General features: G+C 44.1%; 8 protein-coding genes and 2 long non-coding RNA genes across 19 annotated transcripts; 6 read left to right on the forward strand and 4 right to left on the reverse strand.

Moving 5' to 3' along the window:
- Positions 1-32,181: 32,181 nt before the first annotated feature.
- On the forward strand, positions 32,182-37,127 carry MRGBP (MRG domain binding protein). The gene is made up of 5 exons (XM_085079055.1): positions 32,182-32,619; positions 33,604-33,725; positions 34,283-34,364; positions 34,651-34,728; positions 35,745-37,127. The coding sequence occupies exons 1-5, from the start codon at positions 32,397-32,399 to the stop codon at positions 35,933-35,935; spliced, it is 696 nt and encodes a 231-aa protein (XP_084935181.1). The 5' UTR covers positions 32,182-32,396; the 3' UTR covers positions 35,936-37,127.
- Positions 37,128-37,711: 584 nt separating this feature from the next.
- On the forward strand, positions 37,712-46,596 carry OGFR (opioid growth factor receptor). Of its 2 annotated transcripts, XM_085079648.1 has the most exons (9): positions 37,712-38,028; positions 39,841-39,891; positions 41,705-41,749; positions 42,442-42,504; positions 42,803-42,887; positions 43,259-43,337; positions 43,787-43,853; positions 44,142-44,290; positions 45,100-46,596. In XM_085079648.1, the coding sequence occupies exons 1-9, from the start codon at positions 37,816-37,818 to the stop codon at positions 46,487-46,489; spliced, it is 2,142 nt and encodes a 713-aa protein (XP_084935774.1). In that variant the 5' UTR covers positions 37,712-37,815; the 3' UTR covers positions 46,490-46,596. The 2 variants fall into 2 exon arrangements, with proteins under 2 accessions (XP_084935774.1, XP_084935775.1); XM_085079649.1 differs by lacking the exon at positions 39,841-39,891 and having other exon boundaries at positions 37,713-38,028.
- A 144-nt stretch (positions 46,597-46,740) lies between these two features.
- On the forward strand, positions 46,741-81,473 carry COL9A3 (collagen type IX alpha 3 chain). The gene is made up of 32 exons (XM_085079647.1): positions 46,741-50,114; positions 51,274-51,342; positions 55,633-55,668; positions 56,272-56,343; positions 56,610-56,663; positions 59,989-60,024; positions 60,624-60,647; positions 60,963-61,016; positions 61,196-61,249; positions 61,522-61,563; positions 63,039-63,095; positions 64,144-64,197; positions 64,655-64,708; positions 64,820-64,873; positions 65,534-65,587; positions 66,430-66,483; positions 66,919-66,972; positions 67,258-67,311; positions 67,866-67,919; positions 68,653-68,697; positions 69,469-69,522; positions 69,868-69,921; positions 72,019-72,072; positions 72,960-73,031; positions 75,965-76,000; positions 77,291-77,335; positions 77,574-77,606; positions 77,997-78,143; positions 78,504-78,558; positions 79,246-79,428; positions 79,671-79,748; positions 80,455-81,473. Exons 1-32 carry the CDS (start codon positions 49,821-49,823, stop codon positions 80,628-80,630), a joined length of 2,256 nt encoding a protein of 751 aa, XP_084935773.1. The 5' UTR covers positions 46,741-49,820; the 3' UTR covers positions 80,631-81,473.
- Positions 80,283-87,478, reverse strand: TCFL5 (transcription factor like 5). The gene is given in 8 exon segments (XM_085079650.1): positions 80,283-82,479; positions 82,482-82,569; positions 83,212-83,353; positions 83,765-84,005; positions 84,702-84,861; positions 85,429-85,615; positions 86,321-87,053; positions 87,303-87,478. Coding segments are annotated over 7 exon segments (1,578 nt in total). The 5' UTR covers positions 87,052-87,053; positions 87,303-87,478; the 3' UTR covers positions 80,283-82,450.
- A 1,672-nt stretch (positions 87,479-89,150) lies between these two features.
- On the reverse strand, positions 89,151-142,509 carry DIDO1 (death inducer-obliterator 1). 7 transcript variants are annotated; one of them, XM_085079645.1, is made up of 20 exons: positions 142,219-142,509; positions 140,628-140,780; positions 139,258-139,385; positions 126,577-126,653; positions 124,345-124,534; positions 123,149-123,253; positions 121,908-122,814; positions 121,307-121,625; positions 119,153-119,365; positions 118,405-118,630; positions 105,869-106,316; positions 104,804-104,963; positions 104,232-104,348; positions 103,914-104,018; positions 103,328-103,463; positions 102,641-103,187; positions 101,662-101,815; positions 100,616-100,705; positions 99,803-99,998; positions 89,151-94,220 (listed from the first exon to the last, which is right to left on the reverse strand). In XM_085079645.1, exons 5-20 carry the CDS (start codon positions 124,427-124,429, stop codon positions 90,871-90,873), a joined length of 7,158 nt encoding a protein of 2,385 aa, XP_084935771.1. In that variant the 5' UTR covers positions 124,430-124,534; positions 126,577-126,653; positions 139,258-139,385; positions 140,628-140,780; positions 142,219-142,509; the 3' UTR covers positions 89,151-90,870. The 7 variants fall into 7 exon arrangements, with proteins under 7 accessions (XP_084935771.1, XP_084935766.1, XP_084935769.1 ...); XM_085079640.1 differs by lacking the exon at positions 126,577-126,653; XM_085079643.1 differs by lacking the exons at positions 126,577-126,653; positions 142,219-142,509 and adding an exon at positions 142,059-142,209.
- A 63-nt stretch (positions 142,510-142,572) lies between these two features.
- Positions 142,573-150,124, forward strand: GID8 (GID complex subunit 8 homolog). The gene is made up of 5 exons (XM_085079651.1): positions 142,573-142,732; positions 143,899-144,028; positions 145,178-145,374; positions 145,844-146,041; positions 146,380-150,124. Exons 2-5 carry the CDS (start codon positions 143,911-143,913, stop codon positions 146,551-146,553), a joined length of 687 nt encoding a protein of 228 aa, XP_084935777.1. The 5' UTR covers positions 142,573-142,732; positions 143,899-143,910; the 3' UTR covers positions 146,554-150,124.
- A 2,933-nt stretch (positions 150,125-153,057) lies between these two features.
- SLC17A9 (solute carrier family 17 member 9) lies at positions 153,058-172,489 on the forward strand. Of its 3 annotated transcripts, XM_085079694.1 has the most exons (14): positions 153,097-153,198; positions 155,408-156,752; positions 161,137-161,334; positions 162,292-162,431; positions 163,074-163,173; positions 163,671-163,801; positions 164,591-164,687; positions 165,577-165,673; positions 167,647-167,734; positions 168,025-168,059; positions 168,590-168,705; positions 169,152-169,207; positions 169,721-169,750; positions 169,855-172,489. In XM_085079694.1, exons 2-14 carry the CDS (start codon positions 156,745-156,747, stop codon positions 170,016-170,018), a joined length of 1,260 nt encoding a protein of 419 aa, XP_084935820.1. In that variant the 5' UTR covers positions 153,097-153,198; positions 155,408-156,744; the 3' UTR covers positions 170,019-172,489. The 3 variants fall into 3 exon arrangements, with proteins under 3 accessions (XP_084935818.1, XP_084935821.1, XP_084935820.1); XM_085079692.1 differs by lacking the exon at positions 155,408-156,752 and having other exon boundaries at positions 153,058-153,198; XM_085079695.1 differs by lacking the exons at positions 155,408-156,752; positions 161,137-161,334 and having other exon boundaries at positions 153,058-153,198.
- A 36,281-nt stretch (positions 172,490-208,770) lies between these two features.
- Positions 208,771-211,653, reverse strand: BHLHE23 (basic helix-loop-helix family member e23). The gene has a single exon (XM_085079143.1). It carries the CDS (start codon positions 211,528-211,530, stop codon positions 210,856-210,858), a length of 675 nt encoding a protein of 224 aa, XP_084935269.1. The 5' UTR covers positions 211,531-211,653; the 3' UTR covers positions 208,771-210,855.
- Positions 211,654-243,702: 32,049 nt separating this feature from the next.
- LOC146428610 (uncharacterized) lies at positions 243,703-247,178 on the forward strand. The gene is made up of 3 exons (XR_014856002.1): positions 243,703-244,187; positions 245,110-245,290; positions 246,995-247,178. It is a non-coding gene; the product is annotated as an uncharacterized LOC146428610 (long non-coding RNA).
- A 15,848-nt stretch (positions 247,179-263,026) lies between these two features.
- LOC146428611 (uncharacterized) lies at positions 263,027-277,542 on the reverse strand. Its single transcript, XR_014855958.1, has 3 exons — positions 277,392-277,542; positions 274,126-274,268; positions 263,027-263,318 (listed from the first exon to the last, which is right to left on the reverse strand). It is a non-coding gene; the product is annotated as an uncharacterized LOC146428611 (long non-coding RNA).
- Between the last annotated feature and the right edge of the window lie 8,271 nt (positions 277,543-285,813).

The raw sequence follows: 285,813 nt of genomic DNA on the forward strand, positions 1-285,813 counted from the left end.
GTATTAAAAGGACAAGAGATGTAGCAGATTGGAATCTGGAAGTCTTGAGAGCTCAGGAACTGGACCCACGTGTACCTTGAGGTGTTATTTCATGTGTTGTCCAGGTTCTTGGCTGCACAGTGGCTCCCAGCAGTGGCTGTGATTCATGCTGCAAGCACAGAAAAAACTGGCTGTACATTTTGCCAGCAGAAAATCAGGAAGTTTGGTGAAGATTAGAGGCAAAGCAGGAAGCAATATTGCTCAGAATTCTGCTTTTTGCATAAAACCACCACTACAGAAACATCAGTATCCTAAAGGGATGCTCACATACTTCATTGCTTCCTTTCAGCCCCGTCGTTCTCCAGTGACTCTCCATTTGCTCCACTTGCAATATTTTTCCTCCAACAATAATGAAATTTCTGCTATTTTCACTCCCTTTCAATTTCCTGCACATGCTAAGTAACACTCTGGAAACTGATACAGGGAGAGTGTTGCTGTAGCTCGAAAGCAAGAATTAATTAAGGGCCCTACAGCCATCCCTCAGGTGCAGTCCTTGGCTGAGCACAGCCAAAATGTGACAATTCAAGGGTTACATCTGGAGAAGGGAACATGGATATCACTCCTACAACCTGCAGCACTGAGCTCCAAAAAGAACTTGTGGCACTTCCATGCACACTCACTGCAACATGCCCCACATGCAGAGGCAAAGGCATGAATTTTGTGAGATCATGGTGATGGTTACAATCTTATTTAAAAAAAATACCTATGAATTCTTGCAAAGACACATGGCAGATTGTTCTTTGTTGCCCATTCCAGAGCTTTAGTCTTCTTTGCTCTTCCCACTTTGCCATTCTTTGCTCGACACAGTGGAATTTCACCTCGATATCAGGAAGGACTGATGATGCTTTTGCCTCACAGCAGCTCTCTGCACCAGCCTGACAGTAAGGCAGAGCAAAAGAGATGTAAAATGTTTCTGATTTTAGGAAGACTGCAAACTCACAGCTGATTCCTGGTGCACTGATCCGGCAAAACATTTTATGATGCTGCATGTGAAGGACATTGTGTGAAATTAATTGTACTACATTTAATTAGCTCTCTGTCTCCTTTTCAGGTCTGCTACACATATATTTCCTTTCTTCCTGTTCAATTACTGTACCCTGCTCTCTTTCAACTCGTGTTTTCATTTAGTGTAGCTAATTCTGTAGCTGGTTGTTTACTTAGGGAAGTGGGACTGAGGCAATTCGTGGAGGAAAAAAAAGCCCTTCTGTCCTACAACATGCATTTCTAGTGGCAGACACAGGTGGTCCCTCTGTGCAGACTCTTTCTGCCTCACCCAGTACACTCCAAATAGCTGAAATTACCCCTGACTGCATTGTGTGAAGCAGAGCTGCAGCCCAGCTCAGCTCTGTGCCATTCTTACCTCCTTGGCAGCATTTTAAATTCTGGAGGAGCCAATGTCCATTGCCTTCTATCAAAGTCATACATCTGTCCACCTTTGGATGGAAATTATGTTTGCTTCATTTGCAACTAAACACCATATGCAGCAGAGCTGTGTTAATCCAACTCTTTGGACATTGTATCCTGGTTTGGACTAGCAGAAATTCCTATTCCTGTGCTGGAATGATAATATTCTCAGTTCTTGTTTTTTAGCTGTAACGTGGTGTTTTTCACTAGACAGGAAGATACCTTGGCAGAAGCAGAAGCAGACACAAATATAAGCATTAACACAAACCACATCCACAAAGTGATGCAAAAACTATTGGCAGCAGGAGGACCAGAGGAGCAATAATACAAAGAGCATCACTAACCCAGGGGTTGCTGGGATGAGCAAGGTGTTTGATGAGATGATGTGTGCTGTGCAATCAAGGACAATCACACACCAATTGTTACCATCATGGACAAATACTGGTGAGCAAAGCATATCCAGTGGCTTTTCTGATAGCCCTCGAAGCAGCCCAGCCTGCAGCCATCACTGCTGGATGATGGTGACATCTGAAATAGCAATATATTTTCTCATAGGATGATGGCAAGGAAATTATGCAGCTGTTTTTTCCTCCACAGTGAAGCAGAGGTCTGGTCTCCTCCAAGCTCTCACTTTATTTGAAAAAATTTGATGAGACTTTGCCTATTCCTCCCTTCCCTGAGTTTTGCAAGGATTTCTTTGAGGCATAGATACTGCCAGTAATAATTGGCCAAAGCAATCCTCAGAAAGCTCAGGTGTAGAGCCAGGCTTCCAAAGCTGGAATTTATACACAAAGGGAACAGGCACTTGTAGTTACTTTTGCCAGAATCTAAACTGTGATGTGCACAAACACTGAGTGCATTTGTTGGAGAGGAAGAGAAGTGAGTCAAGGTAGCAGTACATGAAATTGCATTAAAGCTCTCTTTTCTTTGCCAACAGGAATTAAAGCTTGGGGCCAAAGGTCTATTCTTCACCTGATTTTATTATGTGGCCTGGGTTTAATTGTGAGCATCTGTTATCAGCTCTGTTCATTCTCCTCACCAGACTCCAGACACACACAGGCACACACAAAAGCCTCCCCTGCTATTCCAGCTGTCTCCAAAACACCAAAGCACCAGTTTTCAGGGCAGCATCAGTGGATCCTGGGATGCCAGAGGGCAGCTTAAATGGAGGTGGACAAACACATCCAGCCAGTTAAAAACCTGCCACACTATAGTCACATAAATAAATGTTGATGTGGCTGGAAGAGGAACGTGTCCTAACATCAGGGTTTAGAGCAGTGAGGATTGAAAAAACACAAGGAAAGGATCTGTTACTGAAAAGCCAGCCTGGGGAAATGATCACCTTTTCTGTTTTACCCAGTTTTGTCTCTAGGTCTGTTTTTTCATTGCTTATTTATCACTCAGGTCCATTATGTATTTCCTGCCCCATCCCTGGAAGTGCCCAAGGCCAGGCTGGATGGGGCATGGAGCAAGTGGAAGGTGTTCCTGGCCATGGCAGGTGAATTTTAAGGTCCCTTCCAACACAAACCATTCTAAGAGTCTCTGAGTAGCCCTGCTGCCTACACACCACCCAATTGTTTTGGGATTTTCCCTCTCTGTTCCCTCAACCCACTTTCTGCAGTTCCCATCGCAGGCTGGGACCAAACGACAGTGAAACTGTGATTTTATAACATAAGATTTCACAATGAGCCCCTTTTCCCACACCCTTCCAAGCACATGAATTCAGAAGTGGCAGCCTCAAAATAGCACCACTGCCACGAGTGTGCACTGAAAACTGAGGCCAAACACTCAAAGAGTCTTTATTTATGAGTTCCAGCAACTGTTAGTAAGCACAGCCTAAACTCCACGTCCAGACTGTAAGGAAAGCATTTGGAATACATAAATACCCTTGGTCAGTGGCACTGACTGTGGTACAAATGTGTCTGTGAGAGACCAGCTTGTAATTCTGGGCCAGAGCCAGCTGAATTCAAAGGATGATTTCCTATCATCTCTGATAGGTGTTGGGATCAGGCCCAACTTGCCTTAAATCAGGCATCTGGCATTTAAATAAACTAGAAGGTTTCTTAGTCTGTGGTTTATCAGTCAGGCTAGCAGCAATATGTCGTGCAAAGAGAAAGCTCTCATGTAATACTCCTTCCTGGCTAGAGCTTTGTCCCAAGATGACAAACTGTTTCCAAATAGACTCACATGCTATAATTCTATTATAGATGCTCTGTGCATGTTTCATGATGGGTCTTTCTATTTCTATAAATCCCTTCCGGAAGCATATTTTCTATTAAGTATATTGATGTATATGTGTCCAAAGCCATATGGTTAAAGGAAAAGGACAAACTAAGTACACTTTTTTTTTTTTTTGAGAAGAAAGAACTAGGAAATAACAGAAAATGACATAACTGTAGTACATGAGGGTAATAATCTGCAGAAGGAAGAGGTAAAACCTGTTCCAAAACAAACTCAGGTAGAATGGGAACAGATCAGCCCAGCATGAAATTAGCCCTTGTTTTATCTACAGAAATGTCCTGTCACAGATTTGTCTGCTCAGTTGAAATCTGGTTTCTGCTCAACCCTGAGAGAAAACTGACCAAGCATTGCATGACCTGATGGGCACAGATGGAGTTTCCACCTTTGCCATGGAAGAGAAAGTTGTCAGCTGTGCCATGAGATCTGTGGATATGATAATCAGAGACTCCTAAGGAAGATGTTGGGAGGATCTTGACAAACCCTCCTGACACTGCTCTTCCATCCTGCTCTGACAGCCTCTGGGGTTGGTTATTTCAGTTCTTCTACACACTGGACCTTCAGACATCCCTCAGCTCCTGCTGTTTCATGAGGACAAAAGGGGACAGTTTGGTACAGGAAGGACCAAACCCTCTACTGCCACATCTTAGTCTGTGTATCACTGTGCTGCACTTACCCTTTCTCATGCCTAGGAACAAATATAAGCATAAGACCCCTGGCACTCAACACCTGGAGGATTTTGTTCTGGCCAAGAATTTAGTGCAAGGAATTCCATTTGTTAAATTCTCTGCATCCTAATTAGAAAAGGCAGCCCCTGATATTTATTGTTTTTCGCATATATCTTTGGCTTTCACAGCCTCTTCACTCCCAATGACCCAAATAGTTTCTGTCATGTCTTGTTGATAATCTGACTGTGATAAAACCTCTCTCAGTGTTATTAATCTCTCATGTGGAACCATGTGAGCTTGCCAAAGCCTGTTTCAAGAGCCTTTGAAATCAATTCTCCCACTGCAGATGGTTGGACTGGATGATCTTAGAGGTATTTTCCAACCTTAATGACTCCACGACCTGTTTTATAGATTAGACATGATCTTAAATATGAGAGCAAATGTCAAGATTCTGTTCATATGCACAGGGACTTCCTGCAAATTATATTTATTTACATTAGTTCTGCGACTGTCATCCATTATTATATCAAAGGCACCCGTAGCTACTTCAGCTTTTATTATATTGATTACACAACACGGACACAAAGCAAAAATTGATTTCAGAGCACAGTTCCTTCAGCTCAGGAATATCCCTGAAGAGATGCAGGTTGGCCCATGCTGTGTCAGGACATTGGGCTGCCCTTTGCAGTTTCTGTCCTCTCCCAGATTTGCACTGACATCCACAGCAGGAGCTGCTGAAGCCTTGAGCTCTCTGCCAATCATTTGTTGCTTTTGATGAGAATTGGATGCACTGGGCAATCCCGAGGGAGGGTGGAGGGCAGGGAAGCAATTAGCAATCCACTCGCTGCAGGGATGGAACCATTTGCTCCCAGCAGCTGTGGGGGCAGCTGGAAGGAGGGTTTTCTTGGATTGGGATGCCTCTCACTGCTCTCTTGTGGGAGGTGGACTGGAAAGAAAGTGTGCATTGGGATACATCTGTGATTTTAATGTTTGTCAGTCTCTTCAGCCTCTCTTTTCCAATGGCAGGATGTATGATACACAGCACAAGCAAAAAATGTAGGAAATTTATATTAATGAGAGAAGAGGTCGAGCCAAAGCATTCTTTGGAAGAAATGAAATCTCTGAGTCGTCGAATCTTTTCTCAGCGTCTTTCTTTGCCTGAACCTTTTGGCTAAATCATCAGGTCTTCTGGCTCTGCTTCTCCTTCCCTGCTCCTGGGGAAGGTGTTTTTTTCTACTAGTGGGCAGTTTTTTGGGGGTTGGGCTGGTTCAGTGTACAACTGCAGTCTGCCTCTGAGGTGGAAGCACTTCTGGTGCCTTTGAGAGCAGAGACAGAAATGCATCCAAGCCATGGACATGTGACATTTCCATCCTGTCACATCCCATTAATAGGAAAAGATGGCAAAATCTTGATGCTAGGTAGAAGTTTTTTCTCCCACGATTATTTGGTTTACTGTAGCATCTCCAGACAACAGCAAAGCCAAGGTCCTTCTGGGTTTGATGTTGCTCTAACTTGGACGCCCCTCGCCTACATTTGGCTTCCACTCTTCCCAAAATCTAGAGATTTGGGAGCATCATTTTGAGCTCATTCCTGTGGGTGAGTTTTCCCCTTTCATGGATTGAAGATGAGCAACTTTTTTTTTCTCAAGTATCAGCATAACTTTTATTGAGTCTTCACAAGCAAGATTCTATTGTTTAGTCACAGTTATTGTTGCTGGAAAATGAATGGTTGTGAGGCGTGCTGGGGACTGAAACTTTCCCTGGATTTGAATTGAGTGATAAGTCTAAATTAACTCTGCTATAAAAATGAAAGGAAGGCAGCAGCTGTCATAAATCTGTGTCTTTGTGGAAAGAAAAGTGGAGCTTCCTGCTGATGTGCAGGTGGTGGCTCTGGGTCTCAGTTTGCACAGTCTGCCAAAGGGAGTTACACCAAGGTCTGATGAATCAAACAGCTGGAACTGCTTTGGGAGAGAATAAAAAATCCTCTATTACAGAAAAACAAACCCAGCCAAATTATTTCTACCTTGCTGTTTCCTCTGGCTCAGAGTATGGCCTTATTCTTTGGAGAAACAGCAGGATCCAAGGAGATATTCTTTGTATGACTCTTGGAGAATGCTTGGAACAATTTCCAACACTCTGTGCATCATTTTGACTGCCTTATCTCCAGCAGATCCAAGGCAGATGTGGGAATTTCCCTTAGAGGTGTGCAGTGTTGCCATAGCAGTAATGGCTTGCAAGACAGGGAGAAGAAAATTGCCAAATCCTGGGAATATATTACAGTGAGCATGCCAGGGAGTCCAGGGTCATGCAAAATCTGTCCCAGACAGAGATAAGACTGTGCACTGATGAGCAATACAGATTCTGCAATTCTAAATTCACTGGGACACATGAGGATAGAAGAGAGAAGCAAAGCCAAACCACTCAAATTTTCCAGATAGAGTTGTCTCTCCACCTAAACATTATCCCTAGAGAAAAAAGGATTACAGGATTGACAGAGCTATTGGGATCTAGACGAGCCTTGTCTCGTGTCAGTGGTTTTTACCACAACTGCAACATAAAAAGTTCATCATCCTCTCCTGCCTGCAAAGTGAGTTTGTCGTTTCCTCTGCTTAGGAAAGGAGAAAAAAAGAAAAGACAGAAAGATGGAAATGCTGTTCTGCTCTTGTAGCCCATCTCCTAAAACATCACATCAGATGTGATGGCTGTGAGTGAAAGTGGGTCACTCAGCTACAGCAAGTGGCTTTAATTAAACTTCTTGGCAGGGTCCAGGAAGGCACTGTGTTCACACCTCTAATTTAATCTTTTTTGGGTGGTTGAATATGGCCACAGGATCTCCCTGTCCTCTGCTGGCATCCTCTGTGCCCTCTGCTCCTTCTGACCCTGTCTGCCCATTTTCTTATTGAAGATAAAAGGAGAAAATCTCATCAAGCTGAATGGCAGGGGGCTGGATTGGTGGCATTTTTAGGATCCTCCCCTTCTTCCCTCGCTGCTCTCCTCAGAGATGGTCAGGGGGACACTGAAACAAGCAGCCACCACACTGGGGTGGGAGATTTAGATGCAGGACGAGAGCTTTTGAGCCAACCCTCTGCAAAATTTGGCAAGAGGATGCATCCTGCTTTGCAGCACTGGGTTGTGCTGTGGTTCCTCCTCCATCACGTTGGATTAGATTAAGCTCAGCAGCAGGACAGTGCATTGCACAGCATCCTGGGGTATTAACCTGAATTTGTACTCAGTCTGTGTGCATCATAGGATAATGGCTCCCTGTCAGCAGAGGTTCTTGGGGAAAGGAAGACTATTAATACAGACGTAATGAAAACAGAGAAAGCGGGAATAATTACATTTCCCAGCTCTTGTTGGAGGCCTAGTGTGGCTCAGGGAGTGGTGTGCACAGCCTGAACATGGCAAGAAAGGAAGGAGGGAACAGTTAAGGGAATTCAGAAGTGTGGGGGAAATAACTATTGCCACACAAAGTAAGCCCAGGCAGACAGCTCTTCTTATTTTTTCCTTTTTTCCTGAAACTATATGCCATCAAATAAATAACCACTCATGGAGATCTCTTTGGAAACAGGCTACTTTAGAAGCTCTGTCCCTGATAACAGGTAAACATTTGTTGGGTTTACAGGAAGAACAAGGTGTTTCTTGGGAAAAGTCTGAAGTTTCAGGCATCTTATTTCTGTCCTCCAGGCTTCTCATCCGAGGAATCAAACTTGATTTAGCACTGATTACTGTCCATGAGTCACCTGTAATTTAGCCATCACTGATTTAGAGAGGGATCAAGCATAAATGGACGTGGATAGAAGCCAGTGTACAACTGAGAGTTTTCTATCAAAGACAATAATTTATAACACAGAAAACAGGGCACAGCTGATTTAAAAGTGATCTCGCTCCTGGAGAAGGAGTGAAGGACTTGTTAAACTCCATCTTCTACAGATTTATTTTTAGCAAGTATATATGATATATTCAGAAGTCCATGGAGGAATAAATTAAATAGAACAGGTTTTTAGGATGCTACCTTATGAGTGAGTCTTGTGGTCAAGGTATTAGACTGGGAGTGAGAAGAATATGCTTTGCAAGACTTGTAACATCCTATTTATCCTTCTGATGCCTCCAAAACACATAGAATAAGGAAAATCTTAATATTGTTGCCCTACCAGAGGGTACAACAGTGATAAATGCATTTGTGCCTCTAAGGCACCCAAGCAGTGCTGTGGCTGCAGCCGTATTAGAACCAAGACAGATGCTCCATGCCCATCACTCACCTCTGCGTCACCAAGTCAGTCCAGACCCTCTAAATGGAAGTGACAGTCACAGGATAAATTGCAGGGCTCTGGGAGAAATGGCCTGTCATGTGCTTCTGACCCTGTCACCTGCCCTCTGCCCACAAATCCATTTATTCCAGCCTCCCCCACCTTCACAAGCTCCACTCTGCCAGCATTTGGCAACTGAATCCTGACTTTGATGACAAACGTTTAGGAACTGGTTTGTGATATCTGCAAGGTGAGCAATATTCTAATTCACCAGTGCTCAGGCATCCAGGTACAGGGTAGGAAGTGTCTCCCTTTTTGTCTGTAAATTATTGCTTTGCATTTGTGGATTCCCCATCCCTGGAAGTGTTCAAAACCAGGTTGGATGGGGCTTGGAGCAACATGGTCTGGTGGAAAGTGTCCCTGCCCATGGCAGGAGCATGGAATGAGATGAGATTTAAAGTCCCTTCCAACCCAAACCAGTCTGTGATTCTGTGATTTAAAGAATATTCAAACAAAAACCCTGCAGTCTCCAGCAACCAATTTCATTTCCCATGTCAGGGAATAAGTTATCACACATTACCAATAAATAGAGGGAGAATGTAATAATTCTAGAGAGAAATGTTGTTCCAAAGGAACTCAAGTGGACTCGAATGGAATAAAACAGCACAAAAAAAAAATCACTGTGTCTACCCTCAACACCAGCTATCTGTAGCAAGCACAGCATCAGCCATACTACCCCAAGGCAGTCCTGTCAGGATCAATGACATCTTTAATTAATCCAGCCAAGACAAAAACAAAGGAAAGAAATCTCTGCGTTCAATATTTTCCTCACGCTTTGCATAGTCACGAAGATGAACTCTGGGCAAGGCAGAGTAATTAAGGCATTTTGGTACCCAGACAGCCTTTAGTGCTCCCTGCACTTCCAGCTGCCTTGGGAGTTGGATGGGAAACAGTTGTCTGCACCACAGAGGGATATGAGACTTTCTGCTGCTAGTCTTTTAAAAGCCTGATTAGTCACAGAAATTGTATTGGGTCCTTAGCAGGGGCCAACCATCAGATTTGTGGTGTCACACACTGCTTATGAGGATATTTGCCTGTGTTCACTCAGTACCTGCCCTCTGCTTCAGTTTCTCTGGAGAAATCTAAGAAAATATATTAATCTCTCCATCTCTAGACCCCAGCTTTTATTTCAAATTATCTCCTTTGCTTTGCACATAGGTTTGAGAGTGAAGCTGCCCAGGGCCACAATTTAATTTGGGTGAATCACACACCTAGGCAGACCTGAGAAACCAAAGTATTGGCAACAGCAGCAGCCCAGAGCCAGAGCTGCAGATCATTGCATGACCTGAGGTAGGCCAGATTGTTATTAAACATGATCTCAGCACAGCTAATGTTTTAGAAACTACAAGTTTATTAGGCTCAATATTGACATTCCAATCTCCAGCAGTTGACAGGACAAGCAAAAAACTCATCTTCTGCCTGACTGGGCAACCCTCTGCTCCTCTCACATTGACAGAGTCAGCTGAAGCACATTTGCTGTTTTCTTGGCAGGTAAGTCAAGGATTTTTGCCATCTGAGCTATAATTAATTCACTGCCACATCCATGCACAGCCAGCTCAGGCCACAGGACATGTCACCTTGGTGCCAGGGAGCACAGAGGGTTAAACAGGACATCTCAGAGCCAGCTGACCCTGTGACTCTGCCAGAGGGAAGGTGTGGACCTAGTCCTGTCCAGCTGTGGGCACAGAAACCATGCAGATGTTTGATTGTGTGTGTTGGAGTCCATCCAGCCAAACAACCTCACCAGAAAACAACACTACACTGAGGTTGATGGGATTGTGAGGAAACACTGTTCACTGTGTGTATTTGAAGGACAAAGAGTAATAGAAAGCATTATCTCTACTGATTCAGCCTCCCCAAATGCCTTTCCTGTTACTCAAGGGAGTTCTTTATACTATATTTGGAGTTGCTGATGATTTCTAAGGATTTTCTGCTTGACCTTGAAGGACTGTGTGCCATGGAGTTCCATGAATGGTGCCATCAGGACCTTTCAGACAGCTCAGATGGCTCCAGGTAACACATCAATTCCCTGGAATACACAGAAATTCATAGTCTGAGGGGCTGAAGGAGCTTTTCTCCTTTTAAACACAGCCATGCCTTGCCAGAAGTAGCTTGTTATAAAGCACAGTTTAACAAAGTGTATCTCAAAAACCCTCCTGCTGCTGCCACTTCTCACCTTGTTTTCGTGTTGCACAGGGTCACTGGATGAAGCAGGGCTCTCTCAGACACCCTGGGTTGCTGTGACTCTTCAAGAGCAGGCAGACAGGCAGATCTCTCCAGAGAGAGAACACCCAGGAGGTTCAGACAAGGATTTTCTCATCAAGGGAACTGCCTGCTGTGCTTCTGCAATGCTCACTGAAAATTTGTGTATATTCCTCATAAATTCATACCAAAGAAGATCCAAGGCAGACATCAACCACTTCTCATCCTAATGGAAAAAAAAAAAAACCAACTCTAAAAAGCTGTGAATACCAGCTGATCACACAAGTGAAAAGGGCAACAATTCAATTAGACACCACATTAATTATTAACACAGTATTTGTTTCTTCACTTTTCTGGGGAAACGCATAAAACGCTAACATAAAAATCAAAATGGATGATAAAAGCAATCCCTAAGTGTGTATTCATCAACTCTCACTTTCAAATTTGCATAGAGCTGCCACCTGTAAGAAAAAAAAAAGCCCTGTTTGAATCTCATTTCAATCAAACCCACGCAGAGGGATCCCCATCCTGCTGAATGTGGGTGTCTGGCAGCCACTTCAGCTGGTTCTGCTTCCCAACACCTGCTGGTGATTCCAGCAGCTTCATCTGCAGCGTTTTTGGCTGCCTGCTTGACTGGGTTTTTACAACTTGTCATCCCTGTGAGGTGAGGATGGTCCAACCTGCCATCCCCATCTGTCAGAGGCTCCAAGGCTTGGCTGTCCATTCTTCTGCTTCTCACAGCACAAATTGGAGTAATTTGGTCAATTTGCACCTTTCCTGCATGCTGTGTGTCAGTCCCATTGTGACAGTCACTGCACAATCCCTTGCTGAGAGGCAGCAGCTGCTGAAAATACGTTGGGAGCTGAAGGCAGAGGATGGAATGACTCTTTCTAAAGAGTTACTGCAGAAATTTTGTGAATAGACAGGGTGGGGAAACAGGGTATGCAATCTTACTCAAGTTTGACAGAACAACAGAATGGTTTGGTTTGGAAGGAACCTTAAAGCTCATCTTGTTGCTCCCTCTGCCATAAGCAGGGACACTTTCCACTGTCCCAGTTTGCTCCAAACCTAATCCAACCTGGTCTTGGATATTTCCAGGGATGGAGCAGCCACAGCTTCTCTGGGCAACCTGTGCCAGAGCCTCACCCTTGTCGCTGTTGAGCAGCTAGAAGAGTAATGAATTCATCAGTTCTCAGTGACAAGAAGGAATGACCTTTATTGTTTTGATTTCATCACATATATAGAGTTCTCAAAAGTCACCCAGACTGGTCAGTCAGAAGCCTTCCCCCAGGCCTGACTGGCCAGGCCTGCACTGTCCAAGTTCTGGGACACTGTTCCAACAACATCCAAACTTTATTTATAAAACACAAGAAAATTTCTCATGGGAAAAACCTGTGCTAGCCACACACCCTCACAGGGAAAAACTTCCTCCTAACCTCTAATCTAAACCTGCTCTCTTTCAGTTTAAAGCCATTCTCCCTTGTCCTGTCACTATTCTGTAGTTTAAGATGTAAACTGAAGGCTGACCAATTTCTTGAATCCCAGCCCAGGGTCTGACCTGAAACCCATTTTCTGAGCTGTGGCTGTGAAGGGATAACTGAAAAATAACCCCTTTTTATCATCATCATCATGATCATCAGTGATCCCATTCTGTTACCTCTCCCCAGATGGGACAACACTCAGCCCTGTGTTCATCTCACTTAAACTCCACAGAATAAGCAAGTCACTAACCAAGCCTGGAGCAGCCAGGATTTGGCCTTTAGAAGGGTTGGAAAGACAAGAAGAGAGCAGGGGATCTCCAGGGAGTTTAAAGTGCCAGTCAAACACACACCAAAGGTCCAGTTAAGTGTGCTGTGCACAGTTTAATCAGGTGGCATGACCCCAGGCTGAATTCATTTGTTGGTGTGTAATGTTAATGAAGCTTGGCTGCTCTTGCTGAAAATAGAGCCTGAGTGTGCATTATTTGGAGTGCATGCATTAGCCACCACTAGTGCCTTAATTAGTTTTTCAGAGTCTGTGTCTGAATGGGAAGGTTATGGAATAATAAGTGATAATGGCCTCTTATTTTATTTGCTGCTCTTCCCTAATTTATGGCACATTAAAAGAATGGTAAAGAGAAATAATTTCTTTTCATCAGAGTAATCCATGTTGTGGGCAAAAAATGAAACATGTATGTGTTTTACAAATGATCTGAAGCTCTCAGATGGAGAGAAGTTCAGTTTTGATGGAATTCTCTTTTCAAGGGACAATCTGCCTGCCAGAAAAAGACTATTTTTCATAAAGCCTTTGGAATTTGCCAGCTTCCTGCAATCCACTTGACTGATGCTCCAGCTCTCTTTAAAGAGCAGATCTGCATGCAAACTACATGCCAGGACAAAGGAAACTGTGAAATTCCAAGAACTGAAAGCCATCAAGGCTTTCTGGCAATGCATTGAGGTTCATGAAAAGACATGGACCTGGAGATACAGGGCAGGATCTCATGAGGAAAAGGGATGATTGATGGGAACACAAAACAGGCCAGGATCTTAGACAATGTCAGAGTTCCTGCAGAGAATGGGAACAGCTCTTGAAAGAGGGTTTTTTGTTTTTTTCCCTAACAAAAATCTTTGCATTTTGTTAAACCAGATTATGGAGCAGTGCCCACAAAAGCAGAGACAAGGATCTACCTGGAACAGGAGACCCAAACTCTCACCACAAAGCAACCTCCTGACAAACTACTCAAAGTCACACCTCTTCTTCCCTCTCTCCCCATGGAGAACCCCATTAAGTCCCTCATTAAATCCCCAGGGAGAGATCCCCCTTATCCTGATCCCAGGGTACTGCTGGCCATTTCTATTTCCATGAACATCTCTTCTGCATGAGAGGTCCTTCAGGACATCCTCATGCTGGAAATATGTGGAATCCAAGCCCATTCCCTCAGGAATGTCACAGCTGCTCTGTTCACATCCTTTCCTTCACTCTCAAATATAACCTCTTTTACCTTCACTCCTTTTGCCGTCACTTCTTTATTACTGATGAAACAAACAGGTTTGTTTTTTTTACTTTTTTTTTCACCAAAAAATGTACATTTCTGTGTTCTGCATAATTATCCATCAATTCAATTGTGCAAGGCTTGATTTTGCCCATGGGAGATCCATTTGCACACACAGGCTCCTTCCCTCAGCCATTTTCTTTTGCTTTATTGCCTAGAATGAAATGTAAACACTCCAGTCCCTGTGTGGCTCTGCATTTATTGTGTCTCATTTCCATCCTTCGGGTTTCCTAGCAAGTCACACTCCATGATTTATAGCAAAAGGAAAATAAGAGACCAATCTGTCAGCTCTGTCACTGAAAACCTGACACATTAGAATATCTAGAGAATTGCCCCTAATCAAACAATTAGTGAAATTGCAGTGTGTTTAATTATTGGTAAACTTACCACATACTGTTAGCACAGAGCAGTTGAAATCCCTGCAGAAATGATTTTCCTTTGGAAAGCTGCTTTTTCTGTCAGGACAATATTTGCCATATTCAAACTTCTCACCCTGGATAAGTAGAGTCTTTAATGTAGACAAGGATTATTTGCAAACTTATTTTTTCACCAAATGCTGATGCCATGATGATACAAGCAGTATTTTCTTCAAAATCTGGGGTATAAATTAAACCCTGAGGGCGACTAAAATCATCTCAGGCTGTTCTAAAGCTCACAAAGGGACAGTGATGCTTACATAGCTGCTTTTTCATTTCAACAAGAAATTTAATTTTACAGAACTTTAGAACCAACCTCTGACAAAAGCTTTACACAAGCTGTTTTTTTCTGCTCCTGTGATGGTTCCAAAAAACCAGCTTTTTCCACCAAAATTCTTTCTGACCAGCCCTGGCTCGCAGTCCTGTCACAAACACCTTTAAAGAAGAGAGGGGATGCACAGTATTGGCCCCAAGAGGAAAAGTCACCTGCAGCTGTAGCTGTCAGCAGGATGCAGAGCATCCTGAAATGTCCTGGCTAGGGGGAGCTTAGAGATGAATCACAGCCACCTGGAATGGGAGAGAGGGAGAATGAAGTTATCACATTTCAGGCTGAAGAGCCCTGTTGCAGGCTTACAGCCTTGCTCTCATGGTTAGGAGAGAAGATTTTTAATCAGCTGAAGGAAGGCATCCTTATCACTGCAGACAGCAGCTCGTGAGCCTTCCACTCCTAATTCATGACTTTAATAGAAGAGCAGAGAAGAAAGGTTGGAAAGAGGAGATTGAATGAAAATCCCTTCTTAAATTCGAGCCATTCATAGATACTACTTTACTGAGGTTTTTCCTGCTTCAACCCATCAAGTAAATGCCAGTGAGAAGTATCAGATGCTTTCTCCCAGAGTGTAAGGACTGAGAAACACAGATTTAGAGCTTATTCATAGCCAGCTACAGAGCCTCTTGTGCTGTGCTTTTTCATCTCCTTTTGCTGCACAGTAGGGAATTACTGGCAGAGGAATGGTGGAATTGCCCAAAGCCTTTGGAGGGTGAGCAAGGTGGGCAATCTCTGCCACCTCTGACACATGATACCTGCCTGGCTCTGGGTTAATGCTCCGGAGGAACAAGACTCAGCACCTAAAAGTTGAGGTCAGACACCTCAATAGAGTAAATATAATCCTGTTATCTTCAGACTGATCCTGGGTGTCCTCCTAGTCTTGTATCAGTCAGACAAAAACAGGTCAACAGCAAGGTAAATGGGTGATATTTCATGTCTGTGATGCACCTGGAAGTAAAGCAAGAGAATTTGATTCCATTCTGGCTTTAAGCTTAATAGGGTTGTAATGTATTACTGTGATCATTATGTAGTCCTTGGTCAGACCTTTTGTATTATTTCATGTAATAACATAGTGGTGCCCAAAGGACATGGGGCATTTCACCCCTCAGGATCCTGTCCCTTGTTCCTTCAGCAATATTTCTTTTCCAGAAAACAAATTTCATTTTCTAAAAGCTATCTGCTGTGTCTTTTTGGTGTGCAATGTTGAGAAGGAAGGAAGGAAACATCTGGAAATTTCATTTAACAAACTTAAGAAGTAAGGCTGGTTTTTGGGGCTGCATGTTCTCACTGGAACATCTCCAACTCCTTACTCAAAGCTCTTTTGGTCTCCTCAGGGGAAGCATTATAGCAGTACTGATGTCCTGATGGATTAGACAATTTCTTAATAATTAATGACAGCTTCCCTGTGCAGCTTGGTCAGCATCCCACTAAACAGCTCAAAACAAATGAGGTAACAACAAAATAGCTAACTAGTAGGGAACCCAGGGCAAGAGTTCTGAGTCTTCCTTAATTTTGCAATACACCTTTCGATTCCCAGAGTGGGAAGACTGCAAACCAGGAGTGCTGCTGCCAGTTCTCACAGCTGTGTCACATTGGCCTCGTGGCTCTCAGCCCCTTGCACCTTTTGCCGTGTGACCTCTAAAGCAGAAGGTTTGACCAATCTCTCCTGGTACCTCAGTGGATGGGGGATTTCCAGTGGGGAGAGTTGACCTTTTTGCCTCTTAAAAGATTTCTCAGATTCTCTTGTATCACAGGTGCCTCTGTTGCCATCTCATAAATCAGAAAATACAGTCATTGATTGAACATATATAATAATTTCTTCCAAGTGTTTTGGCAAAAAACAGTGCCACCAACTTTCTGAAAGCATTGGGATATTGGAAGCTGGAGGGAGGGAGGGAGGAAGGGAGGGAGGGAGGGAGGGAGGGAGGGAGGGAGGGAGGAAGGGAGGAAGGAAGGAAGGAAGGAAGGAAGGAAGGAAGGAAGGAAGGAAGGAAGGAAGGAAGGAAGGAAGGAAGGAAGGAAGGAAGGAAGGAAGGAAGGAAGGAAGGAAGGAAGGAAGGAAGGAAGGAAGGAAGGAAGGTCCCATTTGTGGCTGTAAACACTTTTGAATTGGCTTTAAACCACTCCAGCACCACGAGCACTGCTGGAGAACTCAACAGAAGCTGTGAAACCTCTGTGGAAATTTGGGACACATTGCAGCTGTCAAGTAAATTATATATTGGGGCAATGCCTCCAATTACACCTCATTTAGCAGGTTAAAAGGTAATCTGGGTAGAATTTTGTGACCTGACAATTTTCAGAGTCAAAATATAATTAGGCACAATTAGGAAAAGACACCAGCTGGTAGGAATGATTTAAAGATAGGTATCAGATGGTTATCACTTCTCCTGAGTGAGAAGAGGGCAGTTTGTGTCAGTCAGAGCTCTGATCTCCCCTGCACCCTGGCTCTCTGCTCTGTGCCATGTGCTCAGCTCTGCACTGCGCTGAGATTTCATACTCCAGTTCACCCAGCGTTCACCTTCCAAGCCTTGCCAGTTCTCCTGGAGCAAACTCAACTCACGGGTTCTGGAGGCTGTCCTTAGCACCTTCCTGTGGTGGAGATGAATCCTGGTGCCTAGGTGCCATCCCAGGACAGCACTGAACTCTACAGCATTGCCCCAGTCTCTGCAATTTGCTTTTTGAGCTTCCCGTGCACTGTCTGGGGGAGCTGTCAGTGCTGCTCTCAAGTGAGTTCACTGGGATTGATGGCTCCTGGGCTCTGCTCTCTGGAGCAGGAGATTCGGGGGCAGGAAGGGGTTAATTCGCAACATTCAACATCCTCCCCCTTGGCTGACTCAGGAGCAACGGGAGAGGTTGGGGATATGCCTGAAAAATGCCAGTCCTGGGCCAAGGTTTGAAACCAGGGCTGTGGATTATGGCTGGGAGGACATTCCCAGGATGGAGAATCCTGTGGCAGAACCTGGAGGAGCAGGGAGAAAAGGAAAGTTTCTTGTGCTGTTCATCAGGCAGAGTCTGTGCGACAGGATAAGGCAAAAGATCCTTTTGATTGCAGCTGGGACAAAACAGATTTAGCCCTTACGACTTCTTTTACTTTTTAAGTTAAGAAACACTTTCTCTGCTACTCTTCCCCTTTAAAAACAAAGTCACTAGAGATTTTCGAAAGTTTCTCTCTTGCTGATTGTTTGAGAATTGCCTGGTATTGCCTCAGGTTAACAATAATCAGAACGGAGCGTTCTGCAAACGAGCTCAGGAAACTTTCCCCAGGACATCTCCATCCATCCTCTGCAGCAGTGTTTTCAGCTTCCCTGTCTGTGGCTCTGCATTAACAAGATTTATGTGGCTTTCCCTTCTCTGGGACAGGGGAACTTCCTCTGCTCATCCATCACTGCTTTTCTCTGAGCAGCAGCAGCAGCAGCAGTGGTATCCTGTGCTGTAGGAAATAATGCACTTTCTAGTCCTTCATGGTGTTAATTCACCAGATAAACTCAATGAAATCCCGCAAGGACTGAAGTGTAGTCAGCAGCAGCCCAGAGAAAGAGCTGTGGTATGGAAAAGGGCATTTCTTGTGTGAATCCATGGCTGCACTCTGTAGATAAGATAAATATTGCTTATTTAGCTGTCTCCAGTAATGAAGATTTTCTTTTCTGCAGGCCAATATTAGTAAGCATTAACACATCACTGCAGCAACCCTGGTTTATTGCACTTTTTTTTTCCTGGGTTTTTTTTCTGGCTTGGAATTCTTTCTGGTTTTTTTAGTTTGTTTCTTTGGGGTTTTGTGGTTTTTCTTTTATTGTGTGCTTGCTTGTTTGGGTTTTTTCTTGTTGATGTTGTTTGTGGCTTTTTGTTTGCTTGGGGTTTTGTTGTGGTTTTGGTTGATTGGTTGGTTTGGTTTGGTTTTTGGGGTTTTTTTGAGGTTTGTTGTTGTTTATTGGTCTGAGTTTTATTTCCAGAAAAACCTAACAGAGTGGGAAGGTAGAATAAATACTGGCAGAAGCCAGTATGAAATGGAGTTTAGGACAAAAGGAAGGATAAAGGGAAATCCATTCTGAGGAGGACACTCCTGTTTCATTGATAACAACAATTTTAGGCACAGACAGAACACACTTGCCAACCACCCCTGCTGCTGTTCTGCTTGCAGAAATTGGATCATAATATGAGTTAGCTTCACCCCAGAAAAAGCAAGATAAATGTACACAAATTTCTCTAAAAACCTAATGAGAGCTGTACAGCATTAATTCAGGGAGAAGCTGAACTGCTCTGATTTCAGAAGAGCTGCTCTTCACACACCCCACTGGAAGCCACGTGTGCTGTTAGAACAATCACAGATGTCTTTTTTAAGCTTTTGGAGGAATCCCTCGTGTTTTGTAACACAACAGTTACACCTTAAGTGAACTTCTGGAATCTCTGACAGAACCAAAGGACCTCGTTCTCTGTTCATTTTTTCTGGTAGAATTACTCACGTTTTACACTGACACATGAGAATAAATAAACCCAGGCTGTGTGCTAACTTCTCCAAAAACCTCAGCAAGGTAACTGGGGCTTGATTCCAGTCTCACCTCCAGGGTCAGCAGAGTTTGGTTTGTACACCCAAAGCCAGCACTGAGAAAAGCCCTGTGGAAGAGTAGAGGATAACTGAACCCAGCACAGCAGCACTTCCAGCACTCCCACCCTTCCCTCTGCTCCCTGTGGATCTGCAGGAACTGTAATTTATGCAAAGGACTCGGTGGGACCTGTATTTCCTCTGAAAATCATTCTCACAAGAAGCCAAATTACATTTCTTTATTCAACCACACCAGCTAAATTTGCATTTGCAGAACGAGTATTAATTTCTTCATGATTTTTTGCTCCTCAAAGAGAAATTTATTATGGTTTGGGCCATTTCTACCACATGTGCAGATTTCCCATCCAGAATTGTGGCTGCTTAGCTGTCACAGCCTTGTGCTCTGAGGCCAGAGCACATCTAATGGAGAAACAGCATTCACAGCACAGATATCAAACATCCAAATTTAAATATTAGTCTGAAATTCAGGATCTGTGTGCCAGTAATTTCAATGTAAATAACCAAAGCTGACCTATTTTAGTGCATCAGCTCTTCCCTGATATAAAAGGTTCTTCCAAGATTCCCTTTTTGCTCTGGGTTAGAGTTTAATCCTCATTACACATGTGTGTCTATGGATCCACTGAAAAGACTTCAGTAGCTCTCACATTGATCCCAATAAGAAAATTCTGATTGTACTGACCTGCCCAATGTGCCATAGTGGATTTGTGACAGAGATGAAATAAAATCCATGAGTTCTGATGTGCTCCCTGCTGTTCTCCTCCTTATGCAACACTTTGTTACATAAAACTTTTTCTGGGGGAAAAAAAAATAAAAAAGGAGAGAGAATGGAAAAAATAGCATCTTTTTGGTTGTAAGCCAGTTTTCTGTATCAACATGGCAGCAGCGTGTGAAGTGAAGCAAGATTTCCTTATAGCACCATGTGACAAAGCTAATCAAAATAAACATCCAAAAAATAAAGAAATTAAGGGTGAGGTAGCAGACTGTGGGGAGAGCAGATGGTTATTTAAAATAACAGCAAATTTTCCATGCTGACTGCAACTATAGCTCTTGTCACAAAACATTGTTGTTAATGGTAAAAGAGAAGGCAGGAACACCATCAGAGGGTTTTGTGGGGCTGGGGAAAGCAAAAGGATGAAAAATGTATGGGGAAGAGGGAGTTTTCAGCTGTCTCTAGAAAATCTGCTCCAAATACCAGCAGCACTAGAGCAGAGGCAGGAGAAACAGAAATGCAGCAGGTGGAAGGAAAATAACATTGATTAAATTTATCACACACAATAAAAGGTCTCTCACAAGCACAAGGATCAGACACTGTGATAAAGGAGAATCTTTTGTTTTCTCAGGAATGCAAAACCATAAAATTCATAGTTTATAGTAGTTTGAAGCACAGAAAAGAGGGTCTGGACCCTGAGAAAGGAGCTGGGAAACCAGATTTCCCTGAGACCTTCAATCAAGTCAAGGTTCAGGTCCAGCTTCAAACATAAATCCACAACTTGAGTTCCAAATCGTGGCTTTGGCTAATCCTGACATTTCACAGGCTCTTATATGAGGAAGGCTTCCTATTTTTAAGGGCAATGTATGCACCAGGATGTGGGTTTTTTTACAAATTCCAATTTAAATGTGCTGCTGGAACCTCAGGTAAAAACAGGGAGATGCATCTCCCAAGATGGAAAGGATGCTGCCAGCCGGTGCTCTGAGCATCTCGGGTGTCTCAGGTCCAACAGAGGGGACCCAGAACCTCTGCCTGCAGTGTTGCTCTGCCCACTCTGTGCTGTGAATCCCCTTTGAAGGCTGGATAAAAGAACTCAAAATCAGAAATTGCAGACAAATTGCTGCCTCTCTGCAGTTCAAACTTCCAGAAGTGAGCTGTCAGCACATTGGGAGAATGGGGAGCAGGCGGCTCCACTCGGTGCCATTAAAGTGTTTTCAGCACACCAGACACTTCAGGATCTTGGCACAGTGAGCAGTAAATGCAGAAGCAGCATCTTTTCTGTCTCCTGCAGGGAAGGGGAAGCAGAGGGACATAGTGTAAAGCCCCAGAAACTGGGATGACAGTGACACAGAGGATGCAGCTGCAGCTTTTCCAAGGATGACAGGATTCCGTGGAGCAAACAGCACACACCACATGCAGTTGGGTTGGTACCACCCTGAGCAATGCCCTCCAATCTGGGAGATCCATTCTCCCTCCTCACCTGCACTTTCCTATCCTTCCAGCTTGTTCTGCTTGTCTAATATAAGTGTTTCTGTTTTCCACGACTGTGAGACATTTCACTATTTGCTATTTCACTCCTGCAGCAAAAAACCCCAGAGTTTCTGAGTTTTCCATTGAATGGCAGCTTCAGATCTGTTGCAACATCATCTTCTCAGGAAGATACACCTCAGTTCTTGTCTTACACAACTTCATACTTAAAAACACATTTAGCACTCTCTCAGCTACAGAAAGGACAAAGACAAAGTCTTGCTGTCTGCCCAGGAACACAGAAATGTTCATCTGTCCATCCTGATGAATTACTGCAGCTGAATAGCAAAGGAAATGAAAGCATTTTCCCAATTCTCTTCCTCCTAAGTGATCATCCTTGCAAAAATTTACTGTATGGATGCTCACAGTATTTAAGATCATGGTCTGCTCAAAGGTGTTTTCTGAAGACAAAGGAAAGTTTTCCTGAGAGTCTCAATTCCTGCTGACTGAGAGTCTCAATTCACAGAAGATCCTCTGCAGCATTATCCAGATTAATTATAACTCTAATTTTCCTCAGAATTCACACATCTTTGTGCTGGCTTTCCACCCTTTTATTTAAACTGCCTAATATTATGCAACCATTTTATATCACTCCTCATCAGCACAGTGTCTGAACACTTCCCACATGCAAATTGAGAGAGAATATAAACTTCAGTTAATTCTTTGCCTTTCTTCCATTTTGGGGTAAAACTTCAGCTTTAATAGTAGCTCTATTTTTCATTTTAAACGTTACAATTTCTTCTTAATGTAGTACTGCTTGTTTAAAAGGGATTTACTGCATGAAAATCTTGTTTGCTAAAGACATTTCCAGAGTTATGGTACAAAGGTGGGAGAAAGGCTCTGGTAATCCAGAACAGAATCCTAGACCCCCAGTTTGTGAGGTACCTGAGCATGATTAGAAGGACACAGGACAAAAAGCAATGAGGAAAACTTTAGGAGAACTGACAGAATGAGTGTTGAATCCAAAAGGAATTCAAGGAAGGAATTCAGGAAAGGAATTCAGGACACCCTGTCTCCCGTGTCAGGAGCAGATGTGGTCAATCATCCTTCCTGCTGGGTGAGCAGAGCTGCAGCTACACATGGATGTATCCTAATATCCAGTTTTCTAGTTCCTGCAAAAGCATTTGACTAGAGTGTTTTAGTCTGTTTAATTCTGTTCTGTAAATGTATCCTACCTCAGTGGCCTAATGAAAGCAAAGTTTATCACTTTCCTCATTGCTGAGGGCCTTGAAATTCATCAGAACAGCTCCATCCCAGATTCAATTTGTCAGATTACATTAGAGCCCTTCAGACTTAAAAAAAATGGGCACTTTGAGTTTCTCTATTACATTTCCAAAACAACTTGCACTTAACAGCATTTTTCAATAAGTTTCTTTGCAAATTAATTGGGAGTGTGATTGGATTCTTATTCAGGTGCTGCACACAACAATTGGAGTGTCCATGTGAATATGGAATGAATTTGAATGAATATTTTTGAAATATTATGAATATTTTTGCTTTTCTTTGCTTGGTTTGTTTTTTCTTTTGAAATTAAAGTTCTTGCCAAGATTTACTACCCCCAAAATCAAATGTCTATGCCTCCAATAAACAGCTGCTAAATGATTCCCTGAACAGTCTGTTCTCCTCCTGCAAAAACCAGCACCACCTCCAGCATGACTTGGCCACTTCTGACCTCGCTGTGCTCCTGCAAACACAGCTCAGAGAAACACAAAAGCATCCAGACAAAAAATTCTGATGAAGTTAGTCACAGACTTGCATGTAAGGATGTGTGGGATTAACTTCATAGGAGAATTTATATATTGGGAGTCAGATGTCTGGGGTGCTATGGTGAGAAGAAAAGCACAGAAAATCGGAAAATTTGTTTTCACAAGACTGGGGAAGCACAGCACACACCAGAAATGTTGACAGCAGTACCTCTCTTGCAGTTTCAAGACACAACCCTGCACATATCACAGGGCTGTTGGGCAAATTCACCACTGCCACTTTAATTGAAAAAGAAAACAACAAACCAAATAAAAAAGCACCATTACTGCTGCTACTGCTAAACCTCCAACAAAATTGCTTCTTTTCTGATAAAGGTGCACTTTTGCTTTATGAGAAGTTTAAGAAAAATCTGTACAGAGACTAAAATTCCCTTTTGAAACTGTTATTTCTACAGACCCAACATTTTAAACATGTTGTTTGTTGTGCTTAAAACAGTTTTATTCCAGACAGTTCCAGCTATATAATTGTTTTCTCTGTGCCAGGATTTTTCCCAGAGGTAGACTTGAGCATGAGGACTAACATCAGACCTTTTCTGATGCTAAGAGAAGTCTGAGTCTGGATTAACAGCCCATGGTGTGGGGAAAAGATTGGAGAACTAAAACATTCAGGCTAGAAATTGTAACTCCTCTGCTCTGCCATGTGCAATAATATCACAGAAGGGACACCAGCATCATCAGCAGAGCTCCACAGAATGACTGACCACTCTGAAAAGAAAACAATTTTGCATTATCAAGTCAGAGCCACATTTAATTACTTGTTAAGCTACATTGAGAGTGTACCAAGAAGCCAAGTAATTATCCTGCATTAATCTTTGGTGCCCCCCTCCCCTGAGATGACCTGAATTTGTAACTTCTGTGAGCTCTGGAGTCTGTGGAACAACTGCATCAAGGCCAGAGGATTACAAAGAGTTTTCATTCTGAGGCTGAATGCAAAGGCACAAAAAGAATGATGATCCTGAAGAACATTCAGGTTCCCAGTTCCTCACTCCAAAAAGACTTGTAAAGCAGCAAAAATACAGCTGCTTCCACCCAATAACATCAGTTTGAGATCTGATGCTTGATCCCACTTATCTTAATTATAACCTTTCATTAACTGGATAAAGAGAAAAACAATTTTAATGTAGTATTTCTTGGCAGAAGACTCGATTGAACAGCAAATTGAGAAAAAAGATTTAAACTCACAATGCAGTTAATAGGCAAAATGAAAAGTTTTTCTTCAGCTGCCCTCTTATTACAATAGGTCACAAAGTTTTCAAATTCCATTATCTTCCATGATTGGTCATTTCTTAAAATATAATTGGCAATTGTTGTTTCAAAGTGAGAATTAAAATGTAGGGTTTGGTGACAAAAGAAGTTTCTTTTATTAAGACATATGAAACAATCAGGAGTAGCTGCAGTGACTGAATTTAGTAGATTTAGCCCAGGGAAATAAAACTTCATCATATTTAAGTGTGTGTTGTTTGAAGTACTGTTTGCTCATAACTAAAGAGTAAAGGGAGCTGCACAAATGGGGTATTCACTGTTCCAGTAAATTTGTGATCTTCATTTTCTAGAAATATGCTTGTCAGAGAGCCTCCTATTATGAACCTGATTATTACCTGCATTAGAAACAGGAGCCTCAAACAGCCATTGTCAAAATTCATTTTAGAAATTGTTCTGGGAGACAAGTATAAAGGCATTTAATCAGCAATCCTATCTAATAAAACTGATTAGAATAGCACAGTTTTGCATGAGCCCACCTTGATCACAGTGAGAGAAGATAGCAAATGTTCTGAATTTGAATAAATTAGCAACAATCCCATCAGAGCACAGAGATAAAGTAATATACAGATATGAACTGCAGCAATGAAAGGGAAAGTGGGAAATGAGATAAGATTACTTTTCTTAACAACTCCACTAAGTTGATCCAAGAAGAATAACTAAAAAACTTCAAAGTGGTAAACGCAGCTTATTGTGGTCTTAGGTTCTTCTTCCAGATCAGACTGTGGATAGAGTGGAAAATTCATAAGCTCTCCCTAAATCCCTTGAAGATAAATTACACTTCTGCACATGTGCACACAAACAGCTGTGGAAGTATTCCCATTCAATCCCACCTCTGATCATGGAAAATATTCAGAAATCAACCAGCAATGGAGAGAAATGAAATTAAATTAAATGGATGTAATGCACAGGCTCTTTTAAAACAACTTTAGAAACTGCCACACACAAAATGGGGAGAAACTGCACCTTTCCTTGCTGTGCCCAGGAATAAAAGCCACCATGGATCATCACAGCTGGACATTCAGAAAGGCAATGAAATGTTGTCCTGTGCAAGGCTAGAGCTTCTGAAATGAGAATACAACAAAAAATCAGCTCTGGGGATGAACATTTGGCAGCTGCATAAGGACAGCAGTCATGGCAGGCCCAGGGCTAACTGTACATCTGGGTTTCTATCACTTTCACTGATGAAAATCCTTCTCATAAAAATTAAACTAAACCAAAAGAACACTAAAATTATGAGATCAGTTTAAAGGGCATCATTTAACAGAGGCAATGAATAACCCAGCACAAAAAATTTGCTACAAACATTATTTTTTCCACCTCTCATTTTAGGTTTTTTTCCACTTGGGTTGTTGAGCATTTGGTCTTCAGATCAAGAAGGAAAAAGGAGGACAGCAGACTGAGATATCAGGGAAAAAAGACAACATCAGACAGGCCATTATAAAAGAGAATTTCTCAGAAACTCAGCTTTGTCAAAGTAGATTTGGTGGAAAGTTTTTCTGCTCAACAGAGCTGGAGCATTTTGCCCCCTGACCAAGGCCAGGAGGTTCTTGTAAGGTCACACAAACCCTTCCTTTAAAAGCATCCAACAAAGCATTGGTAGATGCAAGCTCTAAATTTACCCCAGCTGTAAATATTTTCTAGTGGAGACTTAGTCATTCAAATGAAAAATTGTGATTAAATTTAACATCACCAAAAGCAGAGAGCACTTCAGGTAATAGCTTCCAGGTAGGGGAAATAAAACACTGAGAATAAAGCCATCCTTTAAACCTTGTATATAGTTATTGTCATTGCGGAAGCAATTGAGAATTCTGGTGTGCAATGTTAATAAGATATGTTAAAGTTCACCTGAGCCCCAAATTTCCTATTGCTAAGGCAAAAGAGATTTTTTTCTTGTTATTTTCTTAAAGTCCATTGAACTCTATTATATGGCAAGATGTATCTGGATTCTAAACAAACTTTCATCTGCTCCTAATGGTGGATTAAAAAAGAAAAGCTCTTGAAAGTCAGAAATATGTGACTGAGTAATTCCTATCGCAGATCTGCTGGTGAACCTTGAGCCTAATTTAGTCTCTCTGAAGTTGCTGCAAAAAGATCTTTCTGTTTTTCAAGGTTTGGGCATCTCATAGCAGCCAAGAAAGCTGGAAAAAGAGCTGTGCTCTGAAATACTGGGAACTAGCTCTGAGATACAGTAAGTCTGGCAAAAATAAATTAGACATTAAAGATATTTTCCTTCACATGTATTCAGTCCCTAAAATACAAAGTGCATAGAGACACTGAGTTAACAAAAATCTCTCAATAAGGATGGCATTAGCAGTTAACCAATGCACTGATTTTGTGTGACAAAGGGTCAGATTTGCCTCTGCCCCATCCAGCCAGAACAAGACTCCTTGGTAAATGGGAAAACCACTCAGTGAAAAAAGGTATTTAAAAAGAAAACAAAAAGAAGATCTTTATCCTCATTAATTTCTTTTGGCCATGCAGGAGCATCTCCAGTTTGCTGAAGAACAGGTATGAAAAGGCTGGGGAAGCACAGAACTCTGGCACAGCTTGGATATTCTTAAATTATCTCTCCAAGAGCAAACCTAGAGCAAATCTGTACTTCTCTACACCCCTAAGAGCTCCATTCCTACATTCCTGCATAGAGTGGCTTCTCTGCATTGCTAAGGGCTGATCAAAACTCTTGGGAAGGCAGCAGAAAGATCCCCCCAGACACTGGCACCTTGTGCATCAGCATTTCCTTTTCTGTCGGGAATGTGAAAGTGTGAGTAACTCGGGCATCAGCAGAGATGGTTTTAAGAATGGGAGAAGAGCAAGAGGTACTTGATTTCTCTTGCAGGGACTGGAGGATGAGTCAGTAGCACCAGGATGTGGAGGTGGGATGCACAGCACTGTGAGCACTGTCAGCCCCTCGTGCCTCACCTCCCTGTTCCAATCTGTAGAGAGAGTTCCTGAGCTTTTAAAAGTATGCTTTTAACAGAGGTTAAAATCAAATAGATATGTTCTTTCTACATGTCTCACATAGATAAATGGTGGAATTATCTATTATGAAAGAAACTGGGGCCTTCTAACCTTTTAGAAAATGCCTGACATTTAATACTTTACCTCTGATACTGTCTCAAGGAGCATAAAACCAGCATGAATGGCTGAGGCAATTGAGAAATCTTGAATAGGAGGAGAAGCTCTGTCTCTTTGCAAAAAGCTTCCAGCCACAGCTTGCTGGGAAAAGCTGTGGAATGTGCTCCCAGGCTCTGTCCCTAACGTGATTATGCAAAGTAGATGATAGTAACAGTGCTGCCCTGCCATCACATACAATGCATCTACTCTCTTTCAATTTTATGTAATTTTCATTGAATTTAGGTCCATCATGTCCACAGGAGCCATGTCAAAATGAGATCCTTATTCTAAGCAACCGATGCAGTTGAAGAAATGGGAAGTGTTAAGACTGCTGTGCATTATGCTAAGGGGGAAAGATTATTCCAAAAATGCAAAGAGATAATATCTATTTAAATGTGCAAGTTTTCAGTTACTTCCATTCCAGAAAAAAAAAAAGAAAAAGGTCTGTGAATCACAGCTGTCAGCTGTCCTCAGAACACTTCAACATACGTGTTCAGGTGGGAATTATGATATCTATGTAACATTGCTGACAGACCTGACCCAGCAGAGCTTGCATTCCAATAGGAATCTCCAGCTGGAGTTTGGAGTGAATGCTCCAAACTTCAAATATCAACTTTGGGCTAGAGGCTACTGAGCAAAACAAACCAGGGATAAAGCAGGAGCAGTAATTTAAAGACAGACCTTGATCTTAGCAAAGCAGCACAGCAAGCCAGCCTGTATGAATCCACTATAAATTCCTGCAGCAGCAAAGTGTAATGAGGTGCTGCTCTGAGTAGGAAACAGAGCAGAAAGTGGTAATTAGAATTCTGGAGTGCAGTACAGAACTGCTGATCCATTAGGCAGGTTTATGCAATTAAATGTCTCATGAAGATATCATACATAATTTGCCAAACTTTTTAAGCAATCGCTCATTGGCACCATTGGCTTTTACATCAAATTTCAGAATCTCAATACAGTTTATGAAATCCCTGAGTTTTGCCACACTGAAATGAAGTTCTGCCTGCTGAATCAGAAATCAGAAAGTGGCCAAGTGTATCAATCCATAACAAAAACAATTGCACATTCTACCTTGGTGGTATTGTTAGCTGTATCTGTGCCTTTTTATAGGAACAGATTGAGATATATATATATATACATATACACATATTTTTTAACATATTTTTATAGAGTGATGTCAGTCATGATAGTGTTGTCTACAGCCTTTCTTTAAACCTGTTTATTTACTTGAGGTTTTTTGGTTTTTTTTGCTCCTGAGACGCCCTAAGCATGCACATGGTAAAAACTGACACTTCTTTGGCTATGAAGATGGAAACACTTCAGATCTAACCCAAATACTTTAAATTACTGATACAGTTATTTCGGCCTTTTTTTTTTTTTATTTTTGTGCGTGTTGTTTTAGAAGGAATAGCTGGCTTTGCAATATGTGCTGTAAATTACACACACATTAAAAAAAAAAAATAAAAAAAATAAAAATTCCAGGCCTGAAAATAATAACTGGGCCAGAGGGGCTCATCACCATAGGTAGCACAGATGAAAAAGTATGCAGTTGGCAATGGAGGCACCTGTTAAGCTCTGGATCCTTAGATCCAAGGGTTTAACTCCAGATTCTATTGCTCTCTCTTAGCACAAAGGAGAAATCCCCACCAGATATAGTCAAGAGGTGAAAACTGCATATCAAACTATCTCCACTGATTTATTAAAGGATATGCAAAATGATCAAGCTCCAAGTTTTGGATAACTCCCTGGGCAGCTCTGTTAAAGCAAAAAAAAAAAAAAAAAAACCACCAGATTTTGTAAGTACAGCTAAAGCTTACATATCAGATCAGAACGGTTCTCTTCAGGAGGTCCTCAAAAGTCACAAAGGATATTTTATTTAGAAATACTAAAATGTGCCAAGACACTGAGGTTACTTATTTTGTAGGAGGATTTATTAATCTGAGAGTAATTTTGTGCAGGAAGAAGTCCCAGAGATATGTACTTCTGCAGGTACTTCTTACCTATTTAAGAAAAATCCTGTTATAGTCTATATCCAAGATGTACTAAACCCCCCCTGCAAAGGTCAAACGATTGGATTTAATGCAAAAGGAGGCAGATGATACTCCTTTACAAATGTTCATGAGGCACAGCAAAAATTACAGGATGCGGAATGAAATTTTTGCTTTGTTAAGGGCACCAGCACATGGTGTTCTAAAATAATGACAGAAATAGTTGTAGCCATATTGCTTATCCCAGAAATCCAACGTTTCTAGGGAAGATGCCAAATGCCAGGCAGATTTTCTCAGTTGCTGAAAAGTCTTAGGGAATAACTGATCATCTTCTTGGGGGGAAGCACAGATCCAGCCCAGGGCTCAGCACCCTCAGGTGACACAACAGCCAGTCAGGGTTTTAAGGCTCAAACCAGTCTAAAAAGTAGAAAGAAAAATAAAGGAATAAAATCATGCATGTCTTACACAGCTCGTATCTGCTTAAACCCAATAGTAAGATTTAAAGTTGAATAAGAGGAGTGTTAGTTTTTCTGAAAAAAATCTGTTCAGTGAGTGAAAAAAAACAAAACCAGTAAAATTTAATGAGGGAAAAATTAAACTCTGGTCAAAATCCAGGTGGAGGCTGTACATGGCATTATTATAGGCTCCCATATGTTTCCTAGAGGCATTGACTGAGACAAGAGAATTTAGACACAGGGAAATGTAATTATTTGTGCTTGAAACAAAATGCCAGCCAGTTGATGCATATACTGCTCCTGTTGAATTAATATTACTCTACTGAATTGAGTTCTTTTCAGATGCTATTGTATTTTCAGAGGTAGCCATAGGTTTTTTCACATTCTGTTTCACATGTTACTTTTTTTAGCCATCAGAACTTAGTGACATAAAAATATCTGTCTGACTTGACATAGTTATTCCCTCTTGATGTCTTTAAGTAGGAGCATAATGTGACAGATGAAAGTGCTGAAACTCAGCGTCTCACACAGGCTTAAAAATAAGTTATTCCTGCAAAACTTTGAAAACTATTCTACAGGGAAACAAGTTTCATACTCTGCAATTTATTTGCTTTTCTTTCTCCCTTCATTTTTCTCTCTAGAAACATTTATGAAAACCGGGATTTAGTTGTTCAGGAACTCATTTCCTCCTGCTGTGCAGCCATCACAGGAAATCCTAACCCTTTCTCTCAGTAGCAGCTGAAGACTGGATAGCAGCATGGATCAAATAAACATTGAAAGATTAACAGGACTGAGATTTAGGGCTGGGTTTAACTGCAAAAACATGTGGGCTCGTGTTTGAGATTGGCAAAGTCCTGTGGATAGGTAATTTTGGCTCAAAATGAGGAAATCAGTGTGAAGCCTGAGCTGTGTAAAGGCACAACCAGGGCACAGGTACAGTGGTGACAGCAGGCAGAAGGCAGAATTCTGGAGATTCTTGATGCAGACAAGTCATTCCAGCAAGATCTCCAGGCATCTGTATCCAGGATTCACACAACCAAACTTCCCAATGTTTCACACATGAGGTTTTGGGTTTAACTGATTTCAAAGGTTTATTTAATGTTAGATTAATCTGTTTGGGGTATAAATTACATCAAGCCCAAAACAATATGAGTCAGCTCTTTGGGTATCAACAGGTACAGAAAGTTCAATTTCAGAAAATTGCATCCTTCCCTGCCTGCTTTTTATTATTTGGATAATTTGCATTAAAATAATGTCTCTGCTTGTGAGTGTTTGCCCCCACTGCTTTATTATTCACTCAGAACAGTCATTCCTTGCATGTGATGTGATGGTTATTTGCTGTTGAAATACTTTTAATGTCACAAAATGAATTAAATCTTTAAGTGAGGAGTGAGCAATTGAAAAACCCGATCACCTAAGCAACAGCAGTCCCGTTTCATGCCTGTGTGTCTAATTATACCTAACAAGGCAAAACTCCCTCATCTCTGAGGGAATGATACATTCTCTTTCTTCCCAAACAAATTTTTTTTTTTTTTTTTACACCTTAAATGATGGGCAAAGCTGGTGGGTTCTGCATTTTGCAATCAAGCCAGGCAGCATGGTTATTTGTTAAGCACCAATGCCAGGCTGACTCTTGATATAAAATGATCCAAGGAGGAAGGGTCTGGTGAGGTTGCAACACTCAAGATCTTTCCCAGCACAACCTTTCCACCCTTGGCAGCTCCTTGGGCTGGACAAGGAAAGGCCACAAGGGCAAACGCGGGACTGGCCAACCGTTCTCAAGCCAGGAGGATGAGCACCGGGGTGGCCAAGGCTTCCTGGGCAGCAGGGCTGACCCTGAGCCCCGCTGTGACCCCCCAGTCCCGGGGATATCAAAATGCAGAGCAGAGCCCTGTGCAGCCCATTGGGATGGCAGCACTGAGCTGCTCCTGGCCTAACAGACCCTCAAACACGGCAGGGCTCTGTCAGGCTCTTCCAGAGGCCCAAAAAGCCATTTCCAGAGTCCCAGATGGAACTTCCCACAGGTCCGTGTGGAACTTCCCAGAGCGGAGAACAACCAGGCCGTTCCTAGAGGTCCACAAGGCCCTTCCCAGCTGTCGGGAACACTTTCCCCACAAGTTCCCAAAGCTCTTCCCAGGTGTCCATAAGGCTCTTCCCAGAAGCCCACGAGGTTCTTTCCGGGCAGTCCCGCGGCCTCGCCCCGTCCGCCAGGGCTGCTCCCGGAGCTCCTGTCCCGCCCCGGGCGCTGTGGGCGCGGGCGGCTCCGTCCGGAGGAAGCCGCGATCCTGAGGGGCCCGCCCGAGGCTCCCCCGCCGCACGCCCGGCCCCAGCGCGGCTGTGCCCGGCTCCCGGCCGGCAGGAGCCGCTGCGGGCGCGGCGCGGCGGGGATGAGCGAGGCGGAAGGCGGCTCGGCCGCCGCCGTGGAGAAGCCGCCGCTGCCCGCGGCCGGGCCCGGAGCTGCCGCGGCGGTCGCTGCCGCTGTTGCAGCCGCGGCGGCGGCGGCGGCGGCCGGCCCGGAGCCCGGCGCGCCGGCGGAGGAGGCGGCGGTGGTGTGGAGCCCGGAGGTCGAGGTGTGCCTGTTCCACGCCATGCTGGGCCACAAGCCCGTAGGTGAGCGCGGGCCGCGGCCTCCGGGAGCGGCGGGGCCGGGCTGGGGAGCGGGGCGGGCGGGAGCTCCCGGGCGGCTCCGGCGGCCTTTCCCGCCCGTCCTGCAGCCGGCCCGGGGCCGCGGGGATGCGGCGGGGCCTGTGGGAGGGAGCGCCGGGCCTGCCGGGCTGCCGGGCTGCCGAGCCGCCTTGTGAGCGGCTGTTCTGCGCTTGCACAGCATCCCAGAGCGGGGCAGGCTGCACGGAGCGCAGCGGGTCTCTGCTCGGGCAGGGCCTGCCCGGGGCGCATGGCACAGCGCTGTGTCCAGGCCGTTCTGCAGTATCTCCTGGCAGGGACACTCCGCAGGCTCTCTGGGCAGTGTGTTGCAGTGCTCGCAGTAAGGAAGTTCTTCCTCCAGCTCAGGTGGAGCTTCCTGTGCATCGTTTTATGCTCATTGTTTTATGTCCTACTGCTTTGCACCACCGATCAGAGCCTGGACCCATTCTCTTGGCATCCCCCTCTAGATATTTATAAACATTGTTGAGTTCCCCTCTTAGACATCTGTTCTGGGGACTGAACAGGCCCAGCTTCCTCAGCCTTTCCTTGTCAGAGTTCCACTTTCCTTGTCCAGTTTCTTTGTCCCATTCCTTTATCCCTATTGCCCTCGGTGCACCCTCCCCAGGAGCTCTGTGTCACTCTTGTACTCAAAGCCCAGAACTGGACACATCACTCCGCATACCTCCCTGCAGTTGTTTCTCACACTGCCCCTCTAAAAGGTCTGTGTGTTAGAATTACCCACAGGGCACACTTAGCTCTGAGCAGAATATCACCTGCAGTGTAGGGTGAAAGATGAGCCTGCCCAGCTGCCAGCTCTCTCACCTATAACGTACCCTTTCCATATAGCAACAGGACTTTTTAAAATGGTGTCAATAAATAAATAAATTTGTATCTCTGAATGTCATAAATAAAACTGCCAGCAGCGCTAATTGCACGGAGTTCTTCCCCCAGGTGTGAATCGCCATTTCCACATGATTTGTATCCGGGATAAATTCAGCCAGAATATCGGACGGCAGATCTCATCCAAAGTGATCTGGGACCACCTGAGCACCATGTATGATATGCAGGCTCTTGTGAGTATAAAGGGTTGATGCCACACGGTTGTTTCATTAGAGTTCAGAAGTTTTGACAGGCTAGAATCACTGGGCCTGTTGTACCTTTCGTGATACTGAGAATTGAGTGTCATTCCAGTGGGCTGATGGGGTTTTCCCCTGAATAAAATAGATTAGGTAGGAGACAATAAAACCTGCAATAAAACCTGGCTTATGAGGGTGGGGTTTTTTTGATACCATGTTCTGACTTTGTTTATTAAAGTTGTCTAAATGCTGATCCAGAAAACGTTTACACGGATATATGTGTCAAATGAGGGAGTGGTGGTCTGTTTACATAAGGATTTGCCGTGTTGTGGTTCCAGAAATTATCTCAAATGATCATGAGTCGTGATCTCAGCTATCTTGACCTCAGTAATCAGTTTGACTGCAGGACCCTCCTGATTTTCTAGCATCTGAAGTGTCTTATTAAGAATTACTTAGTTCCTAATTGCATGTAAATCAGAACTTGAGATTGCATGTCAAAATTCAAATTAAATTTTTTACCAGTCACTCACAGAGATCTTTCTTTTCTTCCTAAGCATGAATCTGAGATTCTTCCATTCCCTAATATAGAGAAGAATTTTGCTCTTCCTGACGAAATGATTCAAGAAGTGAGAGAAGGTGAGATGTAGTTGCAGTCTCTGATTCTTGGTTGCTTTTATCTCATCTCAGAATCTTGAACAAAACTAAAAAAAAAAATCGTATATTGTCAAATCTAATAGAAATGTGAAGGAGTTTGACAGAAATCTCTGGTTGAGCAGTAAGAGCTGGATTAATAATTTCTTGACACTGAATTACTGCTGAATTCTGCATGGAATATTTGCAAACATGCAGAAGCTACTAATCCAGAAAAAATTCACATGGTTCTTGAAAACCATCTAACCATTGCTAACAATCCTTTCTGTAGGAAAGGTAATGATAGAAGAAGAAGTGAAAGAGGAAGTTTTAAAAGAAGAGATGGAAACGCATGCAGGTCCTGAAGAAGGTAATTTTGTAACTCTCTACTGTGTAATACGAGACTAAAAACCAACTGTAACTGAGAAATTAATGTTAAAATGTAAATCCCAAATGCAGTGTACTTTGTGATTTGTACTCAGACTTAGCCTGTGCTCATGCTAAGAACTTGAATAATTTAGGAGCAGCTGCTTATTGAAAAGATTTCTTCTTTGCTCCTAATTCATCTGTGCAAAGTTGTATAGCTTTGGAGATTTTTGGCTTTAATATGTACTTGACAAACCCCTGAGAGTCTGAAGGAATCTGAGTCTGATTTTACTGAACTTAAATATTCTGTGTTGGGAACTTTGTAGTCATGGGGGAAATAGGGCCTACAAATCAAAAGAGATTGTAAAATTGTGTGATGAAATGGGAAGGTGGGCAGAGTGTTTATTTTATTTTATTTTATTCTCATTATATTGCTGCTTTTAAATAAAAGGCTTGTTTTCCTAACACTTTGCTGTAGAACAAGTCAAATGTAGAGATCCTGGTATTTATCTTAACAGACCAAGCCAACTGCTAACTACATAATTTCATCATATTTATATCACTGAATAAGTGGTGTTTAAAGATTGTAACAAAAGATCTAAAAATGTATTTTAAAATATATTATATTTCATGTTTTGGTTGTTGAGTTTTAAAATCTACCTATGATACCAAATGTAATGACTGCTGCTGATTATAAATTTCCATAGATTGGTCCTATGTTTCTGTAAGTGTTCCTATTAAGTATTTTAATATTAAGTGCTGTTTAATTCCACTTAAAGAGTTTGATTTTTAGCCTGTCAAAATATATGCCTGTCTTTAAAGCAAATAATAAAAGCAAGATGTGCCTTTCTCAGAGAAGATTTTTCCTTTAGAACTGAAAGTAATATTTAAATGGTGGACAAGTATGCTGAGGGTTGATTGTTTTGAGAAGTTTTATGGAATATAAAGAAGTTTGATATCACTCTTGTTTGCCTATGTGTATGACTCTGATCTGGAATCATTACTTTGATCCTATTTCAGTTTTTGCACCCTCTGGAAGTTTAGCAAAAACAACTGAAAAGCCAAGCAGCAAAGAGAAAGAGAAAACTTCATCAGATCCTGGATCCAAAGAAGGGTCTGATAAGAGGAAGCGCAACAGAGTCACTGAGAAGGTGCTAAATGCCAACAGCAACCCCTCGAGTCCCAGCGCCGCCAAACGCCGCAGGACGTAGAGCTGAGGAGGAGTGATGAACTCTGGGATGGGAGGAGGGAACAGGAACAACGAGGAGCAGCAAAGTCGCCGTAGAAACTGTGGGAGGAAGTAGAAGATACCTGAGCCAGTGTTTGAGGAACCTGCACATCGGCTTTGTCTCTCCTGGGGTGTTTTCTGGGCAGCAGTGAGGAGCTGCCTTCCCAGGGCAAAGCTGTGGACAAAGCTGGCAGTGGGGAGGGAGGGTGGGTGTGACAGTGCCAGGGCTGCATTTCAAACCAGCAACACACTCTGTGTCAGCACAGCTCATGCAACGAGTGCCCCGTGGGGCACAGGGCCTCGGAACATCAAGAGGAGGTGATTTCTGTACATGTGGGGTAGTTTTTTCTGCCCTTGCTGTCTGTGAATATGACAGACCATCTGTGGGTAATGTTTGGCCATTTCCCTTCCATTTGTATCAAATGTCTCAATGTGTTGGTTCAGTAAAACTAAAATTCTTTTAAATGCAGATAACTACTGCATTTCAAGTGTTGTGTTGCTCTTTGCTGGAGGAACCTCATTCTACCCTTTTTGATGTAATATTTTTCAATCTTTCTACTTCGGTATGCCATAAGCAAAGTGAAAATTACAATGCCCCTAGCCAAAATAATTAATAAGTGTCCCAAATAAAATATCTGGTGATGACACGTGGTTTTGTAAGGGATCAGCTGAGCTGTGCATGAACCTGGAGGTGTTGCTTCATCCATTTGTAATACAGTAGGATAGAACAGTGGGGTTTGTACTTAATTATTTATTTTTTTAAAGCCGTTTTAGTAGATGTGAATGGAATTGGTTTTCCAAAATGTTCGTTTTGTTTTACAACTGAAGAATCTTGCTGACATTGCAATGCTTATCTTTTATATGCTAAAATACTGAGATTTGATGAAGTTGCTATTTTTGTGTTGTCAAAAGATGGATCGCAGTCAACAAGCACCTTTTAATAGGTGAATGAAGCAGGTTGAAATGGTACTAAATTTGTTTCACTATATTAACTATCAGTTAATAAAAAGAAGAATTACTTCTTGGTCTGTCAGTATTGCCTTCAAAGTGAGGCACTAGGAATCTTCTAGTTTTTGCTTTTATTCTAGGTACATAGCCAAGTTCTTGTCTGCCTAATTTGCTTTTCTTGTTTTATACGAAGAATAAATTGGACTTGTTTTTATTTTATTAAATAACAGTTGTTGCGTGACTTAATTAAAAGCTGGCCCAACTTCTTTTGAAAGTAATTTAGCATTAAATTGCTGGTTACTTTGTCATGATCTACATAGATTTTGGAACTCTCAAGTTTCCTATCCTTGTGGGCTAACCCTTCTCATCCGTGGGATTCTGTTCAAAAATTTTTGCTCTACCAATGAAATGCTTTTATAGCTTAAAGGAAAAATATCACTTCGTGCAACCACTCAGCACCAAGCTCGCAGCAATAAAGTCCACTTGGGCATTTCACGGTCAGTCCTGCAGCGGAGGATTTTTAGGGATTTTTCGGATGTGAAGCTTTGTATCGACAAATATAAATGGTTTAACTGACCCCGGCGCAGCCTCTCATTGCCCCCTTGGCTTTCTGGAGTGCTGGCTCTTCGGGAATGTGTTCTTTATTCCTTTTTTTCATCAGAGTAAAAGGTTACTGTCAGCGATCTCTCGGCAGGCCCAACGCCGCCGCCGTGCCGCGGGATCGCTGCGGGCGGGCGCAGGGCCCGCGCGGCCGGCGGCCAATGGGGAGCGGCGGCGCAGGAAGGGGGCGGGGCGCGCGCGCGCTTCCGTCCCCCGTTCCCCCCCCCACGTGCCCGGGCTTTGTGCGCTCGGGCGGGCGGGCTTCCGCGCCGCCACATCCCCGTCCCTTTCGCTTTCCCTTTCCCTTCCTGCCCCATGGCGGCCTGGTTCTCCCTCAGGGCGGAGGAGGACGAGGCGGAGGACGAGGCGAACCTCTGGAAGTACGACTCCACCTGGGAGGGGGAGGAGGAGGAGGAGGAGGAGGAGGATGGCGGCGGAGGCGAGGCGGAGGGAGCCGCGCTGGAGGAGCCGGAGGATGCGGGAGAGCAGCCGGGGCAGGGCCGGGCGCGGGGCTGCCGGCACGGCCAGGTGCGTGTGGGGACTCGGGGCACGGAGCGGGGCGGCACGGCCTCAGGGAGTCCTTCCTGCCCTTCCTGCCCCGCACGGAGCCCTTCCTGCCCTTCCTGCCCCGCACGGAGCCCTTCCTGCCCTTCCTGCCCCGCACGGAGCCCTTCCTGCCCTTCCTGCCCCGCACGGAGCCCTTCCTGCCCCGCACGGAGCCCTTCCTGCCCTTCCAGCCCTTCCTGCCCCGCACGGAGCCCTTCCTGCCCTTTCAGCTCTTCCTGCCCCGCACAGCCGCTGCTCGGGGTGGAAGGGCGGGTTCGTGCCCCGGGAGGCACGGCGGCCCTCGGGGATCCTCAGCGCAGGATTTGTGCTCATCTGGGAGAGGCAAATCCCACTGGAGAGGAGCGGGCAGAGGGATGCTGCTGTCACTTCGTGACTCCTCGGGATCCATGACATTGCCATCAGCTGGGGTTTAGTGTTTTTCCCCACCCACTCCCTGTGATGTGGGTGCTTTAGCCCATAAATACAGGTTGTGTTTTGTCTGCTTGTTCGCCGCTGATGGCCGCTGGGTTTGGCATTATGGCATTGATGTTCTTCTTGCTTTTTAAGTTTTTAATTGGTATCTTCAGCTTTGTATGGTGGCCTTTTCTGGGCTCTTTCAAGCCGTCAGTGAAAAACCATTACATAATATCTGCTCAATTTTAAAATTGAGCTATAATGCTTTATTTCTCTTAGACATGTTTTACTCCTTAGGGAGCATGGTTAGAGCAACTTTGAAAACCAAAAAATATCGTGTTTTAAAAACTAGAGGTACTTGTGCAGTTTACAGCAGGTGCTGCAAAACATGAACATTTGTGTCTGCCTCCTTAATAATGTTTATTTGCAATAGAAAGAGTGTTATTGTTTCTGTTTTTATCTGAGGTTTCTGATTTTAGCATCAGTGTTTTTCAGTTTGACTCTGAAAGTCAGTAATTTCTTCTCCAGCATTGCTTTGGTAAATGCAACTTTTTAATTTTCAGTAGTTCCTGTGTCAGGCAAAAGGCACTACAGTCCTTTAACTCCTCCCATTTCTGGGAAAGGGAAACTACTCCTTCACTTGAGTTTCATTTCAGCAACTCGTGTGTATTTTTAAAGTGTAAATACGCCTATAAAGCTTTCTAATGAATACACTTTTAAGGAGTTTAATATTAAACTTTATTTTTTTATTAATAAGCATTAAAATATGGAAATAACTGCTCTTGAGGGAAAAATAAATTCTGTGCACATAGATCTGGGAAAGGCCAGTGATAATTTGGGTGGAGTAGTTGTAATGCTGAAGGGAAGAGGCAGAGATTTCCTTTGAAGTGTTTTGCATTGTTTGAGGACACCTTATCAGCTTTCCTTTGTGCATGGCTGGAGTTCACAAGCTTTAATAACTCCAGAGCATTCCCATTATTCTGTTTGAAAGTGTTTGTTCTTCAGATTCTCTTTTTTTTCTTAGAGCATCTCTGGATTGTGACAACTGTAAAAGCAAGGACCATTTGTTTCAGTCCAATGAGTGGACTTTTCCAGCTTTGCCTTACAAAGGAGGATGTTGTTGTCCCTGAGACTTACAGACCCTGCAATATTGTTCTGCATTTTTATGGAGGAGCTCTTCCTTCAGTGATGAATGTATAGTCACCTCTGTTTCACAGTGCCTGAAAAATTGTGAGGGCACAGAGAATGAATGCACACAGAAGCAGTAAATCTTCTGCTATCCATTTATGCCTTTGCAGCCTGTCAAAGGCGTGGATCAATTTCCCAAACTAGTTCCTACTTCTGCTTATTTTACACTAATTCTCATTCTTCTCCCCTCAGCCTGGATGGTTTTCTTTATGCCCGAAGCTAATGTCTTTCTTTGGCACTGAGGTTAGAGTTTTTTATTGTTATTTTCACTTTGTACTTTCAAAACCAACTTGAAATTCTACTTCTATCTTTGCATTTCACTTGTGTCTCTGCTAGCATTCATGGTGTGAAGTTCCTGTGCAGATGTGTCCTTCCAGCTCCTTTGCATTTCAGTGCCTTCAGCTTCCACCAGAGAGCTTTGAAAACTTTGGAGGTTGTGTTCTTTTTAAAAAGTTCCTTCTGATGCTGCTGTAACACCTGGAGTTCATGATCTGCTGCTTTAATAACAAACCCCATGGTCCTGCCTTCTCCTAAATCTCCATCAACAAAAGGCTTCAGTCACTCTTCTGGATTCTATCATCATTCTCCTTCCTGTGCCTTGGTCACAATCCACATCCCTGCTGGTTACAGCAGGTTTCCAGCTGATTCTCAGCCTGATCTGTTTCTGTCACCCTCTCCTGGCTGTGTTCTCTGCTTCCCTCACTCTTCCCACAGCGATGCACGTTCTGCCTGGTGTGATCCAGGTTTGGAGGATCTTAATTTTGCTCTGAGACAAAAAGGTGGTTTGATTTCTACATGGAAGTTTCAGCCTTGCTGTTTAGTTTGTGTTTCTTATCTGTAAGGAAAGGCCTTAAGTTTCTGGGTGGCTTAAGCTGGAAGTTTGTAGACCCAGAAACAACATCTACTTGGAGGACTAAAGCTGATTTTTGCTCTCTTTGCTTCCCCATCCTGTTCTCTTGATTGCTGTGCTCCAGAATGCCTTTTCCCTGGATCTAGCTTCTTTTTGGACAAGCCTTACAGCCCCTTGCACCATGGCATTGCATCTGTCTCTGTATCTGCACTGACTGTACAGCAAACCAATTCTTTTTCTAAGTGGGACCTAGCATACTGTTCTCTCTCACCTGACTGTGTTCAAGGATATTACTTTAGAACCTTAAATGTAAAGAATTTTTGGGATTATTTGGTAATTAGGAACAAATTTGTCATTAATTCCACATAACTCTCATCAGGGCAACTGAATGGGTGACTTCATTACAGCAAGATGTTACAAATGTAGTCCAGTTCCTGCCTTAATAATTAATGAACCAGTGATCTGTGTTCATTACAAAGTGGTTTTATTTTTCTCTGTGCATCTGATGTTAAGAAATATCAAATGAGGTTTTGAAATAATTTGGCAGAGTTTTTGCTGCTTCTCTCTTCTAAGTTTGCTATAATGCTGCTTTTGCAAGACTCTGCACATCTTACCCATTTCCCAGTTTCCCTGTTCTCTCTGTGAGGTGTCATTGAACCCTCTGCCTGTGCTCTGCTTGAGTGCCCTTTATTCATGAGCATCTTGGTCCTTTTGGTGGTTCTCAGTTGACAGAACTCTGTAAAGTGCTGTCATGGTTTGGGACAAAATGGTTCAGCAAGATTAAACCTGTCTGTGTTGCTTGTGAAGTGTAACAAAATCCCTTATAAAAATAAATATGTATCTAATTCAATTAAAATGCACTTTAAACTAAATCATACTTGCAACTTCTATTTCCATGGAGTTCAGAGAAAGAAATGAAGCTGTTTTTTGTGATTTCTGTCTAAATGTGACACTTGGAATGAATTAGGCACATCTGTGATGAGAACCTGGTGCCTATTTATGTGGCACCACAGGTTTTTCTCTGTAGCAATTTGAATTATGCATCAAATACAGTGAATTCAGCTGTAACTAGGTAAATCTGTCACTTGGCAACTAATAGGGATTGTGTGAGTCACTGCTGTGGGTATTTTCATTTTGCATCTATTTTTTATTTTCGTAGTGAAGTTTGGTTTCAAAATGTTCCAACTAGATGCTTTTTATTTGCAGGAGCAAAGCTCAAATTCCTCACTGCTGCTTTGGAGGGGTTTTCAGGTAGGCTTGACATAAAGTTTGGTTATATGGAAATATGGGTAATAATGAAGATGATGATTAGAAGAGAAGTCCAACAAAATAAATATCTAATGTGACCATGTGGCTCTATTGCTTTCCAATGTCTAAATCAGCAATGCTGATATTGAGCATGAAGCAAAGACAAAGAAAACTTTTATTTCAGTAAGGTCTGCAGGGAATGAGAATCTTGAATTCAAGGGATATTTCTGCATCTTAAATTCTACAATTTTAAAATCTGGCATCTATCTTCACTAGGGTTCATAGCAACTCAGAGGGAGACATGTCTTTTTGTAAATAAAATGTTTGAGTTAAAGAAAAAGAAACATTTTCCTATTTGGGATCTCCAGCTAGTTCTGATGATTTCCATTGGCAAATCCAACTGGGATAAAAGACATACATAAGATATGAAAACCTTGATTAATAAGATGAGAAGGAAAAAGAAATACTTTGGTTACAGGAGATGGTAAAATTTGGTTTAAATTTGGCTTCAGGAATGCAGAGAAATGACTACATTAAGAATCTGGCAGGTTTTGGGGGTGCTGACACTACAGAGTGCAGGGCACATGCAGGGGAACCTGTGGGAGGTGCTGAATTCAGTCAGCACTTATTTTATTTTATTCTATTTTGCAGAAGGTGATTTTATTCTGAATCTCTGCTCTGTCTCTTCTCTCCAGTGCAGCGGGAGGCGCAACTGGACTGCGGCGAAAGACCTGCAGAGATACAGAAACCATTACCCAGTATGTGCTCCTGGGGCTCCTCCTCATCACCTCCTACCTTTAGGAACACTTCCTAGATTTGGGAGCATCCTTTTGCCTTCCAATTTACAGGCTGAGCACCTTCTAAGGATTCATTTGTGAGGGGGAAGGGATGATGTGCATGTGGGTGCATCAGAAACAAGCTGCTACTTCCCAAAGCACATTTCGAGGATTTAGCTTGAAGTGTTTAGGGAATGTGAGGGAAAGCAGGGAGAAGTGTTGGAGTGAAAACTGCCTTTTAAAAGGTTGCTGTTTGCTCATTTCTTGATCTTTTCTCCAGGATTTGAAAGAACCAGAAAATGAGGAGGAAGAAGAGATGTGGAACCTAAGCTTTTATAAAAATGAGATTGCTTTTGTGCCCCACGGTGAGTACGTTGTGTGGTGGCTGTTTGATGCCATCTGCTGCAGCTGGTTTAATTAGTGAGGGAATAGTTTCATCCATGTGAGACTATTAATAAGAAACCAAAACAAACAACCAAACAAAAAGCACTACCCAAACCAAACAAAAACCCACCAAAAATGTCTATTTTAAAATGTTCCTGCTATATTTTCCTTAATATTCCATTTGGTGGCAGAAAACAAAGGGTTTTTTTCTGGCTGGTTGTCTCATTAGATAAAGAAGCTAATGCCTGTGTGTAAATATCTGAGTCTGGACAGTGAGCCAGGTGGAGTGAGTGGCTAACTTTAGTTTTAACTTGGTGTCATTTCTTGCCTGACCTTTCCCCTTTCCTTGCAGGTGTGCTTATTGAAACTCTGCTTTCATCGTGGTGGGACAACTATGAAATGCTGGAAGAAAACCATTCCTACATACAGTGGTAAATTGTCTGCATGAACATTGTGCCTCTCTCTAGTTGTGCCTCTTTTAAGGGTCAGGTGGATCTGTGGTACTGATTTCAGCTTCACACAAGGCCCAGAATTACTTTAGTTAATTGAGTTGTATTATTCAGGAAGCAATGCTCTGGAAATCCTGAAAACACAGGTTTCCAGTGCAGCTGTGGCAATAGATCTCAGTCATTCTTGGTCTTGGAGCATACTTGGAGCACAAAGTTAGGGCAAGGAGAGAGATCCACATAAGCAAAATGTGTTGTTACTGTTAGTGTAGACAATGCTTTTGTGGGAGGGATTTTCTAGAAAATCTAGAAATTTTCTATGTGAGTTCTCCAAGAGATGCCTGTGATATCACAAGTTTTGGAATCTTTTTAAGAAGTTGGGTACCCTGGGTTGGGTGTCATCTTTGCTCATCTAGCTTGTTCTTTCTATTCAGGCTGTTCCCTTTACGTGAGCATGGGATGAACTGGCGTGCCAAGCCACTCACCTGTCAAGAAATCCAGGTATTTATTTAAAGCTTTTCTCTCTTTTTTTTTTTTTTTTTTGACATCTGAAGGATGTTAGGGTTTTTTTCCCCTAAATACCTTATATTTGAAATCTAGTGGTTTTTTCCATTGTTTTCCTGGGTTTTTAGTGTGCACAGAGCTCAAGGTGAAGCATTTGCCTGTCTTCTGTCAGCAAATGAAATGCTTAGTGATACAATCACCCCGTTTATAATTCAGGTGCCACTTAAATTGGTGTAGGTAATTAGGGAATTGCACTTTTTACTAATTGCTGTGTCTTGTTTTCAGGCCTTTAGGAAGTCCAAGGAAGTTATGGACAGGTTTATACGTGCTTATGAGCTCATGCTGGGATTTTATGGGATCAGTCTTGTCAGCAAAGAAACTGGAGAACTTAAGAGAGCAGAGAATTGGCATGAACGATTTGAAAACTTGAACAGGTGAGTGTGGTGGTGTTGTTGAGCATTTACTGCAGCCAGGCACTTCTTTGAGGGGAAAAACAAAGTCAAAGCCAAGGAAGTCCTCAGCCATTGAGGAGTGGAGACTTTTGTTGATAAATGTTACCTAGTGATAGTATTTTTAACTTTCATTCTTCTCTTAAGCTACAAAATAGAAGTGTTTCCATATGGTTCCCTGATTGTTTATGAAGCTCCCTTAATGTGTGTAAAAGGCTCTTAGTCCTTGTTTAAAAAGTGCCCTGCAAATGGGATGTTTTTATATTATTGCAGGTCTTGTAGAGTAAGTAAAGGCCCTTTCTGGTGATATTAACAGGGTTCTTGAAAGGAGTGGGTGTAATCACAAAAGAAAAAACAACTTGAAGACTGTCAAGTATTAAAAAAGGAAGAAACAACGGTGTCTAGCTTAAGTCCTGAGGTTTTGGCATCATCCTTTCATGTCTGTGTTCTCAACACTACAGGCTTACCCTGTAGGTCTCTGTCAGGGGCAGGCCTTGTGTGTCTGCCCAGTATGGTGGCTCTCATCTACTGCTGGCTGATGCAGAAAGGCAAAACCTTTCCAAGCAGTTGAGATGATGAATCCTGTCAGCCCAAGGAGGGTTAGGAGGGAGCTGTGGAAGGCAAACAGCAGTGGGTGCTTTAAAAGGAAGCTTACCTGTGCTCCCATTTGCACTGTCAAATACTCTTCAATGGATTGCAGTTAATAAATGGTAAAACGTTTTGCAGATGCCCCAGAGGTTCACAGGGACTTGTAAGGCTTTCCCTTGACAGCTTTGCTTATCTGTTTCCTTCAGGTTCAGCCACAACAATTTGAGGATTACTCGCATCCTGAAGTGCCTGGGGGAGATGGGTTACGAAGACTTTCAAGTGCACTTGGTGAAGTTTTTCCTCACAGAAACTCTTGTTGAGGAGACATTGCCAAATGTCAAGAGAAGTGCCTTGGATTACTTCCTGTTCACTGTCAGAAGCAAAGAGAAGAGGAGAGAACTCGTCCACTACGCTTGGCAACACTTCAAACCTCAGAGCAGCTTCGTGTGGGGACCTCGTGACAAACTCCTGAAGTACAGACCCCGCTCTGCCAAGCCACAGCTGCACCAAAGGCCTGAGGATAAACAGGACACTCCTTGTAAAAAATGTGGTGATTCTGTGGGGAAGGATCAGAACCAGTCTCCAGAGGTGGAACAGAAAGCTGGAGATGCTGCAGAGTTGCAGCCTGAAAAGAGTGATGAACATGCAAAAGAGAAGAACACCAAATGTGTTTTGAAGGGAGGAGATGATGGAAAAGAGAAGGAAGCTCCTGGCTGTCCTTCATTGGCCCAGCTGGAGGAGAAGGATTTAAAAAGTGAAGCTGAAGAAGTGCAGGGTGCAGCAGAGAATGACTGCACAAAGGAGTGCAAGAAGAGAAAACTGAATATAAATTTGGCAGATGCTAAAGGGGGTGGATTCTTAAAAAACTCTGCTGATATTGAAAACATTTCCCATAATCTGGGAGAATGTGCAATTGATGCAGAAGTCCCTTCCTCAGGCCCAGTCTCTCAGGCAGAAGAGGAGCAGGAAGCACTGGAGGAAGATGATTCAAGCACCAAAGAGCCAGCAGCACCAGAGACCACAGATGCAGCTGTGAAACGGAGGAAAGTTGATAAAAGAACAGTGAAAAGCAAACCAGTCAACTTGGCCATAAACCTGAGCATGGGGCCCTCAGCCTCTGGTGCCAAGGCAAATCCATCTGCTGCTAACGGTGAGGCTGGAGAAGAAAATCTCAGTGAGAAAAATGCAGCTGTGGAAGTGCCAAGTGAGAAGGGGGGTGGTGGCGATGCAGATGGTGGGGCTGTGAGACCCCTGGCTGCTTCCAGGCTCCCCAGGACTGGCTGCACTTCTCCAAGCAAGGATGGCTGGAAGTCGAGTGGAGATCCAGGTGCAGCAGGGGGTGATCAGCACCACTGCAAGAGCAAACTCCTGGGGGGTAAAAGTGAACTAGATGGGGTAGAACAGCAGAAAAAGGCAGAAAATCCAGGTGAAAAGGGGCAAGCAGAAGACACAGACAAGAAGCAAGCTCCAGAGAGTCATGAGCAGAGCGTGACGCCCCTTTGTGCTGCAGAAAACAGTGCTGAAGTTGCAACACAAAAAGCTGAAGGCTCTGAGAATGCAGCAGAGCTTGGAGGAGAGCAGGGAGCAGCAGAGTGAGAGCAGCACGGCAAGCACCTGAGCTAGCAGAGACAGCACTGCCCTGTCTGCTGGGAGCCAGCTTTGGTGGCTTGGAGAGCTGAATAAACTTCCTTTGGGATGATCCAGCTGGCCCCTGTCTCACTTTCACTCTCCCATGGTTTTTTTAATCGTCTCTAGTAAACTCACTGAGCTCTTGGTTACCCTAAAGAGGAAAACTTAATTTACTCATCTTCACAGGCAGGCTGTGTCCTGTCCCTGGGTTTTATCTGATGTTCAGGGCTATCTTGGAGCAACGGGGATTTTTGCACTTTGCTTTGATTCTGGTTATGTCCCTACTGAAAGTGAAGAGGAAAACTGATCTGTCTCCTTGTCTGAATTACCTAAGTATTTATTAAATACATGATTTTTAATATATGACAGCATGACCTAATTTGCCAGGCCTTTCTATTACTATGTAACTTCTGTTTGTAATTTTGAAAGGCTATACCTTACCAGGAGTTTTTTCCTGGCAAAAGTGCTGTTTTAAAGAGATGAGTATATGAATTTCACGTGATGTCAGAGTGTAGTTGCCCCTCCTCCTGTAAGGAAAGTAGGTTTGGCTTTAGACTGGGATAAAAAGCATTGCCAAAATGTATCTCTGGCCATTATGAACCTTTGTGTAGAGATTCTGTTCTCTGAGGTGCAAAGTGCTGAGTAATTAGTTCTCTTTATCCCCACAGAAGTTGCTTTGTAGTTCTTGTTAGAGTTATTAAAGAGTATGAATTGCCTACTCGTTTCTAAGAGAAAATACTTCAGATTTTGCCTAAAACTGTTGAGAGCTGCTCTTCCCCAGGTTTTCCCACCACTTTTAAACCCTTTATAGTCTTCCACAGATTTTTGTGTCCATGACTGCTTCAAAAGCCCTCGTTTCTCAGTTGCCAAAACAGCACAAATATTTCCCAGTGCATTTTTTTCAGCCTTTGCTGGTAATTTGCAGTGGCCTGGGGGGGCTCTTTCCTGCAGGCCCGTGACATGAGGTTTGATGTGTCAGATCCAACCCATTTCCTACTTAGTGCAGGGTTGCTTTGCCTTTAATGTCAGGCAGCCAGGGCATGTTCCAGTGCAGCATGTCTGGAAACCACTGGGCTTTGTGGGGCAGTTAATTGAAACGTTAATTGGAGAGGCTACGCTTGTCTGGTTCGTTTATTTCCAGCCCTCAAGAATTTACTTTCAGACCTTGCCAGCTCTTTGCCTGCTTCAGTGTTCCTGACCTCCCTGTCAGCTGTTCTGCCACACTTACACAATGTTCCAGGCAGTCTGAAGGAGCATTGAAACAGTTTTGCACCTTCACTCCTAAAAATTTACAACAGAGGTCCTGTTTCATGAAGCAGAGGAAACTGTTTCCAACAGCCCGAAGGTCTGGACTTGCTGTTTGCTCAGGTTGTTTGGGGTGGTTTTGAGGTTCTTTGGTGCTGTTTGATTTGTGTAGGAGATAGCCAGAGAACAGATGCAGCAGCTTGTGCAGTGTCAATGTTTTTCCTCTCTGCTACAGCTCTTAAGAAGCTTCATCTTTCAAGGAATTTGAGGGGTGATTTGCCTTCCCAGACTGCAGGTTCTGATCCAGCATGCCACATACATGTGTGGGAATAAAAGTCTGCAAGCTTAACATCTGATGTTCATGGTCACACACGTGCTGAAAAAAAGGCTTTAATGTTTTTAAAATACTTTTTTTCTTCTTATGAACAGATGGAGTTAAATAGCCAATAAGAATACACTTAACTACAGATATAAATACTTGAAGATGTTGAGTGAAAATTCTTTCCTAACAGATTCCTAAGAATTGTTAATTGTGGCTTTTGTACAGATTTATAGTAATTTTCTTATTTAATGACGTTTTCATTGTGAATATGTGCTCAGTTGGGGCATAGATCCTCTATCTTGTTCTGGTGAGGTTTGGTTTTGTGTTTCATGGGATTTCACTGTGAGCCCCAGCCTGGAGTGAGTGCTCAAGCCAAGCCTTTCCCTCTCACACCAGGTTTAGTTCTGGCTGTAGGTGTGTGTGGTGAGTTCACAAGGTGTTTCCCAGCACTCAGAGCTGTATCACACAGTCTGTTACGTTAATTCCCTTATTAAAGCATGACTTTAATGCATATCAGTTTCCACTGCCATTTTTTCCTCTCTGAGGGCAGGATGTGACCATGTATTTACTCACACCATTCCCCCCCTGGAGCCATGAGCTGTAGCTTGGTTCCCTCCACCAAGTGGGTGCTCTGCTGGGCTCACCATGGGGCTGCAGCCCCCCAAGCCCTGCCTTGCTCTGGAGAAGGTGTGCCTGAGGAGTTTTGGCTCTGCTTTGCCTTCCCACCTGCCATCAGTTGGCCTCACCATGAGGGAGGAGGTACAAGCTGTGCAAAGCTGTTTGTGGGACTGCACTGCTCTCCCTCTGTGGGGTTTGGGGTGTCTAATAAAGGACTCCAGTTACTCTGAAGCCATCAGAAGACTTAGAGAGACACACATTGCCTTTCTTTCCCCAACTGCCTGTTCCACAAAATCTTGTGGGAAGTTAGTAAATCAGTTGTTTAGCCCTCTGCCAAGGCTCTGGGAATACTGGCTGCTGGGGAGCTGGACAGACACACCCAGTGTGCTCATACAGACCTGCTATAAGAATGCCAAGCTGAGATGTGTTTGAGTTCTTAAGCTTTGCTTTTCCACTTCTGCTCTCGTCTTTCTAATCGGCTGAGCTGTGTCATTTCAGCCTTGAGGAATCTTGCCATTGTTCCTCTCCACTTCAGAGCCCTGCTTTGGATGAAATTGTCTTTAATCAATAAAGGGAAGTGTGAAGCTCTTTGCAGGAGATGCATCTTCATGAATCTATTGCCATTTGGGATATCCAGGCTGGGAACTGTCCTCCTCTTCCTGCCTTGCAATATTTTTGTGGCTTTGAGAATGTTTCTCCTTTTTTTCTTTCCTCATTGTGTCTGTCCGTGATTGTCTGTTTTCTGATCAGCCTTCCTGTCCCAAGGAATTGGTGCTCTTCAGATCGCCCTAAAAAAAAGCAAACCAGATGTTAGCAACCTGCAGAGCTCACAAAGCTGTAAGTGCATTTCTCTGTAGTGATCTCGCATCATTACAGGTTTATTAATGTCCCTACTGGAGTTAGGTGGCCTCAGGCACTGAATAACTCAGCCTGTGTTGCTTTTTACCTGCCTAGCACAGAGGTGGTGACAGGCTTTGGGAAATGTCCTGGCTGAGACCTGAGGAACAGCTTTGTGTTTGCAGCTGGACTAACCCAGTTTTGCTCCTGTGTCCCATCTCCAACCAGCCATTCCACAGCTCCTGGAGGAGGCTGGGGCTGCCCAGCAGGGCATGAATGAGAGCTGCTCTGCCTGCCTGCTGCTCCCCCTCCTTTTCCCACCTCCTCCCCTCCAGGCTCAGCCCCTCTCGCCTTGCTCCAGCTGGAGCCACAGGTTTATCTGGAGGCGAGGAGTCTCTGCTCTGTAAGCTGAGACCTGGCAGGAGGAGGAGGGATCTGCTGGACCCCGGAGGAGAAAGGGTTTGGCTGCCCCGGAGGAAGGGAGAGAGGCAGAGCCTGAGCACCATGGCTGGATTCTCTGCTCTGGGGCTCCTCTCCCTGTGTCAGCTCTTGGCTGCAGCATCAGCTCAGGTGAGAAACCTCGTTTGTGTCTCATGCTCAAGGGAAAACCTGTAAGGGTAAAAGTGATTTGTGTGTGTTGTATCCGTGGGGTGAGATGTGGCAAGAGGCAAGTTTCTAATCTAAAGTTTATTACAAATGAACACCTGGATTTGTACCTGTGTGGGTAGGTGTGAAAAGTGCTTTCTGTTTCTGTAAAAGTGTTGTCTTCCCATTCAGGACTGCAGTTAGGAGAGAGAAAGCTTTGGAAAGGGGAGATCAGTTGATATAAGAGAAACAGTTTTCTTTTTCAATGAAGTAGCAGATTTCCAGCCAGACTGATCTGATCTGGGTCTTCAACTGAATCAGATTTTCTTAGTCATTCCCTCAGTCAATTTTCAAATTTTATACTTAGAGCATATTTAACCCTTGCTCACTTGAGACATGAAGCTGTATGAAACTTCCCTGTCTGGTGGTAATATTATTGTCTGGGGAAGTGACTCCTCAGTGAGTTTTTCATTGTTAGTAAGGAATTTTCACAGCCTGGCTTGGGAATTCAGAGCTCTGCTGCAAGCAGAGCTGCTTCTACAATGAAACCTTTGTTCCCTGAAGCTACAGTAAGTTGCTCTCTGGAGCCCTCTCCATACAGAAATCTTTTATTGGACCTTTTTTTTCCTTCCCCCCACCTCAGACCTTTCCAAAATCTGAGATTTTCAAGCGGCATCCTGCCCAGAGAGGAGACTTTCCCTTTCTCCTGTCTTCACTGGTGTCTGCCTGGCTTTGCCATCACCCCATCAGACTAGGGCTATAAATGAATTATTTCTGCCAAGCACTTGGCACCTATTTTCCACAGGCTTTGCATGTCCTGTGCCCAAACCCAAATGTGCCTGTAGGCAGTGAGATATACATTTCCTATACAACTGAATTGCATTTGCAAATTGCATTTGCCCAGTGACCAGCTTGGATTCCCAGTATAAACCACCAGTGAAAGGAGCTGGGGATGTGTTCAGTCAGAATGATTCTCCAAAGTGCCTTGGACTGGTCTGGAGTACTCTGAACCCACCCAGGCTGGCAGGGGATGCAGATTTAGGGTTAAGCTGTAAGGCTTGGCCACTGCTTTCCCATCTAGCCCACGTGTTCCTTCTGAGGCAAAAATAAGCTCTTGTCTTTCTCTTCTCCCCAGTCCCTTCAGAGAATAGGACCTCAAGGCCCTCCTGGACCACCAGGACCCCCTGGACCATCTGGGAAGGACGGCATTGATGTGAGTGACACCGGGCAGGGGCTGGCTTGGGCAAGGGGTGGAGCAGAGGCAGAGCTAGCAGGGCAGAGAAGCTGCTCTTGTTCTCTGGACATCCTACAGGGCTGGGTGGAGCTGGAAAATCACCGTCCTGGTTCTGCAGGAGTCAGAACAGCGAGTGGAGGTGCTGAGCAGCCTCAGGTTTTGGGCAGGATCACTCCCCTGTCTCTCCAGGGAGAGCTCGGGGGTTTGTGACCCTGCTTACAAAGTAGAGTATTTCTCTTTTGGCCCAAGGTTGAGTGCAGGGGTACAATGTGTGTGGGGTCAGCACACGTTCAGTAGTTCAGAGAGAGATTTATGTGGTGCTTCAGAGCATCCACGTTTCTAGAGAGGCTACAAGAGACTCAGATATGCAGCACTGGACACTGCTTTTCTTTTATTCATTTTATTTCAATATTGTCAGCACGGTTGTCCCTCACTTTGGCACATGATCTGTCAGCATCTGGCTCGTGTGTTGCCAGACATGAGTTTGTAGTGGCCCAAAATGACATGGAGAGCCTTTGTTTCAGCAGGCAGCTCCTTACACCTCCTGCACAGGGAGACTACATAACCCAGAATTTAACGGAGGAGAAAATCTTGTTCTGTTATTTTTAACTGATGTTTCCATAGAAATTTAAAATATTGCTTCCATGCATCTGTTGGGTAAGGACTGAATTGTGTCCTGTAGTTGGCTGTGGATAAAAGGAGCATCAGATGGACCTTCTGCAAGACCACATCAAATGCAAAAATCTGGGTTCCTGCTTTGATTTCCAGTTTGAGCAGCTCTTGTCTCTCTGAGCTGCTTGTGGAATTGTTCAGGGGTTTTTAAAGCTCATCTGAAGCACATTTATTGGAACTGGGCCCTTAAGCAACCTTGAAAAAAATCTATTCATTCCATGCAGGGCATTTTCTTTTGGATAAGGAGGTAAAGAAAACAAACTGTCTGAGTTCCCTGGTACATGGTGAACAAGGAGTGTTTGTGCCTGCAGTGGGGAGCTTTCCCTGCAGCTCCCTGAGCCAGGCTGGTCTGAAGAGAGAACCTCATTGATTTCCAGCTGCTCCCTCCAAGTGTCCTTTTGGCTAAAGGAGACCTTTTTCCTAGGATTCTCACTCTGGTTCTGTAGTGTGAGGAGTTCAGAGCTGGAACCTCAGCAGCTTCCACTGTTTTTTGTGGTGTCACAGAAGGCTTCAGGGGACACCCCAGAAGAGGGCAAAGGACACATGTTCCCCTTTGCAGCAGTGGAGTCCCTGCAGCAGGACATTGGTGTGGCCAGCAGGCTTTGGAAAAGGCTGGCTGGGATTCTCTGTGGAAGGAAAAAAGAAGAGTTTGGGAAGGATGAAGCCCTTCAGACTTCAAGTTTAGACTTCTGCAGAGAAGCAATTGGAAAGAAACCCTATAGTTGTTCAGTTCCTGCTTTCTACAGGATATTTAATTCTGGAACAGCACCAGCATCACTTCTGATTGCTCTTGGAACCAGGAGCCCAGGGAGGTGTCAGTCATGTGAACCTACACCCTTTTATCCACAACTAAAAGCTTTGGAAGGCTCCCCATGGGACAGCATCAAATAACAACATCGAATTAATATGAAGAACTCAGTCCTAATAAATCAAATGGCTGATAAAGAATTTAAGGTGCAAAGTCCTGCAGTCTCAGCTTCGGTCTGGGGTTTTGGCTATGCAGGAATAGTCTCTTGTTTGAACAGACTTGAACTCCATCCCTCCTGTGGACAGAGGATGTCAGGTGAGGTGGTCTGGCTGTCCAGGGACAGACTCTGGGATGGTTCCTGCTCCTCAACAGGACATTGAGTCCTTTCAGGAATTGCACAGGAGAGATGCAGGGCTGTGGCTGCTGTTGAGCACCAGGCTCAAACACAGCCTCCCTGTTTAAGAGCTGCCTTTTTTTTGTCAGTACACTCCAAAAAATGATGGTATACAAAATCCAACACTGCTCTGCATTTTCCTGGTGCTGCATGGGGAGGATCATGTGGATCCTGAGTGGCAGTGTCAATTCTGCCACTGCAGAGTGAAAACACTTTTTTATTTCTCTTTTGGTGCTGAGACTTTTTTTTTTTTTTAATTGCAGCTGAAAAATTTCTGCACTGTATTCCTCAATTCTGCAAACCACTCCAGCCAGGTCATCTTCACAGATGGCTTTGGGTGAATGTGGTGTGGAAATGTTGCTGGATGGCTTGGAGCTGAGTGGTGCTGCTGAGGTGTTCAGCAGTCTCTTACCATCAGCTGCAGAACATGCAGCTGAATTATTCAGGGTATCTCCTTGCATGAACCCCATCAGCACAATTTCTCGAAGGTCCTGCTTTCATCCCTGCCTTTCAGGGGGAAGCTGCAACATGAAGTCCCTCGGAAATATTTTATAATTAAAGCCTTTAACAAGCTTCTCGTTTCATACTCAGTAACAAGCAAAATCTCTCTCTCTCCCAAGACTAGGAACAGCATGTTATGATGGAAAGAATTAGTGACAAGTTCCTGTGAATTATTTCTGGGGATGTAATTCCCTAAATTGCTAATAAGCAATTGTCACTTTTCAAAAATCAAGCTGCTTTTTTTTCTTTCCCTGCTTTCTCTCTCCTGGCTTGACTTGCTGAGAAAGAGTAAACTTCTTTCCCTCTCACACAGCACCAGGAGAGCATTTCCTTTTGCTGACAGCCTTTGCCTCTAATTCCCTGTGATCTGGAGCTAGGGGAACAAGCACTGATTAGGCTTTTGATTCATCTCTCTGAAGTTCTGGTGCTCCTGCAGAGTCCTGCAGGGGCCCACGATGGCAGCACCAAGGTTCAAGATGGTCCCCAGCAGCCTTTGCTGGTGCTGAGACCTTGCTGTGCCGATTCCCACCATGCAGGCAAGAAAAAATGCAAGGGGCTGGCATCCCCAGGGAGCAAACCGACCCTACTGCCATTTCCAGACGTCTTTTCATTTCAAAAGAACTGCTCCTTTCATTTCCTTGGCAGGGAACCTTCCCCAGCCATGATAGTGATAACTATTTATGGAAAAGCTGTGGGCAAAGGATACTGAAGGAGTTGCTTCAGCAAGTCAGAGCATAAAGATGCCTCTGTTCAGGACCCTCTGGTCGGTCAGGGGTGCAGGACATAAATCTGAGCAGCTCCAGGCAGTCAGGCTGGAGAGATTTGCCCACAGCCATCCCAGTAAATATAGAAATGTGCTATAAATTCCACAGCTCTGCATACGCCTCCTGGCTCCTAATTACCAGGCCCGTGGTGGGATGGTGTTATTTCCAGCCTTCTCTGTTAATAACCACCTTTTTCCACAAAGATTTTCTTCCAGGGTAACAACTGGCCCCTTCCCCTCTGCTTGCCCGCAAAACCTGAGCTTCTCACAATATTCAGTGACTTATCCTAAAGCCAGGAGGGCAGGGTATCCTCTGGACTTGGGGACAAAGTGATTTTCTGTGGGATGAGTTGGAAACCAAGCTTCAGTCAAGCTCCTGCTGTTCACAAATGTTTGCTGCTTTCAGGGCCTAACAGTAAAATACAAATTGTTATCTGGGGTCCACACACACATTTATGAATGGCATTACAACTGGCTGAGCTGGAAGAAGTGATGAAAGACTTACAAAATATTGTCTCCCAAACACCTTTAACTCTGTTCTTAAAATTTCCTTTTATTAGGAAAAAAAAAAAAAAAAAGAAGAATGCTTTTGAACTATTTTATGAAAATTGTGTTTAATCCAGACTGTGCAATTGGATTAGGTGGAAACCAGCTGGGGGCTGTGCTCGTTTGCTTTTCCTTCCCAAGTTTAGTCATATGAAGAAAATCATTGTGGACAGTTTGTTCATTCTTCTCTTTGTGGTAATCCCCAGCTCCTGGCAGTAGCACAGTTTCACACTGTGCCCTGGAAAGCTGGAGTTTATCACTGCATCCCTCTGTTTCATCAGGAAGATGTTTGGAAACCATGATAGCTTCCTCTCTGCCCCACTTGCACACAAGCCCAAGTGCAAATAAATTCTGACTCTGTCAGGAAGAAGCTGGAGGTGCTGGGAGCACTGTTCAGGAGCACTGGTTCTCTCTGGGAGGCTGAGGAAGTGGATTTCACCAAATCTGCTGCTGTAGGTGTGGAAAAGGCTGTCCAGCCTCATCCTTAGCGGGTAGCAGGGTTTAGAGCATCAGCTCCATGAGGCTGAGCGAGGTAAATCTTGGAGAGGGCATGAAGGGAGGTTGAGTGCAGCTGGGAACAGCATTGCTGGAAAAACACACCAAAGAGAGGTTCAGCACCAACGTTGTCTTTTCTCTTTCCTCTAGGGAGAGCCAGGCCCTCCTGGTTTGCCAGGCCCACCAGTAAGTATTTTCTGTTTGGTGTGGATTTGTCCATCCTTCTGAGAGGACACAGGGCTGGCACTGTCAGCCTCACTTTCCTCTTCATCTTCCACAGAATTCCCAGGAGGGATGTAGGGATGCTCAGCACTGCCCCAGGGGACAAACACATTCTACTGCTTCGTTGCTATCAGTGAAAGAAAATGAAAATTAAATTAATGAATGGAATAAAGGAGATAAAGCTGGCGCATCACCTGTATAATGAAATTATTGGCACCAAGACACGTTACATGGTTATTTTTGGCACTGCTCTGGGTCTGCTTCAGCCCCTCAGTCTGCCAAGGGGTGCTCAAAATTGAACCAGGTGGCAAAGCCCTTTGCTTTGGCCACTTACTGCATCCCTTCCCACCTCCTACTGAGAACAGCTTGGGAGCATGTGGGAAAGAGCCAAAGCACTGAAATTCAGGATTTGGGTATGGATTCCCAGCAAGATTCACCCCTTTTCATAGAATTCTCCCATGTTTTGTGGTGTAAGATGAACACATCAATGAAAGAGCTTCCATCCTTGCATCCTTGCCCATTTCTCCTGTTATTTTGTTATAATAATTGCCTGTTTATCTCATGTAGGGGCCAAAAGGTGCACCAGGGAAGCCTGGAGCAGCAGGTGAAGCTGGATTGCCTGGCCTTCCTGGAGTGGATGTGAGTGTTTTGTCATCTTCTCATAGATCTTTTAAACCTTTCACATAGGCAGGAGTGTTTTGCTGATGTGTCTCAGCAACTTTCTCTGTGCCTGTTGGGGAAGGAAGGTGAGTCCTGGATCCACATGTGTGTCATGGATGTCTTGCATATCAGGGGAAACTGCAGGAGTTAAAAGCAACTCTAGGCTGAATTAAGGAATATGAGAACTATTTGGAGCTGGTTGCTGACAGGATGGCACTCTGTTGATCTTTTGGGTTTTTTTACAGGGTTTGACAGGAACTGATGGCCCACCTGGGCCCAGTGGTCCTCCAGGAGACCGTGTGAGTACCCCATTAGATCCTAAATCCCTTTAAATGGTCATTGTCACTGGTTGTAGGGATGACTTTCCCATTCTTATGTAAATTGATGGCATTCAAGTGTTGATTCTCATGTAAACCTTGCAGAATACTTAGACCCGTGAAATGAATCCTGGGGTGGCTTTTGATTAAGCAGAGCATGAGATCCACCTTTCTTCCATGTGGCTTTGAACCTGCTGGGGTTGCCTCAGTGGTGGCTGTACTGGGGATATTTCAAGTATTCAAAAAGTTTCTTGAAGCAGCTGACAGACTTAATTATGAAGTTTATCAAAGTGAAGTTATTTTGGTCTTTATTTCAATACAAGTTGGCAGATCTGTGATGTTTATAATTAATGCTACTGTATATTAATTGTTTAAACTTTTGCCTTTTCTTATTTCTGGAGATGTCCATATGGCTGCATTATTAGTTGCCATAGTGTTCCCCAGCCAGCCTAGCAAGAAATAAGGAGTTTTTTCTGCTTCCTGCATATTCCAGCTCTGCTGAGGGGCACCCCAGGGACAGAGAAACAACTGTCAGAGATGCTCCAGATGTCCTTCAGATCATCCACAGTCATCACCCACACTTAGACCTCCCTGTGACATTAAGGACTGACCCCTAGTGAGCACTCAGCACAGATTGTGATCCAGCATGGCTATCCTCCTGTCTCCCAGATGGGAATATGAGGCTGTGTCCACAGCTGGCTTGCTGGCCTTTTGGACTGGGGGCTGAAGTGATGGGCTGGATTTTGGTAACATGTTCAGTATATCCCAATAATCCCCTCATTGCCCCAAGGAGTTACTCAAAGCTAAAAAAACTGTGAGTTATTTACAGGGATGAATGGTACAGCCATGAATATTTGCTCTGTTCTTCTTCCTTTCCCATGTCCCAGGCAAAGTTTGTGTGGCCACTGGGAAAGTTGAGTGGCAGGACCCAAACAAACACCCTGGTCACAGCTCTGTCCATCACCACCACCCTAAACCCCACCCTTTTTCTGCCCCTTGTGTCCATCTTTCTCCCCCAGAGATCCAGAGCTGCAAAATCCTGGCCACTTCAGCCATTCCATGGCAAGAATCCAGCACCTTCTGGCAACAAATCCCTGATTTTTAAACTAGGAAAGCTCAGGACCACCCGGGGAAGGCAGTGAGCAGCTCTGTGCCCTGTTTTGTGCTGGGTGGCAGTGCTTGCCCGTGCCCAGGTCAGCACACAGCTCCTGCCTGGCAGGGTAATTGAGCAGATAATTTCTGGGCACCAGAACTTCCTCTCTGGCTGTCTGGCAGGAGAGCTGCTCTCTCTGCAAGCTCGGGTTTGCTGTGCTTTCCCATCTCTTGTAACTCAGTCTGGCAGCATGGGGCAAACCTGGGACCCTTCATCATTTATGGGAGCTTTTCAAGGTCAGTGGTCCATCTGGGAAATTGGTTTAATTGGTCTAATAAAAACCTGGGGAAAGGGAAAACCTCTAAAAGCTTCAACACTCTAAATGAACAGCATTGTTAGCCTGACTCTTTTTTTCTCCCTGTCTTTTAGAACATATTTCAGTCTTGTAGCACTCACTGAAATAAGCTGTCTACTTATTATTGTGGCTTTGAATTCATGCTTAACACTCTGATTTCTTCCAAATAAGCTTAATTTTTTGAACTGGAGTGTCTGAGAGCGAAGCTGTCTAGTGAAGGGAAGTGGGCTCATGGAAACCAGTTTTCAGTAATCCTTCATTGCCAAACATTTCCAAAAGGATTTTTGTCTTAAATAGCTCCTGCTGCTCTCAGCATCCATCTACTTTTCTCCTGCTCCTGCTTACAGCCTGATTAGATCAAGCCTACTTATTTTTCAATTTTAAAAAACCTTTATTTTCAGCTGGGATTGAGCTCAGTTTGAACCTCAGTGCTAGACAGTGGTGACCTTATTTGAAAGTTTTCAAAGGCCATTTTGAACTTTGTTGCTTTACACTGAGAGCAATAAGTAAAACATAATTATTCACTTCTATTTATGAATGTAGTAATAATCAAGTATTTTCTGCACCCCATAGTTGTCTATTCACAGAGTAAATTACTATAAAGTGAAAAATTATGGTGATGCTGTTTCCTCATAAAAACAGAAAGAACATTGTTACCAGGAGAATGAGTCAAGTCAGACAATGTTATTAAAATTGAGGTGTAAATGAGAGTTTCCCCTTTGCACTTAATGCAGTAGCATCAGTTCATTCAGGGACTTGATGATCTCTTACCTTCCCAGGGATGTTCCCTGCTGCATTCTGCACCTTACACCCTCCAAGGTACCAAAATTAGGGAGTGTAAATGCCAAAGTTTGGCATTTTGGGTTCTCTGCCAACACTGTGGGCTGTTGGCCAAAGCAGAAAGGGGAGATGCAGCTTTCAGAATTAGGGTGCAAAGCCAGGAGGTGCCAGGAATTCAATGTTTTCCTTGCAGGAGCAGATCCCAGCTTGTCCCTTACAACCATCAGTAGACTTTCAGCCTGAAGATAAAAGTGACTGCAGGCAGAGCAGAGCAACCTGCAGAGAGAGAAAAGAATGAGCTGACATTCACAGCAGATTTTTATTGAATTACAGTCCTCTGCTCACAAAACCACTCCTAACCAGGCCTTCGGTTCTCCATGTCTTTCTCCTTGCAGGGGTGGAATGAGATGATCTTCAAGGTCCCTTCCAACCCAAAACATTCTGGGATTCTGCTTCAGAATTATCCCCCATAATTAATCTTACAGCCTGACAGCCAGCTGGCAGCTTTGCAATGCAGCAAAGGGGTTGAGGAGATCTCTCTGCCTTCTTATCTTTAGTCAAGCAGGAACTTAACAGCTTTGAGAGAGACTTAATTCTAGTCTAAGCCTTAAGATCACCAAGCTCCAGTCAAGCTTAGGAGTAGGAATGCAAATTGGGAAAAGGAGACTGGGGATTTGCCAAGGAAGCAAGTGAAGAAGCAGAAGCTGCCAAATCTTTGGCTTTGCTTGAAAGGAAAATGGATGAATTAATAAAATTCACTAGAATAAGTCCAGTTTTTTTTTAACAGTTTTAGAAAACTTAGTCATTGGATCTAAAATATGAATGTGTTATGAATGAGGATATTTCAAGTAGATCAAATTCAAGTTATGAATGTTATATTAATGGAGTCTAATCTGAGGCCAGCTGAGACTTCCAGGGTAATTATCCATAAATTTGTGTCCTTATAAATGTGAGTTCTGCTGAGCATCTCCAGTGGTGTCCTGTTTCTGCAAGCCACCTCTGGACTTTCCAAGAAAAGAGAGTTTCTCTTTCATCCCTCTTTCATCCCTGCTAATTTTTATCCTATTTTATTCCCACAGGGTGCACTAGGACCTGCTGGGCCACCTGGACCAGCTGTAAGTACCTCCCAGAACAGCAGATGTGATGAAAGTGTGAAATATTATGCCAAAACTGTCACCAGGATGGGAAGCTTTGTACCCCAAACAAAGGGATCAAAGCCTGGATGAGTGAATACATTGTTTGAAATGTTTAAATATGCATGTGTGACCTGTTCTGGTAGCACAGGACTTGTTTTGAGTCTCTGAGGTGCTATAAAAGCAAACCAGCTTGGGATACAGACTAACATATCAAATGCTGTCAAAATCATCAGACACTACCTAATGTCTAATCCAAATTAAAAGGAAAAGGAGAAATAGATAAACTGGAATGTTGTCTTCCTCTCCATGTCCCACTCTTGCACCACCACACATCACTTTTCTTACAGACATCTCACAGGTAACAGAGATGTAAAGGGAATGCAAATTATTAGAGGCAACAAAAGGATTCATCAAGACTCATGCTCTGCTCTGATTGCAAATTATAATAATTAGGGGCAAGGGAGTGAATAGGAAACTCAGAAGAAAAAAAAAGAAAACCAGCATTTTCAGAGGTTTTCTTTTCTTACTGTATGTTCAGTTTCTGAGTGATCTTTTACTGTTTTAAATGTTGTTTCCAGGGCAAAGGACTACCAGGACCTCCAGTAAGTAACAAGAATATTTTTTCAAAAAAGAGTTTTAAATTATTCTATTGGCTTTATTGCATGCCCTGAGTGTCACAAACCCACCCTAGGCCTTGGGTTCCTCTCCTGTGCCAGGTCATCAACCTTGTGGCATTTTTATCCTTGCCTCACCCTGGGGAAACAGGCACTGGGGGGTGTGGAGTGAAAAAACAAGATGTGCATTGGGAAGGTGATGCTCTGGGTGCAGGATGGAGCTCTTTAGGGGGATCAAATCCCCCTGAGCTTTGGGGTGTCAAGGTCTCCACAGATGGAAAAGCTCTGCTCTCTGTTCAACAGGGGCCTCCAGGACCCAGTGGGCGCCCAGGTGGACGTGGATTTCGGGGTCCTTCTGTGAGTTTCTCCTACCATTTAATCCTCATTTACTGAATGTGCCACAATCACAGAAGAATTAATTTCATTTTTGGTCTCTTACCCTGCTCAGAAGTGGTATTTTTGTAGCCACTCCTCACATCCCTTTCCATCGAAAGGGAATTCTTCTTATTTTTCGTATTATTTTTCTCTCTTTTTAGGGACCTTTTGGCCTCCCAGGATTCCCAGGGCCTCCTGGACCACCTGGACTTCCTGTAAGTTCAGACTTGCAAATAAATGTGAGAAAATTCCCGGGGGGAGTCTAGAATTTTCTTCTTGCTGCACTTTTTATTTCCTGCCATTGCCACAAGCATTCAGCAGGGAATAAACACCATGAGAAGAGCAGGGAATTTCCCCTGGCTGCACATAGATGTGTGTGTGCCTTGTGCTGATCCAGCTGAGCTGGGTGGGTAAAAATCATCCTAGAAATTGTGTTTCCTCCTGCTATTTGTCTTGTATATAAAAGCCACCATTCTCTGAATTGCAGGGCCTTCCAGGTGCCCTTCCTGATGGAGGTGGGGACCTTCAGGTAGGTTTTTCCTTATGTACCATGAAAATATATTTTGGTTTAATCCCTGATGTGACTTTTGGTTGGCATAGCTGGGGGAATGTCAGACCACTGAACATGCACTGTTCAGAGATCCAGTTATGGGTCTAAACCACCTTACCATGATGCATAAGAGTTGGGGGTGTGTTTTCTGGACTGGAATATCTTTTCAAGGAGGTAGATATGCACTGGAACAGGTTGCCCAGAGAAACTGTGGCTGCCCCTGGATCCCTGGAAGTGTCCAAGGCCAGGCTGGACAGGGCTTGGAGCAACCTGGGATAGTGGAAGGTGTCCATGCCCATGGCAGAGGGTGGAACTGGATGAGCTTTAAGTTCCTTTCCAACCCAAACCATCCTGTGATTCTAGTGCTGATGTTTCCTTTGACCTTTGCTTCCCAAAATGCACATTTTGCATACATTCTTCATGTACCAAACAACTTCAGCCTTTGCTAAAAGACAGCAGCTTTCCATGCTTCCAGCCCTGCTTTGCAACAGGACAGGCTGTGAGTGTGGCACTGTTTATTTCCATGGATGGTGACACCAAGTTCCTATGGACATATGCTTTGTTTAGGGTTCCTTCCTTAGGAGAAAGTCCTGATTCCTTCCTTCCAGGGGAACGAAAGCAGTGTTAAGTCCATGAAGGATGGAAGTGCCATTTGCAGATTTCACAGCTGTTGTTGTGACAGCTTCTTTGGTTTTCTAATTGGCGTGCCCCAAAAAAAGCTCAGAGTCAGTTTAGACTGCCTTATGGCAGATCACATGGGAGTTAATAGAAAATGATGCTATTTCTGCAAGTTTAATTTAAGTTACCCTGTGGAATATACTAGAAAACTAAATTTTTGCTGCACAGGTGCTGCCTGAAGTTGTATTAAAAGAAAAAAAAAACCAATCTAAACTCCAAATTGATATCTATTTGTAAAGTTTCAAGAGTATGGCCTTTTCCTCGTTAAATTTCTGATTTGTTCCCATTCAAGCTGGAGTTCCCACCAGGGGCTCACCTACCCCTAGATATCTGCAGGTATCAGCTTATAAGTATTTGGTTTTATTGATGCCCTTCAATCAACTCTGATGCCTGTCCTTATTTCACTTAAGGAGTTGGCTAAATTAAATAAATAGGGGTCAATTAATGCAGAGGGTTAAATATGGTCCTGATGATTTAGATGAAACTGATTCAGCTTCACTGGGAAACTTGGGTTCTTCAGCATTTTGGACTGTGGATGCTGTCAGCCTTCAGGAAGTCCCACAGTCCATGTTCAGAGGGGAGCAGGCCATTCATAAATCATTATTTTGGGGGTTACCAGGACCCCTTTCCACAGGGAAATGCTGGTCAATACATGGTGCTATGATTCCATCAGATTTAGAGCCAAAATTCATGTGACCTTTTTAGCTAATGAATTAAACCAGCCTCCCTGGCTGTGCTGTGTGCCTGTCAAACCCAAGTGTTTCTGTTCCCTGCAGTGCCCAGCTCTGTGCCCACCAGGTCCCCCAGGCCCCCCAGGAATGCCAGGCTTCAAGGTAAGGAAACACCACCTGCAATACAAGGATTTGTCTCCCAGAATAAACATCATGAACCCCTGGGATTAAATTGTATATACAGTCCATGTCTCCTGTAGGCTCCATAGCTCCAAAACCAGCCATGCATTTATGTTAGTTGTTGGGCTCTGGTGCATAAATTCAAGGTTTCAACCCTCAGGAGGTGAAATATCTCCTCCTCTGTCCCTTCTCTGGTTCACATGAAGTCTGTGCAGTGATGGACTCCACCAGTGAGACAAACTAAAAAGTGACTCAGGTTCTTTTGGCAGGATTTAGAAGTTGGCAGTGAGTGGGAGAACTCCTGGGAAATGCTCTCAATTCCTCCTGAACTGACCTTTCTCAGGTCTGTTTGGTCTCTGCACTGAGTCACAAATATCATTACAAACAGGAAATGAAAAGTTTAGGGCACAACTACTCAAAATTCATAGCTCATGGAATGGAAAACCCTGTGCAATTATGATGCAAATGATGCACAGGACCTTTGTCGTGGTGAGGAATAACATCTGCCATGGCTGGAATTAGCCTGGGTCTCTCCCACAGTAATAGGAAAAGAGACACAAATTGAATCAGAGCTTACATAAAAGCTTTCAGTGGGACATGGATTTCTTTGCAAGCTTGATGATGCAGACATTAATGACTGAAAAAAGGAGGTTAAAGATGCAGAATGGGGTTTTCAGAAGTGACTCAGCCCTGTTTTCAGAGGTGGTGGGAATTGAGTTCTGGTCCTGATTTGTTTTTGAGAGTTGCATCCAGACCTTAGCTGAGGCCAGTGGAGGTCAGTCTGGAAAACCAAATCTGGGAATTTCCTGAAACTGCATCAGTTCTGCCACTGGTGCCTCACACAGGACTGGGACAGGGATCACCTCCCCCAGGAGGGATCTCCATTCACCTGCCTACAGCACACCTACAGATTGTTTTCCCTGTAAGTCATTTGGGATGTGGGGGTTTAGGTGTCACAGCTGTCTCACCAAATCTAAATTTTAAAACAAGATTGTACTGGAATGTGAATAATCAGAACTCTTATTTCTAGGGACACACTGGTCACAAAGGGGAACCTGGTGAAGTAGGAAAACAAGGAGAGAAGGTAAACTTCCATTTCAAAGGGATGGGGGAGGATTTTTCTCTTTAAATACACCTTGAAAAAGAAATAAATTATTTTTTCAAGGAGGGAGAAATGCAGCTGAACAAGGAGCAGTTGCTATGACTGAGGTGCACTGGCTTTCAGTGCTTTGCCTGTAGGTCTGACTCTCCAAGAAAATTCATCTTCTGGAGGATCATCATGCTAAGATCAGTTTGAGTTAACAGCCATCATTTCCCATGCAGGGATGTCAGCTCAGGAAAAGCCCTGCCTTAATCACTTGGATAAATTCCTGACTGATCCCAATGTTCTTGCACGTAGAAGGAAAAGTCTATAATGAAGAAGGACATTCTGAAGAGCAACCTGGGAGGGAGAGAGGGAGTAATAAGATGGGGAGGTTCCTGGCTGGGTGTTTTCAAGCTCCTGCTGTCTCTCCTCTTGTTAATTGACTTTTCTCTCCCAGGGTAACCCTGGCCCTCCTGGCCCTCCAGGAATTCCAGGAGGTGTTGGCCTGCAGGTAACATCTCCCATTCCCATGGCCTTTTCCCTGTGGAGCTCCATGGAGCCATCAGTCACCTTGGCTACACAAGCAGTGATTGAGTATGAACTGATTTCTTTTCCTAATTAGGGCCCAAGAGGACTGAGAGGCCTCCCTGGTCCAATGGGCCCAGCTGGCGACAGAGTAAGAAAAACCTGATTTTTCTTTTATCCTCTCCACCACCAGTTTGCCTTGTGAGAGGTGCCAGTGACACTTCTCCTTGCTGAATTCCACTGGGAAACTTGTAAAGGTGTAAAGTGTGGGGTGCTCCCTGCAGCCCCTCCAAAGTGCAAGGCTGACCATGTTACTGAATCTTGCAAAAAAACAAAAAAAACCAAAAAAAGAGAGAAACATTTCATGAACATTTCACTTTCTGTTTCTTTACAAGAAGAAGCCAAAGAATCACTGATGGATGAAGGTTTTCAGGACATAAAAAGGTTCCTCAGTGAGAACAGGGTCAATCTCCAGCTCATGGTGGCTTTGACTCATCACAGTGCCTTGACCAGCAGCCCAGAGGCTGAATGGTTTTGAATTGGATGAAGTCATGAATTAATTTAGGAATAAGAGTGTTATCAAGATAGCAAGGCCATGAATGATATCAGTGTCTCAGAGGCACAAAGGTGGGGAGAACCAGAGTGAAAAGCCATTGCTCAGAGTGGGACTTTCTGCAAGTCTGTGCTGTAAACCAGCAGGAGGCACAGGGTGTCTTTCCAGGGCTTTTGTGTTTTCTCAGGTACAAGATGGGGATTCTGTTACTTTATTTTCTGCCAAGCCCAGCATTACAATGGTGTTTGTTCTCTGCAGGGTGACATTGGATTCAGAGGCCCACCTGGAATCCCAGGACCTCCAGGGAGAGTTGTATGTATCCCAGGCTCTCTGTGGCTCTGCCTTCCACAGCCACAGCCTGGTTTGTTCCTCCTTCCTCAGCTCTGCTGCCAGTGAACAGGAGGCTGTGCTGAGCACCTCCATCAGATTATTTAATTCCCTTTTTCCTTTTCCCTCCAGTTAGTGTCATTTCACCTGACATAGACTCCAGGGTGCCTTTGCCATACTCCAAATCAGAATAAGTTCACATTGTTTCTGTTGCTCTGTGTGCCTCACTGCCCTTCCCTGAGCACCAGCAGCTGAGGGCAAGGGAGAGGGGAATATCCATTATCTTTGGAGGAAGAATCAGCCCTGCCATGAACTTACATCCCTTGAGCCTGGTCTGTTCCTGGGTGCCCACAGCTCCCAAGGATTTTTGCTCCAAGCAGGAATAGCTGTGTATTGAAGATGCAGTCCCCATCCTTCTGCAGCACCACCCTCTGGGGATTCCTCACTAGGCTTTGCAATTATAGCAGAAATTCATCCAAACTGAAATAAAATGAGGTGCTTTCTCACCAAACCTTTCATTATGCTGGGCAGGATCTAGACAGTGAATATTAAAGCTTCTCTCCCACTCTGTTTCTGCTTAAAGAAATTGCTTCATTAAGTGAAGGGGAAGATGGTCTGTGCCCTGAGGGATTGTTGGCAAAGTCCCTGCTGCAAAAAGTGTGTCAGGAATTAGTGTAACTGGGGAAGTACAGCCGAGCTCTCGGGGGAATGTGTGCTCACCCCTCTGCTGACACCAGCAAACAGCACAAAAACCTCCTCATTTCACCCTTGGAGCATCAATCTCTGTGTGATGGAGATGCTTAATGGCTTTTCCTCCTCTGTCACAGGGAGACCAAGGGAGCAAAGGACCTCAGGGATTCCGGGGGCCCAAAGGAGACACTGTAAGTGCAGTCAAACACCTGTCTGCTCCAATCTGGAGTGTGCCATTCCAAGGAATCTGTTCCACAGGCTTATTTTATGGCTTGTGCCCCTTCATTTGCTTGAAAGGGATGGAAGTATCATCTCAAAGATGGGATGTTTAACTCCTACTGAAGATGTCTGAGTAATAAGGTGTCCAAGTGCTGCTGCAGCCTGGAGCACAGGGAGCAGATCTTACATCTCCATCCCTTGAAATTATCAGGAATTTTCCCAGGTGTTGTATCCAGCACTGGGCCAGTTTCCTGGTGTGTCCCAAAAGAATCTCTACACCTATGTGAGCAGAGAGGAGCCAGCTCAAACAGAATGAAATGTCCCCACAGAATCTGAGAATTGTCTTTGCTGACTGGCTGTTCTTAAGGTTTACACGGGTTAACACAGGATTTATTGTGGATTTCTAGGGTAAACCTGGACCCAAAGGAAACCCAGGGGCTCGTGGGCTCATAGGAGAACCTGTAAGTCAATTAAGAAGGATGCAGATCTTGCTGTTGTCTTGCTTGCAGATGAGAAGATAAAACACAATAGGAAAAAAGCTGCTTCTTGCCATCTTTGCTGTCCAACTCCTGCTCTGTGTGTCTCTGTGCAATCCCAGCTGGACTAAACCCCAGCTGTGCTGCTGGTAATGAAAAATCTCCCAGTACAACTGAGCTGCACTCATTGCCAAAAACTTCTTTGAAGTGAATGTATTTTGCAAACCACAGAGTCTCCTCCTGACCTAAATGTGCTGTCTGTGATTGCAGGGAATGCCTGGCAAGGATGGCAGGGATGGAGCTCCTGGACTCGATGGTGAGAAGGTTTGTAAAATCCTATTTAAATGCTGCAGGGAAGATTCCTGAGACTGTGCTGGGAGTGCTGCAAAGCTACTGATGCTTGTCAAAAAGCTTGGCTGGAAAGGCTTTTGCTTCTAAAAAGATTCCTAATATTGTCACTAGTGAAGGAGAAGTTCTTCTATTAGCTAATCCCAAGGGAATTCCCTGAGGAAAGAAGGTGTAGCTATGATGTAAGCTCAGCTGTGTCCCTGGATTTAGTTGCTCCTGCTGGCTGACTCAAGGCCTTCAGAGATGCCTTTTCAGAGCTGCTGACAGTTTATTTTAATTGCCTGGAGACAAAGTACTGTCAGGTACTGGCTGCCTGGTTCTTGAGCAGTGATCCTGCAGGAATATTGAGCATGGAGACACCTGGGAGCTCCTGTGCGATGGGTGCTCAGTCCTGTAGAGACAACAGTTCTTGGTTCTGTGCATTTGGGGAGGGAGAAAAGTACAAATGCCTGTTTGGGAATGTGTCCCCTGCCTGTGCCAGGCCTTTTCCCAGTGCTGGAAGATTCCTCCTAACCTCTCCCTATCCACAGGGTGATGCAGCTCCCATGGGTGCTCCTGGAGAGAAGGGGCCAAATGGACTTCCTGTGAGTATGGAGCAGGACCTGCCACCTCTGGGGGTTCCAGCAGCTGAGTGTGCCTGCAGAGATCCTTCCTGGGGACCAGGGAGGGTCATTCTGGGGGTTGTTTCACAAGGGACCCCAGTTAAACCAAGAGGAAATGCACTTTTCCCACCATGCAGACAGGGAAGGAATGTACAGCACAGAATTGGAGAACACCTGGAGCAGCACCACTCACTAACACAGTAATTCCCTGGCTGTTGGCCTCTCTGACTCTTTAAAATCTAAATTTGAGAGGGATTTTCTCTTTCACATGCCAGTGATGTGAATCCCTCATGGAGGGAGGTAAGATCTGGGACTTACCCTGAGCTCTGTCCCTGCCTTGCTCCAGTGCTTATTGGCAAAACATTTCATCTCTCCTGACTTCCAGCTATTTAAAAGAGATAAAGTATTCCTTTCTTCCTGTGTTACAGAAGATTTTGAACACACCTGGAGAGAGGTTTCTGCTGTGCAGAATGTGGCTGCTGTTGGTCTATTTATCTATTCCTGCTCTTTGCTCTCATGCCAAGGATTAGTGCCCATGGAGCTGCAAGGGCAGCAAGAGAGACATTGAAGTCATAATTTTCACAGTGAGAGATGTAGAAATTTAAATCTTCCATTGCTTCAAGCAAAGGTCTCTCCTTGAATGTCAAGTCAGACCAGAATAACAAATTTAATAACTTCACTTCTTCTAACACTGCTTTAATATAATTTTTTTCAGGGACTGCCTGGAAGAGCAGGTATTAAAGGCTCAAAGGGTGAACCAGTAAGTGAATCTCTCCAACCATGGGGTCTGGTGGGGAAACTGATCACAGCAAGACTTTTTAGCTTGGGGGGATCAGGAGGATTTACCCCAAAGTGATGGTTTCTGTACTTCTGCTGAGGAGCAGGAATTAGGTTCAGTAAAGACAGAGCAGATACATGGTAGAGTCATCAGTGGTTGAGTAAACCTCATCCTCTTGCCAAAGTCCTAGGAGGAGGCTTGATCTTTGGGAATCAAAAGCTGAGCACCTGCAAGCAAGAGCAGGATTATCTCATCTTCCCCTCACCTCAGGAGAAAAGCTTCCATGGAGCTTTAGATTGGCAGTTCCCTGTGAGATAAAAGAAAACCTCAGGCAGACCAAAGCAGTCCAGCACAAAGCTGTTCTGAGACATGTCTTTTTATTTCCCTGCCCCTCTCCTTTATGAATTTTTCCCTCTGCACCTGCATCATGATTGCTGCTAATCCTCAGGGAGGAGAGCACGCTGCAGGAAGGTGGTGTAGGAATCTCCTCCTGACATGAAGGTGATGCAGGAGTGAATGTGATGGGGTGTCCCTTCAGTCCCACGTGGGACACTGCAGTCACTGCTGCCAGGACAGAGTGCAGCTCACCTCTTCTCTGGACTTGACAGTTTTGTCTCAAAACTGTAAAAGTTTAAAGCTGTTTTTATTCCCTGATGCAGGTTTTAACTCCCTCCTCCTATTGTTGCTCCAGGTAGGGCAGAGAAGCCTCCCTGAGGTGCTGCCCTAACTGAGTGTTTGCTTTGTGCTCTGCAGGGCAGTCCTGGAGAGATGGGAGAGGCAGGTCCTTCTGGAGAGCCAGGAATCCCTGTAAGTGTCCCACATTTGCACTGAGCATGGGCTCTGCTGGGTGAGTGTAAATCCAAGCTGGGCAGCTGGAGCTCACCTGAGCTTCAAATAAAGCTTCCAGTGATGCAACACCTGCAATCCCAGGCATTCCACACTGCTGTGGAGCTCCCCAGGGAGCACTGAGCTGGCTGGGCAGGGTGCTGGCACAGGTAATGGGCAAACCCACCAGCTGTGGGCTGGCAGATGGGCCAGTGGGGCAGGAGTTTGGGACTGAACAGCCTGGGATCCAGGAATACATCCCAGTGGGGTGGGAAGGGTGGATTTGTGGCTCCTGAACATCCCAGCTGACTTTGGTGTCCCCACCAGGGCGATGTTGGCATTCCTGGTGAGAGAGGACTGCCAGGACCCCGAGGAGCAACTGTGAGTACAGAGCTGGCTGGGAACCAGAGAGGTGCCAGAATGGGCTTTGTGGGGTGGTGTCACTCTCTGGCTACACTAAAAGGCCACATTCTCTCTCAGTGCTGTCTCTGGGGAGCTTTGGCAGCAGAGAAATTCCTCCTCCACAGCAGGGTCAGGTCCTGTTCTCACTGACAGCTCCGTGCAAATGCCAAGTGATCTCTCCCATTGCACTTGGCAGAGCAAACTGCAACTGTCCAAGGGTTTGTGGAGCTGCCACAGTCTGGCAGGAGGGACTGGACAGTCAGCAAACCCTCATTACACAGGAATAAGGAGGTTCTGCCTGTGCTGAAGTGAGGCATTAGTGGAGCAAAGCTCCTGGGAAGCTGTTGCAATAGAGTTTGCCACCAGCACACAACACCTGAAATCCTCCCCAGTCCTGTATCCCTGTCCTTGGAGCACTGGAGAGGCATTCCCTGCACAACCTGAAGCCACACAAAGCTGGGAATAGCTGCATGGCTCCCTGCTGGGTCCCTGCTGGATAGCAGAGATGATAATAAATAATATCAGGAGGGTAAAACCCTGATTTTGATCACACTACTGAAAAGGGTTGGGTACCTTTTTCATCTTGTCACTCCCCAGCTACTGCTGCTGCTGAGTCTGGATCTGATCTTCTCGTGGTTTTTTTGGGCTTTCTTTTCTTTTTTTTTTTTTTCCCCATCTTAATCTCATTTTGAAATCCAGGAGCCTACAGCAAGTCTAATATGATTTCTGGTACGTGCCACTTGGAAGAAATTGAACTGTGTGATTTATTGTTTGTGAGCAGCTGCTGCTTAAGCTTCCAAGGAGAGGGAAATCAGCTTTAGAAATAAACTGTATTAATAACGTTTGCTTTTATGTCTGCAATTTTTCATCAGAGTAGCTGGCCTCACAAAAGGTACCACATTATTACACCCAAAAAGCAAAAGCAGTTGAGCTGATTGTGTTGGTGCAGAGTTTTGACAGGGGTGCAGAATCCATGGTTATGTCTAATGGGCTTCTCATTCCTGATTTGTTTTATTAGAATCATAATTTGTTAGTTAAGGCTGGGCTGTGCTAAGTTGCAGGATTTTTCTGGTGTTAAGGCTGTTTGGCTCAAAACAATTTGGGTTTTTTTAGCTCTGAGTACCAAGGGTTTCTCAGAGCCTGTCAGGTCCCTCCAGGCCCCACCACATTTAAAGGCATCAGCACAGCAGAGTCATTTCTGATGCAATTTAACTCAACTCCCCTAGAGTTTATAACTCTCAAAGTTCCTTGCTGAATTACAAGCAAAAGGCAGAAGTGGAAACAATAACCACAAAAATACCTGAGCAGCTGTCCAGCTTTCTGAAGAAGATGCTGCTTTATTTCAGTGGCCAGTTTGAGGTTTATTTGTGTCCCTGAATGTTCCACCCAGCAGGGCTGGCAGTGAAAGGAGCCAAAGCTGCAGCCTTGCCTTGTGACAGAAGCTTGCTGAAGGCATCTATTTCAAGAAGACAGTTTACAAAATGAGATTTAAATGCTTAAATTACTTAGGTTTTTTTTTTCCCATCCATTTCTTTATTGGATATGTGATTTTTCTCAGGAGAAAGCAATAGAGACTCCTAATGGTAAGGCTCCTGTTCTGTCTGGTGAGCTCTTAAAAGCCTCTGCTCTGGCAGCACAAACTGCTTTTTCTATATTGCTGGAACCAAGGATGTCCAAGCAAATGGGTGCAATTGCCATTTTTCATCACCAAGGACCTGCAGCACATGTTTTGCAGCCTTTTCTTGCAATCAGTTAAAAGCATAATATTGGGATAGCAGATCTTTCTAATGAATGTTGTCTGTGCTCCATCATTGCTGCCTCTTTTTGCTGTCCTTGATGTTTACTACTGATGAGTATGGTGTGTTCTTGAGCATTGATTGTACAAATAAACCTCTCTGTCAATACCAATGCCATTTCCAAAGCTCAGCAAACACCAAACACCACTTTGCAGTGGTTCATCAGAGCAGTGCCATGGGGCAAAGCACTGCAGCACAGAGCTACACCTTCCCTCTCTGCCACTTTAATGACACAAGTGACTCAGTTTTCTCTTACCAAAGCTGATTTTTCTCTTTCCAGGGACCACTTGGCCTCCAAGGCCCCATAGGAGCCCGAGGTGTCCGAGGTTTCCAGGTCAGTGCTGAGAGGGGCAATTATGTTCTGGCAGGTCAGAGTTCTCTGCAAACCTCTGGCCAGGCAGCTGGGTGATGGAGAGAGGGACAGGCAGAAATGTCTTTCCATTGCCACAACCACTGTGACACCTTCAGCACCACAGGAGAAAGAGCACAAGGCCAGATAAGCTGCCTGCAGGAACGATTTATGTTCAGTGTTTGTTTGCAAAGGGAGGGATTGAGTTTTGAGGCTGTTCTCTGGCACAGGCTGCCCAGGAAACTGGCTGCTCCATCCCTGGAAATGTCCAAAGCCAGCCTGGATGGGGCTCTGACCACCCTGGTGTGGTGGAAGGTGTCCCTGCCCCTGACAGAGGGTTGGAATGAGCTGAATTTTAAGTTCCCTTCCAACCCAAAGTGTTATATGATTTTTGGAGTTTGACCTTTGTAAGAACACCTCAGTTTTTCCTTGATCTGGACCACTCCCAGCCTGTATTTCTCCAGTGAACTCCTCTCTTTTGCTGCACTGGGGACCCCAATATTTCTCCCTCCCTTCTCCAAGAGAGTTTTCCCTCTCCTCTCCACTCCCCCTGACACTGGCTGAGGACATCACTTGGTGGGATCACACATGTTGAAGGTCTATTAATTATAAGAGGTTATTAATGAAGGACCCAGGCCAAAGTCTGGAGCACCTTGGCATGTTCCTGACCTCAGAGGAGCAGGAGAGAAGCTGGAATGAGCTGAACCAACCAACACAAGAGGTCCCCAGGTCCTGGGGGAAAAGGGAGAGAGATCAACCAAGACAAACAACCTTTCTGAACACATTATGGGGTCTGATCACTCTCAGGGTGTTGAAGAGTGCAGGATTGGCACTGTCAAGCTGCAACTTGTTTTTTGTTGTTTTCCCAACAGGGGCCCAAAGGTGCCAGTGGTGAGCCTGGCCTTCCTGGCCCGACTGGAATCCGTGGAGAGACAGGTGACAGGGTAAGGACAAAACCCCTGGGAATAATTCCTGCTTGAGATGTGGATTTAGAGGATAGCAGGGCCCAAACTTGGTGTGGCTGATGTGCATGGAGTGTCCCAGCTCCCTGTGGCAGGGAGCAGGATTTGTGTATCTTGTCCCTTCTGTTCCTGGCTTGTGTTTCACTTCAGAAACTCCCACTGCTTTCCAACAGGGAGGATTGTTTAAAAGAGACTTCCAGGTCCTATCCTAGCCAGAACAGAGAGTTTGGGATTTTTCCCTGCTCTGCATGTTGATTCCACCAAAGCCTCACTGCCCAGGAGCACAGGAGAACTAACTGATTCATGCCTTTTTGTTACTCAGATGCTTGATTAGACTTTCTGGGGTTTTTTCAATTACAGTTTTATCAGTTACTTTTCTTTCTGAACAGCAGCACACCTGGCCATCCCACCTCACAATAAATATGATCTTTTATTTAAATGAATTTATTCTCATTTAGAAGCAGCCAGCAGGGCAAAGTGAGCAGCATTTGCTGGGGGCTTGCAGGAGAACAGGAGCTGTGTGTTCACCAGCTCCCTCCTCCCCAGCTATGAGGTGAAGTTTCTGTGAAAGCAAATGCAGCAGAACCACAGGGGTTCCACAATGGCCCTTCTGTGCTGGCTCCAGGCAGGTTTAAAAAAGCCTCTTGGAGGGACTGTGAGCTGGAAGTGTGAAACAGGAGGGTTATTGTGGAGCTCTGGGGCTCTTGACTGCATTCAGGGCTTTGCTGTGGTGGAAAATGTACATTCAGAGGGGAAGAGGCCTCTGCATGGAGTGCCCAGGGAGCTGCTCTGAGCAGAGAGAGAAAAAACGTTATGCTTAAAGCAATAAAAAATAATCTGGGTTTTATTTCTGGCTCTGAAGTTCAGTGTGGTTACTCTAAGATGTGACTGTTGATTGCTCAGAATGAGAGGAAACAGCCTCAAGCTGCAGCAGGGAGGTTTAGATTAGAAATTAGGAATTTTTTCCACAGGAAGGGTTGTAGAGCATTGGAGCAGGCTGCCCATGGAAGTGCTGGAGTCACCATCCCTGGAAGTGTTCAGACAAAGTGTGGATGTGACATCTGAGGACATGGTTTGGTGCTGGCCATGGTGGTGGTGCTGGTTGGTCCCAAACCCCCAGATTGTGTTTTTATAGCCTGAACAAGCAGCCTGTGCTGCTGGGGGTGGTGGCAGCTGCTGGGGACACACAAAAACCCCAATATCTGCCCTGGGATTGCTTCACTGCTGCTCCTGACAAGGATAAAGAGGAGAACTGCACACTCAGATCAATGCAATTACACCATCCCAGCTGCAGCCAACTCGTCAAACTCTCCTGAAATCAATTGAGGCTTTTCTGTGAAAAAAAAAAAAAAAGAAAATTCCCTTCATGCCTGAGCTAACAGGTACTGACAGGCTTTTTCACAGTCCTTGGACTGACTGTGGCCAGGAATATAAACCAGCATTTCACTGTGTGTGTTTGCTGGCATGAAAAATACGAGTGGTTTAGTGCATTTGACTGTAAGATATAAAATAGCATTGAGATAAAATATATCAACCATCTTGCTGGAGTGAGATATGGGGAGGGGAAGGATCTGACTGTTATTGCTGACTGAGGCAGCAACAGATGAATATTTTTCCAAAGGATTTTTATTGTGATCAAATTCCTGAGGATTCTGGAAGCCAGCAGCCAATTGGGACAATACCTCTCTCAGCTCTCTACTGGTAGCACTAAATATTTGGCCAAAAACATGAGTTTTGTTCAACTGATCAGATGAAACTTAGGTGAAGACATGGGACTGGCAGTCCTAAAATCCTCTCACTTGTGCCTGCTGCTAGGAATTACCACTGCAGTGAATCACAGTTTTGAATTAAAATCCTCTGGGCTAAGCTTGTCTTTAAGGGAATAATCCTTGCAGGACTTGGTCTTTGGTGACTGAACTGTGTTTTATTGCCATAAACTCTCAGGGAGCCTTGAGACTCTGTGAAGTCAGAGGTATAAATTTAGATGAAAATGTTCAGAAAGGAGTATATTGCTTTTGCCATCAGCAGACATCAAATGGGTGTTATAAATAGTTGTAGCCATCCTTGCATTTCTTCATTCTATTGTCTGTTTTTCTGTTATTTTTCATTAATAGAAATCTCTTTTTAGCTTAGTGCTTGACTTGAGCAAAATAACATGTCCTTGCTCTGTGTGAATGTCCTCCTTGAAGATTCTGTTCTGCTGAGCCATCTCTACATCTAGTTAATAAAAAAGATCAGTTTGTAGATTGAGGAAAGTGCTGTAGAAATCCTGCTTGAAGGGTAAAATGGTTGAATTTCACATGTAGATTTTGCAGTAGAGAAAAAAATCTGGGATTCTCCTGAACTCCTTCTGGCTCTGCTCTGTGGAGCAGAAAAATCACAAATAGGGCTGAAAATATCTCATGTCCTCTCTGTGAATGTCAGGTAGATAAAGATGGAAGGACTTTTCAAATTGCCTGGATTATTCCTGGGCTGATAATCAGTTCATCATCTAAATGTATTTTATTCCTATGGCCATGTTGTTCCATTAATCTTTAAATCAGGAGCCCCTAATTCTAAATCCAGAAAAATTTACAGACTAATAAAGCCTTGAAAAACATCTTGACTTTTTGCCCTTGTGGTATGAAAATATTCTTGTCTGTTTTATACCACAAGTAAATCCAACCTCCTCCTCACATCAAAGGCTAAGAAATTATCCTACAACACAGACCAGGGACTGTGGAGAGTGTCACAGAGACAGCAGGAATGCTTAAATCCCTTCTTATTTCTAGGAAGTGTGAATGAGATTTATACTCTCTTGGCAGTTGGGAGACTGATTCCTGACCCCTTGCTGAGTGAGATTCTGACCACACCAGGAATTCACAGGAAAATAACAGTTTGAGCTCATTTGACTTCTTTCTCTTACTTATTTTCAGGGTCCTATTGGTGTTCCTGGTCCCAAAGGGAACCAGGTAAGTGATAACTTTCATACTGTTGTCAATCTTTGACAGAAATAGCTTTCTCTTCCACAAATGAAAATATCCTGCAGCATATAAAAAATACAAAACCCTCTTTGGTCCAGCTTTCCCTGCATTGGCACAGATGTTGTCTGCTCTAATGGAGACTCGTGAACAGGCTGTGATACAAGCACCAGGCTCTTGCTGTGTGTTTTGTAGCCACAAGGATCTGTGCAGGATCACATCAAATTCCTCCCAAGTGAAGTTTAGAAGTGCAGATTTTCCTCAGCTTCATGTGCCTGATGAAGGATTGTTCATCCTAACCTCGAAGCTTGGCACACTAATGAACTTGTTTAATCTTTTACTTTTTTCCTGCTCAACTTCCATGATTGGTTTAATCTCAGCAATGAGCTTTTGGGCCAGTTTTTTTTCAAATATATGGCTTTCATTAATGCATGAGTGTGTTTTTGCAGAAAAAGAGGCTTTCCTAATAACCATTGCTTACTAGGTTTGGTTTACCAGTGTCAGTGAGGTCTCTGTTTTGTTGCTAGGTTGACAAACCTGATCTCTTTTGTTGACAAACCTGATCTCTGTTTGTCTTGGGATAACTTCCTCTGGGAAGCCATGGAGTCACCATGAGGATGCTCATTACCTGCTGTGGGATGAGGCAGCTCTGCCTTGGGCAGGGCAGGGATTGCAGGGATTGGTTTGTCACCCCAGCCATGCTCAGGTTGCCCAGGTGATGAGCAAATTGCTGCTCCCTGGCCTGGCTGTCACAATGATGTCCCCAGAGCTTTAGGCACTATTGCACTCCTGTCCCCGGACTGAGAGGAGAGGGATGTTCCTCCCCAAGTGATGATCACTGCAGTTTGAGGGTGGATGATGCTGTTGTCCTCAGGCAGCCATGGACACTCAGTGTTTGGCTGTGGCTGCAAAGCCACGTTTTCTGTGACACACAGAGCAAGGGGAGCTAACATTTAGATTCCCAGCTTGAGGTACACCAATGCCAGCCTGTGGTGTCTTTCACAACCAACCCATCAAGGCTCTGATCTGTGTGAATTCAGCCTTTCAGCCACGTCCCAGCTTGTCCCAAAGGACACCCACTCCTCATGCCAGCTGCCTGTTGCCACCCATGTCCTCATCAGCAGGGGAACAGCTACTGTGGAGCTCAGCTTTGGGAGGAGAACTTAACTTCCTCTTGCTGGAGCTGCTGAGAGCTCCCATCTCCCTCGGGTTATCCAAGCCTCAGGGTGATCCTTGCTGTCAGCAGTAGGTTCAGTGTTAACTCTGCTCTCTCTCTCTCAGGGCATGGCTGGAGCAGATGGCCTCCCAGGTGACAAAGGAGAGCTGGTAGGTGTCCTTAAATTCAGTAGAACTTACTCTTCAAATAACAGAAGAAAAAAAAAAACCAGAAAAAAGCCATGGATCATTATGGTCAGTCAGAATTAATCACCCAAGATCTCCAACCCTGCTGTGAAAAGAAGGCAACCCAAGCCTTGCTCACATCACAGCAGCTTGGGAGATTTGGGTTCAGATGTGCATTTTCTGAACGAATCACTCTTTCTTATTTCCCTTTTCTTTCTGACAGGGTCCCTTTGGTCCCCCTGGCCAAAAAGGAGAGGTAAGTGTCAGACACTGGGGGGTCATGCCTCAAAGGATTTAGGAGTAAACATGACTGTTGCATCTTTATAACCATATGGTAAACTCTGCTCGGGTGTCATTCCCTAGAAGTAAGCTTTCCTCACAGTTACGCTAGAAAATCTATAAGAAAAATGGGGGGTTGTGGCATTCAACATATCAAAATGTGTTTCATAATTTTGCTGCAGCAAGGGCTCCTCTTATCCTGACCTATATATGTAAAAACACCCTTAGGATGTAAGAAATTTATATGATCATCTAAATCCATTCAGAAAATCTGAAGGAAGTCTTAACTAACCCTCAGGAGAAAAGAACGGACCATGTCTTCCATTTTAAGTGGTTTTTGTTTTTTTTTTTTTATTCTTCACTGCAGCCAGGAAAAAGAGGAGAACTTGGTCCAAAAGGTGTGCAAGGACCTAACGGGACAGCTGGAGCCCCAGGGATCCCAGGACACCCAGGACCCATGGGTCACCAGGGGGAGAGGGGTGTCCCTGGCATCACAGGAAAACCTGGACCTCCTGTAAGTGTCTGCTGCTTCTGTGGCACAGCCAGGGAGCCTGTGAAGAGAATAAATGGATTGTGGGGTTTGGATGCTGTCCAAAAAATAAGGTCCTGCAGTTCAGCAGGCAAAAATAAGGCCAAACAAACCCCAGATTAAATATCTGGCCTAACATTAAAATTAATCTCTGCTATTAGTACAGCAGAGTTCTGAAGGGAAGCTGTCACCTTTTGAAGAGGGGGAAGAACCCTCTGCTCTTCATGCAGGACCCTGTGCTGCTTCCCGAGCTCCTGGAAATGTGTTTTGTGTCCTGAAGCTTCTGCCAGCGATGGTTATTGATAAGGGAGTTTGTATAACAACAAATTCTTCTGTTAATTGCAGGGCAAAGAGGCCAGTGAACAACATATCAGAGAACTCTGTGGGGAAATGATAAATGGTGAGTAATGGAGAGAAAACTGACTTTAATTACCAGATGAGTCGATCCTGAATATGACAGTTTCTGAGATCTGATAATTTTCTGTCTTGATATGAAAAAAATACATTGACCTTTAATGTAAGGAAATTATTCAGGAGGTCACCTTGTTGGAATGTCTTTTAGTGTTCTAAAATTAGTATTTTTAGATGATTCATCATGGGAACAGACAAAGTGCACTGAAAGCAGCTGTGACAGAAGGATCTGGCAGTGAGACCTCCTGCCCTAACCTGTGTCATTCTGAACTTCACCTCCCCTCTCCTCTGCTCAGTGCAACTCATTTCCTCAGAGTGTCCTTCTTCCTCCAAAGTGACTGTTTTGCATTTGGAAGTTACATTCTCTATTTGCAGTGAGGTTAAACTCTGAAAGTTTGCTTCAGAAAGCTTGTTTGAATTATTTGTCAATTGTTAGAATAGTTGACATCTTTTAATGTGGTTTTGGAAACAGGAGTAATCAACAGCTTAAAACCCTGCAGATTTATGATTAAAATTTCCCTCTGTAAAAATGTTAAAAAAACCTAAAAAGCTACAGGTGAGCTGAAAGGCCAGATTTGATGTTTCCTTCTGCCAGGAGCAGTGGCAGGAAAACCTGCCCAAGCGAGGAGTGCAAATGTTGAACATTTTTTTAGTGTGTTTTAATTGTGTTTTTCAGAGCAAATTGCACAGCTGGCTGCTAACCTGAGAAAGCCCTTGGCTCCTGGGATGACAGGACGGCCTGGGCCAGCTGGGCCCCCAGGGCCTCCTGGAACCACGGGAAGTGTTGGGCATCCTGGTCCTCGTGGACCCCCTGGATACAGAGGGCCAACAGGAGAGCTGGGTGATCCTGGACCCAGAGGTGAGTTGAGACTCAAACAGTTTGCTTCTCTCTTACACCCACTGAAATAAATTGCAAACTTGTGCTGAATTCAGCACTGGGGAGAAGAGATCAAACCTTGGAGTTCTAAAGGGAGTTCAGCATCTTTAGGGATGCCTTGTAAGCAAAGATCCTTGCAACATCCAGAGGGTTTTTATCTTCTCTTGTCCTTGGCTGAGGCTGCAGTGCACAGCTCACTGTGGAAATTGTGTTTCTGATTAAAGGTGACACTGGTGAGAAGGGAGATAAAGGACCTGTTGGCCAAGGTATCGATGGGCCTGATGGTGATCAAGGACTTCAAGGTAAGTGTGGGGAAATCATTTAATGCTGCATCACTAAAGGCTGAGGAGGGACAGCTCTGTGTGTTGGTGGCAATAGGCTCTCAGCACTAATTTAAAGGTGTGTGACAACTCTGAGGCTCTGGCTCCAGAATAAGGGAAAGGTTGGTGTCTGCTTCCTGATGGATTTCTTTATTAAAAGATTCAAGTTTAATTAATGCAAATTAATTTTTATTAAAAACTTGGAAGAATAGTCTTTATTTTGCTCACCCATTAAAGCAGCTTTTCTAATTGGGATTACACCTGTACAATGAATAAGATACAGGCACTAAGAGCAGGCTCTGCATTGATAGAATTTCATAAACCCAGAATATTTATAACCATGTTATCTTAAATTCTTCCACAGAATTTATACCATAAAATGTTATAATATTTATACCCGGTTTTCTCAGAATCTTCCATAAAATAATTTCATTAATCCATGTTAATAAAATGTAAGCTCACACAGACAAAATGTCCCTTGACCAGATTAGGGATAAAAAAATCCAAAGCACATACTCCAGATTCAGGGTAAATTTATTGAAAACACCTTGTACTCAACAGGCCATAACAAGTGTGATGTACAGACACCCAAAGTATATTAAGATCTCTAAAAGCAACACATATATACAGCTATTAAAAAAGAAGAGATGGCAATATCTCATGTAATCTTTTCCCCTCTCTCGTTTAGGACCACCTGGTGTGCCTGGAATTACTAAAAATGGCCGTGATGGTGCTCAGGGTGAACCCGGGCTGCCAGGGGATCCTGGGACTCCTGGGACTGTCGGGGCTCAGGGAACTCCAGGAATATGTGACACGTCGGCTTGCATGGGAGCTGTTGCAGCATCAACTTCCAAAAAATCATAAACCAACAGTACAAGAAGTGAAGAAGTGACTGAATATTTAAATAAACAGTGCATTGTAAGAAAACAGAATCCTTCTAGTGCTAAAAGGACAGATGCTCCTTCTATTCTATTAAGTGGAGACTTTGACACAGTTCTATGAAAAAGAAAGCATCAGATGAAAACTTTAATTAAAAGATGCTTTATGACTATCTTTTCCTCCCCCCAATTATTTTCCAGAATTTTTACTGCTAAACAACCTCACCTTTCATTCCTCCCTTTGCTCAAGAGACCTGCAAGAGGAAGCAGTGCTCCTTTTCACCATCACCCCCCATGTACTAAAGATCACGACTTTTTGCTAAGAAAGTTTGAGTTTTTCCATTTGAATTCCTTGGTGTTGCTCCAACTGACTTCAGTCCTGCAGGTTTGTGCACTCAGACATGTTGTTAAGGCACTCAGGCACCGAGCTGCCTCTTCCATCAGTGGAAATCAGGCATTTCAGTATTCTGTATTTTAACATCTGAACCTTCTGGCCTAAGGAATGACCATTGCTGAAGTCCGTGCTGGCAGTTAGAAGTTTTCACATTGCACCTCAAATATTTGCCAAGACTAGTAAACAGTAATCCTCTTGCAACCAAATTCTGCAAAAGGAGTAATGTAAATATTTTAATTTCCAGGGAAGAATTTTTGTATATTTCCATTTGATAATAAAGGAAATGAAGTAACAGCATTTTCATGACCTCTACTGAAGCTATTTGCACAGTAATTGTGATGGAAGCCCACCTAAGAAAGGATGCTCTTTTAAAGTCCAGCCAAAACCACCTGTATGAACTGTTGTAAAAATAAAAGGAGATTTTTTCTAACCTTTTCTTTGTGATGTTGTAAGTGTCATTATACAAATCAAATTAGCTTGGCTAAAGTCCATTTTCCAGAACTGGTTTTACTAGGATTGTTTGGATATAAATTGCTGCACAATTGTTCTTACCCGTGATTTAAACCAGTATTAATTTTGGTAGAACTTTTTACACTTTAAAACTTGCTAGCATCATCTATTTTTAAAAATTAATAAAACCATTCTCGGCTCACACACAGTTCTATTTCTGTCCTATATGCCAAAGCCTATGAACGAAGCATCATATTTCTCTTTAAATATAAAAATAGTTTTTACATTTAAATATCTACTGTTTATGCCACTTTTAGTCTAAAGTAACAACACAAGAACCTGTTGGACAATTGTGTGGCAGACATTAAAAATAGTACTGAATTTAAAAATACCAACACCATTGCACTACTCTTTGGGGCTAATTAGGTTAAATATGTGTGCAAATGGAAAATTCATAATATGCACAGTTTAGAAACTATGCACTTATCCAAGTAACCAATATAATATTTACATTTTAAATGGAAAAATGGGCATTATAATATGCTAACTTTAGTTTCCTTTAAACTGGAAGAATGAGTTTGCATCTAGCCATTGAACTAACAGGCAGATGGATGTTCTACAGCTCTTCCTAACTGTGTTGCATCATCTTTACAAAAGAAAGTAAAAGCAAACAATTAAATAAGACCCCAAAGCAGGATGACAAGCACATTTTGTATTACTAAAGGGTAAAAATACTTAGTCATTACATTTTCCTGTAGCTTCTGGTCCCAAAGCCCCTTGAACAGGGCACTGATTCCCATTGCTGGTAGTTAACTTCCATTTCCATTTGCAATAAAGAATGTTTCCTTTAAAACTCTATTTATACATATTTACAAGTTACACTTTCAAATTCCTATTCAGCACGTAAATGGAAAGAATAAAACCCAGTTTGGACTATTGTCACACAGTTCAAGGTGGGCAGGTCAGACTATTTGGTCTCCATAGCCGTGCGGTTTTCCTGTGCTGGGCACATTACACACGAGTCTGGTCTTCCTATTTTTAACCTCCTGCCTGTTTTACCACAGAACACAGTCTCAAATTCCTAAAAAAAAATCAAAATGCAAAAAAGAAATGTTATATGTAATGTAGACATTTACTTGAGATGGATGCTTTTGTTTCATTAGTGCCTTCAATAGGAAATGCTGAGGACCAATACACACTCTCCTTAAAATTCCTGGCAGAGCCAGAATTACTCTGGAGCTGCAACTGCTGGTGGGGAGAATGAGAGCTGCTTTTAGGGCATGTAACCCTTTAACTCTGCCCACCCACTCTATATAGAGTGGGCATGTAGCTGTGATCCCCCTCTCTGAACTAAAAGTCCATGAAAACTACCCAGAAGACTGTGAAGGAGGTAGAAAATAGAGAAAACTAAGGAGGGAAAATTATTGAAGACTACCTTAATTTTATATTATTGTCCAACTAGGATCATGCTCAGGAATTGAGCATGATAAAAAAATGTATTTTAAAATCTGATTTGAAAACACCAACTGAGGATAGCCTGTCATTTCTCACTAGAGAACAAAACCAAACCAAAAAAAAAATTAAAGGAAGGTTCAAGGATATGGTGGGTCCTTCACAAACAACATCAAGCAGAAGCTTTGCATCTCAGCTATCACCTACATTATAACAACTTTAAAACATTTCCCATTTTTATCAAGACCAAAAATGAAATCAGATTTCAAACCTGCTTCAGGGAGTCGCCGTGCCTTTCCTGAATGTACTTGAGGAATGCAGTTGTCCACTGCAAAGTTGTTGCCTTGTCAGTGTCAATGGTGCAGAAAGGAACCAGGAGATTGAGCTCATCACAACAAACCCGGATCCTGCGCCTGCAAACACCCAAGGTTATCAACCACGGGCCAGAGGGGAGGGGAAAATTAAGAAAAGAGAAAGACAACTCACATGTACTACCAGGCATGGACTTTGGGGACTGCTTTTTGTTTGCTACAAGCTTTGTGTATTAGCTGTACTACACACAAGCCACCTTATCTTTACAGAATGGATGAAATGTTTTGAAAACCATTTTGTTTGTTTACAGAGTAAAACCACAAAGACAACCACAATGAAACATACATATATTTTTCCTCTAACAAACACCACACCCTCACCTCCTGCACTGCTTTTTCTTGGAGCTAACACAAAATACGTCACATTTACATTTACTCTTGATAATCAGAGTATTGCAGTATGAGTATTTCAGGCTTCAAGAGGTGTTTCATGACCCCTGCTCCCAGAATTACCTTCTGTCTCTCTCCAGGCGGTTGTGCCTTTCCCTTCTCTGGGCGCTTCCATCCTGGGAACCACTTTGTACCTGCACACTGGAGCTGGGCTGTGCTGACTGCCAGGGGCCCTGGGCAGCTGCAGTGCTCTGGTTGTTGTCCCGGGCGTTCCGGATTTCACCGAGAGGTTTGCGATCCATGTTCGGATCCAACAGATTGATTCGGCTGCAACTTCTGTTTATGGCTTGCTTGCATAAGGTGTCTTGTTGGAAAAACAAAGATGAAAAGGACAACCAATTTATTACTCTCCCAATAATCTGAAAATAGTGATCACGGAAAGCTTTTTGGGCTTTATTTATGTGGAATAAGCTTTACTGCCAACCTACATTGATTCTTACAGCAAGACATGTCCTGAAGGCCTAAGGAACTGCTTGCTATTCCAAAATCCACACAGCTTCTATTTTCTCAGAGAGCCCACTGAGATCATGCCTGCCCTTGGGGAGCACTTGAGGCAGCCCTTCAAATGTCCTTCAGTTTGATACTGAGTGCATCTGCTGCATCAGCTTTAGGGTCAAAGAATGTACCTCTCTGCCACAGGGTTTGGTGGTGTTCAGTGAAAGGTTGGATTTGATGATCTTGAAGGTCTTTTCCAACCTTAATGATTCTATGATTCTAAAGAAATCAGTTGCTGACCCAAGGCCCAAAGGTACTTTGTAACCTCAAGTCTCCTCATTTCAAGCCAGAGGTGCTAAACAATTTTGAAAGCATAATTAAACTCATAGGTGTTGAACTTTCTTGGAGAAATCTAGTCCCATGTTGCCTATAGAGCATCTCTGCCATAAAAACCTCACCACCCACATTCACTAAGATCATATTAATTCCAGAAAAGACACAAAATCAGAAAAAGTTAATTTGAAGACCAAGGGAAAAGCAAGCGAAAAGAAGATAAACGGTTTACCTCCAACTTTAATCCAAACTTCCTCAGGCAAAGCTTTATTTATAGCACCTACTGTCTGTTTTGTAGATTCAACCTCCTGATAGAGAAAAGGGAATGTCTTGGGTATTCCAAGGTCTTGATGTTTGGCAGCTTCCAAAATAGTGCAAGATGTTCCACAGGTCTGTGGAAACAAAAAAAAAAAGATAAAAAAATAAATACTTTTAGCATTATATACATCAAAAAAACCCCTATTTTGATATCTTTCTGTTAACTTCTTAAGTTACTTCTTCAGGCAGAATAAATCCCAAATACACACAAGCATGGGATTTTGACAGAATGATGAATTTTGGGGTACCTCTGACATTTCTCAGTGCCATTCTATCACTTTTCCTTCAGAGGTTACTGCAAGTTGTGGAGGGGGAAGTATCTTTTCATCAAAACGAATCAGAAAGAAAGGAACTATAGAAAATGGTACTAAGTGTCTCCTTCTTGTCTTGCACAGATGAAAAACTGATAAACTAGAAAAAAAGAAATCTCATGGCCTACTGCTCATTCCTGGGATGCAGGTAATTACAAATGTCACACAACTGACTTAAATATATCTAAAAGATTAATAAATAAATTGCATTACAGATCATTCTGATCATCCCTTTTCAAATCCAACCACATTTTACAACAAACCTTCAGAACTCTACTACACCTAAGGAGTTAATACTATCAGCATTGGAAAATGGCAGAGGAGAGTTACCTGTGCTTGGGAAGGATTAGCACTTCCAGCAGCAGAACATGCATTCATGGTAAAGAACGGGTAAGTAAATGGTAAGGAATGTGTGGCAGGTGCAGCTTTATTTTTCCCTAGTGCAGCACACCTGTTCCCTTGCTGGTGAAGAGGAACACCCACCACTTCTGAGGGCTGGCGGATCAATGTCACTAAACTTTAAACAAAAACAAACAAACACAGAAAACATTCCAGGCTGACTGATTGAAAACGAGCGCAGGAAAAAAAAAAGTACAGCTACAAATATTCTAGAAACTATCACCAAAAAAACCACTTTCATTTACTGTAAACAGAAATCATTGTTATTGCCATATTGCCCACTTCAGGGACCAAATAAAGAAAAGAAAAGGAAAATCAGCCGAGGAGGTATTTTATTCTGTGCAGTAACAAGTTGCTTCACACCTCAATAAAACATTTTGTCAGCACACTAAGATAGGTACAGGGTTAGGTTGTAAAACAATACTTTTGCTCAAAGTTTTCTCCATAGTCAGGCCTCCACATTATAACCCGAATCAATTATTATTATTATTATGATAAAAAGTCTACTTTGCTGTTAGCAAGCTGCATATTAAAACTAGGTAATGTTCTCTTGCCTTTATTTACAGTTCATATTATCAAGAATAAAGCTGTAAAGCAATTAATTTTGGAACTCCATGCTGTACCATTTATGCAATAAACAGAGGGGCCTAAGTTGAGCTCAGTGGAGTCACAGGTTTGATGGCAAAAAAAAAGTTTAACAAAGCCCAACCCATCCTTCTCATGTATTAAAAAAAGCACTATTCTTAGGTTTCACTTAGCAAATCACTTTTGAACTACATGATACATAGTTTAACAACATAAACTAGAAGTAATTGCAACACACTTGTTAAGAGTTACTCCAGATTCTTGGGGTTCTTGACATCTGGGGTTTTCTGTCGGGCTGCTGTTGAATCTGTCTTCCAACCGAGCTCTTACTGCAGGTTTAGATCTAACCTCTGGTGCCAGTGCCGAATTTTCAACAAATATGTTTTCCTTATTCTCCCCCAAGAAATTTTCACCCTGTTTAGCTTTTACTACACTGCATCCCGAGACTTCTGCAGAGCTACTGCTGGGCGCTTTCTCTCTTTGGCTCACGGGGAGGTTGGACTCGCTAAGTAACATCATCCTGAGCTCCTGCAGGTCAGCATAGCCCAGGTGCGGGTTAGAACTCGGCCAGTAGCTGTCACAAGGCAACCCTGACTGACAGGTAACTGGGCACACCGACTGGTTCCCAGAGCTGTTGGATGAGCCCCCGTCCTGACTGGTGCTGGGGGAGGGCTGCTGCAGAGGGGGGTCTGCAGAGGGGCCAGGCGAGGAGAAAGCGCTGAGCCTGGCTTCCACTTCACCTTCGCTACTCTGCGCCTCCGTGTGCGAGCAAAGTATGTGCTGCAGCTGGGTGTACTCAATGTCCATCATCTCCACCAGGCTGGCCTCGGGGGTGGCGAAGCCAAGGTTTTGCTCACCAAAGGAACTGTCACTTGAGCCTGCAGGTCCGACAGCAACGGGAGCGGGGTCAGGAGCACTAGCTGGGCTCTGAGGAATGGTCTGAGGCTCCTCGGGGGCTGATCCTGACATGGCTACAGCAAACCTAATCAGTTACCACTGTCCCTTTCAACAGAAAACCATTAAACCTTCAACAATTGTCAGTACTATCCATTAAAAAACCCAAAGGCGGAAAAAATCGCACTTAACACTGATTGGCGAGGTAACGGAGCGGGGACCAAGCTGCCGCTGGCGGGGTACCTGACACCCTGACCATGTCTCCCTCCCCGGGTGAGACCCTCCCTCCCCCTCCAGCACAGCTGCTCACGACAAACGGCCTTCACCTGTCCCCGCCCCGGCCTCGGCGGGGAGCCTGCGGGCACTCTGCGGCCTGGCACCCCCTGACACAGCGCCCGGGCGGCGAGGGGGCAGGCCGGGCGGGCGGGAGCGGGGCCGCCGCGGCCGGGGGCAGCCGTGGGGAGCCGGGGCGGGCAGTGCCGGGCGGGGCGGGGGCGGGAGAGGACGCGCGGGCCCTCAGCCCGGCCGAGCGCTGCCCGAGCGCGCCGCGCGCCGCCGCCAACGGCCGCGCGTAACCGCCGCCAACGGCCGCGCGCGCCCCGCCCCGCCCCGCCCCGCCCTGCCCGCCCTCAGGCGGAGCTGGCCCCGCCCCTGCCGCCCTCAGCGCTGAAACTGACCCGCACCGAGCCCGGGCTGCAGCGGGTGTGTGCAGAGTACTGCGGGTTACGGTTCGAGCTGAGTTGCGGTTCGGCACACGCTCTTAACCCAAATTAAAACTGATGGAGCCTATCGACTGCTTAGGCTAAGGCTAAGCGCTGTTAGTGGGCTTTGTCACTGACGGGAAGCTCACAGAGAGCAACGGCCGCGGCTGTGCTGCCGTGAGGGGACTGCGCCGGCTGCACCAACCGCACGGAGAGGCTAAAAGCACCGCTCGGGCGAGAAGGAGGAAGCAAAACAACCAGCGGGATTAACAGGAATCCCTTGACATTCCCCACGAGGGGCCCTGGGGCCATTCCAACCCCGAATCCCGCAGGGAGAGCCCGATCGGAGGCAGCGATAGTTCCCAGCGCATCCCGCCAAGGGCCGGGATGGGTAATTGACAGGAAAAACATCCCAAAGCAGTGTGCACAGACATTGCCGTGCACAGACGTTTCCGTGAGGTACAGCCAAAGTCCGACAGCCTCACTCGTGACTTCCCTCTAGGCACAAAACCAGAAATTTTAAAAGCAGTTTAGTTCAGCATTGAGCTGAACTCAATACACACTTTCCTGCTTCTCAAATCCTCCTGCACATTCCCCTTCACAATGGTCACAGTTGGAATATTATACACTTTTATATACATAGTAATATTTCTGCTTATATTGTTCTAGATTTGCAGGGGCTTTTACAGAAAAAGGATTTAGCAAAGTACTCTCTGGAAAGTTAATCTAGCTTAGTACCAACACAGACTACAGCTCACAGCAGTGAGTCCTCTCATAGCCATCAAAAGTTTGGACAAAGCCGGAGAATTGTTTTTCCTGCAATGCAGGACAATCATTCAGTACTATTTTTAGTCTCTGTAAATTGAGTTAAATTGTTATGTTGGTTTCAGCCTGGCTTTTACCGCCTGCTGCTGTGGAGAACACAGGAATCCTGCTGCAAAATCCAACTCCAGCTGATGGTTAACTACATAAAGCTATGGTTTAACAAAGTCACTGGTGTCTGTCTATGCTATTGATTTTTTTTTTTTTTAAATTTTTGCCACTTGGTAGCTGGGAGGATGGACTTACTGTTCCTAAATCATAAACAGATTCCCTAAACTCCTAGAAGATGAAAAGCCACACATCTATTTCATAAAAATGTAAAGTCAAGAAATTCATAAATGGTGTGACCTGAATTAATACTTTTTTCTTTTCTTCAAATTTTTTGATGTAAAAATCTTCAAATTCCAAGCTTCCTGATTCAGAAGTAAAAAAACTTCAAAACAAATTAGGGGATGCTTTAGAACTGAGAAAAGAATCACAAGCACAGATTTCTGGCTGTTTTTTAGATAGCCCACAATCAAACATTGGCTGGTTGTGACAACCTGCAAAATATCTGCCAATAAACTATGAGGAAACAAAACCCGCGTGCCATCAGTCTCTCATGGTTCGTTGAGCAATAGCAAAATGTAGAAAATAATATACAAATACACATTTAAGAAATGGACAACAGCTCTCTGTAGGTGTTTATTCTACTTACAGTAACAAAAACCTGTGAAGTCCCATATTTTAATGTACAGTGATATATTTTGCCATATAAAATACAATTTACAGAAATTTCTACCAAGTAAACCTAAACAAACACACATTTTGCATACTTTTATGTATGTCTTTAAATTAGAAACATCTCATTAAGAAAAAAAATCTTACACTGCAGTTGATGTTTGCATTTAATACCATTTCTTTGCGTGTTACCGTTTTCCCTCGGGTTCAGGACACAGAGGATCATTTCAGCCAGGAAATCCTGGATGTACAAGGACCTCAAGGATGCACCAATGTGACTGTGGTGACACACACACTACCTGTAATATAGTCCTCGAGATGCAAAATGTTTACAGGAATCTAATTTCACATTTCCAAATCTATTTTAGCAAAATACCAAAATATTTACCCAATAGTTAATTTACACATTCAAATAAATTAGTGGGGTTTTATTCACACTTTAGAATTACGTGCTTGAGGACTACATGAGAAGTAGCAATGTGATGTATTTCACCATGAAAAATGTCCCTCTTCAATCACAACATGATGCACAACCATAATTTAAACTTTAATGCAGCTGTATCTTTTTCATTGGAGAGTTTTATATACACTGCCAGCCTAAGTAGGGTCTAACAAAAAAACAGTATCATTTATTTTTCAAGAGCCCTTTTAGAATGAAAGAGCACTTCTATAATGAAAAGTTCAATCAAATTGGGACATTTCTTAAATCTGTGGAAAAATTCTGCAAAACCTAAACAAAACCAAAAAATGCTCCACTAAATCAGTTCAATTGAAGTAACAGATTTAGTGGCCTATTTTGCCAAATTCTCTTCCTTCCTTTGGTTTACCAATTTTCAAAATAAATGTCTGATGCTTTTATAAGTTTGCTGGTTAGGAAGGTGATACTCTTGTATTTTCTTTAATGACAGGTTTGCAAACATGGGATATTTAAAACCTCATGAAAAATAACTAAGTATGACTTGTTTCTTTGCTGTACACTTAACAGATGGATTCCAGACCCAAAATATGTGTATATAAAAGGAAGATAGTGCACTTTAAGCTTATAACATTCCATTTCCAAATCCTCCATCAGTCACGAGTAATTATTAACACTGTTCTTCTGCAGCCTTTTCCTCAACACACGACCCTTCCATTGTAAAACAAACATGACACCAACGTTTTTAGTCTGTGCTGCAGGAACAACTTTGACACCAAAATATCACATAAATGAGATGTAAAGGTATGGCTCCTCAGGTCTGGATTAAATTCCCCTATAAAATTACAATTCAAGTTACTGGAAAACATAACTTTATAATCTTAAAAAGCAATATGCTCTTCTTAGACTTTTTCCATTTCTGTACTGTAAATGGAAACTTTAAGATAAAGATGCAAGTAGAAAAAACAAAATTTCAGTACAGGTAACGTGAATCTTTGTAAGAAAAACATTATGCACAAAATGCAGCAAGTGAAAGTCCAGTATGTTCTTGCTTTTCATCTATCTGATTATTTTCATTCACAGTTGTTCAAAAATTACTAATCTGTCAGTACATTGGGTAAGGCTAGTTTTACAACAGAATTTTTTAAAAGGTGAAAATATATACAGTATTTACAGATGTACAGTCCTTGCTGTGTTGCAGAAGTGTATTATTTGTGGGAAGTATCAGTCACAGTTCTAGGACTGATTGCTGGAAGATGAAGCTTCAGTTTCCACTGGTTTCGGAGTTTCCTTCGGTGTTTCTGGCTTCGTCTCTTTACCAATTTCCTTACTCTTACTCCTATCTTTGCGATCTTTCCCTCTTTCCCTGTCACGATCTCGATCTCTGTCTCGATCCCTTTCCTTTTCCCGGCTTCGATCCCGGTCCCTGTCTTTCTCTCTGTCGCGATCCCTGTCTCTGCTTCTCGATCGCTCTCTATCACGTCTTCTGTAGGAGTCCCTCTCTCTGTTTCTTGTCCTATCTCGGTCTCTGCTTCTTTCCCAGTCCTTACCCCGCTCCGAATCCTTGTCTCTATCTTTGTTTTGGCTCCTATCTCTATTTTTATCCCATTCCTTGTCTCTGTGTCTCTCCCAGTCCCTGTCTCTGCTCCAGTTTCTGCCACGGTCTCTTTCCCAAGGTCTGCCATGCTCCCGATCCCGTCGTCTTTCCTCAAAGCCTCTACCTTGGCGATTATCTGCTTGTTGAGACTCTGGCTGATCTAAACCCTTGTCTTTATTTCCTCCCTCATATCTCTGTCTCCCTTCAAATGGCTGGCCTCTGTAGTCAGGATTTTTGCCTTCTCGGAAGTCAGATGCAGGCCACTGTCCTTCTGACTCAGGTCCTTGTCCAGACATATTGGAAAGAGGTGCAGATGGTCCACCTTCCTCCCACATCTCTTTTCTGTGGGTTGGTGGATGGCTTGGAAGGTCCAGGAGTGGTCTTGGAGGTGGTTTCATACCTTGTGGCGACTGACCCTGGTAGTGAAATCTGGAAGGAGGTTCATCTTCTTCTGGAAACATTGGAGGTGTGCCTCCTCTTGGTCCTCCAAACTGATGTGGTGCTGGACCTCTCTGGTTGGAAAATCTGGGTGGTGGGCTCCCCCTCCGTTCTTCATATGGCTGTGGCAAAAGTCCTCTTGGACCAGGCATATGATTAGGAGCTGGACCTCTTTGCCCTTCAAACTGATTTGGGTGAGGCCCTCTTGGTCCCCCAAAATGACCTGGGGCTGGACCTCTTGGCCCTCCAAACTGAGGGCCTCCTCTCTGTCCCTTAAACTGACCTGGTGGAGGTCGTCTTTGACCTCCAAAAGGAAAAGGTGAAGGTCCTCTGTTTCCCATAAACTGAGAGGAATCTGGTCCTTCAAACTGTCCTGGAGGCCCCATCATTTCATCATATTGGGAATCTGAGAATTCCATTTGTTCCATGTGAGGTTCCCTGTGATCTTCAAAACGAGACGGTGACATTCCTCTAGGACCACCATGATAAGAAGGGGCAGGGCCCCTGTTATCACCAAAAAGAGGTGGTCCATGCTGTGCAGAAAATAAGGAAGGAATGGGACCCTTTTGACCACCAAATCTTCCAGACTGAGGTCCTCTTTGCCCATCATTATTTGGAAAACCGTGCTCTTCAGAGAACTGTGGTGCTGGCCCTCTAAAATTAGGTCCATGAGGTCCTCCAGGTGCATTGAGCATCATGGGAGGTCCCCCTTTCTGCCCAGACATAGAAAACGCTCGGTTTTCCTCAAAATGCTGGGGGGGAGGTCCACCTTCACTCTGAACTGGTGCAGATTCAGTTTGTTCTACAAACTGATGAGACTGAGCATTTCTTTGTTCATCATATTGCACTGAGGAAAGACCCATCTCCGGCTCAAAGTGACCAGCTGCCTTTTCCTGTGGAGGAAACATGGTATTTGAAAAGGAATCCCTTCCCATTGCTTCCTTTGACTCATTTGACCATGACACTTGATGCATATCTTGCAAAGACGAGCTGTCATTTGATGTGGAGAAATTAGGCTGAAAAGATGTACTTGGAGGTGTTGGGAGCAGCACTTTACGTACAGGTTTGGAAGCAGAAGGATCTCCAGAAGCTGTTTGATTCAAGTTTTCCAAAGTAACTTGAATGGTGTGTTCAAATTTGCTGTTAGGTGTCTCTTTCTGGGGCACTGCAGTTGCCTGTTCACTTGAAACCCAATTTTCAGCAGTAAAACCAGGCTGAGTAGTGGAAATTAAAGCATTATCTTCCTTACCAAGTGAAGTCTGCAAAGCATTTGGAAAACTTGCTGGAGCGACTTCTCTTGTGGATATGTCGTTCTGTACTACCTGTGGCTTTATTCGAGAATCAGCATTGTCATTCTCTGTTGCCATCCTTCGAGCCTGTCGGGGATCTCTGTTTTGCCTTGGGTCACAGCCCTGGTTTAAAACTTGTGCTTGCTGATTTAAAGATGAAGGTAAATCTGCTTTTTGTGTAGCTTGCTGGTCCTGATGGTATAACTCATTCTTCATTAGAGAAGCTTTTGCTGGTGGTGGTGACATTAAAGCATCAGACACTGAAAAGTGTGCCATTGAAACACCAACAGCTGCTCTTTGTTGTCTGAGGGCTTCTTCTTGTTCCTCCAGCTGCCTTTTCTGTTCTTCTATTTGTTTGTTTAATTCTTCCAACATTTTCTGCTGTTCTACCAAGGAGGAGGATGCAGATAAATCAGACACAAATGAAGCAGGTGTTTCTGAAGAACTGCTTTTAGTGTCTGTATACATTTTATTGGGTAAATCATCAACAGTAACTTTTGCTTCTTCCAAGATAGTTTCATCCTCTGGATCGTAGGCCTCATCCTCTAGTTCTGCTGTAGTGGATGGCTTTTCCACACTTTCACCAGTCTGCATTTCAAAGGCTTTCTCTGGACCATATTCTTCCTCAGGATCATAAGGTCTGTCATCCTCCTCCTCTTCTATGGCTTTGTCCTTGGACATCTGCCCAAACTGCTGCACAATGGGATCTAACAGAGGAACTGCTGACACGCCACCATCAGCAGCAGCTTGGCTTTCCTGACTGGAAGACTGAACAGTTCCAGAATCCTTGGCAAGAGGCTCAAAAGTTTTCTTTTTCCCAAAGAGGGTCTGCAGGATGTGCTCGAGAGGTGTTGCGGTTTTGGAGGATGACGAGTGCGTGGCAGTGCTGCTTGCAGGAGCGGCCGTGGAAATCGGTGGGGTCACAGTAGTTGTGGGACCACTTTTAATGGATGACAGTATTTTTAACACTGAAGGTGTCACTGCTGAGGTGTCTGGAACGGGAAGTGGGGGTGGAGGTGGTGGAGGAGGAGATCCAGGTGGTGTTGTACTCACGGTGGAGTCTCCTGAATAAAGTGTGTATTTCGCAGTTTTCTTCTCTTGTGAAGCTGGAGGCCCTTTGGAGAACAGGGATGGTTCAGCTTCCTCATGTGCTTGAATTCTGCTTCGCTTCTCCTCCATCTTTTCTGTCTCGGTGGCAGGACGTTTCCCTTTCTGGCAGATAACCAACCCAAGAATTAAATTTGGCCGAGATGACTCAAGACCTGAAAGAGAACACAAAGATTATATATGTAAAAACCTGATTTTTAATCATACTTTCAGCAGAAACCTATTAGTTTTTAAGTCGCTGCTACAAAAGTCATGAAGGTAACAGTTTTTAAAAATTCTATCAGACGTATTAGCAATTTTCATTAGTCCATAAGAATATGCATTTGTATTTCTTACTTTTTATATCTATTTATACATAAGTTTAAAAAGTTTAAAAAGATATTTTTAATAAGAGACTGCAGCACCTGGCATCATTGTTAAAGTGTCTCTGCAAAAGTTCAAACCAAAGAAAGTTGTCATATTTTTATATCTTTACATTGTTTATTCTGTTCAACCACCCCTACCTCTCTTCTGAAAAAAATCAAATATTTACATTTAAATAGTTTGCAAATATACAGAGATATTGAAAAGTGAGAAAACCTGGGCTAAACATTGCTATTTGTTTTATAATCAGTGCTAGAAGTCCACATTGATACCAGCCTATAAGTATTCTGTCTGCCTCCAGGTTAAATAAATACCAGTAATGGCTAAAAAGATCACATCAAACAGCAATTGGAAACACTGTTAAATCTGGTCATTACTTCCAGTTTGTTGTGGTTTTTTGCCAGCTAGACATTATTTTAAGAGGCAACAGAAGCAGGGAAACTGTGGATGCTCCAAACAAGCCCAGGAGATGTTTGGCTGGGCCAGCAGCTGGTGTGGGGGGTGAGGTGGTCTTGGAGCTGCAGGATGCAGTGTGATGGTATTAGGCCTTGATATGTGAGTACAAAACACGATGAGCAGAACTGCTCCTTTGTGAAGAGCTTCAGACTTGCAGGAGAAGTATATCCAGAAATGATAAATAAGTTTCAAATAAAGAGGAAAAATGCAAAGGGCTGTAGGCCTGTTTCCTGCTATTGTATTTTTTCCTCTTACACGCACAGTTCCCACTGACACTTATGGCAGATAAACATGCCTAGAACGAAGGGCGGGGACTAAATCTTTTAACATACAGTGGTGGCAAATGTTGGGAAATCTTTTAACTTCTGGACTAAATGGCCTTTAAAAGCACTGTCCTTCCCCCATATGTGCCATCAGTTATGATTTGCATTCAGCAAGGAAGCAGTAATATAGAAACATAAAATAACCTGTGAAATAAAAGATAATATTGCAAAACAGAAGATAATATTCATTGCGGATAAATGGCAAGGCAAGGGCTCTGACCTATGGTGATCCTTCTATTCAAGATCCCCTAAGGAGGAGATTTTTATATAAAATGTTCCTTGTTCTTATTAAACCAATTTCTCATTAAGCAACGTTAAATATCTAATTATTCGCACCAAAGCCTTTTTGATACCAACACATACCCCACAGCAGCAGATATATTCCATTAGCAAACCACATCACACATACATTACTCTGGTGAAACAACTCAGAAGTTTTACTGGGACTAAGTTTACCATCTAATGAGGAAACCACATCCGATGTTTTCCTAAATTTATGTTAATGAATAACAACTCCCCAGCTGGTGTGTGTTGACCAGTGCAGAGCATCTCACAAACAGCTGACCCAGAAACTCCCAGTAGGCATTTGCTGTTTTGCTGTTGTTAAATGTTTTGGTTACCAATGTTCATGCTGAGACTTGAGATTTATGCAGTTAGTCACAATGAATTTCAAACATCGAATAACTGAAATAAACAGGTGTCAAAAATCCATCAGGCAGGATATCTAATAAACAGCAATTACTGAGAAATCAGGTTCAAATCTCTGTAAGAAACAGAGATCAAGTCACTAATTAAAACAGGGTAAAATTTTAATCACTCTCGAGGCAAAAAATTCCAGCAGTAAGTTAATAGCATTAGCTATAAATTATTGTGTTGAGAATTTAGTCATCATAGAATAAATTCATTAAAACTAGAATTTTACACAAATATTAGAATTTTTGCCTAAGCTGACTTCTATACCCACTCAGTTCAGAGAGATCAAATACTACATGATTCCTTCAATGAAGACACACAGCCAGAGCAGCTTTCAAAGGCCACAGCCCCGTTCTATCTCAATATCCATAAATAGGTTAAGTGCCTAATTTTAGGAACAACAAAATGTTGACTGCAGTCTGCCACTATTGCTCAATGACTGCCTTTCAACAACACACATTTTAAAAGTGCTGCAAGCTGTGCTGGCAGAGTTAGCAGCTTTCAGTGCTAAATTATTTATAACAGTTATTATCCTACTATGCATTGAAATCCGCAATCTGGTTTTATTGAGTTACCTCCTGTAACTAAAGCCATTAAAACAGGATATACTAAATATTAGTATTGAACTAATATTTGTTTTCCTTAGCCTTAAATACATTTTTTATTAGATCAAGTTTACCGTATTTATGTATATATTTGCCCCATTTTTCCATGTCATCAGCAGCTGGTAAAAGCTGATCTGCACTGTTCAAGACACAACTTCACATCCACCCATCCCTGACAGACCCATGGGAATGGACTAAGCACACCTGTGGTGAATTTTAAACTGCACAGACCAATAAAAGATTTTATCTATTTTATCAAAGCCATTTAAATATTTGTCCCAATTAATCATGAGAGCAATTGACAACTGTCATCAGATTTGTGTCCCTTAATTCAGGGCTACAGATCACTCCCCGCACTGTGCCACCACTCCACATTCAGGCTCCTCTGCTGAGTGAAGCTGGCTGGCACAGAAAATTGGGTTTGTAATGCCACATTCCTTCACTGCTGCTTTTCCTAATGAAATATGCTCATATCAAACATATGAACATATCAAACTCCATTCACAGTTCAGGTAAAATTTTGGTCCACTTAAGAGCACTCTAAACAACATGAGATTTCATGCCTTTTACTTTATGAAAACTCATGGTCCCCATCAAGAACTACCAAAAGACATATCAGCATTTGTTGAATCCTTGCTGATATATGTCTGTTTTATTAAAATTCAACTATGTAAGATAGCTTTTACATTCCCATCACCACTAAATCCCTCAATAAATCACTTTCTATTACTAATGAAGTCTGGTTATACTATTTTTTACAGCTGGAACTGGTGTGTATGTGAAACAGGGAAGTGAATTCACATACCGTAAACCACTGCAAAAGGACAGTGCAGAAGAGCCCATGATGCATAAAATCTAGTAATAAATAGCTGAGATATTTAAATAAATCAGGATAACCCTCCATTTTCCTTCGTTTTTAAGCTGCCCATATCAAAGTTTTCTGCAGATCTTCTAGGTACTAGCGCAGTCCTCAGTTGTGTTCCAAATCCAATCCATCAGAAAACAGGAGAAATTCCCAATCCATACGTGCCTGATGGAACTGGCTGCTACAGCTGGAATATCTTGTAACTAGGATCTCTGGAGTGGCAGGGTTTGATTGTCCTCTCCCTCCCTCCCCCCTCAGCTCATATTTATCAAACCATCTAAAGGCAACACTTTTCCAGGCCTTCCTAGACTCTACTGGAAGGCACGCGATTAAATTTAAGGAGACAATGACCACGTTCCATAAAGTATTTTTATTGATTGTGAAAGAAAGAAAACACAGTAAATTCCATCAGATGTCATTAAAAAGTGTGGATTACATGCTGTGGTTTTCATATATACATAAAACCAGAGGAACAGCTTACCTGATTCTTTTCACCTGCTTTTAAAACCCAACACCACATAGCCAGCTGTGAAATAAAGGCTGCTGCAGGATCTTCCAACAAGTGTTAATTGACAGCAGAACTCTTAAGTGAATCTTCAGTGAAACTCTTGCATCTCATGGCCTGCCCGCCCTTGGAACCTTGTTTCTGTTAACCTTTAACTACTTATGTCAATTTGAAAACCTGAGTTATAAAATTTGCCTCCATGAACACCTGCAGATGAGACCTCAATTTCTTCTGAGCAACTTCTTCCAGTTTTGAAATACTTTCGCACTTGAAACTCAGCAAAACCAGTCTGACATTATAAATATCTCTTACTAATAGTAAAATCTAACTACATTTGACAGACTTCAATATAAGGTAAAGAGTTTCAATTGAAATGAAACCCACAATGAAGTAAAAGAAGTGTAAAACAGCTGATATTTCCACAGGAATGCAAGAGGTAACAATTAGGTAAACTGGGTTATTTATCAGACCAGCAGACATTTACAGTACATTCAATGGCCAATTCCATCCTACTGCCCAATAAGGATGGCATTTCTTTAGTTCTGCCTGGAAAAACCAGTCCAGGCATTAAGATTCTTTGCCTACATCCCTGTGCCAAGGTGTTCGGTATTTAGTGTTTTCACTTCTTGGCTATGAAATGGGAGTAAGTTTTTGCCTATCTTTCAAAAAATTCAGTAAATTACAGACTATGAAGTGCTGAGATTCAACAATTCTACTTATACTGTAATTTAGACAGCCATAGTCCTGTCTTTTTAGCTATTGCCTAAAAAGAATCACCTAGACTGTGCACTGGTCAAGGACGAATAAAAGACATTTGAAGTGTATGAGAAAAATCTTGTCTGGGGATGCACAGCATGCACCCTTGGCCACCTCCTGGAGGAAGGGACAGCACTTAACAAATGATGTTCCATTTGTTGAAAACCTGTCCCAGCCACTGTTGCTCCTCCACAGAAGCTCTAAGAATGCTTTATTGAGCTTAGTGCTACACTAAGGTAGGAGGAGAGCTCAGTCAGCTTCCCAGAAAGGTGAATTCCTTTTTAGTTGTTCCATACCTACCGTGTTGTGCCACCCGTGGCCACGACAATGGAGTTCTGCCTTCATTGCAACCTGCAGCTCTTCAGCTTCTCAACCTGGTATTTTCTATAAGATCCCAGAGCCTTATTTGGAAACTAAACATATGCATCTCCTCATTCTCAGATGAAGACTTCAAATTTTGTAGCAGAAGGGTGTTTCAGGGTTGAATTGATTCTCAGATCTTCTGTCACCATGTTCAACATGGCGCAAATGCACCGAACACTAGTACAGGTAATTTTATCTAAAGATGGAAGATTCTAACTCTAAGGAATGGGTCCCTTTCTCCCCAAAGAACTGATTTTCTGAAGTCAGTGATTTGACTAAAGTTTGATCCCAGCAGAACAGAACATTTCAACACCTCGTGCCCCACACTGCATGTACAGATTAACTGAGTGTGGACAGTGGCGATGCAGTGGAACCACCAGAAGTGTTACCTTTGTCTTCATTCTGACTTCTTCACTCCTCTCTGGGGATAAGGTTCCTGCTTGATTTAAGTGATGGTGAATGGCTTGTAAGGGTCTAGGGTTTGTGAATTGGGGTTGCTGATAATAGGGTGGGAGTTTTTTGTTTGTTTTGTTTGTTTTTTTAATCTAGTGGTTGTTCCACATCCTTGATTTTGTAGGTAAGCTCATTCTCCTAACACATATGAGCATCTCATTGGAAAAACTAAAGTTTGGACAATTTTACCTAAGTAGAATTGGATTTCCAGTTTTTCCCTAGTTATGTACTTTAAAACTGGTTTTATATTAAAAAAATTAACTAATGATTACATTAAGTATTTAACAACCTGTCGCAGATTGCCTTTTGTCTTGTGATTTTACCTAGCATTGAACCTCCCCTGTTTTGTGCTTACCTGGTCCCTCAAAGGGCAAGAGTTTGGAAGGAATTGGGTCCTTAGAACTCAGGGGGATCAGGTAGAGATCCTTGACATGTCTGTTGTTATTAGCTACAACACCAAAACGACCACGACTGCTAAAATAGGAGTAGAGAGAGATATAGGCAACTTCTTCTTCTTCTGTTGCAGGATGGAAGCGAATCAAACACAATTCCTGGAACACAAAAGCAAAGTAGAAAAATTCAACCTGCAACATAGCAGCAAATGAAATGGTAAAGGGCAGATTCCAGGGGTAAAAATAAACTGTACACTTATCACTCCAACTATGGCTTCAGGGCAACACTCTAGATTTAAGAGACTACTGCTGTTCAATTTGTAACGTTCAAATAGAATTAGGTTTGTCATTTTCAGAAACACAAATTAATTGTGTATCTTACAACAAACTAAACAGCTTGAGGCTCAAATGAAAAAGTAATGGAAAATTCTTGGTTTCATGTTTATCTCCACACTGTGTCATTGTTTCATTTCTAAAATTATTACATACATTAAATGATAAGTTCCTTTCCTTTAAAATTTGAATTCCAATCTTCAATATTTCAGTTAGTAAATAGTTTGAAGATTTAAATACTGTGCAGGAAAGAGAGATCAAAATTTACAGCTCAATAAACGCATTACTAAAAGAAATCAAAGATTTCAAAGAAGCTGTTTAGGTAGTTTTCCAGGTGTGATCTATGTCAGTATTTGCTGTTTACTACCCTGTATCATAAAAAGTTGTCATTTTACACTGCTGTCTATTTCTTCTGGGTTTTGCAAAGGATTTTAAGTGAATACCTTAGAAAGCGAAGATTTGAGTTTGCCAACATAATCCCAGACTGTCTTCGGTGAGATCCTCCCACCAATATGAATTGTGTCAGGTAAATCCTAAACAAGAAGTATTACATGGTAGTGTGAGAAAAGAAGACCCAAAAAAAGAAGTGTAGGTTGCCCCATCCCAGTAGCCCAGTGGATTATGCATAATTAAATTTTAGTAGACTTTTGTACATGTTTTTCTTATTTCAGCCAGGCTGTTGCTGAATTTGGAGGCGTTAATTATAGCATGTGACCCAAAGACCAACACACCCCCAAACACGGAGAGCAGCATCACATCAAATAGTTCTGTATGCCATTACTGGCATTTCTAGGGAAACTATAATATACATATGTATTGGCTTTTATAGGGAAGCTGCTATCTGAGATACAGCTTTTCTCCACATTTTCTGTAACCCCAAGTCACTTGAACTCTGGTGAACTTCCTGTCGCAAGGACAGAGAAACTCATTTCAACAAAAGCAATACTCCAAAGAACAAGGAACCCAACCAAGTCCTAGACCACACATTTGTGTTTGAAAATTCTTAAGTCATTCTGAGACAAAAAAAGAGAAAGAAAAACCCTTCTACTGTCTCCTTATTTGAATGTACACCCTCTCAGAATAGTATCATCCAACTGGTTTTACTTGAAAATTAGTAATGAGGACGATATTTTTCATGAAGAGCTGAACAAAATTTTCTAACAGATCGCATCAGTGACCCATCTAGTTTGAGAAGAGAACAAGGCACACACTTTAAAACTGGCTCTGAAAAAAGGAAGCTGACATACAGCCATTAGTCCATGTTAGATCCTAACTTACCCATAAACAGATTGAAAGACATTAGAATTCTTCAAAGATTCATGAGGAATTTTTAAAAGGCTGAGTACTTTTCTTGAGCTACTTTTCCTATTACTAAAGGGATGTGATTTACCACTGCTACAGTTCTAATCTAACTCAATAAACACACAGTGCCCCCAGCCTTTCTAGCAACTGGAACTGCAGCACAGACTCATTCCAAATACACACACACCTCACTAAGATAATCAAAGCACCCGGAGACTGGATATGCTTTAGTGACAAATTTGGCCACACTTTGCATGTTAATAAATCCTTTCCAAATGGTGTTGAGACGAGAGAGAAAGAGGGAAGTGTCGCTGTCCTGAGGTGAGCGAGGCTCTGCAACACTGCAAAACAAATCCAAACAGAAAGGTTATGTAAGGCAAATGAGGATGGGCCCTTTTAAAAACATTTTCTTCCCTCCTCCTATTGATCCAATACTTTCTTTTGAACAAGTAACAAAATCTTTACTAAACGCTTTGTTAGTGTTTTCCATTAACTTGGTATTAGTTAAAAACGCAAGGAGTAACAGAAAATAAACTTGTAGCTGCAGACAGGCAAAGAGACGCCAAAAGGATGAATTTTATGAAACCAGTTAGATTTCTCACTAATTAAGTCAACAATAGCCTTCTGAAAGAGATTCTGAAAGAAAATAATTTGCTATTAATAAAATTATTTTTACTGCAATTGCATAAGGATATACTCAGCAATATTTCTTTTTACTCTTGTGTGTACCCAGAATATGATAGAAGGCCAGTTCTTTCAAGTTGATCAATTGGTTAATTTTAATTTGTACTCATGCAACAGTATTTTAATATAGGATGAAAATCTGGAAATGCCTTTAAATAATCTCTCCCATGCACTGTTTAGAAAAGCAGTATGTATGTATTAACATATATGCAGACTTCTAAGTCTGCATGACACCTTCAAGTTTTATTTCTCTGCTGGAGCACTGGAGAATCTTTGCTGTCAACATACACTGATGCTGTGAAAACTTTACCAAGCTAGAGAATGCAAACAAGGAGAGCTGGCATTTTAAAAATGTGAATCAGGCTCCCTGAACTTTAAACCTCAACAAGTCCTTTAGCTGAGGGAAAGGGAAGAGGACGTGGGACACATAGGGCTCTGCAGAGAGCCACAGGAGGGGTGTGGCAGCTGCTGAGGATACGCACTTGATGTTGGGTGACTGATGAACCGCCAGGTATCTGGGATCTGGTGAGGAAGACGGTTTGGTTAATATTGATTTGGGGACAGTCATAACTGGTTTGGAAGTTTCCTGTTTGGTTTCCCCTGTAGAGACTTTGTCAGCTGCGGGCGCAGGACGCAGGGCTGGAGTCGTGACGGTCGAGGAGCTGCTCATGGCTGTCCTGGGGTCTCTGCCAGAAACTGTTACGGTTGTGACAACAGGGCCAGCACTGGAGGCAGGGAAAGCAGAGACCTCTTCAGGTACAGCAGAGTCTGTGCTGTTCTGGCTCTGGCTTGTAGGAACATGAGTTCTTTCTGTGGTTGGCTGGGAAACTGTTTCTGCTGCTGGTTCAACATCAATTTCCATTGCATCATCAGCAACAGGCTCTTTGTCAGGCTCTGCTGCTGGGGCTGCTGCAGGACTTTCATACTTGGCCTGAACTTCTGGCTTTGATTTTGACTCCACTTTTTTAGCAGAAGCCCCTGACTTCACCTTCTTAGCTGGTACCTCATCTTCTGATGCTGAAATCTGACCTGTAGATTTATATCAAAAGCTTTAGGTTAGTATTTAACAGTACTTGGGAGAAACTATTTCAAAAAAACGAAATAAACAAACAACACTCTTAAGTAACAGTTCTTTTACTTTGCCCAAAGTCAGCATTGTAAATAAGCACCTGTACAGATTTTGCAGTTCAGGTCAAAAAGATGGGCTCGATGCTGACTTGTTGTATCCTTCAACATGCTGCTAAAAACATCTAGAGAAGGAGCACTGTTCAAACTGGGTGCAGTTCGGGTTGACTCCTGCTGTTCCTAAAAGTGAATAAACACAAAAAATATTACAGTTGATCATTAACTTCAACAATAAAAAAAAAAAAAATCTTTGGATACTGTTAATTCACTTAAGTTCTTTAAAAGAATACATAAAAGGCCTTGGTTAAAACACATGTTAGAGTTCTCAAATGGTATTAGTCCTTATTTCATGCCACAGTGCTCTCAAGTAGAGCTAACATTCAGAAATAAAAGATTTCTCTGTAAATTGACATCAAGGGCTGAAAAATAGAAATGCCCGCAAAATATGCCCATCACTGGTTGTTGTACTCCTTCACACTTGAAGGAAAAATGCTCATAGCACACCCAGTGGGCAATGATATTCCCACAGTTCAGTGAAACAATCTGCATTTCTGATGACAAATCTGAGGCCCTAACTGGCATTTCTCCCCCTCCACATCCTCATGCTGAAGGAACAGGCCCAGTACTCACATCAGAGTCAGACACTGGTGGAGAATCCTCCATATTGACAGTGGGCACATGTTCCCGTTTCACAGCCGTTTTCTTGACTTCGTGAGATTTGCTTTTTGAGTCCATCTGAAAGAAACAAAATCGTGTTGGTGAAAACTCCATATATTTATTTTACTCTGTACTTTGCTATCATTTGATATGTGGTAGAGAAAAAGTGTGCTGAAACTGAGTGCTGTATTTTGTTTGGAAGAAAATCCTGCATTAATGTAGTATGGGCTGGGAGGGTTGGTAAACTTGCTCTTTGACCATAAGGACATAGAGGAAAACTATGTTACTTACTGCCTTAGCTGGTTTCTCTTTCCACACAGACAGCTCTTTGGATAAAAGTTCTTCTGGCTTCATTCTCACTAGTTTTGACAAGGAGATTTCCTCACGAAGGACACGATGGAAAAGACCCTGAAAACAGAAGAGACTTTTGCCATGCTGAAGAGAACCTGCTCAGGTAACTGACATTAATAAACAAAAACAGACAATAATGACTGTTAATCTAACAGTGCAGGGCAGGCAAAAGCTGCTCCAGTTTCTTAATTCTCTATTAAAAATATCATCTACTTATAAGCAAATTCGGAAAGGTGCAGTAGTCAGAAAATAGGACTGAAATAAACCCCAAGTATAAATATAGCACACCAAATGTTCAAACTGAATAAATACCAATCACCAATTAAAGTAGGCTTTGAACTCCTACCTGGATAAAAATATTGTTAATAATGTTTGAATGGCTTTATAATAACATTTTATAATTTAACTAATAAGTCTCTATTTTGAAACTCCTAACGTTGAGGGTAGAGTCTGACGTAACACCAAAGCTCAAAAACTTCTATATAAGTTTACTGTTTAATAAAATCCCAAACCTGGTTTTTGGGGTCCTTGAGATTGAACATGATGCTACGGTATTTGCTCTTGTATCTGTTGTCCGTCACTTGGAACAAATTAAACATCTCCTTCTCAATGTTGAGTGCTACTTTTCCTACTTCACTCTCTGTCATGACCAGGTCGTCACTGTCATTGACTCTGTTGAAAGCAAGAATGGGAATGTGGGGTTAAGCCAGGTGTGAATGGTCAGGTACAGTCACAAAAAATAAATTTTCAGAGCTGACCTCAGCTGTTCCTCAGCCAGGGAGGGCTTGGGAAACCTTTAAATGACACCTCAAAGCCAAAGTCTATCTCAGGACCTTGAACTTTGGCAAACTTTCAATTCCTGCCCACATATGGCTATGGATGACATGGCTTTGGGAGACCAAGTCAGCCTTTACTCCTGATTGTGGCACTGCCATCAGGAGTTTCTCTGCCAGGAGTGACACAGGAAGCCAAATCACTTGAGTTTCAGTCCTTGATTCCTCACCATGACCAGGATTTCCTTTTCAGAGACAATACCAGAAGGCAGTGTTCTACGGTAAGTCTTGATGGTTAGCATTATTTTTAATAATCATTGTGGGAAAAATCTGCTTTTTTGTGTGTGTTTGGGTTTTATTTTTCCTTTCCGAAGTGGAAGCTGCCCATTGACAAGAATTTCTTGTTGATTTTTATGTTGGGAGGAAATCTCTCTTTCAGTGAGCTTTAACCTTTCATTGTATTTCCTGTACTATGCTCCTTACAAGTCTACATCTCCAACACTGCCATCTCTAGACTTTAAAACTCAGAGCACCTACATTATAAAAGCTTCTATGCTGTGATTTAATCCTTCAACTGCAATTGTCTCAATATAAATGGAATAGTAAGGTTTCTTCTTATAAAGGCTTTATCACATGCACATTTATTTTCCATCAGGAGTTTTTATTTCAAATATAAACCTGAGATGACGATTGCATTTGTTGAATGAATTCAATCCCCCAAAATTCCTTATCAAGACAAACTAGACTCTGCATGCTACTTCCAGGTGTAGCTTCCTATATGAACTAAGTGTTTTGAATTCCCACCTCTTCCATAAAATTTCTTTCAGGGATCGTCGAATATTTTGTCGAATCTGAGAGTTGGGCTGTGACTGGGCAGGAGTGGCTGATGCCTTTGCTTGACTACTTCCAGCTGCAGCTGACATGGAAGACAGTGAAGGCTTTTTGAGTCCTCCACTCAAACTGGAAGACGGAGCTGATTTCTTGGCAACTGAAGAGCCATGAGAAAGAGGTGACTGTTTGGAAGGAACAGCGCCTGATGAAGGCCAAGGTTTCTTGGGAATGACACCTTTGAAACTTCCAGCAGGTTTCAGTGGTGGTTTAGTCAGTGATGTGTTGGAGTAGGATGGGGTCTTCTTTGAAGGGAGATTTTTGGTGAGAGAAGAGGACTGTTTCTCCATGATAGCTACCACAGCCTTCTTTGGTGCCGATGCGGGCTCTGCTCGATCTTCGTTCTTTTTCTCTTCCCTTTGAGCTGTTAAAATAAAGAAGAAAATACAATATTAAAGGCTTAACTTTACAACTTCATATTCATGAAGACCAAATGCCAATCTATAAAGAGAAGTGTGTGAAATACCATCTCCAGTGAACAACTACCAAGCAGGCAGTTTAAGCTATTTACTCTCACTTGCCTTGTTAAAAGCAATTTTTAAAATCATGCTGTGGTTGAGTTTTTGTTTGTTGAAAATTTTGTTTGTAAGAAAAATGGGGGGAGAAAAAGGCACCACCACCTTCAAAGATTCCTGAGTGGGATTTCATGGTTAAGCTTCAAAACCAACCCAAGTTCTTACATATATGAAAAATAAAAATAAGGTAATACAACACACACTCTACATCTAAACAGAAAAATTCTCATAGCACTTTACAGAACCAGCTAATTAGAGAGGTTAATCTGACCACAAAGTACAAGAATTTGAAACTCTACTAATATTACCTTAAGCTGAGTATTACTGAAGTTTAATAAGCCTATTCAGTTCCTAGCTAAAGTCTAGATTTAAAGAATATTTAAACAATAACAGTGCTGTTCAGGCCATAGCCATCTAATTCTCACCAGTCTCAAACTATCCCATTCATAAAATTCAGATTTTCCATTTAAAATTCTGGTGTTACTACAATAATTGACACACATCATATACAAGAAAATTCCCAAACTTTAAGCAAAAGTTCCAGTTTTCACACCTGTTGAAGACATACTTGCACAGGATTTTAAAAGTAAATACGTCTTTATATTGCATTTCACCTGTACCACCTTCTGGCACTGACAGGAACAATTCAACCCAGAAAAAAAAGCTAAACACCAAAACACACACATCCCCCCCATAACAGACCATGATTTCCAAGACATCAAAGTTACAGTGGGCAAACACCACCACACGGATCCTGAGAGCTCAAATGAGGATGGGTTCTGAGGGAAACTACCGAAAACAACTCCTAAAGTAGAGTTGTTTCAAACCTTGTTGAAGGTTTGTACATTAATTAGCCCACAAGCCCTGGGTGCAAGGTGCAGGATACTTCCTGGGCAATATCCAGGAGTTCCAGTAACTTTACCAAGGAGCAACTGGTCACTCTTCACCTTCCAGGTCTGCTCTGATGAGAACAGAAATCACTGGAAAAGGTCTAACCTGTCCCATCAATCTCTCCTGAGATGGACTTGACAGGGACCAAGCCCTCCTGGGGAGGTCTGGCTCAAAACACCCCACACATCAGCGCAAGCTCCCAATGGAATCATCCCTCAAATTGGGGAAGATCTGGAATTCTTAAGGGACAAATGTTACTCCCTTATTTCGTGAAGAAATGGCCTTGCACGCTTCTGCATGCCTAGCGGAGATCAGCACTTCCCTGAACACCAGCACAGCTTCCTGCAAAGCCCCTCCTCACCCCCTGCCCTGTAAGTGGCCCTCAGCACTGGCAGCTGTCCACAGACACCAGTGGGACATGAGCCAAAAACCACCACGGGACTTGGCCTTCTGGAAGGTGAAGCACAAGGGTGTGTGCTCAACTTCTGCTGGAACATAAAATGCCAGAAGATCCACTGTACCTTTGTTCCAAATTTTTTCCTAGCAATATTTTACAACTGAGGATTTTTTCTGAGTCAGATTTAACTATTTGAAGTATAAAACAAAACCTGCTTTCAAAGTACATTATATCATTTCACAGTCTGTGGTGATTCTGCTATAAATGAAATGCAATTATTACCTCACACTATTCCCAGTTTTGTCTAGACTGGCTTTGATTCCTGTCTCACTGAGCGAGGGACACCTCTCTTGTGACCCACAGTGTCTTTCCCTATGTCCCACCTCTCCCCTAGCCCACTGACACTATTCCCATTGTCAGGAGGACTCTGGCAATTGCAGGAAGGAGGACAGGAATAAGGAACTATTGTTGATATTGCTGATTTGGTCAAGTTGGGTCCCCAGAACCTGAGATGTAACCAGCCAACCTATTTCGAGGTCAGTCTTGAACAGAGAGAAAACGAATATCCAAAACGTGTGCACTGATAACGCTGTAGGAATTAACTCCACTGCCATTCTCTTTCTCCTGGTATATTTGATCTTCTGAACAGAATGGTATCCTTTCAAGTAGGTAGGAAAGCAGCACATTCTGTGGCCCGCCACAGCAAGGCAGAACAGCACAGCTTGGCTTGCAAAGAGATGACAGCAAAATTTAGTCCTCGGCGCTAAGATGTTTAGTTCTTTTTGGTTTACAGTAGAAGCACAACTGTAAATTCATTCTTAATCTTCTATCCACTATCTATTTAACAATTAGTTCAAAGTAGTAAACAAAAACTGCATTGATAAAGCTAAAAATAGCAGAACCAAGATGTTTTGTGTCCATCAGATGTTATGTATATATAAGAACTAGACCCACACCAAACAGCTTTCTATTTACAAACAGCTGTATCACAGTAAGAATATGGACTTGTAAAATTAATCAATAAATAAATAAAAGGTACTAATACAACGCTAGATTGATGTTCCTGGGGTTGAAGGTCAGCAGAGTCTGTAAGGTCCAAGGCCACACAGAGGCATCCTTTAACCTGCCAGCTGACACCATGACTACTTTGAAGGTGTGTAATTCTGTGCTTCTTCAGCCAATGGAAAACATGCAAATAGTTCCCAAGGATTATGCAAGTCTGATAGTTTCAAGCTACAATGCTACTTTACACCAATTACAAGTGTCTCCTGAGCAGGACTTGTTGATCAGCCATGGATGGTACAGATTCTCTATGTACTAACTCAGCCATAATTGACTCCTGTTTTTCAGAACTACCAAGGTCCTGTTCAAACTGACACTGTCCAATCAATCACGTGCAGGTTTTGATAAAGAATCCAGAATACTTAGATCCTATATAAACAAATAACCTGTGACAGCTGTAGATGAAGCTAATCTAAAAAAAGTCTTACGCTGTTTTGACAATGAGAAACAAGAATTTTTGTCCTATCAAGTTTTGGTTTTCAGTGTCAAGATGCTGCCCCATAATTCAGCTGAACCAACTCGCTGTGCATGACATGGGTCTTGGATCCAATGCCCAGCAGCCAGCGGAGGGTGGGGAAGGAGCAGGGCTGTCTGCTGGGGTGGCAGCCCACTCTGCTATTGATTCATCCACAACATGAGCACACCCCAAAGCTGGCAGCACGGCCTGACAGGAGGTCATAGTAGGTGTATGTTTGGAAGCACCAACGGCAACGTGCACTTCTTTCTGACAGCAATATGCCAACACACATGGAGTTTTACTTCTGAACAGATACCAGAGTTGCTCAGAAAATGGATGAGACATATCATGGACCAGGTATTCCCTCAGCCCATGATTTCCAAGTGTTCAGCCATGCAGTCTATGAGCAGCGTGAGGACAAGGCACAGCCAATGCTACTGCACAACCAGTCACTGTGTTTTATACCACGGTAGGCTTGGTTCATCAGTAGTTCCAGTGGACCTACAATAAATGTTCTCAAACAAATTTAAAATAAAGGATGAGACAGGCACTGAACATCAGCCTACCCCACTTCAGAGATTAACACAGAGTTTGACCACAAGCCCTTTAGATTAAGGCTTTTGGTGGTTCTTCTATTCAGCACTTTTAACACCCAGGCGAATATCCTTGGCTTGATGTCACAAACCCTATTTAAAACAACACACAGTAATTCCAATTTGCTCCATTTCGTCCCATGGGCCACTTGTTAGGACAGGAACAGGATCCTTACTGACTGGAGGGAGGTGTGGGCTAAAGTGACTGAGGTGCAGCTGCAACTAATGAGCCAACTCGCTCTCAGGGAGAAACCCAACAAATCCTCTGGCAGAAAACCATGCATTCCTCCCAGGCTTAACAAATAGCATTACTAGTGTGTTCACTACAGACAGAACTAGAATCTCTCCCACCAGATGCTGACAGACACAGAAGCCCTCCCCTGAGGAAATTCCCCGTGCAGCTACACTCGACATTACAACACACAGTCATGAACGAGGCTTCTGAATCCACAGCAGGAGAGAGCTGCCATAGCACGGGCTGGGACAGATGTGCCCAATGGTTCCAGGTACTTGTGAACATCTCAACACAGATGTCTCAGCACTGCCATGCTGCTGTGGAGGCCCCATGTAAGCAGGATGTCCACAGTGTAGGGCTGTTAACTCAGCATGAAGGATTTGTATTTACACCACAGACCCACACCAACACTCGGAGGTTGGGTTTTACACCAGCAGCATGTACATTATATAAAAGAAACTTTGCTTCTTCTCTGATCTTTAAAGAATATTTCTGTATAGGAGTCAAGTCTATTCTGGTTCCTTCCCATTTCCCTCTTCACCCAATACTTCTTTGGAATAGCAGCTTTTGAAAGCCACTTCAAAAACTAACCCACATGACCCCTGGTTTCTATTTAAATTACCTCATTTGTGACGAGCTATTTTGCTGAAACTATTATCTAATTTTTTTCAATTTTTAAATACCAGAATAAACGCATTATTCCTTTTCTCTATAGTTTTAAAATTACTCAAATCACAGTTCTTTAAAAGAACTTCAACTTCTGGTTTTAGTTGATGCTAAAACTTTTAAACACTGTGGCGATAAACCACAGGCTGTTACATTTGAAGAGCCCAATTCACAATGACTCCAGTAAAGCTGGTTTTTGGTGGTTTTCTAAATAAAAAATAAAAAAAAAGCATCACAGCTCCTATTACATGACATTAAAAGAAGCTTCCCTACAGAATTTTTCGCATCAGGTTGTTCAGACACCAGCACTACTGTCTCTGGTGTTTTAAGATCTTAGTATTTCCCATGTTTTCTTCCATCTACATTAAATCTATTTTATTCTTTCCCCAAGATAAAATTCCTCCAGGCAGGGAGTGAGGAGCTGAGGGATGAGTCGTGTCCAGCTTGCACAGAACCTTCTGCAGTGTAGCACAGGCCCAAGGGAGCAGGACGTCAGGAACCCAGCACTTGACGAGACACTGCCCAGCACAGAAGCAGCCCAAACCCGTGTGGGTTTTACTGCTCCCTTTTTCAGACTTCTCTCTCCCTAAATTAGAGAGTTTTAGAGAAGAAAACAAAAACCATAACTAACTTTCAGTCTTATGCAGAGCGTATGAATTTCTGTGGCACCAACAGTAAGAAAGCTGGTAATTAACATTTTTCTGTAACAATAAATCCGTGAAATTCCACAATATGAATAATGCAACCTAAGCAGAGAACTGCTTGTGATCCACCTGTTCCAAACTGGATCTCTTTTACTACTCTTTAGATTTCTATGTCTTTAGAGGGAAGAAAATTCACAGTAGTGCAGCACTGCAGTTGTTATAAACCCAAAACCACCCGTTAGAAAGTATTTACACAGCCAGTGTGAAGGCTGGGCAGAGCTGAGCAATTCCATATTGTGAGAAGAGCTGATCTGTACAAGGGCACCAGCTAACCCAGCTGACAGGAACACAGGTGTGCAGCATCCAGCAGAGCCAGTCACCTACGCAGGACCTGCCCTGCCAGCATTTTGGGTGTCACACACGACTCAGGCTGTGACCTCGGCCTCGAAGTCCTGCTCGGTCCTGCAGCTCCTCCAGCTCAGCCGCAGGTGGCTGCAGTGGCTGTCCCTGCACCGTTGTCCCAGGGCGCTGCAGCTTCTCCGCTCTGAGCAGGGGGAAGGTGAGGGCAGCCTGCTCTGGCACACAGGGCACCACAGCTTCCTGGCCTACAAGTGAAATACCTCACCCCTCTTTGCCAGGAGCTGAGAATTTAAGAATTGCATTTCCCCTCTGGAAAATTGTCGAGGCAGAGGACAGGCAGGATTTTCCAATCTCAGAACTGGTGTGGCTCAGCTGCTGCCCTTTGCCACTCAGCCCATGTCCCAAGTGGACTTGTCCGACACAGCTGTGCCATGACCCCTTCCTGTGTGACTTGTGCCAGGAATAACCTGAACAGAGCAGAATTTAACCAACCCCCCCACCCTAATGCAGAGGTCAATACTGAACTTTAATCCACGACTTCTTCCGAGGTGAAACCTTTCAGAACTGAAAAAACTGAGTAAAAGACACGGGTGAGCAGGTGCTTTAGCCGTCAGTCCTAAAGCACTCCACAACGGGAAGCTACTTACCAGTTCCGAGCCGGCTGTGCCCAGTCCCGTGCTGGGGCCGCCTGACATCTGTGCCTCGGGCACTGCTCACGGCCGCTGGGTGCCCTGAAGCCCCCTCTGGTGGCACTGAGCACCGCGGCTGTGCAGGTGAGGCGCTCTGGAACTGCTGCAGCTCCGCGGCTGTTCAACTGCTCTCCTCACCGCCTGCTTTTGCAGGGCTGTCGCTTCCCTCAGAGATAATTACTGCCAGCCCCAATTCAGACGTGTTGAGCTGCTCTTAAATCGGTTTCAGTGTTAGTTTTCACTGTTACCTGCTCAATCGCCTTCCACTTTCAAGACCAAATCAAACTTTATTGAACACTAATGTCTGGCATGCGCTGCCTGCCCCCCTGTTGCTTTGCAAGCCTCGATCAGTTCTAACCTGCACTGCAGTTAAACTGCCTGTGTGCCAAGCCTTTACACTCAGGCACACAAAGTAAACCTGTCTCCAAAGTTAATTTAGGAGACTCAGAGACAAGGGCCTGCCTTTTCTGTGGTGATCTGTTCGCGTTCAAGCCAACCTGTAGCTCTGTGCTGACGCACATCTGTAGCTCTGATGTGCATCAGCACACTTTAATCTACATGAATCTATAGTGATCTATCTGATCTATGTCAGACAACTGCATTGTCACTCCTACCCCCCTCCTGAGGGAGAGAGGCACTATCTGCAGAAAAAAAAGGGCTTATTTTCCAGACTGTTCATGGATTGGCATCATCACTCCTTGCTGGGACAGGCCATCTTCAGGTTCCAAGTTCAGCACAGATTGGACACAGCGAATCAGCAGCGAACTTGACTCAAAGTGCAAGAGATCACCTCAAAAAAAAATCCCGTTTATTTGGGGACTAGCAAAGAACTTTTTCACTGGCTATGCAGTCAAGTGAGTAAGTCCAAAAAATTTAAGTAAAATTAGTAAAAGAAAGCAGAACAGCAAGAGGGTGGTGAGTGTTTTTAATCAAACTTTCATCACTTTCACTGTTGATGAGATAAACCACCCTCATATGCACAGTGTCTCTGAAGTGGTACCAGGTTTCTGCACCCCAACCCTTCCCCTCAGCAATGGTTCTCACACTGAATCCAAGCACCCCTGATGGCAGGAGTGCTGCCCTGCTGTCTCCGAGTGCCTCGGGTGTGCTGGGTGCTTGAAGGGCACATGCCAGGAGCACATGGCAGGTGCAGGGACCAGCCTTCCTAACTTAAGAGATGGCAAAACTCTTCACGTGGCTGCCAGCCACAGGGCACGTGTAACATACCTTGTAGAGCAGAGAAGGGGAGCTCCAGTAGTTCACAGGCAGGAGATGAAAATGGCTCCCCAAGGATCCCACTGCTCCTTTTAACTGGCTGGGTTCCCAGGGGCCGTTGGCTTCAGCACCACTATGGTCTGCCTCACTCCTCAGGCAGGGCTCAGGTCTTGTGCCAGCCCCGGGCCAGCACAGCCCCTGCCAATCTCACGACAGGAGTTCAGCACTGGAGCTGCCAGGTGACACCAGCCACTCCTGTGCAAGCCTTCCCAAGCCAGAAGGTCTCCAAGGTGAATTTCTCAGAAGTTCTGGCAGACTCATCTCAGGGAAGCTGATCATTACTTGGTCTGTCAGCAGCCTTTCTGAAAACTCCTCTAGTTACAAACATTTAGGACAGACCTACATTCAGGTCAGCCCTATGCTTCAGACAATGGCCAGTAACAAAATCAGTTATTCTTTTCATTTCCCTTGTACTACTCAATACTTACTGCCTCTCAGGATGGCTCTACATTACATAATACAGCATTAAGCAAGACACCCTGGCTTTCTAGGAGTCAATTCAGATGCCAGAAGTAGTTCAGTTGTAACAGTATGGAACCTGGCACAGCCTAGTTTTTCCTGTGGGGAAGCACTCATACCCAAAGGAATCCAGTTTACGTACAATCAGTCCTTGCAGGCAAACATACATATGGCTTAAGGGGCAAAGTTTAAGTAAAATATATTTTAAGTAAATCTAAACCAACAGCAGTATATCCACATCCCCTGCATTTAAGTCACTTCAGCTGGTATGATCTTGCCTGAAGAGTAGCATTAAATTGGCACCAGCCTATGTGCAGATAAGACCTTATCTTCTACTCTTCATTACCAGTTTTTAAGCTCCCTACACCACTTTTACCTCATGACCCCTAAATCCTGTCTTTAGTGTACTCTATTTCCCCCTGCTCTCTGCAGAGTGGTTTGTTTTCTTTCTTTTCTCTCTTCATGCTCGTTACATAAAGCATGTGGAAATGAGAAAGACACAAGGAAATGCACACATAAATTATGCACACCATAATCCTGCCATTTTGATATACCCAGCAGTTTCTGCTGGTGAGGCACCCCAGTATCCCCATGTTCCATTCTCAAAGTTGCCTTATTTTTGTTAGAGGTGTACAGGAACAAACAGTCCAATATGTTTACCTACATAAGCACATCCTATTCCCTTTGTCAATCACTCTTGAGTGCAGAAAAGTTCAGCTGCAGAAGAGATGAAAAAAACTGCAAGGGGATAACAAAAGGAAATGTTTATCACCAGAGCCAGGGCTCCCACTTCCAGGAGATGGCAGCGTTGTCTCTTCATAACTCCCTGCTGAGAAGCAGGAACGGGACCACATACATTGTGGCTTTCTCTGACGGGAACACTTCCCCTTCCAAACCCCACTCATTAAGAATTTCTGTGAAATCATGGTACCAAGTCAGGTATGATCATAATTTGTTATAAATTCACACTGTACCTGTCTGCAGTTAATGTAACCACAAGTTTAGTGATTTGGTGTGACATGTTCTACCACAAGAACAGTAATTTAATGCTTCCTTTTGAGCTTTTATCTAATAAACCTTCCTCACTCTCCTGCACACTTAGTTGCTCTTCTCAATAAAAGCAGGAAAGATATTTAAACAGTTTTAACACCTGAATTGAGTAAATTATCGCTTCAGGTATTAAGTCTAATAAATCAGGTGAACTTCAAAGCTTTGGAGCACAAATGAAGACTTAGTACACTTAGGACTGGGTAATTTAAAGACTGGGATACTGCACATGCTTACCCTCTTCCCCTCCTTTTGGATTGATTTCCTATGTTAAAACTGCAGATACATTTGCTGCTGACTTCTACTTGACAATTAACAGCAAAAATCTAGAAAGAAGTCTCTTACCAGTATTGCTGTTATTGTAACATGGATCTCTGAACAATGTTCATAAGTATCTACAATCTATATACTGTTATCAATTTGGAAGCGAAGATGACTTCTGAAATGCAATATAAAAGCTGAGCACTGCATACTATATTAATATCACTTTTCTGAACAAAAGCAACTCTTCTGAAAGGGAATGTGACTCAGACCTAATTTTGTTTTGTATGTGTACTTCAAATATTGTCTGAAACTTTAGAATTACTTAGTATTTACTTATCAAATCAGGTTCAAGGTATCTCCCACTCTACTTTTTAAATTAATCAAAAGGATTATTTTCACTGAGCACATGAAGACTGTAGACAGAGTCATTATTCAGGGACCAGATTCTGGTGTACAGTCACTTCCAAGTACAGCCCTAACTCATATCCCCCAAAAGATGTAGGAAAGTTAGGCAGTGAAGAAACACAAACTAATGGGGTAACAGAAGGAATAAAAATATCACTGTTCTGTATAACTGCACAGTACTAGCACCAAATAACTCTTTAATAAATGCAGAACAGGTTGGGGAAAGCAGCCTGGTGGTAGACTTAGATGCAAATACACTATATGCTCCTACCAGCCAGTGTATCTTTAGAAGTGACTTGATTTTCTTGCATTACTTAACAAAACAACTATTTCATGTAATAACAACAAAATCTTGCAACAGACAAGTACAGAGTGAATATTTAAAGTAAATCTATGTCTGAAATGATAAACTGATTGATGGAAAGAGTATTAGTGATTCTGTTAATGAGGTTAAGTCTCCTTCATTGCTAAAAGGTCTTGTGCACTGAAGTTGCAAACAATGATTTGGTGAACATGGCTGGAAGCTCTGGAAGAACATGGCCAGCATTCTCAAATACTGCATTTGGAAGTCCTTTGCCTCCTCTGGACTGCAAGTCCTTCATAAGCAATGCTCAGAAATGCACATTTCTAAACAGAGACTCCCTTAATTTTAAGATTTGCATCTAAACCAGATTATGTTTGGTCCAATAAACATGTTTTCCTTGATAGATCAGGCTCAGACTTAGAGACTTCTCACTTTTAGATACTTGAAGTGAAGTGAGACGACTCTCAAGGATTTCCCTAATGCTGTAACTTTTAGGCTTTGAACAGCATATAAAGATTTCTTAAAGAAATAAGATCTGGTAGAATACTTCTGCAGGTGCATTGGCAGCTTCTCAGGAAGATTACAGCTCAAGCCTATCCATTGAAAAGCAGGACACATTTTTTCACAAATACACAAACAATTTAAATGGGCATTTAGTAACGGCAGAGTTCCCACATATCAGCGCAACTTACCTTAAAAAAAGCATCTGAAGTTCTTCCTTGCATTTGATATGAGAGTTCTTCATCACACGAGCTAGGCTGTTCTCTGTTACTGAAGTCTGATATTTATGAATCTTTTGGAATCCATTTAACTATTTAGCTACAGGAATTCAGTTTTCTACTGGAATTGGTCCAATTTGTAAAACCTCCAGTGTAGTTCATCTTAAGAGCACCCTCCCTTAAAAAACCCTCAACTTTCTGCTTTAAAATTTTCTGTATTACTGTCTCCTAGGAAAAAAAACAAACCCTTCAGGGATAAGGACATTCTAAGCGAAGTGGTTCTAAAGACACCTGTGTCACAGTCAGAAAAATCCAACATGTAAAAATAGCCCTTATAGTTTCATTTCTGTCTTTCCATTCATTTTAGTTATGTTTAAAACACTACTGTTTCTGATAAATTTCTTCTTAAATATTTCTAAACTTATCAGTTACTTTACATACAAGTGTTCAGTAACTAAGTTTACTTCTCAAAATGAAATGTAAATTGGCTGAAGTGTGGTTACAAAAGCTGTGAGAACTGAATTTCTGAATTCATTACTCTTCCAGGGAGTAAACACGAGGCACCAGAGGTCACGTGGTTTGTAACTGAAATGTCAGATTTCATCTCCATAACTGCATTACTAAACTACTTAGATGGAGTCAATCAATGTCATAAGGAGAAAGACTTGTTCAGGCTTCAAGCAGTATTTACTTACCTTTACATGAGTTACAAGGATGCTACTCAAAACCTGCAAAAACATGGAAGGCAGTATCTCTGCCCAACATCCAGTTGAGATGTGCTCTTGTGTGTGTGGATAATGTGTGGAGTATGAACAGAGAAAAGGGGAAAAAAAGAAAACAAAGATAATAGAGTTCTGCCTCCCCCCCACCCCCATAAAAGTAAAGGATGGTCCTTGAATTATTTCATGTAAGGAAGAAAAGCAGCAGGAATATACTTGACAGTTAAAAGCTGTTTGCAGAGGTGTCAAGTATCGTTGGATACCACGTTGAAGATTTCACTCTCGGCACCAGGCACTGAAAATGCAAGACCTGAGAGACAGGTGCCAAATCTAAATTACAAAAATACAATTGAAATTAGTACAGGCAATTGCTGATTCACAGTGCACACTGCACAACCTCTTTGAAAAACTTAACACAAATGTATCAATACTTACCTTCTAGATTAGAAACAGACACTGTCTTTATGGGAAAGATTTCAAGCTTAACCATGTAGCTTTCATCCAGAAATCAGCTGGGTAGATCAACAGGCTCTTAATCATACAACTGTCATATGATACAAATGAAAACTCCTAAAAGTGTCTCTCATTTGTGTGTATCTGTGTGTGAATCTTTGAAGGTGGAGAAAAGCAGCTTGGTGCCGTGGTAAGAAAAAACCCCCAAATCCTAAACTCCCTAGTTTTGCAGAGCCAAGAATGGATGGGTATTCAAAGAAAATATGATTACTCAGGAATATCCCTAAGCCATACATACATTTGAACAACAGTGCAGGTGAAATGGCAGCAGTCCTTTCAGGCTTTACAGCATTGTAATTATGATCGCTGGCCCAGGACGGAGTGACAGGTTCTGCCGCTGGCTCTCGAGCAGGGGCTTGGCTGTTTGCCTCAGTCTTGGCTGTGCTCACAACAGTCTTCTTCACATTCACCTCTCTTTTCTCTGGGAACTGTCTCTTTTGGTTTGAAACTGGTTTGATGCCTGCCTGTATAATTAAAAGTAGCCTGATTACTAATAATCATCAAATATACTGCATTTTACAAACAAGCAGAGACGTAAGCACACGTACACTGATTTCTTTCATAGTGAACTCTTTACTTTTATAGCACACAATTTGAAATTATTTAATTACTCCAAAACCCAGTAATTTGGAGTTTAGTTTAAAAAGGCAAAATTAATTTGAATTAGAATGAAATAAAAAAAATGTAGTGCTTATACTTTTTTAAAAGGTAAATTAATTTGGTATTGCTTCATGTTTTCTTGTAAGTGCATTGCCATCTAGAAGACCCTTGCAAGGGACTATCTCCACCTAGAGGCAAATATTAATATTTTTCAACAGGGACAGGAAAACATTTTTTGTCATTACCACAGAAAAAGACAAGGAGAATAACAAAAAAATAACAGAAAGCTCCTCTTCAATGAAGAATTTGGCAATCTGAGTAAAAAAAGGAGAGCACAAAAATAAGGCACTGTGCTTCAGGGCCCTGGATCATGAACACAAGCTTACCTGCTGCTGAGGTTTTGTCATGCCAGGCTTTTCAGATTTTGGTTTGATCTTCTCTTTAGGTTTTGGTTTTGCATCTTTGCCAGAACTCAAGATCTTCATGGTGGCTGCAGCGTGTTTGAGGATGCAGTCGTTGCTGCAGTACACAGAGTCAGGCTGGGCCACGTTGTAACAGCCTGGGCCGATGCACTTGGAAGCACCAGGAGCTTCGATTACCTATGGAGAGAAATGAAGTCAGACCTCCAAGAGGAAACAGCAACATGCCCCTCTAACATGGGGAAATGCTTACACAGCCCACGTGCAGACTGCAGCTCTGACCTGCACCATTGCCAGCTGAGAACAACTGCTGCTCATTACACAGAAGGTAAGAATTTCACTCCTATAACACATTAATCTCAGAATGTGCTGTGTTTTCTAGTGCTTGGTCTGCTAGCACTGAGATAAAGGAGGCTGGTTTCCTAAATTTTCAAATCCCATAAGCACATAAATGCTTTTTACTGATCCTCTATATCATGTAAGAAATGTCCTTAAAAATGCACAGCTGGGTTCTCAACGGCAAGGTCTCTAAAACCACATTTTAGTTCTATAGCCCCATCAGCTGCTGTCCTCAGCCATGCACTCCTGCCAGAGGAAGCACTCAGATATTCAGGTGCACAGATTATTCTTGCTCTAGAGGCTTTACCAATTTTAATTTTAGAAGTCTCCAACTTACATAAAAAGAGCCATTCTCCCAGACAACTTTTCCATAGCCTCCTACTCCTTACACATTTAGAGGTTTGCATGTGCAATCTGAATTCTCCTCTAATTCAAAATCACTCTGCATTTATATCAAGGTGTTACATATGAACCACTTCCTCTTCCAATGTTAAGATTCAGAAAATAGCACATCCTTGAAAACAGTGCATTAAGTCAAGGACTAGAAATATTTGAAAGCTCTTTAGGCTCCAACATATTCCTTCTGCGTATTATGCTTTTAGTCTCTCTGCTAAATTACTCCTAAAAATGATACAACCAAACTGATACTCAGAATTACTGTAGTTCTAGACAGCCTCTCCCCATCAAACAGCTGTTTGTAATTACCAAAACTAAGTTTTTCAGAAATATTTCCAGTTAAATAAATATTATTTGCATAGTGTGACTGACTTTTCCACTATCAAAAGTCAGTACACAGCTTTATCTGCAACAGCCTGATAAAACCTGGATTTGGGAATTTTCCCATCATGTACACACTTAATTAAGAAGTTAAGATAAAGAGCACTTGGTGATACTCAGTAGCAGAGCAAACACAAACAGCACTGAACTCTCAAAAATCTTTCCATGTACAAAGAAGTACAAACGTATTTGAAAACATTTTTGAAAATACTGTTTTCTACACATTTATCTTAAAATAGTAAATATATGTTCAGCTCAAACTGTTCTATCTATACACTAATCTCACTGGGCTGCTATGAACAGCTCTGAAACCCACAGGGAAATGTCCAAAGACATTGGCATTAATACAGTACCTTAGGCAGGACAACCAATGCAGCACTTGATTTTTTTAATTCATGTACATTGAGCTGAAGAAGCTTCTATGCCTTTCAAACTGGGCATAGAAGTTTATATTACAAGATTTAAATTTCTTTTAGATTTTCAAGTATTCAAAAAACATATTTTTAGATTTTAAAAGGCAGTGTTAAGAAATTCTCTATTTGTTAATAACCTAGTGGCATCAGGACAAAAATCAGAACTTCAAAGACCACCTGTAAGTCCAGCTGGAATTAACTCCAAGAGAGACTTGTCAAAGTTAAGTAAAAAATTTCACTATCATTGAAAATGTCCAAAATTGCGTGAGATTATTTCAAAGATAGTATAAACCACTGCAGAATCATAATATTTTTATTTAAATAATATCCCATTATTTGACTTCCAAAACAGTATTTAGACAGAGCAGAACTATTTTCTTACACTTACATAAAACTTTTAAATCCCTCACCTGAAACTAACAGTTTTGAATTCCTGTACTGACAGAACTATGGATAAACTTCTGCTATCAGCACTGTTTAGTGGGCTGTTCAGCTTATGTGTAACTTTAAAACCGAGTCAGATTTATAGCCAAACAAGTCATTGTCTCCAAGTACTCAGTGAAACATGAAAAGTAAGAAACAAAATACTTACAGGTTGAAATATCTTTAGTTTTTTCTTCCCACTTGGATTTGCAGCTTTTTCAATCCTACCCTTGATTCCTTGGTCCTCCACTGATTTTTGTTCAATTGTTCCTATGCTTGTGAATTCTGTGCCATCCACATTTCCTTGCTCCACTTTAGCTTCCTGCTGGTCTAGTTCTGAAACAGGCTCATCCTGTCCCTGAAGAATGGTGCAGTTTGGACAGATATAGTCCTCACCATTCCTCTCCAACAATCGCCCTCGAGCCTCAGAAATACCCACGCAGTCACCATGAAACCATTCCTCACATCTATCACAACAAATCATAAACCTGAAAAAAAAAACCCACCAAGGAACAGTAAAACACTGTGAAATGAAAAGACAATTAACATGCAATGGATATTTCAAGCATCACAACTTAAGCACCCCAATAAAGCACCAGTGCATGGTTCTGCCTGCACTGGTTATTTCTGTATTTGTTATAAATTCCCCACCAAAACCCAACAAACCCAAGAGCTCATACAAACAGTAAGCATTAGCATCTGGCTTAATTTTTCATCACAGAAAAATTCTAAGTCTTTGCACTGTGTCTGCAGCTGCCTCCTTTGCCTACCTGTTGTTATGAGGCTGACGACAAATACAGTACAGAGCATTTGGGTCATAGATCTCAGCCTCAGGTTTGCTTTTGGGCTGTTCTTCGGGTTCTTCATCTGAGGCCCCCTTTGCACCAAGAGCAGGCTTTTCCTCCTTCTGAGCCTCAAGATCTTCAGTGTCTTCCTCAGACACAACCACCTGACTTGCAATCTCAGTGCTGTCTGCAGTCTCAGGCTCCTGCTTGACAGGCAGCTCAGACTCATCCTGTTTTTCAGGCGTAACATCACCAGCTTTGGCAGGATCTTGTTCTGAATTCCTTTTCCTCAGGTGGTTCTGCACATCTTTCAACACCAGCTGAGGTTTCCGCTCAACACGTTTCTTTCTTAGCCGATTCTGCAGCTCCTTTAGTGTTAACCCATCACTGTCGCTATCAGAAGTAGCATCTTCCTCTTCTTCCTCCTCCTCCTCTTCTTCTTCCTCTTCCTCTTTTGTGGGTCTGCTTTTAGGGCTTTTCTGCTCCTTACAACTCCTGGTGCAAATCCTGCGGGTGACAGGTTTTGTATCTGGAGCGCTCTCAACACTGTCTTCAGAAGCAGTTTCAGCATCTGTGGCTGGACCAGAGGCTGCTTCACTGGAATCCTCCAGAGTAGTGGGAACACTCCTTCTGCCCCTGCGCCTCACTGTGGTCAGGAACTCTTCTACTCTCTCGGTGCGCTTTGGCTGCCGTCCACTCCTCCTGAGGTTTATGCCTTGCTGCTGCTGTGGCTGCTGCTCACTAGAGTCCACATCAGCATCCCCTGCGTTCTCTCTCTTGGCAATTGTGGTCCTCCGAAACCCCCAGGTTTTCCTGAACTCTTTACTTGTTGGCTTGACAGACTTTTGTTCTTCCTCATTGCTTTGCTCACCTTTATCATCCAACACTGATGCTAAAAACAAGGGAACAGTTAGTAAGGTGGTGGTGAAGAAAAGATGCGTTTTCTTAAAACCTGTTTTGAACATGTTATTTTCTTTGTGATAAATCTATGCATCTCCACTTCATATGATGAGCCTTAAAACAGACAAAATATATTCGTGTGAATGTAATACAACAGTAGTAGTAATTAAATTACTGATCAATCAATTACTCATCACTGTGACAACATAATCCAGCTGTTCCTGTTACAAACTCTTGTGCCATTTACATATCCATGTATGTAACACATACATATATACATCACGGACAAATAATCACATTTTCAATTGAGAAGGAAGAACTCTTACCAGGAGAGCTGTTTTCCATGTTGTCAGTATTTGCTTCAGAGTCTAATGGCACTGTGTTTACAGCTTGTTCCATAGTACAGGTAACACTGTCCCCACTCTGAAATGCTGAAAAGAAACATAAGGTTCAAGACTCTAATTCAAAAATATTTATACTCTAAGTAAATATTCTGATCTCAGTATTTATTGTAACAAACACACTCAAGCCACTAATGTTCCTTAAAAGTGCTAAGTTAAACATATGGGTTTGGATACTGTACTGAAATATTTTATTGAGTAGCCTAAGGGCTTCTGATATTTTCTGGTATTTCTCAAAAAAACCCAACCAAACTCTTTCACTGTATGAACCTACTCCCTGGGGTTGGACTGGGGAAAAACTCTACAGCAGTTCCACTCACTTCCGTGTGTAATGAAAAATAAGAAAGGCTGTTGCTTGACATATTTATTTGCAAAAACATTTTCAGCCTATGCGATCTACCAGAATGACCCCAAAAGAACAGATTCAGCAAAGAACCTCCAACTGCCACAGACGAAGCCACAGAAAGAAAATCTGTGGTGACAACCAGATCCCTGGTTTCTCAAAAGTCTTTCCCAACATACTAGAAGACTGTTATTTGAGAAGACAGAATCAAATGACAGAAAGAAACATAGGATCTGTATTTTGATTCCCTCTTCTGCAAAACCTCTACTTTCAGTATTACATTTAACACTGCTTCAACAGAAATGTTAAGGGGCAATGCTATGGAAACATAAAAATCTACGCAGATATGTTAAAAAAAATTAACACTTCAGTTGTAACTGTGAATACTATAAATGTCACTGTAAAAGCAGCAGACTTCAGAACATTAATTTAAATAGCAGCTGATTGCTTTTAATATTACAGACAAAATAAAAAGTGAATTTTTAGCCTGCAGTACACAGGCATAGAGCTCAAACAGCCTCAAACCAATACTAAATTCCTTTAAGTTCCCCCATAAAAAAATCTCTAACTATAAATTTTCAACTTTTTTTTTAACAGCATTAAAATTATATTCATACTAGAAATGCCACAATATAATTAAGGGAGCAAGTCAAAACAGTTAAAGCTTACACAAAGAAATGTTATAAGTCACAAGCAGAGATTAATTCCAGCTATTCCAGAGATTTAAATTCCAGCTAAAACGAAAATTAAGAGAGGCTTCTCCAATGCCCTCTGTTACCTGACACAGCATCAGAGGTTCGAATGGTTTCTCCTTGAAGGGCTGAGCCAGAGGAGGGCAGCACAGGATCAGAGTCATTCAGCATCCTCCAGCCAGCACATGCTGAATTTCCTGACTCAGAAGTGCCACACTGAATCTCTGGGTTGTCAGCAGGTCCAAGTGCTATCAATCCTCTTTTTCCTGCTGGCTCCTGGAAAAAAAGAAAGGGACAAAATAAGGCATTAATATATTTATTAACTTTTCTACCTAAATTTGGAATTGTTTTGCTTCCATTACATTACATTTTAAAGCAAATTCCATTATTTTGTCTTCTGGACAGCTTGGCACTTTCAGAAAAACACTGGAACTGGAAAGGAAAGTCACAATAAAGCAATATCGCCTCCCCACTTACCAACAGCTGAGCCCTTTGAAAGAAATACAAAATCCAATTGCACTCACAATTCATTTAGATCCCATTAAAATTTCCAGAACAACAAAACTGTAATGAAGAAAGTATTCCATGTGCAGTACTTAAAAGCATTCTGAGAGTGGAATTTACTAAGTGCAGATTATCAGTGAAAATACAGAACTGCTTTTAAACTCCATCAGCATGGTCCAGGTTACAGCAGGGCAGATTTACTGATTTAGACAAAATTTCACCACCAGAGACACTGCAGCTTCAAGCACCTGAGTTTCCACATGAGTAGGAAATGCCTGCATTCACCCAAAGTAGTCTACCAGACTACAAGAACACAGGAAAAAATTTGGGAGGAAAAGGAGGACCAGCTGAACAGGATGAACTGGACTATAGAATTAACTAGTGAAGACAAAAGAACGAAACTGAACACAGACCCCGTGTGTCAGCACTCTGCAATTAAAGATGCAGGGGAACTGTCACTGCAGGTGTAGGACATAACTAAAGCAATAATCATTCGTTGAAAGGAATTAAAGTGGTTTATTAATACTTCAGGTGAGGAGATATACAAGTTTTAAAATAGGTTAGATAATCCTTCACAGACGCCAATACATAGTCTGACTTTGATGTTTAAACAATACCTTTCTTTATTTTTTCAAAATCCCTCAAGCCCCCAACTCCTGAAGCATTTATCTGTGCTTTTTAAAAAACACTTTCTACTCCCTAAGCAATGATCATCTCTAGGTGTTCTCCAATGTCACTGTCCCAAAAAATAAGGAAAGGAGAAAAGACAAACCCCTCCCCAAATGTGATTTTCATCAGTGGATCACCTCATTTCATTAACTATAAATCCCAAGATTTGCATGACTGTGGCAAAGCAGAATTAGTAAAAACAATAGGAATGTACCTTCTCTACAGTGGATTATGTACATTCTCTGCCTCAGGCAATCACTACCACTCCAAAAACAGGAGGAAAAATTAAACAACAAGAAAGAACAGAACACACTTACTATAAAGACCCTGATGCTGTATCTCATGGAACTGAATACCTGATCTAACAGGTATTTTTCTCCACTGTCTGAATCAGGAATTACATGCAGGGATTCTGTCACTGAGTTTAAAGTGCCTTCTTCCATGGTCTAGCTCTGTAAGAGCCTCTCAATCTCCCTGTTCAGAATCTCCAACTGATCACACATCACACAATTTTTAAGTTATATGCTTGAAGGAAGAGGCAAGTCAGCTAATCACTTCTTGTTTAACTGCATTAAACTATGAAGCAAACTAAGTCTCTAGCACACACAAAAAGTGCCTCCTGTTTGGGTAATTTATCCTGAAGAAGGAACTGTCTGAAGGGTTGTTTTCACAGTGCTGCACCTGGGCATTCAAGGCCCTGTGTGCAACATGCTCTTTAAATTATGTTTGAGTCACCAAGGATCACTACATCATTCCAAACCCAGAATCAGCACCATCTCTTAGGAGACACAGCTGGTTGAACATAAAGTGCATTTTACATTGTCAGTCACTGCCCACCCAGTGGCTCAGCTGCAGAAAACAGGCTCCAGCTCTGGTTTAACAGACAACAGCATTAACACCTCTGTTTTTCATGAGAATAGAGGAAGTTTCAAACTTACTTTACATGAACCTGCTCTTGCAGAACTGCATCTTAATGCAGGTTAAACTTAAGTGACTAAAAGAAGCTGAAAAATCAAGTATTATCAAAACACAAAAGAATGAAGCCTTAGCTCACAATTATACTTTGCACTTCTAAGCAATTGTTCTACTAACTGCCTGCACAAATATTTACAACAACATATGGCAAGTTTGGAATCTTCAAATACCTCTCTCTCTTCCAGATTCAGTAGGACTTTTTGTTCATTTTGTTCTGTTTGTTCTCAAGTTCACTGTTCAACTGCAGCTGAGATAATGACAGAAATGTCAACTGAAACAGCAAACTGGCAATCTTGTTTGAGCTGAACATCCACGATAACTTCACTTATTTCTCCTAACACAATATATTAATCACACTTCTGAAATTGGAAGTTCCAGCTGGAAACTGAAGATTATTGTATTTCTCCTAGTAGACAATTCCCATCAGCATCATCCTGTCTTTCCATATTTGCAATAGATAACTGCATCTTATGTTCTGTAGAATATTTGAAAGGGTCTTTTGTACCTCTGAAAAAACTGAGGCAAGAATCTCTATAAATGATGGGATTGAAAAGCAAACTAACATTAACAGACATATTCAAAAGGCCTTCTGGTTCCTGCTGAGGTTCACAGCTTCTGTGAGAAGCAGTCTCCAGTGGGAAAATGTCTAAGGTTTTTAGACCAACTATGCATGAATTTAAAAATATAAATCAAGAGTTGATGCAGTAGCATGAGCATTGCAGTGAAACAGAACAGTCACTTAACTGAAAGTGGAGCATAAAGCTGATGCACAGTATCTCAAGAAAGAAGGTCCAGTCAATGAAATATTTATTTCGTTTTTTCCTTCCCCATTAGTTTTCAGGTAAAATGTTTCAATTTTTCCAAAACAAGTTAGGCACTTGATTTCATTCTGGACTTAAATTCCAGAAGCAACAGAAGCACAAGGTATTGCACCCTGTCACAAGCTTTTAATATCAATTTGGTCAAGTATTCTCAAGCAGTAACAAACCCGAAATCACAGGGCTGCCATGTAGCAAGAGCAGAGCCCAGCACTCACACTCAGTATCCCTGAGGATTCTCCAACTACTGCAAACCCTGGACATTTTCTGTAAATACAGACTGAAGAAACTCCAGAGCAGACTCAGCAGCCAATTTAGTCAGAGACAAAAAAGAGAGTTCCCAATTCCAAATCCTGCTACTGCAACACCTCATAACACACGTTAAAACTCTTATCTCCAATACTCCACTAACAAACAAAAAACCCACTTGTAATCTCCCTTTCACATTCAGACAAAGCCTCACCCAAAGCACTCTTATCTACTGCCTTCCATTGTGACTCAGCACTCAGGTGAAAAAGGAGAGATTATCTCTGCCACTAACACAAAGCTGAGATATTCATGGCAGGATGGGCTGTGAAGACACCTGTGAAATCTGCTGTTGCTGACTTTATGTAAATTGCATAACATAACATCCTTATCTGATGCGACAGAGCAAAGTTTTTAAACAACACCGACATCTGCCCATCTTTTTGTGTTTGTATTTCTAGATAAAAGCTGATTCAATAAGTTGTAACAAATATTCATTCAGATCAGGATTTCCACTCTTATTTTTTCTCATTTTCCTGAAGAGGACATGAAAACTCAATGGCTCCTCTGACTGCATAAAGGTTTTGTCTTTTCTGGAACTGATTGTTTTAACTGCATTAAGAATTCCCTGCTTCAGGTAACTGGGAAGACTTCACTCTAAAAATGATCCTCAAAGGCAGCCTAGTAACAAAACCTTTAACATGAACTAAAACCATCCAAAACAAGTAATTTCATTTTTTATCCGAGGACAAAAAAGTCTGTTAGTCTTCAGGATAAATTCTTCTGATTCAGTTTACTGGGGATTTTATTCAGTGTTTGAAGGATATCTATGAAAGACCAAGGATCTTTATTCCCTCATTCTCACATCTAGATAGCAAAATATGCTGCATCTTATTCCCTGATCTTGGATGTCAGCACTCTTCAACACTCAGCCAGTTTGCTGTGATCTGCACCAATGCTGGTACCTCATTAGGGATTATAGCACAGCCCCTTGGCACGAATCCTTTAGTCCTGGTGATTAACATCTGACACCTATTCATTCTCTTATCTCCTACTCACAGTGAGAACTTTACAGAAATGTCTGGGATTTTGAAAGATCACACACATACCCCTACACAAACACCCATGCAAGGAAGATTCACTCCTATGTAAGACCTGTGATAGACAACATTACATCTTTTAGATTTTTGAAGTCTTCATACTGAAACTCCAGTTATTGTTTTAGATGCATTATGGAAATGCAACGGCCATGCCCCAAGGACAGGACAAAAATGTCAACAACCACAACGACCAGCATAAGGTTCTGAACATGAGGGTTGGTGAGAAGACAGACTCTTTGCATCTACAAAGAAATTCGAAGCATGAATTTTACACTGTCTGGGTTTGCAAAGCAGGTATCATTCATCAGTGGCCAATTCCATGTCCACGTCCTGATACAAACCAAGTCTGTCCCAGTTTATAAGTTACTAGATTCAATCAGAATGACTTGTACCTAGCTTTTAGTTAATTTTTTCTACGAGTTTCTTCAGAATTAGCTTGATGTGAAGGTACTTGGTAGAACAAAGATATCCTGGATGACTTTCTTAAACATCAAAGAAACTGCAGGACGTTACAAACAGGGCAGAAAACATCCTTTCCAGAATGATGCAACAGTGATTTCAGTCACAATTTATGTTATTTTCTCATTTTATTTCCTGTAAAAGAGTCACTGGGCTTAATCTATGATAACCTGCTTTAAGTGTTAAAAAATTCCTACTCAGTAAATACTACAGTATCACATGAGGAAAATCAAAATAGTCTGAGAACTCATATAAGAATAAAAATTCTGATGCAAATAAAAAAAATGTTGGCATGGCTTAGTTGATGCATTCCTACTCAGGAGACTGATCCCGTTGAAAATTACTTCACATCCCTTTTTGGCAAAGATGACAGCTGGAAAACCTGTGCTTTCTGCTAAGCAGCAGCGAAATGAATCCTTTCCATCAACAAGCACTACAAAAGCAGCCCAAAGGATGCCAGTAGGGCATCGCCTACTTTGTGCAGGAACAAGCAGTTCCAGGGAGACCAGGGACAAAAGTGCAATCCAGTGACCCCCCAGAACAGCAGGTGCAGGTTCTACCCTGGCTCTGGAGATGTTCCCTCCATCTGCTCAGACATGAAAGATGCAAGAACAGATACTCTACTGGCATGGAAAGCAATAGAAAACCAGATCCCCCAGTACAGCCAATACATGGTCTTTCATTTCCATAAAAAATACATCCACTGCTTGATAATTTAAGTATCTTATGAAGGAAGGAAAATATCTTCCAGTTGTGAAATGGACCTTGTGACAAAGTGAGGCAATGAGAGTTGAAGAATGAGAGGTCACAGTCCGAAAGCTTAAATCTGGAGACAAGAAATTTGTTGTGGTCCTAACTCCTCCCCAGCACTCCAAATAATTTACCATCTCACTACTTCACTCACAGCCAAGAAGCAGCTCAAAGTTAAAAGTCCAGACATTCCTGGTAAATACAAAAATTTTATGACAGAAGTTCACATTTGAAATATCATGTTAAAAAATCAAATTTGCATAAAATCCCAGTATTTTAATGCTTATAGTTAGACCTAAAAGAATAAAACCCAAGAGAAATAACACTGCAAAATCAGTAGAACTTATCTGTAAGTGCTTTGCTGGCTATCATTACACACACTAAATTAATTCCAAGATGACAAACAAAGCCACCACCTCTTCTACCCATAACACTTACAACTTAAAGGTGGCAGTTCATTCCTTCCTATTCTAGAGTCAATGTATTATTCCCATTTAAATTTAACAAGCTTTTAAACTTGCAAGATGTAGATTGAGCAGTAACACAGCCACGTTCCTCTGGAGCAACCCAGCCTAATTTAAGAAATGTGCACACTTCTTAACACTGCAGGAAGCAGTAATTATTCTAGGCCAACATGAAGAGTTCTATATAGCCAAATTAAGACAAAGTACCACCAAGATCTAGCTTTTACTATCAGGACAGTATTTCAATCTCTGATGTACACAGCACAGCAGGGTATTAATTTGTCATGGATGGCACAGCAGTCAACTACAGCCTAGTCACACACACCTCACCCCACCATCTCCTGTTACAGAGATAGGTTCTAGTCCTCTCAAAGCCACATTTTTCAGTGTTGGGGAGTACCCCATCAAGTTCCTGCCAAAAGTAATAGAAAAGAACTGACTGGTTTGGGAGATCAGGCTGTCCCAAGATGGAAATGATTGAACCAGAGGAGGAGGAATCTGCAGCCTTTGAAGGTGGAAAAAAAAGGGTGTTTATGGCACCCACATCACAGGAGGGCAAAGCTCCCCAGGGATATCTGGGCACACCAATGCAGCAAGATCACCAGAAGGAGCAAGTGAGGAAATAAAACCAATCCAGAGGCTTCTATGTATCTATTGAAATCCCCTTCCTCAACCTCACTGACATTTTTTCAAAAAATCCTTGAAGGTACTGTGGGACCCTGAGGTGCCATGATGTGGTGCCACAAATAATTCAGTTATGCCCATCACTACCACCTCTCTGCATCCTGGACATTCAGGACATTTCAGTGTAGCTTTGTGGTCGGCAGACTTTTTGCCTTTGGGTGCAACTTGTTTTGCTTTTGATGCTGAAAAATTACTTCAAATGTTCATGGTATGGTGCAAAACACTCATCCTGTCTTGGTACAGGAGAGCCCAGTAAGTGCACATTCACATGACACCACATACCAATACACAACACTGACACCAATCAGCTAATAAGATTTTAAATGTAAATAAACATTAACTATTTTTTTTAATTTTCAAATATGCAGAAATAAGCTTTCAATTTCCTTCTATATTTTTCTCTCATGAAAAATAAGACTCAATACTTTTATAAATTTCACAAGATCAATACCTTTTAAAAGTGGAAAGTAGTGAAGATTTTAACAATAAACTTTATAGCAAACCAACATTACAGCTTATTTTGTAACCTATAAAGAAATGGATTAATTCCAAGAAGAAACAGCTTCCCTTAACAAGATAGATTCACTTGGTCTCTGCATTTGCAATAATAAAGAAATTACCCTTTCCAAATTAAAATGTCATTAGTCACACATTATTATAAACCTTCTCTGCTGTGTCTGAAACTAACACACCACCATCAGGTTTTCTTTCCATGGTTCCTGTCAGGCTGCTCACTTACCTTACATAAGCCTCACAGGAGGGCCAGTGCCTCACAGCACGGAAACCTGTGCACGCACAGGACAGCAATCCTGCGTGTTTGCAGGGAATAAGGGACCTCCTGGAAGTGATGAATTTAATGTGTGTGCACAGCAGCAGCTTATCAGATTAGCAGCACACACAGCCCAGGCCCAGCAGCAGTCAGAGAGCAAAGACAACGAGTGACTCCACAGCACAACAGAACTGCACCAAGTACAAACACAGAGCTCCCTGGCTCATGCAAAACAAAACACACACAACACACTGAAGTTTATTTTGATGTCTTTCAGGTTAAAACCCTCTTATTCAGATTGCAGCACGCAGGACCTGAGCAGTCAGATAAAGTCAAAGGAAGAAGGGATAGACCACTGAGTAGGTCATGCAGCAGAATGAGAACAGCACCAGGCATAACGATAGTATTTTATTTTGGGTAAGTAGCAAAAAAGAGCTTCTTTTAGCCAGACAAATTCTCACAGTAAAATTCAGCTAAACAGCAATTTCTCATAGAAATACTCAAGGCACTTTAGCAGCAGGCCCATCAGATAACTGGCAAACACAAAGACTGAACTTAATAACAGATCCTATCTGTACTACAGATGTTCCCTGTCACAATCGCACAAGTCAGGAGTGTTAAGGGCTACAATTCCTAATCAACAGAACTGTGCTGGCACAAGTGTCTCACATTGGTGTAATCAGACCTGCAAAACTGTACTTTTACCTGTCTGCACTGTTTGCAGGGTGGGGCAGGTGAGCACCATCCTGTGCAGTGGGCTCTCAGTGCAGCTGCACATGGAACCTCAGCTCTACCACAGCCCCTCCAAGCAGGGAAGCAGTTCATCTCAGGGGGCAAAAAGACTTTGAAAGTTCATTTAAATTCCTTGGAAGAAGAAGTTACATTGGCAAAGAGATTCTAAGGTAGGTGTGTAGGCAGGAGATGCTTTACAGCACAGCTCTGTGTCAGCAGCTGGGGGCAGAACTGTGACAACTTCACTGATAACACAAGACACAATATGCACATCCTCCAAGCTGTAAACACATAACTGTGTTTGGGAAACAAAATTCATACTGGCTACAGTGTTTTCTGCATTTATGAAAACATTAATTTTAAGAGGGAAGAAAAGACATACATGTCGTTCTTATTTTCTAGTCAGAGCTCCATGGGTGGTTAAAAGCCTAGGCAGATACTGATTTAGTAACAGACTGACATTTGGCATTTTACTACTCCTACAGTACCTTCTGAAGCCTTTACTCACACTCTGAGTAATATAATCCCATATTTGCCCCAACAATGAAAATTTACTCCCCAAAAAATTGAATTTTTGGGTCAGGTTTACTTCTGCTCTCAGGGTCTGAACAGCACGAGCAAAAATCAGGTAACAAACATATTTTGCCCATTAAGGAAAGCTATGAGCAGAATCAAAGCAGTGTAGAGAGCTCTGCTGTTTTCTTTTTCCCTTTTACAGTTTAAGAAAGAATTAACACAACTTTAGGTTGTCAAATGCTCAGATTAAAAGCCCAAGCACAATCATTCCGTACAAGAAAACTCCTAAAGTAGCACAAGCTAATTTTACAAGTCATGGTTGAAAGTTTAGTCAACAGAAGTATTAATTACAAACACTGCCTGGGCATTACTCAATACACAGGATCTTTATCACTCCATTTCCATCATCTTGAATGAAAATATTATACAAAAACATACTATTTATTTGCCTAATGTTCAATTTCTGCTACTGAAATTGATCTCTTCAGCAACTGCCCAGGAAACACTGGCTTTGGGAAGAATTCACAGCCTCTGGCATTCCTGCATTGGGATACCAGGGAAATTAGTTCTTTATCAGGGCTGTTAGGAACATTCAGCTGTAAATTCAACAGCTAAATCAGAGAATCTTAAAGTTTAACTTTTCACAATCCCACACCTTGTTTATTTTTAAATAACCTATCATTTCTGACCCTACCAGTACAGCCATTGAAGAAAACAAAACACGTGTGGTTTTACCATTTCTTCCCTTTTTTCATTTGTAAAAAGTGAGCTAAAATACAACCTCTGAAACTAGCTATCATTTTTATTCTTATTTCATCAAAACAGCTTCATTAAATGAAGTAAACAGAAATGAACTTATTCCAAATTTGGTGAAACACAGTAATTACAGCACACTGATTATGTTATTAAGGATGCAGTAAACACAGTTGAGTTTCCAGTTTTGCTTAGTTTACTGGGAGAACACAGACAATGCACATTTAATCTGTGTGTCTGAGCTGCCCAACTGGAAATTAAAAGTTTTTTAAACTCTAAGCTTATCAGTGCTCTTGAGACCACCACCAGTAACACCTGTGAAATATCCACTGATTTCAGAAGCTGAGTTAGATAATTTCCCAGCAGTGAATTCTCCAAGCATTAACGGAGAGCTGAGAAGTGAGGCCTGACTGCACACACAAACAGGATCCAGGTCTTGCATAAACTGGGGAGATCTTACTTGTATTAAATCCTCTCCTTAAATCTCTTAGCACTGCCCTTCTACTTGTGGCACAAGAGACACGAGGCAGAAAGTGCACCAGAGAATAAAAGTGGTGCAGAGACACCACCACTTCTCCCAACTAAACCACCTGATGTCACTCCTGCCAGCCCAGGCCTTTCTCCTCCTACTTCTACCGGTTACATTTTATAACTCTCAGCCCAACCCCTTTAATCCTTGCTCTTCCTCTTCCCACTAATACCTACAGCTTAAAGTTTCAGGCTGTACAGAATTAAAATCCCACAGTCGTTAAGTTACGACTATAAAGACAATTATTATCTTGAACCAGGAACAAATAATGTGATCAACTGCCAGAAAATCTTAGTAGTGAAGCTGGATTGAGCAGAACAAACACTGGCTTTGGGGAGTCCACTAGACACTGAAAAAATATTTATTCAATTTTATCTACTAACCTAGATTCGATTCTATTTGCATTGCTTTGGGGAGCTTCAGGCTTTTGGTGTTGTTTGCTATTTTAATTCAAAATATAGCTTTTAGTTACATGAAAACACCCTCTGAAGCACTCAGTGAATTATAGTTATTAGTTAATACTATTATTTTATATTTCACTTTTTAAATCTGTAGGTATTTTTACAATGTACACATATTTGCAACAGAGCAAAACGTTCATTTGCATACCAACAGAAAATTCCCTTAAAATAAAAAAACAAGATAAAAACTTTTTAAAAGAATTATTTAAATGCTGGTCTTGGAAGCACCAATTATTTGATTTTCAAATCACTCGAGTCCAGCAGTCTCAATGGAGGCTGAAGGCCAACATGAGCCTTTATTCTTCCATGTAAGTGCATTAAAACATTCCTATGTGTCATATGTTTCTGGAACTGTCAGAGGAAAAAATTTAAGGCCTAACTGAACAGCTATTTTGAGCTGACTTCTATATTTATTCCTATAGAAAGTTCTAAATGTCATGGAACGATAACAAGCAGCTGGCACACATAAAAGTGGAGCACAACCCAGAATACCTACTACAACTAACACAGTATCTGCTACCCTTGGACAGTGACTACACATCATTTTTCATTGACCAGCAATTAAACAGGTTAAACAGCTGGTAAATTTTGTTTGTAGAAGTAGCACCAAGATTGTTAAAGCTAAACTAATTTAAATTACCACTCAAGAGAATGCCAAGGAAAACAGACAAAAAAAAAAAGCAAACAGTAAAAAAGTTCTCATAAAAAGGGCAAAATATAGTTGAATATCAACTGCCAAAGAATTTACTTAAACAAGATTGTGATTACTATGTATTCAAAAGAGCTATTTCTGAAGAAAAACCCCTCAACTCTATTATCCAGGGGGGAAAAAAATAAAATGGGGGATTTAGGAACGCTATATACATTCTTTTGAGTTAAATAAAGGAAATCAACTTTTTTTTTTCTCCCTAAAATTCCTGGAAGGAAAACATGAAAGCCCATGCAAGCAAAAGAGCCCATTACAGTTTCAAATTCCTGAAGATAAAAAACTGCAGGGTGAGTGTAATACACATTCATTTTATAACACATTATGAGATTGGAACATTCTTCCCAAGTTAAAAATGACAAGCTAAGATAGTAAGATTTTTATACCCAAAACTAAAACATAAGCTGTCACTTAGAGGGATAAACTGAATGGTATTTAACTGTATGAAACAAAATTTGGTCGCCAACACGTAATGGTTTTTGGAAGCCAAACTAACAGCTCCAAACGATCATCCCCTCCAAGAGACAGCATTTAAGCACGTTAGTACCATTTAAGTACATTAGTGCCAGGGATGGAGAATAGTTATTGGCACGGAATTTATTAAATATTTAAAGCCGGCCAACAATTCCTACTGTCTAATTTTATTTTTTTCCCTACAAAAGACTCAGCAGATCATGATAAAGTTCAACTCGTCGTGTTTAACTCACCAACAAGGAGATCCCCTCCTTTGCCCAGAGAAAATCACCATCTCCCCACGGCAGGAAGGTTCCAGTGCCACCCGCCGAAGCCCCGCAATGGTTCCGGCTGGGCTCGGCTGGGTTTCAGGGTCCCCAAGGGCGCTCCCCGCCCAGCCACCCCCGGGCACGGCGGGGACAGTCGGTGGTGCCGTCACGAAGCAGCTTCCCGCCGTCAGCTTGGCCATGCCGGCTCCGAGCACAGCCGGCCTCTGCTCGCCTCGCCTTCCCCCAAGATGGAGGCGCCGCCTTCAGCCCGCTCCGCCCGGCAGCGGCCGCTCCGCTCCGGCCCCGCCGCGCCGGGAGCCAAAAGCTTCCTCCGGGCCCCGCGCGGAGCCGCTGCCTCCTCAGGAGCGAACCGGGCCGGACCGGACCGTGCCCGCGCCCCGCTGCTCCCCGGGGAACCACCCCTCCCCTACACCCGAGCCGCTCCGGCCGCCCGCCCGCCTCCATTTTATAGCGAGCCCAAAGGCGGCCGAGCCGCCTTTCCCGCGACCTCCCCGCCGCGGCGGTGGCCCCGCTCCCGCTCTCCTCCCGCCCCGGTGCTCCCCCGCCCGCCTCCCGCACTCACCGCGGGCAGGGAAGGGGGGCTCTCGCCGCGGCCGCCGAGGGTCTCAGCCGCGCCGCGCCGCCATTTCCTCCTCGCTCCGCGGCAGCGCTGGGCGGGACCGCCCCGCCCCTCCACCATCGACACCGAGATGGCGGCGGCGGGGCCAGAGCGCCGCCCTCGGCGCGCGCCTCCCGGAGGACCCGGCGGGCGCTGGGCGGGAGAGCGGCGCTCCGCCCCGCGGTGCCCTCAGCGCGATGGCGGCTGCGCCTCACAGCCTGTGACCCTGCGCGCTTTCTGTGCTCCCTCCGGCCCGCCGCTCCCGCGCCTCTACTCGCGGCTTTAGTGGGGTTTTGTAAGGGCGGACGGGCACGGGAGAAACACGGCAGAGGAGCCAGGCTGCTGCTGCACAGCCACCTGCTCACGGCAGCTGTGCTCCCCACCTGTGCGCGTTCCACTGGGGCTTGGGTTGTTTTTTCTGTTCTACTCCGTTTGGCAAATTGCTGCTGTAATGATTTCCTCTGGCTCCGACTTGCGGAGTGCTGAGAGCAGAATGTTCTCTGAATCTGCCCATGCAACACATGGAGCCTTCACAGGAAACATCCTTTATCAATGGTTAAGCTATTCAAAAACCACTCCAGGATCCAAGCTGCTACAAACACAGAGAGTTAACTTCCATTTACGTGTTTTGTTCTTCTGTCACGTTTTGGGACATTGGCACCCAGAAACAGCCACAGCTCACAGTGACAGGGATTCCAAGGGGTACAGGACATCCCCAAAGCCATACAGACCCTGAGCTGGGCACCTCAAGAGCCTTTAGACAGCTGCAGGTGGGAGGTTTGGCTCTGTGATTACCCTGATCCTAAACATTTTTCCTCATGGGTTGATAACATGGATATCAGGTGGACTGCAGACAGGTACAGTGTTTTCTGAGATTACAGGATACTGAGATTACAGGAATAATTCTACAGAATTATGTGATTCTGTCAAGTAATTTGATTACATCTTTTAGGAGTCTAATCATGAGACTTCTGGTGGCAAAAGCTCAGGATAATATTGGAAAACTGCTATACCATAGTAAGTCTCTTTCTCCACTTGTAAAACTGGGCAGTTTTAATACTTACTTCACCCAGGAACACCAACAGATAAAAAACCACAACAGATTCCTGTGCAAAAGTACAAAACACCACAATTATGGGCAAGCAGGAATTCAGATTTTGTTCTGCAGCTACAGAGCTGCAACAAATGAAATCACATGGAGGGGAAATAACTTAGGGTTTGGTAGATCAAGCTGCACTGTGATTTATGCTCTAGGAAAAACTAATAACATGTTATTAATGGATAAATTTAGTATCTAGGGAGTGCTCAAAGTCAGGAATTACACACCAACAGATAGGGAACACGCAAACCAAGGAACTGCACACCAGCAGTGACTGGGATTCCTGCCACAAGGAATCCTGCAGTAAAACAGGTATTAAATTCCTCTTACACACATTTAATAAGAGGCTTACACCACTTTAACATAATGATGATGCAATTTGCACACCCAAAGTGAGTGCCACCTGAGCACTCCACACTTTCAAACACAAAATCTCTACACCTTTGGGTTAAAGCCATTCAGAGGATCTACAATTGCTGACTAAATGTGTCACCTTCACCACCAGCACCTCAGTTCTTTCCCCATCTCACTGCCTTCCTAATTGTTGTCCTGTTAGAGCCTAATTTCATTTAATGTGGGAAATTTACTCCTTGGTTACAGGTGTGAATTCACATCATCCTGGCAGCAAAGCAGACGGAGTGTTTTGGTTATAATGTGAATTTTGTTTCACTTTAGGCCTCCTCTCCCGTAACATGCTGGTAATTTGTAACTGATTTGAAATGAAAAGTCTGCTGGGAAATCCTAGAAGGGATTAATAACCATCAATCAGCTTCTAAAACAGTCTGATAAGCACCTTACCTGTCTCTCCTTCTTAAACACTAGAGAAGCTTAAGCTGAGATACCTACAAATCCCTCAGCACAAACTCTCCTTAAAACTTTTTTCCACTTCCAAAACCTTTTGGTTGGTCAGTGCACTGACTTTCCTCTGCAGCTGACATATCTTTACTTACTTATCCCTTGGGCTTCCCTAATTAATGTTTTTATAAACTTTGGGTTTCTAAAATTGGCCTCACTTACATTTGTAGTGTCTCACACAAGGGTTGTTACGTGTGACCCATAAAACCTCGTGACAGACACTAAGACGTCACCACTGTGAGGTGTCCCCAGATCTGGGATGTCACTTCTGCTCTCTCACGCACCTTTCCCTTAACCACTGTTTGAAGATGCAAAGCCCTTAAATATAAATATAACACTTATTTTATGTTCATCCCTTCCCTCAGTTCTCCCTCACTGACTGTTCTGAGTGAGCCAGCTCTAGCAGGTAGGAAAAACTGGAGATAAGAGTTAGCACATGAAAAGAGCATGGGTGAAAGCAAATGAGCAACTCCCCTTCTCAGTCTCTGGTGATTTTGTTGTATTTAACACATAACTAATGTATTTAAGTCAGAAGAAACTAATTTCTGTTGGCTGTGCTCCAACTTTACCTTTTTTTTTAGTGGAAAAAGGCCTCTGTCCTCAGAGCTCTGCACATCACAAAATAGACAAGTCAGGTATCAATCCTCTTCAGGATTCTTGATTCTCCAAGGCTCCTGATACTTATTTTCCAGAAAGACTAGATGAACACAGAAAAATACTTTAACAAGGGTTAATCATGTTTCCATAAATAAAGCAAACCCCTTCTCTACCAGCTGGTATAAACTTGCAGAATTTTTTCCCCTGTCCAATTCTAGGTAAATTCCTTCCCTTCAATAGAAGCATTTTCTCCAGGGTTTGGTTTGGGATTCACTCCATGTAACTCCAAATATTAGTCATCAAAACACCTCTTGAAATTAGGATTGAGCAAATTCTAATTAATGTAAAAAAAATCTAGAAACTGCATTTACAGTTATTATATGTTTCTTTTAATCTCAATTTTGTCATCCTGCCCCAAAAAATCCAACTTTCCTTGTTATTATTGCTCTCATTACTGTAAGATTCTTGTAGGACTGTGGCACATTGAAGCCATGTTTGGGGATAATTTCTTAAGAACAAAGCAGTCATGCATTTTAATCCAACTTTGGAGTCACAGGAATATCCTGCAACATTCTCCCTGAGCAATAAAAGAAAGGTTTTGTTCCAACTTTTGGGAGAATATTAGGGTTTTTGGTGGAAGTGTTTAGTGCTAGGAAAAGACAGAATTATGTAGGAAACGTTTTCCCCTCAATTGTTGCACAGCTTTGTATCTTCCTATAGTATAAACTATGTATCATTTATTACTCAAAATACTGCTCAATTCCCCAAACATGCAGAATTTTCATTGCACCCAGAGCATTAGTAGGGAAAAAAAACCCCAAAACAGATCAAGATTTTCATCCCTGGCAGTGTTCCAGGCTAGATTGGACAGGGCTTGGAGTAACCTGGTCCAGTGGAAGGTGTCCTTGCCCTCTATCAGTTGAAGTTATTCCTCCTTTTCCTACCACTGTGGTTCCTGACGAAATGCAGCTGGCCATGATATTTTGCATAGAATCATTACAAACTTCTTTTTGGTATCTTTATGGTCAGAAAAAAATACCAACTTCTAAAAACATTTTTAAAAAAAGTAACAAAATGCATCAATTTATTTTTCATTACTAGTAAAACCACAGTTCTGCAGCTGCTTTTAGGTCATTTTTACTTTTCTTTAGCTCAGGGATGATGAAGGGGTAAAGGCAAACTTCTGTTGCAGCAGGTCAACCATCCCAACCTCTGAAAACCAGGTGTCAGCACCACAGAGTCAAACTGCTGCCAAAGAGCAGCTCCCACATTTTTTACCTTATTAACTCAATTCATTATTTTACTTACTACAGAGCAATTACACCTATTCTTTAGTCTTTACCTGTAAATAGCAACTGTGGTATGGGTTACCCTCTGTTGTGTTCTCTCTGCTTGGAATGTGTTTCCCTTAGGAAACCCTCACAGAGAGGGATATCTTCCTCCTCTCTCCCACTTTATGGAAGCCTCCCAAGAAACTCCACCTCTTAGGGAGGAGCTGACAAGAAAAGGACAGGATACCTAAGTCAGAGACAGATTCACAAGCCAACTGGTCTAAAAATAGTCTGAATGTTTATGTTTCCCAAAGAGTCAAATTCATTGAGATTCGTTTGTAGATTAAAGCCCAGGAAGAGCTGTCTCCAATCAAAAGGAATATTTGCCAGGCTGGAGCTTTCCCATTTTTTGGCTACAACTAACAGTATGGGTTACTGAATATTTGAAGCTCTTTGTCCAGAATTCTGCATTGTTTATAAACTTGAAGCTTTGTTTGGGGAACTAAGCTAAAATAATAATTAAAATAATAAAATAGTATCTGAGGCACAGATCTCTACTCTCTGCTGGCCAGAGACATGACCTGAGGAAATGGCTGGAGCTGCATCAGGGGAGGTTCAGGGTGGATATTAGGAAGGATTCTTCAGCCAGAAGGTGGTCAGGGACTGGCACAGGCTCCACAGGGAATGGTCACAGCACTGAGGCTGCCAAAGCAGCAGGAGTGTTTGGAAAAGGATGGGGTTGTTGGGGTGTCCTATGCAGGGCCAGGGCTTAGACACTGTTCTTTATATGTCTCTTCCAACTCAGGATATTCTATGGTTCTAATAAATTATTTATTACATTATAGATTTTCTCAGTTTCAGCACAATTATAATGAAAATGAGTTTTGGAGGCTGGGCTTTCTTGTAGCTACAAGAACAACAGTGAAAGGTGCACAACTGTGTCTATAGTCCCAGTCTGTGTGAGTGAAATTACATTTTCCTGAGGAGTATAATTTTCAGCATTTCACACATAAAAGTGTACATTTTAAGCCTGTTCTCCCTTTAAACATACAAATGGAGATCTTCTTGCAAAATATGGAACATGTAAAATTTTCTGATGACAGGATGTTCTTTGAAGTTTTGGTGAAGCTAACAAAACTTAGGAAGACAGATGTACCAATGATAGTGGACATAAAGAACACAGAATTAATGGGCCACGAGGCCATCTGACAGAACTCCAAGATAAGGAAGACACTGATAAAGCCAGTTCAGCAGTTGTGCTGAAATCAGCTCCAACTGGGTTAAAGGTAATTGGGGCAGGGGCAGATCGTGACCACTGATGCATCCAAAAGAGGACTGAGCACGCTGTTTAATCAACTTGTAGCCAATGAACACTAATTCATTTGCTACAATGTATAAATATTAAGCAGTTTTGATAGTTGGTATGCTGGCTTTGCGGATTCGCCACCCAGTATCTGCAGAACTGTAATAAATCTGAGCAGAGCCGTAAATAAATCAAATACCTCCACTCTGCATGTGGATTGGCCTCTTGTTCACCGGGTGGAAGAACCTATTTTGGCAACAGTGTGTCCCTGCCTTTCCTGCGGTGACTCACAAACCCCGGGCTGGGTTCATCAACGCCTCAGCAGCCACTGCGTTTTGACAGAGATCATCAATCCTCACCTAGGACAGTTCCCAGCCTAGCATATCAACCAACACACGTGGAAACTGGCGGGACTGCAATGGATCTCGCAGGCTGTGCCCAGGCCGTTTCCCCGGCAGATGGAGGAGCCGCAGCTCCCACAGCCGCTCCCCGCAACCGCCGCTCCCACCGACCCGCTGCGTCCGCGCGCGAGCCGCCACCGCCTCACTCGGCGGTTCCTTCGCGCCGAGCACGGCCCGCATCAACCTCTGCCTCAACTGCTGGCGGCGGGGCCGGCGCTCGGTGCCGTGAGCCGGGCAGGGCAGGAGGAGGAGGCGGGCCGGTCCCTCAGCGCTCAGCGCCCCTTGCCCGCCATGGCTGCCGCTGCCGCCCCCGCCGCCTCAGCGCTGCCCCGCTCCGCCGCCGCGAGTTCTCGCCCGCTCCCCGCGCGCTGATTGGCCGCGAGCGCCGCTCTCGCGAGACCCGCGCGCCTGCGGCCCGGCGGAGCGGCGGAGGCCCCGCGTTCGTGCGTCGGAGCGGCCCCGGGCGCGCGCGGTAAGATGGCGGCGGGGGGCCGCGCCGGCCTCGGGGCGCGGCGGGAGCGGGGCGCTCACCCTCACCCGCACCCGGCGGCACGGCCCGCGCTCGCCCGCCGCCGCCGCTGCGGAGGCGCCGGGCCTGTGGCGACCGGGGCCCAGCGCTCCCGTGGCCCAGCGCTCCCGTGGCCCGCGCAGGGCCGGGCCGGGCCGGGGCGGCAGGGCAGTCGGGTCCGCAGCGGGCCGGCCCGTAGAGCAGCAGCAGCGCGGGGCGGCGGGAGCCGCATTCCCCCGGCGCGGGTGGGAGCGGCGGAACGCGGGGCCGGGAGCGATCGGGGCCGGGCGGGCCGTGCTCCAGCTGCCGGAGTTGCCGGCTGCGGGGAGGCTTCGGCCGCGGGTTGGAGACGGGAGAACCTGTTGGAAGTAGCTGGCAATGAGAAGGCGATGAGGAGTCGCGCTGCCGCTCGTGCTGTCTGACAGGGGTGGCGGTGCCTGTTGCTGTTGTTGTGGCCGCCTGTCCTCCCCTTTCGCTGTCCCTGTGGTCGTGACTTGGGGGTAGAAATCGTTAAATGCGGCTTTGGCAAAGTGCTTTGCCTACCGATCCGTACAAAAATATTGTCGCGAAAAATAATGGAGATAATGTTTTAGTAGCGCTAACAGGAGAACTTCTGGGGGCAGCGCAGCTGCGCTGGTTTAAGGCTTTGAGTTGTACACTGGGTAATTTACCATGGACAGTTTTCTAGCTGTGCAGTATATGGAGCTGTCCGAAGTTTTGGTGAAAATTTAAAGGAAATACTGTTTACGTAGGCATTGCTATAAGTGTTTGTCACAGTCGTTCTGGCTGGCTGTCAAACTCTGATTCACTGGTTTCACACTGTGATGCTGCATGTCCTGTGTAAATTCTATGCAAGATTTATGTGGAGTGGATTTAAGAGTAAGTACACGAAGATGGCATTTTAATGTTTTATTCTGAGATTTCTGAAAGCAGCTTTAGAGCTTGGCAAATAGATGTGGAAGAGTGCAGGGAAAAATGCAAAACTGCGGTTTAAGATAAAAGGGTCTCTTTCGGATTATTAATTCAAAAGAGCTCATAGAAAGCTCTAAAGATGGCAGTAACACAGTTCTTACACACATTAAACTTATTCCTTCTTGAATTGTGTTAAATGAGATGCTTTTCTTTTGTAGTTAGAGTCCAGGATGAGTTATGCAGAAAAACCTGATGAAATCACGAAAGACGAATGGATGGAAAAGCTTAATAACTTACATATCCAGAGAGCAGACATGAACCGCCTTATCATGAACTACCTTGTCACAGGTAAAAAAGGATGGTAATGCCTGGAGGCTCTTAATGTGTGTCACATACTTTATCAGACAGTTTGGGGTAGAATATGGTACTGGATGGAGTGGAGTTGAGGGCTGTGAGGACTTTGTGATTGCTGTTGGTTTCTCTTAGCAAAGCCCAACTGCTCTGATGTTCTCTTAGCTGCAGACTGACAGAGAATCAGAGACTGAGCAGTTCTCATGGAATACAAATTACATTTATGAACCTGAACTCTTTTGCTAAAAGATAGGGAAAACAAAGTGTTTTCTGCAATGCTGTAAACATGACCTGCTTCTCTGTGATGTCCTTTTTTGTGCCATTGGAACAGCTCAAGATAAGTTGCTGTTGTTAAATAACAGTCTGAAAGCTGCACAGAACAACTATCAGAAGCAAGTTTTTAACTGGGCAGAAAGATAAACTCAGAAAGGGCACTGTTGTCAAAATAATTTGAGACCAGGATATTAACCCCTTCAGCACATGGCCTGACTTTATACTTGGAACAACCCAAACCCTTCGGGAATTGTTCCTAGCAATTAGGTGCATGCCATCCCAGGAAGCTGTGCTAGGGCGGAGGTGTTTGTATCCATCTACACCCCTGTTTACACTGAGTGTGGGTGAAGCCTCTGGCTTGAAGGAAGAGCATCTCAGTGGGTGGTGTAAATCAGTTTTGCAACTATGAAAGCAAGACCTAGGATTTGAAAGAGCTGTTGTAATCTTAAAAAGTACTGTACCAGAAAGCAAAATTAATTTTTCTCTTCTAGTTCTTCTCAGTAAAACTGCTGGATCTGTGTAAACAGATCTGGGGGCTGGAGAGCGAAGCAAAACCACCCAAGTTTAGGAAATATGACTTTAACAATCCCATTTTGCAGTAAGCACAGTGATTTATATAAGTATAGAACAGGCTTACAAGTCACATCCCTGGAGAACGAGGGTACATGAGTTCAGAATAATTTAAGCATTTACTCTTAGATGCCTGTTGGATAAATGACTTCTTAAACAGAGAAGAATTTTTCACAATTTTGGATTTATCTTTAAATCCCCAAATTGCACAAGCAACACTCTTATATTTTCATTTAAGGTGATGGGTATTCTTTTAAAGTGTTTCATAAAGTATATCCTATGGGTAACGTGTTGCAATTTCAGAGGGCTTTAAAGAAGCAGCAGAGAAATTTCGGATGGAGTCTGGTATTGAACCCAGTGTGGATTTAGAGACTCTGGATGAGAGAATAAAAATCCGCGAGATGATCTTGAAAGGACAGATCCAGGAAGCCATTGCACTGATAAACAGCCTCCATCCAGAGCTGCTGGATACCAACAGATATCTCTACTTTCATTTGCAGGTAAGGACAGGTGGCAGATTTTGAGTTTGCTGAGAGAGTGAGAAAAGTAGTAAAGATTTAAGAGTATGTTGGGAGGTTTTTGACTGAACATGGATGCAATTTTAGGTGTTCTTGACATTGTTTTGTAGCAATGGGAAACTTTGTGGCACAGTGCCGGAGCCATCATACATAGTTATTAATGTGAAAACTTGTAACTGCAACAGTGACCTGTGAGTTACCAACTTGCAGTTGCTGTTAGTCTGAATTCAAACCCTGTTACTCAAAAGCACCAAAGGTTCCCTTTTTCAGTAGATTTTGCAGCCAAGTTGCTGCTCCTTGCCTCCCACATGGAGAAGAATTGACCTCAAACTGTCAAATTACGGATTAGTGGTTGTCTCAAATTACACACCAGCGTCTGAATCTCACAGGCTCGAAATAGTGGATATTTGTTAATTTCTTGGGCTAATATTGCTGTGTCTTCCGTGTGTAGCAACAGCACTTGATTGAACTGATTCGGCAGCGTGAGACAGAGGCAGCTCTGGAATTTGCTCAGACCCAATTAGCAGAACAAGGGGAGGAGAGCAGGGAATGCCTGACAGAAATGGAGCGCACGCTGGCTCTGCTCGCCTTTGATAATCCCGAAGAATCACCATTTGGAGACTTGCTGAACATGATGCAGCGACAGAAGGTAGTCCTTTCTCAAAGGGAACTGATGTCTTTTATATGTATGTTATGAAAATAAAATCCAAATATTTTTGAAATGCTTAGGAAAAACTTATATAGTGATATGCAAAAGAACAGAAGTGTCTCTTAAGCAAGTTTTTAAAAAATTGTGTTAATATATTCAAAACATATTCAACTGCTTGGCTCTCTTCCTTCCTTTCTCCAGGCTTGTACTCTATGGAGCTTTGTCCTGGCCATTTCTGAGGAATTAGCACACTAGGTGTGATCTTCCCAAAGTCTGCATGACTTTAGCAGCATTTATCATATGAAAACTGTCACTGAACTCCAGTTTTTCTATTCCAGGTATGGAGTGAGGTTAATCAAGCTGTTTTAGACTATGAAAATCGTGAATCAACACCCAAGTTGGCAAAATTACTGAAGCTACTACTGTGGGCTCAGAATGAGCTGGACCAGAAGAAAGTGAAATACCCCAAAATGACAGACCTCAGCAAGGGGACGATCGAAGAGCCCAAGTAAAACGTGTGCAGATGGACATCAAACAATCTTAGTACTGCACAGTATACATTTATATCAGTCTGTGACTGAAATATTTTTACTACAGTACAGCACTCAATTCAGATTTTTCAATGAACATCTAATTTGAAGGGAGAAAAGTCCCTTTTAAATGCTGCAAAAACTGCATTGAAAGGCGCTGTATCTCTTTGGAAGTCTGACTTAGGCTATGCACTATAATACATTTTTAAAAAAAACAATTAAACAGGACAGGAAAAATAGCATTTTTAAAAGTACAGAACTCAAGCTTTCTAATTGGCTGCTGATGCCTAGTTTAGTGGCCAGTGAGTTAATATGGAGTTATATTGGCAACTGTTCAGTTTAACTGTCTCCTGTTTGAAATGTGTATATAGAACAGTGAATATTTTCTACCTTTAAGTTATAGCCAGATATACATTCCCCTTAAAAGTAACTGGTCAAGTTTTCATCTATAAACTTTGCAGTAAGGTCAACCTTTTGCTTAGGAAATAGTGTACAAACTTGTAAATCATAATTTAAGGACTTTTGTTTTGTTTTGTTTTGTTTTGTTTTTTCTTCCTTGTTTCTGACTTCTTGGTGCTTTATATGGTGAGAGCTACGTTCATAATGGATCAGTGACCCATCTTTTCAGGAGGAGTATTGATGGAAATAGGTTTTTTTCTTAATATTCACGAATGACCAAAATGGCCCCAGAGGCATTGCAGGTTTTTTTAACAGGGGCCTTTCCCCCCATGTTAAATTTGCAGCAATTCCAGGTGGCTGCTACAGCTTTGGAAGCCACTGGAGGTCTGTAAGCTGAAAGACTTGGGTTAGGAAATCAAGTGGTGGGGAGAGATGCTTGTTGAAGCCTCTGATGCATCATCTTGTGCAGGATCTGCCTTCATGCTTGCTGAGTAAGAATTGTAGTTTTAGAGCTACTTGGGCTGTTTTTATGCCTTGAGCTAAGCAAAGCAGGGCTGTCTAAACCCAGAAATTTGCATTTTCTCACTTCTTCCATACCTTTCTGAAGAGATGCAGTTCATGTTCACCTGTATTTGTTTACTGACTGTCGTCACTCCACTTAGAATTATAGTTTTAATGTTTTACATGTGAAGTCCAGACTTTCAAGTCAACAAATTGTAATTTTCTGGGTATGGGATATTCTGGTCGAGTGATTGCAGCGCTGCACACTGGTTTATACCCAGTGGTAGGAAGCAATAATCTTGCCAAATCTATCTCTAGATTTTTAGGTCTACATATATATCAAGTTTTGCTGAGCACAGAGCAAGCTGATGAGTGAAACAGTTTAACATCATGAGACACTGGCAGTTGTCACACCAGTCCCATACTGTACATAATCTAGTCTTGTATGGTAGATATTACCCTGTAGAATGAAACTTAGTTTTCACTTAATTTTACTGGAATACTTAACGCATTAAACTGTATAAAGCTTTGCAGATACACCTGGCTTAGGGGAGCTAACAAAACCTGTTACTGATTGCATTACTGTGAACACTGTTGACTTGTGTAGCTATTTTTTGGGGGGGGGAAGCCATTGTTTGTGAAGCAGCTGTGAGAGATGCAGAGCGCCAAGGTTAAGCGAGATGATGGATGTAACAAAATCATTTGTTCCCATTTCTTACTGATCGTTCTGTTCTCCACTTTGAGGCATTTGTGCTAGGGAGGTCTTCTAATTTATGTATAACAAACAAGCTATCAGTAGCCCCCCAGCTACAGCAGCAGTCTGGCTTTCCTTCACCCAGGCTGGTTATTCTAACACCGAACTTTTAACAGTTGTGGGTTTGGTTGTTTTGGGTTTTTTAATTTTTTATTTTCTTTCCTTTTTGAAGTCGGTTGATGTCTGAAAACCATGTATAACTTTTAGTTTGTGAAAAACTGTATGGTTAATGTAACTTTGTTTAATAACAAACCGCAGAAACAAAACTGGAATAGCTCTAATTTCTTCTTGTAGATCTGATCAGCTTTTCTTCTCTGTTCTGACACTTGTGTTGTTGAATCTCCTGTAAAGCTTCTCCCGGGTCAAGTGGAAAGTGGTGCGGTTTTGTGGCATGATGAGCATTTTTCTCCATGAGAAATGCAGTATTATAGCCCTGTGTGAGAAGTTCACTGTCCTCCTAGAACGCTACCTTAATTCCATAGAGTATTTGGGCAATGAGTGAGCATAGATTACTTGAATTTCCACTAGCTTGTTGGTTTTTTCCATTAAAAAATAAACATGTTTTTTAAGGGGTTTAATATAAAATTAGTCTAGAACTATTTCACTTTGTTTTTATGAACATGCCACATTGATAAGCAGCTTTAATCTGTAAAGTTTTTGGTAACTGCAAGAAGATATTCGAAAGCTATGCATTTTAGAGAAAGCATAAAGGTAGTGATATTGGTACTTCTAAGGATCTTTATATTAGTGTATATAAAATAGTTTGCATATACAAATATAATATATAATCTGTTTGAAATATTCTTGAATGGTAGGGGCTGTGAAACATATTATAATTTATGGAGATATTGTACACAGTAAACATATGTCTCAGTACACAAATGAACTTTTGTCATATGCATGAGAAGTGTCTTATTTGGTGACTACTAATGAATGGGCTTTTGTTAACCCATTTTTGTTAGATAACCACTTTAACAAATACTATTAAATGCCACTTTGATCAGTTTGCTCTAGTGTAAAAATACATATTTTGTTCCACTGAATTTAGAACAGTATGAAAATAACTTTTGTAAGAATATTTGTTCCAAACTCAGTGTTGGTGGACAGATCTGGTCATTAGAGGTGGTGCACTTGTCCTCCCCCAGCCTGGTCCTTTGGTGAAAGCAAATAAGATTTTTTCATTGATGCTATGGATGTGGAGAAGCTGGACTGTAAAATATCCTGTCACATACCTCTGCAGAAAGGCTGCATAGCAAGTGTGTTTTGATTAGGCTACAAATCTCCCTCCTTTTTCCCAAAGCCATCACCTCCCTGTAACTGTATTTGCTGTTCCCGTGTTTTGTTTCTGCCTGTCAAATCTAAGATGAGCTGTGGCTGCTTCTGATGTACAAAGGAGGGATTTGTGAAGGGTGGGGGGATCACAGGCTTCCCTGAAGATGAAGTTGTGGTGGTACTTTGAGAAATACTTAACTGTTTAATTTTTATATAGCTTGAAAAGCAGAGGCTGCTGCACAGAAACTTAACAGCAGAATTTTGAGTAAAGCATTTCCTCGCAAGACTTGAAGAGGCAAATATACACCTTCAAGCCAGGTGAAGTACCTCTCTCTCTTTAAGATGATCTCATTGAAACACTTTCAGCTTCTTCCACCCACATTAAAAGAAAAATTGAAAAGAATTCTGCCTCCTTTCCACTCCTTGTAAATACAGGAAAAGCCACTACATTATTCCAGGGTGATTTTATTGTTTTTAATTTGTAAAATTTATGCTTTGTATGCTTGAGTATAAGCTTAAAGGCATTACTTAAAAAAATCCTTGACTAGCTGAGTGTTGTTCGATTTATTTCAAACCACCTTGTGTCCAAGTGGGTTACAAAGCTCATTAAATGGAGTTGGATCCCTGTGTGTTGTGTCTTCACGGGAAATGGGGCTGCTGCTGTCAGCCACAGCTGAGAGCATCCTTGAGAGCCAGAATAGAGCAGGATATGGAGTCCTATTTGCCCTAAATCTGCCTCGAGGCTACAGGTTCTGACCTGCACTGTAGATCTCTCTTCCCTCCAGAAGCCATGTCACGTCAGGAATTGTTTCTGCTCTGATGTCCTTAACAAAAAGGGACGAGGAGGGTTTGTAGCTGTTGTGTGAGCAGTGGTGTCCCCAGCCCTGCTCGGTGCTTTGTGTGCTCAGCTGAGCAGAGACACAACACAGCTCATGAACAGCACCCTCAAAAGGATTTGTGCTTCTCCATGGGTGCCTCGAGGGGCTACAAGCTATTTCTTTCTGCTCCCCTCCTGTCTTCATATGATTCAATGAAGCACAAAGTTGGTCAAACCACTGGTGGGCTGCATGTTATGCTTTCAGGCACCTCAGACAAAAAAGCCCTGCATGTTCTGTCATGCTTTTCATGTCACATGAGGATTCCAGTAATATTCTACTACCTTATCCCACCTGGATGAATTCCTGCATGGAAGTTGCTGTTCATTTACAAGCAGGCTCAATTTGCCATCTTCTCTGATAACTTATTTTTCAGTGTATTGCTGCCAGCAATTTTGCAAAATTGGATTATTTAGCAGTAGAGACCCATGTGTGTTTTCTTTATTCTGTGGAGAAGTTGCATTGAAACTGCTCTGGGTTAGGGAACTTCCAAGCTGCAGCCAGACTGTCCTTTCAGGAAACAATTGTCCTTTATGGAATGTATGAGCCTATTGCTCCTTTCACGCCCTTTCAGGATTTGCTCTTAATCTGTACTTCATGAAATCTTCAGGTAATTCCACCATTGTATGGATAAACTACAGTGATAGTAAATGTCAGGTCAAATATTAACCCAATAACCTTTTGTTTGGTTTAATCTTCTGACAGATTAAGCTGAACACAGGAAAAAGGAGAGGAGGTTGTGTTCTTGTGTGAGATTATTTTCTTAGGTCAGCACCTGTCTTCTGAGCTGATTCCATTTGCCATTTAATCAGCTTGGGGAGAGGTTTACTCACAGAAAATCATACAGTAGTAAAAGGAATGATGTCTGTGTTTTTAAACTTATTTATGTGCATGTGATGGATGTTCACTCAAACACTTCTTTCAACTGCATTTGGTTTGGGCAGTGAAAGTAACTTCTTATCTGAGAGGCAAATTAGTCAAGCTTGTTAACTGAAGAGTTAACACTCAGAACAAGGAGAGGAACCAAAGAGTACAAAAATAAGGAAAACTTGTGCTTGATTTCCAAATTGCTTACTAACTCACTAAAATGGTGATTCAGTGTTGTAGTGTCAGTGTTGGAGGTGTTTGCACTCCTGAGCAATAAGACTGAACATAGGATTGCTCATACCTGGGTATGAGTTTTTAAGTTTTCTGGCTCTGTGATTACTCTACCATGCCCAGGGCCTCTTCAGTTCTTTTCTGAGCTTACTGCATGCATTTCACTTCTGTAGTTACATCAGAGCTCTTCTCCCCTCCTGCTTCGAGTTAACTCCAAACATACAGTTTAAAAAACCCAAAATACATTGAACAATGGTTTACATTTTTGGCTGCAGTTTGCCATGACTTGGCTCCCTCTTCTGGAAACGGGCACAGTAGCAGAGTGAATAAAAATCCTTTATAGTTTCATTTCCTGCCCAAATAAAGGGAGGAAAGCCTCCAACTAAATGAAAGCTAACACGTGGTTACTACACGAGGTTCCCTTCAGTTTCTACTTGCAGGAAAGCTCCTTGTATTTGTTTTTCTCTGTAGGCAGCAGGTCTGTGTGACTGTGCCTGACTATGCCACAGGAGTTATGGGGAAAATCTCTTTTTTTCTGAGGATAAAATACCAAAGCAAAGGATAAAGTATGACTTCATGATTTCTGCTTTTTCAGCCACCTCCTTCTCCTGGAGCTCTTTGGTGTGTAAGGAACCTTTTTGCTATTTCACTCTCAAAGGTTCAGCTCAATTATACTGTTATCCTTCCTGATTTATGTAGCAAACTGTTCATCAGGGACCTGCCAAGAGATGCATGTCGGGAGAAGGATGTTTGAGTTACCTAAATATTAGTCTGCTAAAGACTTCATTCCACAGAGGATTTTAGAAGTTTCTGGCTGCAGGAGTAGAAGACAGGTGTCTGCTCTGCACCTGCGCATTTTGGTGCAGCTCTGGTACCTTTCCCAGGGCCATGTACGACCTTGCTCAGGCTCTGCAGGAGCTCCTCCATCCTTTGTTGGCCTGAAGTTTTGCCATTCCTGCTTCCACGCTGCAATTGGCCACAGCATCACCCGAACGATGTCTTAACAAGGCTCCTCCGCCTGCTCGTTCATGTTCTTGAAATGTGTGGACTGAGATAACCATCATTTAAATTATTAATTTCCATAAAGGAGTTTGATTATCTCTTTCAGACCCAGCAAGGCAGCACCTCTACCCAGCAGACTTAAAACAAGCTATAGCAATATTTATCCCTATTTGTTTTTTCTTCGGAGGGGAATGTCATACTCACTTCTAATCCTTAAAAAGCAGAGACTTTTCTGCGGGCAGAGCTGCGGGAGCAGGGCGCGATTCCCTTCCGAGGTGTGAGAGCAGGAGGACAGACCCTGCTCAGCCCCTCTTTCCCTGCCGATGGGGGACTCAGTAATTACCGCATGATGAGGAAAAAGGACGAGCAGAACCCCCCGGTCCGCGGCTGCTGGAGGGGGCGAACTCCCCCGCCGCTGGCCATCACTGCCCCGCCCCGAGCCCTCCTGCTCCGCGGGTTCGAGGCTGCCCGCGGCCGGCGAGCAGGACCGGCACCGGGCCGGGCGGGACTTCCCGGCACGGCGGGCGGGGGCGGCGGGAGGCGCTGACACGTGGCCGCGGCCGGCGGGGGAGGGAGAGAGGGAGGGAAGGAGCCGGCGGCCGCCGCGATGTGAGCCGGGGAGGCGGAAGGCGCTGCCCGCATGGCCGCGGGGGGCGGCGGCAGGAATGTGCCCCCGGGCAGCGCAGGGATGAGGCGGGATGGCAGCACCGAGCCGTACTGGTCCAGGTAAGGCTGGACCCGCACCCTCCCGGGATAGTCGCTGCGGGATAGCTCCTCCCGGGATAACCACTCCGGGATAGCCCTCCCGGGATATCTCCTCCTGGGATAGCCGCTCCCTGCTTGCGGCGCTCTCCCGGGACTCCCCGCATCCCCCCGGCTGGATCCCTCCCGGCCCCGGCTGTCACCGCATCCCCGGTCCCCGCCGCCCCCGCCTCCCGCAGCGCCTGGGAAAGACGCGGCTCCGGGATGGAGGGGGTCGGACGGCTCCCGGAGAGGCGATTCCGGAGGTGCCCGGTGCTCCCCGTCGGGATGAGACCCTCCTGGCCCCGGCGCTGCCCTCCGGAGGGACACGGTCCCACCGCGTCTCACCCCTCCGGACTCCAGCAGAGATGCTAGAAGTAAGGGGGAAGATAGGGAAAAACTGTGAAAAACAGGGAGAAAAAATCTGTTGAGATTATTTCTGGCCTGTAATCAGGGAATTAAACACAAAACCGCTATGAGGTTCTTATCGAAGAGTTCCAGCGGGGATGTTTGTACTGGCGATAGTCATTCATTAAGATAAAGTCTGGAACAGGAGCTGGGCAGCAGCTAGACAGCATGAGCTGCTCTTGATGAGAAGTCATTAAAACACAGCTAAACTCCAAATGAGCACTTTTAACAGCAGGGGCAGAGGCAAAGGCAGGGTGATGCAGTGTTTGGAGCAGCCTGGGACACCTGGGGCGGTGCTGCTCCTCTCTGCCGCCTTGGGAAAGTCACCCAGCACCAAAACCTCAGGATCGGCCGCTTCTCCCATCTGAGGTGGGGTGAGATGATAATTCCAAAGTACCGCTGGGGCAGCTGGAAGGCATGGTCAGAGGCTTTTCCAAACGGGGAGCCCCTGGACTCGCTGTGCTTTGGAAATTCGGCTCTGTTTCAGCTGACTGATGCCAGGCTGCCACCGTGGTAGCCAGCGCTGGGTCTCCCCTCTCCCCCTTGCCTTGGAGTGTCACCCTGGGAACTCATCCTGGCAGGAGAGCAGAGGGACAGCCACAGGACAGGTGACACCCATGACAATCCACAGGAACATGAAGCCAATGGGAGGCAGTGCCCCTTCCCACAGCTCCTGGATAAGTTGGTGTTTATCATCCATCGCTCTCTGCAGGGGCAGCAGCTGATAACCAGCTTTAAACTGCCTGCCCCGGGAGGTTTTCCTGCAGTCCGAGATTGGGAAGTTTCATCAAATCCACGATCACCTTAAGAGTGAGGGGGTGGGTCTCAAAGAAGACCTTTGGCACTTGAAGATTCTTTCCCCCTAAAGCACTTAGGAAAAGTCCTTCTCTCTGTGTACCTCTTGCTAACTTTTCCCTAAGTCTTTGTGCAGTGGGAGTGGTAGGACCCCACACCAGATTTTCATGAAGTAAAACTTTGGTTTATATGTTTTTCCTTTAGAAAAAACCCCCAAAACATTTGACCAGAACAAGCCCTCCTGTTTCCCTCATCTCTTCAAAAAATGCAAAACACAGATAAAAGTTTCCAAAACTAAAGAAATGAAGACAGCCTATTGGTCGAGACAGACATTTTAAATGATTCTGGCCATGTCAAGTACTGCTAATAATTGAGAGAATCCCGTTAATGGGAAGGAGCAGCAGGATAACCCTAAGGCCCATCAGATCATTATCTATATTACTGTAATTCACAGAGCTGGGATCGTGTTCCCATTGTTTAGTGTAGACAAACACGTGGTCACAGCCCTTGTTTGGGGAGGTTTTATGGAGTTTTTATGGCCTAAAGTCAACTGGGCAGGTGGAGGGTAAGAAAGGGGCAGCAGAAAGGGGGAATGATCACCATGTCATGCAAGCAGGTTGGTCCAGTTGTATAAAGTACCTCGCTGGGGGATTTGAAGTAAATTTGCTGGACAGTTTGTGAACAGAATATGCAAATAAATAACTTTCATAGTTTCCAAGTAGTGAGTTATTGCCATGGAGGCAAGGTGTTATCAAGTGGGGGAAGTGACATGGGTTGTCCTTTCATGCTCCAACAAAAGACATGCCAGGCAGCCTTCCAAGATCTGTCAGCACAAGGAGAGATAAGCAGTTATCTTGGCAGGTTTATTTTTCCATCTTTGTTCATGCTGCTTCTTCTTTTGTCCTCCCTTTTTTTCAGCTGGCTTTTCCTTCCTTTTCCACTGTTCTTGCCTTGTGTTTTATCCTGCCTGCCTTTCCCAAACTTTCTGCAGGTTTCCAATGGCTCCATTATCATACATCTATTCCTCTTCCAAGAAGAGCACTTGGGGATTTCTGTTTGGGGCTTGAAAAAGCTTATGTAGCACATCTGGACAGCTAGAGAGTGTTCCCTAATGCTTATCCTAACATGCCAAAGCAGGACCACTCGGGCAGTGGATGTGCTCAAGCATCTCTGGTTTAACTGAGGGAAAAACAAAGCAGTGAAAAGAGACATCAATTGCTGAGGGTTGCATGCAAAGCCACCAGCAGATCAGCAGCGGATGTGGGGCTCACATTTTGGATGGTGCCTCCAGCAGAGAAATGCAGCATGAAAAAGTCCCTGTGTCCTGGGAAGCAAATGACTCCTGAAACCACTCTGCATCTCCCAGCCTCTGGCTACACCTGAAGACAAGGGGTGATTGTAGCAGTTTCTTTAAGCTCCAGAGATAAAAGGAGTTCTACCACCGGCCACAGGCTGCTCTCCAGTCACCTGATCTTTGCCTGGAGACAACAGTCAGTTGTTTTTTTCTGAGTTCTGTGCCCTCATCTTTTGTCAGCACGGTGTTGCAGCTTTAGTAGGTTGGGGTTTTTTTTGGCGGTTGGGGATTTTTGTTTTACAAGTTCCTCACCCTGGTTGTAATTGTGACCTTGCTGAGAACTTCTTTCACGTGGAAAACGTAAGCAGGGCACACATTTCATTCCTGGCTGATCCATGTATGCCCTCAGATCAGCGTGCAAAGCACGCCTCTGCTTTATTATTATGTTTTCTCACCACCTCCACCTGGACTCAACAACTACTTCCAGCTCATATGAGCTGCTGAAATCTAATTTCATCTTTGCTTTTGCCGAAAGCAAGAAATGAAGAGAGGGAATAAACCCAGAGCTCGCTTGCTGAACGCCACTTTGTTGCCATCTGCGGCTCTGTGGAGGGAGCTTGAGCACAGGAGGCGAACAGGAAGCCAGCAGCTTTCCCGGGAAAAAAAGCCCTGTGTCCTCTGTGCTGCTCTTGTTGGCTGTTAGCTGGATTGGGAAAAAAAAGCCCCAACAACTCTCCTCTAAACCCCAAAGCTGCTTTTGACAGTGACAAATCATTAGCTTGGAGCTGGGCTGCAGCATGACAAAATCAACTTGAGGGGGAGAGGGGGGAATACTCCAAGCCTCTCTCCTGACAAGCATGTTAGATTTTGAAGGAGAAATTGTTGAGAAAAACAGAGTGATAAAGTGAAAGGACTGTCAAACCAGGTTAAAAATAACATCCTGGGTATTATCTCCTGGCTCAGGAGTGTCTGCACGGCTGCCGTGTTGGTGCCACGTCAGGCAGTCCTGGCTGTGGATGCTGTAAATTAAAGCTATGGGGAGGTAAGCTGGAAAAGAGTGTTTTTGAAAGGGGATGATTCCATGGAGCTGGGAATGGGTGGTGAGGAGGGAAGTGTTCCCACAGCAAGGTGACAGGTGACAAGGCACAGGGAGACCACAGGCACTAGCTGCCCGTGCTGGGGACTTCCCCAGTGAGGTGGCCTCATGCTTGGGCTGCTGGGTGAGCTGTGTTTGGAGCTGGTGGCATGGCTGGGAGCTCGGTACCCCCATGTGGGCTCATCCCTATCCTGCCCTGGGGTCCCTGCAGGGTCTGGGCAGTGTGCCCTGCTGATGGCTGGGACGAGCGAGAGGGCTGGGGGCACAGGGGGTGACTGCTGATGTGCTCTCCATGCACCTCCCACAGAACTGGTTTAATCTCTTTTTAGAGAGGGGAACTGAGGTAGAGATGCCCTCCCCGGGAGGTGGGTGTTGTGCTCTGCTGCTGGTACCTGAACCCATCCTGTGCAGATCTGCAGCTCCCAACTCTCCTTCCAGTTATGGAAAACACCCACAGATCTTGCAGATGGCTTCTGGCCAGGAGCTGTTGCTGGGACAGGCTGTTCGTAGTCTTGCTGTCTAACACAGCTCCCTTACCACCTGAAAATACCTGGCAGTCCAGACTCGTGCCTTGGAGGGGCTAAACTGGGATCTAATTGACAGCCTGAACTCCAGAGAGTACATCTCAACACTGACCTGCAGTGTCTGCCAGAGCCCTGTAGACTGGGGGAAAGGAGGGAGGCGAGTCAAGAGAAATAAAGTTGAATAAATATTTGCTCTGTGGCATCTACTGGAGAAATTCCTCCAACAGGAAAACACACTGCAAATAAAGATAGCCTGTGCTGGCTCTGCTTCCACTGCCAGACAGCTCAGCTTGGTTTTGGCCCTTTGGGGATCTCAGGCATCCTTGAAAATCCATCCTAACCACTGAGTGGGGGATCCATTTGGTAGGTGGGAGTTTGGTTTCAGGGAAATCAGTGGATGCTTCCAAGCAAAGCCATTTCCACCCAGCGCCCAAGGCTGCGTTTGGAGGAGGACAACCAAGGGACATCAGATAGAGCTGCTCAAAAAGCCACCCAGGAAGAGTCATTAGGACTAATTATAGTCTGGGTGGTGGTTGGAGGGTTGTGCAGTAGGAAGTGTTTCTAGCTGCATGGCTGCTTTGCTCAGTGGAGAGGGTCTCAGTGACGTGCAGGAGGGGATGCACCTGCAGTGCCTGTCTCTGGTGAGGAGAAGGGGATGGCAGATCAGGAGGGCACAGGCTGGGCACTGAGGAGCCACCACCATCACACAGCAGCAGATCAAATCTGTTAGGTGGCTCCAGACAAGCTCCAGTGATTCACCTGCCACTGGTGTGGAGGGCTGGCCCCTCTCACAGAAATGCTGTCACACACAGCCAGGGCTGGCACAGGGGTGCTTGGTGGGAGATGCTTGGTCTGGCTGGTGAATCAGTGACAGCAGTGACAGCAGTGGCTGTGATTTCCTGTGCTCTGACTTAGATTGGTTATCTGTTGCACAACTTCTCTCTCCCTCAGCAGAAGACTCATTAGATTTAATTTGTTAACACTGGTGAAGTTCTGCTTCTCAGATGGCTGATGTCACCCACAAAAACTTTTGTTTGATTTGTCATTATTCCTTACTTTTGGAAGGAGGGTTTTAATCCCTGCCTTTTGCTAGTCCAGGTTCCTCCTGTGTAACCTCTGTTGTTGTTTTGCACCGAGCAGAGCACTGAGTCATCACCAGCCTCTGTGATAACTATAATTAGGAGAAAATGCATTTACAGAGCTCTTTCCTGTGATGCAAGCACGTCATTGTCCTTGCAGGGAAGTCATTCCTGCCATGCTTCCAGGTGGGTGTGAGCAGCTACTGATTACATTTGACACTCATATTCTCTGCGTGGATTTTCCTTGCTGGATGTGCTGCCTATGGAGGAAGTGGTAGTCTGAAGCCATTGTTGTATTCTCCACCTGTGAGCATAATCCCTACTGATGCAATTAAACATACAGGAAGAGAATACAGAATGGAGTAGTAAAGAGAACGTTGAGAGTGTATCATATACCCAGAGACTTATTTAGTGCTTTGGAAAAAAAATAGAAGTCAAGAGAAAAGTATATCCCTGGAGTTTTGTCAGAACATCAGCTGGAGAGGAGGTTTCTTCAGAGAAATGGAGTAGAGGCTCCTTGAGATGCTCAGGTCTTTTTCTTTCCATCTCACACCTTGCAGAGCCATACAGAGTTTAGGAAAAAGGAAGAATTATTCATCTGGTATCCCATTAAAAGCTTCTGTGCTTATCAGGATAACTGTGGGCTCTGAACACACCAGAATGACTGGAGAGACAGAGCTCAGCCCCACTCCAGTGAAACTCACAAAGGTCTCCCTTTGCTGCAGGGGAAAAGCACAATTTAGGAAACTGTCTTGGTGACTAAATAATAGAAAATACCTCCACACATCACCGGCTGCTGTGTTTTACTCTGTCACCTTGATTGTTGCAGGTTCAGTAGCTCAAATTTATCAGTGCTGTGCTGCTGCAGATAACAGGAGAGATTATGGCCCAGGACTGGCAACAGTCCATTTGAGCAGGGCGGGCAGGAATTGTGCCTGGAAGCATCACATCCCTGAGGGTTCTCCAGAAGGTTTTCCATGGCTGGTGATCCCCTACCTGCTCTCTGCCTTTAGTGGGGGATTTATACCCAAAAACTGCTGTCCATATTGTCCTGCTGGGGTTTTTCTGCCCCAGACATGCAAAATCCAGGAGCCTTTGGTTTCCCTGTGCTTTTCTGTAGCAAACTGGGGTCAGTGGAACCACCGTTCCTGGTGATTAAAAACCAGCCCACCTTTGGTTGTACAGCAAATGGAGATGTGATTGAAGATATCTTTCTCTCAGGGTAAGCCCAGGAGGGACTGAGAGCATTTCCCAGCCCGTTCAAATGGCTGAGGCAGGTCAACCCCTGGTCACTCATTCCTGCAGCAAAGATACGTGAGGTTTGCCAGTTTCTGTGTTATTTTGTGCACTCGTGCGTGTGCACAGCAACAACGGTTCCAACCTTCTAAACACCGACTGAAACACTTCCAGTTCCTCCTGCCAGAGGTTAGCACTGAGCTGCTTATCTGCCTTGTCAGGAAACGGCAATAAATCCACCTCCAGCAGGTTCACCTGCCCGCCGTGTTCTGCTTTTCATTGTTCCTTCACCTCCCCCTGTGACAGCCCATTTGCACCTTTATAAATGGGTTTGTGCTGGGTGGGATTAACCCACCTCTATCATAATTCAGTACAGGGAAATCAACGCTCTGTTTGATATAAAAGGTGACCCGGGTTGTTTCCCACATGGAGAGTGGGTGTGTTTAGCAGGGTGGAAAGCCCAGAGGTTACTGCCCTGGTACAGTGAATTCCTCACTCACCTGTGGGGTAGAGAGAGTCTGTTTGCTCAGTGCTTTGTGCTCTGGCCTCTGGGCATTGAAATAATCAAATACAAGGAGTACCAATAGTGGCTGTTCTTACTAAGCTTTTAACTCTGTAAATTCTGCAAAGCGGGGGAACCCAGAGTGGCATGGCTGAGGGAAGGCAGAGGGGTTTACCTGCACCTGGGCCTGATATTTGCAGCAAAATATGTTTGTATTTCTTTACTCCAGAAGCACATCACTGACTTAGGAGAAAATTGCTTCCCACTTACTTCCAGCCTGTCAGAGCCCTTTTCTTAAGGCTGAGAATTCATGCCCCAAAAATATATATATATTCTACCAACATATTATGACTCTTATTATCTAAAGCTTCTCATTTGGCCAGGGTGAATTATTTTGCTCTGAACTCTGAGCTCTTCAGGCCCATCATGCCTTGTCTTCCTAAAGAATTCCTGCATATCCCTGCTTAGGAAGGGATATGCATATCCTGCATATCTCATATTTAGGCAGGGTAACATACACACCATATCCCCTGGGGAATGGGTAGGAATGCCAAGTAACTAATGTTTCTTGCCAAGAGGTCTGTCTCATGCAAGTGCTCCCAACTTCATGCCCTGACCTTTCCTTTGTTATCTTTTAAAGAACAATTCCTTGTTTGATGGGAAAAAACCAAAAAACCAGGTTCCTCCCCGCCTTTCCCACCATCTGCAGCCAGTGCTGTCCAAGCAGCTCATTCCAGCTCATGGACAGACATTTGCTGCTGGGGTCAAACAGCGTTTGGGATGAAGCTGGCATCATTCCTGAAAGCCAGCAGATGGGACACACTCTGTGCAGAACTGCTGTGCCCCAGGGGGATTGTGCTGACCTTCATTTCATCGACACAGACTCAGCTTGCAAAGCAAACCAGCCCAACCCTCAACCCTCACTATGCATGAACCCACCAGGCACAGCATCCCCCCTGCCCTTTCCCACCTTCTCTCCCCCCCTGCAGGCCCGAGTCCCGTGTGTGGACAGTGATGCTGCTGCTGGGGACGTGCCTGCTGTACTGTGCCCGTGTCACTGTGCCCATCTGCGCCGTCGCCCTCAGCTCCTACTTCGACTGGGACAAGAAGCAGTCCGGCGTGGTGCTCAGCAGCTTCTTCTGGGGCTACTGCTTGACACAGATTATTGGAGGACACATCAGTGATCAGTACTGGAAGTTATTCTCGTGTTTTCTTGTTTTAATGGCACTCAGCTTGGTTTTGAGCCCTCAGTTCCAGGCTTAGTAGTGGCAGTGCCAAGTTTCACAGTGATGGGGTGGAGGGTGAGGTGTGTCCATGGGGAGAAGCTCTGGCTGAGAAGGGATGTGGGTACTTCAGACTGTCCACATAAAAGCTGTGGATCTCTCATCCCTGGAAGTGATTCTAGGATTCTGTGAATAGAGCTTTTTTTATTTGATCTGCATAGATGATTTTTGTTTTCAGTTCAGCACTTCCAGTCTTTCTGCCCTATATTCTCTTGCAGTCTTTTCTCAAGCCAGTCCCCATACACTGTTTCTATCATGTTTAGAAAAACCAAGTGTCTCCATTGTATCATATGAATTAAAAACCAAACAGTTTCCCCAGCTGGCTGTAAGGGAAGATCTGAATCATTATCTGCTTGAGTCCCTTTCCCCAGCCAATCTATTCTTAGTGAGAGGGCTTTCCTATGAAATCTTTTGTGAGGAGCACATGCCTGGAAGGGGTGCATTATCCATGCAATGCACTGTGCTATTTAATTAGGGTCCTTAATAGTTTGCTAGGAAACACTCAGAAAAACCTGAATGGTAAAAAGCAGAGCTGATGCAAAAGAGCAAATGGAAAACTCCATCACTGGTTAAGAGAAGCAGAATGGTGGCAGCAGTTTGGCTTCCACTCCATCACCATCAGAGACTTGAGTGGCTCAGTGCTGTGGGGTCTCTGGGATCACTGGGGTGGGATGAGCAGTGCTGGCAGGAGGTGGGAAAGCAGGAGGTCAGAGGTAGTCCCCAAGGGCCAAGAGAAGAACAGGTTTGACTGAAAGGTTGCTCTTAAAAGCAGGCTAAACAGGAAAGGGCACTTGACTCTTGACTGGGGGACTTTGCCCTTTTGCCCTCCTGTCTTTGATAACTGTGTTTTCTGTCTTCCAGAATAGGAGGTGAGAAAGTCCTGCTCCTTTCAGCATCAGCCTGGGGATTCCTCACAGTCCTCACCCCGCTGCTCACCCACATCACTTCAGCCCATCTGGTTTTTATGACCTCCTCCAGGTTCCTCATGGGGCTGCTGCAAGGTGAGACCCCAGCCCTGAGTCTGTCTGTCTGTCTGTCTGTCTGTTCAGGGTCATCGTTGCACAGCGACTCAGGTGAAGCACATTCAGATGCAAATCTCATGGTTTGCAGTGCATGAACCCTTCCCCTGGGTGTCTGAGCAATTCTCTGCCTCAAAACTGCCTCCACATCCAGAACTTCCATGGGAAAAACCGGTGACATTTCTAGAGAAAGCCACTGACAAGTCATTCCCCTGCAGAAATATCTCTGCCAAACAGGGGTTGCTGGCTTTGGAAATCATCCCTGGTCCTGTTTGATTTTCCACATTTTTAAAACTCCTTCAAAGCACTCAGAGAAAATTGGCCCTTTCCAAAACTTTTGGATCATCTGGTGTGATTTTCCTTCCCTCTTGCCAAACTGCAGCACTGGGAAGTGCATTGGCACCGATGGATTTACAGCAGCAGTGGTGATGGTGAAACAGGGGATTACAGAGAAGGCACAAACAAATCTCTTATGGCTGTGGATCCACTTGGTTTATTTTATATCCCCGTTTTGAATTCACCAAAGTGTTTGCTGCTTTGTCTCAGTGTTTAGCTCATTCTGGACCCTCTAAATTTGCTCTTGCTCTGCCTGACTGCTCCCTGCCTTGCTCCTGTTCCTCTCAGGGGTGTATTTCCCATCCCTGGCCAGCCTGCTGTCCCAGAGGGTCCGGGAGAGTGAGCGAGCCTTCACCTACAGCACGGTGGGGACTGGATCACAGTTTGGGTGAGTTCAAAGGCCTCTGAGCAGCGAGTGACAGTCTCTGGACATCGTGTGTGATGAAATGCCACTAAATAGTTGGAGGCAAAACTCACAGCCCGAAGTACATGTGGATTTCACGGGTCCTCAAGGACTCCTGCTGCAGCTGAGGAAGCCTCAGGCAGTTGCTGTCGTGCCTGTCAAGGATTTATGTATTGTTTTCTCTTTCTTTTCAAACCAGACTTTGAAGACTGTTTGCAACATTTAGTTGCTATGGGAAGCAGCCCACTTCAGTAGGAAGAGCAAGGGTCAGCCTGACACTGGTCTCCTGTCCTCTCTGATGGATGGGAAGAATAGAACTTCTCCATCTCTAATCTCCATCAGAATTTCCTTTCTAAATGGAAGGGTTGCTTAAAAGCCAGATAGAAATATCACTGTGCTGAATCACTGAGTTTTCCAGTGTGCTCATTTCTTTTCCAAGCTCTCTGAGTCAGGCCAGTAAATCCCAGTGGTTTCTCTTGCAGAACTCTGGTGATTGGCGGTGCAGGATCTCTCCTCCTGGACTGGTATGGCTGGGAAAGTGTTTTCTACTTCTCCGGTTTGCTCACTTTGCTCTGGGTTTATTGCACCTGCAAGTACCTCCTGTGTGAGAAAGGTGAGTCCAGCTGCACCCTTGGGGCTCACAGTGCTCCTGAGGATCTGGGAAATAAGTGATTCCTCCCCAATATTTTCTATAAATCATGTGTTTCTGAGATCACACCTGGTTTTACACTAAGGCTTTTGTTCAGATGTCTTGTATAATTCACACTGTGTCTCACCCAAGATGCCCAACCCAAAAACGGGGATTTGAGCTCTTGCAGTGATTTCCTATTTCAAGTCCCACACTGGATTATATTATTGCTGAGAGCCTGATCTGGCTCCTCAGCACTCTTTAAACACCAGTGAAAACACAAAACAGAGAATGAGCTTCAAAGTGGATTAAGCTAAAGCAGGGCAAGATACTTACTCCAAACTAAGAGCATCTACACACAGAGCTTTTAAAAACCAGTTAATCCACAATATCTCTTCCCACATAACTGTCTAGGAATAATTCCACATATGCACAAACCATTACACCTGGTACAGCATTATAAGGGTGAGTGTGGCATGTGGGAGCTCAGCTCACTGGGAGCTGGGTGTGTGCCTGGTGCTGCTCAGAATCCAAACCTGGTCCCTGCAGAGGGACTTCTGTTTAATTATAGAAGAGATATGACACACGGGTGATGGTGGCTGGATGAGGAGGGGTGTGGAAAAATTTTGGCCAATGTAATACGGTGTTTTCATGAGTAGAGCCGAAAACTCCAAGGGTTAGAAGGAGATTAAAAGTGGCTGTTCAGCAGTGTCCCAGGGCTGCCTCCAGCTGCACACTGACCAGATCTTTCCTTGGATGCTTTCTTCCCTGCAGAGCTCATCATCCCCATAGACTATTTAAAGAGAGGCCTCTCGATATCCAAGCAGTCCAAAGTTCCCTGGAAGCAGCTGTTCAGGAAGGCACCGATCTGGTAGGCAGCTGCATGCATTGCCCAGGCTGGGTACATCCTTCCTTTTCTCCTCTCTGGGCTTATTTCTTCTGCCTCTGTGGTTTTTTTTTCCTCCCACTTATTTATATATTTGGGAAACAGAACCATTTTTCTAATTCCTTCTGTATAAATAAAGCACTAAAAAGGTAAGCCTGGCAAAAGGTAGTTCATGTTCTGTCCAGAGGACTGTCAGGCTCGAATGCTGCTGGCAAAGCTTTCCCCTTCCCATGCTGTGTCCCCTGGATGAGTCCTGTGCCCCTCCGGAGTGACATTTTCCACGGGTCTTGTTAGAAATGCAGATTGTAATGGGCTCTAAGAAGTGCTGCTCGGGGGCACTGGGTGGCACAGGCTGTGTTCTCGCGGCTGGCAAACATCTTTTTAATGGCCATTTTCCCTTTGGGATGCCGCAGTGGCTATTGAAGCTCATCCAAGCGTGTTCCCCAGGGCTGTTTTAAGGCGGGGAGGAGGAGGAGGATGGAGCTGCAGGGCGGCAAACCCATTCCTGCCTTGAATAACAATGGAGCTGCTGACAAATCCCTGGAAAACCCTAAACAGCACCTCTCGGAGCAGGAGGGCTCTTGCAGGGCTGGAAGGCACTGGTGGGAAGTGCAGCGGCATAATTAGCGCTTCAATTAACCTCGCCTGTGCGATGGAACCAACTGCAAGGAGAAAGCTAAAAGGAGTGGTTAGCCGTGAGAAAAAAAAAATCTCAGGGAGCCAAAAGGAGTAGTTATCCATGACAAAAAATCTCAGGGAGCGATTGCAGCGCTGCGAGGGATTCCTGTTAGGAGCTGAAATGCCGAGTTGCCCTGTTTGCCAGCCGGGCTGAGCTGTCAGCGCTGATTGTTTCCTCTCTGCTGTGTATTTTCAGGGCTGTCATCATCGCTCAGCTCTCCACCGCCAGCACCTTCTTCACTCTCCTCTCCTGGCTGCCAACTTTCTTTAAGGAAACTTTTCCCGAGTCGAAGGTAGGGTGGTTCCGTGGCAGAGGTGATGCTGTTCGCAGGAGGTACCTGCCGAAAAAGGGGTTGGATAGGTGGGAAGATGATGGCAGACGGATTTTCTGAGAGCAGGCTGGGAGGCAGGAGGAGGTGGCAGGTTTCCCTGTGGGGTTACGAGCTGTGGCAGCCCTGCACACACTTTTGGAGATCTCTCCAGGTTGCACAGGCTGATTTCTAGTTGCTTGGTTAGGGATGCTGAAAGAGCACTGTCCAGGACACTCCTGGGGCACTCTCCAGGCAGGGAAGAGCAGGTTATTTAGGGTTTTACACTGCTTTTCTTCTGAGGAAAGGATGGTTTTCAACTAGCACAAAGCTCAGGACGTTATGTTGTTGCAAATAACCACCATTCACTCTGGGCTTTTTACAGGGTTTTTAACTGGACTGACGTTATGCAGCTCAGACCTGCCTATGAAAATGATAATTACCATTAATACCGTTTATTTCAAAACTACAAAAGCTTCCCTCCCCTCATGATATGATATTCCCATTTTTTAGAAAGCCAGGCAATACCCATGTGGGCTGAGAGTTGGTATTTTCATCTTGTTCTCAGAAACTCACACAGTCTTTTCCACAATGGCTCTGTTAGGCTTTTACAATTTCCAGAGCTGCTTACAAATGCCTTTTCATATTACACATGTAAAGCTCTTTATGGCACACTTGATATTTATATTAAAATCATGTGTTAAACCAGCAAACATATTGTTGTGACAAGATCTGTGCACCTCGAGTAATGTGCTTGTGCAGCAGTAATTTACCATCTGTTAAGCATTATATCACGGTGCCCTTATGTAAGATGCTCTATGTAGTGCTCCTGCAGCTGATAATCACTTCATGCCGTTTAAAAGGGGGTCTGAGGCTGCTTGATTTTAAAGGATGGATGGTAATCCCTAATGTGGGGAGCCTGTGTCACCTGCTGGCCGAAATCCCTTTCTGCAGGTGAGCAGGGCAGCAGCCTGTGGCCACCTGAGTGGAGGTGAGGGAGGGTTTGGATGAGCTGTGGGATGGGACAAGGTTGGGATTGATGTGCTGAGCAGTCCCAGCTGCTGTTAACAGGCACTACCCGCCAGCCCTGTGGCTTAGCATTTTCAAAAATGACCCAGACCCAAATTTCACAGGCAAGGAAAGCTGCAGATGGACCCTGGTGTGATTTCCAGGGGCATCTTTAATGGGATTATTGAAAAACAGGATTATTCAGCCCTCCTACACATCCCAAAGCCAGACAGGAAGGGGAGATGCCTCCACAGGGTGATGAGCTCTGAGCACAGGGGGAGATGGATGGATGCATGGATGGTTCAAGCAGCTGAGATGAAATCCAGCCCAGCCCACACTGATCTCAGCTCCTGTGGGATCTGGGCAGCAGAGTGCCCCTGAGCAGCTGTAATCCAGCTGACCAGTAATCGTCTGTGATTACAACTGCAGCTCACTTAATTGAAAATAGGCCGAAGGATGTTGCTACCCATAATGTTACCTAATCCTGCCATTAGAAAATCCAGCTATGCTCCCTCAGCCTCCCACAGTAACGCTGCTAATGAGCTGGAAGCTGTTGGGAATTTTGCCAGCAGCTTTGCTGGTGAGCCACAGGAAATCCACAGGGAGCTTCCCAGGGCTCCGTGGCTCCCCACACATCATCCTGCTGAGCAGTAAACTTTGCCACACTTAATCCCTCTTTCCCAGAGTTTTCTGCCCCTCTCCTGGATGCAGGGAAGAAGGAAAGACAGCAAACCTACAAATGCTATGGCTCTGTGATGCAGCTGCCCCCTTACAGAGCTTGGGGCAGGGCAGAGTGCAGCTGGGAGTTCTGCAAAGGGAGAAGAGATGCTGCAACAAGTCCTGAGTGCTTCATTATTACTCCTTTCTACAGATCCCACAGGCTGTCAAAATATTTGTGAACCAACTCAGCTCTGACAACAAATCTCTCTTGATTTTTTGCTTCCTTTCAGGGTTGGGTGTTTAATGTAGTCCCCTGGCTGGTTGCAATTCCAACAAGCTTGTTCAGTGGATTTCTGTCTGATCACTTAATCAACCAAGGTGAGAGTTCTTCTCCTCAGCTCTGATGTGATGTGGGAAGAGGACCTGGGTGGGAGGAGGTGGCCTTGTTGGTAGGGAGAAGACCCAGCAAATGCACAATGTGAGGTTCTGATCCAAAAGCTGAATAAATTCTCCAGTGTCCAAGTGAGTGTTTGGGGCTCCCTTTGATCTCGTTGATAATATCCACCTGGAGATGAGGTCTGGGCATCTGAAATCTACTTATGCTGTAGTTTCCTGGCTGGACAACACGGTGAGCTGTGCTTAACTCCAGCTGTCCCTTTCTTTTCCAGGGTACAGAACCATCACCATTCGTAAGTTCATGCAGGTAAGAGAGCTGAAGCCGTGGGAGAGACACCTGCTAAGCTCTGGTTAGGTGGCAGACTAGACTTGTATGGAGCTGGATTGGGGTTAAAGGTGGAAAAAGGAAAGTTTTTCTGGCTTTGCATATTGGTTGGTTGTCAGTGTGCGAAAGGAAATCCAGAGGAAAACCCTGGCTGAGGAACAGAACATGGACTAATGATAACATTGAGCACAGTGAGTGCTCTGAAGGGGTTTTCCTTCACAACCTGTCCCTGGTCATTCCAAATGACCCCTTAGATACTGAGGAAGTAACAATACAAGGGTGAACAGAAGTAGAAATGCTGGGTGAGAACACAGTATATCCTCTGCTCCACAGCATTGCTTCCCTCTGGGCAGACCTGTGACACAGAAGGACACTGGGGGGAAAAAAAAAGAAAAGCACCTGGTGCACACAAACTCATGCCATTGGAAAAGGGAACAGTTTGTTCGTGGCAGGAGTTGCTTTCTTCCCTACAGAAAATGTGCTGTGGTGTTTAATTTTCCCTTTTTTTCCAGGTCATTGGCTCTGGCGTCTCAAGCATCTTTGCTTTGTGCCTGGGCCAGACCTCCAGCTTCTGCAAAGCAATCGTGTTTGCCTCAGCCTCTGTTGGGCTGCAGACCTTTAACCACAGGTGAGGAGAGCTGTGGGGACAGTGGCACTGAGCTCTCCTCTCCCTCTGGGGTCTCAGAGGAGCTGTCTCCATCCTGATGGTGACAGCAAGGACTGGCACTTGCCTGAGTATTGTGTCTGGGGCCCTGTGAGGCTGGTGGAGTTGAGTGCCCTGTGGAAATAATCCAGCAAACCTCTGCCATGGAGGTGGGCTTGGACCAGCCAGTATTAGGGAGATGGAGCAGGAGGGGAATTGTATTTTGGCCCCTCTGAACACTTTGGGTTGAATTGTTTCCTTCTGATACCCACCTGTCCTGCTCCACTCTGAGCTTTTCCTTCTCTCCTGCCAGTGCCATTCTTGCCCAGGACCTTTCCTTGTGTGTGACAACCCAGACTGTGTAGGTGAAGGAAAAGCAGTCATGTTCCATTCAAACAGCCATTTATTCTCCCCTCTCTGTTTCTCACCAGTGGCATTTCAGTCAATGTGCAGGACCTGGCCCCCTCGTGTGCTGGCTTGCTGTTTGGTAAGGATTCTGTGGGCTTTCTGTGCTGGAGAGGTGACATCTGTGAGGGTGACATGTCACCAGCACCCAGGTTTGAGGAGGAGCAGCTCTGGGCACTGTCTGCTCTGTGTGTGCAGTCTCAGCTTCCTTCTGTGATAAACCTGCCAGTGCTGGGGGCTGGGAACACCTTTTTTATATCTGCCAGGAGCTCAGCTCCCCCAGGGATGGGCTGGGGCTGCCCCAGTGCTCTCTGTTTGCTTCCCAGAGAAGCTGTGGCTGCTCCATCCCTGGAAGAGTTCAGGGTCAGGCTGGACAGGGCTTGGAGCAGGGCTGCTGGAAGGTGCCCATGGGGGGGAGGTGGAATGATATGAGTTTTAAGGTCCATCCCCACCCAACCCTAAAGTCAGCAATTCCATGAGCAGAAAGGTATTTTGTCCAACGTGCACACTGGGGGTGGTGGGAGCTGTGATGAAGCTGCTCATGTCTGTGGGTTTTCAGAATTTATTTTCACACCATTTCTTTCTTTCTTTCCAGGGGTTGCAAATACAGGTGGAGCCCTCCTAGGTAAATCACTCCTGCAGCTCATCCTTTCCTAGGGAGTCTCTCCCTGCAGAGGGCAGGATCCATCCCAGAGCCTTTGCATGTGTTTCTCTTCTCTCTGGCTGCAGGTGTGATCTGTGTGTACCTGGCTGGTTACCTGATCGAGACCACTGGCTCCTGGATTTCTGTTTTCAACCTGGTGGCTGCTGTGAACAGCATTGGGCTCTGCACATTCCTGCTGTTTGGAGAGGCCCAGAGGGTGGACACAGACTCTGTGTATGTGGATCTCTAGGGATGAGCCCAAGAAGCAGCTGAAGGACAGGAGAATGTCACGTCTATGGGTCATTCTTGCACAAGTGCCAAAGAACATTTTAATTTTTTTTAAGGTGTTTTAACAGGAAAAAAAAATGTTGAAACCAAGTACATAATGGGTCTGGATGGAACCCATGGGAGAAAAGAAATTTTGAGTTCATTTCTTTTGCTCAGGGCATAGCTGGTGGCTTGCAGAGCCATCCAGCTCAACATCTCCAGTGAGGATATGTTCTGTGGGACCAGTTTGCCCCAGTCTGTCTAGTGGACAAATATCCACATGGCCAAAGCAGCTCACATGGCATATATCCCAAGACTGCTGGGGTTCCATGCCCTCCTAGGGCAGCTGCTGCTCCGTATGGGAGTGGAGTCCCCATGCTCTGCTGTCCTGGGACCACCTGGCTCTGGGGCTGCTGTGCCACCCGTGTCCTTGGAGGTGTGAAAGGGACATCCCAAACTCTGACCTCAACCCCCTCGTGTGCCTTCATTCTGCAGCCTGCTCAGCAGCTCTCAGCCAGCTTACCAGGGTTGTGGGGTGAATTCTGGGCTTCCCTTTAGGGAATGGGTGGCTGGATGTGTGCCATGGCTCCAGGGCTGTGGGGCTGTGTCAGTGCTGCTGTCACAGAGCTGGGAGGCTGCAGAGCAGAGAGCTCCAAGCCAAACCTGGCTTTGCTCAAAGGTCTCCCTTCCCTCCCTGGTGGCTTCACCCCAGCCCTGAGCCCAGGAGGACCAGCAGAGCTGAGCTGTCCCCAGGCTCAGGCTTAGCTGGGCTGACCTTGAGTGCAGCAACAGCCGAGGAATCTCCATGGAGCTGTTTAGTCTGATGCTGTGAATGTATGGGAAGAGCCAGTCACACTGTGCTGTGGATCTACAACTCCCAAATGCTTTCTGCATGATTAAATGTGTCCTCCACATGCTCTCACAGGGCCAAGGGGGACTTTCCTCAGAGCTTGGCATGGGCAGGTTTTGTTTCTATGTGAAGCATAAATCAAATTTCTGCATCGAGGATCCATAGGGATGTGGATCCCTGTGGTTCCATGTGTCAGAGGGAAATACTTGGCTGTGGACACCTCTGAGCCTGAATGTCTTAAGTTATTTATAAATATTTTGACATTTAAGCACCAAATCCTATATTTTATGTACTTGAGGTCTGATGCTGCATGCTTGTTTTGAGTGCTACTCCCAACAATTCCAATGCTATTTCTCCAAGGGGAGGATCTACCAACCTCCAGTGTTTGGTTTTGTAGGATCAATTTTAAACGTGAATTTCATATTAAAGAAATTCATTGCTTCTCCTTCCACCCTTTGTTTGCAGCCTGAAAGGATCTGTTGGGTTTCTCTAGTGCTTACCAGAAAACTCAGGCTGAGGAGCAGATTTCCCAAGGACCTTGCAGTGCAGGAAAGCTATAGGTTCAGCTTGAAAAAAAACCCCAATTATCCTCTTCCTCCCCTTTTGTTTTGGCCAAGTTTCTTATTGTTAAGTTTCTGAATAGCCTGGTTTGTAGTGAAACTACTGACAGCCTTTTAATTGCAGAGACACTAATGGGTATCACTAAGCTGAGCTGAGCCACTCACTGGGCAGATTTAGAGATAAGGATGAACTGCCTGATGTCTTCCCAAGAGAATGAAGGATCAATGTGGCCTGACTGGGGACAGAGAGATAAGAAAGTATTTTAAGTTTGGGGTTTTTTTTTTTCCCCTCGTTCTGTGGTCTATTTTCTCTAAAAAGCGGTTTGCTACCATAGGTATGACCCTGTATCTCAGTGTGCTGCAGAGCCAGGACCCAGGAAGGCTGCTGGGAAGTCCTAAAATCAGTGGGTAAATTGGGAAGAACACCCAGTAACAGCAAACACAAACACAGCCAGGCTTGCCAAAGAGGCCTGAGGCTGTGCAGCCATCTCTGTCAGCTTGTCCTTCGTCCAGTCTGAGCAGATTGCTTGCATGGCCTTTTCTATAGTGACACAGAAAAAAAAAAAACCCATAGGTTTTGTGGGTAGTATTTTTTTTTTTTAGTATCTTCCCTGTTCATTCAGGGTTTCAGGTCAGGAGCACAAGGATTAAATTCTGGTTCTCTTTGGTGGCTGTACCATTTCTTGTGGAGGAGTTGATGATTTTAAATCAGTCACATTTGAATCAGGCAGCTTGGCCATCCCTTGGATCTGCCAGCTGGGAAATTTGGATCTGATCTTCAAAGGAAAATGGTTGGCTGTGCCTTCTCTGTGAATCCAGCTAACATGTCCAAGTTATCTGTCTCTGTAACTGGCCAACAAGTTAAATATTTGACCTACACTTGAGGCTTAGGTTTCATTATCATCATACCTCCTTGGTGAAGTATTGAAACCATTTTGCATATCTGTACTGTTATTTGTTTAAGCCAAAGCTTATGGTCTGCAAGTTTTTGTTATGGAAGGACCCAAAAAAAAATAAAAAAAATAAAGTCAGTGAATCATTTGCGACCTCTGGTTTTCCTTTGACTGCAGAGGTGTTAATTTGTGTGATCAGTGAGGGACAGAGAATAATATTTGATGTGATTAACTCCCTAGGGGAGGCTGTGCTGGGAGAGTATCCGGTCTGGCAGATTTTCACAACATCCTCATATGTACTTTTACATCAGACTGGAGTTCATCCAGCTCCATCTTCTCACTGATTTTGGGAAAATGACTGAAAAGCTGCCTTTGGCAAAGCTGTGGTCATTCCAGCATCAGGAGACATGATCCAAGATCACTGTTCAAAGTAATAACACAAAGAAAGTGATTCTTGGCTGAGGTGGAACACAGCCACAGACCGATCACCTTCCACGTGGAGATCGTGCTAAAAAACCCCAAAAACCACATTGCCAACTTGTTTTATATCCTCGCTGATAGGTTCGAGCAGATGCCAACAGAGGGAGCTGTGAGATCTGGGATGTGGCAGCTCCTGGCTGAGAGAGCTGCCGAGCCCAGCCTGGCACATCTGGCACAGCTGGAGAGGCTGATTGCGGATGGTTTAGCTGGCACAGCTGGCACAGCCTTGCCCTGCCCACCAGCAGCTCTGGCTGCTAGAGCTGCCTTTGGGAGTTCCAGGGTTCACTGCCATCCCTCACATGGCAATTGCACAGTTATTGTGGGGAGGAGAAGGTTTGGAGACATTTTAAAAGGAGAAATGGGCATTAAAGGATTTTTAGCAGCTCCCCTGTAGGATCATGCAATTGAGAGAATATCTCTAAGTGCTGCAGACTCGTCTGGTTTTCTGCTCAGAAAAAAAAGCCAACATGAAACTTGGTAGTATGAAAATGATGCTGAAGATAACTTGCACTCTGCTAAATTATCTTCAACCTTCCCCTGTACTTTGGCTTCCCTTACAGAGGTATCAACAACCTCTAACATGCACAGTTGAGCTATTTTGACTTTTTAGGTGATTTAGGTGATTTAGAGCTTTTCACCTCTAGGAAGCCACAGACCCACCTCAAATCCTGAAAGAAAGGAAGGATTTGGTATTTTTGCCTTAAAAAATATATTTTCTCTCTTTTTTTCTTTTTTTTTCTTTTTTTTTCCTTTTTTTGTTTTTTTTTTTTTCCTTTTTTTCCTGCCACATTCCTCAAATTGTGATTGTCCCAGATTGGATATCAGCTTTCCTGAGCTTTTCTTGAGCAGGCACAGTGCAAAAGGGACTTAAAGACTCATCAATGACAGGTACATTGTATTGCTGCTGGGGGTTGGTCTGTATTTAAATTGCTTGGGATATATTCCATAGCTGGCTGGAGATCATTAGAAGGATCCTGGTTTATTGCAGTTTGCATAACACTAAATCAATAAACACATTCAAGCAGATGGAAAGCAAAACACAGGAGAAAAATGGCACTATTTGGAGGAGAAAAGGGATAGCAAAGAGATAGTTTTGCCTGCAAAACACAAGCAGATGCTCTCGCAGCAGAGATCTGATCTAACATCCACCTGGCAGCTCCCCAGGGCCAGGAGATGCCCCAAAGCCAGCAGCTCTCAAAGGGCACCCAGTCCTGGAACAAGCAAAATATCACCGTTTATTGCAGCCGTGACCTACTGCAGGGCACGTAATGAGGAATTTTCCATTTCAAACTTTAATGCAATAATTAAGATGTCCATTAAGGTCTTTACAGTTTGGCTGCTTGTAATTAAAAATGGGGGTAACAGGGGGGCAGTGACAGGGAGTTGCCAGTGCAGGGCATCCAACTATCACTGGCAGCTGCAAGTACTCTCCCTTTCCTTCTCTATTTGGTTTCTCTCTTCAAAATAATTTTTCTGGTTTTGTTTGTAACTGTTCCCAGAGCATGAAAAACACGTGAAGAATAGTCTGGGTTCCCACAAGTAGAACTGGGTTTAAAAAAGAGCTTTTACCCTCTATCAACACCTCCAAAATACTGATTCTCCTGCGGAGCAGTTTGTGGGGTGTCTCTGAGCAGTGCCAGGGGTTTTATGTTCCACTTGGTCTCCAGACTAGTGTAACTCCTGCTTACACAATTTCTGGTGCAGGATTAAGGGTGGGGTAGGTTTTAATCCAATAATGAAATGAGAAGAAACCCTCAGATAAACCCACATCTTCCAAAGTGCCTCTGCTCCTGGGAGGCCAAAGTCCCATTATCCAGTAATTGGATTTGGCCTCCTAAAGCAGCACTGAAATACTGTAAAGTTTTTGTTCCCAAATCACCAGATTTTTGCAAAGGATTAACAAAAATTAATTATTTGACTGAGGAAGTAGCTGCCAGAAAAGCTTTGGCTGATCCCTTGAATCCCTTCCCCAATTGCTTTCCCCTGCTCTGTGCAACTCCCAGTTTATGGGTGACTCTTGTTCCTCGCAAACCAGCACTGGCCATGATCTCATGCAACTTTTGACATTCATCATTTTCTAATAAACTGTTTGCAATTTCAGCTCCAAAGGAAAAATGAAATCACAACCCCACTTGCATGGCAGACAATGGAAAGGTACACGTGTAGCAATTACCAGGAGGATTTCGCACAAAGAATTAGCGAGCTACTCGCGCATGTCCTGCATTCTCATTAAAGGCAAACTGTTTGTGGGTGACAGGGGATTTTCCTGTGCAACCATTTAGGCTCGTTGCAGCTGTTAAATTCCTTTCATGTCGGGTTTTTTCGCCCCTCTCCTACCACGTTTCAGACAAACCCACTCAGTCACAGCCTCTCCTGTGTGTGAGTAACAGGTGAGGTGGATGTTCCACGAGTCTCATCCTCAGCCCTTCAGATGCTCAGAGCTGGTGTGGACCCTGGCTGGGCACAGGAGCCTTTTTTTGTTCTAATTTTGCCCCAAATATACCCATAAATCTGCCATAAATTTCCTGGTTACAGTCACCTTCATGTGGTTTTGCTGCTGAGACCAAGCTGCTCCTCAGAGCCTGCAGATCTTCTCTGCCTCCTCCAGCATCCTCCCTCCATCCCCTTCCCCATTCCACAAACCCTCTTGGCACATTTGGGGGCAGACAAGGCCCTCAAATCTCCCCAGACTCATGGCAGGGAGGATATTTCCTCCTGTTGTGCATCCCAGACTCTGCCTAGTTACTGGTTATCTAGCAAAATAAACCCCTTGAACAAGAAGTATTATCATCAAGAGCATAATCAGATATCAGAGAGGAGATCTTCAGATGAGTAATTTATTGAGATCTCTTATTTAATTTCATTTCAGCCCATCTGGGGCACAACTGTGCTTTGGAAAGGGCTGGAGGCTGCAGTTCCACTGCAGGAGCCACCTGGCCCAGCGAGAGCTCAGCGTAAACCTCCATCCTTGCAATCTCATTTTGCAGAAATCTCTAAGTAGGACATGCACTGCAACCAAGTGGTGACCTGAGAAAGGTTTGCACAGCCCTGGGCTGTGCTTCCAGGAGAGCCAGGGCTGGTGGAAAATGGGCTGTTCTGCACCTGGACACTGGGTTTGGATCCAGGACTGTGACAAACCCTGTCAGAGTAGTTCCTGTTCTCTGGGATTTTGTGCCTGGAGTCAGCTGGGAGTACAACATTCAAATTTTGCCTTAGCACCCACCCTTTTCTGGCAGGTTTAATGCTGAGCTAAAAACTAGAGCATGAGTAAGAAATTACATATTTGGCATTGCCCAGGGCTTCAGTGTTTGCAGGTGAATCTTTAGCACTTGCCTGCAAGAACGTGGCACTGCTCTCACCAAAACCACGGTTTTCCCTCTTTTCCTTAAAAGCATTACCAATTTTTTATCCTCTTCTGATGGTGTCTGTTCATCCTCTCCCTCCTCCTCCTCCTTGGAGATTTCTGGATTAAAGAATAAAGCAGTGAATTGATTTCCTGAACGTGCATTAGAGAGGATTATTCCAGGAGATTCATCCGTGTTTGGTGGATTAATATTTCCAGGGAAGCAGCTCCGATCTCAGCCAATACTTCTCTCTACACACCCCAAAACACTTTTTTTTCTTTTTCAGGCAAGAAGGAGCATTGGGAACAGCAGGAGACAGAGAGCAGAAGTTCTCAGCTCTGCTATTTGAGCTTTGACATCTTTTGTAACAACAGCATCTCTCATTTAGATACATGAAGGGTGATTTGTGTGAATTCTGCCTTTTCTTTACTCTGCTAATAATAAAGAATAAAACCAGACACATGCCAGGCACAGAAGTCACTCCAGCACCAGGAAATCAGGGAAAAATCTCTGTGCAGCATCACTTGCCACCAGCAGCACCCTTTGAGAGAGGGGCACAGCATCCAAAAGAAATGTCCAATTAATTAATTAATTTGGCCTCTGTGCTCTACACAAACAGAGCAGATCAAGGGCCTATTACCTTATAAGAGCAATCTGTGAAGCAATGCATATCTCTGAATTACGCTTCAGAGGTAACAAATAAAGCAGAGCCAAAGCTCCCTCCCTCCTGGCCTCTCTTGCACGTGGAGGAGGCACTGTTTATAATTGAGCAGAAGAGGCAAAACCTATTCCCAGGAGAGCTGGGGGTGAGTCAGTCCCAAACCCTAATTGAGACCTCTGAGACCAACCTTGAGATGTCAACCAGCTGGACAAACAATGCTGACTCCTCAGAGGAGCTTGGATACATCAGCTGGGCTGCCCTTGCTGCTCTGGCAGGGCTTGGGCTGGTGATGGTCAAAAGGAGAAAGGAATAAGAAAATCGTAAAAAGTGGAGCTCCTCTTGCCTGAGATGGATACCAGCAAAGAGCAGGAGATGGGAATGGGGGATTTTAACTCCTGAGGAAGCAAAGAGCTGGCCAGGAGGCTGGGATTGCGCTGTGGGTGAGAAAGTCCCAGTGGTGAGCACATCTTATCCCTCCTTATCTCCCTGCTTTCATCTGGGATGATCCAGGGATGGTGTTTGTCTGCCCAGGGCCTGCAGGCACATTTGGACAGGTGACACCACCCCTGGTAGATAACCCAGAGAGAGCAAAGCAAGAACTTGAAGCAAACAACAAACATAACAAACGGATTTGCATTTTTTCAGAGCCACCAGGAATCTGGAGGAATAATTTTTCCAGCTGACACTCAGCACTGGGCAGTAAGGACATTGCCTGGTGTGCCACTGCTCTATTTGGGACACTGAAATGCAGAAACATGATCTGACACAAAGAATAAGTGCAAACCACATGGTTTATTTATTAGTTCCCTCACATGATGAGTATAGCTCAAGCCTCAGCAGTGCATTGCCAACAGGCAATGCAAGGAGAATTATTTTGCTTGGCTTTAGACAGAAACTTCAAATTGAGACACAGATTGAAACATCTTCTTGTGATTCCTCATGTTTTTTTTCCTGTGGGAATCCCAGGAATCTCCCTTCCCTCTCCCCACAGTAGAAGCATCCCACACCAAGCCACCACCTTTGCTTTCGGCAACAAAAGCAGAATATGAGACTTCTCTGTACCTCTGAGTACCTAAACAGCAGGGACAGCTGGACAATATCCTCCTTTTCTCCCAATTCCTAGCTTTCTGCAAATAATGTTATCTCTCCAAAAGATTCCTCCCCCTCTCCATGCTCTGCCTGAAAAAAACAGCTCTTCAAACAAAACATTTGGGGTTCAATCTGGAAATACTCCTTGGGAATTTCTCTTGGATTCATTTTCCAAGTGTTTTGAGTGGAAAACTTCAACCAGATGGCGCCCAAGAGAGCTCTGCTCCTCTCTGCAGTTTTTAGGTCTGGTACAACTTATCATCAACTGCAAAATAGCTTTTTTTCACGCTGCTCCTCGCACCAACCCTCACCAGCAGCCCCCTTGGAGACACAGCTCTGTAATTAAAGCTGCACTTGGGAAGGGATTCCTTTAACCATGGAAGGGAAATGCGTTGTTCCTCAGCTCCCAAATATTTGTACAGAGCTGGGGAAGCACCTGGGGGTCTCTCCCCACTTCCCACTGCAGTTTTGCTGTGGGAAAGGGAGAAAAAACAGGAGTGCAATGCAAAGCTAAGCCCTGGGAGAGAAAAGAGCTGCCTGAGAGCCCAAGTGCTCACCAGGGCTAGCTGTAAATCGTCCCTCTGAGCAGCAGCACTGCTTGCTTGATAAAGGATGCTCCAGCCTGAAGTGTCAAAAGGAAAGAAAAAACCTCACTTTTCCCCCCCCCCCTACTTCTCCCTAGTTATTTTTGACAAGCTGGAAGAGGAGAGGGGGAGAGGGAAAGGCTGAGGCATGTTTGATATACACTTTTGACGGAGCTTTTACTTTATTATGTTTAATTGAAAAGTGTTAACGTCGTCCGACATGAATATTCAGCTGATGCCTTTTGGTGCTGTTCCAGGAGTTACGATCGCCTGTGATTCCACTACAGCTTCTCAGCACGGAGCCCTGTCAAAGCCAGAGTGACAGTGGGGAAGCTATTAATTGAAATAGCTTCATTAATTAGTAATTAACAGCAGGGTAATGACTATGTCACACATCGTATTTCAATGAATGCCCTTCATGTGTTATGGGGCTTTTAATTAAAGAATATGCATTTTAATTAAAGGCAAGTTTGGCCCTTTGGCCTCTGGAATACAAAAGATGTTTCTAACTTTCAAGACTGGGAGGAGGAAAGGTTAGTGTGGGGAAAGCTAGGCTGAGAGCAAGTCGTTTCAAAGTTAAATCCCTGAAACTGCCATGCCTGTGGGTCCTGCCTGGCTCCAGGATGGGGCAGAAAAAGCTGCTGTGTTTGTAGGGTCTGAGAGGAAAGCTGGAGCCAAGAACTCCCACCTTGGCACCCAGGGTGTCACTGGGAGCTGCTCTGCACCTGTTTGACCCAGCAGCTGCTTTTGTGTCCAGGCAGGGAAAATGCAGGTGTGGGGAATTTTGGGACAGCTTAGCACAGCTCCCATCCTTCAAGGTGCTTCCTTGGGCAGAAAGTCCCTGCTGCTGCTGAGACATGCATAGGAGGTGCAGAGGATCACCTCATGGAGCAATAAATTACAGCAGATTTTAGTCTTTGTATATTGCCCTGATTAGGATTTACTCCCTGGGACTGGAGTGGGCACAGCTTTGGTTTCTGTTCTCTCCAAGCTCAGCTCTCTCTGGAATGATTCCTCACATATGGTGGGAAAGGCAATTGGGAGGTTTGAAATACGTGGGCTATGCAATGAGCATCAGGGGAAAGTTTAGGAAAACAAATCCAAAGTGCCTGAGAGCTATTTAGAGTCCCAAGAAAGTAACTTCAAACCCCACGAAACAATAAAACCTCAACCCAAACGGACTCACCCACAAAAAGGGTTACTTTAAATTGTGATCAAAAAAGCATTTATGTTTTTAAAACAAAAAAAACCCCTTCAAACAGGCCCCTTTCAAAAATAAACTCTACTCCCCTGACATCCCGATCTGAAAGGCTGAAGAGAAGCTTCCCAAATGTGATGAGGATTCGAAGAGTGAGACATTGCATTTCAAAGAGAAAATGGCACATCAAAGGCAACTCCAGCCCATATTGAAGTCCCACCCTGGAGAGCTCTGCCTGGGGGGATCAGACGAGGTGGAGGCATTGCTGCTGGGAGGGAAGGGAAGGGCAAGAGAACCCCACATCTTCATGAAGGCACCTGGCTTCTCGGGCCAACAGTTTTTGGGAAGCACATCTGCCTCTCCTGGCTGGTGATGCTGGTTGAAAAGTCCCTGCTTTGCCCTGTGCTGCTGAAATGTCTACAGTGTGACTTTGACTTATCTCAGAAATGAATTTAGTAATGAACTGAGAGCATCTCCTGCCTCCCCAGCTGGTCATTCCCAGCAGGTCTCAGTGAGATGTCCTTTACCTTGCTGTTCCATTCCTAGTGTGTCTGGGGATGGCCAATCCCACCAGGAGCACAGGCTGATCCCAAACTCCCTCACACCATTTCCCATGAGCAGACCAAGCATTGTCTCAATTTATGGGCTGCAGAAGACATTGTGATAAAACTGAGCCATAAAAAGCCAACAGTTTCACCAGGTGAAGGTAATTTATGCTACTCTACACTCTAAAATACAACCCTCTGCTTGCGCTGCAGCACTGAAATCCTCCAGCATCACTTTAGAGACACAAAAGAGAGGATGCAGAGAGACCTGAGAGTTCCAAATTCCCACCACCACCACCAGTCAAGCCCACCCTGGGGCTTAGCACAGACCAAACCCCCTCAACACCCCCATGGATGTGATAGCTGGAAACTGGGACACCCATGGAGGCACCAAGCTGAGCCTTGGTGGCTGTGGAGCAAAACGAGGAGATGCAGAGGAAATTCAGCTTGGAGCACGGTGGACAGGGATGGTGAGATGCCATCTGCCAAATCCCTTCTGCTGCTGGAAGGAAATCCATGGAGAAAACAAGCGGAATGTCGAAATTCAGAGTTCAGCTTTGGAGGAGAGGGCTGGGGGGAGGGGAAATGTGTGAATCACTCAGGGTATCCAAGTATGGTAATTAATGTTAATAACATTAAATAATTTAAATGGACAAGCAGTATTTTATACTATATTTCTTTGGCACTTTTACTGGTGTCACACTGGGTTTGTCCTTGTGTCCTGGATCAGTGAGATCCCATTCACTGTGGGGAAAACCAAAAGTGACTTCAGGGTGAGGGATAAAATAATACAAAAATAATTCTATTTTTTTTTTTTGTATTTCCCAAAGTAAAATTCCAGGTATGAAATTACTGCCTAGAGAGGAATGTAAATTGTACAGACAGAAATTATTTATTTCCTTTGTGAATAGGCAGGAATTTTGTGCAATTGTGGGAAGATGTTTCTGTTCTTCATTAAGGCATGTGTGCATCCATTCTGCTGTTACACCTTCTCAGACACTAAGAACAGCACATTTTAGGCATATTTTCACCTTTAGGCTCCACATCTCTTCAAGAGCCCCTTGTTTGGTTTCACAACCTGTGCAAAGTTCTGACCAAGCTGGAGGAGAATGTGCCATCACACTGTGTTTAAAAAAAAGCCTTTGGTTTTACCAGGATTGCTGTTAAAGTGCTGGTGCTGTGCTCAGCTGTAAAAAAACCCATGGAGAACACGTTTGCCTCCTGAATCTAACTGCTTGGAAAATCACATATGAATTTTTAGAAGGAAAATGGCTCCCTATGTAAATGAATTGCAGCTGTTTGCAAACTCTGCCCTAAGAAACTTCATCAAGATCCAGTCAAATCCCTGTTCAGAGGGAGTGAAGATGGGAGAAAAGAGTCTGGCTGTTCTCCTTGAGACATCTTGGCCACAATTTTCCTTTTTATTTGCAGACACAACAAGAAAGACCAACCTGGACTTTATCCACCCTGTGCAGAGCAGAGTTTGGCCCTGATTTGTGGCAACTGCAGTTTGGGGCTGATAATCTCAGAACCACAGAAGGGTTTGGGTTGGAAGGGACCTTAAAGATAATTTTGTTCCACCCCAGCCATGGTCAGGTCACCTTCCACTGTCCCAGGTTGCTCCAAGCCCTGTCCAGCCTGGCCTTGGACACTTGCAAGGGATCCAGGAGCAGCCACAGCTTCTCTGGGCACCCTCTGCCAGAGCCTCACCACCCAGAATTTCCTCCTAATATCCAATCCAAACCTGGTCTCTGTCACTATGAAATTCTGGGAGCAGCCTGGTCTAGCTCTGTGATTCTCCCATGCTGAGAAAGACAGACCTCCCTTATTTACAGGTTTAAGTGAAATCCAAACAGCCCCACAACGAGCTGAAACCTCTGTAAATTACTGCCCTTGCTCTGCTCTCCCTCTGCTGAACCACAGCTCCAGGAGGGACCCAACCTGCCCCTTTCTTCCTTTGCTTTTTTTTTGTTATTCATGCCTTGTTTGTTGTGTACCACAAGTCGCCTCATCACTTCCAAATCAAACGCCTTCTTCCTTTCTGCTCCCAGAAATTAAAATGTGGCAAGGTCTTTTTCTCTTTTCTTTTTTTTTTCTCTGTTGTTTTTTTGAACAGCAAGATTAAAAGTCTTTTGAAGAATAATGTTTTCCTAAGTTTTAGCTGACATTCAATTTTAATGACTTTTTAAACAAAGTAACTATTAACTGTGCATCGTTTTATAGTTTCCTGATGTCTGACAGGTGTTTTTGCCCATGTGGGAAACAGATGCTAATAACATTTTCCCTAATAGCTCATAAATAATAAGCATTTAGCATTTTCCTTTGTATACTGCTCTGTCAATAGCCAATTTACTTTTCAGAAGCCACAACGTTTTCCTGTCAATCAGTTTCAGCCTCGGGCACTTTTTGGTGATTAGAAACCCCTTAGAGAGCAAGAACTCCAAATTAGTTTTAAATAAAAAATAAGAATATTCATGCTGTTGAACATCTAAAGGTAAAAAAGAAAAAAAAAGAAAAAGAGAGAGATCTGGGTACATAAATATCACTGGTGGGGTATTAATACTTCATAGAACTAGAGTGACCAACTGCTCTCAGGAGGAATGCAGCAAAGACAAGCACATGACACAAAGAAAGTAATGTATGCTGGAGAAAAAGAACTTTTTATTAAAACAAAAAAAAAGTAATTTAGGGGTTTACAAAAAAGCTTTAACTCTAGGAGAATGATATCACCTTCTCATGCGGAAAATAAGCAGCAAATCTATCACAGCACTTGGTGCCTACCAGGGTGTCTCACTCTTTTGATATGCCTTGGATCTCACCATGACATTTTGTCTCTTTCCAGAAGAGCAATGGGGTGAAGCCAAAATCCCTCCCTCTGAGGGAAGAGCAGATGCAGAAGTGGGGAGCCCTCAGTGAGAGGAACAAAAGGCAGGAGGTGCCTGGGGGACCACAGGGACCCCATGGAGGGAGACCAGCCCTATAGACAATTGTCACCTGCTGGTTCTTCCAGCACAACAAGTGTCAGAGAAGGGTCCAGGTATCTCCTGTCAGACCTTGCAGGCTCCACTGTAACATCTATGCAACTCCCAGGTAAAAACAGCTCTAATAAACTCCATTTAAATCAGCTTTTTCCTCTCATCAATCACAATAAAGAGAACTTTGGAAAAAGGAGAGCTTTTCTTCTTTGGATAAAGAAGAGCTTTGTGCTCCAGGATTCAAACCTATTTCTGGTGGTGCTGTGTTCAGGTTTTACCTTGGCTTCCCATCATCTGCCTTTGTCACATCAGCAATTTGGGGTTTGTGGGACTTTTGGCAGAGCTCTGGTCACTGCTGGGGACAGGACACCAATATGGGTGGAGCTTGGCTGCTACACAGTTTGGCCTTTTCTGCATAAATGAGCTGAAATTCATGGATTTCACTGCTCATTAGCCTTACATCATCACACTGCATTGTAATCTGCAGCTCTTCTGCCAAATTAATTTTCTCATTCATTTTCTCAGAGAAATAGAGTGATGCAACATTTGCCAGTGAGTACAAAACAGAGATTTTTCTTTTTTTTTAAGAGAAAGTGGCCTCATTTATTAGAACATATTGACCTGAAACTCTGCACACTGACATACCTGCAGCTGAACAGAAACACCATTAAACCCAGGGGGTCTTAGTTAATCAAATGTAAACGTGAATATTGCAGTGACATAAAATGCAGGTATCACAGAGATACAAGACAAAGGGTCAGACACTGCCCTGGTTCTTCTGGTTGATTTTTCTCCCTGAATGAAGGGAAAGGAAACTTTTGCCCTCCAATGAAGTAGTTCAATGCTCAAACATGACAGCAGTGATGTCACCCACAGTGCTTTCTTCTTTCATGAGCAGCAGTGTCACACCAAATCCTCATGAAGGGACAGCTATAAAATGCTTAATGGCAACCTTAAATGACTTTCCTTGGACATAGCAGGAAACCTGGATTTCTCTAAGCAATTGAGGCTGCCTGGTTGCCCATGCAGAAGGCAAACATGCCTAATGTTTCAATTCACATGTGGTGACTTTCTAATAATAGGGGTGTTAATTGAGAGCAGAACAGCTCGAGCAGGTGAGTAACAATTAGCTGAGGCTCCTGCTTTTAAAAAACCCACCATGGCACATCTGTAGGCTGGGAATCACTTTTGCATAACTAATTTTTAAAGTTAAAAGGTGGCTGTTCTGGAAGCAAAAGGCTTCTGGCACCAGGCTGGGGTGTTGTGTTTTCCCTCACCACTCCTGAGGAGTTCCAGTGAACAACCCTGGCATCACCAACTGCCCAGGGCTGGTTTTATTCAACACCTTCTGGTCCATTCCCAGCTTGAAAATGTCCTTCAAGAAGTGCTTGGTAGGAATTGTTGGGATGAAAGCAAGGTTGATGGTTGGTGCTGCTGGAATCACAATTCCTTTTCACTGTCTGGGTGCTGATGGAGCACAGAAACCTGCGAGAAGTTTGGAGACTTGCTCTCCAGATGGTGCTGGGTGGGAATTGTCACTGCTGACTGTTAAGTGTAAAAGGTTTGAAAGAAACCTGAAAGACTCATGACACCTTTCTGTCTGTTATGTTTCATTCATCTACTCCTTGGTGATCATCTCCCACCCATTGCCACCAGTTCCAAACCCTTCATCAGCTGCTCAGGCTCCCACATGGGAACAGCCCAAGCCACTCTCCTTGGCCAACCTCAGCCTGAAAAGGAGGAAGAAGCTCTTCAATCCCACACACATCCTTAGGAGAATTTTTCTTGTACATCAGAGTGATGGAGAGGAATCAGAATAATCCCAGTGAGCTAAACCCCAATTCTTTACACCCTCAAATTATGCCTGGTTCTGGTCTTTTCCCTTCCCTTTTTTTGGGCTTACTACACTCCAAAAGGTGAAATGCCCCAAACAGCTACCTCGTTAATTTTTCCTCTCTGAGCAGTTGGGTTGAAACATATGCCATCAGACCTGATGTCCCCAGCTAAAACCCCTGTCACATCACTAAATATTTTAGCAAATAAAAAAATTTTTTAAACACGCGGCCAGATGTCCACATTGACATAGTGCTTAAGGCGTTTGACTGATAAAAAGCCAGGCCCCTTGGTAAGTGGGGATTTAAAAACATGTCCTGAGGCAAGTGTGCGATATTAAAAACATCCTGGGCTCTTTTGTATGGAGATTTGCATACGTTGAGGTTTTAAAGAGAGTGTCCATCTGTCACTGAGCATTCTCCCAATACAACAAAGCATCGATAAATATTTTGAACCACAGTCACTTTTCAGCAGGCACCAGCAAGGAGGCAGAGGGGTTTCAGCTGGGATATCCATCGCTTTGTGCAATAAAAGGAGCTGCAGTTTCACTTGGAAGTGGTGTTTAATATTTATGAGGATGACAGCCCTGTACAATTACAGAACTACAACCTGGCCCTTGGGTGATTCCATAAAAAGTATCAGCCAGACAGGGGAAAAAAAAAAACCCAACAAACCCTCAAGCTTTTGTTCTGGAAAGTCTGGATGCAGTGATGTACCACAATGGTACTTCAGTGTGAGTGGCACCTGCTTGCAGCACACATGGCAGCAGGCTGGCTCCAGGTCTGCTGGAGCGATGGAAAGACTTCTGCCAGCTTTAATGAGCCCTGCACCAGCTTGGATGCAGATGAATTGTCACCAAAGTGGAGGAAATTCATTGTTATTGGAGGATGTGTTGTAAGAAAGGGTCAGAAATTCACCTGGCTGCAGTCCTGTCCGGATCCATCGTGTTTGGGTTTGGCTCCTTGGATTGAAGGCAGTGTTATGCTTTGAGGCTCAGTCTGGAATGTGAGAAAACAGAATGGGGATCAGGATGTTCTCACTAGACTAGAAGGTCTAACACGTGGGAGGCATTTTACAGAAGGGAAAAGGAAGAACACAGGCATTACTTGGTGCCTTGAGGAGCTGCAGTCTCATCTCAGACAGGACAGAGGGAACGACCAGCTCTCCAAATTCCACATTTTTATTTAGTTTTGCTCTTCTGGGTTAATATTTTCTAAGGAGGTGCCATATTCTTCTTATTCTCCAACCATCTAGAAGATCTGAAGTGTCTAACCGAGATGCAAAAAAGTCACAGCACAAAATACATTTGCAGCAACTATTTTAGTTAACTAGATCATTTCAGTTTCAGCATGCATGTGTCTCAACAGGTTGATTATGGCAGGATATTTCCAGCCTGTTCTCCTTGTATTGTTTCCTTTCTTTAATCTAAATCTCTTTCTGAGCCCTTCCTGCCTGACCACTGACCTTTCTGAAGATCCACCCATAAAATAGATGGGCTTTAACCATTGGTTTCTCTGTTTTTCTTGCAAAGCTGGTTCTAAAGGGGCAGTGGCTGTTGCAGTGTTGATGGAGGGAGATGCCAGGTGGCAGATGGCTCATTTCATAGGTGCAGCATGATGGTCTTGCACAGTGTATGGTTGGGTGACTCCACATCCATCTTGACTGAGAAAAAAGAATCTTTACTAGCACCTTTGGGGGTATTTCTGTAAGCCTTGTGTTTAAGCTGTTAAACAACCAAGGAAAGGAGAGATTCAAGAATGCAACAAGCAGACAATAATACAAAAACGTCTCTGAATCATTTGCAGAATACACATATTTATCAGGAAAGCAGTGATTTTCCCCCCAGCAGAAAATACATGTTTGCTGCTGCTTGAAGGCAGCAATACTTTGCTTGCAAACACAAGCTGCCAAGGGAGACTCTGACTTTCCTGTCCACAGCTGTAGGATAGATTCTATCCATTCAAGGGATGTTTGATAAGCTTTGGGACAAATCCTGTGTGTGTCTTGATGGTGAGAGGGCTGCATCAGTTGTGTCAGTGGTTGTGGTGTTAAATGCATGATTGCTCGGGAGGACAGGAGGATGTGACAGTGGGAAAATGGCTCTTGACCAGATTAATTTCAGGCAGCAGACAGGGAATGACATGGATGAGCATATCAGCTGAAGACATTCCACATCTAAGGCCTGAGTTTGGAGAAAGGAGATGCTGACCTGCTTGATTAATCTCTGTTTGAAGTTTAAACTACCTAAGATGCACACTGGGAGCTCAACATGCAATTGCAGCTCACGAGCTTTCTGTGTGTTCTGCTGCTGGCAGTAAGACACACCATCATCCAGTTTCTTTTGAACCATGCACTCTAGTCATTTGGCGTATTTTGGGCACTAATTTATATTAAAAGGCCATTTCCCCACAAGACATAAGAGCTCAGCTGTCAATTAATACAAATATTTAGGTATTTTCCTTGTGAATAAGGCTATGATTAAGCACAGTTTTCATCTATCTCAGGGATGTGGTACCTCACAAGGGGTGGCAACACCAAATCACAGGTTGTAGATCTTCCCTGGTGAAATCTGGCTACCACAAATTTAAAATTTGGGCATCAAGGAGGGATATTTCCTCATCCCCCTCAAACTCCTCCACTGAGCCAACTTCTGCTTCCAAGAATGCAGCAGTCTCTCCTCGCATTGAGTGAATTCATGTCTACCTTGATGACTGCTGGAAATGGGTGCAAAAATTCTTGAATTTCGGGTTTGCCACATCAAGAATGTGCATGAGGGAGTGTTAATGCTGCCAGCACTGGTGAGAGCCAGGAGAACAAATGGTGAGTTTAAAGCCTTTGTGGAGAGCCCCACTCCTTTGGCAGAGAGGATGAGGCTGAGTGTTGAACCAGTTTGTTTGGCCTTATTCTGCTGCCAGAGCTGGCTTGGGCACTCCAGCCCTGGAGCAAACACAGCTCAAGAGGGGCTGGAAGACTTTCATTGATCCTAAAACAACCTGTTGGTTGGCACATCCTGGATCCAGCATGGATTGCCTGGGGAATCAGCCTTGGTGAGCCAGCAAAGCTGTGCCAAGCTACACTGGCTCTGACTCCTGCCAAAGGGGTGTGGCACAGGTATTAAATGCCAAATCCTTTTCTTTTTATATAGGCAATTAAAGTCAATTAGACCAGTGGTGTGAGCTGGGCACATCGGCACCGGGGTGAAGACAAAACAATGCTGTGTCCCTAACAGGCAGAGCTGAATTACTCTCTATTTTTCTCCCAGAGTGATTCAAGCTAAGGGAAGAGGCACTAGCTTGTGAGGAGAAGCATTTCAGAAAGGAAAAAAACAGTCCTCACTAAATCCATATCCCATCTCCTCAAAGCTTGCTTACTGCCAGCTCCCTAATTTATGTAAACTGGTCGTCAGAGCTGAATTAAAACCTACAATTAGCAATCCAGGAGGGCACGGTGGTAATTCAGACAGATGTGCCACTTAAAAATATTTACATAAAGCTTGCAGGATAACCAGCAGTCCCAGAGGGAGCCATCAGGCGAGGCTCTGGCATGTCCCCCAGCACAGCTCCACTGCCCCAGGCTGCAGAGCACAGCCCCAGCTTCGATTTGACACACACTGCAACCTCAGCTGCAGATTTGGGATGAAAAAGTGTAAAGACCTAAAGAAGTTAGCAGGAGCCTGAATGTTGCCTGATCTTTTTCTGGGGAAGTTGCTCTGGAGTTTGCTTGAAGCTGCTCAGACACCTCAAACCCATCATAACCAGCCAAGAAATCCTCATTACTTGCCACACCATAAGCTCATTGGCAAGTACTCTTCCCACACATAATAATTAGGATTTCCTGAGCTTAAATTCCATGAATAAGTTCATGACATGGAGAGCAGCTTGGCTCAGCAGTGAGATCAGGAGGAAAGGGCTGGTGGCTGCCTCTCAATTCACTGCTGCAAGGGTCAGTTCAATCCAGCAATCTTTTCTCGGAGAAGACTTTAGAGATTAATTTGCACTTTTAAAAATTTGGGATTATGCACCAGACTAGAAACCTTTCACTGTGCTCTGGTTGAGGGCTTGGCTTCTACTTCTGTTTCAACCAGCTTGTGCCAGCAATGGGCTTTTATTAGAAAGCACAAAGAATTCAGGGAAAATTTTTAATTTGCAAAGATCTGTTGCTGCCACAGGATATCCCATCCTGTTAGACACAACCTCAGTCATCCTCAGACATGAAGGAAATCCTTGTAGATGGACATTGGGTTCCATTTGTGGATCACCCCCTCTTTATTTCCCAAATGGAGCACAAGAGATAAACTATTTTTGGAAAGCCACACTTCCTGGGTGGTCAGATGCTCTGACTGAGAGGTTTTATCTGCAATTTCAGCAGCAGGTAAAGGATGGCTTGAAAGGAATTGTGTAGGTGGTGTTGGGATGTCAGGGGGGTCGTGGGCTTTCTCAGGAGAGTTTAGGATCTGTGAACAAACACATCTGCCAGAGCATTTTAGAGCTGGAAAAGCATTGGTAGCACTTATAGAACTGGGCCAGTTCACACAGATGGTGAAGACAGTCGTGCTGGTTTGAATCCACAGCAAAACCAGTGACTAAATTGGCTCAGACACAGCCCTGGTAGAACCAGGGAAAACTGTTCACAGATGTCAATTTATGGAGATAAGCCTTTTTTTTCCCTGCACCACTACTCCGGCTACTGATAATCACTGTTTTTCACCTTTCTAGCTGCATGAGTTCACATCTGATGTAAAGAAATTCCAGCCTGGAGAATGCAAATGGAATTTTGAAGGTATTTCTTTGATATTCTTTTGCTGCTGTCACCACACACAGTATTTTCTTCTCCCTCACTGGTAGCCAACATGTCCTCTGGCTCTGGCTCTGGCACTGACACATTTTTCAAAATGATTGTAAAAACCCATTAATTTTTCTCAAATATTTATGGGAACACCCAGAATATTCACAGCAACAGATGAAAGACTGAGTACCAGATTTACTTGTTTATTAGCAAAATACAGGGAAAAAAAAGGAAAAGTGATTGCACTGTTTTGTTTCTGTTGAATCTGTGGCTTGCTCAAAAACCTTCCCAATTTGAATATACTTCCATTTTAAAATGGATATGATTTACACCAAGGTTGATTCATCTGCTGGCCTTGGTGGCTGGAATATTCCAGCAATGGGTTTGCTTTGTTTCAGCACAATAGAAGTTGAAAAAATACTGTAGATGAGTTTTAATATTGCAGCTTTTATGTGGAACATGAAAGCTCACTAGTTTAATACAAAGTCATTACTGCAGTTAAAACCATTAAGTTAATTAATATGGACATTTATTACTACCGATAAAAGATAATATCAGGGGATTTATAGAAACAATATATCTGTATGTTCTTCCTCTTAAAGTCTCCACCAAGACAGGACTTTCAGTGGGGTGGAATATACTGTAATGGCACTTGTTCCCTGGGCTGGCACTGAAGGTAGGTCAAGGGGAACACTTGCAGCAGAGTCATTAAGATAACCCCAGCCCCGAGAGCACCAGGGCTCACAAAATAAATCCTTCAACCTTGATAATTATTACACATTGAAGGCAGCAGCGAGTCCCTTGGTCCTGCCAAGCTTTAAGTGGTAGAATAACCTGTTTCTTTTATCAGGAGCAACCTTTCCACCGCTCAGCCTGGGGACAGTGTCAGAGCCCATCCTTACACATAAAGGTAACCCTGTCCTCAGTTTTTAAGCCAGAGAAAAGTCAGCAAACCCTCTGCTTTCACCCCTTTCACCTCCCCATATCTCCAGACCTGAAAAACCTCAAGTTGTCCCCGACTGCTCCTGGTCATTTCCTCGTACTGATGCCGGATAACAGTTGGGAGACGCAGCAATTCAATAAAGCTTTGCAAACGCAGACAACTGCAGAGTGTGATAGAGGGGCTGTATCAATCACCATAATGACAGACATTAGCAGGGTGCCAAGTGTTTTGGTCTCAACAGATCTGTCAGCGGTTTGCAGGCGGCAGTTGTACGCACAGGGCTGGGCATCGGCCGCGCTCATTCACTGCTGTCTGCAAAGCTGTCACTTGGAGAGGAGATTTATTGGGCTGGGACATGTGATTTATGTCAGACGGCTTCAGCTTTGCTAACTCGTGTGCCACAATAGTAGTTAACAAGCAATTAAAATCTTTGGTCTGTTGTGCTGGGAGCTACGGCGTAGTTCCCCAAAATCAGCATTATCCTCTCTTAATAATCCTTGTTTTGGAGGTTGGGAGGATTGAAGGAGTGCCCTCACTGGCATAGATAATTTTGTGCTCTGCTTAAAATGGTGTGAATCAGTTTTTGGGCAGGGTATTTTTAATTCTGGCTTTTCCTAGGTCTACTAGTTCACAGTTGGGCTGTGGAAATCTCTTGCTGGTTAACTACCTCTGTGTGTGCCTGCTCCTGTGGGCTGTAGCCAGTGGGGAAGCACCAGCACACAGAACCACATCATAGAATTGTGGAATGGTTTAGGTTGGAAGTGAACCTCAAAGTTCAACTGGTTCCAAACCCCTGCCATGGGCAGGGAGAGACATCTTCCACTGGCTTGTTGGAATGACCCCAACAAGCATGAGCTCATGCTGTAGCTGAGCCCTGTGCACACACATTTCCTGTGATCCCCTCTGCCAGAGAAGCTCCTCCAGGACCCTTCCCCTTCAGCCTATTCCCACTCCACCAGCTCAGCAGGTGGCTCCTGGTAGTGCCCACACACCCAAACTTCTGCTGCCAGTTCATCCTGAGACCAACCCAGCAAAAACCTGGAGCAACAACACCTGGATATAAAAGCACCTTTTCTGGACTAAAATTACTTTGGGCTGATCATTTGAGGCAGCATCTCCTCATTCTGCACTCGGGCACCCACTGCCACCATCCCAACACCAGCTGCTGCTGTTGAGTGGCACCAACATTTTGGCCACCTCTGAACCCACCATCAGGGCAGGAAGCCCAGGCCAAAGTTGGACTGAAGTGCATCCAGGCTCACTGGTAAGACCCTCTGCTGTGCTGCCTGCACCAAACTCCTTCAGTCAGACAGCACTTTGGTGCTAATTAGCCTCATTGCACACACAGCGCTCTGCCCTGAGTGATGCAGACTTAATTACTAATGACAGCCATGGGTTTTTTTTGTCCTTCTGTTACAATCACTGGTGGTGAATGCACACCTTGGTGGGTATTTTCACCCACTGGACACAAAAGTTCTTTCCCCCACTTCTGTTCTGAGGTCTTTGAGCCAATATTTCAGAGATCAGATTTTTTTCCCCTTTACAAAATGGGTACATGAGGCTGCACCAGTTTTCTGATTGTGAACTCTCTAATACATAGTACATATATATTTAAATCCCCTTTTCCCTTATATACAAACTTCAGCTCATATTGGCAATTCAACATTTCTGTTTCTCCATTTTTCAACCTGCTAAAACCACAGGAAAATTTTACAGACAAGTGACTGCCCAGAGCAGCCATCAGGAAATGCTGAGTCTCACTTCTTAACCAATAACCAGAGTTTTGGTACTTTTTCCAACACTTTGTCTTGCAGGGACAGTCTGCATGTATGGCAGATGAATATCTAATACTTAATACCTCCCAAAGCCTCCCCCTAAGGCTTTTTCCTGCTGGAGCCACTCATGGTCTGCATGCAGGGAGCCTGGACCAAGGAAAGGTGCAGTGGGAGGGCAAATCCCAGTGATGGGCGTAGCTCAGATTTTTGGCTCCAGCCCAGCTTTTCTAAGATTCAGCCAGACTTTTCTGCTACTTGCAGTTTTCTTGGCTGTTTTTCCCTCTCCCACCACCCCAGAGGATGGATTCCTCCTGCCCTACCAAGCCAGGAAAAGCCCAGGTCATCAGCTAATGAGGTGTTGGGAGAGGTTTGTGCCTTTTGGTCCAAGATTGGTACAACTAATCTACTTCTCCTCTTTTAAAATATTGACTGTTTTCATCCTTTTCAAGGCAAAAACCATAACCACCCTTCTGGCTAATCTTCTTTTTACCATAGGGCTGAATTTTCTGGTCCTTTAGGCACAGGACCTGGGTGTGAAGTCCCAGATAAACCCAGAATTACAGTCAGGATCCCAACCCAGCACCAAGCTGTGCAGCCTGTCTCACACATCAGCTTGGGAAGAGGGCATGTCTCCTGAAATTAGAGCAAAAAATATATCCAAGGAACTATCCTAACCCTCTGGAGAAACTTCTGCTGAGCAAAGGTGATCTGTGCTGACATTGAGAATTGTTTGATTTACAATAACAGGGAGATAATATTTTGCTAAGCCTCCCTGTAATACAATGTGTGTCATTTTAAATTTCCCATTACACCGAGCAATCTAATAAATAAATGCCCCAACTGCAATAAACATGAATCATGCAGTGTGGAGAAGCTCTCAGCAGCCCTGGAACACATATCTTCTTCCTAATGGTCTCTGGAAGTCACCGATTAATTTGACTTTGAGCTGAGTGTCTCTGGAGCAGAGGAGCTTGGCTACTGCCAGGCAAGTGCCTGCAAGATGCTGGGTCAAACTCTGACGAGATTTAGTGACAAATCAGATTTACAAATTAGGCCTGTGCTGCTCTGTAAAGGATACAGCTCAAGCCCAGTGATTAGCAAGTCTGTGGTCAAATAGAATTGACTACTGGGGTTTCTCTTTTTTTTTTTCCCCCACAATGCTGGGAAACAAAGCAGTTGTTTTACATTCTGCAGCAGTGAAACCCACGTTCTGATAACAAGAAGTTCATGTCGTTGTCCCCTAATTTCTGCTCTTCATCTTTCACTGGATTATGTGCACGTGAAGGTATTTTAGCTATCTCCTGCCTTCATGCCAATATATGTTAGAATTTGGGATGGAATTTAATATGAGTAATGTTAGGGGAAACAGGTCAGGGTTTCAGATTAACACCAATAACCATAATGAGAACAGATGCTTATATCCATCTGGAATGTAGATTTAATATGTTAAATTCATAGCTCAGTCCATGAAATGCAATCATCAGATGTTTACTGGTCCCAATTTAATGAGCGATTTTGGATTAAACAGGGGCCAAACAACAGGCCACCAATCTATATTAAATCTCTGCAAAATGAAAATTGCAAAGATTTACTTAGGGTCATTACACAAGAAAATTTAATCACAACCTCATCCATAATGTCACATCGTCATCAGACTGATAATTGAAATGCCATGTGAGGGATTATGAATAACCCTCTGTTTATGAAGATAGCTTTCTGATTATCTCTGTGTCCTGTGAGTAACATAAAATATGATTTGTATTAATGTACACGGGCCTTGCCTAAAAGAAACCCGCCAGGGATCTGCAGAAAAATTCTTGGTTTTTTTTTTACCTTCGCTCATCCTGACGGGAGATGTTGTTAAATGACATTATTACCACAATTTTAAAGCTGCATGGTGAGGTGAAGCCTTGAATACAGAGTCAGGCTGTGTTTATGGCATCACAGGCAGATAGAGCTTGCAACATCCCTGCTGCTGGTTGGGTGCTTATAAAGTATTCAGCACGTGGTTTTAGTAAGCAAACATTGATTTGTCTAGAATCAATATTAATTTTTCAGACTGCATGTTCTCTGGGGCAAGAAATGTATCTTCCAGTATTTACTAAACACTTAAGGACCTTTGGGATGTTAATAAGAACACACTTTTGATTTTGGCATGTCGCAAAATACTAAACTCTTGGACAACTGACAATTACATAATTGTGCATTGTAATGGATTACACAACAGACTACAAAAAGCCAAATTTCTAATGCCACTCTGGTTTGAAAATTTCATCTAAATATTTACACAGCATGCCCTGAAGGACTCTCTGCTCCAGCCCCTAAAGGTGAAAGCTCAGCTGGGATAATCCAGAAACCACATGAGAGAGCAACAGGCTCCTCCTGACAACCAGAGCATGTGCTGCTGGCACAGCTGGGCTGCTACCACCCTTTGCTTCCAAAACTCATCCCCAAAAATGTGGCTGCCTCCTCTTCTAGTAGCTTGAGGTCAGTCTGAACCTGCCCCACACCCTGGAGATCCAGATGTGTTTGCAGCAGGATCAGAAGGCAAGTGGGAATTTGTCTTTTCCCCGTCCAGGACTGCATTCTGTGTCACCTCACTGTCAGTGCTGCAGAACTGATCACATCCGATGGGTTTTAATTGCCCTGCACAGGAGTTAATTAGCCCCATGGCCAGGGAACAATTAAGCACCAAGCTGAGGAGCAAGGAAAACCAAACTGAATAAAATCCTGAGTTTCCTGCCTGTCAGACAGAAGCCAAGAGTCCCTGACATGGGAATCTTATATCCAAACCCGAACGTGGTGCCACTGTGGAGCATCCAGACAGTTGGGTCTTCCTGTCCCAAGAAAAGTTTGAATCAGCTCCCCACATCACACTTATTCATCCCAATTTTATACATCTCTAGCCTCCTCCATGCCCACATGGCCAAGGTTTCCAGTGGATCTCAACCCATGATGAGCTTAAAAGGCTCTGAAAAACTTTTGAATTTACTTCTTTGCTGTGCCAGTCTGGGAATAAAATTCCCTGCTGTAAATAATTTGTTTCCAAGCAAATTTGGGCTCCTTTTTGACTGCAGCAGGCAGCAGGCAGCCAGAAGTGGAAGGAGGCAGATTTTTGTCTCTAATACATAACCAATGCATTTTGTCTCTAATACATAACCAATGCAATTAAATGCAGATAAACAGGTAAGGCACATCCCTCCATGGACCAAGGTAAGGGAGGATGTTATTTTAAATTAAATCCTTGTGATATTTCTGGCTGTCCAGCCACTGAAAAACCAAGGAACAAATCCCACATGGGCAGAATTTCACCCAGGATGCCACACACCCAACTAAATGCACATTTAAGAGGCTCAGCCTGCATTCCATCCCCCAGGCACCTTCTCTCCCATGGGCTGATCCATACGAGTGTCTCAGAGCATCATTCCAGTGCCAGGCAGTGTTTTGCTCCACTGGCAGATGTCTCCCCATGATATTTAAACTGTGAGGTTCTGCTGCAGAGCAGAAAGGCCTTGCAAAGTCAGGGCTTTGTTACCCTTGTGAAATCCTTGCTCACTTCTGTCACTTTGGCTAACTAGAACATTCTGGGAATGACTCAGCTAAACTAGAGGTGGAAAACAAGTTACATAATAGTAAAACAATTATCAGAACCAATAAGTGCCACACCGTGGGGCTGTGGTTGGTTACACCTGATGCTGTTCCTATCCTGGTCTGTAGCGTTGGTTAAGCACAACTGTTGTGCCTCACAAGTATGGAAACTCATAGCAAACTAACAGTTTAAGAACCCTGGATTTTTGCAATAAAGGGTCTTTGCCATCCCATTGTGGAAATTGTCTGTTTAACTCTGCAAGGTTCTAATCCTGCAATTCCCCATTAGGGAGGTCATTATACAGGTACCAACACAGCCAGATGGGGACAGGATGGTGGCTTTGGTCAGTCCCTTCCTCTTTCCCAATCCAGGGATGTCTCCCCGAGATTCTGCAGGCAGGAGGTGCTGGAGCAGGTTCAGCTCTGCGGCGATGACAGGACTCTGTCAGCTCCTCTTCCCTGGAACAGTTGGGCTGAGTGTTGCCTTCTTATTACCGAGGGTAAGAAAATAAATGAGTCATTCTGAATGGGTGCTGACATGTGGGCAGAGCTCTGAGGAGCTGGGCAGGGCTCAGTGCCACCCCTGGCACAGAGACAGGGGACACTCCAGAGTGTGGCTCTCCCTTAGTGATGGGAAAGGGGAAATGCAAATCCTGGGATGAGGACAAAACTCCCCGGTGTGTGACAGGGCTGACACGGCAGAATGCTTCCCCAAATCCCATCCTGTAAAGCCCTCATCTGAAGGTGACAGCAGCCACCAAATGGAGGTGTTAAAGAGAGCTGACGCATCCGATAAACTCCAGCTGTCGCCTCCAGTCAGCGTCTCTTCTCTTTCCCCTGCCTGGGCCTCTTCTCTTGGCTAATAGCCCTAATGATTAAGATTGAAAACAGTTTTTTCTCCTTTTGCTTTCAGCCTCAAAGGTTGATCTTCGATTATTTTCCCTTTTCTTCTTTAAACAGTCTTATTTCTCGAAGAAGAGAAATAAGACTGCTGGACCTGTTTTTCTCAAGGAAGATTGGAAGAGATCTTTAGGGTGCTTTTCTGTATCCCCCAGCTAAACACTGCTCCAAACCCTGTGCTCAGTACTTTCCTTTTTCTCTCCCAACCCCAGTTTAAGAGATCAGACTTGAAGGTTTTTTTTTCTTGCTGCAAAAAGTCTTATGAGACAGATCAGAGGACCCCAACCCAAAAGTCTCTGAGGTCACACTCAGGTGACATCACTTAGTCTGAAACAGATTATTCTTGCCTTGTTTTCTGGTTGAAAATTCAGTGAGGTGGTGGAGGGTGGCCTGCCAACAACTGCCAACTACTACAGTGACCAAAATTTAATTGAATTAGTAGAGTCTCTCTCTTTTAATTGTTTCACAGGGTGATTTTCTCGTATCTTAACCACAGCCAGGGGAAAGATGAGTCTGTTTGCAAAGAATATCAGCAATGAGTTAAAGGATGCTGCAGGAGCAGCAGCTGCCAGTTGAGGATACAAATACACTACCTACCAAGTCAGAGCTAAAAGTGGTGTTTCCCAGCAGGGAGTAAAGATTGCTTTGTAACTATTGTGAGATGAAGTGAAAACATTCATTTGAGATCCCTCCAGGTACCCAATTTTTTCATGGCAGACACTAAAAGCACTCCTGGTTCATGCATCAGTAAGGACCTGTCTCCCTCAGCTCTCATAGCAGGGTATGGAGCTGCCATTGCCCAAATGAAACTGAGTTGTGATTCACTCAAACCACTGAAATTGATCCCTCTTTGTGTAGAGGCAAAGTATTTAGGACCTTTTTAATAGTTTAATTTTTCTTCAGTAAGCCCATATGCATAAAGTGAATGTGTGAATACAAGACATACGTACATATATATACGTGTATATATATATATATATATGTATAAATAGGTACTGAACAATCCGTCTCTACACCTCAGGATGTTTTGTGCAGAGAAATAAAAATATTTTAAATCAATTTCTACTCCTGTCTCAGGGGCACTGTGGAAAATTACCCAGTGGTGAAGAATGTTACTTACTAACATCATATCCTGCCCAAGAAAAATGGTTGATGAATTAAGGTAAAGAACCTGCAGTATTTTGCTTTACATACTCCACCATCAGTTAGAAATCCCATAAACAGAATGAAGCAATGAGAAAATGTAGCTCTGATCCCTTGATGGGGTTTTTTTCAATAGTAGCTATTTTGAAAAAAAAATCCTTTGCTTACTTATAGGAACAACACACAGAAAAGAGTTAAAAGTGGCACATTATCTTTCCAATGACATATTTAGCCAGTTATTCAGGCTATAATGAAGCTGTGTAATGAAGTCAATGTCCTTGAAAGTTCTTCATCAATTTTTTTCTCATCTGTCAGCATATCCACTTGCCGACACAATATTAATTAAACACAACATTTCCTGGAGTGTTGAAGTGAAGTCCCATCACTGATAATGAACAGGTTTAGGAGAGTCACATCCCAACAAAATTACTTTTTAAACCAGCCTTATTAAGCAGAAAATTAGACCTAAATCACCCTACAACATCCTCATTAAAAGCCACTGATCCTTGGCTGCTTCTATGTTCTAACATCTTTAATTAGCAAACTGCTAGTCTATCTGCCATGATAAATGCTATTAATCTTACCTTTCATTTGCTTTCTCTTAACCTATCGTTTGCCCACTTCAGGGAGACACAGGCTTCCACCAGGACTCATTTTATTGTGTTTAATGTCCTTGTAAGGATGACAAATGGGGCAGTCACGGGTTAAACGCGATGACTCTCTCCGCCCTCACTCCATCACTGAATTTCAGAATTTGTGGATATCTCAGATGGCAGACTTGCTGTGTTTGAGGGCAAATTAAGAGTATTTTGGGGTGGATATGTATGGAATGTGTTGTCAAACCATGATAGTAAATCACAGTGCAACTATGGTTCTCTGCCCTCTGTGCTGCCCTGCTTTAACCACCGAAGAGTTATGGACATCAATTAAAAAACCTTCTGGGTGTCTGTGGAGGCTCCACCCAGGGAAAAGAAAAGCTTTAAAAACACCATTGCATTTTAGAATTGTAGCCACTAAATCCACAACCTTTGAGGAGCCTTTAGAGAGCGTGACAGCTTCACAGCCTCCTCAGCATTTGTTCACAGGAGCTCCAGAATACATCAGGACAAATAACACACCGCATCAGGCCACTTTCACATGGCATTAATCAGGGGGAAGTGTACCACGCAGTGCCATACTATGCATCTCAGAAATGCATATTTGCTGTGTTCTCAGGTGCAAAATGCCACCTTGGATGTGCACTGCTTTTTTTTCTAGTTTATAGCTGTGGAATTGGGACTTTTCGCCAAGTTCATCCTGGCTGATTTTTGCAGTGTGCCTGAGCATCTTCTTCTTACAGCAAATAACATCAACCATGTTCTGCTCACAGCTCCTGGGCAACAGAGAAATACAAATTTAACCTCCCTCAAATATCTTGTGATAAATTCAGCTTGCCTGGGGTCGGTCTCTTCTTCCAAGTAACGAGTGATAGGACAAGAGGAAACGGCCTCAAGTTGTGGCAGGGGAGGTTTAGATTGGATATTAGGGAAAACTTCCTCACAGAAAGGGTTGTCAAGCCCTGGCACAGCAGCCCAGGGCAATGGTGGACCCAAAGTCCCTGGAGGGATTTAAAACACATAGAACTCATGGATTAGTGGTGGGCTTGGCAGTGCTGAGTTAATGGTTGGATGATGACCTTAGAGGGCTTTTCCTACCTAAACTACTCCAGGACTCTGTGACTCAATAGGTCTTTCCAATGAGAGAGGCTCTGACCTGGTTGAACATTCCATGTCCCAGAGGCAGACACTGTCCACAACCTTCAACTTCCAGAGCTAAATTTGTCAGCAGAATTCACTCCATGTGCCCTTTTTAATTTCTCTCTTTCATTGTTATCATCCCATATTATTTAGTGACCAGACTTGCCTCCCACAGATACAAACACTTTCCCTTGGCAGCTTTAATGAAAATTGCTTTTAATTTCACATTGCCCTGGGTTATTCTGGCTGCTGATGGGCTGCTTCTTATTGGGGACAGATTATTCTAACTGCTAGGAAACCACGACCTTTTAAGCTTTCATTTTAAGTCCTGATTCTAGCACGAGGCTGTAAGGCAGGGGCTCCTCTCACTGTGCTCCTGTCCCTGAAAACCAGGAATCTATTCTGAGCTATCTGTGCAGCTTCTGCAGTCAATGCCAAGAGATAAGCATCCCCAGAAGGCAACTTGTCCACCTATTCTACAGTGACATGAATTACCCTTGGGAAGCTGTTATCTATTATTCCTCAGGATGGAGGCAGCCCAGGCTTAATTAGTTGTCTGACTTTTAGATGTTGAGCTAGGTACAATAATCTGATTCCTAGTGATTTTTTTTTCTTTTTTCTCATTCTGGAGCAGATGAGTCACTATTCATATGCAAGGATCGTAGTCTTGAAGCTGTGCTTTTGTAATGAAACCCTTCTCTCACCCCCAATATGTTTCCATTATCTTGCCATCAGGAAATAATTTTTTTCTCCTGCACACGAGGACACATGACATGCTCATTTACCCACACACGTGCGAGCCCAGATTAACTACTCCATAAATTAGTTAAAAGATTTTCCCAGAGAAAATGAAGAGGAAAGGCATGCAATTTCCACTTTTCAGCTCCTGAATGAATGAAGACACTTTGTCTGCTCTGTAAATGGCTGTTTAGACACATACTGGAAACCAAGATTTCTGAACTGAGATGACCAAGTTTGTGTGAACAGAGCTTCTCCAATCCACCCCAAGTTATTAGTATTTTTACTCAAAATAAATGTCCACTGTGTTGGAGGTTTTTCATATTTGGGTTAAACTCCACCATCCCCTGTCTCCAAATCTGGGCTATGCTAATCCTGAATTTTAACAGCTGGACCAAACAAAACCCCAAACTCAGGGTAAAACCACATCTGAATGGAAATCGAGATCAGAATAAACTTCAGTTCTAACTCAAAGAGAGCTTTTCAGGCCAGCAGCTGGGATAATGTGGTGAATGAATCATAGGTCAGTGCAGCAAACCGACTGAAAGTCATTAGAGAGTCATCAGAAAATTTGTGACAAAAAAAATATCAACCTTGGCTGTCATGGGACTGGTTCTGGAGCATTCTTGACTGAGCAGATACCCCTCATATCACTGCCAGACTGAGCCCCTTTGTGCTGGCCAAGTACCAACAAAATCCCAACCCACAGCCCCTTGGATTTTCAGAAGTTTTTAGAAGCTCCTTTTAGAAGTTTTTTGACTAAAGTGAAAAAATGAGTGCTACTCCTATTGCAGGACCTGATGGGAATTACACTCCAGTGCAAATGAGCAGAGACACACCTTTTTCTCTGGGTCGAATAAAATATCTTCCATGCCTTAGCCTGGTGACCTGGGTTGTCTCCTTTTAACTGGAGCAATCCTTGTGTCAGTTTCACTAATGCCATTGGGTAGGCAAATATAAATCTTTCATTCCAGACACCTAAAACCAGCCATTAAGAGTGTTTCAGGCAGCAGAAATGTGTGTGTGTGTTGGGTGTTACACAGGAAATCACAGGAAGGGCCAGAGAATAGAAAAACCTGTCAGAATTCAACTGCCCAAATAGGGCTGATCAGAGAATTTCACGAGGCTGGCACTCGTCTCATTTGAAAATGAGAAGATGCTCTGAAGTTAGGAGAGTGATGGTGGTGCAAAATTAGTGTCAGAAATGGATTAACTCCATGGCATGAGAACCAAAGGCTGGGTGTCAAACTGGGAGGGGAATCACAGGTGTGCACTAGAGCTCGTTCAAAACCAGAGGCTAAGCAGGGATGTGACTACTGAATAAAAAAAATCCCTGCTAGAAATGCCCATTTTCCTCACAAAAACAAGGAGTTTCTCAGCCAGGGAAAGCACCTCCTCCTCTCTCTGTGCATCACTCCTGCTTCCTTCCCGGGGTTCCCAGCTCTGTGCAGAGCTCTCTCTGAGGCTCAGCCCGTGGCTCGAGCAGTGACAGAGAAAGCAGCAAAGGACAGCCCAGCGATGACACTTCACGTTACAGCCTGGTGCTTTCACAGAGCCGCGATCCTGGCCGGAATCTTCGCAGGGCAAGAAGCTAAGGGCAGGACAGGGGAGCTCAGAGAACCAGAAAGATGTGTTTGGCAGCGAGGGCAAGTCTCTGCAGCAAAGCATTTCATAAACTCTGGCCCAGATTCTCCCCTGTGACTTGACCGGGCTCGGCACAAGACGAGGATTGGAGAACAAAGATGGCTTGAAGCCACCTTTATGCTCCTCCACTCGGCAGCAGCTGGGGACTGGCTGGTCCCCAGGGTAGGTTCAAGTCGCCTCAGGCTGTTGTAGCAGCAGGAGACTGCTAGAAAACAGCCAAGATGTAGCTACACCTCCTTCCCAATTGGCTGTCACTGCTCCAGAAGGAGCCAGGAGGTGACTTGGGTGACACCAGTGCCACAATAGAGGGTCGATCTTCCCAGGGACCCCGAGCGTGAGGAGGGAGAGGGAAAATGTCAGTGTGGATGCTGACAATGTGTGGCTTATTCAGGGAAGGAGGAAGCAAAGATCATCTGAATTCAAATCTGGTGAGCCACTGGCTCCAGTCAGTGTGTGTCCATGGGCACATGCCTTGATCTTTTCTGTGCCTCAGGGCAAGGCAACTGGAGAAGGAAGTCGAAAGCAACAGAATTCCACTGAAATTATCAGATGCCGCTTCCAAATTGGATTTAACTCCAAAAACCAAAACAAAGTAAATAGCTGCAGACACGCACACTCAACGTGGTCAAGAATTAATCTCTCATGTATTTATACAGGAACAAGTCTGTCTGCAGGCTGGATCAGAATCCCACCGAGGGCAGAAGCAGTTACAGGGGAGAGAATTTGCAAGGATGAGAACTTCAGCAAGCAGTTGAAAGCAAAAAGAAAAGGAAAAGCTTCTGCCTGACAGGGGATTTTGGGTTTGCTTTTGATGAAATAAAATGTAAGACTGATCCCAAGCACCTACATGGGAGAGAAACAGTTGAGAAGGAGGTGCTCTTTGTGCAGTGCTTACCCCCCAAAAATAGGGTTTTTGTGAACTGCTACAAGTAAGCACCTAAAAGAGGAGCCAAGTCAGACAGGAATGAGCTCCCTTATGTTGTGCAATCTCCAGGTACCAAGATTATTCTATACAATGCCACATCCAATTGCAAAAGGGACTGTTAGAAGTAATAGAGCCCCTGTAACTAAAGTGTTTTCTGTCCTCAAATCTTTCAGGAAACTGACTGAGGCACGAGAGGGAAAAAGCCGAGGGGAGAAAACTTGTTAGAAGTAAAATTGTATTTTCTTGGACATTGGAAAGGATGTAAAACTGAGCCAGAGGCCTCCAAGTCAGCAGCCATTTTAACATTTTGCAGGAGATTTTCATCTTTTTCCCCTACAGCCTCAGTTCTGCTGTAAACACTGAGTGCACCCACTATGGCTGTCAGCTGGGGAGTTTGCTTTACACTGAAGCTGCCAGGAGATAAAAAATACTTAAGGTAATGTAATTTTCAAATGGAAGGCATAAGGATTTCTTCATGACATCTGTGTGAAGAGTGCAGGACGTGAGATTTACTTTCAGGAAATCAATAAAAATAGGATGGAAGCATTTGGAAACCAGGGAAAGCAAAGGTAGGCTGGTTCTCTGTTGTTCTTATGCAAAGCTGCCAGTGGCACAATGGGAAACCAATACCCTGTACTGTCCCAGAACATCACTTCTTTTTATTAAGGATAAAACAAAATGCTGAAAAATATTATTCCTGAGTTTGTTGGCTTGAATGGGCCAAAGCAATTTTTCAGGAGACCAGTGGCTTTCATGCAATGGCCCTTCCTGTGCTACAGTCAAATGATACTGCATGAAATTTTATGAAAATAGAATAAAACCGTGCCAGTAAAGTGGCCAAAAAATGAGAGAAAAAAGACACATAAGGTAAATAAATTATAGGAACACTCATTCATGCATGCACACGTGAAGACACTACATATGCATCAACACATGCATTTTACACCGACAGCCATGCCCACACACACAGCCACATTTACCAGCACCACCTAATCTTGAAAGTATTTACTTCAGCCATCAATTGGGTGCCCTTTGCTCGAAGGCAAACACAAGCACAATAAATTCCTTACTGGTAGCACCGAGGAGGAAGCATTACTCCAGACTCTGGAAAAGTTCAGCGCTGGTAAATTCTGATGAACACCATTACTGTGATTACTGCTCGGGCACAGATTTGCCCGCCTCATTGTCATTTCTCATACTGCATCAAGCAAAGGCTGGTGGGGACCTAGTGCTGCTGTCGCCCAACTGAATGTGACCTTTTTTGGGTGGCCGCGCTGCGGTGGGGGTTTTTCCTCCTCCTCTGGGAAAGCGCGAATAAAAAAAAAAAGAAAATTAAAAAAAAACCTGCAGACCAGAGGATGCAACGTAAGGTTTTAATAAGCCCAGAAATTAAATAGATGAGCTTTTCGCTGTTAAATGTCAGCGTTGTGGCTTCCCTGTCATTCGCGGGAGGGAAGCGAAAGGGCTAAATATCCTGGGATGTGGGGAGTTTTAAAGCCCATAATGATGGCGATAAAAATCCATAATGTCAGTTGCCTTGTGGCAATCAACAACCATTGCACATTACGCTTGCATCTTAAGGTTTGCGGCCAAAAAGCAGATTTGCCTGCGTCTCATTAAAATAACGAATGCAGTCCGAATGGATCTGCAATGATTCACTGTACGTCACACTAAATCACAACGCTCCTTGGAGCCAACTGACTATGGCCTCATTACTTTAGACAAAAGTGGGCTTGGAGGAAAAACTGGGGTGATGTTTTTTTGCTCGGCCATGTTTTTCCCTTTCAAATACTTAAGGCAAAAGAGCAGATTGGTTTTTTTATTTTTATTCCCCCCATTGGTAGCTGAGGAAGGTTGGGTTATATTCTGTATCGATGTACACAAACACACAAAACGTTGATGTTAGCATGGGGGAAAGAGGAACTGAGCAAATACAAATGGCATCAACAGGGCAGATTTTAATGAAAGTGAATCACTGATGAATTGAAAGACTTAAAAATTAAAATAAGCTGTTAAATAATTTAAATATAGATATATTTGAGCTGTTTCACCAGGGTTAGGAGTTTGAAAACCAGCACGCTCTCCTCCTCTGTGCTGTAAGATCTTAAGTACTTGTGGTTTGTCTTCTGCAAGTCTTTGTTCTGCAAATTTCACTGCCTTAAGCATATGAAAAAAATAAACCCCTTTATTTTCATCCTGAATTAGCTTGACTAAATATCTCTATACGTTAGTTTTTTGTAATGCTAAGACTTGAAATTAATCAATTTGGCCCTAAAAAAGTACAAGGGTTATGCTGAAAACTGCTCAGTATTTCAGGAATAAACATCAATTCAAATTTTACTATTGTTAAGTGAAGCTAAGACTACTTAAGAAAATAAACGGATAATTTAAAAATTGCATGTATTCCTAAATACAAATAAAAATAAGAATTTGGGGTAATGCTAAAAGAATTATTGTGAATTTTGATTATGAAAAGATTATATAAAGTCCTTGGTGAAAATCCTACTTCAAAATACATGAAAGAATGGCAAAGATCTCGAATACATTATTTGTTTTAATAATTGGTTCTATTTCCTCTTATGCACATATACTTTATTGTAAAGCAAAAATGCTTGATATTAAGCTATTTTCCTCACAACAACCACATGCAAATGTATTTATAATCTGATCACAAAATATGTTACATACCCATTTAGGTATTTTTTTAATTTCAGGTAGGAGAAAAACTGCCTGAGAAACATTCACGGAATGACTGATTTAAATGTTATAAATCCCTGAAATTTTCATCTCCCTTTGAATGGAATGCCAAAGGGGATTAAAGACTAAAGACATATCACAAACAAATTTACATTATTAAAATTACTGTAATCAAGAGACTTTTCTAGCCTTAATCAGGATTAGTGAAAACAAAAAAACCCCAACTTTTCTATGGTGCAATACTAATCAAAATTCTATCAAATGACAGAGAACAAAACAAAAGCAGTCTTGAAAATTGAAAATATAGGTTGGTGTGTTTTAGTATTCTTCAGAAGCCTTTTCACCTATTTGTTTCACCTTTCACATCACCAGGAATTATTTCTCTGCTGGTAACTCACATGGCAAGGAACAAGCACAGGTAAAATAAATTTCAGTGATGCTGCAGAGTCTGACCACTTGTTTCCAAGAGTCCACCCAAGAAACACACTTGATGAACATAATGCTGCAGAAGAGCAGAGTGGACTATTTGATTTTGTTCTCCTAAATTGTAAATGAAATAATTCCAGCTGTGGCTGGAAACCTGCAGCATGGGAGGACTCAGCCCAGTGGGATGTGCAGCGACTTTTGCTGCTGCTTGAGCAAATTTGGGCTGAAGAGCCACAAAAGCTTTTAAGTGAGGTCTGTGTCCACCATGCCCCACACTTTACCCATGCTACAAGACTGATAGAGTAAAGGGATAAAGCTTGTGCACATTTTTCTGGGCCTCTGGAGCCTCTGAAAGGTAGTTTGTTGGGTAAGAAACCACCACTGTGCCCAGGAGCATCAGGCACTGTCTTGCTGCCACCAGTATCATTAATGCTGCCAATTTGCAAAACAGCACCAGGATTGGGCCCTATGTTCATTTCACACTGAAAAATGCCAAGTGCTCTTTTAAAATGGAAATTATAGAAATGTATATGTAAAGAACAACGCCGAAAAGTGATCTGAGAATAAGCAATCACTTCCTAAAGTCTCGGAAATGCTCTCAGCATGCAGCAATATTCAGGTATTGTGAGAGGATGCCACAAAATCAGTGGATAAAGGACAAGGAAAGCTGCATGATTCTCACAGCTTCTTTCCAGGAACTCCAACTGATTTAACTTTTTGCTGGTATCTGAAGCAGACAGCTGCCTTCCAGGCCCTCCATCTTCAAACCTGTTGCTTCCCTGTATTTGGTGCAAGAGCATTTTACCTTGCAGGCTCAAGACTGCTAACAAATCTGGGCTGATGCAGTGCCAGCTGACAGCAGTTTCCAATCCCCTGTTAGTGATATTGTATATATTAGTTAGTAAAACCTTCATTTTGGTTAGTGACAAGAACTATGCAAGTTAAAAAACACAACAGACAATGGAGCAACATTTCCTCTTTCTGACACTTCTTGCTGCTCAGTCTTGGAGTTCAAAGAAAAACTAAGTGAGGTTAGAAAACAATATATTATATTTAATTAAAGTTGGCATTATGTTTTCTTCCAAGTATGAACATATCAGGATAATTAATACATTAGAACACATGATCTGTATTTCAGTCCCATCTGAGCATATACAATAAATCTTTCTTGGAAAAGGAAACAAAAAAGCAGGCATCATAACAAGAACATTTGAGCAATGAAAAAAAAGATCTTCAGTTTTTCTCAAGTCCTCCCTTCATATTCTCTGAAACACCAAATGGAAACAGACACTTAAAACCTTACATGATACACAAAATATGCCAGAGAAGGGGAAAAGCAAATGACAAGTACAGGACCTCATCCTCAGGATAACCACTCACATCTGCAAGGTTAGCAGTGATGCTTCACACACACACAAATGCAACAATCAGCTGCTCCTTTATCCCCTCCCAGCAAAATCATTTTTAGAGAAGTATTAGGCATTCACTTGGTAGCAGTTTTAGCAGCAGCTCAGCACAGTGTAAATCACCTCGGAACAGCTGCCCTCCTGTCACGGGGAATGCTCAGGGCTTGGAAGAAGCTCCACCTCGGTGAGTTAAAATCCTGCAAGCCCATGGTGGACAGAAGCACTGAACTTCCAAATTATCTGAGAAGTTGGTCGACTTTCTTTGAGCTTGATATTGTTTGCTGCAGGAAAAGTTATGATTCATCTTCTTTTTCCTTTTGAACTGTAGCCGCTGTACATCAAGGTTAATTAAAAAAAATTATTTATAAGTGCCTTTAGTAATAATTTGACAAATTCTGCATTTGTTTTTAATACCTGGCCTTTCAACAGCACTTAAATAGTCATGCTTGCTGCTTTTCCTATCAAAAATTTTTTAATGCAAGTTTTTCTTCTGTATTTGAAATTCCATACCTAACCTTCTGAGATCATTTAATTCAAAGTGGGCTCTGGAAGAGCCTTCTGAATATTTCAAGGACTCTCAGAAGGTGGAATTTTAGGATTCTAGGTAGATGGGATAGTATGAGCAAGTGTTTACTGATGTAAATGAAAGGAAGAGATTTAAAACAATCACTGTACTAAAACCCGTCCACCCAAAAATAGCTTGTCTCAGACTGTGAAGAGTTTTTAGGCTCTGAAATTAGTGAGACTTCTTTTTTGGGCCATAATTATTTGACAAAGAAGCAATTGCAAATTCCATTATTTTTAGCATTAAGTCTTTAACCAAACTAAACTCAGATTAAATATTAAGCTGTTAAATACTTTATTCTCCAACTATTTTAGTTTTGGTGAAAAATGAACAGTTGAACTAATCTCCATTTAAATATTCTCAACTGCTCAATCTTCTCTCATTTTAACCAGAAGTAATATACATCTATTTAAAAATGATTCTCTATTAAACTGGCCTTTTTTTCCCCCCCCCAAATATTTTCTAGCAACAACTCAGTCTGCAAAATTTTAAGTGAACTTTGCTGATCTGCAGTTTCCAGTCATTTTTGCTTCAGTAGGGGTTTTGGTTGGCTTTCGCTTCATCAGACGCCTTTTAAGAGTATTTTCAAATTTTCTTTTATGGAAACAGGTACAAGAGATAAGCTCTCCTGTAAAACTACTCTTTTTTTTTTCCTTTTCTTTTTTTTAATTACAGGAAAGCAATGAAGACATAAAAATGGAAATGAGCAGGAACCAGTTTTAAACATACATCTTTATGAATAAGGCTTAATCACACACTTCGTTTTCCAAACACAAAAAGTCTTTTGGAAATGTATTAATTAAAATTAAGTGCCGTGGACAAGCGCTTCAGAGGGATGGCAGTCCTTTTCAAATTAGCATAACACTAGCGACAGGCATGGAAATTGGTTTAATAACCCTAAATAGTTACACCCCACTCCTAACACAAATGGCCACGGACAGCTCGAGCCCCTGAGGCTGCGGCTGTACCAGTTTACGTGGTTGCTCTGACATTGGGTGGGTATTTCCAACCCGAACAGAAAGCACTGAATGCACCTCAATTATTGTTATTATTATATAATGACTAGTGAAGCATACAAGGCACCAAAGCTTTGAACAACATAAACCAGAGAACCGAAGTAAACCAACACAAGCGACACCGAAAACTCAGCCGGCGAGAGACTCACTTTGTAACTCGGACGAACACGGTCAATATTGGCAAGAGATTATCAGTTCAGTCATGATATTAAGTGGCCCAAACCCCACATGTAGGTCTAGAGTAAAGCTGTAGAGAGAACAGAAAGCCAAGCCAAAGGGATAAGCAGTCTTTAAGCGATTTCCTTCCCTGCCATGTTTTCCATGGGTGTCCTCAGAGCTAAGCTCACTACAGTAACCCCAAACACCACTTTCCCAAACACAGCATTCCCCAGCAAGTGCCAGAATACACAAGCTAAACCCCTACCTGCCTAACTTACAGTCAGACAGAAGCAACAATTTTTTGTGTGCTCATGATTCAGGAGAAACTAGAGAAAAAAAAAAGAACAAATCCCTGCTGATAAGGAGCTGAATATCGGCAAGCTTTTTCCAAGTATTGCGATCATTCCCTTAAGTTCACACAGCTGCTCCTGCCGCGTCCATCTCTGCTTTACTTGACTCCAGCAGGGGTTTTGCAGGGGCTGCCAGCTGGTTTTAGAGACATGTAGGACAGAGAAAGTGATTATTCATGTCTTTTATTTATTATAAATACATATAAATATGTTAAGTGACCTTTTGCTTTGTTTATCATGACGAGCCACGACTTTGGAAAATCATCCCGAAAACTTAACCAAGCTGAGAAACAGGCAAACAGCAAGCATTAGCATACAATCACAGGTTCCTCTCAGTCCAAGAACGGGTTAATTTTTTTGAGAAAAGAAAAAAAAAAAGGCATCTTACTTTGAAGCATCAATTGTTTTAGCAAGAGCACTGGACATCCCCCCTCCCATGAGCTCTGACCAAATGATTTCCAGTTGGATTTGCAGGTGCAGTCCAACCCCAGCTGGCTACACAGAAACCCCCTTCGCCCATGATCCTGAAACATTGCATAGTTTGCAGCTGAATTTTGCTTCCCCTCCCTCCTTTTATCTATTTTTAACACAGGTCGATCATGGCAAAGCAAACTCACTGAGGTTTCCATCTCCAGATCTCTCTCCCTCTCTGTTTTTCTAGAGTTCTGTTTCAAAACTGCTCGAAAACTTTGTAGCTCAGAGCAAGCAAAAAGCGACATTACGCTCACAATCCACTGACAGGCTGGGAAGGAAATAACTCTACAGATGAAGTTGCATGTGGGGGGGAACTAAATAAAGTAGAAAGTGGGTGTTTTGGGGGTCCACGTGAACTGCCAAATATTTCCAGATGGGGAGGGGGGTACTTAAAAGAAGAACAAAAAGAAAACCCAGACTTAACTGATGGAAGGAAGCCAGGGCTGATGGCAGTGGAAAGAAAAGTGCACAGAAAAAAAAACCAACCCAACCAAACAAAAAAAACCAAAAGAAAGGAAAAGCCCGAAGAAGGCAGAAGTCAAGGCTTGTCGTTACAGTGTTTGCAGAGGGCGGAGGCGGCTCCTGTGAAGGCAGTGCATTTCTCGGGGCAGCCGGGCACGGCCGCGCCGCCGAAGGGATACACGGGCGACTGTCCGAAGGGGTTGAGGGTGGCGGGCAGCGGGGCGCTCAGCGCCTGGCCCTGGTTCAGATAGGCCACCAGCCGCCGCATCTCCTCCAGGGCCTGCGCCTGCATGAGGATGTAGTTCTTGGCCAGGAGCAGCGTGGCGATTTTGGAGAGTTTCCGCACCGAGGGGCTGTGCGCGTAGGGGATGACGGAGCGCAGCCCGTCCAGCGCGTCGTTCAGGTCGTGCATCCTCCGCCGCTCCCGCGCGTTGATGCTCAGGCGCAGCGAGCGCTGCTCCTTGGGCTTCTTGCCCAGCGCTCCCCCCTTCAGCTTCCCCTCTCGCTCGAAGCCCGAGCCGCCCTTCACGCCCGCCTCGAAGCCGTCCTCCTCGTCGCCGCTCTGCTCGCCGCTGCTCTCCGCCGACTTGCCCAGCGCCCCGGCGTGGAAGTCCGCCCCGCCGCCGCCCGCGAACGAGCCCCGCGGGCCCTCGGTGCCGCCGCGCACCGCCCCGTAGGCGAAAGCCGAGGGCCCGTAGCCCGGGGCCAGCGCCAGGTACGCCTCGCTGCCCAGCGACTTGAGCTCGGCCATCGCCGGCGATCCCGCTCGGCCGCCGCTGCCTGGGCGCTGAGGAGGAGGTGGAGGAGGAGGAGGAGGAGGCGGCCCCGCCGCTCCGCTCGGCGCTGCGCCCGGGCTGGGGGCGGGCAGTGAGCGCACAACGGGCCCGCCGCACTTATATCGCCGACAGGGGCCGCGGGGACACCCGCCGCCAATAGCAGGGCAGCTCCTTCCCTTCCCTTCCCTTCCCTTCCCTTCCCTTCCCTTCCCTTCCCTTCCCTTCCCTTCCCTTCCCTTCCCTTCCCTTCCCTTCCCTTCCCTTCCCTTCCCTTCCCTTCCCTTCCCTTCCCTTCCCTTCCCTTCCCTTCCCTTCCCTTCCCTTCCCTTCCCTTCCCACCACACAGAGGACAAACTGCCAACACAAGCAGCGTCACACCTGGAGCATCACCTCTGTTAAACGAACTGCCCATGGATGCTGTAAACTCAGGGAAGCACCAGGTGTTGGCAGCTGTGGGCACGGCTTGAGATCCAGTCATGGTGGTTTAGATGTGGGATGACAGAGAAGGCACCTGCTGTGCAGGGAGATTTCCAAGGCAAAGGCCTCATCCATTCCCATTTTCTTCAGAAGCTCACAGTGTTTCTTCCTTCCATGTGCCAGGAAAAGGTTAGTTCCATGGTGTCCTAGCTCATCTCTGAATGGATTCTCTGTGCTCCCCAGCTGGGGGTACCAGTAACTGAGTGTGACACTGGGACAGAGAGCAAACCACTGTGACTGGTGTTGTCTGGTCCATGAGGAACCTCAAGGAGAATCCAAGGCAAAGGTGGGAGCTGCATGGAGATGGATAATCAAGATGACAACAATGATTGCAATCTTTAATTGGAACAGAAATTGGTCCCAGTTTCTTTTCTAGACTTCAGAGACTGATTTGCATTACTGAGGTCTATTTTACAGATAGCATAAGGGTATTCCAGGCTTTCTCCACACAGGACCTGTGCCTTGCCCAGGCCTCCCAAAAGTCTGCTTAGAAAGGATGGGATGAATCCTGTGCAGTGGCACACAGATGTGAGCAGGTGGATATTGCCTGCAGGCAGATGCAACCAGTTGCTGCAGATGCACCTGGTAGGTTACGTGCTGCAGTAAATAGCCTGGGTGTGATGGTGACAGGAGGCTTTTTCCAGAAAGTGGTTTGTTTTTCTCAGGCCAAAGTGTAGTTGGCTTGTCCTCTTCCCATCACCTCCCTGTGTGCCGTGAGCTAATGTGAAATGACGAGCTTGTCTCTCTTCCTTCTCCACATCAGAGCCAGGAGAGCCGAGATGAGCAGTGACACATTCACCCTCAGCAGAACTTGCAGAGCTGCTGCCTCAATGAGGCTGTTCCCCTGCTCTGTGAGTGCACAGCTGGGAGGTTTTGTTTCTGCTTTTTGGAGGAGTGGAGCACATCAAACGGGCTCTGTCCCAGCCTGGTATCAGCAGGTTTGTCCATCATACTTTTCACTGATCCTCTCTTATCTCACCTCCCAGTGTTTGAATGTTACAATATGGTCACATCTCTCTTTTGCTCCCCTTATCGGGCTTACCCAACCATGAAGACCAATTACTGATTTTAGTGACTTAATTGTTTTATGAGAATTGTCCCACTTAGCTACTCCTGGGACAGATCACTCGGTATATTCACAGTGACACTCTATATATTCACTGTGACTTTCAAGTGCAGGTGAGCACAGCATGACTTCTGCTCGTCTCTGGAGCCAGTCCCACACTCCAGGTGACAACAGACAAATGGAGGGATGTACCAGAATATCATCACTGGCATAAATAATTCCCATTAGAAAGACGTAGAGGAAATGTTAAAAGCAGGATTGTCCCCTGCTAGAAATGATTTATTTTTTTGTGACATGTTTAGGTCTTGCAATGAGAAGGATTGGTGGTGATAAAAACTTTCAGGAATTCTGGCTGTAAAAACATGCTGCAAGTATTGCCAGCTTTCCAAGAATGTCATGTGTGTCTAAGTGGGCTGAAAATTAGAAGCAAACACTTCTCACACAGATTCTCCCATGGTTTATTAAACAAATTAATTCTTCAAGGGTTATTTCAACACTTGGGAGGTGCATCAGCTACAGGAGAACAGAGCAGGAGGATTTGATGCTTTATATGTAATTCCAAAACACACAGCTGAGAGAAATCATCTGGAGCCTGTACGAATCTGAAATCCAGTCAGGTTTAATGTGCTACCAAAAAATGCACATGGAAGAATTTGCTTTGGACTTTTCCCTCGAATTGCAGCTGTGAATAGGCCTCTTTGAAAATACTCAACCTAGTTTCTCATGGAAAACTGAGAAACAGGAATTTAGATTTTGAATTGTTGGACAAGAACAACAACAACAAAAAAGCAGAAAGGAGTGACTCATGTGGAAGACCATGGCAGAAAATAAAATCTCTTCCAAGTGCTTTGGGGAAAAATGGACATATGCAGCAGGAAATAAATTTATCACATGTTGGTGAGTATTTGCCAGCTTTAAAGTGGGATTTATTTCTTCCAATGTTTTACATATTCAAAACATGTACAGGGAGCAAAGCAGGAGCAGCACAGCCTGCCAAGGCCAATGTCCATTGTTTGCTGCTGGGGCTACTCCAGGACTACAGCTCCCAGCTTTATTTCCAGCCTGGAGACTGTGCTCATCCTTCCAGAGGAAAAAAGTACATTTGGAGGTTGTAGCACCTGTTACTACAGAAAGAGCTTGACTAAAATGTATTTCAGCGTTAATGCAAAGAGAGGGAGAAAATAATCAAAGTAATTATATATTTTCTTCAATTTCAGCTGTAAGTCTAAAGCCATGCACCTGAACAAAATCGTGGGTCTCCCAGGGTCAGTGTCCACTGCCTGCAAGTACAGAGGGCTGGAATGGGGTAGGATGAAGCTGCAAAGCAAAAACCTTTACTCAGAGTTACACATTGTCTATCACACACAGAAAAAGACCTCAGGAGCTGGGATGGACCTACTGACAAAATGTATAAGATTAGTTCAAAAAACTGCCACTTTAGTTTAAAAATTCGTTTAGCGGGATAACAGCATTTTTGACTGAGGGACCAATTCACAGATGGATTTCTTTTCCCCCATAAGAAATGAGGAGGGGGCAATGATGAGAAATGCTGCTCCAGCCTTATCAGAGACAACTGGATTTTAAAGGTAGAATGAAACAAAATCTCTTGACCAGATCAGAAGGAGAAGGCTCAAGAGAGACCAATATGGTCTGGTCGTGTGGCTTTTGTTTGGATAGTCTGTCCGTCCCGGGAGCGGTGGGGGACTGTCGGGATGGGGTCTGTCCCTGCCGGGAACGGTGCGGGCTTGTCCCAATGGGATCTGTCCCTCCGGGAGCGGTGCGGGTTTGTCGGGATGGGGTCTGTCCCTGCCCGGAGCCGTGTGGATTTATCCGGATGGGGTCTGTCCGTCCCGGCAGCAGTGCGGGCTTGTCGGGATGGGGTCTTTCCTTGGCGGGAGCAATGCGGATTTGTCGGGATGGGATCTGTCCCTCTGGGAGCGGTGCGGTTTTCTGGGATGAGGTCAGTCCCTTCTCTCCCGGGAGCAATGCGGGTTTCTGGGATGGCACTGTCCCCGCCGGGAGCGGTGCGGGAGTGTCGGGTCGGTGGTGTCCCCGGGGCGGGCTGGCGGTCCCGTGCTGACATCTAGCGACCACCGGAGGGGACAGGGAACCCACTGCCGCCCGGCACCCTCCCGCCTCCGCGGCATCGAGCCAGAGGTGGGCAAAACGCTACGAATTCCGAAGGAACCCCCAAAGCTGAGCGGCACAGTAAGAACCGTGAGCGCTACGGGTGTCAGGTTGCAATCCCACACCTGTGCTGTGGATATAGGAAAATACATCCCTGCTCACTGCTGCGAGCTCTTCGGGGTTTGGATCTTATATCGGGGCAAACACAAGGAGGGTGGAAAGCGAAGAAGTGTTCAAGTGTCAAACTATGTGATTGACTCATCTTCTGCTGAGTACAAAAGGTGGTGGAATGAGGGAGTTACTCTGCTGGAAGCTCACTGGAATTGCTCACTGGAATTGCTGGGTGAATACTCTGTCCCCTGAGTGTAGCAGGAGGAAATCACCAAGAGCAACTGGGCAGAAAAAGCACAAGCTGAAGCAATGCTGTGCTGGTCCTGGCTTTTGGAAACGGTTGGTGGGTAGAGATAAAAGCTCAAGGTGGGGAAAGCAGGCAGAGCTCAGTGTGGCAGGTGTGTGCCAAACACAGGTCTGGACTAGCCAGAGGTCGTAGGAGCATGACAGGAGGGCAAAAAGAGCTGGAGCTGCTGAAGTGGTTGTGTTTCTGCTGACTTCTTGTCTATCACTTGCCTATCATACAGCTGAGGCTTTCCTCCCAAAAATTAACGAGCTTTGCAGGAAGGCAGAGGACTCTGGATATAAGAATTCCGTTCTCAGTCCTGAAGCTCACTCAGATCCTAGGAGTTTGATTCTGCTTATAAAACCTGCCTGAGAAATTAGGAGGGTGTGTAGATTCTATGCTTATGATATAAGTAGCTGTATATTCATGATAATGTCAAAGGCAGTGAAAGTTTCCATTACTGCCTGATCCTGCAAAGTCCACCCCAATTCCTACAGCTTTTAAGAGCAGCCTGAAGAGTTTCAGAACAACAAAATGGTCACTCTTGGATTGCTCTTCAGACACAAATGGGGACAAAGTAAAGCTTTCACCAGCAGCTGTCCATTCAAGGACCTAGAAGGGCATTTTCTGAAGCAGATTTTCAAAAGGGAAATCTTCATGCAACTTTAAAGGTTATTTTGAAGCAGTTTATTCAATGTTAGACTTTGTTTAACAAGTACAAGCCTCTGGGACAGGTTTTGCTCTGCTTATGTCACTCGGTCATACTTTCCCCCCTTCACTAGATGGCAGCAAGAAGATAGGTATAGGGACTTGCAGGATTAATATATTTTTTTAATACATGAAACAGAGAGTTTTCAATTGGTTTCTGGTTTGAATGGATTTCTTTAGCATTCTCTGTAGACACAAAACCCCCAAGAACCAAACCAACCAGCAGCAAGCTGGTCAAGAGCAATGGCAGAGGAATCTGAAACACCTCTTTTGCAGGTAGGAGAGAAGAGTCTCAGCGCTGCTACGGGTTTCGGTGAGTGTTTCAGCAGGGAAGGAGAGATTCTCCGGTCTGCAGTTCCCTCTGCTGGCAAAGTCTCTTCTTGCAGCGGCCAGGCTGGGAGGCAGCGGTGTGAGAGCCGCACGGCTCGGGACGAGGAGAGACACTCCCAGCCAGCCCCGGATGTGCTGCTGGGGCACTGGAGACCCTGTCCCTGACTAGAACAACGGGACATGGTCCTCTCTTTCCCATCTGGCCCCACTTTAGGTTTGCAGATGGGATACAGGCTCTGGAAACTGGAGATGGAGTTCTTGCCTCTCCCAAGTCCCAGTCTCCTTCTCCTGTCCCTCCTGCCCAGCCTCCTGAGACTGCCAGCCCTGTAGCACTAGGACAAAGCTCTTTGTGGCAGCTAGAGATGCTTGGAGAACCCTTTTCTCTGGCTAAAACCACGTGCCAAATGCAGCCCCTTTCTATTCTAGAAGAAAGGTTGAATGCTCTTCACAACTCTATAAAACCACTGCGCATCATGGTAACTCCACAGCACAGCCCAAGGAGCAGCTGGGATCCCTTTCCTAGCCAAAGCCAAGGAGGCAGCCTGGCTGTGAGCCTCCCCTGGCACGGGGGCTGTGTGACACCATGGGAAGAAGGAAGAAAATGCAGATGGAAGCAGCAGGATGCAGAAGGAAGGGCTGGACTGACTGCTCAGAGCTGAATACTCTGTATAGTCATGGTGTGGCTTGGTCATGGCAGTGAATGGTCAGGCTGGCAGCCATGGGCTTTGATTTCCGTGCTCAGGCATCATAACAGCTCCGTGTTGTCACATCCTTAAAGCTCAGAGGCACGAAGGAAGGTGAAGGGGATTCTCCTGCTCACTGACTTTCTGGCTTCTCCCACTGAGTGTGCTTGTTTGGCTCTTAACACCTCTGCAGAACTGACCCATGAGGAGAAGAGAGGTGATGCCTGAGGTGCTTGAGAGATCTTGGGTGTGACAGATGGCCCTGGAGGAAAACTGAAAGGGAAAGATGTTCCAGTGGGTCAGGGCTGACATTGGGTGCAGGATTTCCCACGATTCACAGAAATGGGGCCAGACTTTCCATCAGAGGGTTTTTTGAGCAAGGCTTTGGGCACAGGATGATGTCTAGGCTTCTGCCCCAAACACAGATGCTTTGTTCTCTTTCCTGATTTTCCAGAGGTTTGTGCTTCTCTGGGAGCTTGCAGTTCCCTCCTGCAACGTGAATATCCCAACCTAACGAGGGAGGGAATGCTTGGCTGTTATAATAAGACAAGGGAGCAGTCGAAAATGGATTAAGAAGGGATTGAATGTGTCTTGTGAGAGCTTGGCTATTGATTTCTAACTCTCCCATTCTGATGTTATTGCAGAAATGATTTTCTTCTGCACTGTGCAGAGATTAAATATTAATAAATAGAAAATTAAAAAAAAAAGGGGGAGAAAAAGACCAGATCCCAAGACATCCCACTGCACAATTAAAAACCAAATGAAGGATTTCTAGAATGAAAAACTTTATTTCCTGAAGTTTTCTTGAGCTCAGAGTAGAAACATAAGGGGTTTTGATGAGATAATTTGTAATGTTTCTGTTTAGTGTTTTGCAGCAGGGGTGTGTGGTTTTGAGCCATATCTCCTTGCAGGAGGTTGAGGAGAAAGACAGAACAAAAAAAGGATGGAGATTTACTTAGATCTCATTCACCAGTGACCCATTTACTCACTGATGATGAAGTAAGGGGGAACACACAGGTCTGCTCTGCCTTCCCTTGCACTGCATCCTGCAGTCATGCTCAGTTCCATTAGGCTTCTATTCATTATTTAACAGAGGAGATGGAAGACAAGGCACACCAAGGTGATTTTTATGTCCTGGACGTTTCATTTGCACAAAGAGTGCACAAGGCTGCTACTTGCCATGAACTCTGTGGTTTCCAAGTGAAGCCCACATTCCCTGGGTGTCTGAAGGAGAAGATGAATGGACAGGCAGGCTTTGCATGCAGCTCTGGGCTCCCAGTGCTCACAGGCTGTGCAGGGAAATCCTCTCCCCACTTTGAGCTCTCCTAGGAGAGCTGCACTGACTGTTCTGCCCCATCTTCCTCCTAGTTCCATCAAACTGAGTGGAAAAAAGGCACAACTTTTTCAAGTCAAATTTCTTGCAAGATCAGTACTTTTTCTCCAGCAAGATATTAGAAAATGGAAAAAGCTAATTAAATTTGAAGGAATTTAATATGGGAGACCATTCTTTTTCAAGGGAGTTGTAGCCATGAGAAGGGAGCTAGTTAGGGTCTTATCCAAATCATTCATGTGCTCTTCCAGCACTCTGAAAGGTTACTTATGTTGGTACATTGTCCAGCAAATTCAGAGCAAAATTAGGGAATGCAGCCAGAAGGGGAAGGAAGAGGAAATAGCTCTGTGGTCTCATGAGCACAACCAAAGGCAGAATTTGACCCACTGAGTTTTTCCAATCCCATCTGCAACAGTCAGTGGTGTTGCAGGCTGATTTCCATCCTAATTCAATAGTTTTCAAGCTGCACAAGAGGTTTGATCAGTGTTTTACATCCCAAAGAGACCCTTCTTTGACAGACTATAGCTGAATATACCTTGTCTGCTCCTGTCTCTATTAATCTTTTTTAATGATCTCTCATGAATTTCGTGGCTGTGGCTGGTTGTGGCTTTGCTGCTGTCAGTTCTCATGGCCTTGATGCTCAGCTTTTTCAAGTCAGCTCATTGACTTTGGATCTTGTCCCCACATTACTCATTTCATTATGGTCCTGCAGGCTTTCCTTTGTTTCCTCTGCAAAGTGAGCTCTGGTGGAACTCTCAAGCCTGTGGAGAGAGACCCAGCACTTGGATGGCAGAGGCACTGAGCTGTTTCTCTGGATTCAAGGGAATTTGGTAGGTAAATTTGTGTCAAATATGTGGACAAAGAGAAAGCTGGCCATGGGCCTCAGATTCTGCTGTAGGGCTGAGCAGATGGAACTCCAGTTTTTAGTGTTTTACTGATTCACAGTGTGCCTGAGGTGGGCCAGGTCTGTGAAATCAGTGGGAATCAAGAAGCTAAAAGCTTGTGAAACCCTGGTTATAAGGTGCTGGAACTTCTGTGGCTTACAGAGTGTCTCCTATCAGCAGAGCTGGAGTGCCTCACCATGCACAGTCTCAGTTTGGCCTGAAAGTAAAACACCCTAAATGGAGCAGTGGTCCAAGAATGCCCATAGAGGCTGTTGTGAGGGATCAGCTGATGGCTGCTAACCCTGCAAGCCACAGGAAATCACTGCTTGCTGCCATTCCTCATGCTCTCAGCTGCTTTGTGTGCTTCAGCTCCTTGTCCTCAAGCAAGCAGAGTTTGCAGCCAGGACAAAACACAAAGGATATTGGTGGGGAGTCTCCATCCCCTGCTCCTTCTCCAGCGCAGTACCAGAGAAAAAGTGAGTCAATGTCCTTCCTGGGTGCCTAAAAAGAGCGTTTGCAGATTACCCAGCATGTCACAGCCAGGTTTAGAAGCACCAGAAGGCATCATTTGGCAGACACCAGGCAATATTTAGTGACTACGGGAGCTATATATAATGGAATTACGGAGGGTGTGAGAAAGCAGCACCTCCTCCCATCTGCCCCCTTAAGGGATGCAAATGCTTTGCTATAATACTGTTCCCTCAGAGCTGGAACTTTAGCAAATAAGGGACTTTATTAAGTTGTTAATAAGATTTCATTTTCTCACTAATGCTGCGGTGCTACATTATTAATTTAAAACTGTATTTAGCCTGACATGCTAAAGTGCTAGGCCTCATTATTAATGCATAAACCCATGCCTCTGTTGTTTAATTAAACACCATGATTATGAAGTTCTGATGTGGTTTAATGATAGCAGGCTGGAGTGGCAGTACATTCCTGTGCTCAGATCTCCCCCATTCCCCCCTCCTGCTACTTTCCCCTTTCATTTCCCTTCAAAAGCACAAATGCAGTTGTTGTTCTGCTGAATAAACACCACATGACAAATGGTGTTGATCTTTCCAAGGTGACAGAGAACTGCATTTTTATTTTCCTAGGCTTAGCTTATTATTGACCAGAGATTTCTCTCCTCCTCCTGTTAATGGCTCTGAAGGTAACTGTTTGTATTCCCCCAGAAGACAATGTAATCCTTGCTCCCAGTAAAGTCAACAGCAGCTTCCAACTGACTTCAGCAGGGCAGTTTCACCCAAAGACAAGAAGAGACCTGGAGAAAAAGCCCAGGTTTTATATGTCTGTTGAGATATGATCATTTCTGAACTCTTGCTATCTTGGAGATGGAGCTTGGTCCAGGGAAGATGGTGTTGTACTGAATTCTATAAGAACTAATGGATCTAGACTGGGATAATAAACCCTGTGGACGTTTTTTCCCCACCAGAATCCTCCTGAATTGGACTCAAGGGCTTTGCAGTCCTTGTTTCATGCAGCCCATAACTTACTGTGCTCTCTTTGATGTCCTTTGCAGGACCAAGGATTTCTGGCCATTTCTGACAGACTCTCTGCTATGTGTTCCCCTCCTTTCTTCCCTCAGCATTTGGCTTCATCATCTTATTCCTCCCTGTTTCTCGTGATGATTCTTTCTGAACAGCAGCTTACCCAATCTGGCTTGCAGAGCCTCTTATTTTATTGACTAGGAGTAAAATTAAACATATTCTTATGTACTCTCCTGCTTAATAAGGATTTGCACAGATCAGCCCTCTGTGCCTTTGTTTCTCTCCACACCCCTTGCCTGTTTGTCTGTTCAAACAGGAGGTTCTTGGCTTAAAACCTCCCATCTCCCAAACTCTCTCTTTTTGAAGGCAAAGGGGCATTTGCTGTGTTTTTTCCTGGAATCAAAATTTTACCCCAAGCCAAGCTTTATCCCAAGTTTTTTCAGCCAAGGAGGAGAGGGGACAAGGAGCAAGTTGCATGACAACACCAAGGGTTGAGGAGCAATCATTCTGGCCATTCCTAGCAGGGCACGTAAAGTCCCTCTTTATTGCCATCCAGGCGAATTCACAGCTGACAACCAGTGCTTTGCTCAGCAGAGCCCAAATTCTCTTTTTAAATAGCCATTTGTTTGAAACACATCTCAGGTTCTCTTTCCTGTACCTCCCAAAGAAGAAAATTGTTCATTACAATCAACTGTCCTTCACTTTCCTGCCCTGAGAGAGAGTGCACAGATCTGCTCTCTCCATGTGCAAATACAACACAAATGTTACCAAGCTTAACTTCCTTTAGTAGATTATTTTTTTAAAGTATGTGTTCAGCAAAGTAACCTTTCTCTAACAAAGAGATGACCTTTTTGCATTTATGTAGTGCTTGTTGCTAGGATTTAGATCTTTGCTGAAAGCTGTTATTTCTTTTAAGTACAGGAGAAAGTACATTTTCACCTCCATTTGGGTAAACTGTCATTTTCTACTGTTCACTGCTTCTCTCACCATGGAATAATAATTTGAGGTTCAGTGGGTTTTTTGAGAGAATGCATTCCAGGAGTGTGGTGGGGCCTGAGAAGTCCTCCACATTTGCTGGTGGGGGAGAAAAGGAAGAGGAGGGAGAAAGCTTCTGAAATGTTTCAGGCTCCTGAGTACTACAGTTGCTCAGCTTCTGCCATCAAATGATATTCAGTTTAGGAGGGTCATGCAGGTGTTTTATAATCACACACAAAAAGCAGCCTGTGGGTAGCAGGGAAGCTGTACCTGTATGCACAATTATTATTTTTTGGTGGTAGCACCAGCAGCCATAGGAAGCCACTTTAGGCAGATTTAAGAGGTTTCCGTCCAACCGTGATACTGGCGAATAACAGAAATAATCTAATATTTCTCTTTGTGTGGCTCTGTTCCCAGTGTTATTGCAAGTCATCCCGTTAATATGGGATGCAGGAGGTGCCAGGTGACTGCACGTGCAGTGGGCTGTGACTGAGGGGAGGGCAGAGTGACACACAAGTGTGCAGATCCCTTCATGAGACACAGAAATGAGTCTCAAACCATCTCCTCTATTAGCTTCTGGAGATAGCGAGAGGCTAAAAGAGACCACTAAGAGCAACTTGACTCCTGAGGTCTTTTTTCTCTGCAAATCAAGCGCTGAAAAAATCCCTCAGTTCCTTGGAAACCAGTGAAGACCCTGCCTGGTGGGGAGAAAGACCCAAATACTTTCAGCATGTGCAGCTGCACTTGTCTCCAAATAGAAACAGGCAAAGTCAAAATGTTCCCTAGGAATATTCACACTTTTCTTGGTCAAAACTGCTCTCCAAACAGATGACTTCAGAAGTTGGATGTGTTGTTTGCCAGTCTCACAGAATTTTGGGAGGCGGAAGGCAGCACCATAAGCATTTAGGATTCATGTACAATAATTAAATTGAATTTATTTTGCTCTCTGCAGGGTGCAGTGGGTGCTGTGGTGTCCCAAAGGTCACCAGGCCAGCTGGGATGGCAGGAATAATCCCCCTTGCATCCTCTGTCTCACATACACTAAGGAGAGAGCAATGGCCAGTTTCTCTGCAATTGAAACAATTAAAATTAATCAGTCTGAATCCATCCAGCCCAATAGACCTTGAATTCAGCAGGATCAGAAGCCCTTGGTTAAGCAGCCCCAGAAAGTCTATAAGAAGTTTATTAGTATGGTAATTTATCTGGGTAAGCACATAAAGATGCTAATTGAAATGCTTTTTTGGCATTGCTTTTTAAAGGCAGAAAGGCTGGAGATTTTCTAGGAAGAAAAGTAACGTTGTCACTTATGTTTCATCATTTCATAGTGTTATAATTTCATTATTTTCTTATGCTTAGTTTTATATATATTTTTTTTTAATTTTAAGCATAAAGAACAAAGACTTTGATACTCCAAAGATTTGGGGCTTGTGCCACGTCTGGTTCTGGCCTTGATGCATGGAGATAGATTGAATTAATCAAACTTCTTCACACTGCTATTTAATCGGGTTTACAATTAGCTGAGGGCTGCAGGTCTCCCAGGCCTATCAGCTGTAATACAGCAGCTCTGCAGCCACACACTGGGAGTGCCTTACACACCAGATTGTCATAATGTGGCATGAAATTAAAGCGTGATGTTACTTGACAACAGAATTTATATCTCTCCCTCCCCTGCTTTCTTCTCCTTAACAAAGTCCCTACCTAGAGAAAGGCTTCCCTGTTGAGTTGCACCCACCTGCTCTGAGCCACACAGCTGCCTTCAAAAGAGTTGCTGATGCTATTAAAGCAATCTGTGTTCCTCTACAGCCTCTCTGATATTCCTCCCTTTCAGTGGCAGATTATTTGGCTGCGAGGAGCTAACAAGCATGCAGCTCTTAACTTGTTTCAATTCTTACTCCAATGGATTGATTTCGTGTCTCTTCTTTCTCACGGCGCTGGTGATGTCCAGCTTTCCCAAACCCACTCCCATTCAGGCTGAAAAAAACAAAAAGAACCTGTTTTTTCCATCCCTCACCCCTCATCTCTTGGCAAGCAGTGTGGATGCACAGCTAGGAAATGGGATTTATAATTCCTCCCTACACAAACAAGTCAGGATCTGGTGAACAACTCTACCAACAACAACTAATTAACTGGTTGTTGATGATTTTGTGTCATTCAGTGAACCTGTCATAGGAAGAGCTGGAAAGGAGAACATGAGCCCAGAAGGAGGCAGGAAAGAGGTGAGGATCAGGCTGAGCTGCTAATGGAGGATGTTATTTCCTCCTCGAGCTGACCTGGAATCCAATCTAATTCAATGTACACCTTAGAAATCCATGGGTGGATGGTGAAGTACTCCCTGCAGTTGAGAGGAAAGAGCTGGGGAAATGTTCCTGATGTTGAGTCTGTGGAATAACCTCCCCAGCTGCACCCCTGGGAGGTGCTGGAATTACAGTGGACATGGAGAGTCCCACATTGGGACAGGAAGCATGGCCAGGGGTGTTCAGGGGGATCCAGCTCTGGTCCTGCTGGAGGGAATGGGTGTTTGTCCTGCACAAACAGGTTCTGGCCTTGGGTGACACAGTTTGGTTTCTGCTCTCTGGGTTCTCGTGACTTCTCTGGGTCTGGGAAATGCTCAGACCCAATGGTGGCCTGGCTCTTGAGTTTGTATGATGGATTCTGCTCATTAGTTCTGTGCATTTCTACCTCTGATACTGAACTGAAAACCAAATCACATCCATGGAACAGCACCTGGAGAGAGGAGAAAGAGGTGAGAGTCACGTGGAACAGACATTTAATTATATCTCCTACATTCACTTCAGCTGTATCTGCTGCTTGAAATGGCACAGATACAGAATTCTGAGCATTATTTGGACATAATTAATCAGGGTAAGCTTCATTTAGTTATCAAACATGGGAACAAAATGAATTTTGCTTATAAACCCTCCCAAACTCTTTAAAACCTCCATCTCCCGTTGCTCTGCAGTTTTTTTTCTCTTCCTGCATGGTCCTCAGCATCTCCCAAGGAGGAAGTGATTATTCAGAAAATTGATTCTGCTCCCATTGAAGGTGATTACTTCCCCCATGCTGAACTCCACAAAAGCACAATCAGGTGCACAGCCAAGGTAGTTTGAAGCATTTGCATCTTACACAGGTTGGCCTGCAAACACCTGTAGTTTTCCTGGCTGATAGCAGCCATTGATGGGCATAGGGGGTAGGGAAGAAATCAGGGAACTTTAAAAAGAAAAAAAAAAAAAAAAAAAAAAAAAAAAAGACCTTTTTCTGATTGAGAAAAATCAAGCTTAATGAACTGAGATGAAATTATTTCCTCAATTTACTTGGACATTTTAAATTAAAAGCAGAATGTAACCTCTGCTTGCAAATTGCTGTAAACATTTCAATCACTCTCTAATTCATGGTAAAAGGAAGGAAAGGCTGGACTATGAAATACTAATCAAGGATCACTCCTGGGAAAGCAGAATCTTTTTTTTCCATTATTTTTTGGGGAACAGAGTATCTAGGGCTGTCACTTTACAAAATGATATATCATATATATGTATATGTACACACATACACACACGCACATATATAAATATATGTATTTAAATGAATATTTATGAAGAGTTTGCTAGTTACAGACCAGGCTGGCCCTGCAGACCCAAAGGAATTAATGTAAATTCCAGTCAACCATGAAAACCCACTAGAATTGAAGTGCATTTCAGCATGGTGGATAAAGCACATCAAAGAGCAGAATTTCTATAAGATAATTACACACAATGCAACTCTAATCACAGAAAGACTGTGGATATTGCTGATAAAGCGTAATAAATCTTTTATGACTACGCCTTGTTCTGCTGAATCAGCTTTCTGTTTCTATTGCACTAACCTCTAGATCCTTGCCCTTATTTATATATTTACAAATTTAAAAAAATACATCAGCTAACAATGTACTGTAGATTCCGTGAAAGGTTTGAGCTAATTTAAATTTCTGTTGTTGCACTTGTTGAAGTGCAGTGAGCTCATCAATGGCAGATATTCGTCTCTGCTGTCTGGCAAATCTGCAGAAATAAATTGTCTACAAGATGAGAACTCCCCTTTCCCTGGTATTTCAAGAAATTGGAATAATTTCAGTTCTGACAGCTTGAAGAATTCAGGCTCCTTGCTCCATGCTCTGTAGCAGACTCACAGAATGGCTGAGGTGCCAGAGACCTCTGGGGATCACCTAGTTCAGGTCCCCTTGGGCCACCTCAGGACCACATCCAGGTGAATGTTGAACCTCCCCAAGGATGGAGACTCCACAGTCTCTCTGAGCAACTGGTTCATTTCTCCACCATGTATGGAAAATGTATGGAAAATGTTTTTCCATACATTTAAACAGAATTTCCCATGCTTCAATTTGCGCTCACTGCCTCTGGTCCTCCCAGTAGGCACCACTGAGAAGGGTGTGGCTGTTTCCCTGCTTCCCTCAGCTTACTCCAGTGGACTGATTTCGTGTCTCTTCTTTCTCACAGCGCTGGTGATGTCCAGCTTTCCCAAACCCACTCCCATTCAGGCTGAAAAATCAAAAAGAACCTGTTTTTTCCATCCCTCACCCCTCATCTCTTGGCAAGCAGTGTGGATGCACAGCTAGGAAATGGGATTTATAATTCCCCCCTGCACAAACAAGTCAGGATCTGGTGAACAACACTACCAACAACAACTAATTGTTGATGTTTTTTGTGTCCTTGTTTTGTGGCTGTTGATGATTTTGTGTCATTCAGCGACACAAAATCCTCTCCCCTTACTCCCAGGTGTAAATCTGAGGACAGATTTACCAGATTTGCTACCCCTAGCAGCTGTGACCTGTACCAGGGGTAGGGCTGATGCTGGTAACTCCCCAATCCTACATCTGTAGGGCAGCTGGAAACACAGAGCCTGTGCTCACCAAGTTCTTGTGGTCTCCTTGTGTCTCACTGTGAGTTTTGCTCATTTGTCAAAACATCAGCAGACACATTTATGGAAGGGTCGTTGCTGTTCTTTAATCAAGAAGCAAAAAGTTCCCCTTCTTCACGGGAGCTTTGCCCTTCATTTATCTTTCTGGCATATGGGCAGCAGAAGGTCTCTGCTTCTGACAGAGTGAAAGAGTCTTGCATATGGCTTAATTACAGCAAATTATCAGCAAAGGGAAGAGTTTGCAGGGGGACAGCTGAATCCCACTCCTGGGTTCAGTGAACGCCAGGATCTCAGTGCTGTGCCACATTTCACAGGGACACTTTGCTCCACCCCAGAGGACAAACTGTTCTGAGAAAAGTCCATCCCCTGGTGTATCCTTGGGCTGGGAGCCTTTCTCAGAATGACAGCATGGGAATTGTCTGGTTTCTCAGCCCTTTTGAGCTCTGTGAGATCAGAACCTTATTTATATTATCAGCATCACCCTGGCTGTCACCCAATGGGAGGTGCCTTTGCATGCAACTCCCCAAAATGACACCAGAGACCACGTCAGGACAATGGAGGGTAGCAGAAAATGTTCTTCCTTTGCCTGATTTACATCACATCTTTGAAATTGTGTCCCTCCTGTGACAGTCTGAAGCGAATAAACAAAGTTCCTGGGGAAATGGTATGCAGTGTTCAAACACTTTGCTGAACTTTAATGTTCTGTAAGTTGTAAGGAAATGACTACAAAAGCCTTGGAAGAGCAAAGGAAGAGAGTTAGCTCAAGGCAAGGTGATATTCCCTCATTAAAATCTATTTGTGCAAAGTTAAGACGTCAAAGAAATTTCACTTGTTCCAGGAGGGTATGAAAGCCCATGTTATTAGTGATCAGAAGGGACTTGAGAGTCCTATTTGCCAAAGAGGAGGGTGTAGGGAAAGAAAGGAAAAGAAAAAAAAAGTATTTGAGCACTTAATGCTATCTGAGAAGAATAATGAATTCAACTGTTTTAAAACAACAAGTCTTTGGACCATAGAGAGTAGTTTTAAGGAAAAAAGTCTTCTAAGTGTGGGTTGATTTTCTGTATGCAGTTTTTCAAGCCAAACTGCTGCACAGAGACACTGACAGTTCAGTCCCAATGGCAACCAGCCTTGTGTCCCTTCACCCATTTTATAGAGGGTGAATGAGGCTGTTAAAGACTCAATTATTAATTCTTAGATTATCTGGATGTGTCCTTGTGTGGGTGGTGTGTGCTGCAGAACCATGGGATCACAGGCAGGGTTAGAATGAGATCTTTAGCATTAAACCTGACACGTTTCATATTTTCACTGCTCGGGGAGAACATCTAGGGTTTTTACAACCCAAGAACCAAATCCTCCTCAGATGGAAGCTGTTTTGCTGTCGATGGTGGTTTGGCCCTGTAGATGCAGGGTTTGGCAGAATCAGCATTTGCACCTGTATTCAGAATTTCTGAGCAGAAACTGGCACAGGTTGCCCAGAGAAGCTGTGGCTGCCCCATCCCTGGAAGTGTCCAAGGCCAGGCTGGATGGAACTCTGAGCAGCCTGGGATAGTGGAAGGTGTCCCTGCCCATGGCAGGGGCTGGAATGAGATGATCTTTAAGAACTCTTCCAACCCAGTCCAGCCTATAATTCCATAATTCTGTGACTCTATGTGGTAAGGAACTCCTTGTTACCCATGACTGGTACCTGCTGAGGACGTGTGCAGAGCCTCCTGCCTGCTTTTCTTTCTCTTTCCCTGAGAAACCACCAGAAATCCCTGATTTCTCAGCCCGGGCTGGGCTGTCCGTCTGTTCTGACAGCTCCTTTTATCACTGGCAGCCATGTGAGGAATGACCACATTAAAAGGTGAGGCTCTCTTTTTGTGCTGATAGCAGGCAAGGCCCTCCCCCAGTTTTGCATTAATGCAGGGTGGTGATGTGGCCACGAGCTGATTGCATTTGCTAATGTTAATCACCCAGGGGCCAGGCGAGGTGAAGAAGTGAACTATATTTTATTCAGTTTGACAGAAGGAGGAGTCGAATGGAAATGATTTTTATCTCTGGTTGTGGCCGAGCTAAATTAATGCTACCTCTGGTGCTGAAAGGCTCAGGAGAGCAGATGTCTGTATTTTATGTGCTGTCCCTGGTTGGGGCACCCAACTGCACATCAGGCTTAGGGACAAAGCTGCTCCTTGTCCCCAGCTGCAGGGGCTGAGCAGCCTGGAGGATGAAGATGTAGGGAATGAAGCCACAGTTTATTTTGCCTGCTTGAAACAAAGACAAGTCACCAGAGCTGAATTCTGAGAGTTGTCAGGTCCTTTCCCATGACATGTACAGAGGGAAAGCAGGGAGGGAAAATACCTTAACAACTCTTCAGCAGAACACTAATTAATTGCTGAGCACCAGTGATGATTACTACCCTGCCACAAGTGTAGATCTCTGCTTGTTTTGTTTTTTCTGAGGAGCTCTGCACTCACAGACCAGGTAAATACAGCTGTGTCTTGGACTGTTCCCCAGAGTCATCAAAATTTTGCCATCCTGGGGATACTGGAAGCTTTCAAGGTTTAAATAGGGGGTAAGATGCTGCAAGGTATAGGCAGAATTGCTGCTGTGCCCAGGTGGGAGGGAGGGTGATAGCAGCTTGGCAAGGACCCATCTCTCACCTCCCTCCTAAGGAGCTGTGGGCTCCTTACCATGGCATCCAGGGTGCCCAAGGGCTCCACAGGGGACTGGCAGGAGAATAATCACAGCCTGACATTACCCAGGCACCAGAAAACCTTCCAGAAAGCCTCTCATCTTGCATCCTTTTTCTTGGAAAAGCATCTTGCATTTTCTTCTTGGAAACAGAAACACTGGGCTAATGACAGCTAGGTGAAAGCAGAGCAGTCTCTGGAAAGAGAGAGGATGGAAGAGGCTTAGTAAGATCCACCCAGAGAAGGAAGGAGAGATGGGGAGAGAGGGAACAGGGAAGCAAATGTGATAATTGGCAGAGCGTGGTGAGCAGTGCCACCCACACAGCGACGGGTGGGATGTGGGGAGCTGAGGCAGGAGCCACTGCAAGCACATTTCCATGGCTTTATTCTCCCTATCATGCTCCTCTTCTCATTTCAAGGTCTGATCAAGCCTGACTATCGTCACCCCTTTTTCTGTAAAGACACCTATTAATGTTGACAGTTGAGGTGGCTGGGGGATGTGATATTAGTACTGACAAATGCTGGTAATTTGCAAGCAATGTTTTCCCTCTAGCACCAGTGGGAAATCACCTAACCTTTGCCAATAATTCTCAACATAACTCACAAAATCTCATCTTCTATCATTATGAGGAGCGGCGTTTCTGAAAATTATCAGCTTCTGCTTGAATCTATCCATGCTAGACTATACAGAGGAGGTGATATTAATCAGTGTGTGAGCCCCACTGTAGTATTAAGGATTCTCTTACAAGATCTTTTTGCCATATGCTCTCTGATATTAAGCATACTTGATTACACTTTCAGATAGTTTTTCCCATCCTGTCACATTGGCTTTAACTATTTTTTTTAGCTGTTGTTATCAGATCAAATTTTTTTAAAAACACAATTTACTTAACATGTCTGCGGAGAGCACTTGTGTGTGTTTATGCTTTAAACCAACACTGATTAATCAATAGCTGGTGCATTGGTATCAGTGTAACTGGCACAGATTTGAAGGTTGCAATGGGGACAGTGAGCTGAGCATCTGACCTGCCACACTGAGCATAAGTAACAGATTTTCAGAAGTGCTGAGCTTGGGGCAGCTTCTTTGGAGAATACATTGAGCTGTTGGCCAGTTAAGTCCTTGGCAAAGCTCGCCTCAATTTTCCAATTGAGAACATACAAAGCAACCACACTGATAGAAAATATCCCAACACCTGTGCTGAGCCAAGGAGCCTCCTGAGTTCACACACAGCCTGAGCTTCTTTTACAGAAGCTGTAGCCAAACAATGCTGATAGCAACCGTCTTTAAAGTGAAATTAAAATGTAATGAGGGTGGGAGGCAGGGACGAGCTCGCATGGACCATCTGAGCTGTTGCAATTCTAGAATTCATCAGTGCTGCTGAAAGCGGAGAGCGGCTGTTGTGTTATTGATGCAGGCAGGGAGCAGGTTATTGCATTATTGACATGCAGGAGGTGGAGAGAGATTACCATGTTAGCAGCGGGACAAGAAGAGAGATTATCCAAATGCAATAAGTCATTGTTACAGCACAGACATTTTTCCACACCTCCCTCCCCCAGCTCCTTATCCCGTCCTTTCCACCTCCTGACTGCATAGTATGAAAGGTCAGTAATATCCAGACAGATGGCTGGGAGGGTTTATGGAGAGGGGATGCCTTCTTTGGTCATTTTTCTGAAATGGTGATTGTGCTCAGGAGAAAAAAAGAGGAAGCATTTGGGTTTTCTGCCTGGGATGAACTCACTGAATGCCACACCAGGCAAGAGAGAATTTGGGTGAGGAGGTGGTGCTTTTCACTGATATCTGTGCTGTTCTGTGACAGCTCTGAGAGGCACAGCTGCATGGCAGGCACTGCAATATCCAGGGGATAAATGCCACTGGATTCTGGCTTTTTATTTAATGAAGAATTTTACTGAATTTTTTTTTTTACTATGTAGAAGGAGCAGTAAACTTTTGAGGAGGCAACACATTGATCCTCATAGGACTCTCATCCCTCATTGAGAGAGAATTTATCTCTCAGGTTCACTTATTTGCTTGTAGATAACACCTGTCTTCTCTTATCTTTCAGTTCTGTCTTCCTCTGGAACTGCCTGCTCTTAGAGCAGGCTTCTTAGTACCAAACCCTAATTGAGTGAAATTATTACCCACTGCAGAGAAAGTGACTCACTAGGTAAAACATCCCCCTGGAAAATGCATCGAGCTGTGTTCATGGGTCAGAGCTGCTGCTCAGAGAAGTTCCTGCCAGGATGCCCCATGGATGGCTGTGAATTTTGGAGCTGCCCCGAAGTGATCAGCTTATATCCTCTCAGATTTAATTGGGTTATGGGGTGACTTCTGATCCCTGATCCCCAGGGAAGGAGCCACAAAGATTGCAGTGTCTGCAGCAATCTCATCTGTCCACGGCCACAGTCAGGGAGAGAAGAATGGCTGCTTAATCAGACACACAATCTAAAAATGTCACATTATTATTTATGAAGTGTTTAATAATCACACCACAATCATTGGACGCAGTGAGGTGGAAAAAGAAAATGTAATTTTTTCAGATAATATATTTGAATTCTGTTATTTGGGGAGAAAAAAAAACCCTAAGTAAATTATTTCTTTTAATTTGATGAATACAGTTTGTGCTAGTCCTGCAACAACGCCTCATTTATGTGTGGATGAGAAGTCCCAGGCAGCTGGGACAGTCTGGAATTTAGCAGTTTGTACCATCCTGATGTGCCTTCCTGCTGCCCATGTGCTCCTTTCCCTTGCTGTTGGAAAACACTGCAAACTTTGTTCTGCAATGCACCTTGTCCCTGAGAAGCAGCACACTGGGAAGGTCAAACCTGGCTGGGATGTCAATACTAGCAAAAATCCAAAACTTTACATAAAGGCTTTTTCAGCTGGGATAAAGAAAGAGCTCTACCACAGAAAAAACATTTCTTTATCTGTCCCAAGGGTGGCTGGAGAGCAAAGTGGAGAGATGTGGGTCTAGGAGCTGGATGGGTGCAAGGAGCATTCCTGCTGTGGGCATGGATTTCTGTGATGCTGGAGAACATGACTTGTCTCACAGGAAAGGCAAGCAGACCACTCACTGGGCATGCTGGGGGAGAAAAGGGAATAGAGTGCTTCTTTTCAGACAGAAATTAACCTGAAAAAATGAATTGGTGTAGTCTGTAATTATTAGACAAATACGTTTGGTTTTGTCTGTATGTTTCATCTATTTTTTTTCTGCTACTGTATTTCCCCTTTTTGACCAGGGAAGTATTTTCCAGAAGAGAGCTAAGCTCAAAAATACAAACCCTTCTCCTCTCTTGCTGTTTCACATCCTTCTGTCCAGACTGGCCTTGCCTTTACTGGTGTCTTGCTTCATTTCCCCATTTTCAGAGCCCTGCTCATGTTTGCAGTAGGATCCTCTGAGGAGCTGAGCAGTTCCATGTCCTGCTGCAGGAGCAGGGAGCTCAGAGCACTTCATCCCTTCAAGGCTGACACCTTTTGCTGCCTCCTGGATTGTGTGCCAGCATGATCAGCAATCCAACAGCCGAGGGGATGGCAGAGCCCAGGCATGCTGTGCTGCTCAGGAATTCCTGCTCCCTCTGTTGGCTGCCTGGCTCTGGAGCCATGGAGGGAAAATAGAAATGTTATTAGGTTATGTCAGGCAGAAACAATTTCTCCACTTCTAATTGCTGGCTGACCAGCAAGCCAAGTTTGAAGGTGACTATAAAAATAATTTTTTTGCCTGAAGAGGACTCCCAAGCTGCTTCTGAATTTGTTGATAAGTCAGGGAATTAGACCTTGGCTCATTTAAATGCTTCAACCTGAGTCGTGTGTCTCTGTGGGAGGAGCAGTGTGAAGCTCAAGTCTGTGCAAACTCGAGCTTCAGAGCACCTCCAGCACATCCCTGGGAAAAGAACCTTCAGTGATGTGTGATGTGGGATGGGGAGGAGGACAGCCCTGTCCCAAACAGGCCTGTATTCCATATAACTCCTGTGCATCATATCATCTCTGCTGATTAACACAGTGCAATCAACAGTTTAATATGTTACCACTAAATACGTTAATTATATTATTCCTTTCTGACACTGCAATCACTAGATTTTTATGCTTTGATGCTAAATCTAGTAAAATTTTAAATTGGAGTAATTAAATAATTAGCTGTAATATGTGACAAGCCAACAAAACGATTGCTGTTTTGTTATTCTTGTGGTGACAATGTTGCTTCTGTTTGTGTTCAGGCCTTGAAAGGAGTTTACAGTCAGAAATACCATCGTACTTCAGCCCTGAGATCTCTGCCAGAGTCAATTTAGACTGCGGGAAGTAATTTGTATTGTCTCGAGCTCCCACAATAGCTCTCCATGCTTTCATGACTTCTCTGTCTTTAAGATATACTTCACCACCCCTCTCTCCTTAAGAATTATTCCTACACTTTTCCAAAGCTCTCCTGTCCCTAATGGCTTTTCCCTCTCCGTTTAACCTTACACTTCAGTGCACTTGTTTAGGCTTTTATCTTTGGTTCAGGGCTCTGACTGCCTTCTGCATGCCTTTATTTTACTTTTTTTTTTAATGTATATATATTAGTTGCCCTACACATCCCTGTGACAACCAGAATAAGAAATATCCCCATTTCTGCCTGAGGAGCTCCTCCTGGGGAAAATGGGTTGGGTGAGGTTTCACAGTGCAGCACTGGCAACTTGAAATATATAAAACTGGACAGCTCTGCAAGAGAAATAGATCTATCAGTGCTGTGTTATGATATGCTCAGGAATCAAATATCACTTTAGAGGTGCAGAAAGATTGGCAGCACAGGCTTGGGTTCTTCTTCTCTTTCATTTTGCCTTTTTATCACTTCTTCCACTCCCTGTGGTTCTCCCTCTCATGTTTATTCTTGTGACCACTTGTTCCTCGAGCAGCACACAACATGCCTGGGATGTCACTGGTTGCACCAATTATAATTACAATATTTTATAAATCTTTTGGGGTGCATGGTGATTTTTAAGTGGACAACAGGGCAAGGTCCTGCTAATGAGGATGTGAGGTTTTAAAGGAGCCTTTCTTTTCTTGTCTGTTTGTTAATTTTAATGCCAGCCTGGATTTCCTATAGGTTAACAGGAGGAAATTCTGCTTTTGTACATTATTCAGGACCCTCAGGTGGGTAGGGTCCTCCTGGACCACAGGATTTGCCCTTCCTGTACATATTCTCCTTCTTCCAGCAGCTTCTTCCAAACCCAAGAGCAGCAGTGATGTGTTTTGCAGCCCCACCGAGTGTGAGGAGAGGTGACAAGATTTTCCTATAAATATGACTCTAATCACACAAATGTGCAAACCCCTTAGGAGGGATCCAGGTGAATTTCACACTCTGTGATAGGTTTTCGTTGTTGTTTCATTTTCTTGTCCTTTTTTTTTTATCCTCCCCCTAATTTTTTACATCGCTGCAATTTCTGAGCTGCACCTCACCTTTTTTTCTTGCAGACAGCTCAGGCTACATCCCCAGAAACACAAAAAAGGATCTAAATTAAATACTTCACAGCAATGCAGCACTTTACAGCCTTGAATTGACTATCAGTCCTCACATTCTCTCTCTTGGCCAGCAGTTTAAAAATAGGCTGTCTCCTCTAAACTAAGTGGAAAACAAAGCAAAAGAGCCAGGTTATCTCTAGATGCCCAGTAGCACCATCAAGTTTAGTGGGTTTACATCAGGGGTTAACTTGGTGTAGAGATATCCTGGTTTTTTAAAAAATAAGCCTGCAATTTTCCTCTCATCCTATCTATGCTTTTATTTGGTGGGCAGTAATGACATCCATACCCCTGTTAAACACAAAACTGCCGAGCTTTTTGCTGTTGTTATTTTTTGAACACTGCATATATTCCTAATTTCAAGCATTTTACATCATCTGTACGTGTCTGGCATCACTGCTCCCTGAGATGCTGCTTGCTGGGATATGAATTTTGTTAGCTTCCCTGGGGAAAATTCATTCTCTCACTTGTTTTAACTTCTTGTCTTAATCTTGAAAAGGAGCAGGAGGGAGTAACCTTGCAAAGTAAGATTGATATTTAAGAGGGGAAAAAAAAGGTAATTGTTGAGCAGGTATTTTTTATATATATGAGAAGCTCTATTTTAAAATGTTAGAAATTTGAGTATAGAGACATTCAAATGGATTTTTAGCAAGATTAGTGGAAACCCAAAAAGAACACTGTAAGGATAATTAAGGCACTTTGCTACTCACTCCTTAGGCATTGGGTAGGCTTGGCTCTGGTACAGCAGGAGTTGGATATCATTGCAGGGGGAGGGCTGGAAAGTAACTTACACCAGGTGAGGTCTGATGAGATGTAACTTAAATAGGTGCCTTTTAGGCTACATTACAATAGCTCTACCTTTCAGCCCAGCGCAGCAGCCTGCTTGCAAAGCAGTGGGATTTATTGTCCGTCACCTCCGGTGCTATTTATATGGGTAATTTAATTTAACACCAGCAGGAGACTCCAAATAACTCTCCCCAGCATGGCAAGAACAATAACCTCGAGTGCATATTCACACAATGTTTCTGACCTGCAGGGCTGGCCAGGTTTGGGAGGGGATGTGCTTTGCTCTGTGTGGAGGAGGACTGAAGGCAGATATGCCCTCTTTGTGTTTTATTTAAGGGTTTTCCTAATCCTCCTTTCTCAGAGCTGGATCTCCAGGGTTCATCCTGTCCCTGTCATTTCTTCCTCCTCTATCTTGCTGTTTTTGTGTTATATTAAACTGCACAAATCACATCTGTCTCTATGTCCAGGCCTATATTTTGGATTTATTTATTTTTTGACAATACACAAATCCAGTTTGTGGATTCAGGAGCAGAGTGTGTGCCTCTTAGGGGACAGGGACATGGTGGGTACTGGCTGGGAAATTGGGAATTGCATCTCTCACCTTGCTCTTCAGGCTGTGTTTGGGGTGCTGGCCCCTCTTGTTTTGGCTCCCATGACATCAAACCCCCATGGAAATGCCAGTTCCACCCAGTTCCATCCCTCCCTTTGCAATATGGTGCCTGTCTGTGTCGGGAGAGGATTTACAGGCTTGTGGAAAGGTGCCACATGCTTCCTCGGCGCTGAACAGAAATCAGGGAGCACTAATTAGGGCTGTGGTGTTGGCAGGGGGATCTAGGTGTCAGGAAAAGAAAGCTCTGCAGAAATCCGGCCATCCTTCAAGTGTATTCGTCAATATGTGGGGAGCAGGAGGAAGAGTAATTCCACATTTAGAGAACAGCACACGGATTTCGGCGCCGGGCTCCCGTGAAAGATGCAACCTTCCAAACCGAGCTGGGGCTGAATACATCATTTAACTTTATCTCACAGTGCAGCTGCCTCGTGTGATTCCAAATGTCACCAAGTTTGGGGAGATTTCTGGAAGTGGATGTGCTCAGAGTGTCTTTGGCTGCCTTTATTAATGGAACCAGAGAGGGAACAACTGGAGACAAATGGTTCTGCTTGGCTCATGGGATATATTGACGCTGGTATTTCATCCTTCAGATATTATTGGCTGGAGCAGAAGTTTTCTGAGCTGGGTACCAGTTTAATTTAGTGGATTTGCATGGCTGGGGGAAGCTGGTGGCCTTGTCTGCAAATTTGGTGGCAAAAATTTGATGATGCTCTGCCTGTGCCTGCTGGTGTTACTCCTCACCTCTATTTCCTCACAGCACTAAACCCTCCTTTATTTTGGCTCCCTTCCAACAGGGCAGCGACAAGAGAAGCCAATTCCCTGCATCAGCTCCACTGCCCAGGCCTGAGCAAGTCCAACCCCAGCATTTTGCACTGACTGCATCCCATGAAAACCCTCTGTTGCATCCTGCCAGATACTGCTGCTCTTGACACTGCTGCTCCACAGTAGCTGAGTCCTGGCAAATCCTGGAGGCTTTCCCACCCCTCACTCAGGGTGCTGATGGCTGAAGAAACATGCTGAGCTTTTTTGGCATCTGTGTTTAATTTGCACTCAATTAGTCACTTCCCCCACCCCCACACTTTATTTATAATATTTTTTTTCCACAAGTCATGGAAAGGTTGTAGCCAAAAGCGATGACAGATGATTCACAGACATCCCTCTCTCCTGCTTTATACTCCCAAGAACTTTGGGAACCAGAAAGCAAAGTAATTTTTGGACTAATGCAACAGCTCCTGCTGGGGCTGTGTAGCAATCAATTATTGGCCTCTCCCTTCTCCTTGCCTTTGGAGGCTCTGGCACCTGCCCATTATGATTAATACAGGCATTGCAGGTAATACTGAGCACATTGGAAGGTTTCCACGAGCCAAAGGCCATTTCACAGGCTGTTAGGGGAAATAAGGGCATTGCAATTTCATAAAATGCATGGAGAGCTGGCCCTAGAGGAAGACACACCACCCTCCTTTGAGAGAGCACCCCAGAAAGGCAAAGCTTTATTTTCCCAGAGCCTTTTAGTGCCTGCTTAAGTTCTTGAGCTGTTACAGAAAATAGGAGCATTTGGGCCCTATCAGTGTAATAGCTAATAATGGCCTCACAGTTTACTTATCTTCCCAGGAACCCTTTAATATACCCAGTCATTTTCTAACAGATGGGAAACAGGCATGGAGGAAACCTAAGCAGCTGGTCCAAGGTCGTCAGGGAAGGCTGTGGCAGAGCCAGGGCTGAGCCCAAGTCTGCAGATCCTGAGCCAGATCTGTGCCCAGTGACATCCTCGCCTGGGGAGCATGGGGAAATAACACACAGAGAGCCCTGTCCTGGGCTGTACTCAGCCTCATCAGCTGGCAGAGGCTCTCAGATTGCTGCTGGGGGCTGAGGCTGAGCTGCCCTGAGGGATGCTGCAGCCTGACCCGGAGCTGGGGTCTCAGGAGGAGGAACTTCATGAGGGGTAAGCCAGGATTTTGCCTTGTGCAGCAGCATCTGTGCTGGAGACCTGAAGGAGCTGCTCCTCTTGCAGAATGCAGATGTGTAGATATGTCTGTCTCTCTAAACCTGCCTCCCCCTGCAGCTGGAGAGGTTCAGCTCAGTGCCAAGGGCTTTCCCCCTGTTACTGAGCCCATCCCGCCCAGACTTGTGATGCTCCCAGTCGATTCCTGTTTATACAGCATTTCCATGTTCATTTTTGTTTGGTGCCTCTCACAGTGAGATGCAGCAAGGTGTTTGTACAAACACCTCCAGGGAAAAGAGAGGGACCTCCTGCTTTGCCCTGTGGCTCACTGATAGCCTGGAACACCTCACAGAGGGGATAGTCCCTCCTGAGCTCCCCAGCACCTCCTCTGGGAGCCCCCAGACCCAAGAAGTGGCATTTTCAAATCTGTCAGGCTGTTTTAAAGAGGGCCATGTCTTTTTTTAAAAACGCTTCAGGGAAACAGATGCTTGAGTTGTTCTTTAATCTAGAAGGTAACTGCTAATTAGTTTTGTATACAGCATAAGCCTTCGCTCCACATGGCATATTTTGTGTCAGCGAAGGATCCCTATCAGGGACTTTATCTGTTTGCTGTCCTCCCCCGGCACTCAGGAAAGAAATGGAGTTTCCATCATCAACCCTGCCTTTCCACTTTCATCCCTTCCCTCTTAAAAATCAAACCATGCCTCCTTTGTGGCTAAAATGGGGTTTTTGGAGGAGGGGAGCAGCCCCTTCCACTCTCTCTCCATGCAGCCTGCACGGATTCCACGTGTGTGCCGTGGTGGCATGGCAGGTTTTTTTCCTTTCAGCAGGGCCCCTCTGCCACATGGGGATTGCCCATATGTGGGAGGAATACAGTGCATGGCCCATTTGAAGTCGTCTTTATAAATATTCAATTCCCCTTGACGCAACGGGCAACACAGCAAAGCAGCCCCTCATGGTCTTGCATGCCAATAATTTGCAGATTAAAACTCCTCCAATGTGCATCTCCACAATGGGGCCTGCCTTATCTGGAATGGGCCTGTGAAACTATTGTGGTGATAATCTGGGGATTAAGAGACTTTAATAAAAAGCTTTGACATGACAGGTCATAGCCGCTCTGGAGGAAAAAAAATTAAAAAAAAAAAAATCTGTTACTCCCGAATGGTTTAATCCTGTGTGAGCCAAGATCCTCCCTCTCTGAGGGTGCTGGGGGGATTCAGAGGAGCTCAGCACCTTGCTCCAGGAGCTCTCGGTCCCCCAGGACAGGGTTAATTGCCTCCTGAGCCTGCTGTCCTCACTCTGCCCTCTACAGCCACCCTGGGGGGACTCTGGTGCCTTTCCAGAGCTTTTCTTAAAATCCACCCCTCCAGGGCTGCTCCTGCCCCTTACCCTTGGCTGCAGAGGGTCCATGCTGTTCCCATCCTCTTGCCATGGCCAAACCCATGCTCCTGGAGCTGTGTTTTGAGGAGGACTCCCAGTTCAGGACCCCACACAGAGCCTGTGCCACCCACATTAATTACATTTGGGTTTCTCACGGAAATACCAGGCTGCAGCACTCCTCATCCAGCACTTGTCTCTAAACAAACTGTTAATATTTTAAGTGTCTTTCATGAGCCTGAGTCTAATTAATTAAAGGTTTATGAAAAACAATTAGGTTTTGATAGGGATCACCTTCTCTGGAGTCCCATGTCTGCTCTGAAAAAAGAGAGGGGTTAGAAAGGCTCAGGTTGAAATTTAGAACTGCAGTGAATAAGAGAATACACAAATCCCACATGGATTGGGGAAATTAGGACATTTGGTGCCAGATTGTCTGACTAATTAGATTTCTATCAAGTCCTCAGGGACTGGCTGATGCAGCATTTTAATTTAAAGCTGCAGCAGTAGCAGCAGCAGCTTTTTTCCTTCTTCTCATGCTCTTTCTATCAAATGGTCTGTGTTTTCCACCAGCAATCACTTCCTTTTCTAATGCTGGACCTCTGCAAAGACCAAACCTTGGTCTGTGTTTTGCAGAACAGGTCTGCTTTGCTGAAACCCAACACTCTGCTGGGTTTTGTGTGAATGAGAAAACTCTGAGTGCTTGCAGAGGGATTTTCCCATTACATGGAGCATGGCATTCCTTGACAGACACGTGGGATAAACTCATACAGGAAAAAAGCTGAGGTGCCTCAGAGTTACCCAGCTCATCAGTGAGATTTTATAATTGAGAGCATCTTAAAAATTGTTTTATTGAATAGAAATAGAAAAGCAGAGCAAAAGAAATGTTCCACCATGCTGCTCTCTGAACACTTTACCAGGCACCAGGAGCTTTGCATTCTGGATGAAATAATGGTAATTTCTTGGGGTCAGTTCATTTCCATCCCAAACCACCTGAAATGAAGATCAATGCTCAACAGATGCTCCCTGCAGGGAGAGCAGGGTGGCACCTCTTTCAATTATATTCATTTAAAATACGATGATGCAATTATTCTGCAGCCAGAGAGGGGCTGGAAAACACAGCAGGTTGGTGGAAAAGCCCAAATCCAAGGTCCCTGTCCCTGAATTATATCACTGATTCAGGTGCCTAATTTCGAGCAGGTGTCTAACTTTTAACTCTGTGAAGGTACAGGGACTGAATTTGGGCTTAATGTGTATAGAGCAAAGCACAAATCATCAAATTGTCAAATTCCTACTTAGTAGGCACCTAAATTTAGCGTTAATTGCTCCAAAATTAGTTAGCATTATTGAAATAGAATAAGTGGGGTTTTCTTAAAGCCATTTCTTACTTGACAGTATGAGATTGCAAATATTCCTGTGCCCTATTTAATGAAAAATTATTATGCTATTATTGCTATTTTATATGATGGATACATAATTAACAATGTCTGTAGAATCATTTCTTCTCCCATTTTGCTCTACTTCTTCCAGATTATTTTATCAAAAAAAAAAAAAAAAAAAAAAAGAACTAAAAAAGATAATGGAATTATATCTTATGCTTCAATGAAACTGAAAACTATTATTCCTCTCGATAACCAAACCCAGCAAAATCAACCATTCCAGTGAATATTAGACACAAAAAGTACATTTTAGATGTATTATGAATCCGCTGCTAAGTCTTTAACTCATTGCTTTGTGAAGAGAAGTTCAGCAGTGGAGGGAGCTCAAATGAAATCACAGCCTCTGAAGACATTGAATTTCCCAGCGTTCACTGATTGAAAGCAGGCCTGTAACATTATTGAAATGGTTTCACTTAACCTCATTTCCCCGTTATTATTTTGTTATGCTTTTTGGGGAAGGTTATACAATACTTATTTACTCCTGCCAGTGATCCCTGGATGCTGAAAGTGATTTAAGCCCACTGTGCTCCAGCCAGATGCAGGAGGCAACAGGAGCAAGTTGGGACCAAAGTCTCATTTGTGGTCTGATCATTTCAATTTACAAGCCATGTGCTAAAGAGGGAAAAGGCCAACTCTTGCTGTAAAAGCATGAAGAGCCCCAGTGATGGATGAGATCCAACTGAACTGGGTAATAAAGAAACAGAACAAAAAGGACATTCCAAGCCCTCGAGTGCCCAGAGCTGCTGGACTCTGAAAGATGCCATAAGCATCAAATGAGTTTGAGTTCCTGTGAAAATGTAACTCTTATTTGGGGTGCTAAGAGGGATCTTGGATCTCCTGAAAAGCTGAAGAGCCTGGCTTCTCACACCCAAATCCGTGGACCCATAAAGTGCTGCTAAAATTTTGTGCTGGTGCTTTTTCACCCTTGAAATGTCAGAAGAGATAGAAAATGCAGAATGATGATTATAAAACATAATTTCAGCAAGCTGCTTCTGGACAGAGATAGTTTTTCCCCTCATTGTTTCCTTCTTCACCCAACAGATAAATATAACAATTTCCAAGCTATTTGGATCAACTAGAAATTAATTTTCTTTCTTGTCCTTTTCACCAAAAGAAAAACAACAGAACAATCCAGCGTTTTGCATTGATGATGCTGTTTCATTTCCCTTACTTCCATTTTAAATCCCATTTTATTTTCAAATTAAGACAAGGCACATCCAGAGAATTTCTCTCATTGGAAGGTAGTCATTGGAAATGGGAAGGAGAGATGTGCAGTTTGTGTTTCTGTATTGTGGAACCAAGCTGACGTGTCTGCCTGAGGTATTGGTTTGAAAATTATCAAAATGTGATCATTTTGACTTTTCTTAAATACAATTCCAGCATTTAACTCTGCATTATACCTGTGAAAATTTGTCCGTGGCTCCACCAGAACTAATAAAGTTTTAAAAATGAACCTGTTACTTGAAAATGCATTTATTTTGGTTTGCAATGTGCATACTGTGAAAAAATTGTCATGAGTGACCATGATAAATGTTATTCATATCATTCTGTGAATAACAATCTGATGAACAACTTGAGGATTGCTTCCCAACCATAACCCAACAAATCTAGCCAGAAGTTTTGAAGAAAAGGCCAAAAAGTCTTGTTTCAGCAGTTTCCAGATATGAATAGTTTTGTTTCTAATTCAAGCATTTCCAGGATTTATCCATCTCTCCTGATTTTGAGCAGGATGAGTAACCTGGGACAATTATTAGAGGGAGTGGCACAAGTCCTGCATAGGTCCTGTCCAAATCACACCAGGACAGATTTAGATTGCCTATTAAGGAAAAGTTCTTCACCAAAAAGGTTGTCCAGCCCTGGCACAGCTGCCCAGGGCAGTGGTGGAGTCACCATCCCTGGGGGGATTTAAAAGCCCTGTGGATGTGGCACTTGGGGACAGGGGGTAGTGTTGGGCTTGGCAGTGCTGGGGGAATGGTTGGACTCAATGATCTTAGAGGGCTTTTCCAACCTAAACGATTCCATGATTCTATGATTCTAATTAGTCTCATTTGCTGACACACAAGCCTTTAATTGCAAGTTGAATAATTAGACATATCTGCATATGCAAATGAATAGGGTTATACTATGTCACTCAACATGATTTCTCTGGAGACAAATAGCTCTCTATATTTCAGGAGAGAATATGATATATTAATTTACTTAGACAAATAACTTTATTTAGAACGAGCCGCTCTCATGTTTGTTTATATAAAGCAATAAGAGAAGAAATAGGAGAGATTTTATGTGGAAGGAAACAGCTGGAAGATACTAATTTATGAGGGGGAAATCCTTGCAAACCGTAATGCTTCTGTGCAGTGAGAGATGGGAGTAGGGAAACTTCTCCGGGCAGGAAGCTGCTTTTGGGGGGTCGGGAGGGAGCTGTGGGCTCACTGGGACCATCGCTGCCATCCCGAGCATCCCAACCTCCCCGGAATTCCTGCATCCCCTTGCTGTGCTGGCGGAGGGGATGCTGGAAGTGCCGGGCTTGTTGTTCCCCATCCCGATGGCTCTGCCCTCCTCCGCGGGCGTGCGGGAGAACCCGAGCCGGGCAGCACCGAGGGAGGATGCTGCACCCCGGGGATGCTCACCCGCGTTGGGCTCGGGCTCGGGCCAGCGCTCGCCGGGGCACACTGGCCAATTCCCACCGCGCTCCTGACGCTCCGTGTAGGAGCAGAACGAGGGGAAATCCCTGGCTGGGCATTTGGGGGGCTTGGGAAAACCGCACGGCTTTTCTAAGGGGGGGAGCAGCGGCGGCGCAGCGAGTAGAGCACGTGGGAGCGGTGATGGCATTTGGAAGCAGGGATATTTGGAGGCGGCGACATTGGGAGCGGGGATGTTTGGAGGCGGTGATGCTGGGAGCGGGGATGTTCGCCAGCGGGGATGTTTCCATGCCTGTCCCGGCCCGTTGTTAAGGTAAACCCCGACCAGGATGGAAATGTGCTTCCCCAATAAGGCGGAGCGGGACCGGGCTGGGATGGGGCTGCCTGCCCGCCCCGGCGCTGCTCGCTCGGCACTGCCCTGGCGGCGGGGATCCCATGGAGCCGGGATGGGACACTCCGGTCCTCTCTGTCCCCTTGTCCCCCCGAGCGCCGCTCCGCCCGCGCCGTTACCGCGGCAACCGGGGCGGTGCAGGGCCGCGCGGCGCCGGCAGAGGGCAGCACTCGATCGGGCCTGCCCGGGGCTGCGGAGAGGGGATGGGATGGGAGATAGGATGGGATGGGATATGGGATGGAATGGGATAATGGGATGGAATGGGATGGGATGGGTTGGGATTATGGGATGGGATACAGGGATGGGATTATGGGATGGGATGGGATAACGGAATGGGATGGGATGGGATGGGATAACGGAATGGGATGGGATGGGATGGGATAGGATAGGATGGGATAATGGGATGGGATGGGGTGGGATAATCGGATGGGATGGGATGGGATTGGGGTGATGAGATAACAGGATGGGACGGGATAATGGGATGGGATGGGGATGGGATGCAGATGGGATGGATGCGGGATAGGGATGGAAAGGGGGTAGGATAGGGATGGGATGGGGATGGGGATGGGGATAGGGATGTGGATGGGATGGGATGGGATGGGATGGGATGGATGTGGGATAGGGATGGGGTAGGTGAGGGATATGAATAGGATAGGTATGGGATAGATAAGAATGGTGTGAGATAAGAATGGTGTGGGATAAGAATGGTGTGGGTGTGCAATGAATAGGGGATGAATATGGGATGAATGCAGGAAACGGATGGGATGAGTACGGGATGGGTTCAGGCAGGGTGCAGCACACCCTGCGTCAATGCCAGAAATGTGACTCCCTCCTCTCCCACCAGCACCCAGCATCCTGTCCCAGCTGCCTTGCCAAGGAATTGCCCTGCCAGCTTCTGCCAGCTCCATCTGCACCCACACCCCACTCGTGTCACCCCGGGGCAGGGGGAGGCTCTGTCCCACATCAGGATCAGCCCTGTGTCTCTGCATGCTGTGGTCACAACAGTGGAAGGACCATCATTTGGGGTTGGCTGACTGCGTTTTCCCGTGTTATCCATGCAGCAAGGCAGGGGTTATGAACAAGATTCCCATTCAGGACTCATATCCCCAGCAGGATGCCTAAATCGTGTTCAGGATTTCTGAAACTATCCTGAGTCATTGACTTGGCAGGATCTGATGATGCAACTTGTATCTCATAATTTCTGAACTTCCTCTTCCATCCTCATTTTGAACTTTTAGTTCAGGCATCACTGCCTTAATTGAGGCATGGAGGTATCCACCATGGGAAGCTCAGAAAAAGATTAGTGTCCTCCTCCCCTGTCCCTCTGCCCACCTGAGGGAATGGTCACATCTACTATCAGCACAAATCAAAAGTGAAATTACTGTGAGTTACTCAAAAGTGCTCCTGGGTAAACTGGATGTTGGTTAACTCCCACTTTATTAGTGGAACACAGCTATGAGCTAAGGGAAATTGCAGTAAACATCTACATTCTTGATGCAGACTGATAAAACACCCTTAATGCTCTACAAACAGCACTTCTTTAATGCAAAAAATCTTGTGGTATAAGAAAAATGAGGAAAATGGCTCATAAGGCACCCAGACCTCTGTGCCATTTTTAAAAGCAAATTGCCAGACAGCCTCACTAAGGTGCTGTGTCATGTCTCAGAATTTAAGGATTCCCACAACCAAAAACCTCCTGAAACCCTTAAAGATATTTTGTGCGTGTTGGTGCTGCAGGAGTTAACCAGTGGAGAGGGTGGAATCTGCATAAGGCTGATTTGGGGAAAAAAAAATAATGAAATGCAGCTTAGCTGAGTCTGAGTGGGATTTGGGGAATGACATTTCTGAAGGGAAACCTGTCCTAGATCGGAGCTGCTGTGCTGAGGAAGGGGCATCTTGCTGGAGGCTGGTGAGGCTCTAATTCACACCCAGAAACATCCCTCCACGAGACACAGGTTATTTATCACTTCCCAGATTGGAGCTTTCCCCCCACAGGGGTGCAGGAGGGTGATGGGTGGCCCTTGGGGCTGCCCATGGGTGTTGACAGCCTGTTCTGACCACAACATGGCCTTGTGTGGAGCCACCCGCCCCAAGGCTACACCAAAGCTGGATTAATTTGCTCAGGATGAGCCTTTCCCCACTGTATTATTATTGCTGTTATTGTCATAATAATTATTACTGAATATTTCTACACGCAACATCTGTGAGCTGCATCCAGCCCCAGTCTGTTCAGTAAAAGAAGCTTCATGTGGCTGATCCCTTGCCTTGCTCCAGAATCCATTTCCTATGGGGTGGATGTGTGCTGGGAGCCATCCTGCCTTGCTCCCCTGCTTCAGGGGCCAGAGGGGTCTTGGGATGCCTGAGAACTATTGCAAATTCCTCTGTGTGCCTCTGAGATGATGAAATCCTGCAGGTGCATTTCTGCCACCCTCCCTGGGACAGCTCAGTGCCATGTTCATGCTGTGACACCCAGAGTCCTTACAGGCTTCCCTGCTGTGCCTGGGGTGTGTCCCTGCAAGTATTTCCATGTGCACACACCCAATTATGGTATTTTTTGCAAAGGTGATGTCACAGTGTCAGGATGCTTTGCTAAAACCCATCAAGTTGTCATTCCCATTAATGCCTTCCTAATCCCAGTGTCTCGGTGAAGGGTGATCAGACCACACTTTGGCCATGGAAAAGCCATGGAGCTCCTTTCCCTGATTCCTGGTTTTATTCTCCCTACACAGGTGCAGCATTTTAAGGCAGGTTGCAGCTCAGCATCACCCTCTTGATTCTCTCTAACCATTTCTTTGCCTCGTGGCAACACAGAGCTTTCACAGCACAAACAAGTCCAAGGAATAGATGGATTTCCTCGCTATGAAATAAGTAAAGCAGATGATTGAATAAAGTTTCATTTCCCTGCCTGGTTCAGCAGCTCTCTCTTGCTCTATTACATTCCCTAACTTGCCTCATCAACTCTCTTACCCAGCTCTGTGACTCCCTGAGTGGGTGATGCTCTTGGGTTTCCTCTGCACTTGAAATCCTGGCCAGACCCTTTCACACAGGGCCAAATGCTGCTCTCAATTCCTGGGGTTAATCCAGAGTAAATCCCTGGGATTATTGGGATTTAACCCTGTGCTGGCTGAGCACTGTGTGCAGCCCTGGCTGGTGGTGTTGCTTGGGGTCTACAGGAGCCACAGGCTGGGTGAAGAGGTGCCCCCAGTAAAGACCAATGAACCACCCCAAGCTCCACAGGCAGTGGCAGGGCAACCACCTCCTGATGGAGGAGACCCACCCAAAATCACCCAGAGTCATCTTCCTTAACAAAAACCATCTCTTCTTCCAACTTCCACATCTTTCCTCCCTCCCTGCCTGCCCTGAGAGGTTTCTGTACAGTTTATCAGGATTTATTTTATTTTCATTCTCTTTGGTATTCTCCCCTGAGCACACAACATCCACAATGGGGGTTTGGGCAGCTGTGCCCATCCCATGCAGGGTATTCCCTGCTCTCCCCTGCCCTCCTGGGGTGGAAGCACAGGGTTTTGTTCCAGTGGTTTTCTCTTGGGAGCCTGGATGAAATATTCAGGGCCTTTGTTTGAGCAAGCCCATGTGGGGTTGGTTTTTCTACCTGATGGGTATTTTTTTGGCCTGACGTGAACAAGAGGAAGTTCTGCCTCCGTGGGACCTGGGCAAGGAGCTCATCCTTCCTCTGACTGTGCATTTTCCTGAAACTCTTTTCATGCCCATCATCCCCCAGGATGCTGTGGCTCCAGATGGGTGCTGCAGGATGAAGTGTGGGGTGAGGATGACTCTGTTCCTGCCAGCCTTGGACAGTGAGGTGCTTTGGGCTCACTCACCCCCAGCCTTGTGCACATCCTGCCAAGCTGCTTCCCTCTGTTTGCATCCCCATCCCATCCTTCCCAGTCAGACACCTCAAGGAGTGAATCCCTTTAGCTCTCCCCATGTGCATCCCAGGAGAAACACTCACCTCTCACTCCCCAAAACCCCCTCCAGCTCCTCCACCACTATTCCCCCCTCACCAGCAGAGCCTTTCCCCCTGGAGCAGCAGCAAAAGAGAGCAGCGAGCCCCAAAGACGTGTCATTGTGCTAAGTGCTTTCAAACCTTGCAGGATGTCACTGTGTCACAATTTCAGTTCATTAGGTGGCGCAGGGAAGACGCCGTGACATCAAAGCGCTGCTTTTCCCTATAGAAACGGGAGCAGCTCTTTTGATCTCAGCCCCCAGTATCCCCCCCAGATTAATATTTACTTGTACAACCCAAACCTACGGGGATCCTGCGCTTGATTCTGCCATATGTTCTGGGGCGCTTTTCCTTGCTTCCCTGCTTTTCTTTGGGAGGTGGTTAGTCGGCGGAGGGAGGAGCAAGCAGCAATTTTGAGATGTTTATTTATTTCCCTGCTACCCTCTGCTCCTCGGGCACAGCAGGGGAGGGCACCCAACCTATTCCGTGTCAACCAGTTGCTTTGAAGCTTGCCACGTTCAAACGCTTTTCATTTTGGGGAACCCGGCCAGCTGTTTGTTTGCTTCCCTGCTTTCTATTGATTCAAGGAGATAATCTCCCAGGCCCCACGTGCTTAATCTGCGAGCTGCTAATGTTGCATGAGATATCGAAACAGTCCCTTTGCCCCTGGATTGCTGGGATATTTATGGCTGAAAGCAGAGGTTTAGAGCGTAACGCTCATTTTTGGAGCAGCAGAGGATACGTACGTGTGGCTCAGAGCACAGACTGCTGGGGACTTTCGTGGGGATATTGCAGCTCTAATTCAGTGACAAAAGGTGGCCTTGTAGTTGGTATTACAGGAATATTTGGATATAATTTGGTTCCTGGAGAGTCAGGATTATTAGGATTTGTAACATTAGGGTTCAGGCGCTGCCAGCATCCGAGCAAGAGCAGCGGATGCTCCCTGAGAATCCAAAATGCAGGGCAGGAAATCAGGATGGGGAAAACTCAGCACAAATGTGAAACCCCAAGTTCCCCCCACCCCAAATGAGGGACCAAAGCTCAAAGCCAACTTGAGCAGGATCTGGCTCTCGCTGCGTTAGCAGCTGACAAAATGGAGTGGAAATGAATTCAATTCAGAGACATCTAATTTAATGAGAGACTCTCTAAGAATAATTTTGCCGCAGATGCTTAAAGTGATTTCAACTTGAAAAGCAGGAAAGACAGACAAGATGATAGAAAATGACTATGGAATTTATACCTTCCCCTCCTTCCTTTAAGCCCTGCACATCCTGTGCGTGTCCTGGCATGAAAGCTGCAGAAAAACCTGTGCAAGCAAAGCTGTTTCTCCTGGTTTTATTGCCCTGACACAAAGAGGTGCCCACTGAAGGTGTACAGAGCCACCTGTCCTGCACCCACAGGGACCAGTCAGGGGGCAAAATCTGCAGGTTTTTAAATGAATTTTCTTAGTGATGTTTTAAGTGCTGCTTGCAGAGTGCAAACAGGCAATATTTAAATGGTGTGCTCTGGATATCAGTCATTCACACCATCCTGGGGAGCTCTAGATGGTACTTTTGTGCCCTAAGTGCTGTTTGGGAAGGCAGATCTCAAAAGTCCTGACACAGAGACTGTCTCTGATAATAACACATGACCACTAGTCTTTTTACTTTTTTTTTCCCCCCTGCATTTTTCCTTCCTGCTGTTTAGGGGGTTTAAACAGCCTTGATATTCTGTGGCTGACAACACACCCCATATGCTATTTATCTTGTCAGAACTCTCTCCCTCTGCCCTCAGCTCCCATTTTGTTCTCATTAATAGTGATTATGAAAAATGGGGCTAAATACTTACTTTCGTATGATTTATCCAAATGTTGAACTGCGTAATTGGAGAAGCTAAGACATTATCCCTTCAGATTCTGTCAAGACTCAATTTCTGCATTCGATTTAATTTTGAGACTCATGACCCTTAACAGTACATGTATTTATTGCCTTTATGGTGGCTCGGCTGTACAATATATCTATCAATCAGAGGCAGGAAGCTGCATATTATTTATAAGGATTTCAATAGTCAGTGTTTTTTAAGAACACTTGTCCTCAGCACGCAGTTATTAACACAGAGCCCCCAGATACAACAAAATTGAAAGTCAGCTGGAAGGAATGCCCTTATAATGAAGATATTTAATAACTGGCATCAGGCTCTGATTTTCCTTTTGGTGACAGAAGTGACGCATGAGCAAAGGGAGGGGAACACTTTGTGCTGCAGAAACCTTGCCTGCCCCTTGCAGGGCTTGATCCCTTCCACTTCCCCCTGGAAATGGCTCATGTCTAAAGGCTCTGGTGTGCTGATATCTCAGATTTGGTACTGCCTTCCCGAGCTCCCTCGTTATTCCATGTGCACACACTCACACATTTGCACACACAGAGCTGCCTTGCAGGGATTTGGTGCATCTCTCTCCCTTCTCTAATCCATCATTTCCACGCCTGTTCTTCACAAATCACTTTTGCCCAGCGTTGGCCCTGATGGCAGCTGAATGCAAATGTTTCTCTGCAGCCAAGTTGTCTCCATCCTGTGGATTGTCACTGAGCATCTCAGACCAAAACCAGATCTCCTTGAGGCTTGGGAGCTGCTGTGAAGAACCCAAAGCAGCACAGAAACTCAACCCCACCACCACCAACACCACTCCACCTCCCAAATCAACCCTGACACAATGCTAAAGTTTTTAATAAAAGGAGTAATCAAGCTGCTAATATCTGCAAGCACCATTTTGAAAAAAAAGATAATAGGGCAACCATCGGGGAGTATAGTTAATGTATAAAACAATTAGTGTAGTCAGATGCTTAAGTAAGAGCCATAGTGGTAACAAAAGCATTACTGTACAGGGCAGCAGTGTACAATACAGAGGAGATTTTTATTTATGATGCCAGGATGGAACAGAAAAACTCCAAGAGGAAGCTGAGGCATTTAACTCCAAATTTTCACCAGCAGCCTCTTTCTTTGGCATGAAACTTGCTGACACACATGTGCACACACACATCTATCTGCACACAAATACGGCTTTAACTTAGTATTACTTGTAGAAATTAATATAATTATTTCAAGCACACTTATTCACTGCCAGCTAGCTGATGTCAGTGGCCATCTCCCTTTTAAATACTATATATAAAATGGTAGAAGTTTCAAATCCTAACAGCAGTAATCAGGCAGGAGAGCCTTGGTTCAAGTGGGCCTTTTAAACAAAAGCTTCCCAGCTCCATTTTTGATAAGGATCTAACTGCTAATCTTTTATTGTGCAGCCAGCCGGAGTCTTGGGCACAGCTCTTCCCTCCTTGTGAGACTCTTGCAGGGAACAATACCAATATTGATTTTTGTTTTTAGACTCGTAACACCACAATGATTTCCCCCCACTCTATTTTCTCCAGCATTTGGTGGGTTTTGCTCTGCTTTAATTGCTACAAAGCTCTCCTGTTTTCTGTTGTTAGCACTAAATCCGTGGTCTGTTCTCTGCCACACAGCAGTGTTTGGGACATTTTATTGTCTCTTTAATCCCAAATCTTCTGCTGTGCATCTTACCCTGCAAGGAGGCAAAACTGCCTGGAGAACCCCAAAGCACAGAGGAAAAACATGAAGGATATAAAGAAAAAGGCTGGCTGGGATGTCCTGGTTAAATATCTGTGGATCAGGAGCTGTTTGCTAGGAGAGAGGTGCTGAGAAGGAATTTTGCTGGGTTTAATTTAAAGAAGAATTAAGAGTGGAAGTGCCTAAAATGGCTTAACTGGAGTGCTTTAAGTTTATTCAGAAAAGTTTCTGTCTATGCAGCCAATATTGCAACCAATAATTTTTTTATCAAACCCCTCCTTTTAGAAATCCCAATTTTCTATTAATGAAATCTTTTTCCCCTGTAGTGAACACAGTTCCATTTTTTAATGTGTACAAGACATTTTAGCTCTTTCCCTACCTTCAATTTCAAAAAGTTAAAAGTCAAAATTCAAAATACTTTTATCAACTTTAATAACAACATTATCACTCTAGTTTTGGGTTTATGCTATAATCTGCATATTAGTAGAACTCAAAGCCAGCAAAACTGTATCTCCATTTAAATAAATGAAGAGATTGATCTACTGTGCAATTCCTTCTGGCTGGATTGTGGATGGAGCAAAGACAATAGCAATACTCAGGTCATCAAGCACTTTGCATTAAAACTTGGTTTCACATTGTTCCAAATTTTGACTACTTTTAACTCAAATTTTAAAGAGAAAAAATGCACTCATTTCTAAGAATAAAATCAATGAAAATCAGAAAGCTTTGTACAGTAAATAATTATTTTCTGGAGCTTGTTTCACAGCACTTTCTGGGTATTTTCCCCTCTCATGGGGATTTGAAAAGGGCTGTGTCCTCTTACCCATGAACTTTGCATTTATCCATTCCTCCAGTGCTCTCTGGCTCCTGTGGGAAATCTCTTTAATGCTGGAAATCCTGAGGTTAACTAGTTACAATTGGTTTTTATTTATTAAAAGCATTCGCTGGTCTTGAGGCTGAGCAAGGATGGGTTTCTCCTCCAGGAGACCCAGGAATTTACCTGGGGGAACAAAATCAACCAAGCCCAGAGGATCCCATCCATTCCTGGGTGAATCCCCAGGTCCCCTTTGATGCACCAGGGATGCAGGAGACCTCATCCCCTCCTCCAGTGTCCTTCACTGCACTGACCAGCAAGTCCTGCTTGTTATTATTAACGTTTTTTTTAGTAAAAAAATTCTATCGTTTGCCTTTTTTATGGCCAGACAGTCACCTGTCAGCATCAATTACGGGAGTTAATATTGACGCCCTCTTAAAAGAGGTTTAAATATTAAAGTGAAAAGGGACTTGCTCTGGGCTCCATCTCTTTGTGGTGCTCGTCAATAAAACCTGAACTTGCAGAGCAGTTGTCACAGCGATTTTTTGTGTCTCGCGCTGACGCGACGCCCGAGCGGCAAATGTCGCCGGAATTTTTCAAATGAGCAAACTGCACTTATTAATTATGGTAATAATGACGACTCCACAGAGCTGCTCCGAGGGAGACAATAGCTGGAACTTGCTCCCTGCAAAAGGGGCAGCACAGGAGCCATTGCCTTTGTCGTGCTTAGAGGATTTAATGTAGGGGAAAAAAAAAAATCATCCTCTGCTACTGGGGAACAACCATTCCCACACATAAACCCAAACCCTCAATATGCATATCTTTATTTTAACCACCACGGTATTTATTGATTTTCCCTGCAATTATGCAGTGCTGTATTTATTTGCAGCAGGGCTCTGCTGTGCCATATATTAAACCTCCCTTCCTCCAGTGGTGGCTCTTTAGAAAAATGCTTCTGATTTCCCCTCAGAGTATGAGGTCAATAGGCCATAACTTATGATTTTGAACCTATAGCCAGACCTAATTTATGGATCATTTCTGGTTTCTTGTGTTTAACTGTTTCTGGGAGAGGGTTTCATCAGGGAGAGGGAATGGATCCATGTGCACAGCTGAGATCCAGACCTATGGACTGTAGGAAAGCTCAGGGCAATGCTATAGCTAATTCAGACCTGCTGCTCTATAAATTATGTATAGTTCCTCTGAAAAATGTTTGTATTTCCTAATATAGCCCTAGATTATCTCACTAAAACAAGGGAAATATTGTTAAGAAAGCCAATTCTCACGTATTGTAAATTAATTTTCATTTGCTAAGCACAGAATGCATTTAATTCTCAAACTTTGTTTATCAGGCTAATATTGACCAAATATAGATTTGTTTTCCTGACTCCACAACTTTGGCAATATTTGCCATGGGCATAAGGTGCAGGTTTTACATTAGAATATGTAAACATTAAAAAGAAATAATCTCCTGCTCTCTGTCACCATCAGGTTTGCCACCAGGGTGGTGGCAGGGTCACAAAGGGGTGGCTGAAGTGGGGTTCACACACTGTTTGCTCTGAGTCCAGCTGGCCCAGCGAGCTCAGGAAAGGGCTGATCCCCAATTCCAGCAGGGTTTGGATCAGGCACAGAGAAAGCTGGGTGTGTAAATGTGGCCAGCACAGGCTGCAGGTACAGAGGGGAGCACTGGGAGCTGTCCAGGCTGGGGCTGTGGCTCGCTGCATGCATCAGTTCCTTTCTGACTTAACTGCCTGAGCAGCTCCTGGGAGAGATCCCCTTGTGCTTTCCATCACCAAAACCATCTGCTAGAGCTGTGCCTGGAATCGCCTGGTCCTCTGGAGGCAGCAGGGGGAGAAGGAGAAAAAGAAAAAAAAAAAAGAAAAAAAAAAAGGCAAAGTGAAATTCTTCCCTGGAAAGAAGTAAAAATAAATAATTAAATAAATAAGAGATTTAACCCATTCGCTCCTGAATGAAGTTATTTTTTGTTGTGCAGCCCCAGCAGAGGTCAGGCAGGGGCTGGGCTGGATCCATCCCTCAAGAGCTCACTGATGGTACCGGGTGCCCGGAGGTTTGCCAGGTGCCTGGAGGGCGTAGGGAACATGCCAGGGAACAAATAAGTGGTGGAGTCAAAAGCTCCTGATGAGGCTCGGATGTGAAGCAGTGCCAGGAGCACTCAGCAGCAGCTCTGCAGCCTCGGCTGCGTCAGCACCGAGCTTGCCATGAACCCTCAGCTCTGCACAGCCTGGGAGCTCAGGAAAGCCGGCAGGAAAAATGCCCTGGGAAGGGCAGGCTGAGCGCTGAGCTGCTCCTCTCACATGGAGTGACTCTGGGATGCTCATGGCCTCGGCAGGCTCTGACCCCACAGCAGCACCCAGGCACTGCAGGGTGACTTGGAAACCAACCCACAGCCTTTAATTCTGGATTTATGGCTGCTACTGATCCTAAGCTAACCTTTGGCCATTACGGTGCCTGAATGCAACTTTGGGGATTAATAAATGGGAAAAGCCGAGACCTTAACTGTCAGGGATATAGTAGATGTGCCCGGCACTAAAACCAACAGCCATAAACCATGGAGGAATTCAGGTCACCTAAAGGAAAAGCAGCTTCCTGCTGGATAGGGTTAACAGCATCCAGCCCCAGTGCCAAGAGACACAGCCATGGCTCCAGGCTCCACTGTCTGCCTTGCAGGAGCCCAAGGAGTTAAACCCAAGCAAACCTCCTCATGCATTTTATGTCACAACTCCCCCCTTTTTTTTTGTCTGTGTGTGTGTGTGACCAAGCCAAGTTCTTTTTTAGCTCTACCCTTTTGAAAACTGCTGGTTACAGATAAATTAAAATGCCAGAACTGAAATTGCCCACGTTAGCCCCTAAGGGAGCCTGCACTGTCATCTTTCATTAGATGCTGATAGACCAAAAGCCCAAGGCAAAGTGAAAGCTGGTTCCTAAGAAAGGGCTGGGAGCCAGGAGCTGCATCTCTCTGCTGTAATCTTGCATCTCTGTCCTTTTAAGTTTAAGCTGAGCAATGCTTTCTTGGACATGTCTGTTTTCATACTGCAAATTTCAGTCTTAAAATCAACAGCAAATATGAACAGGGTAATCCACAGAGTCCTAAATTGTCAAGACAAGCCAGTGCATTTTCTCAGAGCAATCTGATGGTTTTGTCTGGTGTCAGCCCTTACATCCTCCAGTGCAGCTGATATGTTTGGACGGTTTAATAAAGAGCTGTTTAAAAATGTGACTATTATTCTTTTAAAAAAAAAATAAAATCACAGAATCTTTCAGTTACAAAGGTGGGATTTTCCCCATGCTTCTCCAATCCCTCTGCAGGAGGGGTGGTGTCTTGGTGGGCTTTGTGAGGTGCAAGACAGAGGTGAAATGGTCTAGTCTGAAAAAACGCAAAGCCTAAAATTATGCCTGCACAAGGAGCTTAATAAACCATAAAGGCCAGTGGCTTTCCAGCATCCTTTCACTTTGTGTTTGCATTAGAGATGTGCTGTGACTTAGAAAAATGGGGCTTGTCCTGGGTGTGCACAGGCACTGGGCAGTGGGCAGGAGCCTCTGAAAGGAGCCACAGCCCAAATCCAATCCCTTAGGAGCAACTCCAACTGCATTTTGCTGTATTGCCTGAAAGATAAAAGCTTCCTTATTTTCCCAGGAGCAGTGAGTGGGCAAGGAGGCTCTTGGACATCACCCCTACAAAATCCTGGTGAGGAAATCAGGCTGGGAAGCCACACTGGGATGTTTGGCTGTAACCTTTGGATGTCAGGCCACCATGAGGTTCAATAGCAGGTGGCTGAATATGGTGTCTTTTAAGGTATGCAAAAGTGTTGAAAGCCTGGAGAAGCCAGCCCAGTTGGTTTTGCTCATCTGTCGCTCTAGGCAGTGAAATAATTTACTCCATTTCCATCCACCTTCTCCTCTTTATTTGTATTGAGTTATGATGGGGAAACGAGCCGCCTTAGATGTTGCTTACTTTCCTGGAGTCAGCAAAGCTTTAGTTTTCAGACCATTATATCTCTGTGCTCCTAATCTCAGTGGGCTTTTTTTTTTCCCTAGCTGCTCCTGAATTAATTTTTATTCTGTGTATACAACACAAAGCAAACATCCACCCAGCAAAGTCCAGCTTTTCTCTCTGCGGCAAGCAGGACACTTCACCGCGTGACACCCGCAGTTGATTGAGTGGAGGAAACCAGGACACAAAGTAAAGAAAACTGCAAAATATATTGTTCCTGAAGTTATTGGGCAAGGCCGTGGGGAATGAGTTTCCATTGCACTACAACTCCAGGGGAGGTAATAATAATGAGCTGCACTTAGCAAAAATAAATACCTGTGACAGCTCGGTGGAGGTGCACAGGGCTTGAGCTGCCACGCTGTGTCAGCTCTGTTAGCTGGACCCCTCGGGATCATCAAGAGAGGAGGAAAATTTTGGCTTTATTTCCGAGGAGTTTCTGCTATATCTGGGTACTTCAGTGGAAGGCATTGTGGTAGAGATGATATGAGAGATCTTAGCAAGGGCAAACTTCCTTGCAATGCAATAATTTGGCATTTTAAGAATAAAATTTTAATTATAAATTTTTTATTATAAATTTTCAATTATAGATTTTCAATGATAAATTTTCAATTATAGATTTTCTTTCATCCCAAAGAGTTGCTTCCAATATGCAATGAGGGAGGTGCTTCCATGGGTTTCATCAACATCACTGCCACTGCTCTGCCTGCCCAATTTCACTCCTTCTCACTTTCAAAATACGTGTGTACTCATATGCTGCAGATGAAACCTGTTGCCAGGGGCTCTCATTTGGGATAAAGCAGGAGGTTAATTTTGCACATATGATCCAAATAAAATCAGGAGAGTAAAAAGAAGCAGATTAGACTTTGGGTCTCGTTATGGTCATTTCTCCTGACTCTGGATAATTTTTGTCTTCATCTGGAGGGGTGGTGAAGGGTGTTTGTGCACCCAGAAAGCCTTTGGGATGCCCAGCAAGGATGCAGACCCATTCCCTAGCCTGGAAAGGTCATGGAATGAAAGCAGCCAAGCCTCCAGCATTTCCAACAGCAGCCTGAGATGGTGCATGTCAGGGTGCAGAGTTGGGTGCTCTAAAGAACCTCCTTTGGCCACGGAACAAAACTCTGGTGTTGCCAGAAGGGCAAATTTGGTCTAAAATCAGAAATGCCACTTAGTTCCCTGACTTATAAAAGAGGGCAATCACACTCCCTTTACATGGGTATCATGCCGTTTAATTAGTAAATGATTAATTTGCTAATGATCTCCCTGGCATGGAAAGCGCTGCTGAACAGCTTCTTTTCCCAGCCATGGAAATCTGTGGCAGAAGGGAGGTACATCTGCACCTTCTCAGCCTGTTTGGTTCTTTCCCCATTCCACCACTGCTCTGCCCAGATCTGTGCCCTGGATAGATGCAGCCCATCCCTGCAGCACCTCTGCAGTGAGGCAGGGAAAGTTTTCCATGAGCTGAGCCACATCCTTGCTCTCCAGGAAGCAAAAAGAAATGTTTTCTCAGGGCTGGACAAGAGGATCAGCTCTTCTGGCAGCCCCTGTTGTGCCTTGCTCAGAGCCACCTGCAGAAGAGACGTAAAACATGTTGTTCTGCTCTGCAAACACTCAAGTGTCTCAAATTCTGTTTTATTCACAATTTCAGCAAACGAGATTATCGGTGAAAAGAGAAGGAAGCAGAAGTGAATTGCAGGCTTGCTTAGGAAAAGGGAGAGACTCATTTAAGCCAATTTCTCCAATCAAGAAGAAAGGCTGTTTGAAAAACAGATCAAAACAAGAGTGGTTTCCTTGTAGAAACCTTATCCTTATCAGAATGGCATTTTCTATAAAAAGTGCTTGAGATGGACCCTGAGAGGCTGGGGCTGATCCTCAGAGCAGTTTGTACCTTTGCAGCACATACTGCAGCATTCCCACACCCTGGTGTGGCTGTTCCTCCACGTTCCTCTGACCCCCAAGGGGTTATTTTGCTACAGAGACAGGTGAAAAACCCCAGAAAGGCTTCCCTTTTCCTCACCCTGCTGCAAAGCTGCCCTGACCAAGCTGAATCTGCTGCCTGGCCTCTGGGAGCACTGAAGGCTCCAGGCAGAGTCAGGGCTTGTGTCTGTGCTCTGCTGTGGGTCCTGCCCTTTTAATTCTTGTGAGCAGCTTATCTGCCCTTCCTTACCTCAATTCTTCCTTCCTCAGGATTCCATCCTCAGGATTCCATCCTCACCCTCACCTTCCTGCCAGCCCTTTCCCCAGCCCAGCTAAGCCTCCCTTGGGAAGGGCTGCCCTTTTTACAGCTTTTTGCCTGAAGCCACATATCTCCCATGCAAGTGCTTTTTTGAGGGCTCTTGACATTAAAAAGCTCCAGTTTTGGAGCTTAATGGGGAAGTATAACCATGACATCAGCATTGTGGCACTGGGGAAAAGCCCACTGTGAGTGAGAGCAGGACTGGACCTCTCACATCTTGAGTGGCTTCGTGTTCCTCAGGAAAGCTTGGCACACAAATACACTGCATTTTGTGTGCAAAGCCGTGCACTCAGCCCTGCAAACTGGCGAGATTGGCTTAAAAATAACGACGTTTTAAAATAGAGCAAAATGCATTTTGGGCAACTTTCATCTGCTCCTTGGCTTTGGAGTGGTTTTCAGTTTGGCCCTGGGGACCACTTCAATCCCATTTCCAAGTTCTTCTCTGTACCCTGAAGGGCCAGACATCTACTTGAAGAAATCAAATCAAATCTGAGATTGCCTGAAACCCCACAAAAATACTGATGCTTTTAAAACCAAACAAAATCTTCACTCCAAATGGAAGCTGGGTCCAGCCTGACAACAAAAATCACAAGTTGGCACTGCAGCCCTCCCAGCGAGGCATCCTGGCTGATTAGTGCTGCTGCCTCATTAACATGCATACCGTAATCTCATTTGCTCCAGGACTGCTTTGATGTTAATTCCAGCGTTTTGGTGCAGTGTGGTGCTGCACTCTGTGTTTCCAGGCTAGCATTCCTCTCTTCTGCAGCCCAAGCCTTTTCTTCTTTGTGAGTCTGTGCTTGCTGTGGCCACTAAAGCACTGGCCACCTTCATCCCCCCAGCCCTGTGGCTTTGCCCCCACTTTCCAGCCTGGCCCCATACTGGTTTTACTCAGCTTTCCATATTATTTTCCCTCCCTGTAATTTTCCAGCCGTTCTTTCATATTTTTTCAAACTAAGAGCACCTTTCCCCCAACCCCTGTAGCTCCTAGATAGGTTATTTAGCCACCAAGGTTGCCCAGTTTGGGGGCAAGAAGCTACTAAGTGCACAAAGAAGTAAATCCCCCTTCCTTCAAAAGGAAAAGAAATGCACTGGTGCAGGATGGACAAAGCAGAAGCAGATGTCCAGTGAGGTGGGGGACCAGAGTTTAGTGGTCATTGCAAGGAGCTGAGCTATCAAGACAGCCAGACATGCTGCCAGCATTGTCTGGGGCTGGGGTAGAGGTTTTGTTCAGAGCACGATGGAGACTTCACCTCTCCACAAAATCAATCATTTTCACACTTCTGCAGTGTGGATTCCAGATATCCCAGGTATTTATGATGGTGAGGGCTCAGAGCTGCCTCAAAACATGGGCAGGGCCAGAAAAGCAAGGCTACTTTATTGTCTGGGAGATCAATGACTTTAATAATTAGCATCTTACTTACACATGATTTCTATACTCAATTTGAATCTTAATTAGAGATGGAGAGGGGGGTTTAGAAACCCTGATGTAGCTCACGAGTGCCTCCCACCTTCTTGGAGGAGGAGACCCTGTGGGACCTGTGACAAACCTGCTGCAGGACTGGGGACCTCACCCTGCTGCTTCCTGGGGAGCACCCAGACCCTTTGGGGAGGACATAGGGTCCCACAGAGCCCCAGAGCACAGCTCCAGCCTGCAAAGGGCCGAAGCACAGGCTGCTCAGACCTGGAGCTGCTCCAGACAGGGCTGATGGTGCTGCTCAGCCCCAGCATCTGCCCAAAGTGCTCAGCAGCTGTAAAAACCTGCTGCAGTTTGAGGAGCAAGAAAGGGATGGAGGGGCTGTCAGTGCAGGCAGGCGGCTTTAAACCTCAGCCTACATGTCTTTACACAGGGACATGCATTAAAAAAATGCGAGGCATTTGAAGCCCACCATTTTAATTAAACTGATTTAACATCCGAGCTGGTGAGGGGCGCGGGGCTGGCAAGCACAAAGGAGCTGCACAATCACTTTGGCTCCATTGTTGACGGGCTTTTGCTCTCTGTTTGTACAATAACCTATTGAACTTTTCCAGACTGTAATTCAATACAGAATAGATCCTTGCAGGAGGCTTTTTTGGCAGGGAGCACTGAAGGCCTTGAATCAATTTCACTTTTCCAGCGTGGTTGTTTAATGTATTGATACCAGCTGGAAAAAAAAAAAAAAAAAAAGGGAAAAATAAAAAGGAATCAATGTTACTTTTATTTGTCCTGAGCTGAAGCCTTTTGGTTCTGTTCTTTGTGACACTGATACCATGCAGCGTGTGGCTATTGTCCCACCTTCGCCAGGAAAAGCAAAGGCTGTTAATGCGAAACAAGGCGGGTTTTTTGTCCGTAACACTTCCCGCTTTTGCAAAGGCTTGAAAGGTTTTGTAGGAAGAGAAAAGTCCAGCAATCCACCACGGCGTGGCTTAGCTGGTTGTTGTAGGGATGCTGAGACAATGCTGCAGAACTCCTGGGATTTTGGGTGTGTGGCCAAGGCGCTGCTCCAGGTCAGGCATCCCCTGGATGCGTCAGCCTGGAGCTGAGCATGGAGCCAGGCCAGACAGGGCTCTGCCAGCTCCTCTTTGAGCACCTGTTTTAAAAACAGCCCTCAAAACCTCCTGCCATGCCCTGGCAGCACAGCTGGATCAGCCCTGTGAGGGACCTGTGCTGCACTGCCAGTGGGACACCCTGGGCAGCATCAGAGTGTCTGGGTGGCCTTGGAGAGAGTGGCAAGGAGAGAAAACATCAGCAGGGCTCTGGCCGGGCTGGGGCTGGGCTGGTGGCACTGTGCTGTCCATCCCCACCCTCCTGTGGGTCAGGATGAGGGGTGGCGGGAGCTGGGGATGCCCACAGCTCAGTGACACGGCAGGAGCACGCAGGCTGCAGAGCAGGGGATGCACAGAGCTCCAGCAGCACTCCCAAAAGACAGGGCTGCTAATTGTTACTTAAGCAATGAAGCTGTTTCAGATTGCCTGGGGTGAAGCGGCGGTGGTGGAAGGTGTCTCACTGACAGAGTGAGAAGTGGCATCGCTGGGGCTCCTCTTTACTGGGAAACTTTACTGGGAGTGTGAAAGGAAGCTGTGGGCTGCCCTGGGGCCACTGGTGTCACCTGCAAGCACCTGGGGGAGAAACCAGAGAATCCAGCCTGCAGTGGGCATGGAGAGGGAAAACAAACCCCTCTTGGGTTGAGCCAAACTTCCAGATAAAACAAGGAAACAGGACTGGGATGGGTTAGATCTCCCTGGATTCCCAGGCATCCCTGCTGAGCCCCTGTTCCTTTTCCAGCATCTTTTCCCTGTCTTGCTCCCATCTCAGCCCACCCCAGTCCATGCTTCCTGCCAGGCTGTGGCCTCCATCCTGTGACACACACATGCACCAACAGAACATGACACGCATGAACACACATGTAGAGAGGGGATGTGCTTGGTGACAATTGCCAGTTTTCCTGGGAAAAGGAAAGGCTGGATGTCACAGGCCCTGAGTGATGTTAACACTGATGCTCTCAGTGTGTTTTTCTGCTAGGATTTACCCCAGATGAAGAGGAGACTGATACTGCAGCAGTTAACTGTTTTGAGTGGAGTTTTGCTTGCAGAAGATCTGCCCTGAAGACTTAGTCTTGGGTCTAGAAGGCAGATGCTGGAGGGCCAACCAGACCTTCCTACCCTGCAAGTTACCAGGGGCAGAGAGGACAAAACACATCCCTAAAATAAACCTGTGTGCACTGCAAGGTGTCTGTTCCTCCCCCTGATCAGAAATTCAAGCTGTCTGATATTACTGTAGCGAGTCCTGATGAACAGGACTGGGAAACACAGTCACTGCTTATAATGAGGTGCTGCAGTGTAAACCTCATCTTCATTTAGAGCAATTTCTGAAAGACAAAGAGAAATCCACCTGACGAGGTGTCGCTGAACCGTGCGATGTTCCTACAAATCAAAGCCTCACGTCCCAAAACTTAGCTGGGAAGGGGAAATAAATAGCAGGGAGGTGGAGGACGCCTTGCAGGAGCATCCCTGGGCAGGATGGGACTGGGGAGGATGAAATGTGAGGAGCACCACAGCCCCCCTGGCTCGCTCTGCCATCGCACGTGATGCACGCCTGACCCTCAGCATCCCCTCAGCTCCCCTTCCTCCCCCCTCCACTTATAAATCAGAGCAGAATTAATTCAGGCGCCGCGTTTTATTTGATAAACGTCAAAATATGTAAATACCGGGCTCTCTTCCTACAGTCGCTAAAACAAATGGAAAACACATTTATTAGCATAGAGATGAGTTTAATCAAATCAGCGGCGAGTACAAATTAGCCACAGGAAACGTAATGAGCTGGGAATTAATTAGCAGCATAATGGTAATAACTTTGCCTGCTGATTACCTTGCGGCCATGGCTCTCCCCCAGGGCTTTCCATGGGTTCTCCAACAGCTGATCTTTTCTGTTGCAGGAGCCCCTGAACTGGAACAGCATGGCCGACAGCTCCTGTGCAACAGACTGGAGGAGGGGAGGGAGACTGAGAGAGGGAGGGAGGGGGAAAAAGCCATGTGAGAGATCCAAAGCCTTCACCTTCCCCAGCCAGGAGGCAGTTCCTTTGCCCATGGCTCCCCTGGATTGTCCTGCCAGGCTGAGTGTGCCCTGCAGGGTGTGGGGATGCTCTCATGGGTGGTGGGCTGGGTGGGATATCTGGGTCACCTTCCCCAGTCCAATGTCCCCTCCTGGGCCAGGCACGTGGCACATTTCAGAGCAGCCACCTGCACCCCAGGTTTATTCCAGTGCATCCTGCTGCAGGGGAGGTGATGCTGGATCTGACTGTCCAAAAATAAATAGCCAGGAGGTTCCGGAGAGAGGCTGAAGTTGCCTTGGGAAGGGCAGGAGCAAGCTGACCCCGGAGACTCAGCTGGCTGTTTGGAGGAGCTGATGTTGCATGAGAAAGGGACAGTTGGTGCTGCAGGGGCTTTGTAAAGTGCTGGGCTTGTAAATTAACTGTTTGACACCAACAGTGATGGAGAACAGTGGGGGGCAGGGGATGCATGGAAGGAAGGGGCAGTTTCTCTTGATTTATTTGTATTCTTTCTGCAGTGCCTCTCCTCCTAACACCTGAGCAGTCCAAAATAACTTGCACAGAGCTTTCCAGTGCAGGAGCTAAAAGCACTTCATAAGCCTTAATGAATCAAGCTGTGCAACAGCCCTGCGAGGAATTATTATTCCCAATGGTGTGGGAAGGTTAAGGGAAAAATGCTCATATTTGGGGCCTCAGTTTGCTCCAGCCCATCCTCATGCATCTTCACACAGCAGCCTCCCAGGCAAGGGACTGAGTCAAAACTTGAAATGTTAAAAAAAAAAAATAAAGCTAAGTTTAAAAAAATAAGCCAGGCCATGGACTGAGCACCCTAGCAGGGATCTGTGCAGCAGTTAACTGAGCATCTAAGTTTAAAATGTAATGCAAAGTGATTTCTGGTAATGGTATGGATGGTGAAAAGTGGGAATCCTGCTTCCAGGTTGCTGGTACCTGCAGAGCCTCTGTCTTGTCCTTAAGCATAAAGAAGCTTCACATTCAGATTTGATCTTTGAAGATGAGACTAATCTCTCCTGCTTAGGGATATGGTAAAATCCATATATGACCTCTGAAGGCAAAACTGAGCAAGTAGGCATACAAATTCCTGCTTGGACAACCAAGATAAAGTTCCCCAAAGTCCTCTGTATTGCTTTTCCCAGACTTTTCTGGGAATGGGTATTTCCCATTGCCTTTAATTGCAGTAGGAGGCCATTGACTCTACCAACATCTCCTTGACAAATTTGATTAATCCTGCCCATGCCAACAGTGCTGACAGCAATGCCTCACCTCAGCAAGCTGACTGGGAGAAGAATTTGACAGTTGTCCCTAGAAAATCTCACAGGTCTCCCCAAAACCAAATCAGAAGAGAGCAAACGAGCCCTGCTGCACTCTGGATCAGACCTGCTTTCATGCAGGGACTGAAATGCACACTTAAAAGTCCCAAGATGTGGCAATAAACTGAAATTCAGTCTTCATAGGATGTTTGGTGATGTGTGAACTTTTGTGGGAGCATTTGCTCCTTCTGGAGAAGCAGAGACAGAACTTCAACAGAGCTACTCTTTGGAGACCAGTCTGCAGAGGTGAGTGGGAAAGGGATGTTTGCACAGATAATTCCAGCATTTTCTCAGAATTCCTCCTTTCAGGAGGCACTGCTGCCTGCCCTGCTAGAGGCTTGGCTGGGCTCAAGCCTTCTTGCTGCTTGCTGGGTTTGTACCCAAAATGTCTCCAAGCCTGATGGGCACTGTGGGCTGTGCAGGAGTTGCCATCCACTCTCCAAGGCCATTCCTGGGCTGCTCCTCTCTGGAGATCCCCATCCTGCAGAGCCAGGGCAATGTGGGCCTGACCTCACATGAAAGTTGTATGGCTTCAGTTAAAGATGCTTCATTTTTCACTCCTTTTATTGCCTCTTATTTTTCTTTTTTTTCCAAGGGAGCTCGTGCGAGTTGACACAATAGATTAAACCATGAGTCGTAGTTGAGGAATCCTGTGTTTTATTATCAGGGATAAATAATATCTCCCCCTGAGGAAAATAGGAGAACACAAGGTCACCCAGCATGCCCAGAGTGGAGCCTGAATAGAAGCTGTAAGTTGCTCCAGCCTCCCGTGCAGCCTGAGCTTCGTTCAGAAGGCAGAGGGGTTTATTCTTCAAAGCACCACTTCCCTTTGCTACCTGCAGACAAATAGGTTGCTCTAAGATGCGTTCCACGAGCTGATTTTTGATTCATGAAAGCCTGAACCAACACTGATCATAAGAGAATCGACAGTGATCATAAAATATGAAAGGTTTTTAAGAAGGACTCTACATCATACTGAGGTCTGCAGCAGGATTTCTGCTTCAGAGCCAGAGGGGCCAAATGCATCCCTGGTTTATTGATGAAAATGTGGAAGTGAAAGCAGTGAAAGCAGAATTTTGCCCCTGTGTATTCAAGGCTACCTAGTGCCACAGAAGCTTTTGGGAAATCTACCACTTTAAGCATAAACACAAGACAATTTTGTTCTCATGCAATTTTCTTGCCAATGCTTTTTCTTAAAAATCTGTACGGCTGTCATATAAAATATGCCTGGGTTTGTTCTAATTTAGATTACGCATATTTGTCCTCAGTGAATGATTGATTAAGTGCTCTGATCTTGACTGCTATGTTAGCAGCAGGGTATCTGCGCAAGAGGATTGGGAAGCTCATTGGATAAATGGTAGAGAGGAAATCTTAGCTGTTACAGATCTGGGTTTCTTGTTCACAGCCAAGGCAAATGCTGTCTTTCTGTGCAGTAACAAACATGCTTTGTAATGTGTTCCAGGACAGAGCTGAGCCTGACTTTGTTTCCTCGTGGAGGGGCTTTGAGCTGTCACAATACCGTGGCACCAAACTCTTGGTGTCACAGATCTCACTGCAAGGAGGGCATCTCTGAGTTCACTGGATCAGTTGTGATTTACACTGATGTAACTCAAAACAAAATGTGTCTGAGTGACATCTGCAGAGCTGCTCAGATAAAAGCAATGCATAAGCAAAATTAGGGGGGAAAAAGAGATCTCTCTGTGCAACTGAGCTCATTCAAAGAAGCAAGCAGGGCTTAGCAGGACTGACCAAAATGGAAAAGCTCCTTCAGGGGTTAGTTGCCCTGTCAATCTCACTTCACCATCACTGACCCTGAGCTGGGAGCAAATATATTGTTACCCACAGGAGCTGGGAGATATTTTCTTGCTTATTTGTATAATCTTGGGTTCTGTACTTTGTACGGGAAATTATGTCAAGTTGTGGTTTTTTATCTTTTCATTTGTTTGTGTTTATGAGCTACAATGGACACAACTAAAGGCACTTGAGAACAACAACATAAAAAAATTCCATTTTATATTTCTTTTGTGCATCTTCATTTCTGCACTGGTCTCTTGCATTGTCTTTGCAACGCCATAGCACTAAGAAGGTAAAAATCCAGGCAATTATGAAAAGAAGGGAGGATTTTTTTTTCTCCTTTTCTCTTCCTGAATCATTTCTCTGACCTTCTTGGAGGTGTAGAGAAAGCTTCCAAGACCACCAAAATAAACAAGTTGTTTACTCTGATGCTTGCAGCATTGGGGAAAAAAAAAGGAGAAGATATAGAATAAAGAAAAGAAAATCCCTATACCCACAGCCTTCCAAAAGGAGACAGATGAGGTGTGAACTCTAGAGAAAATATTCCAAAATCTGAGCATGATGCTGTCACAGTAAAGGAGAGTAAAACAGAAGAAAGCTAAACAAAAATGTGGTCCTTCTTATTCTTTTGGGGGGAAAAAAGGCAGCTTGCAGAAATACCTGAACTAGGAGACCTCTCTTGGAAAAAAGTCCATCCCAGCCTAATTTCCCATGATTAGGATATCATGTTTGCTCTTGTCTGCACTGATTTGCTCACACCCCCTGCACACACAGCCCTGGGCAGCATCTCAGGTGACTCCTGAGCAATCCTGAACCTGGAGCCCTTTCTGCAGGAAAACCATGGCCTGTAGCCATGGAGGGAAGTGCTAAGCTGTGTTAATGATGCTGTGTTATCATCAGGCTCTAAGGCTGCCTGGGATGGATGTCACTGCTGCGGATGTTCCTGCAGATCAGTTGGTAATTACACTTGGATCCAAAGTAATTACGCTGAGACTTGCACTCTGGTTTAGCAGACAGAAATAACCATGCACTCTCCTGGTCCCACACATAGCACTTGTGATGTAATTTAATAGCCAGCCACTAACACGAAAGTAAAGAGGCATTTCTCTTATATTTATGCCCTTTTAAATTAAACATGGGTGTTTTTCCCTGCGAAGGGAGCACTGTGCCACTGCTCTCCTTTTCCCACTCAAGCACCCTCCTCTTTTCCTGACAAAATGAAATACACTGAAGGAAAATAAATATTGATGAGCTCCTCCTGGGGTGTGATTGTTTTGACGCAGGTCTTGCTTTGGCTTCACTCTCTGCCCTATTTAAAATTTCGCCAGGGAAAAGTCATCCCTCTAAAGGCTGGAGGAGGATGAGGCATTTGGATGAGTGCTGTGATGTCTGGGTGGGGAGCAGAGGGACGAACCTCCCTTTTGGAGGTTTTCCAGGTCACATCTGCCTGTGTGTTTCCTCTTTAACCTCCCAACATTGAGCACCTGGACAGCTGCAGCCCTGCATTAAGCACCTTTTTTTGATGAGGAGCTCAGAGGAGAGGGAGGCAGCCCAGAGCCCACCTGCAAAGAGAACCTTCCCTGCCTGCAGTTCTGTTTCCCAGCCATCCATCAGCAAAGCAGGCAACTTTTATTTTTTTTCATATAGAATTCTCTTGTGCATTTCCAAATAAGCCAAGGCTCTGCAAATATTCTCCTCCCTTCAGGGTGAGGAGCTTACTTTGGTTGGGAACAGAAAGAGTTTACTGTGATCTCTTTCTTTTGGCAATGTCTGGGTAATCATTGCTCATAATAATGCCATCCCAGATGTTGAAACATCTCCTGTATTAATTTTTACCCAGAAGATAATTTCCCTTAGAAATCATGTGCAAATCCCCTGTTCTAATTTAAGAATTAATTCAGTACACTAAATCTTCACACTTCATCCTAGAAATGTTTTGCAGTGTCTGTTAACCCTTTGCAACAACAGCAACCAGCCCAAATGGGGGATGTGGAGATGTAACAAAACCTGTCTCTCATACCAGGCTCTTTTTGAGGCCAGTACAAAATATTTTGAACCCTAGACACCTAGAGCCTACCTGCTGGAATGATTTCCTTCTCCTCAGAGAGTCACAAATATAAATAAATTTGCTGTTGCAATGATGGGGGACAGATTCACCAGTGGTCCCAGACACCCCACTGCAGTGGTTGACTGGGATTGCCATCCCACCCACCCTCCGGGCTTTTGCAGATGCTGGAGGTGAAAATAGGATGATTCCATATTTAACAAGACGTGGAGGAAAAAGAGGAGCTGAATGGTTTGGCTGAACCTGTGTGAGAAATGTGTGGGAGAGCTGGGAACACATCCCACTTCTTTGGAGTGGTGGATATGGGTCAGTAGTCCCTGAGCATCTCTCCCTCCCTGGGTGGGCTCAGGCTCACAAAAGTTCACCCCAATATTACTGCACAAAAGTACTGCTGGTGTGAACTGCTTCATACCTTTGCTGGGCTTTCTTCATTTAACTTAGAATGGAAACTGTGTCAGACTCCAGACTGGGCATTTTCCTGCCCTTCCACGTTGTGACAACCTTAAAGCATTGCAGCCTTTATACTGAAAGTCTTTGACTGCCATTGAAAACAGTAAAGAAGATAAAAAAGGCCAAATGTCTGAATTTCCCCCAGCTGCATGAGATCAGAGTGCAGTCCAGCACACCTTTTGCAGAGTAGGATGCTCAAAAAAAAGATTTCCTGATTCCTATCAGAAAAACCTGACTTTATTTTGTCCCAGTGCTAATACCCAGCTATCTCCCACGTGCAGCGTGAGGTCACATTTGGGATTCCACTGATTCTCCTGGGGTGTTTGTGTTTGCACCAGCAGCACCTCGTGCACTTTGCAGAGCAGCCAAGGACCTGCTCCAAAGAGGATTCATTTGCAATCAGCTTCGATAATCAGCATAAGGTGATAATAGGTGATTAGTGCTGGGATATTCCAGCACCTCCACCACCACCTCCTAAACTCCCAGATGCTGTGCTGAGACTGTGCAGCAGCCTGGCCTCAGAGGAGAGGAATGATGCAATCCCAAAAAGGAATCTCTCCAAAAAGGAAAATTTTGCTGCGTCCTTCTGGTCCTTAAGCAAAGGAAGCTGCATTTGTGCTACCCTGAATTTCAGCACACTGACAACTGCAGGATGGATCTGCTGGCCCAGCAGTCCATGCCTGTGCATTGGTTATTATTCCTCCTGATGAATTCACTTGGGGGATCTGCTCCTTGAATGCGAAGCTCTCAGGTCAGGACAAATGGAAAATGCATTACATGGAGCGTGACATGCTGTGAGTCCCAGAAATGTGTCGAGATGTGTCCATAGGCAGTGGGATAAAGCTGTTCTTTTATCTCACAGCTGCTGCTGGAATTTCCTTCTAGAAACCTGTTTTTGCATCAGCAATGGCTATTTGCAGTGAAATATTGGAGTTTCTTGTATTTGTTACGTCTTGAAATATAACAAGCTAAAATCACAGCTTTGTTCTAACTTTGATTAGTGGGGGATGTGACAAAAAAGACTCAATATTAAAGCTGAAATGTTTAGGAAATCTTTCTTTACAAAAAACAGAACTCAAAGCGTTGTCCTGATGGGAAAGCTAGCTGCAGTTTTCCATCAAAATTGTTTTCTGCAGCATCTCAGGATCGTGATCTCAAAAAGGAACAACCTGTGGTATCTGAGGCCCTGATCCTGCCATAAAACATGTGGTGGCTGGTTCTGTGGGGGTTTTATCCCTTTTTCAGCAACAGAGAGACATAGTTTAGTGTTATTTAGTGAATTGTCACAAGACAAGACACAGCTATTCTCACCCAACCCACTGATCTTTCTAGAAGACTTTATATATTATTTTTTTTCTGTTTTCATTTGCTTTGCTGCCCTCCCAAGCTACAGGGTACTACATTCTCATTCAGGGTGTTTTATATCCATCTTTGAAGGAGCAGAACTGTGTTTGCAGACACATTTTGCAGCTCAGATCAACATGAACAAGCCTTGGTCCCACCAAGACTTTCCCAAATGTGTAGGATGTGGGAAGGTGGAAGGACAGTGAGCGTTGGCACAATGGAACATCTTCTTTTCCCTCCCTTCATTTCCCCTCCTACAGGGAAAAAAACTTGGGTTTAAAGTCTGCTCTTGTTTGATAACTTCCCTTAACTACCAGCTAAATAATACATGAACAGTGATCCACCGTGCTGACTGATGACTCCCTCCCCTGACCCTGTTTTATTTTTATTGCTTGGCTCGGGCCAGTTCCTTCAAGTCCTGAATCATCAGAACAGAGACCTTGAGGTATTCCAGGCAAATCAATCCCTGGCCCATTGACATATTGCTTTAGCTAACCAACCATACAACTTCGCTTTTCCCTGATAATTTCTCAATTAATTGCTTTTCAGCTCTCATTCGTTACAAGGTCAGGCTGTGACTGGACTTGTACATTCCCATCTCTGATAAACTCTCCTGGTCCTCTAATCAGCCACGACTGGGATTTTAGTTCCATTAACTTATTCATCATCTAGACATTTTCATCTTGGGGAGCTTGACTTTTGATTGTATCAGGAGTATCTTCAATTATTTAAGAGGACTTAAAATTGCCTTCTTACCTAAAAGGAAAATGCATTTTGAGCCCTGAAAATTGATCATATTGGACCAGTGTCTTTTGGATGTTCACATGTGCAAGCCCATGTTTAAAAAAAATCTCCTGCATGGCCAGAGCAGAAGAATTTTCTGCTGGTGAACATGTGTGTGCATGAGGTTGGCTCTATTAAGATGTCAGCTATAGGGGAATGACAGTGTGCTGATGACTGGTGGCTTACTAATGTTAAATCACGCCTGAGATTCTGTTCCATGATGTCAAACATTGATTCAGTTTCCGTGGGAAGTTATGCAAATGCCAGAGCCCTTCAGTGAGATCTGAGACTGAAATTGCTAGCAAAAAACCCCTAATAATAATAATAAAAAAAACCGAAAAAAAAAAAAAACCCGAAAAAAAAAAAAGCTTCCCCTTTCCTGGCAAGAAATCTTTTTAGAAAATCTTGAAGGGATTTTCTGCTCCAGGGAAGGAGTGCATTTTAAGCAGGGTCCCCCTCAGGAGGGCTTATGGGACCCTTCTTCATCTTTGGTGGGAGTTGGGAGCCAAATCCTTCTCTTCTGCTGCAACCTTCTGTCTGGGGCTGAGCTCCATCTCTGCAGCAGCTGGTCCAGTCCAAGGCAACAACCCACCAGTGCTGCTTTCCACAAAATTAATCTTTTAGCAGAAGCAGCAGGCCATGTTACACAAAGAAATGCTCTCCATCTCAGCTCTTCTCCACTCCTCTCTTCCCACACTTTACATCCAGGCAAAGCTCCTAGGAGTCTGCAAGCTTCTCCCAAGAGCAAAACTGGGGGCAAAGCCACACAAACTGGCATCAGCTGGGAAATGGTGACTTTCTGAGCACAGCAATGGGACCAAGGAGTCTGAAATGCCACCTTGCTCTTTGTCCCAAGCTCTGTGATGTTTTCTTTGACTGAAAACCTTCCTAGGGTGGGACTGGGGAGCTGTTTTAGATTTATGTGAGTGCTTCAGGCTCTGAAGAATATCCACAGAGAGAGGTCAGCCTGTATTGACAGGCTCTCTAGGAAGAAAAGCTAGTTTAATATTGGCAAGACAAGACTGCTGCATATTTCAGAGGAGCCTCCTCTTCCAGGAAATGTGCTCTGGTTTCAGTTCCCTTTCTGCAGAACATGGGTGGTAGCTTTTATCACCCATGATTTCATTGCAGGCCACAGAATGATGGATTTTTCTGGCACAACCCGATGCTCACACTTTTGAGTGCAAATTTTCATAATTCACTTAAAAAGAAAAGCCCACATTATCACTGAGAAGGGCTTAAAAAAAGACTAAGAGAACAGAAAATTAAAAAAAACCAACCCCTCACCAAAAGGCAATGCCTTGTGATGAAGGGAAGAGCAACAGCAACAACAGCATGAACTCTGATGTTTTGCTTTGCTTGTTTTTCCCCCCAAACTGCAATAACTCACCCATCCCACTGGAAAAAAAAAAAAGTGCCCTTTCTTGATGCATCAGCAAGAAGGGCCTTTCCATGGTCTCTGTTTCTTGCTGTCAATGATGTACCAGAAGGCACCAACACTTGGAGGACGTGAAGAAACATACAGTTCTTTCCCTGCCTGTTGCTAGGATTCACAGCTCTACCCCACCACTTTCTGGGGCTTCAGCTCCTATTTTGGCTGAAGGAAAAAAGAAAGAAACCTTGTTGCTTCCAGGCTTTCTGCATACGGCTTGAGCAGCTCCAATGCCAGCCCTTATAATATTGCTACAGTCAGACATAAAATCTTAATGCACAATAGTGCCTTGAATCTTACATTCTTCTGAAAAAGGTGAGTCCCCAGTAGTAAATGAAATATTAAACATTATTAAATATGAAACAGCCAAACCTGGATTCCATTAAAATGAATCTTTCATGGTTTTCCTGGTTTCTTTTTCCCACTCCTTTTTTTTTTTTTTTCTTTTCCCGGGGAGCTCAGCGATCTTGTGAGCTTTTATGTGTCCTTTTAAAGACAGAAAAATCACAGGTAATTTAAGTCTATTCTATTCAGATTTATTTTAGCTGGAAAACAAATCAAGGCAGCGAAACTCTCACATGGTTGCAACTCTCTGCCTAAACTATTCAGCAGTCTATATCAAAGGCTCACCTAAAGACACTCTTGTAATGCCTGCTGACATGTGCCACCTATTTAGAAATCTTGTACCCAGTTACACACTCTACTTTCATTTAGAATGGCTTTAATCTTCCACCATACACTAAGAAAAAAAAAACCCTCTTATTACCTAGGATGCATTTGGAGCTGGTTTTGCTGCTCCTGCAAGTTTTCTGGGAGTTAAACTGTGTCTGAGGTGAGTGCCCACATGGGAGCTGGCAGCTGGGCATCAAAGGGAATGTCTGGGAGGAAAAACTTGGGATTTGATGGAGCTGCCCTTAGATTGGCTGAGGACACCAACATGACCAAGGGTGTGGCTGCACTGAGAGCACAGAGCTGTCAGCAGGATAAGGCAGGACTCAATATTGTCAATATTGAATGCTTGCACCTCAAAATTCTTAAATATATAGCAATCTGTGAATTTGTAGTGCTGGAACAAACCAAAAGTGTGTCCTTCTCATTACATGTATTTACGTCCTTGCATTCAGAACTTAAGCTCTTTCTGTTATTATTAACTTCTGCATTTGAACAAGACTGCTAGAAATTTTTAAAAGAGGATGGGAAAAAAGCTCTTGGCCTTGCTAGGAGGATCCCAGAGCCTGGATGTGTGTGAAAGCATTCCCTGGCTCTGGCTGGGAGACTGCTGAATCAGGCTGGGTCTGGTGGGAGGTTGTATCTCCAGCACACACCTTAATTCTTGACTTGCTGCTGCAAAACATGCATGAATTAATCTACAGACACATTTCTGGACTGGAAGGCAATAAGTACTGGGAAAGACAAGTTAAAATGGCAAAGAAGGTAGAAACTATTAATTATTCATGACTACTGTTCCATTTTGTGCAAAAAGCCTTTCTGCCTGGCTTTCCATTTCGCTTTGCTTGGGTCACTTCTGAGGCTCAACAAAGGAGATTTAAATGGACTCCCCACCTCAGGAGCTCATGCTGATGGTTCCCTTGCATCCAGATGGGTTTTGCATCTCTCCCTCCAGGAATTCAGCAAAGTGGGGTCCTGCAGCAAAGTGGGAAAACCCACACTCTGCCCTGCTTCAGATTGTGCCATTTCACTGATTCCTAAAAAAAGAAAAAAGAAAAAAGAAAAAAAAAAAGGTGAATTTTACACCATTATTTTTGGTATTTAAACGCTAATGTTTGCTTTTTGCTGTGGTTCTACTTCAGCTGAGATGGCAAGAGCATCCCACCAGCAATGGCCTTCTGGCAGCCTGACCAGCAGCATAAGCTCTTGGTCTGGTTTTGTAAGGGCTTTTTCTGCCTTTTTCTGGCCTGACACCCTTGGAATGGAGAGCAGCAAATCCCAACTGCATTATTTATTTATTTTAATGAACTGCCTTTGGCCAGCTCACGTTTTCACCACAAAGATTGCAGATTGCCTCAGAGCACCAGAAAACATGCTGCAAACTGCTCTGAAGCTCAGACACGAACATGTCAAATGAGTGATCCACATGAGAGGAGATGGACGTGACATTTAGTAATCATCTTTCTTGGACAAAATGGGGCATGGCTGTCACTTTAAGTAAATCTCAGTCAAATTTCTGGCATTTTACCATAGGGGAAGCAGGAGGCATAATAGTAAATTTCTCTTAAAAAAATATAAAAGATCAACCTTGGGAAAAAAATAAATATGGTTGCCACAATTTAAGGTGTAATACCTCATCGTAGCTCGGCCATCCGTTTCCTGGCTGCTGATATCAATATGTCACTCCTAATGTTTACTGATGTTCACTTTATAAATGACTTTTCCTAGCTGTCAGAGTATCTGTCACGGGCTTCTCTTCCCCCTCTTTGCCTCTCATCCCCTTTAATAAAGATTAATATCTTTGAGGTTAAGTAAAAAGATCACATACTACGTAAATCACACCACAGGTCTGATATTTAAGAAAAGATGAACATGTAATTGCTGAGATTATGTGAGCAAAGTGGGTAATTCCTGGCCAAAATGAACAGAGTTGGCTTTTGTGGGATCAGTTAATCTAAGTGCACATTCAGATAAAGTGTATTTTGCGCAGGCATTTGGGTTTCTGAAGGTTCACCCACTGAAGAATTGTAGATGTTCAAAGCAAAAATTGGTGAGTTTAACATCTATGGCTTCTCTGAAGTTCCAATATGTTTAAAAGACATGCAGAATGGGATTCTATAAAAATGTGGCACACTGGCTTTCCATATTTATAGTCCACCAGTGACTTCTATATTAAACCGTTTCAGTCTATGAGTCCAAACAAGATTTTTCAACCTGTCACTCCTGCAGCTCAGCCTGGTGCATGAAATGCTAAACATGTTCTGGCTGCTTTGTACATCTTCCTTGACAAACACCAGGAGTAATGACTCCAGAATGAGTATTTAGCTGGCAATTTTATGGATGGAGCACAAACCAGTTATTTTGGCTTTGCAATGCTAAGAGTAGCGAGCATGCACTTGGCTTTTAAACTGCAAAATGCAGCTTGGAACACACAGAGAAGCAGATGATGGACTCTTCACATAAACTGTGTTCCAAGTAAGGTTTGCCTGAGCAAGAACTGCAGGATCAGACCAAATCATAGGATCACACCCATGTACCAAACCCTACAATATCAGACCAAAACAGCTGTTTTGGAGGTCAAACTCAGACTCATTTTTCTGACCACTGCCTTTGCTGTGCAAGTAGGACAATCTCGTGGTTAAGGGTGGAAGGTGCAGATTCATGGTCCATTTCAGACACTTTTCCTGCAGACTTCCCAACCATGGGTCAGATCTAATGAAGGGGGCAACACCTCAAAAGGGATTTCAGCCCTTCTTCCTGATCTATTAACCCAAAGTCCTTCCCTTTTTGGCACTCCACCTTTGGGTTTTAGAGCTGTCTGATCCACCCAGCAGCAGTTCTGTGTATCCTCACATTTACAGCTGTTCTGATGTGGCTGAGCCACTCAATTTGTGGTTTGCACATCTGACCATTTGGGAATTTGCACTCAAAGGCTCTTCCACTTCTCTTCCAGGCACTGGAATGTCTCTGAAAGTGGTGGAGACAGAGCACAGGGCCTGGGGGATCCAGGTCTTGGGCTGTCTGGGAGGCTCCAGACCCACCTCCTGGCATGGGGCAGCTCCTTTTCTGGGCTGGGGGTATTTTGTGTTTTGCATGGTTATCTTGGTGGTGACCTGGCTCCTCTCCATCCTGCCTCCTCTAGAAACATCCCTGGAGATGGAGAAAACCCTAAGGACACACTAGACCAGGAATGGAGCATGAAAAGGGCTGTGGCTTTGATGAAGACATTTCTTCAGGAGTGGAGCATTTCGGATCTGTTCTATGCTTTATCCAGAATCAGCTTGACATAAATTGTTGGATTTCACCCCTAAACTCTGAGTAAAACCCTCCAGTTGTCAAAGGTGACATCAACATCAGTGCCCAAACTTCAGCCTCCTCTTTGAGCAGGCACACTCTGCTGTGTTGTGAGCTCCAGCTCAGGGATCACTGCAGCTCCTGAATCCGCAGGGATGGGATTGTTAGAGGGGCAGAGCTCATGCAAAGGGCACTGAAGGTGTTCTTTAGCTTCACACAAAACCTTCCAGCTATTGGCAAGCTGCAAAAATAGAGTAGGTACCAAAAGCTGGCTCCTGAAGGGAGAATTGTGTGTGTCATTCCTTTCCAGTGCACCACCAAAACGATTGTGCTCAGAAGATGACTCTGAAACTGCCTTTTGTTGTATTTTGTATGAAGTAGGATTTTCTATCTGCAATAACCACTGGGTGATTTTATTACTAGGAACTAGATTATTTTACAATAAAGGCAAAGAATCTTCAATCATTTTAGCAAGCAAAGAAAAAAACACCTCTAAACATCCCAAGAATATTATAATGTGTCTTAAAACCAACTTAGTTTTCCCTCACATGATTGATATGTGCACTATTTTGCTGCACAACACTGTTTTTCTTACACAAAATTGTTTCTTTCAACTATAGCTAACTTGATTCTCTGTGCAGCAGGATCTGAGGCCAGCAAACCATGAAGAAATTTTACACTGCAGACTGCAGCAAGCAGAGGTCTCTCTAGTGAAGGCATTATTTTACAAAATGATGGATGTGCATATTTATTTGCTCTGTGACTTCCATGTCAGGTTTGTCATATTTCCTCAAATTACTACTTAAACCAAGGTTTTGAGTTTTGTTTTGTTTTTGTTTCTGCTGAAGCCTGCAGGCTCAATATACCTTATAAAAATCAAGCTGTAATTTATCTGCTCCATAGATCATGTGTAACAATAATCACTCTGGAGTCTGTGCCGGGTTCGGATGTCTGGCTTTGTTGGAAGAGATGTATGAAGTGAACAAAAAGCTTCCTGATTTTCATACTCTGCAATAAACCTGAAATATGAAGAGAAGCGAAACATGTATTTAAATTAAACCGAGGAATCATGACAAAGAAGGAGCACAGAGAAATACAAGCTCACCCAGACACATATTTTGCAATGACACAGTATTATTTCTCTTACCAGATGGACCTCTGCAAGTTCTGCACACTCCATGTTGCAGACATTCAGCAATCAAAGCAGTGAAACAATTTCCACCCTGAACTTGCACTCATCAGAACGATTGTTAACTTGCATTTTGCAGGGAGAAAAACCTTTGCCAACACAAAAACATGGGGACCCCCAAAAGGGTTGATATTCACAGGCACTGCCTGCAATGTTTAAGTGCTACTTCATGCTAAATTCACTGCTCAGTGTTAATGCTTGTTTCGCATACATATGGGTAATTTTGGAGAGGCCACGAGAAAACCTCAGGATTTTTTCGTAGATGTTTGCAAAAATAATAATAATGATAATAATAATAATAACAGGCTAAAATTATTAGCTGACCAATCCAACCATATACAAAAGGAAAACTCACTGAATATTATTGCAGCTTCAATTCCCTCCACCCCCACCCCCACCTCTGGGGAGGGCAGGGAATAATCTTAATACATTGAAATATTTTTTATTGCCCTGGGTGGGCAGTTCCTCCCACAGCCAAAATGCCTTTTGCAAGGCGTTTCTCTCCTTGTTTTGTTTCTCCCAGCACCAAAAGGATACGGAATTCATGCTGCACCTCCCCATGCAGGGATGAGGAGTGGCTGTGAGACTGCAAAGGCACTGCTGGGGCCACCATGTCCCTTGTCACCACACGGGTTAATCAGCAGCCAGGCTCTGTCACCACCGGGCCCCAAGGAAGCCAAGCACTGGGAAAAGATTTCTGGTTCACTGGCTGTAGGAATACAGGCAGCAAGGCCCTGGCATGAGGAAGAGAATGTGATTCTAGAATTAATTAATTCTCCGTGATGAACTTTGTCGGAGAGCTGCAGCCCTACTCTGGTTGGGAAGGAGGGGTAGTTCCTCTGCTCCCCAGACAATGCCATGCCTGGATGGATAAAACATATCTTGGGAGGCACTTCCAAAAGCCCAAGGCTTGTTTAGTCTGCAGCCTGAGTTACAGGGCAAATCTGATTCTGCCTCCAGCTCCCCAATGTCTCTCTTATAGTTTTTTCCTTTTTTTTAAAAAAAAACTCCAGAAATTGCAGTGGCACCATCATTAAGAGATCCAACAGAAGCCTGGAAGAAGAGATTAGCACATAGCAGAGTGACAGGGCTGCTGGGAAGGGGGAAAAAATAGACAACATCAGTGCAATGTACCATTAAAAGTATGGAGTGACAGATGACAGTTGGTCTGTGATGGGGTGATTCAGCTAAATGGTAAACAGAAGGGCGAATTCTGATCTCGCTTATGCCAACATAAACCTTGGGCTGCAGAGGAGCTGCTTCGCGTCTCTAGGACAGGAGTGGAGCCCATAAAAGCTGTGACTCAGCCAGATAATCTCTGACAACTGTTAGCACCGTGGTAAATATGGCAACGTGGCAGGCTGGAAAAGGGGCTAAAAAAAGTTTCGCTTCCACACTTCCAAAACAAAATGTTTCAGAGGTTTTTTTAATCGCGAAACGACGTCTAAAATCCTGGGAGCGGTAATAGAAGTGGTTAAGAAATATTGAGGTAAAACGTGTTGGGTTTTTTTTTTTTTAGATGAAATATTTTGATTGAGGCCAAATTAATGAGGTTGCTGAGCCAATGGGGTGAAAAGTCAGTGATCCCCATAACTCCAGTCCCTCTGAAGTCCCTCTGATGGACACTTTACCCAACCATTGACGGAGATGTGGTGGACAGGCATTAACTTGTGTCTGCATGAGATAGATGAGGAAAGGCTTTTAAGAGGAGGTATTTGCTAAGAGAATGTTGAACATTTGTTTTTGCTTCCAAACCACATTTTTCAAAGAAAGGATCCCATCCAAAGCATATGTTCCCTCCCTGTGTGGGCAGGCGTGCAAACACTAACGTGGGACCGAGCAAACTGCAAAGGAGAGCATGGAAGCCAAAGCTAAAGTTCTCCCATCTTGCTGCTGCTGCTGCTCTCTGATATTAGCACTGAGAAGGGGATGGATGGGGCCTGTCCTGTGTCCTGGGGGTGTGAACCCTCTTGTCCCTTCACCCTTTGTCAATGACAATGTGAAACTATCGGGATGTGAAGCTCTGCCATATTGCTCTTCTGATTTAGAAAATGAATTCCCATTTTTCTTTCTGTGGTTTCACTTTGTGAGGTATTGGTATTTTAACTGCAGTCCACACAGTGCCTGGTTTCACCAGCAAGCTACTGTGGTATCTGCAGAATAAGCCAATAAAAATTAGCCATTTCTTGTGGAAAATAATGAATTTTTCACATTTTAGCTGGTCTGAAAGGCAGCTGTGCACAGAGATATGAAGATCTGAAATATGTTGTCCATGGTGGGAAAGGCCATGAGAAGGGACTGTCCCATGGAGAGGTCACCATGGCAGCTGCATCACCCTCCATGGCTTTAGGGAATTTAGGATCACTCAGTGCCATTTGAAGATTTGGGGAAAAGTTTTTTGTATGAAGCAGAATTGCTTCCTCCTGTGAGCCCAACTCGAGGTGGCAGTGAAAATTGGTCTAGGAAATAAAGCTCTGCACCTTATATAGGAAAGCTACCAAAAATATATGGATTGTGGAATTACTCTTTGCTGAGAAGGGAATTCAGATTTTATTCCTCCTATTGCGTTTTATTTCTTGTGTCATTACAGAATACACAAGCAGATTATTCCCCAGCCACAGAAACAGTTGCAGCGAAATGCTGCAGTTGAAAAGAACAAAACAGGCAACAGTTCAACATTCTCAGTTAAGATCATTATGATACTATTAATGGATATTAATTTCTGTTTATTTTACAAATATTAGGAAACTAGTTTTCAAATTCACACCTCACCAAATGCTTTACAACAATGATTTGTTTCATTAATTTTATCAGCTGCATGCCTTGTTTTTTTATAGCACGTTCTTTGCTGAGAGACATTAATCTGTGATAGAGCATCCTGAGAGCCTGTGCAGAGGATCCAAGCTGATAAATGTTGGTGCACAGGCTGCCCACCACTGTCAATTTTTCAATTTGCAGTGTAGTTGGGGCACATAATAAATTTCTGGAGGTTTTATTTTTATTTTACAGAAGACTTGAAATTTTTTTCTGTGCATATTTTCGCACTGTTTTAACATACATATGAGCCCTCAACAGCCAAATGTCAAATTCTGTGTGATATGGGTTAGGTAATAAACCCTGTGGTATTATTTTTAGAATACCTATAAAAATAACCAACACAGTTTAAAGTCATGTCTTAGTTAAATATTCAGTGTAGAATTGGTTTTTAGCTGAATTCAGTATCCCCAGTTTCTGAGTTTCTCACTAATAAATATAAAATGCTAACATAAAGTGAACAAGAAAATATTCTGCATATGCTAAATCGACCTTATATTCAAAATGCAAAAATGCTTGGGCCACGTGGTTAAGAAAAATAAAGTGGATTAATGCTTACACCTGGATGGTGAAGATAGCAGTGCACACATTGTTATTTAAAATATTTTTTAAATTCTCAAGGTTTACAAAATGTGGTGGCTTTCTCTATAATGGCAAGAGCAGAGTGGCAGCCAACACTAACTTCTATTTCTGACTTTGATGCAGATTCATTCTTCCTGCCTGTTTGTGGAGGATGTTCTGGAGCTGAGCATTGCAGGGTTAACCCAGTGCCTCTGCACCCATCACAGGGGACGTGAGGTGGCCCAGGGGAGCAGAGCCAGGTCCCTATGGTGCCACCAGGTCCCTATGGTGCCACCAGGTCCCTCCAGTGCCACCAGCTCCAGGCCAGCTCTGTCTGACACACAGAGGATGTGACACTCATGTGCCAGTGGTTTCACAGCCCAGGATCAGAGGGTTGCACACATCCTCACCCCTCCCAGGTGATGAACACCTCTGCAGAAGGAGCAGCAGGCAGGGCTGGAGCTGCACAGCCTTCCTCGGGGTCAGGGCAAGCCCCAGGTAAGGGTTTTACCCACTGAGTGGAATCCCAAGCGGCTTTTGCTCTGCTCTTTCCTGTCAGCTTGCTGTGAATGGTCCCCTGGATGCTGAATTCCTCTGCTAAAAACTGGAGATGGAGCTAAAATCCAGGTGTTGGGACTGTCCCTCCTGTCGCAGTCGAGCACTGCCAGCGATGGATCAGCGCAGAAATGGCAGTGGGGAAACACTGCAACAACAACTGGGTGCTGCTGCAGTGTCTCCCCTCCTCCCCAATCCCTGGGCCATTTCCTTATCCCTTTCAGTGTAACTCAAAACCAATAAAGTCAACAGAAAAACTAGTAAACCAGACTCTGCCTCACGCCTCGCTTTGCTTTAACTCCAGTGCTGTGGAATTAACCCATGACACACATTAGTTTACCTTCTTGTCTTTCCCCAGAGTAGGCAGAGAATCCTATTTTTCATATTTCTTTCCCTAGACCTTGGCCAGCTGAATAGAGGTCAAATACGTCAAGCTGGGTCTAAACTACAGGAAAAAAATGAGCTGCATTTCAACCTTTTTCTCTAGCAGAGTGACAATATAATTCATGTTTATATTCCTGCCTTCACCACCGTCCTGCTGTTTGACCTTGGCAAAGTCACTTCATCTTTTTGGACCTTCATTTCTCCTCCAGCTTGTTCCTTTTGTCTTTAGACTAATACAGGGCAAAAATAGACAAATAGACAAATATCTGGGGGGAAATGTGGCTTACATGGTGCATTGGCACTGCTGCTACAAAAGTGCTTCCACATCCTGGAATTGAGGTCTCAGCAGAAGTTATGGAAAATAATATCAGCATAAATTCCAAGGATGGGATAAACCTAAAGCAATGTGCTGTCTCCATACATTCCATGTGTTTTCAGCATTCCCACCCAAACTAGCAGGCAGCCCTCTGATGCAGAGCAGCACTGTGCCCACCAGGAAAAGCCAGTTCAGATTAGACCAGGAGCTGAGCAAACATGAAATTCCTTCATTTGAGTGAAGCTCCCATTTTTATGGAGATGTTTGGCTGTCTTCAGATCTAATTTCAGCATCCAAACACCCCAATTTCCCCATAAGAATGTGTTCAAACATTGCCTGGCTGCTATTCTCCCTTGCTGCAGAGCTGGGAAGTCATCACAACAGATGAGGAGTCATTATAAAGTTGACAATTTGCCCCTTCCCTTCAAAAATCCAATTCTGCAGAGCTTCATTCCTTTCAGCCCACACCGACTCATCCAAAGCCATCCCTGCTGTTTGAAAGAAACCTGAAATTTCCCAACTGCAGGATTAAACTCATCCTCGCCCCCTCCAAACAAACAAACAAACAAATAACAAAAGAGGGAAGAAATTATCTCTACAGTAGGGAGATGAATGTAAAGAGCTTATATGTTAATCATTAGCAGAAAAAGAAAATCCCAGCTGAAGTCAGAAGGAGAGAAAAGAAGAGATAAATAGAGAATATGGACATTAGAAGAAGAAAAAAAGGTGAGGGCAGGGGATACAAAGTGCAGTCTGCTGTGTGAGAGTGGCCAGAGCCCTGTCCTGACTGGCAAACAGAGTTATTCAACTTTAAAACTCCCAGCAATTCCTGCAGTGAGCCCCTGGCTCCCGGCTCTCCTGCACCCCCTGTCTGGGTGCCACCCACCCTCTGTCCCCACTGTCCCCCTGTGCTCTGCCCTGCAGGAAGGCTGAGAGCTGGGCAGGAGGGAGGGGAGTGGGGAAGGAGGGAGGGAGGGCAACCCAAACCCAGCACCCCCGTTATACTCAGGCATTCCTTCCTCCCCATGATAACTACTCGCAAAACAAAGGCGAATATCTCAATTTTTTTTTTTTTTTAATTTTTTTTTGGGCATGCCCGGTGTGGAAGGAGTTAAAGCCATTATCTGCTCGATGTCCACCGCATCCCTGCATCCCCGCTGCGCTCCATCAGAGCTGCCGGGGCAGTGGCTGCGGTGACTTCACCTCCGCACGTCGCAGCCCCGCGCGGTGCCCAACTGCTGGAGTTTGCTAATTTGTGTGTTTTCACTCGAGGCCTGCTGATTCAATCATTTTAAAGATGCCCATTTCTTCCAAGCCAGGGATTTTATGACTCTAAGGATTAGAAGCTGTTATCCCAACAAACCCTGGAGCTCTATATATTCTGATTTTATGGTAAGCTTCACTAATAAACTGTTTAAAACATATGCTAATTGTGTTTATTGTATTCTTTAATTATCATATGTATCATTAAAGATGTACTATCCCGTTTGGAATCCTAATACCTAATGCCCTCCTTTTATTTATTTATTTTCTATTTTTGGTGTTGTTTCACAGCACAGCATTACTTTTAAAAAAAAGGAGAGAGGAAATGGAAATACAGATATATATTTTAACAAGGAAGCTTATTTTCCGTTTTCATTGTTTATTTAAAAGTAGAGTCTTTGAATTTAATTTGAAATCTCTCTCATGAAGAAAGGCAGGCAGGGAATGACATAACAAAACACGGCATTCTGTCTCTGTGCATTTTATTCCTTAATTCTTTTTTTTTTAAATATGCCTCCCTATCATCTACTGTGCTCAGTTTTCTGTTTTCAGACTGCTCAAAATGATAATTTACCCAGCTGAGTTGGGTTACAAAAGATCAGAATAATTGTCCCCTCATTTTTGTTATATCTCATTATTCTTATCATACGTACACACTCACACACACACCCCAGCTTGTGCATAATAAATAAGGGTGTATTATGTATATGTACATGCACCCATGTGTACAAATGTATATTCACACTAATTGTACTCATTTTTTGCCCATTAATTAAGAGTTGTTTTTCCAAAATAGAAGTACCTGCCACTAGAGCTGTGTGAGCAATTTTCACTATTTTGAAGCCTGATCTTGATCTCGAATGCAGTTTTATCCTGTTGCTTTCAAATGAGGATGCCCTGCATAATCAAAGCCTGGATTCAGGATATATTCCCCTCCCTGAACTTGCTCCCAACAGCCAGAACAATATCCCCCAACCCTGGTAGATATTGATGACAATGGCCTGCACTCATTCCTCTACCATTTTTATTATTTTTGTTGTTTTTCACCTGGGAAAACAAATCGGCATTAACACGGGGCATCTTGCTCATTGCTGAAAGAGAAAACAGCAATAAAAAAAAGTAATCCCAGCGTTTTTCAGCTGCGCAGGTCAGGGGAGGGCAGAAAGACGCATGTGCAGCGAGATCCGTCTGTGGTCATCAATATTGCATATGGGAATCATAAATATGTGCAGCCACACCACAGAAAAACACAGCCATGCACATTTCAGCACTCACAGGCTCCAGCTCAGACCCTAAAGTTCTTTCTCCCCTCTGACATTTGAGGAACATCTTGGGAAAAATATGATTATCCCAACAGAGAGTTTTGTTGTGATAAAAAAGGATGAAACTGCTGGGCTGCTTTGCTGCTGGCATTGTGGGGGATTTGCTCTCAGGAATATATCAATCAGACTTTTTTTTGTTTTAGTTGGTGAAGAATGTTTCCTTTAGGTACCAGATGTTAATGTCACCTCATGAATGAAACTGCTTCTGCAAATTGAATAATGTCATTTGCATTCACTCATTCTAAATAACATTGGAAAGTGGCAATGCTGCTTGTGTTAAAAATTCTTTTTCCAGGCAAAACACACTCTGCTTGGGTATCCAAGCCATGATAAACTACCAGGATTTGGATTCTTTCATAAACTTGTTAAATTAGTGTAGTATTTTTGGGCCAAAAATTAAAAAAACCCATATAATTGTGGTTCCTAAATAATGGCAACAAACAGCCTACAGCATCCACATAATGTAATACAGAATTTCATGTCAGGTCAGATTCTCTTTATAGGGATTGATGGGCGAATTTGGGAAAAATTGCCTGCTTAGGTGCTGTCATTTTTCACTGGCTGGGATCCCTGAGAAAGGCATTAATTGTTTGTTTTGTCTTTTTGGAGATGTAACCCGTGGTTGGTTTGACATCCCAGCCACAGGTGTGCTCCAAGCTGCAGGAAGGAATAGCAGATTGTATCCTGTCAAAACAAACCCACTGTGCTCAGAGACATCTCAGCCCATGGTTGGTTTTATCCTGAATTCCATGGGTGTAATATTTGGGGTTTGGTGTGTCTGGGGGACCCTGGGGGAGCAAATTCCCCCTGCCTGCACCAGCCCAGCCAGCACAGCTCTGCCCTTGCTGCAGCCCCTGGAAATGATCATTTTGCACAGCCCCGCA

Source organism: Lichenostomus cassidix, chromosome 20 (genome assembly GCF_008360975.1).
Source record: "Lichenostomus cassidix isolate B80296 chromosome 20, HeHo_3.0, whole genome shotgun sequence".
Lineage (NCBI taxonomy): Eukaryota > Metazoa > Chordata > Aves > Passeriformes > Meliphagidae > Lichenostomus > Lichenostomus cassidix.

Coding starts and splice junctions, on each gene's coding strand:
- BHLHE23 (XM_085079143.1), bottom strand. CDS start 211,530: ATGGCCGAGCTCAAGTCGCTGGGCAGCGAGGCGTACCTGGCGCTGGCC.
- DIDO1 (XM_085079639.1), bottom strand. CDS start 136,815: ATGGTGGAGGGGCGGGGCGGTCCCGCCCAGCGCTGCCGCGGAGCGAGG. Junction 103,464..103,913: donor CACCAGTGTCTGACTCTGAT/GTGAGTACTGGG, acceptor ATTCACTTTTAG/GAACAGCAGGAGTCAACCCG. Junction 99,999..100,615: donor TCAAATCTTCGCTTTCTAAG/GTATTCACTTAA, acceptor TTTGTGTTCCAG/GAATTGTGTTTGATTCGCTT.
- COL9A3 (XM_085079647.1), top strand. CDS start 49,821: ATGAGAGCTGCTCTGCCTGCCTGCTGCTCCCCCTCCTTTTCCCACCTC. Junction 64,198..64,654: donor TAGGAAAACAAGGAGAGAAG/GTAAACTTCCAT, acceptor TTTCTCTCCCAG/GGTAACCCTGGCCCTCCTGG. Junction 77,336..77,573: donor CAGGTGACAAAGGAGAGCTG/GTAGGTGTCCTT, acceptor TCTTTCTGACAG/GGTCCCTTTGGTCCCCCTGG.
- MRGBP (XM_085079055.1), top strand. CDS start 32,397: ATGAGCGAGGCGGAAGGCGGCTCGGCCGCCGCCGTGGAGAAGCCGCCG. Junction 32,620..33,603: donor GCTGGGCCACAAGCCCGTAG/GTGAGCGCGGGC, acceptor TTCTTCCCCCAG/GTGTGAATCGCCATTTCCAC. Junction 34,729..35,744: donor GCATGCAGGTCCTGAAGAAG/GTAATTTTGTAA, acceptor ATCCTATTTCAG/TTTTTGCACCCTCTGGAAGT.
- OGFR (XM_085079648.1), top strand. CDS start 37,816: ATGGCGGCCTGGTTCTCCCTCAGGGCGGAGGAGGACGAGGCGGAGGAC. Junction 41,750..42,441: donor TGCTTTGGAGGGGTTTTCAG/GTAGGCTTGACA, acceptor TCTTCTCTCCAG/TGCAGCGGGAGGCGCAACTG. Junction 43,854..44,141: donor TCACCTGTCAAGAAATCCAG/GTATTTATTTAA, acceptor TCTTGTTTTCAG/GCCTTTAGGAAGTCCAAGGA.
- SLC17A9 (XM_085079692.1), top strand. CDS start 153,113: ATGGCCGCGGGGGGCGGCGGCAGGAATGTGCCCCCGGGCAGCGCAGGG. Junction 161,335..162,291: donor GGAGGACACATCAGTGATCA/GTACTGGAAGTT, acceptor TCTGTCTTCCAG/AATAGGAGGTGAGAAAGTCC. Junction 168,060..168,589: donor CCATTCGTAAGTTCATGCAG/GTAAGAGAGCTG, acceptor CTTTTTTTCCAG/GTCATTGGCTCTGGCGTCTC.
- GID8 (XM_085079651.1), top strand. CDS start 143,911: ATGAGTTATGCAGAAAAACCTGATGAAATCACGAAAGACGAATGGATG. Junction 144,029..145,177: donor CATGAACTACCTTGTCACAG/GTAAAAAAGGAT, acceptor TTGCAATTTCAG/AGGGCTTTAAAGAAGCAGCA. Junction 146,042..146,379: donor ACATGATGCAGCGACAGAAG/GTAGTCCTTTCT, acceptor TTTCTATTCCAG/GTATGGAGTGAGGTTAATCA.